The 244,364-nt window shown below is 45.2% G+C and overlaps 5 protein-coding genes and 1 long non-coding RNA gene across 18 annotated transcripts; 1 reads left to right on the top strand and 5 right to left on the bottom strand.

The window, feature by feature from the left end:
* The first annotated feature begins 17,115 nt into the window (after window positions 1-17,115).
* Window positions 17,116-66,796, top strand: FAM131B (family with sequence similarity 131 member B). 5 transcript variants are annotated; one of them, XM_080986914.1, is made up of 7 exons: window positions 17,116-17,240; window positions 50,354-50,463; window positions 53,370-53,405; window positions 56,604-56,698; window positions 57,822-58,027; window positions 59,312-59,455; window positions 60,916-66,796. In XM_080986914.1, the coding sequence occupies exons 1-7, from the start codon at window positions 17,213-17,215 to the stop codon at window positions 61,560-61,562; spliced, it is 1,266 nt and encodes a 421-aa protein (XP_080843040.1). In that variant the 5' UTR covers window positions 17,116-17,212; the 3' UTR covers window positions 61,563-66,796. The 5 variants fall into 5 exon arrangements, with proteins under 5 accessions (XP_080843040.1, XP_080843039.1, XP_080843041.1 ...); XM_080986913.1 differs by lacking the exon at window positions 17,116-17,240 and adding an exon at window positions 17,545-17,638; XM_080986915.1 differs by lacking the exon at window positions 17,116-17,240 and adding an exon at window positions 22,484-22,955.
* LOC308466330 lies at window positions 26,576-40,743 on the bottom strand. 3 transcript variants are annotated; one of them, XR_013980759.1, is made up of 3 exons: window positions 40,557-40,743; window positions 28,425-28,596; window positions 26,576-27,416 (listed from the first exon to the last, which is right to left on the bottom strand). It is a non-coding gene; the product is annotated as an uncharacterized lncRNA (long non-coding RNA). The 3 variants fall into 3 exon arrangements; XR_013980760.1 differs by lacking the exon at window positions 40,557-40,743 and adding an exon at window positions 30,752-34,179; XR_013980761.1 differs by lacking the exon at window positions 40,557-40,743 and adding an exon at window positions 28,839-29,297 and having other exon boundaries at window positions 28,425-28,683.
* Window positions 66,797-72,865: 6,069 nt separating the features above from the next.
* Window positions 72,866-182,737, bottom strand: CLCN1 (chloride voltage-gated channel 1). 3 transcript variants are annotated; one of them, XM_080986719.1, is made up of 23 exons: window positions 181,710-182,737; window positions 117,418-117,571; window positions 115,933-116,064; window positions 113,431-113,559; window positions 111,780-111,913; window positions 109,589-109,666; window positions 106,173-106,251; window positions 104,602-104,727; window positions 103,007-103,091; window positions 100,433-100,534; window positions 99,849-99,933; window positions 97,837-97,986; window positions 94,728-94,797; window positions 93,275-93,385; window positions 92,952-93,165; window positions 89,534-89,667; window positions 85,733-85,950; window positions 85,301-85,406; window positions 83,818-83,903; window positions 83,215-83,253; window positions 80,910-81,014; window positions 79,732-79,818; window positions 72,866-78,703 (listed from the first exon to the last, which is right to left on the bottom strand). In XM_080986719.1, the coding sequence occupies exons 1-23, from the start codon at window positions 181,758-181,760 to the stop codon at window positions 78,287-78,289; spliced, it is 2,892 nt and encodes a 963-aa protein (XP_080842845.1). In that variant the 5' UTR covers window positions 181,761-182,737; the 3' UTR covers window positions 72,866-78,286. The 3 variants fall into 3 exon arrangements, with proteins under 3 accessions (XP_080842845.1, XP_080842844.1, XP_080842843.1); XM_080986718.1 differs by lacking the exons at window positions 106,173-106,251; window positions 181,710-182,737 and adding exons at window positions 108,090-108,168; window positions 134,881-135,248; XM_080986717.1 differs by lacking the exon at window positions 181,710-182,737 and adding an exon at window positions 134,881-135,248.
* Window positions 182,738-184,024: 1,287 nt separating this feature from the next.
* CASP2 (caspase 2) lies at window positions 184,025-204,909 on the bottom strand. 3 transcript variants are annotated; one of them, XM_080986911.1, is made up of 11 exons: window positions 204,757-204,909; window positions 200,037-200,187; window positions 197,201-197,368; window positions 196,710-196,791; window positions 194,091-194,188; window positions 193,169-193,345; window positions 192,280-192,408; window positions 191,838-191,928; window positions 188,411-188,560; window positions 188,132-188,241; window positions 184,025-186,205 (listed from the first exon to the last, which is right to left on the bottom strand). In XM_080986911.1, exons 2-11 carry the CDS (start codon window positions 200,184-200,186, stop codon window positions 186,071-186,073), a joined length of 1,290 nt encoding a protein of 429 aa, XP_080843037.1. In that variant the 5' UTR covers window position 200,187; window positions 204,757-204,909; the 3' UTR covers window positions 184,025-186,070. The 3 variants fall into 3 exon arrangements, with proteins under 3 accessions (XP_080843037.1, XP_080843036.1, XP_080843035.1); XM_080986910.1 differs by having other exon boundaries at window positions 194,091-194,185; window positions 204,757-204,904; XM_080986909.1 differs by lacking the exon at window positions 204,757-204,909 and adding an exon at window positions 200,425-200,519.
* Window positions 204,910-205,873: 964 nt separating this feature from the next.
* On the bottom strand, window positions 205,874-228,327 carry C9orf72 (C9orf72-SMCR8 complex subunit). Of its 2 annotated transcripts, none has more exons than XM_080986896.1 (11): window positions 228,173-228,327; window positions 224,640-225,119; window positions 223,605-223,664; window positions 222,131-222,226; window positions 221,030-221,094; window positions 220,138-220,210; window positions 219,710-219,826; window positions 217,721-217,956; window positions 216,175-216,232; window positions 208,879-208,988; window positions 205,874-208,783 (listed from the first exon to the last, which is right to left on the bottom strand). In XM_080986896.1, exons 2-11 carry the CDS (start codon window positions 225,081-225,083, stop codon window positions 208,597-208,599), a joined length of 1,446 nt encoding a protein of 481 aa, XP_080843022.1. In that variant the 5' UTR covers window positions 225,084-225,119; window positions 228,173-228,327; the 3' UTR covers window positions 205,874-208,596. The 2 variants fall into 2 exon arrangements, with proteins under 2 accessions (XP_080843022.1, XP_080843023.1); XM_080986897.1 differs by lacking the exon at window positions 228,173-228,327 and adding an exon at window positions 227,938-228,049.
* Window positions 228,328-231,724: 3,397 nt separating this feature from the next.
* On the bottom strand, window positions 231,725-241,748 carry TMEM139 (transmembrane protein 139). Of its 2 annotated transcripts, none has more exons than XM_080987020.1 (3): window positions 241,081-241,748; window positions 234,799-235,110; window positions 231,725-233,380 (listed from the first exon to the last, which is right to left on the bottom strand). In XM_080987020.1, exons 2-3 carry the CDS (start codon window positions 235,044-235,046, stop codon window positions 232,969-232,971), a joined length of 660 nt encoding a protein of 219 aa, XP_080843146.1. In that variant the 5' UTR covers window positions 235,047-235,110; window positions 241,081-241,748; the 3' UTR covers window positions 231,725-232,968. The 2 variants fall into 2 exon arrangements, with proteins under 2 accessions (XP_080843146.1, XP_080843145.1); XM_080987019.1 differs by lacking the exon at window positions 241,081-241,748 and adding an exon at window positions 238,438-238,720.
* Between the last annotated feature and the right edge of the window lie 2,616 nt (window positions 241,749-244,364).

Here is a 244,364-nt window from a genome sequence, read left to right as displayed (position 1 = left end):
CCATTTTTGAGCGCAACATCTGAAGGGGCAGAAGGAGAGCCCGCACAACATGGCACCCATGTGGCTTCCAGGGCAAGAGGAAGCCAGTCCTCCTGGGTTCAAAAGCCACTTGGAGTGGGAAAGACAGTCATGGCAAGCTGCCCAAGGAAGTGGGGGGCAAGAGAGGCAAGGAGAGCAGCCTACACATGGACCACACTGACTTCCAGTGGCCTGCTGCCTGGGGCTGGGAAGCAGGACTTGGAAGCCTCCACCGGGGAAATGCCCCTTATTAAATGCCTTACAAAGAACAGTCCCGTCAAGGGCAAAAGAAGGTGATCTCCTCCTGGGGCTTGGATAGGCACCGCAAGCCCAAATCGGCCACAGCAGCACACAGAGATCAAAACGCACCCTGAGGATATTCTGCAGGGGTTGCGAAAGAATCTCTAGGTGGGTGGAACAGCTTACGTTTCACAGCAGCCATAGCCAATGTGGCCCCTTCTAGATGTTGTGGGCTGCAACTCTCATAATCTCTGACCACTGACCACGCTGACTGTGACTGATGGGAATTGGCATCCAACAACATCTGGATGATGCCACCATGTTGCTATTTCAAATCCACAACAGGAAAGAGGTGAGGCCCTTTGGTAATTTGACACACCAAAATTTGGCATGCAACCCCCCCCCCTAAATATTTCTTGTTTTCCCAATAATTCCCATAGATACAGTTGCTTTTTATAGATCTCAGTAGGTACCCGTATAAATATAGGCTTCTTCCTTTTCTTGTTTTGTACCCTCTTGGCTCAGGGCCCTGCACAGGGGAACTTCCTGCACTGTCTTAAATCAGGCACTGCCCCCCCCATCAGGGACACCTGATGCAGTCAGCAAAACTGCTGCATAGGCCAATAACTAGCCCTGCTGGCCCCCCATGACAGCTCATGTGACCAGTTCACCTCCCCTGCTCTGTGGTTTGATAGGTCAGCCCTGCTAGGCAGCATGATCCCGCAAGATACCATTCCCCTATGGTTTCCTTCCCTCTCCCCACACAAAATCACCCCCAGCATCACCCCAAGAGTGACCAGAGAAAGGACCCTGGACTGCATCCCTCCACTCTTAAAATCACATTCTTATAGGTTTGCAGGGATCCCCCAAAACCATACAAATTAATAAATGGTAGGATCTTGATTATGTGAAGGGAGAGATACAAGCTGCAGAGGAATTCCTGGGCTAGCCTATGTAAACCTTCGGGCCATTAAGAAGCAATACAGGGCCATTGAGGGCCATTGGTAGTGCAAGAGAACTGTCCTCGTCCCCCCTTGTCCTAGGATGTGAACAAAGACTGGGGAGTTGGAAGTTTGCCAGGGTAACTGAGTGTGAGGTGACAGGAAAAGAGGGTCTTGAGCAAGAGTTGCTGGGAAGAAGAAGAAGGAAGAAGGACTGGGATCCATCTTGGGCAGGTTGGCTGAAGGCTGGCTGGGAGAGATGCCTTGGACTCGAGCACTGCACTGCTGGGGAAAACAAGCCCCTCTTGAGATGACCATGCTGCAAGATCTGGACTCCCTCCATGCAGACTGAAAGTGGAAATCTGTGTAATTAAACCCTATTTCTTAAAGCTACAACAGCCTCCGTTGTGTCTCAATTCTCCAAAGGAGCACAGGTCCTGGTTGAGGGCCAAGACCTCTGGAATCCTGTGCAACAGCTTGGCAGGGATATCAGTATCAAACTAGAGCGGAATAAAGTGTGTCCCTCCCCTTCCCTTGTTTACTTCTCTGCGTACTCCTCCCAGGAACCCTCAGCAGTTGGGAACGGAATTTGGTTCTGGTTGTTTGTGTCTGGAGTCCAAAGCGAGGTGCCTGTTAGGGTTCTAGGCAGCAGAGGGTTAGCAATGTGCTCAGGTATGTTCTGAGGCCTTGATGTTTCATGCAAAGTCCTTTCTTCATAGTGTCCCTTCTCCGCAGCCTCCTCACCCCATGCGCTCTGAGTGTGTGCAACCTGAGAGATGCCAGAGAGATATGTAGCTTTATATCATGCAGCTTTATGTCAGTACTATACCAACTGCACTGGCTCCCGGTGGAGTACAGGATCAGGTTTAAGGTGCTGGTTTTAACCTTTAAAGCCCTATACAGCCTAGGACCCTCGTACCTATGGGACCGCCTTTCCTGGTATGTCCCACAGAGGACCTTACGGTCTTCAAACAAAAACATCTTGGAAGTCCCGGGCCACAGAGAGCTTAGGCTGGCCTCAACCAGAGCCAGGGCTTTTTCGGCTGTGGCTCCGATCTGGTGGAACGCTCTGTCACAAGAGACTAGGGCCCTGCGGGACTTGATATCTTTCTGCAGGGCCTGCAAGACGGAGCTGTTCCACCAGGCCTTTGGCCAGGGCACAGCCTGACTCCCTCCTTTGGCAATCCTCACAGAGCCCAATGGTTGCCATTAATCTGATTTGAACTGATTTTATAATGAAATGATTTTAGAATGTTGTATCATTTTACTGTTGTTAGCCACTCTGAGCCCAGCTTCGGCTGGGGAGGGCAGGATATAAATAAAATTTTATTATTATGCGCTCTGTCATCTAAGTTCTGCCCCCTTTGTGTGGGGTCTATAGTGGTGTGCTGCAAGTGGGTGTTGTGTCATATCTTATGTTCTGTGGTGATGATGTGAGTCGGTTGTGGGGCTTCCTCTTCTTTCTGTTGAAATCAATGGGAGAGAAATTTGTTGTGCTAGGACTGGGGTTAAATTAGCAGCGGAGGTGCTGACTGAAGGGGTATTGGATGTGGCATAAATGTGCTCCTCCCTTGGTCTTCCCACCTGCAACTTGGCCCTGTTTGTGCTGTTCCACCAGCGTATTTCTTATGGTGCCAGCACACCTTGTGTTCTGTCAGCAAAGCGCCATGTCTGCTGCCTCCTAAAGCGCCTTAGCCATTAGTGAAGGATCGCAAACCATGCTTTGCAGCATACCACCTCCCCAGTTAAGGTCAGCTGCCGTAGTGTGATGGCAAACAGTTCTGAACTAAAGCAGAATTCTTTACACCATGGGTAGCCAAGGTAGTGCTCTCCCTGTATTTTGGACTACAACTCCCATCATCCCTGCCGATTGGCCATGCTGACTGAGGCTGGTGGGAGTTGTAGTCCACCATTGTCTGACAGGCACCACATTGGCTATCACTACAATGCACACTACCCTGCACAGCAATAATTCCCAAATTATGTGTTACAGCATATGCCTGTATTCTCCCCTTTTTATTTTGACAAAGTAAGAAGAATAAATAAATAAGAATAAAAATGTGCGCCCCACCACCGAGATCATTCCATTGTAACTATCCAACCTCCCAGAATTTCAACACCTCTTGCGATGGTTTGACCCCTTTCTGTTTTAACAGTACAAATTCTGCAAACACCTTCTGTATCTCCTCAAAATAATTACTCCTGCGTATTCCCCATCTTGCCTTAATGGCACACACTAATTTATCATTAATAGCTATATCCCACACCTCTTTATACCATTCTTCCATTTTATATTCGCTTCCAATTCCTAGCTATCGTAATTCATGCAGCTGTCAATAAATTTGTGAGCAAGTCCTTCATAGCCTGTGAACCTTCCACCCCATCGTAAATTGATAATAATGCTACCTCTGGACTTTCGGTCAGCTTTAACCCAGTGGTTTCTGTTATCTCCTTAAACACCCTTTGCCAGAAAAATTGTACATTTTTACACCCCCACCACATGTGAACATAATTCCCAGTTTCCTGGCATCCCCTCCAACACCGTATAGTCCTTGTTTATTTGATTTAATCTGACTGGTGTTAAATACCACCTCCAAACTAATTTATAATAATTTGCTTTTAGTCTTATAGACAACATTTTCAACGTACGATTCTCCCATATTTTCCCATGCCTGTATTTCAAGAGAATGACTGGTGCATCACAAGAAACAAGCTCCCCAATGTACCCACTTTCAAAGGACTGTGCCCGTTGTAAAAGGTAAAGGTAAAGGACCCTTGACAGTTAAGTCCAGTCGCAGACGACTTTGGGTTGCGGCGCTCATCTCGCTTTACAGGCCGAGGGAGCTGGCGTTTGTCCGCAGTTTTTCCGGGTCATGTGGCCAGCATGATTAAGTCGCTTCTGGAGCAACAGAACATCGAAACCAGAGCAGCGTGAGGAAACGCTGTTTAACTTCCCGCCGGAGTGGTACCTATTTATCTACTTGCACTTTTGGGCGTGCTTTTGAATTGCTAGGTTGGCAGGAGCTGGGACTGTGCAACGGAAGCTCACCCCATCACAGCATAATTCTCAACGTAATTCACTGTTCTGGGGTCGCCTTTTCGCAGTCAGCCTCTCCTAGTGATGGCTCTGTAAATTGCCACGGCATGGTTCAATATTCTTGATGGAAAAACACAGCAGAATGACTCATTCTCAGAGGAAGTGGCAGATAGTATGTTTCTACATGAGTTACTATACTTCTTTGTGGGCTGGTAGTTCCTGCTGCTGCGAACTTTAAAAAAGTAAACATTTCTGACTGTTAAGATGGAAGTGTGCTTTCGTTTTTATGTCAGAAATCTGAAACTGAAATCTTCCACAGGGATCAAAAACCTGGGAAATACTGCCCCATAGATTGTGGTATTTCTAATTACAGTGCAACAAAATATGTAAGAGGTAAAAAAATAATAATTTAGGAACGCAAACAGCTTTAGATCTTAATGAGAAAATTATCCTAGAGAACGTTAGTTTATCACCAGTAGGCAAACATTTATCTCAACACGACCACTCCCTTTCTGATACCTTGTCTCCTGCCCTGATCTAGACAACACCGGAAAGGGTGTGTTCCTAGGAACTAAAAGACTTTTAACTCTTGTTGCTGGCATGAGACAATTGGTTTAAAAGATACCATTCCGCTTCTGAAGTCATTGTAATAGTTTGTAGCCCCCTGCTGGTCAATGTATTTTGTACAGTATCTAAAATGTTGCCTGATTGGCATCCACATTAGTCATGGCATTTGTTTGCTTACCTGATTTGCCTTCCTGTACAGTTGTTGCGAAGCTCAGGGAAAGGACGCAATGAGGTGTGTCCAACCATTTTCCTCCCATGTTCTGCATTTGCTAAAAATCAGTCTGCTAGTCTTTTAGCGTGCTCTGGAATCCCTCACCTTCGCTGTTCTGCTTTCGACACCTAATATTTTGTTTTGTTTAGGCAAGCCTACCCAGACATATAATTTACTTATGTCTACTTGTTTTTAAATTCTGATTTTATCTATATTTATGATAACCTTATTATGTCTACTTGTTTTTTAAAGTTCCTTGATCTCGTCAACATTTTTTAAAATAAATATTTTACACTATTTTTTAATATTAAGGGGTCTGGTCTATAAATTCTCTTAAATATATAAAAAAATGCTATTTTCATGATGTAATTCCTACCTCCCCTGACTGCTATTAGCTGGCACCTTCACCTTTTGAGGGGCATGCACATATAGGTATTTCTGTATCTATGTGTGCATCTTCAAAACGTATTTTTCACAGAAAATGTTGCACAGAGCAAATGTTATCAGCCCCTGGCTATCATGCTTCAGTATGGGCAAATAGAGCTTTTGCAGGCAGAAGGCAGCAACATCCATTTACATTTGGTGCTTTTAAAAATTATACAGAGCTCTTGTGCAAGACTGATATTTAGCTATACTTTGTTGCTGTTGTTGTTTAGTCGTTTAGTCGTGTCCGCCTCTTCGTGACCCCCTGGACCAGAGCACACCAGGAACTCCTGTCTTCCACTGCCTCCCGCAGTTTGGTCAAACTCATGCTGGTAGCTTCGAGAACACTGTCCAACCATCTCATCCTCTGCCGTCCCCTTCTCCTTGTGCCCTCAATCTTTCCCAGCATCAGGGTCTTTTCCAGGGAGTCTTCTCATGAGCTGGCCAAAGTATTGGAGCCTCAGCTTCAGGATCTGTCCTTCCAGTGAGCACTCAGGGCTGATTTCCTTAAGAATGGATAGGTTTGATCTTCTTGCAGTCCATGGGACTCTCAAGAGTCTCCTCCAGCACCATAACTCAAAAGCATCAATTCTTCGGTGATCAGCTTTCTTGATGGTCCAGCTCTCACTTCCATACATCACTACTGGGAAAACCTTGGCTTTAACTAGACGGACCTTTGTTGGCAAGGTGATGTCTCTGCTTTTTAAGATGCTGTCTGGTAAAGAGGTCTTGCAGAAGACTTCTATGCGGTTTTTTGTACTTTAGGTCTCAATCACACTTTTGCTTGCCCCAAATTTTGTTCAGATTGTATACCAATTAATTCCCCCCAGGTCTGAGAGCTTTTCTTGCTGTCCTGCAGTTGTGCCTTGGGAAAATCCAGTCTTACCTGCTGAATCAGAAGCTCAGTAAGCAAAGTCTCTCTTTGGATTTTCCGTGCATGGAAAGTTCCAATTCAGCAGGTAAAATCCAATTTTCGCAAGGCGCAGCCGCAGAGAAGCTCTTAGACCTGGAGGAATTAATCAGTACACAACACAAGCAAAATACAGGTGAAGCAAAAGTATAGATGAGCCCTCAGTTACAATCTCCAAGGTAACTCCCCATGCATGTTGAGATCTTCAGAGAATAGTCCTTCTGAACAAAATTCAAACATACTCTCAGCACTTGGAAAAAACAAGTACAGTATGCTCCTGGAAACAAAATGGCCAGATCGTGCTCAGGTGAGGAGCAAGAGGAAGCAGGGTGACGATAGGGACCACCCGCCAAAACATTGTTTGTGACTAACTGCCCACTCCGAAAAAGTGTGTTAACAGGCTTTTACATCAGCAATGACTGTGGATGTATAGTCCGTTGTTTTTACTTAATTGGTTTTTCACAGGAAGAAGTAACCTGGATTAACTAAAAAATAATAAGTATGGGCTAGCATTTTGATTTTCCATTCTGACTGATGAAGATTTATGTGTAACTCAAAAGACTTCTTTCTTCTGCATCAATAAAGCATTGTTCTGTCTTGTTACCTATTTTGTGTCTTTTCGGAACTTGTCTTCAAATGTTAGACAGACCTACAAAGTGGATAGCCATGAGCCATGAATTCGTTTTTGTCCCTCCCACAAAGCTACCTGTGAAATGGACAATTTCCCCTCTTCCTTTGCTTACACTGAGGTACACCTCCGAGGGCCTTCTGGCGGTTCCCTCACTGCGAGAAGTGAGGTTACAGAGAACCAGGCAGAGGGCCTTCTCGGTAGTGGTGCCCGCCCTGTGGAACACCCTCCCATCAGATGTCAAGGAAATAAAAAACTATCTGACTTTTAGAAGATGTCTGAAAACAGCCCTGTTTAGGGAAGTTTTTAATGCTTGATCTTATATCGTGTTTTTAATATCCTGTTGGGAGCCGCCCAGAGTGGCTAGGGAAACCCAGCCAGATGGATGGGGTATAAATACTGTATTTTTCCGTGTATAAGACTATATTCCCCCCCCCCCATTTTTTTAAGTTTAAAATTGCGGGTCGTCTTATACATAGAATGTTGCAATTAATTATTTAATTTGGGGCTCAAAAAAATAGGGGTCGTCTTATACATGGGGGCATATTATACACAGAAAAATGCGGTTATAAATTATTATTATGCCTTAGAGAGGACTTTTGCTCCAGCCACTGTGGAACTGGTTCTCCAGACTTGCATGAAAACATGGTTTCCTGTGTTATTTATTTCCTTAAACTAGATTCACTGAGCTTGCTCTGCAACTGATCTGCAAGCCTAAATTAACACAGAACAAGCTTGTTCAGCAGGGGTGGTGAATACATCCTTAGAGGACGGAAATTTGTATGTCTCATCTTATTCAGCCACACATTTGTGTGAGAACATTGCGCTGACCTCCAAGGACTTGGCGGAGTTCAGCGTAGCTACAGAATGGTTGATTCAAGAAACCAGTACTAACTTCAAATCAGTGTCTGTGAGATCAGGCTGGTGTACAATTTAGTTGTAATGTGAGCTATGCTCAACTATCCCGGAACGGACATTGTACAAATAATCAGGTACTGCTTCATCTCCACGGCATGAAACTTTTAGCCCTGGCTGGATGTGTTCCTGGAGGTTTCATAGCATGATGTCATGGCTATAGATTTCATGCATTCCTGGGGAATCTGTAGTCTCGTTGGTTTTGGAAAAACAAAGACACGAAGAGAACTAACAAAGAGCCAATAACACCAGTGATTCCTGGAACGAGTCTCTGTGATGTCCCTCCTTTCCCCAGCCCTGGTTATTTGCAGCGCAAATATGTCCTGGAAAGATGTCTACCATTCTTGGGAGACTTCAGAACAGTAGAAAAAGTAATTATCCACCTTTCAGAATCAAAGGGATTAGATTATAATGAAGTAGTTAATGGGATAGGGGAGAGATACACATGGCCTTGGTGACTTAAGTCACATTAGTCTGTACTGCACGACATGCAGCAGTCGTGGTCAGGATCATTTTCCTCGTAAGCAGCATACCAGGGGCTTCCAGACCGTTGCTGTTTTGGACAGGATTCTGTCACGTAACTAGCAAATTCAAGTTGCTCAACGGCAGTTCATTGGAAGGTCTTATGCAACAAGTCAGCTTCCCCCAAAGATCAGATTTTTTTGTGCTGAGTAAAATGACTTGAAAGAGTACTGGGAATCATAGGAGAACGCTTGCTTTGGTGCAACTGTCACCCGGCTTCCCCCTTTGTCCCGATTTTCTGCACTGCCTGCACTCTGCGTTGCAGAAACGGCAGGTCCTCTTCTTGTGACTTTCCCCGCAGCTTGCGCAGTTCCCTCCTTCTTGTCGAGGCAGCTGTGGTATGTGGGCTGCTTGAGTATGCTGCTGTACTCGGTGCACCTCCTCCCTGTCAGATCCTGAGTCGTCGGTGAGGTCTTCGTGGTGGACCCTTGGTTGGGATGGCAGGCTCGGCCGTGCCTCTTGCGTCGACCTCTTGGCAGCTTCTGTTGCCAGGGCCTCCTCCAGAGCGACCTGGAACGTTAGGTCCTTCTTAGCGTAGAGGCGTCGTTGCAGCTTCTCATCCTTCAGGCCACCGACGAGGCGGTCACGAAGCATGTTCTCCAGCTCTGAGAAGTTGCAGAACCGGGCGGCTTGGCGGAGAGAGGTCACAAACCCAGTTATGGTTTCCCCAGGGGCTTGCCGCTTCGCGTAGAAGGCATTTCGACGAGCCACCACTGAGGGCTGCGGCGAAAAGTGCCCCTTCAGCTGTTCCATTATTGTTTTGTATGGAACAGTAGCGACGTCTTCAGGTGCAAGGAGAGCCCGGGCGATTTCAAACGTCTCCTCTCCGCAGATGCTGAAGAATATTGCCCTCTTCTTGGCGTCTTCTTCATCGGTGACCCCTTTGGCTTCTAGGAGGAAGGTGAAACAGGAGGCATACGCTTCCCAGTCTCCAGATGCTGGGTTGAACGACGAGAAGCTGCTGTCAGTTGCCATTCTGAGTTCCTTGTGTCCCGGAGCTGAAGCCTGGATACACGGTGCGAGGCAGCGGTGCGGCAGGTGGCGGTGCTGCGGTGCTGTGTGTGGCAGTCAGCTCAGCGGGATCCCATCTTCGTCGCCAGTGAAATATACTCAGAGTTGCAAAGTGATTTCGTGCTCTTTATTCAGCTCATAGTGGTGAGGAGGAATGAATGAATGTCCCCTCAAAGTATCTGCTGTATATACATTATTTACACAATGGGCTGCACATGATTGGCTAATTCTGGAATTCTACTGTAAGCCAATCAGGTTGTGGATTCACTTCTATCTGGAGCATGATTGGGTGGCTCCTGTGGACCTATCCGACTGCTGCATTCTGGATCCTATTGTTCTAGGACCAATCAGACTGTTGCATTCTGAATCCTATTGTTCTAGGACCAATCAGACTGTTGCATTCTAAATCCTATTGTTCTAGGACCAATCAGACTGCTGCCTTTTGGATCCTATTCAACTCAGTACATAACACCCTCTGATTTGTTTAAGGGTGTTATGTACTGAGTTGAATAGGATCCAAACTGCAGCAGTCTGATTGGTCCTAGAACAATAGGATTCAGAATGCAGCAGTCTGATTGGCCCTAGAACAATGCAGCAGTATGATTGGTTGGCAGGAACCACCCAGCTCCAGGTGGAAGGGAATCCGCAACCTGATTGGCCTACAGGAGAACCCCAGAACTAGCCAATCACATGGGGCCCATTGTGTAAATAATGTATATAAGGCAGACATTCTGGGGGAACTTCCATTCCTCCTCACCACTATGCGCTGAATAAAGAGTATGAAATCCACTCTCGACTCCGAGTATATTTCAGAGTGGATGTTCATTAAATAGCAAATGTTGTATACCCTCTCTGCAAGCCAATCAGGATGAATGCTCATTATTTAGGTTCCCCGGAAGTGCCCTAACTTATGCAAAAACACATAAAGCTTAACAAATGTTAAATGCAAACATAACACACAAAGCAACCTCAAAACAACTATAAATGTGGACAGTTTAAAACAGCTGCAGAATCTAAAGGCTGAGAATGCAGCAGAGTTAAGGCTCCTCCCCAGTGGAAGTTTTATCGCTAATGGGTCATTTCAGACCTTCCACAAATCCCTGTTTCAGTCACCGATTTTCATTGTCACTGTGCTGCTTAGTGTCCACATCAGGGGACAGAGCTTGGTGGCATATGCATCTGGAGTCGCCAGGTATACAAGTATTTCTACACCTGTGTCCGCACATCTTTTTCTTTTTCACATTTTGCAATTGGCAAAATGGAGGCTTGTGCATTTTTTGAGGTGGCTGAGCAATATCCATGCCTGTTTGGGTTTTTAACAGAAGTTATACATGGATGTCTTGAACAAGAGTGATATCTATGTAAAACTCACACAAGAGTGATAAAGAGGCCTTGCACAAGACGCGGGTGGCGCTGTGGTCCAAGCCACAGAGCCTAGGGCTTGCCTATCAGAAGGTCGGTGGTTCGAATCCCCGCAATGGGGTGAGCTCCCGTTGCTCAGTCCCAGCTCCTGCCAACCTAGCAGTTCGAAAGAATGTCAAAGTGCAAGTAGATAAATAGGTACCGCTCCGGTGGGAAGGTAAATGGCGTTTCTGTGCGCTGCTCTAGTTTGCCAGAAGCGGTTTAGTCATGGTGGCCACATGACCCAGAAGCTGTCTGTGGACAAACGCCGGCTCCCTCGGTCTGTAGAGCGAGATGAGCTCACAACCCCAGAGTCATCCGAAAGTGGACCTAACGGTCAGGAGTACCTGTACTTTTACCTTAAACACGGATGTCTTCAACAAGAGTGATATTTGTGTAAAACTCACACAAGAGTGATAAAGAGGCCTTGCACAAGACCTCTGTATTATTTATTTATTTATTTTAAACCAACCCAATGTATGCACTATGATTACAAACTCTGAGGCAATTCCCCATTTGTGTTTTGTGGTGATTGTGAAAGAAGAGGTCCTCAAGCTTTGGCTGTTGAAATTCAAACATGCCTTCAGCCTGTCGTGATTGGTGGAAATAGGTATTTGGGCTGTCTGAAACAAAATGGCTGGTTGTGCTCTGGTGAGGAGCAGACAGGAGTTGGGGTTTGTGGCATGCCCACTGAAACATCACCACATATATGATGAACCACACTATTTTTATTTTTTTTTAAAGTCCCAGCCCACAACAAACAATATTCCACATCAGCAGTGACTGCATATGTACAACGGGAAGTGTTTGCTTTTTGAATTTTCCACAGAAAGGGGGAATTCAGATTAAATGCTTAAAAATCTGGCATTTCGGGTGGCAATGTCATTGTGGCACAGCTGCACTGAACTTGTGCGCGTGAGCGGCACTCCTTCCACAACCAACTCCCACCCAAGTTCAGTTACCCGCTGCCTCACTGGCTATCTCTGAGACTCAGATGGACAGATCTGCTCTGACCACTTCAGCCAGCCAGGATGGGCAAGGCCTAGAACCTCAAAGCAACCTGTGCACATCCTCAGGGAGAACAAACCGAAATATATCCATTGCAACATGGACAGATGGTGCCTTAGCAGCTCCAACCTCGACCGTGCTCCCAAAGTGGAACCCAGGCATTTTTAGAGCATTTATGTGCAACATCTGCTTCCGTCGGGACTCAAATACACACACACACACAGGCAGGAATATTTGGAACTGTGCGGGGCTGCCCCATGTGGCAGGCCGCTGAACTGCATGTTGCCGCAACTGCATAAGTACATAGTTTGATATGCTCATAACCCACTAACACAGCTTCCTGATCCTTAAGCATCAAGACTTCTCTGAGCTCTTGTGTTTCTGCATCTTTTGATTGCTCTTTGCTTCTGCCTTGTTCTTCTCTATTTCTGGTTGTCCCTTGTTCCTGATTGGCTTTGTCCCATGGTTCCTGGCTCACCTGGCTGCAGGCCCATGGCCCAGCCCCATCGGGTTCCTTACAAGTTGTGCATTGGCACAGGTAAGCATCCAGACACAACGCTAGCTTTAAAACCACATCAGTGTCCCTAAAAGCAATCAGCATCTCAGCACTGTTTGGCGGAACGACAGGATACAAACAGAAGAAGCAAATACACGAAATGACTTGGGCATTTGAACTGCCAAAGAGTCTCCGTCATCTGACCTGGTCCTGAACGTCCTGTGTGAAATAGCTAGTAGCCACCAGCCCTCAAATGACATTGAGCAAGCACCTCCTAGCCTTTAGTGCCTGTTGAAGAATCACAGTGGGCTCTTGCACTTGACACAACATAACACATTTATCTGGTGCTGTGCCTAGAGCCAGGGCTGAGGTTCGATGGTTCAATGCAACTGTGCCCTGCATGTAGTGATAGTTGTGAGGTAGGAGAGTTGGGGGGGAAATTTCACATCTGGCAACCTTGGGTTTCAGAAAGTATATAGGTAAAGGTAAAGGGACCCCTGACCATTAGGTCCAATCGTGGCCGACTCTGGGGTTGCGGTGTTCATCTCGCTTTATTGGCCGAGGGAGCCGGCGTACAGCTTCTGGTCATGTGGCCAGCATGACTAAGCCACTTCTGGCGAACCAGAGCAGCGCACGGAAACACCGTTTACCTTCCTCCTGGAGTGGTACCTATTTATCTACTTGCACTTTGACATGCTTTCGAACTGCTAGGTTGGCAGGAGCAGGGACCGAGCAACGGGAGCTCACCCCATCGCAGGGATTCAAACCGCCGACCTTCTGATCAGCAAGTCCTAGGCTCTGTGATTTAACCCACAGCGCCACCCACATCCCAGTAGATGAGTCTAGAAAGCCCGGGACACAAATTTTCACAGCCCTATAGTGGCAACCCAACCGTCTGGTAATTTCAAACTTGCTTGCTCAGGATTCCAGCGAATTGGGAGGCGATGACAAATTTGGAACCTTGCCTTGACCTCGAAACAGATGGGCAGTCTCCACAATATGTACATGGGACAAAATCTTGCAGCTACATCACAAATGGCAGCCATCAAGTGTGGCAACCTCTCACCATGATGCACAAGAAAGTATGAACTGAAAATTTAAATGTGCCATAAACAGAGAAGAAATCTGAACACTCTCCCGATGTGGGAGAGACATGTTTTGTTGTAGCTCCCTGAGCTCCTCCCAGCACAGTTCACTGAGAGTAGGGTTTTTAAAAACCGGGCACTATTTCGGCTATGGCTTCAGTGAACACCTGAACTGGCTCAAACATAGGAAGGAAATCATTGTTCAGCAATAGTGCCCCTGATTATTATTAAAGCTGACATCATATAAAAGGATGTCACATAGAGGAGGGAGAAAGGTTGTTTTCTGCTGCTCCAGAGAAGCGGACACGGAGCAATGGATCCAAACTACAAGAAAGAGGATTCCACCTAAACATTAGGAAGAACTTCCTGACAGTAAGAGCTGTTCGACAGTGGAATTTGCTGCCAAGGAGTGTGGTGGAGTCTCCTTCTTTGGAGGTCTTTAAGCAGAGGCTTGACAACCATATGTCAGGAGTGCTCTGATGGTGTTTCCTGCTTGGCAGGGGGTTGGACTCGATGGCCCTTGTGGTCTCTTCCAATACTATGATTCTATGAGCTGGAACTGTGGCCAAGGGTTAAGAATGTGTCTGTGCAGAAGATCATGCACTTTTCCGAATGGTTGTATACCAACTCAAGTGTCAGAGAGAGGAAGACTAAGAATTGCAGGAGCTGGGGGGAAAAATGAGTGGCAAGCTTGCTGTGGTGCTCAGGTCTTGCTTGCATGCGGGACTAGATGAGCCTTTGGTCTGATCTAGCAGAACTCGTCTTATGCTCGTGTTATAGGAACATTGGTGAACTCCCTTGTCCATCTAGCAAAGACTGTATATCCTGTCTGGCAGCGGCTCAACAAAATCTCAGATTTGTTGTTGGCTGGACTGATCCTGAGACCTGGCCAAATATGTGCTCTGCTACTGAGCTACCTATGCCACACATACCCCACAACTCTGTTCAGTGCTGCCCCCACCCCGGCTTTTTGCAGTTTGGCAATGGGAGAAGGATGAACTTAACAGGCTCCTTTCTCATTGCTGTGATTAAAACAGTATTTGGGCTGTACCACTCGTTCTTAAGTGTACACCTTCAGAACAAAAATAATAAAACAAAACGGGCATGTTAAGGAGTTAAGCTTAGGTGACTTCTTCCTAGAAAGGACCTTTCAATGGGGAAGGATCCCATTGGAAACAGAACAAAGTCCGCACTAATGTTGTGGGTCCAATTGCTCAACATGGTCTTGCCTGCTAGCAGAGCAATAACAGTTGTATTTGCAAGCTTTCGCAATGTTTGGTTTGTTGACCTTCATTCACCAGATGTCTCTCTCCAGCTATCGCACCATTGGAATAGCAATGCTCATTAACTTGGGGAGGAGGAGGCGGCCCCCTCAAATATTGTATGGGGGGGGGCAAAGGAATTGGCTCCTATGGTCTGGGGCAATCACCACCCTGCTGGGGGATCTGTGAAAGGGCGTTGTGTGGGGAAGTCATGCGCACCTGTGGGTTCTGGCCCAGGCAAGACTCTGCCCCAATATATCTGTCAGTGTTTCAGGGTGCCTCTTTCGCCTCCCCCCCCCCGCAAGAGACTAACAGGTCTGCTGTCTGTCTGGCATTGGGCCTGCAGGCCCCATCACCCCCACCCACCAACGACCCACGTGGAGGGATAAGGGCTGCCGGCGGGTCTCCCGGGCGTTCCCCGAAGATCAGGTCGCCGGAGGAGGGGCACCTTTGGACCGGATCGACAGCGTGGAGCTGCTCAGGTCGTCCCGGCTGTAGCTCGCTCCTCCCTCCCCGTCCCGGCCGGCTGCCGCCCTCCTCCAAGCTCTCCGTCAGATCTGCCTGCTGGTTCCCGGCTCCCGAGCGCGTGCCGGGGATCCCCTCCTCCGCGCCCCGCTACTCCCTCCGCGCCCTCCCCGCGGACGCTCCGTCTGGCACGGGCAGGAACCCCCCCTGGCACGCGCCGCAGACAATGCGATGAATGCCGCGCCGTCCACTGCGGGTGTGGTGCGCGCTCGGAGGCGCCGCTGCACTTCCCGACGGCGGACGCGAGGAGGCTCCGGCGCGCCTGCCTCCTTCTGGGTCAGAGGCGCAGAGCCCGAAAGCGCCACCAAAAGAAAAAAAGCGGCCGCATCTCGCTATCCCTCCCCGCGCACCTTCCGTCTGCCCGGGGCAGAGGGCTTGCAGGAGTGCCAACTTGAATAAAATAATGGGGGGGGGGGCAGGTAAAACCCCGCCTGGCATAATCGATCGTTTGGTGCCATGCACGCACAACTATTTGAATGGCAATGCCCGTCAGCTGGGGGGGGGAGGGATAAAATATTTGAGAGGGCTGTCCTCCCCCAAGTTGATAGGCATTGCAATTCAAATAGTGCGCGTGCACCCCGCCATGTGATCGATTATGGGGGCGGGGCTTACCCACTTCCCCAATATTTCATTCAAGTGGGCACTCCTACGCTCCAGTATTTTATTGGGGGTCCCTCGGCCCCTAGGAGTTGGCTGCTATAGGGCTTGCGATGCCCGGGAGCTGGCCTCGCCCATCCCTCTCGCGCCCTCTGTCCCGACGGGCCTCGCTGTTCCAACGACCTGCAGCGCCCTCCTGCGCCCGTCGACTCGCGTTAGGCGTGGGCTCCCTCCCCGGCGAAGGCCGAAGACGACTGCAGTCGTAGCCGCTCTCCGCCGGCTGCCCTTCTGTGCGCAGTGCCCTCTCCCGGGAGCCAGGTGGGCGCACGCACAGGCTTGGCAGCCGCAGCCAACCAGCGGCGGCTCTGCTTCTGGACAGGTGCGGATTACGACGCCCGCCGGACTCTCCTCCCCGACCCTTGACCCGAGGCGACGACCCTGGCGTCTTGTCTGAACCCCCGCCACGATGCCACCCATGGAATCCAAGAACCGTAGAGTTGGACGGGACCTCCAGGGTCGTCTAGTCCAACCCCTTGCAATACAGGAACCTCGAGTGAAGCATCCGTGGCCGATGGCCGCCACACCACCTCCTAGGGAGGAGAAGCCGCAACAACCCGTGTGAACCCTCACGGCTGGCTGCCTTTCTCCACCCACCCGCGCGCTCCGTTTGCTCCTCGGTGCCGCTTCGTACGGCGGCATGCCTCAAAATGGCCCCCTGGTAAAGAGCGGAGACCCGCTCTGCTTTCTCGTGTGAACGTGCCAACACGCCGCTTTGCTACTCTACTCTCCACCCACCTGCCCCCTCCCGGCATGGCAGGGCGTGTACCAGGCCGGCTGCTAGCTGGCAGGCAGCCCCCCCCCCTCCCCAGTATCAGCAGCAGCGCGCGTCTCCTTGCCGCCTTGCGCTCCTCGCCCGCTCCCTACTTCCTCCCGCCGCGGCTCCGGCTCAGCCAATGGCAGCGGCGCGCCGGGCTCGGGAGCTGTTTACCCAATCTGAGCCCTCCTCCCTCCTCGCCTCCCTCCCTCGTGAGCCCCGGGAGCATCTTCCTTCCACCGAGCCGGGCAGAGAGCGAGGGAGACGGCAGGCGGGCGGGCGGGCGGGCAGGAGGCGGGTCTGGCTGCTCGTCGGGGAAGCGTTTCGCGCGGCTCCCTCGGGGCGCCTCGGCCTGCCGGGCTCGCGCGCGCCTTCGCCCCTCGGCGCGGGGATGAGCAGCCCTGCGGGGCCCCCGGCGGGCCGCCCTGGGGACTCGCCGTGACGGAGCCCCCGCTCCGCAGCCCCGCTCCCGCCGCCGCCGCCGCCGCCGCCGCCTTCTGCTTCGGTGCGCACAGGCTGCGGCGGCCGCTTCCCCCGCCGCCTCCTGCACCTGCTCCTGCGCGCCCTCCCCGACGAGGGAGCCCCGCGGGCCGGAGGAAGGATGGGTTGCATCGGCTCCAGGACTGTCGGTAAGGAGGGGCGGAGAAGCGCCGTGGCGAGCCAGGCGGGGAAGAAGGGGCCTTGGGCTGGAAGGGCCGTCTGCCCCCGTCTGGAAGAATGGGGAGGGGGTCTCGCTGGCTGGCCCCACGTCTGGAGTGCGGGGTCTCCCCTTTGCAGCCTGGGCTGCTTCTCACCTGCTGCCAGGATGAAAGCCCCCCATCCCCAAGGGGTTGGCAGCGGCAGGCGCCCTCGGAGGCAAGAGGTGTGCTTCCCCTGTGACAAGGAGAGGATAGTCACCGCCTCCGTCTTCCCCCAGGAATGCCCGTAGCTTGCTGGCCTAGGTGCCTTTGGCGTGGAGATGGATGGAGAAAGCCTTAAGGTAAAGAATAAGGAATGACAGTGGCGAGACCATTCCACCACTCCTTGAGTGAGTTTCCCACCAGCGCCTGGGCTGCCAGCTGATCCCTTCCCCTCCCCTTCGTGGTTATTGTTATCAGATTCTCCATATCACTGCAGTGATGGCTGCTCATCCCTCTCTCCCTCCCTCCCTCCCCGTGGCTGCCCACGCCTCAGCAGAAGGAGCAGCCACTGGATCCCTCCCACAAGACCGGAGTGCCTTGCCAAGGGCACCCCGCTTGCTTCTGCTACACAGCTCCTCGCATCCCTCCAGAATCGAATGGCACCCGCCCACCACGGTCCCCAGCGGGGTTTACAGGCTGCAGCCTCAGGCATTTCCAAAGAATTGCAAAAAACGAAAAGGACATATTCTGGGATGAGTCTTTGCAAAGGCCCTTCCAGGCACAAGGCGTATCAGGGTGGGTTTGGGTACCAGTTAAGAGGCGTCCAGGCTGGGCTTTTGACCCATGTGCCACAACCTTCCAGGAAGGCTCAGTGCAAAAGGGAGGAAGGTGCAGAAAAATTGGTTGAATGAGTATTGCCCAGGAAAGCCGTCCCAGTGGATTGTGCCCCACCTACATTGTCCATTAGTGGTGGTGCTGCCATTTAGCTTTTCCGACTCTGGCACTGAAATGCTTTTCGCCCAAAAGCTCTGCCTCTTTCCCCCTGTGTTTGGCATATCAGTTAAATTACTCTTCCGCATTTGTTTAACGTTCCTTCCCTGCCAGATCTCAGGGGCTCGTGGTGCATTGCAATATAGATTCCGTTTCACCCTCACAACGCAAGAGTAAATTAGACAGAGGCAGCAATTGCAACTGCACTTGCCAGTCCCTTCACAGACTCTTGTTATTTCCAAGCAAACATGCTCAGGAATGACAGTGACTTGCCCGTTGCGTTGCCCACCTAGTGAACTTGGTGGCTTGGCAGAGATTTGAAGGTGTCCTGACTGACTGACTGCATCTCTTACTTCTTCCTAGCAACCAATACATCTCCTCCCCATATCTACACTTCAGAAAGCATAGCAGTCGTCAGCAGGGAATTGGTGCTTTCTTGAATAAGGTGTCAAGAGGGCATTATAGGTAGCAATTTGTTTGGAGGCTGTGGAAGCCTTGCTTCCCCCAGATTCATGGCACCTGCTTAATAGGTACAGTACCTGTGGCCCCAGTATGGGCAGTGACACAAGAGACCTGAGAACCCTCACCCCCTAAATGTGCTCTATAGGAACATAGGAAGCTGACTTACACTAAGTCAGATCATTTATCTAGCTCAGTGTTGCTGGCTGACTGGCAGTGCCTCTCCAGGGTTTAAGGTGGGTCTGTCCCAGCCGTACCTTGAGATGCCAGGGGTAGAACATGGAACCTTCTGTGTTCCACTGCCGAGCTTCCACAACATACAGTGTGTTGTGCCACGTCCTAAGGATGTGGTCCTGCGTTGCTGAAATGGAGTTGTACCCTGAAATGAGCTGTACCCTAATTTTTTCTCTAATGTCAGAGTTTTCTTCTAGCAATGCTAGTGTTGGTATTCTGCTATACCCTTCCTTGGAAGTGAGATCTCATGACTTTGCCAGTGTAGGGAATCTGGTGACTCTTACTAGTGGCCCTAACCTTTGGTGGCAGAGCGGGAGACAACCAAATCTGATCTATAAGCCCCAGGTAGGAGCCATTCATTAATGCAACAGCGGTCTTGCGTAGCTTCTGTTCCCTTCAGTGATACTTAAGTAGGAGAGCTTTCAGTGCTGCCTGCCCGTGAATGGCGTCTAGGTATTTCCTGCCTCCGTCACTCAAATGCTTAGACTGACCTTTATTCTAAAATTTCAATATTTTGTAAAATGACTGTTGTAGTGTTAAATGTATGCATTTGACAGCCACATAACAGAATGTTGAGCTGTAGGGATGGAAGTATTTTGGACATAGTTTTAAGGTGTTCCACCAGATCTCAAGGAAGCATCTTGCACATTGGGTGATCCCTAGCTTATTAGCATTAGTTGCCCATGCACCTGATGAAGCAGCCTCTTTTGCAAAAAAACACCCAAAAAACCCACTCTATTGCCATCATAAAGGCGTCAGACTACCAAGTTGACATAGGATTTTTTACTGGTTTTGCTGGCAAACATATATTAAAATCAACTGGTTGCTGCTTCTGATTGAAACTACTTGTGAAAATTGGGGGAGGGCGTGATTTGCAGCAGAAAAGTGACAGGGAGGAATGCTTGCAGTGATATCTTACCCATGGCTATTAAGAAGTATGTCTCATTTGAGCTCAGTGGGACTTTTCCCCAGGAGTGTATAGGTTTGCATCCCTAACCCTTTCCCCCATGTACTGCTTTTCCCATGCATTCAAGGGTTTAGAAGGGCTGATAGGCAGGTAGGCGAAAACATCTGGACTGCTCCAAGTTGGCAAGGACTGTCTTAAAGGCGGAAGACTGAGCTTTCACAATGCACTGGTAGCTATTGTCCATGCTGTGCACATCCATCCCACGATTGCCTTTAGATAAATAGATCTGATAGGTTTTTATAGTGCCTCAACATTCTGTCACACCATATCCTGAAACCAATGGGTATAGTTGGAGTATGCTGCTTTTGTTTATTTGTCTTTCAGATTCTAATGTGTTAAGCTGAAAATAACAACATATTTATGGGAGATGCTATACAACCGGTTTGAGCCAGGGGGTGGTCGAACGAAGGAATGAATGTTAACACCATGGGTAATGATGACTTTGTCATTCACATAGGTATAAACAAAATCTGGAATATAGGCTAACCCAGTGTTTCCCAGCCTTGTGTCCTCTGGATGTTTTGGACAACAGTTCCCATCAGCCCCAGCCAGCATTACCAGTGGTCAAGGATGATGGGTGCTGTAGTCCAAAAAGAACTATATAGAGCACTTCATTGGGTAAGCCTGGACTAACCTGTGGCCCTGCACGTGATGTTAGGCTGCAACCAGGCTGTGCTGACTGATTGAAGTTGGAGTCCAACTGGAGAGTCACCAGTTAGCCACTCCGGGACTCAAATGAGATGTAGTCTGAACTTCTGGTAAGAATGGAACGCCACCATTAGCTATGGTTTCCTATGGTAGCATTGCTCTGTTTCTTGGGAAATCTCTATGGTGCAAACCATCTGGATATGAGAGTGGGGGAACAAGTTAATTCTTCGCCAAAATTGCCAGTGAGGACTGTGACGGTAGTCATTGTGTGTGACTCTAGATCTTCTCCTAGATCTCTGGTAGTGATGGGAAGCCTGTGGCTCAAGGGACCATATGCACCCTTAGATCTAATGTGATTCATGTGGAAAGCGAATCATGTGGCTTTGGTACCACTGACCACCAGCTGCAGCACACAGCCCCAGAGGTATAACCCCTGAGGGAATGTGTCCTTGGGGGGGGGGGGGAGGAAGATTCTCCATCTTTGAACTACTCTCATAGAATCATAGAGTTGGAAGAAACCACAAGGGCCATCGAGTCCAACCCCCTGCCAAGCAGGAAACACCATCAGAGAGCTAACTTCAGCTCTCAAAAATCTTGCTTGTCTCTGGCCCAATAATACTTTCTGTCCTGTTGTCAGGTGAGCAATAAATTACACAGAGCAAGTGAAGTTAACTTTGTAATAGAAGAAACAAGGCTGCTCAGTTATGCCAGGCCTGAAGAGCACAGCACCTCTTCCCAGTAGGTCTTGCCCCATGTTGTGTCTTGCCCAGTAGGTCTTGCCCCACTCCCCAGTTGTGGGGAGTGAAGCTCCTCGCCTTCCCACAGCTGCCTAAGACTTGTGGTTATCCCGGGTGCTTCCCAAGCAATCTGAGACTCAGCCGGCACTCCTGTCTCTGCTCCTCCCTCTCTTCATACCTTTTCTGGACCCAGGAGACCAGTGGGGAAGGGAGCTTGTTGCAGCAGGAGTGGGAGACAACCTGGTTTCTTCACCAGGTAGACTCATCTCTGCCTCTTGGCCTCCCTCCTCTTCAGCTTCTGCCTCTGATTCTGGTCCCTAAGCCCTGATACCTCTTCAGCTTCCAACACCTCCTTCTCTCAGTCTTATCCCTCTGACCACTTAATCTTCCCTTGGTGGTTCCACAGCTGGTTCCTCCCACCATTCCTCTGAGTCTACCCAGTCCATGACACATGAACATATGCTTCTGTTTGCTAAGAGTAATTGATAATGTCACCTTTTAGTTCCCCCTTCCTGAGTTCTTAAAAGGTGCCAGCTTCCGACACCTTCTCTTCCCAGTCTTCTCCCTCTGACCACTCATCGTTGTCTCACCGCCGCTCCCCAGGCTCTAAGCCTTCTTCCTTTGGTGGTTCCCCAACTGGTGCCTCCTACCACTCCTCTGTGCCCAGCCTGTCCCTGGCACCTGTTGAAGCCTTTTCCTTATAGCATTTCAGCATGTAGTCAAAGGTGGCATAGTTCAAGTATGTTACCCATTAATCTAAACCAAAACCAGTCTCATCTGTGTCCCCAAACATACTGCACTCTTTTTCTTGCATACGAATCCACAGCATCTGATGATCTTCCTTTCCGTATCACCCACACATTCTCCTAAAATAACAAGCACCCTCCCTGGTGACACCCACTCTTGGTTGGCCAAGCATTTAACCGAACTGCTCGTAATTATCTGTTTAGGAGACTTTTAAGGCAAATTAGGACCAAGTGCCTGAAGCAAACAATATTGTGAAGGATCAAGTTTATGCATATTCCCACAAGGGTTCTGCTGCTGAAATTGTGTAGAAGAAAGTGGCAGTCATGGATGGTTGATGGCGGTGGAGAAATCCCACACTTAAAATCTCACCTCTGCCGTGAGCTCACCTCTTCTGCCTGCAATCTGAAGATCATAATTCTCCCAAGTGGATGGGGCTTTTTTAATTGAATAAATTTGTTTATGGCTGTGCTGTTGTTGACTTGACTGCAGTTTTCATGCGTACACACCTATGCTGTCTCTTTACTTCCCCCTTCCAGATTGACTGCAGAACGTTATTGAGTCTGGGTAGAGTAGGACGCATTGCAATGCTCTTGCCTTGCTCAATCTGCCACTGTTTAGTATTCTCAGCTCTGTGGGGGAAGCATAAATCTCTCCGCTGATGCGTCTTTGAAATGCCAAGCTAGTTGGGGGGTTTAACAGCCTCTGAGCAATGTGAATAAGGCTCCTGGTAACATGGGATATGATTCAGAGCTTGCTGTGGGGGTGTGGTTCTCTTCCATTGCGGTCTCCAACTAGTCTCATCATCTGGGAAGCACAGCGGCTGTGAAATGTGAGGACAGCAAAACTGATCATAACCAGGACTGCCAATTTCATGCTTTAGTGTGTGTCAGTGAGGGAGATCTTCTTAAAAACAAGGTACTACATGGTGCTGTTTTCTTCAAAGTAAGTATTGTTGTGTTCAGGTAGGTGTGCGTAGGATTGCAGCCTTAATCAGATTCCTTTTCCTGTTAGGTTTTTTTTAAAATAAAAGGAACATAAAATGAAATAAGCAAAAGCAACGTGAAACAAAATGACGATGGGAACCGTAGCATAGAAATAAAACCGAAAACAACATTGTTATAAAACTGATGGAAGGAGAAGAAAGCAAATCAAATAATTATTATAGCTTGTTCATAAAGACAAGGCTAGCATAAGAAACAGAGAGGGCACCTGCTAAATAATGAGCAACAGATCTGCCGGCTTCAAGTGCTAATACAGTAATATAGAACCTTTCTACCCTGTTCGTTTAACTGAGGCTGCAGTCCCAGGCACACTTGGGAATAAGTCCCACTGAACTGAGTAAACATACATAGCATGTCATGAGGTCCATTGCTTTTCTAATCCATTTCATTTTCTTCATATTTTCTTGCATTCCTGTCCTTTGCGAGTGTCAACCAGGCAACAAGATGTGTAAGAAAATATTGCTGATAATTTTTTTAATTGAGAAATGCCGCCATATAACTTACCGGTAACGCTGCGTTAAGAAGGGATGTTACAGATGATTCGCTGTATTGTGAAGATCTCATGAGGCACATGAATTCAATGTGTGTGTGTGTAAAAAAGCATTACCTTTGTGTGCTGAAATAACACCTGCAACATGGATCTTAGTTCTGTATTGTCAAATGGCAATGGATTGCATTGGTAATTGCCTTCTAATATTTGTTGCATGTAAGTGAATAAAAAGTGCTGAAGTTTTGAAATATTTTCTGGTCTCTATTCTGTCTAAACATCTACCACTTTATTTGCTCTTCCAATAAGGTAGGGTGCACTTCAGATATTTTGGAAAATTCCTCTGAGGATACCTTTTGTTAAAATTCAAACTCTGTCTTTTGTCCAAGTAATATAGGCTTGGATCCAGAGATCCTGTGGCCCACATAGGAGGTACTTGCATGCATACAGGGTGGGTTGCTGTTACTCCAACCCAACACTACAAATGTCCCTTAAGTAGCTAATCTAAAGGATTTCCGAATCCTCTGGAGCTAGTTTTCATTAGGAGAGAGAGCAGACAGGAGGACATCAGTGAATCTCCTAAAGGAGAGGAACTGACTCCAACTGCTTCTTTGGATCTAACCCACTAAACCTCTGCTAAAAAAAATTATCTTTGGAAGTATTGGTAGAAAGGAATGGGTCTTGAACTCACTTTATTCAACTATTGTAGGAATTAAGACCCTGGTCTCTGAAGGCTTTCGTAGACTCTTGTACTACTTGCAACAAGAAAGAATAAAACAAAACGTTAAAGCCAGCAGAGCAGCCATAAAAGCAGGGGAGAATGTTCATTTTTGATAATTCTTCTTCCAATGAAAGATTTATGGAAATCAGACCATAACTTCATATCATTCTGGACCCCTTTCCAGTGATTGGGTATAATTATTTTTAAGTGCTCTGATTGTCATTATAATAAAATATGCCTAAGTGGTATATATGGGCTTTAGTCGGGGTTGTTTAAAAGCAAGGGTCCTGTGTCTTTTTACCAGAAAGGCAGCGAGGTGGGGAAAGAGAATAGAAATCTACTAATGAAAATAGTTTGGAAGTTACCGTATTTTTTGCACCACAACACTCACTTTTTTCCTCCTAGAAAGTAAGGGGAAATGTCTGTGCGTGGTTATGGAGGGAATGCCTACGGGTGGCATGCCTACGGATTTTCCTCCTCTAAAAACTACGTGCGTGTTATGGTCGGGTGCGTGTTATAGAGCGAAAAATACAGTATTTACAAATAGCTTTTGAGGAAGCTATCGAGCCCTTGCTGTGCCACCCTGCAAAGGTAGTAGCTTGATGACAAATTGTGTGGGTCTCCACTATGTTAAAAGATGCAGCGCCGGTGATACATAACTTCTTCCCTTCCCCACACACAGACTGGAAATTTGAGCTAGAAATGAACAAGTAGATACAGTTAGTGTCTGCTATTTGATTTTTGACAGTCTGCACATCACTCGCTCCTTCTATCCTTGCTTGGAAGAAGTAGAGCTAGAGCGAAGGGTAATATTCCAGCACATTTTACTCAGAGTAGACCTGTTGAAATTAATGGGCCTAACTTAGCCACGTACATTAATTTCAGTGGGGTCTGTTCTCGGTGAAAGTTTGTTGAATACCACCTGGAGAGCTAAAATGTCCCATTCTGTCTGCAAGGCACTCCTGAGTCTAATGGGTCAGACTCTTTCTTGACTGTGTGCAGGAAAGATAATATTTTCTCTGGGGCTCAGTCACAGATGGCCTCAGCACTAGAAGCCTGTCTGCTTTCTTGAGATCAATTATAAGATGGAAATAAACATCAGATGCTGAACATTCATTATGAGGGAGCAATATGCCCAGCTCTGCCTTGAGAGTTCTTACAGCAAACATTTGGTTAGCATCTTACGTAGAAGGGCCTGTCATTCCTGTGTGTGGAAGCTATGTTCAGATGTCACACCATAGCAGGATTTCCCAAACTTGGGTCTACAAGTGTTTTTTTTTGGACTACTGTTCCCATCATCCCTGACCACTGGTCCTGCTAGCTAGGGATGATGGGAGTTGTAGTCCAAAAACAGCTAGAGACCCAGATTTAGGAAACGCTGTACTATAGTTTAGTGACACCTGAATAAGCCTAGCCTCTTCTTAGGGTGACACATTCCACCAAGAGGAGTTTGGATGCTTCTGCTTTTAGTTAAATATAGCTTGCCTTGTCACCCGGACCCAGAATTATTGATAACTTAAAACAAGCCATCTTCAGAAACCATGACTTGAAGCTGGTTTGTTTTAAAACTAACCATAGTTTGTATGACATGGCAAACCATGGTTTGCCAAAAGTGGAAGCAAACACTTCCAAACGCCGCCTTGAAATGATTCAGAAGGAAGAGGGGTGAGGTATTAGTGTAGGAGCACAAGGGGAGTGTACGCTTGTTCATGTCTTGTTAAGCCACATTTTTGTATGGCATCTGAACACATCCAATCTGTCTCTGTGCAGAACCCCAAGAGACCCATTGCCTCCTGGTTCCAGGATCCCCGCCATATAGAATTTCACTGTTCCTCCTGCTGTACTCCATATGCCCCTCAAATAGATGCTCTGAAATATATTCTAATTTTCAGGAGCTGATCGTAAGGGGTGGGGGTACTGAAATTGCTCGGTGAACCCTCTACATGAAGACGTGCCTGCAGGATCTTTGGATCCAGCTTACTGTCCAGCTCGTTAAACAAGATCTTATTTATTTTAAGTATTGGTAGGGGAACAGAGTATTGGTCTGGTACTTGGGTTTGGATTTATAGCCTGGTTTAGATAGAGCTGCACACCCCCCTGGAATTTTGGTGCATGGTTTGGGGTGTTGCTTTATCTGCTGCTAGGGACGTGGGTGGTGCTGTGGTCTAAACCACTGAGCCTCTTTGGGCTTGCTGATCAGAAGGTTGTGGTTCAAATCTCCGCGACGGAGTGAGCTCCCGTTGCTCTGTCCCAGCTCCTGCCAACCTAGCAGTTCGAAAGCACACCAGTGCAAATAGATAAATAGGTGGGAAGGTAAACAGTGTTTCCATGCACTCTGGTTTCCATTATGCTGTCCCATTGCGCCAGAAGCGGTTTAATCATGCTGGCCACATGACCTGGAAATCTGTCTGTGGACAAACGCCGGCTCCCTCGGCCTGAAAGCGAGATGAGCGCCACAACCCCATAGTCGCCTTTGACTGGACTTAACCGTCCAGGGGTCCTTTACCTTTTACCTTTTACCTGCTGCTCTTGTTGGATGTGTGGCCAGCATTGGTAGTGAAGGTTGCTTGGTGCCAGCTACAGCTCTTCCAGACAACCTTGGATTTTTCAACAATCATTCACATTCCAGTAGCTAGACTACTGGGACACACTTTACATGGGACTGGCCTTGAAAACTGCAGCGTGGAAACTGCAACAAGTTCAAAATTATGCCACCAGGATGCCGTTGGATGCTAAGAGAGTTTTATTCCATTATGCCAGTTTTGCATGATATATATCGGTCACAGTTATTTAACTGGGGCAAAGAACTCCTGACGTGACATATTTTAACATGGCACAATGTTTTGATTTGTTAGCTGCCTGGAGTCTCTTCTGAAAATTAGGCAGGATTTAAAAAATAAATAAAGTATGTGTAATTAGTTCTGGTTCTCAGTGTAGTTACATGACCCTTTTGATGATCATCCAAAACAAAATAGTTTTTCAAACTTTGTGACTTCAAGGAACTGTTTTCTAACCAGTGTGTCTACTAAGGTGCTCCGTGTCTTCGATGAACTTCTACGGATTGTTGAAGTTTGTGGTGTGATGCTATGGTGCATTGTCAGTTCGGATGGAGTGCTGGCCACGTCTTGGCCCTCACTATTGGCACTGCCTGAACTATGAGATCACTGCAGAGTCCATCCAACAATCTCCAACAGCTGCAGATTAACAGGAGAAGATCAACAGCGGTAGACAAACTATCTTTCAAGAAAGGATTGCTGAGATAAGGCAAGCAAAGTGCCCTAAGTACAGTATAAACACAAAGTAATTTGCTGCTGTTTATCATAATCAGTGTACCAAGTCATGTGGTATTCATTTGGGAGTGGTTTCCTGCTTCTAGGAAATAGTAAGGCATTGCTTAATCTTAAGATGTGTGTTTTGGAGGACTACATTTGGACAATCATATATTGGCTTATTAAGATGAAATACACATGAGCCGATACAGCTGCTTCTCTTCTCCATTTGTGCTGCATAACAATAAAACCAGGAAGCCTCTAATTAACTCTGGTTTGTCTGAACAGGGAAAACCATGGTTTATCAGTTTCTGAATGAGCCAAGATCTCAAACCACAGTTTGAAGTGGCTGTTTGTTTGTTTTTGTTTGCAATCCTAGCTTATACTGAAGGTTTTAAGTCTAGTTTTCCCGTTTAGAAAGAATGAGAAACTGTGGTTTAATTAGAGACTTTCCTAGTTTAATCATGTGAAGGGAAGAGTGTCAGGGTTGCGTGCACAGGGAACAGGCTAACCAAATGAGAGATGATTATGTAAACCAGGCCAGTGAAAAGGACAGCAGGGCAGGAAGGATGGAGGCCCTTGGAAGAGAAAGAGCTAATCAAATTTGGCATTATTAAGAGACCAGAGGTGGGTGGTGATAGCTCCATAATGCATTAAAGCTGATTGGGGAGGCAGTGCCAAACCACAGTGTGCCTTCAAGCAGTGAGAAGGAAGGGGAGGGCAAATGGAAGAAAAGAATACAGCGAACCAGGGGGATCTGTCATTAAAAAAGGAAGGTTAGCTGTGCTGGGCTACAATCCTAACTCACTTACCTGGAGGTAATCCCAGCTGAATTCAATATGGCCTACTTCTGAAGAGACATGGCTAGAATTGCATTGTTAGTCTGTCATGGTAAGAAAGCAAAAAGCAGAGGCCACAATCTAACTGAATTACCTCTGGCATGAGATTTCCATCTAAGGCAGCAGCCTTTTTCATCAAACCCAGGGCTTTTTTTCACCAGGACTCAGTTCCGGCACTTCTCAGGTAGCCACTATTACCATTATAAGGGAGGCGTTCATGGTGAGTTCCAGCACCTCATCGTCTATAAGAACACTACTGATCAAACCTGGAACTGAACAAGAAGTAGGGTTTTAACATGAGGTTTTTAAATGTGTGGACACAGCCCTGGGGCAGGAACTAACTTGTTTTATTGCTCTGTAAGCCATGGTTGGACAGTGTTCTCGAAGCTACCAGCATGAGTTTGACCAAACTGCGGGAGGCAGTGGAAGACAGGAGTGCCTGGCGTGCTCTGGTCCATGGGGTCACGAAGAGTCGGTCACAACTAAATGACTAAACAACAACAACAACAACAACAAGCCATTTCAGCAGGGTGAAAACATTCTTAAACAAAGGTCAGCTTTTCTGTCTGACTGAAAACCATGCTTCTACATGTGGCAACTGCGTATTTTCTGTTTTGCTTCATTTTCATTCACTAGGAAGCATGATCGTAGCTTCCTGGCGGTGCCTGTTACCTGTATGCACACAGCAAAACATGTGTGCCATCATCATGCTATCATTTACATATGTTTCCCCAACACACAATAACTCTGTGCTAGAGTTTCTTAATGTTAGAAGCTGCCTTTCCATAGAGAGAAGGCAAATGACTGTGGAGCTGAGTATAATATGTGAATTAGTAACTTGGGTAGCAGCAGCAGGTCACCAACAGCTTGCGCTGAGTTATTCACTGCCTTGAGATTCCTGGAGCCGTTTTGTCATCCTGGCTGGGGCTGATGGGAGTTGTAGTCCAACAACATCTGGAGGGCTCTTGGATGGACTACAGTTCCAATGATTGCTGACCATGGGTCCTGCTAGCTAGGGATTATGGTAGTCCAAAAACAGTGGGAGACCCATGTTTGGGAAACACTGGTCTCATGTATTGTACTACTGTTGCTTAAGTGTTGGTTCAGTCATTGGCACTTTATTTTCTCCCTCTCCTGCTTCTCCTCAGTTTGCCTTCATGCTGCCAAAGCACTGTCAGTCTGCAGATACATTTGTTCACCTGTTTTCCTTCCCCAAACAATGCTGCTACCCTCCATTGTTTAGTCTCTTGACTGTTTTCCAGATCCCACAAAACTGCCCCGTCTAATTTCTCTAGAACGGTTTCCGCTTAGCGGTCATACAATGCTGTTTAGCGTGTATAAATCCAGTTCCAGTTCTTGCGCAGTGACATCATTCCAGCACATTAAGAGATGCTATTACATGTAATGGTATTAATATAACATTGACCCCCCCTCCCTTTCCTTCAGCTAGCTTCATTCCCTGGGCTAGCTAAGCTCTTTCTGATTTAGTGTGGTGAGAGAGAGACAGAGAGAAACAAACTCTTGTTTTCACTACAGGAAGCAATGTTTATTATTATTATTTTATTTATTGCAAGAATTTAATATCTCATGGTTCAGTTCAAGTGACTTACAAAATGTAAAACAATAAAATAAAAATTATTGAAACCAGCAGAGCGCCTTGAATTCAGAATAATAAAAGAGTGAAAAATAAAAAGCAAAATTCTGCACCCGGTACAAAAAAATAACAAGGCTTATTATGCCAGGCAAGCCTCCCATGGGGGAAGCTTTCCAAAACTCAGGTGCTGAAGTGGAAAAGGCTTTAACCCTGCTCACCGCCTGCCTCACGCCTAAAGCTTTTGGGGGACCCAGAGAAGGCCCTCTGAGGTCAGTCTTAATACACTGGCAGGTTCATAAATGAGTCCCTAGAGTACTGGCTTTAAAGGTAAGACCAGCACTCTGAATTCTACTTCAAAAGACCAGCAGCCCAGAGCAGTTGTTTCAAGACTGATGCGATGTAATCCATATGACCAATCCCTGTCAACAACCTAGCTGCTACATCTTGTGCCAGCTGAAATTCCCAAGCAGTCTTCAAAGGCAGCCCTTGTGTAGAGTGGATTACAATAGTCTAAACAAGATGTTGCCCGAATGCTATTGATTTTGGCCAAGCTGTCTCTGCCCAGGAAGGCTTGCACCTGGTGAAAGTTACTTTCATGCCAGAGCCACGGGGATTTCCAATACTGAAGCTGTGGACCTGACTCTTTAGGGCAACAGTTGCCAACCTTTTGGGACCTGTGGGCATGTTTTGAATTCTGAGAATGTGCTGTGGACGCCAGTCATAAAATGGTTGGCAAGTTCTGCAAAATAGAAAATTGAATAACTCAAAAAGAAGTGCCTCTTGACACCCTCTCACACACGAAACTATAATAATCCATAGCAACCTACCTGAACTCAACAACCACCACTTGGTCTGTGCATCATTTTGTCCCATCTTTGCTCCCATCCAGAATGGAAAGGATGGGGCTGGCATCCAATCAGAGTTGCCCTCGGAAAGGGTGTGTGGTCAGTCTACATGTGGCCTAGCAAAGAACTTTGAAACCTGGTTTCTAGACAAGTTTTCAGATGTGGTTATGGTGGTTAGTGGATGTTGAAGCAAGTGCTTGCACAGATTCCGTGCTACCTATGGGTGTCACCTTGATAATCTCCGCTTTAGGCAATGGAATGCAACCCTATTTAGAACATCACCTCCCTAAATCTGGTCAACCATACCCAGTATTTTGTGGATTCAATTTATGCTGTCCCTCATTCAGTTCTTTACTCGCTCCATATTTCAGCAGAGCCTCGCCTGAATCAGAGGAGAAGTAGACATGGGTGTCATCAGCATGTTGAAGACACCTCCCTGAAATTCTGAATTACCTCATTCAATGGATTCATGTGGATGCTGAAACAGCCTGGAGTACAAAACACACACATTTCCATGGGGCAGAACAACAGCTACCTAGAGAGCCTGATTCCCATCCTGGACAGCCAGTCCAGAAGTAGACTGAGCGGGTTGTAGACAGAGTCAAATCAATCTAGATAGCTGAGGTAATCTAAGAATGCCAGGCCTCATGTGGCAATTGGAATGTCCATGGTGTCCAAGGGAAAAGTCAGCATGTGAGAGGACAGTGAGTGGGCACGGCTATTAAACATCTCAATCCCTGACAGTAGGGGAAAGTTCCACTGAAATTAGTAGGGCAATTTTATGTACCAGCTGCATAAAGGAACAAGTGAATGAGTACCATTGGCACATCAGGGGCTTTCCCCATGAAATATTTTAATCTTGTATTTATGGTTCTTCATCTTCCCAGCTGAAACTTGGGCCTGACAGTTCAGACTTCCAAGCCGTGTTTACATTGCGAATTGTCTCCTGTGCCTTTATAAAAATGTTGGCTAGATTGCTTATGTTGCGTTTCTGTCTTGCTCCTTCCCGTCCTCCCATAGCTATGGCATTTTTGGACTACCTCTTTTTTAAAAAGTGTCTTTCACAAGGTTTTTTATTGCAGCTTGCATGTCCTTGTGCCTTCCTTGTAGTAGTAAGGGGGGGGGGGACTTGGCACAATTTTTCTGCCCATGTATAACACTTAAGATCACCCAAACCCCAGGTTAACTCTTAAGACATTTGTCTTCTGGTGCAAATTGAGCCGCCTCCAGTTGTTTTGCAGGGCTACCTTAGTTGTCAGCTGATACTTGGATAGATACGGGAAGCCAGTCCTTTGTTAAGTCAGTTTTAACTCAAGACAGCTGTGTAATTGGAAGGCAGGGCAAGCTGACCTATAAGTGGAAGACATTAAAGTGGAATGCACTTGTGCAGGTCACTTTTCGGGGCTGACGTCACACCATGGATCTGCATATTTGCTTGCCATGGTGAGTATTCCACCCCCAAGATCAGGAAAATGCTTGAAGCTTGCAATGTTCACCAGAGAGGCAAGGAACTCCCAACATGAGACTTGGTGGGTAAACCGCAGGGCATGAATGCGCAGATTGGTCACAATTGCACTAGAGGGTTTTCAGTAGTAACTGAATTCTAATATTCCAAGTACATTTCCACCTTTCTGGAAACGCGGGTTGTTTTGTGGAAAGAAGAGACAGACATGGGACAGTTCTTCCTCAAAAATTCCAGGCGCTTAAAAGCCGGAAGGCAGGAAGTTTGCTAGTATGATCTACAAAGATTCTAGATAGAAGAAAAACTAAAAGGACTGGGGTGGATTTTCGTGGAAACAACCAAATATAGAACATGGAAGCATTTTTTTTGCTATATGAAAGGATGCTGTTATAAAAGTAAGAACCCAATTTCCTACAGGCAGTGAGGAGAGCACAAGAATGATGGGTTCATGTTGCAGCCAACCAGATTTAGGGTAGATACCTGGGATTGCTTTCTAATTGTGAGGACATTTGGACAATGGAACAAGAGGCATAGAAACTTCTGGCAGACTGAATAAGCTTGTGTTGGGAGTAGTTAAGATCCAGGGAACACTGCCCTTGAAGACCAGGCTGTGGAGTTGAGCTTTCTTGTTATAAGCTCCAATTTCAGTGACCTTCCAGTTGCAACAGAAGCCTGAATGGGGATCTCTGGTCCAGCTTTGTGTTTAAAGAGTTGTCCACTTACATGCTATATTCAGCAGTAAGGGCACAAAATAGGTTTATTCAAAACCTCATGAAATTCTAGCTTAAAAACCTTTGGAAAAAGAGACAGAGCCTTTGCTTTGTAGAACACTGTGAAACTGAGCAGGCTGTAAGTTTGAAGAGAACTGAAGACTCGCAGAGGAGAGAATTGCCTCTGAATTAAATACCAAGTGAATTTCTGCTTGCCCCTGTAAGCCGGATTATTTGCATTATGTGACTCTAACCTACTTATATTTGTAATTTGATATTGATGGGGGTGGGGAGACCAGCAGGTCAAACTGCATCCGGCAAGGGTGGCTGTTTTTAAAAGCATGTTTGTGATGAGAGTGTTATGCTGGCCATTTTATCTCTATTCACTTGTACGCAGACAAATGTGCATAATGTTATTCCTGGACAAGTAGAGCTGTCATTTCTCAATGCAAAGAAAATATACTTTTGCAACATAAACAGCTGCCATATAGCAAGCCAGATCATTTGTCCAGCCAACATAGTATTGCCTACCCCAGGGGTGGAAAATCTGTGGCCATCCAGATGTTATTGGAGCTCCAACTGCCGCCAACCTCGAGCATGGTCAGTGGTCAGGGATGAGGGGAGCTGGAGTTCAAAATAATCTGGAGAACCACCGGTTAGCTAATCCAGATCTACAAAAGAACTGGCAATGGCTCTCCAGGGTTTCAGGCAAGAATCTTCCCTAGCTGTACTGCAGATAAAATCTGGGACCCTTTTGCATGCAAGGCATGTGTTTTACCATCGATCTGTGTCATTTCCCAGCTTTTAGCAACTTGCAGCATTTTTAAAAAATATGTATATCCTGTTCTTCAGAAACGTACTCTCAAGGCAGCTGGCTATGAGAACAATTAAAACATAATAACCAAAATAGCAAACCAAAATAGCAAACAAAACCAAAATAGCAAAACAAACATATTAAAACAGCAGAGGTCTGGGGAAATGAAAAGGTTTCCAGCTGGCACCAAATGGTCAAGAAAGCCAAACACCTGACTTCAGAGACCTGCGGCACCTGCAGAAGAGCCTTTGATGGAGACATCTGTACACAAGACAGGTTTGGATGGAAGAAAGCAGTCGTTCAGGTTCCAAGCTTTAAGGCAGGAGTGGCTAACCTTTGGTCTTCATATGTTGTTGGACTCCCAACTCCCTTCAGCCACAGCCACCACGGCCCAGTATTCAGGGATGGTAAGAGTTGTAATCCAGCAATACAGTGGTACCTCAGGTTAAGTACTTAATTCGTTCCGGAGGCCCGTACTTAACCTGAAACTGTTCTTAACCTGAAGCACCACTTTAGCTAATGGGGCCTCCTGCTGCCGCCATGTCGCTGGAGCACGATTTCTGTTCTCATCCTGAAGCAAAGTTCTTAACCTGAAGCACTATTTCTGGGTTAGTGGAGTCTGTAACCTGAAGCGTATGTAACCTGAGGTACCACTGTATTGGAAGGGCAGCCACTCCAGCTTTAAAGGTAAGCACCAACTCTCTGAGGTGCCCCACTCAAAAACAGAATGGCAGCTGAAAGAAATAAAAAAATTAAAATTGTCCAGTAGCACCTTAGAGACCAACTGTGTAAGTTTGTTCTGGGTATAAGCTTTCGTGTGCATGCACACTTCTTCAGATACACTGAAACAGAAGTCACCAGACCCTTATATATAGTGGGAGGGTGGGGTGGGGTTTTTCTCAGAAGGGTTGTAGGATGATTGACTCAATATGGCAGCAATTGCAGTTGGTTCAAAATTGGCCAGTCTTGGAAGCGCAGCAGCTAAACTAACTAAACAAAGTTAAGAATTCTGTATTTTATGGACTGCTTTAAATAAATAACATGCTGTGATTTTGAATAAATAGGTCATATAATTTTGAACCCCAAGAGCTGAATGTAATGCAGATTTTTGTAAAAAAAGAGTTTATTGCTATAGGGCGCATACACTTTTTAGCTAATGCACAAGCCTCTATGCATACTGGCTGTGCATCCTGAGTTGGTAAAAGGTTGCATATGGAATAGACACCTTTCAAATGTGATGCAAGCCTGCAGTGGACCCTATACCATATCACGCCACCGCCCCATTTTAAGCAGGACACCCTGGGTTTAGAGAAGCCACCCAACTTCTGACCTCAATCTCGGATGTCCCCTTCTGGCAGACCAAAATAATTCCCCCCCCCTGCACTGTGGCGCAAGTCAGTTGCACCTGCATGCTTCCACTCTTCTTCCTCCTTCTGCGGCGGCTTTCCAGCCAACATACTTCCAAAAGCTTCTGGAAGTATGGTGGAGGCAGAGGCTGTGTGATGGCTGTGGTGGCTGCCACTGCGAAGGCGGTGGAGAAAGGAGTGAAGGGGGAAGGTAACAGAGGGTGAATGAGAGGGGTTGCAGCCTCTGTTGAGGTTGTGTCCCGATTTCCCTCACTCCAGTATTGGAAGGTATGCATTATGAGCCGGTGCTTGCGTGGCGAGTTCCCGCCCCCCCCCCCCAGTGGAAATAAAGACACATGACACAATTATTTAAGGTTAATGGGCTAAATAAGGCCACAACTTTATTGGTTACAGGTGATGAGCAGTCAACTAGGATCTCCCCCAGGGTCACCGCTTGGGGGCGTGCCTTGGGCCCACACCTCCATAGGCTTCGGACAGGGCCATGCCCCCCAGAATCCTTTATTGGACTACCCTTCAATATGCAGGGGAGGTGATGGTGCTTCCTCCCTCCTTCATCTACATAACAATACCAATAGCAATGCCTAACCGCCAATACCAAGGAAGTTGTGACGATTTGCTACGAGGTAGGCGAAGAATGGATGCTTTTGAATTATGGTGCTGGAGGAGACTCCTGACAGTCCCATGGACTGCAAGAAGATCAAACCTCTCCATTCTTAAGGAAATCAGCCCTGAGTGCTCACTGGAAGGACAGATCCTGAAGCTGAGGCTCCAATACTTTGGCCACCTCATGAGAAGAGAAGACTCCCTGGAAAAGACCCTGATGTTGGGAAAGATGGAGGGCACAAGGAGAAGGGGACGACAGAAGATGAGATGGTTGGACAGTGTTCTCGAAGCTACCAACATGAGTTTGACCAAACTGCGGGAGGCAGTGGAAGACAGGAGTGCCTGGCGTGCTCTGGTCCATGGGGTCACGAAGAGTCGGACACAACTAAACGACTAAACAACAACAACAAGGCGAAAAAGCAAGTGGCTGGTGCCAATTTGCCAAGTGGAAAAAATTCCTACCTGGCCCCTTAACGGCAAACCAATCGAGGTCTATAGCAAGGTCAAAGACGAAACCTTAAAGGGTGGGAGGGTGGGAAAACTGGAGCAGCTGGAGGCGGCAAAAGAGGGAGATCCCTGGCCGTGCCAGTGTTAAATAGCACAGGCCACACACCCTGAGCCAGCCGATTGGCTGTCCAGGGGATGATGCGGCCGGGGATTCCCTCAATCACGCAGAGGCTGAGAGCCAGCCACCGCTCATGTGGTGGGGGCATGCAGCCCGCAACCCCACCTCCTCTTAAGGCGGAAGTGGCTTTTTAGCACAACTCATTTAAATTGGACCTACTTACTGGGAGGCAGACTAGAGGTGAGGCAGTGCCCTGTGCTTTAAACATAAAAATGCTCCAGTTGTGCTGATGGCACTATATAACTGATGATAAATTAGGGAACAAGTTTCAGCATGGAGTGCTCCAATCAGTCAGCCTCGCCAGCCTCCACCATCTTCCATTTCATTCCTCCCACACCTAATTTCCCACAGATGTTGGATAGTCTTTGATATGACTTTCTGACGTTGATTTAACACCGAGCTTCCAAAACTTTGATTTATCTGAAGAAGCCAGGTATCTGGGTTTGCTCGTTACACTTTCCATCCTTCCTTCAAGGAGCTCAGAGTGGCATACGTGGCAGCTTCCCATTATAGCTTTACAACCTCTCTTGGAGTTGGGCCGAGAGAATGATTTGCCTAAGGCTGCCCAGGAAACTTGATGACAGGCTGACCAGATGCAGTGCAAAGTATCATATAGAAATTGAAAAAGACAAATGCCGCCTCTTGAACCAAAAGGAACCAAACAGAGATGATAAGTTTAAATACCGTATTTTTGGCTCTATAAGACTCACTTTTTCCCTCCTAAAAAGTAAGGGGAAATGTGTGTGTGTCTTATGGAGCGAATGCAGGCTGCGTAGCTATCCCAGAAGCCAGAAGAGCAAGAGGGATCGCTGCTTTCGCTGTGCAGTGATCCCTCTTGCTGTTCTGGCTTCTGGGATTCAGAATATTTTTTTCTTGTTTTCCTCCTCCAAAAACTAGGTGCGTCTTATGGTCTGGTGCGTCTTATAGAGCGAAAAATACGGTACATAGGTTTTGGTTCAGCCAAGTATGTGTGGAAAGGCAACTGACCATGCTTCAATAGCACTGTATTTTGTAGGGAGAAATTTCTTGGTGTGTACACACATTTATCAGAAAATTGGAGCTGGAAAGTTTTCTCTGTAATCTGGTACTTAAAAAAAAAAAAAAAAAAAAGCACCAATAGATCATGCCTGTGACCATTCCCATAAATTTCCTGCACTGATGCGCAAGTGAGCTGCGTCTTGCAGTATGTTAAGTGTAGAGCAATAGGACATTAAGGCACCCATGCAGATTAACCTTCAAAACGTACTAGCCACCAGAAATGTTTAATGGCCCACCTTTCCACATGTACCAACACTAGTCCTTTTAGGGGCTGTAAACTCATTTCCAGTTTACAACAGCTTCCTTTCAGGGTTGACAGGATGCAATTCTCACTTACCATAGATGACCAAATTGGTAGCTATACACAAGCCTGCGTTCTTTAGTGAGACAAATCTATAGGGCCGGAGAGAGCAACTCTCTCTTCTTAGACCACATATTAAAAACCACCAGGCTTGTAGAATGCAATTAATTTTCGTTCTGATTTTGTTGATGGAAAAACTTGTGTATTGTGCAAATCTTCCAAACCACACAAGATTTCTATCAACAAAATAAACTTTAAAGAACTACAGCAGGTCCACGAAACCCCTGTGTTAACAGTGGCCAAAGCTCAGCAAATAAATTAAACAAGCAGAATGTTTAAGAACAACTGATGTGTGTGTTAATTAAATACTCCATGGAAACCCTTTCTTTTCCAGAGTGACAGTGGCACAGTTAGGAAATTTTATACGACGGGTTTATTAGCCTTTAGGGCTCCTCCTCCTTAGATGGTAATATATATATATATATTACTTCACTTGTTTCCAACTCTGGTCCATTTCAGGGCCATACTATTGCTATCTCGCCAACTTAAGTTCACACCAAAAGGTGAGGCAAAATTGTACACTCCCCACCCTTGGAGCGCCTTGCTTTCACTAGGGGGCACCCAAAAAGCAACAACAAAAGTGGGGGGCAGCCTTGGTGCAGCCCAAATGCAGCAGCTCCTCCCCTTTGGCCCACCACAATGCAGTTGCACTGGTTATATATAGGTCCATGGCTGAAAGTGTCCCTAACAAGCCCCAGGTATCTTCCTGCATCTCCTCCAAGTTCCACCAGTCTTGTTGCTTCCTGGCTAGTCCAATGTGCAATGCCATTGGTGGCAAATTGCTTGGACTCTGGAGGGATGTTGCTTCTGCTGTTCCACAGCTCCCTTTGCCACTGTTTGGTAGTGGGGCAGGAGAGCTGGAAATAATGCCAATGTATTTCACACCTTTTGTTTTAGATAGTACGCAGGTTGTTGTTGTTTAGTCGTTTAGTCGTGTCCGACTCTTCGTGACCCCATGGACAAGAGCATGCCAGGCACTCCTGTCTTCCACTGCCTCCCACAGTTTGGTCAAACTCATGCTGGTAGCTTTGAGAACACTATCAACCATCTCGTCCTCTGTCGTCCTCTTCTCCTTGTGCCCTCCATCTTTCCCAACATCAGGGTCTTTTCCAGGGAGTCTTCTCTTCTCATGAGGTGGCCAAAGTATAGGAGCCTCAGCTTCAGGATCTGTCCTTCCAGTGAGCACTCAGAGCTGATTTCCTTAAGAATGGAGAGGTTTGATCTTCTTGCAGTCCATGGGACTCTCAGGAGTCTCCTCCAGCACCATAATTCAAAAGCATCTATTCTTCGGCGATCAGCCTTCTTGATGGTCCAGCTCTCACTTCCATACATCACTACTCGGAAAACCATAGCTTTAACTATACGGACCTTTGTTGGCAAGGTGATGTCTCTGCTTTTTAAGATGCTGTCTAGGTTTGTCATTGCTTTTCTCCCAAGAAGCAGGCGTCTTTTAATTTCGTGGCTGCTGTCACCATCTGCAGTGATCATGGAGCCCAAGAAAGTAAAATCTCTCACTGCCTCCATTTCTTCCCTGATAGACGAGTCTAAAAAGCATGGGACACAAGTTTTCACAGCCCTCTAGCAGCTATGTTGACTCATTTACCAGAAGCAATGTATTTAGTGTTACCTCTGGAAGTGTATACTCCTAGGAGGCTAAGTTTGGTCAGAATCAAGTGTACACTTCCAGAATTAACACTCAATACATTACTTCTGGTAAATGAGCCACCGTAGAGGGATGTGAAAATTTGTGTCCCGGGCTTTTTACACTCATCTACCCATGTACTATCTGAAACCAAAGGGGCACATTGGTTGCCAGATGTGAAATATATTGGCATTATTATCAGCTCTCCTACGCCATTATGTGGCAGATGGTGAGTTGCTGGGTTTGGGGAACATGTGCCACTGCTGTCTTATCCTTGGGAGGCAGGTATACCTGGTGCTGAGATTTTTTGGCTGTCGGGTACTTCTAAGCCTACATCAGGCTGGCACTGGAAGCAAAGGGTGAGAGGTTTGTCTGGAGAAACCTGTCTCTTCCTAGCTGCTATTTCAAGAGAGATCAGGAGTGATGGCCTTGTAGGCAAGTTACTAGTTCTAATGCCTTTTTCTACCCTGTCAGCCGGTTCCATAAATAACCCCTGTCAGCTTTCTTTTTATAAACTTACTTTTAAAAAAATTCAGAGGGAAATGGGAACTGTAAGGAAGCTTCTAATAATGAAGAAAAAGCATATGTATATATATGGTGATAGTTTTAAGAAAACACTAAACACTGGGGACAGAGCCAATAAAACAAATTATGGCTTAGTGGAACAGAATCTTTTGGCATTCACCTTTTAGAGTAGGTAGACATAATTGCGTATTGCATACTGTTTATTATATTTACTGTATATGGGGATAATTTAATTAGTTGGCTTTAAAAAAAACTACTTTTAGTTGTGTTTCTACAGTCCTTCTTAATTTCTGCTTATATCTGCTTCCTCTTGCTATGGTCGTGTTGTCTTAAGGAGTGTGTACAAGTTTGGTGCTGTGAAAATGGTAGAGGCAGTTTTGCTGCTTTTGTAAAACAAGTGTGCTACTTCTGTTTTGAGGCAAGTTTTTGTTTTTGTTTAGGTTCCATAACATGGTAGAACTTAAATATCAAAAGATCTGCCTAGAGGTGGTGTTTTGTGGCATGATGAATTTACCATTCTTCACAATCTCCACCGCAATTTTTCAACATTGTACGTTTTAGGGGAAAGGAGGAACATGGCTGAACACTTGATTGAAAAGTTTGCCACACTAGAATTAAAAAATAAAAATAAAAATCTGACCAGCAGCCACTTGCTCAGGGTGTTGAGCTGTATTTGTAATTTCATTGAAAATGTATTTCACAAAGAATAGATGGAGAAAGGAGGTGGTAGTTGACAATTGACAGTTGGAAATTGGCAGTTGGCAGTTGGTTGGTTTTTTCTGTTAGTTCTGTTTTGACTGAAGGTGAGAGGTGTGGAGACTTCGTGCAGACCCTGTCTGGAGGAGTTTGTAAATAATACTGTTGCCAACCTGACAAGTAAAAATTAAAAATATTTTCAACTATTTGTGTAAGATACACTTTTTTTTCATCACAAATAGCCTACATGAGCTACTGTCAAGCAATGTGGGACTGAAGCTGGGGACTGCAGGTAGCAAGTCCCTTAGATTTGAGCAGCCAGGATTGTGAGTTGAAGGAGGGAGCTATGTCGTTGTTATTATTATTGTTGTTGTTGTTGTTATTATTATTATACCGCTCTTCATCCTAAAATCACAGGGTGGTTCACAGGATAAAAGAACAAGGTAAAATAACAAACAAATACTCAAAAACCAGAACAAAACCCCATAACCTGCCCTCCCACAAACACATTTAATAGCATGTAGAATATTCATCAGCCAAAGGCCTGGTTGAAGAGGAACATTTTCGCCTGGCAGCGAAAGATATAGGAAGGCACTAGATGAACCTCCCTGAGGAGAGCATTCCGCAAACAGGGAGCCACTGCAAAAAAGGCCCGTTCTCATGTTGCCACCCTCTGGACCTCTCATGGAAGAGGCACCTGAATGGTCTCAGATTATGAATGCAGAGTCCGGGGCAGTTTATATGGGGAGAGACAGTCCTTGAGGTATTGCAGTCCTGAGCCGTTTCCCATCGAGTAACAGGCAGTATTGGCCAAAATCCTCCTGATTTCAGAAGTCAGGTGACCTAGGAGAGCCATTCCTATACGCCTTTGCCATCTATATAGCACCAACGTATGCTGCACTTCTCATTCAGGATGAGTTGCTGGCTCTCCATGCTACTAGAATCTTCCTGTGCCTGGTTGTTGTTGTTTTCATGACTTAGGTTTCTTGGCCTATCCATCTTCCCAGACGCCGCAAACACAGGAATCATGTCAGTGGCTTTGCCACCTCCATCTCAGCTATGGACTCTACTACTCTGGCAGGCCTCATCTGCTTTGAAAGCCTGACTAGCTCACCAAAGCAACCCTGCCTGAAACAACAACAACAACAACAACAACAACAACAATTTATTTATATCCTGCCCATCTTGAAAAGTCAAGGTGGGCTCTGGGCAGCATGTGTACAGCAGCCCTTCGAAAGAAGCAGATGTGAAGCTAAGTGGGAAAAGAGAGATCTACCTAGGTTCCTTCATAGCGAGGCACAATTAGGGCTGGATTTTTCCCCCTTTCCCCCCAGCCCCCTGCAGTGGTGCTTTTAGCAGCGGCTTTGACATGTAGGAATTAGCAAGTGAGATTGTAAAATCCCTCATGCTGCAAAAAGCTTCACCTGCTGATTCCTAAAAATCAAGCCATTCTAACAAAGAAACAAGAAGCAATTCACCACGCTTTGGACTGCGTGGATCAGAGATGGGTTAGGAGCAATTTGGGGACACGCACAGACTTTGTGTGATGGGTTTCCCTACTTCTTCAAACTGCTGGCTGCTGGGAGGATGACGAGTGAAAGTAGGGTGCTGTGGGTGGCCCTCAACCCAAGCAGTGCAATGCAAGGAGGCTGATCTAATCCCTCTCCCAACTCTGTATGGTCAGCCATGAATGTTGAGTTCTGTGATATTATGAAAGTGGTAGAAGGGAGGGGATCAAAACTCTCTCGCTAGTGCTACATTGGCAGGTTCAGAACCAGCAAGTTGTGTTGCATTGTTGTAGATTAGGGGCGGGAAAGAGAATTTGGAGGTAGTTGTGCAGCAAACTGTTCAACCAGCTCCCATCCTGAGAGCCATTTGGTGTGGAAGAGAGCTCTACCCACTCCCCTCCATACAGGGGCAGAGTGTGAGGAAAGGGAATCTTCTCTTTAAGGTCTAGTCTCTCTTCCCCTGCTTTCACCACTGCCAGAACTTTGAAACTGTTCTCTAATGTTCTTCTTGTATGGGAGCTGTTATTTACTGAAGTTCTCACCCTGGGCCAGCAGGGGGATACTGTAGATAGTTATGCAAATAAGGGATCGAAAGTGACGTTCAGTGATTGGATAGTTTTAGAAAATTGTTACAGTTACGTTGTACTGGAGCTCTATATAAGCAGGCTGACTGAACCCTTCAGTTCAGTTCTGTTCTGGCCTGGGAATAAGCAAGAGCTGTTTGAAGAATCGCTGTGTCGTCTGATATGTTCACCCACAACTTAACAGGAGCAATTTGAGCACGTACAGCCCTCAACAGGGGTGCATTCTCTCTCATCAGAATAATATTTCCCCGCATGCCTGACAAATCCCCCAGCACGCAGAACAAAACCAAAAGCCTAGTATGGATCACTGTCCCACTGTTTGGCTGGCATGCATTCACCAGTTTGAAATTGGTTCCTCCCACCCCTTTGGTTGCTTTTATACAGTTTATGTCAACCGACTCGTCCTGGAGTGAAGGTTGGTGTTGTGGTAGCATCATGGGGAGTTGCTCCCATTTGGATTTTGCAAATCACGTTTTTGCAGCCTAATGCTACCAGAACTTCCTACTGGAGCTTTGAAGGATGTAGGTACATTCGTGGGTAAGTGTATGTCATCCTACAAGGGGAGGAATCTATTTTTTTTCTATGTGCCACCACCTCTTTGAATCTCTGTGGATGTTTTTGCTTCGGCTGCAAAGCACAGCAGCAGAAGGCCAGCATATTATTTAAGTAGCTGGGCTCCTTCCCTTTGAGTAAATCTGTCTGGGTGGGCTGCTGCCTGCTACCTCTGGCGGAATCTGCTCCAGATCCGCTTCAGCTCTCCTCCCAGAGGGAACATTTACTAATGGATCATTTCTCTGGCAGGGGTGGAGCTCCATCTTGCCGTTTAAAACCCTCCTGGTTGACAGATCTACCTGATAAATGGTTGCAGCAGATCTGTCAGAGCTGGGCTCCGTTTCAAGCCGTAAATGGGAGTCCTTCCCAGTTGGCAGGTCTGATGGTCCCGTTATGTGTGTGTTCTGGGGCTTTTGCCCAATTTAAAGAAATGATGTAGCCTAGTGGCAAAGAGACTGGCCCTGCAAATCAGAAGGTTGCTGGTTTGAATCTCATGTGTCTGCCATGAACACACTAGGTGGCCTTGGGTGACTCACTCTCCCTGTCCCAGTTGGTAATATGGGAGATAATTATACTTGTCGTACCTCACAGGATGCTGTAAGAATTACATCTAGATAATGCATGTGAAGGGTTTTGAGCACTGCATATCACTATGCAAATGTTATTATTAATTGATTGATTAGCTTATTAAAGCTGCATATATTTGCATATGATTAAAACAAAGATCAAGAAGCAAAAGGAAAACCCAGTAGGGTACTGCATGTGTCAGACTTGGCACTGTGTATGTATGAGAGAGAAGAAGATAGGATGCTTCTTCTGAGATGGTACCACCGTGCCAAGTTTGTTGTAAAAATATAATTTAATGCATTTAAAATTTAAAAATCTGCCTCATTTATCACATAGGTTTTTTTTTTAATTTATCAACAGGTTTCTTGATGTTTAACTGGTTTGCTGTGGTGTTGTTGTTTTTAAAGTTGCAATGCTAGTTTTATGTGCCTCTATAAACAGCCTCCTTGCCATCAGAGTTTGCAGTGGGACACCAGTCAGCGACTCCATCCTGGATCTGATGCCAGCGACACCAGCTTTTTCTCTTACGTGTCCTGCGGGAGTCACTGGTGCAAATGCACCCTGCCCTTCCTTGTTGCACCCAACTTTGGGTTTTACATTTTCCGTTCTCACAAGCAGCCTAATTGCAGAAGCTGCTTTCCCCGTGCGACTTTTAAAATGTCAGTAATCCTCTTCAATTTTCCGATTCCGCCCAGCTTCACTAATGGCTGATGCACTCAATGAGTCAGACGCTCTCTCCTAATCAGTAGCATCTATGCACGGTGGCAACCCGTACCGCTTGCTTCTGTGCAACAATTCAGAGCCAACTTGAAAATTATCTAAATATTGTAATTGCCTTTCTCCTATATTAAAAAAATTAATTATTTGTCGTTTGGCAGGGTGCAGATGCATGTTGACTCTGAGAGTCCACAGCTAGCGTATCTGACCAATGATGGCTTCATCTTATATGAAGCAAATGAGCTGAGTTATTCCGTATGTTGGAAGCCAGCTGGGTAAGACTCGAGTCAGAAAGGCAGGATGCTCTTTGCCACTCGAGGCAAAACAGATAATACCTTCCCATCCCCCACAGCCGCCGCCGCCTCTTCTGCAACCCCCTGCCCCCAGTACTGAAGGCAGCAGGGGAGTAAAGTAAAGAAGTCTGGAGAGGAGCAATCAACAAGCATTGCACTCCTCAGAGGCTGGATCTGCTGCCTGAGGCAACTGCCTCACCTCGCCTCATGGTCGGGCCCAGTGCTTTTTTTCAGCCGGAGCGCAGTTTCAGCACCTCTCAGGCGGGCGCCATTGCAGGCCAACACTCCTCCCACCGCTTCTTGCCTTGACATACTTCCGAGAAGCCCAAAGCAAACATTTCAACTCAAAACCAGCCAGCATATGCGAATCTACACTTTAAAAAATAATAATCCATGACTTCACCTAGCTTCTAGCTGCTGCTAGCCGCAATTGGTCAAGCTACGAGGTGGGGCCAATTCACATTTCCTTTTCTCCCGTGTAGTAGCGGCAGGCTTTAAGATTTCCACCCAGGCCTCTAACATTTCACATGTGTGCGTTTGCACAAGGCCCCTTCTGAGATGCCCTAGCCATCCACCTGACTCTAAGAGAACATGGGAGGTGGGGTGCATTTATTTGACCTGCGCCAGAACCAGGAGCGACCCCCAAACCAATTAGTGAGAGAGTTTGCCGTAGTTTTTAGCAGCTCTGTGGGTGGTGAATGTGACTGTTGTCAGATTGGCATCCGTTCAGGGCTGCCCCATGGTGAGTTCCAGCACCTACTTTTCTTTTTAAAAAGCACTGGGCGGGTCAGCCCTGTAGGTAATGTGCAGAATACTAAAGGTGCAATATCCTGTGAAGTTCTCCAGTAGTAAGGTAAAGGTAAAGGAACCCCTGACCATTAGGTCCAGTCGTGACCGACTCTGGGGTTGCGGTGCTCATCTTGCTTTATTGGCTGAGGGAGCCGGTGTACAGCTTCCGGGTCATGTGGCAAGCATGACTAAGCCGCTTCTGGCGAACCAGAGCAGCACACAGAAACGCCGTTTACCTTCCCACTGGAGTGGTACGTATTTATCTACTTGCACTTTGACGTGCTTTCAAACTGCAAGGTGGGCAGGAGCAGGGACTGAGCAATGGGAGCTCACCCTGTCGCGCGGATTTGAACCGCCAACCTTCTGATCGGCAAGTCCTAGGCTCTGTGGTTTAACCCACGGTACCACCCGCGTCCCATTCTCCAGTAGTAGCCACATGGTAATCAATGAGCAGTAGTGTGCTTTTGCACAACTCCCACCAGCTTTCATAGGGATTGCTCCAGAGAAGATCCCTGGGCACTGATCCCACCTCTGGGAGTTTCATGAGCATTAAATGGGCACATAGATGCACTGCCCACCTGCAAAAGACAAGTCCAAGTACTTTGCTGGTCCAAATGACTCTGGACTATGAAGTGGCTGAATATGGATGTGACACCAGTAGCCCCTGAACTGCAGAGAGGTTTGGTTGCCTAGCTATGGGAAATAAGTTCCTGCTATAAAACGAGAGAAGAGCAGCTGCAGGAAAGCCACATTGCTGCCTTTTCCATAGTGATGGGCTCCAGGCCAGATTCAAGGGGAACCCTGTTTTAACCGTAGGTGCCGCACACTTCAAAGTCAAGATTATCCTGGTATCTATAGAGACCTCATGCTCCTGTCCTGACTATTCCCTGCTGAATTCTACATTTCCTAGTGTTTAATATCTGATGCCAATGGGCAACGCAGGAAGAACTCAGATGTAATCCTCTCCACAGGTTGCTGTACTTGTGTTTGCAGAAGCACATTTTTGGAATACTATATAAAATACAGGATTTGTAAGCATCTGGGAGGGGGGAAAATACTACAATATTTTTAGGTAAAGGTAAAGGAACCCCTGACCATTAGGTCCAGTCGTGACCGACTCTGGGGTTGTGGCGCTCATCTCGCTTTATTGGCCGAGGGAGCCGGCATACAGCTTCCGGGTCATGTGGCCAGCATGACAAAGCCGCTTCTGGCGAACCAGAGCAGCGCACGGAAATGCCGTTTACCTTCCCGCCGGAGCAGTACCTATTTATCTACTTGTACTTTGACGTGCTTTCGAACTGCTAGGTTGGCAGGAGCAGGGACCGAGCAATGGGAGCTCACCCCGTCGCGGGGATTCGAACCGCCGACCTTCTGATCGGCAAGTCCCAGGCTCTGTGGTTTAACCCACAGCGCCACCCGCATCCCAACAATTTTTTTAGCAGCCAACAAATAATACCAAGCCAGTCTAGTTACTCTCATGCACTTATACCCACCCTTTCTTCCATCATGGCTATGTTCTGCCTGCACTGTTGGAGGCAGTGGACCTCTGGATACTAGTTGCTGGAAATCCTGAGAGGGGAAAATGATGTTGCACTCAAGTCCTGCTTGTGGTCTTCCCATAGGCATCTTGGTTGTGAGTCCTGGAAGACCTGCTCCGTGTCTTGCAGGCCTCTTTCCACCTGACCAGGGCGGGCGGGACCTGGACTGACTCCATCTACAAAAGCGGAGGCTTCTGAACAGACACTTGGGCTGGGGTGTTGTTTAGGAGGTTTTGGTGTGGAGGTATTAATTTTTGTGTATCCTTATTTTAGATGCTGTTGGGATTTATGTGGAAATTGCTTCAACTTGGTTTCTTGTACTTCTTGATGTTTTATTTATTGGTTATGACTACTTTTGTTATATGGGACGCAGGTGGCACTGTGGGTTAAACCACTGTTCTGCTTGGGCTTGCCGATCGAAAGGTTGGCGGTTTGAATCCCCGCGACGGGGTGAGCTCCCGTTGTTCGGTCCCAGCTCCTGCCAATCTAGCAGTTCGAAAGCACGCAGTGCAAGTAGATAAATAGGTACTGCTCCGGTGGGAAGGTAAACGGCGTTTCCATGCACTGCTCTGGTTCGCCGGAAGCGGCTTAGTCATGCTGGCCACATGACCCGGAAAAACTGACTGCAGAAGCGGACAAACACTGGCTCCCTCGGCCTCTAAAGCGAGTTGAGCAACGCAACCCCAGAGTCGTTCGCGACTGGACTTAATTGTCAGGGGTCCCTTTACCTTTACCTTACTTTTGTTATGTTTGTAATCAGGTATTTTTCATGTTGTAAGCTGCCTTGAGCATGGTTTTAACAATGCAAAGGCTGGAAAGGCGGCATACAAATAGAATTATATGTGTATCTTACAGGATGCTGAACTAGATGGGCCTTTGACCTGATGCAACAGCGGCTTTCTTAGGTCCTTAAGGTGGAATACATGTGATTTCCAGGAGGTCTCCTGTGAAAGATGCTGACCAGGACAAGACCTGCTTAGCTTCAGCAAGATGATGGCCTTGTGCCTTCCGTTCAGACCATATCTTGAGAGTTTAAATGCTTTAGGTCGGACAACTGGTTTGCTATACAAAGGCAACACACTTTTACTTGCAATATGGGCAATGCACTTTTATTTGATTATAGAGAATGGCAAACGCTAAAGTCATGTGGGCAGAAAAGCTGTGATTAAAGCACAGGTAGAAAATTAGGCTTATAAAAATGCACTTGAAAATATGAGCTAATGGATCATTGCTGAGCAGGAAAGGGACTTACTTGGCTGGGGAGTAAAAATAAAATATAACATCTGTTGCCGCAAATATGATGCACTCAGAGCAATGAAATAAAATTAACATTTTAGAAGGTAAAGTTCTTAGGGATCTGGGTCACTTTTTCTTTCGAGCTAGTAATGGGAATCTCTGTGTCTATATTGTTGTCATCAAGTCTCACAGGTGCTTTGTGTGACTAAAGTTTCTTTTGGTTTATCATCGTCTCTCACCTCAGGATCAGATGTTCTGCTTTCTCAGTTTCAAACCTTGTTTCAAGGCTACCTATACATGCATCCTCAGTCTGAATCAAATGTGATCTTTGAATAGTTGGTCTCATGGCCCTCTTGCAGGCTTCTACATTCCTCCTCACAGATGATAACTGGCTTTATTGCACTCAAAGGAATGAACACAAGACAACACAATATGTGCCATTCAAGCTGTTTTTCTTTTAAAACCACCTCTCTTGTTTGAACTTCTTTCAGCCTTAAGAATGATGGTTAAGGAATTAGATATTTGCAAATTCCTAAATGAAATGACCTGATCCACATCTCTTGGACTAATGTGCAGGTCAAAATTTGTCTACCCTTCACATTTCACACTCCTCCAAAATCTTCTGGTGCAGTTCAGACAGACTCTTGAGTAAGCTTACCAGTCATGGAATATGAGCAGATCTCTTCATGTGGATAAGTAGCTGCTTAAGAAACAGGAAGCAGAGGTTAAGAATAAATGGACAGTTTTCTCAATGGAAGAATGTAGAAAGCTGAATGCCCCAAGGATCTGTATTGCATCCTATTTTTGTTCTGTTATTTTTCTGTTTAATTATTTTACAAATTTAAATTTATCTTTGTTGTAGATTCAGTAAGGATTGCACATAGTCTATTTCTGTTTGGCATTTGATATTTGATATTTAAGGGTGTGTGTACAGTCCTATATTATTTGAGCAGTTGAGTGGCTGTGGAACATGGCTCAGAATACTACATACATATAAGGCTCCCTGTTCAGGATGAAGCTAAGGTGGGAAACCGGTTAAGCCAGTTTGTAGCTGAAGCTGCTTGTGAACTGTACTAGTTGACCAGCATGTGGGGTACCACTAATCCTTCTCCCTAGAAATGTTTTGCAGCTCCCTTAAGATGGATTTTGCTTTAATAACAACAAAAACAAAAACACATTTGTGTTTAATGTATATACATTAGCGCTATACTTAAAAAAATAAATAGGGTAAACAGCCAGCCGGATGAAGGAGTGAGGAGCAGGAAATATGCTTGATAGTGGGGTCAGAATTGCTAGTAAGGAGGACATCTGTCAAACGCATTTTGAAAGCTAAAGGAGCTGGGTTACCTTATGAGAGGTAAAAAAATAAAAAGCCCTCCACTAAAGGTCTGCCTGAACACATCCTATTTGAAGCTTGCCTTCAAGCAATACTGAATAACCTATGTTTTATCATCAGTCACATTTAATAATCTGTATTTTAAAACAGAATTAAATTTATCGTATTCCTTATTTGATCAATGATATTGGTTGTTGATAACCAATATTTGAACTTAATATTTAGAGTTTGTGCTGATTTCATTGCACCTGGAGCAAAGTTGTTTTACCTCTCCGCTTGACTAGTATTCTGCATTGAAATACATCCATTGTCTTTAGTGGATGGTGAGCCCGGGGATTTTTTTAATTTTTCTTTTTGAAAAAGAGCCTTTCCTGGCCCCCACAGGTATTTCTCCCGTTGCTACCCTGTAAGATTGTAAAGTAAATTTGTGGACTTTGATTTGTTAACCATAAAACAACTCCCCGTCCTCTCCTTAATTTTAACAAGAGCGTGAGTTATTGACCCAACGAATGGCTTGTATCATTATGGCTTGGATAAATGCAGTGGATGTTCCAGTTTTGGAATGAAATCTGTATGATGGAAGCAGCAGCAAGCTCTGACGCAGTTTCTGTGCGATTGCAGGAAACGAGGTGATTGCTGTGGACTGGAAAGGACTAAAAGATGTTGACCAGATCAATATGGACAGCACCAGCTCACTCCATGGCAGCAGCATCCACCGGCCGTCCACCGAGGTAAGGATCCATTCCGTGTCCTCTTAAGAAGACAGAGTATCAGGATCAAGTTTGGAGAACATAAAGTGACAGAAGGCAATGTGCTTCTTTGTTTGCATTAGAGAATGAGTCCCAGATGTAGTTAGTTTTATTCATTTTCTGCACAATTGAATTTTGAGTTGCAGCAGACTACTTGATTAGAGCCAAATGAGTTTGATTCCAAGTACATGAAACTTTGGGACATCTCAGATGTTCTCCATGAAGTGGGTGTCTGGGACAGTCTAAACAATTTGCCCAATGGTCTGGATGCGTGTTGACAATACTGTGATATTCTCTATACTGTGGGCCAGATCATTATCTCCACTATGACAGGTGGGACCACCCACCTGTAATCATCTGATGTCGCAATGATGTTGGTTGCCCTGTTCTGCCTGCATGGATCTGAAAGAGCACTTTGCAGAGTGCTTCACAAGATAGCCACTTTCAAAGTGCCACTGGTGGCTGCCCAGTGGGCGGCGTGACAGGGCCTTTTCAGTGGTGCTTCCCCATTTGCAGAATGCCCTGCCTCATTATGGACTTTTGGAAGGAATTTAAAAACATTCCTGTTAACAGAGGCATCAGGTGGTTGAACGCCACTGTTCCTGGCAACTCTGAGATCTCTAGTTGATAATGTTTGCAATGGTGTTTTTTTAAAGAATGCTTGCAACTGTTTTTAGTTGTTGTTGTTGCTGTTGTTGTGTTTTTAATGTTTTATTATGTTTTATAAATACCTTGTATGGCACTTTATAAGACCTGGCAGAGATGTGTGCACAGCACTTCATATAGGGATTTGCAGGCATCACCTTTTGACTGAACCAGGTTATTTACCTGATGTCATAGACAACTGATGACAAGTTGCCATGACTTAGCCAGCATAATTAGGTCCGGAAGTTGCCCATCTTTGGTATAGAGTCAGGGATCTGATAACCAATTTTCAACAAAAAGAGGAGAAGCTTCCTTGGATGGCTGCAGCTATGCAAAAGGATGCTACAGAATGTATAGCATATTCTTGCCTTGCTGTTGCCAGACAGAGAAGAATCTCCTCTTTTTGCTCTAAATTTGCTGTCAGATATCTGCCGTTTGATTACCAGGCAGTGGTTTCTGTAGACGGTGTTATTTTTGTTGTTTGTCAGCCGCTTCACCATCTGTAATTTTATGCATGTGAGTTATCTATGTAATAAGCTTCAGTGAATGCAATCTGATGAGACCTTTGGTCTTTTCAAAAGATGAATACTATTTTTATTCAAACAAGCCACTTTAGCTTTATGAATCTCTCACCATTGCAAAAAGCAATGAGGTTGAGAGTTTCATTTCAGTACATCTATGCTAAGCTGTAGGGGATGACTCCAGAAATCCCTCTCTTTGTGCGATGATGGTTGGTGTCAGTGAGTTACCAGGATGCCACCTAACCCGCTGGCACTAGAGAGGCTCAAGAGGGGACTCATTCGGTGCCATCTTGCTGATCTTGTGAACTTTCCATCTCATTGTCCATTGTTGGAGAGCAACTGCTGGACCAGACAGACCCTAGATGTGATCCAGCATAGGTACTGTCTACTTTGACTGGCAGCACCTCCCAAAGTCTATGTTTAATATTCAAGGCTTATCTTTAGAATAACTAGCGAGACAAGCTCCCTCCCTCAGCTAAGGAGATCTGTGCATGTAAGCAGGCCTGTGAGCACACATCTACTGCCTGGATTTGGATAAATTGGATGTGCATTCAGAGTCGCACTGTGCATGAATTTGAATGGGGGGCACATTTCCGTGTGCTTTCAAATGTGCATCCTCATTCTCCTTTCCATGCAACTAGCTGTGCATTACCGTCATGTTTATTCATGACGAGCTGGATTGTGAATAGGGTGTGTGTCACAGTTTTTGCCTGCGAGTTTGTAATTTGAAGAAAACGGGACAGAGCATGAAAGAAACTGAAGAGGGGAATTGAAGGGCTGAGCTGAGATGGGGAGGGAAGAGAAACAGTTCAGTCAGGGCAGGGGTGGTTAGCTTGAGGCTCTCTAGGTGCCGCGGGACTACAACTCTCATCAGACAGAGCCAGCAAAACCAATCATTGGAGTTGATGGGAATTACATCCCAACAGCCCCTGCAAGGCCACCCCGAACTGGGGACAGAAGCATGTGAGAAAAGCTAAATTTTAATGTGTGTATAGCCAATGCAGAACATATATTTGCAGTGAAAGGGAATTCTGAAAGTAAGATGGCACAATAGAAAATGGAGGGCTAAAGGAAAGAACAAAAGGAAGACAGGGCTCATGAAGAGAAGTTGGAAGCAGCAGAACCAAAGGAGCTTGAATGAATGTAGAAAAACAGAAAAAAAATTGTGCAACATGCAGGGGAGCAGAAGAAAGCCTCTAGCCTCAAGGTACAGAGAGCTCCATATTGTTGTATAAATCTATATGCACTTAATCATCCGTTACTGTTGTGAATAAGCTTTTAATCTTGCACATTCATCCCCTTTGAATGTGCGTCTGCTGGTGTCAGAGATCTAGTGTTCAGCCATAAAAGACTGAAGGGGTTTGATCGCCATGGGATTCCTAATCCCAGAAGAGTTTTATATATATTTTCTGCATGTCTGTGGTTCTCTCTCCCTTTCTCCCAGCCCACTTCTGTTCTTCTCTTTGTCTCTTCATCTTTCTTATTCTTTATGTAGCACATGATGGCTGCACACGTACGGCTGTGGCCATCAGGAGCAAATTGGACAGGGATGCTCTTCCAAGCATGCACCCTTAAAGTGAAGGAGTAACACCCTTTTTCAATAAGCAATTAAGTAGTAGGTTGTTCATAGTAACCAGTAGGATCAGCTGGTAGAGGAAGTAATGTATGTTATATGCAGAGAGCTCACATGTGACGTTAACTTGGCCTCTTCTTTCTCCGTAGCAAACACGGACAGATTTCTCCTGGGATGGCATTAACGTGAGTACTGTCCCCATTCCCTAAGACAGAGGTTGGCCCTCTGGGAATTGCTCAACTACATCTCCCATCATCCTTGAGCATTGGCTGTGCTGACTAGGACTGATAGGAGCTTCAGTCGAACCACATCTGGAGGGCTCCAGCTTCCCCACTGTTGCCCTTAGAGATTTTCTTGCATAGACTCCATGTATCTGTGTGGGAGCCTATCTTGCTACTGGTGGGTTTTGGATTATATCTCAAGATGGGTGTATTGCTGCTTCCAGTCTGCCCCTAGTGATTACATGGGTGCCTGCTGAACATTTAGGAACCGCATCAAATAAAAATTGGCCCTCAGCGGGCATGTGAATGGCCCGCCACCTCTCCCTGCAGTCATTCCAGTGAGGACTGGCACCTCCTTGCCACCCACTCCTGCTTTGCATTAGTTACCCAGAGGCAGGGAAGCAGCAGCAGAGATCTGTACTTTTGAATTAGGTGGATGGATAAATGAATATTTATTTTGCTAAATGTTTTAATTATGCTTTCCTGCGTTTAAGGATTTCGGTTATGGGGGCATCTCTGCGGCACACAAGCACTATAATTTGAAACCACAATTTGCCTACTTTTCTCTGTTCAGTAATAGAAGTAGTGATTTGCCTCATACATTTTAGTTTAACTCTTCATATTTCACTCTTTCTAAACATAGGAGGCTCTCCCATTTATTTTGAAATTTTGTCACTCTCCTTTACTCAGTTTGGACGTCATGCCAGCTATGGTTTGCACTACTTATAGTTATATACTTATAGGAAAGCCATGGGCTTCTCCTTCAGAAAGGCAAACACAGAGTTAAAACTATAGTTGCGTAGTGGTTAGAGTACTGCCCTGGGACTAGGGAGACCAAGATCCACTCTGCCATGAAGCTCACTGGGTGACCTTGAGCCAGTCACTGTCTCTTGACCTAACCCCTGTAGGGTTCCTGTGAGGATAAAATGTGGTGTCACCTTGAGCTGATTTGAAGGAAAAGTGGGATACCAATGAAATAAATACATAAATAATCCTCACAAGAACCCTGCGCAGTAGATTTGACCAAGTGACTGGCCCAAACTCACACAGTGGCTAAATGTTGATCAGAATCCTTGTACACGGAACTTACATTCTTAGCTATCTTAGCTAATAGCTGCTGGTGAATCTACCCTCTGTGAATTTGTGCCTCTAACCCCTTTTAAAAACAACCCAAGCCAGATACAAATAGGATGTGGGCAGGAAATGCAAGTAAAGCTGAAATATACTCGGAGTCGAGAGTGGATTTCATGCTCTTTATTCAGCTTGTAGTGGCGAGGAGGAATGGAAGTTTCCCCAGAATGTCTGCCTTATATACATTATTTACACAATGGGCCTCACGTGATTGGCTAATTCCGGGATTCTCCTGTAGGCCAATCAGGTTGCGGATTCCCTTCCACCTGGAGCTGGATTGGGTGGCTCCTGTGGACCAATCTGACTGCTGCCTTTTGGATCCTATTCAACTCAGTACATAACAAAAGCTTTCCTTCATTTTTTTTAAATGAACAAATCCCTTCCATTTTTATACAAGAATAATAAATTCCTGCTGAAGTGAACTTTATTATGTTTGGCTTCTGTGAGGAGGAGGTAGCTTTATTCTGTTGGGCAGAGCCTGGAGTTGCAGATTGCCACATACACCTGTACACTTGCTCTCCTAAGTTCAATAGTTGCAAACAGCTTTGCTGGATAGCATGGCAAGCATCCTCAAGAATGGCCAATTCAGACACCTATCAGGCAAGGGCATGGGTACAATGGTGTGAGTGAAGCATGCTGGCATGGCCTGAGACTCACCTGCCCGGTATGGCTCACCCTTGTGATTCATGTTTTACTCCCTCTTTTTCACAAAGAGATTTGTGCTTCTCTGAAGAGGCGCTAACCTTTCAACAATTACTTTGTACATCCCCTCCCCCCAGATCCAGAGGGGTAGCTGGATTAGTCACTTCCACAAAAGCTTCTGCCATAGAATACATTTGTCAGATCTTTTAAATTGCCGCAAGACTCTGGGCTGTTTTTTAACACAATGTTCTTCACCCCAGCCATTATCCTAGTCTTCTTCATTAGCAAAGCCTCTTTATTTAGGGAGGGAGGTGGAAATAGAGAGAGATTTTCTTTTGTACAGATCGACTGATTCACCATCAACATAGTGCTTAAGGTTCTGGAATGGTTTTGTTCAAGGGCAGGAAAGGAAAAGGTTCAATTTTTTTTTTACCTTAGCGTCACATTCCCATGGAGACATCTCCAGGTGATAGAAATCCTTATATAGAAGGCTTTGACTACTCAGCAGAACTATACCATAAATGCAGCCCCACAACTTCAAGAATAAGAAGCATGAAAGCGACCATATAGATAAACACAAAGCATCCCCTTTCAGGTTATCTCCTTTCCCTTTGTAACATTCAGTTCCATTTGCCCCATGGCCCATGCCATTTGCACTGAGTGTTGCCCCTCCAGTGATAGCCAATGTTTTGGGGGCAGAGGCAAGGAAATGAAGAGCACAGTGACGTCAGAATCTTAAGTAAGTTATGCCACATGTTGCTGAACTTAACACAGGGCTACAGTTTTCAGCAGCAGTCCTCTGTTTATTGTAATTTTAAAGCCCTGCTCTAAACATGGGGCAAACTGAAATAAAAAATATGTGTGGCACCAGGGACACTGGCCTGGACACCTGCTTAGTTACATTTTTTAAAAGACCTTTCTGACCTCCTTACCTCAGTAATATCTTCATCCAGTCAGTATTAAACTTCTCCCATTCTTCTCCTTTCGCTCCAGTGCTGTGTATACAGAACAATCTTACTTTAGGGTTGTTGTTGTTGCTGCTGCTTGTTGTTATCTTCATCTTTTCATAAATACTTCACTTGAACAAATTTCTGGCCAAAAAAGCACACCCGACTAGTCATGAGATACATCTTAGCACACCAGGGCTGGCCCAAGACAGGAATATCCAAAATGGCATACACAATCCAATAATTCCCTCCCATGGGCAGTTCCTGACCAAGCCCCATGCAGGTTTTCAGTCTAGTTACTAATTTCCCCATCTTTATTTGTCCCTTCTCCTTTGGTTTCTTCTGCTTCCCAGTTCCTTGTGTTCTTAGAAGTCCAGACTGGAATGTCTCCTTCCCTCCCCCTCTTACCTTTTCATTCCTTTTACATGATCTCTCTTTGCAGCTCTCCATGGAAGACACAACCTCCATCCTCCCCAAGCTGAAGCGAAACTCCAATGCATATGGGATTGGAGCTCTGGCAAAGTCTTCCTTCTCTGGTGAGGATCTCAAACCTGTGGCTCTCAAGCCATCTATCTCACTTTTCACCACTCTTGGCTTTATCTTGTGCATTTATATGTATATGTATATCCCTTACTTTACACTGAACGACACATACCCTTTTTAAACCTGAAGTGACTTCATTACCCACTCAGATTCCAGGCTTGTGTGTCAATATACTCACCAGTTCCATTAAGACTTGCACTACTACTTCCCATGACAAATTTCCATTGTGGAACAAGTATGTCAGAATGTGTAAATAGTAGAACATCTGTCCCCACCTCAGAAAGACATTGTGACAACTCAAACGCCTTTAGTAGCATATGGCTTAATTGCATTTCATATGCATGCATTAGCAAAAGAAATTGGATACAGGCCACCAAGGACCCATGGAGATTTGTGAAATGATGTGTTTGCACAAAATTTATCTCCAAAAATATCCAATTGCTTATATGTTGTCAACTAATGGAGAGTGCTTAAAACAGGGGGAGGGGGCTGCTTTATATTTGCTTATGTCTGCTTAATGTTATATAAAATCAGTAAACTTTTTTTTAAAAAAGAAGGAAATTGACTAAAATTGTTTTGATGTGAATGATCTTTAGACTATGGGGAAGTTGAGGTTTTGTTTATTTGCTCATCAGTGGGTCTGAGTATTGCTTTGTTCACTATTTGAGTATTTTAATGGATTTTATATGAAATACTAATGTATTACGGTATATAACTCCCCCCTCTTTCCCCCCCCCCATGGTAATATGTGTGGTATACCTTTTTTCTCTTTTTTTGCTGTAAGTTGCTTGGAGATCCTTGGGTAACAAGCAACTAATAATGAAAATGAAATAAATATCAGTGATTACACTGTAGCCCCAATAACCAACCTTTGCTATGATAAAAGACTACAGTGTCCATACTTTGTCAGATTAAAACATGGCAACTAAGTTCATTACGGGGCCCCACATCTTATGACTTTTATGTGTTTCCTTACTTAGACCAGTATATAGATAGAGTTTTGGAAGCAGGTATGAAGGAGGAATGGGAGAACTGGGTGAAAATGAGCCCATTCTAGGTTGACGATCAATGTCTCTGGAGCGGTATAATAGCCCCTTTTTGTTTTCCTAATGTCTGGCGCCTTAGGGATATCCCGCAGCATGAAGGATCACGTCACCAAGCCCACGGCCATGGGGTCGGGTCGCGTCGCACACATGATTGAGTGGCAAGGTTGGGGCAACGGCAACACCCAGCAGCAGCAGCACACCCACGAAACGGTGCGCAAGGATGCCGACGCTTACTCTGACCTGAGCGATGGGGAGAAGGAGGCCCGATTCCTTGCAGGTAGGCTGCTACTGTTTGGCTGTCCATCAGTGGATGTGGTGGAACAGGAGGGTTTGGGAGTGGGAACAGTTCAACTGGACTGGATTGGTTGAGCCACCTGGATCCATTTTCTCTGAATGCATCTTCTCTCTGGATTGCATAAACCTTAACCCACTTGATGTCGTGGGTGCAGGGGAAACTTAGAAGGAATGACCTTTTGATCCCTTCCAGCTTTCTGGGAGCAAAGTGGAAATAGCCCAAGAGGCATTTCAAAGGAGAACACACATGCTGAGGAAATTGTTGTTGTTGTTAAAATTAATATACTGCCCTTCATCAACAGATCTCAGGGAGGTTTACAGAATAAAATGAAAACAAGTAAATAATTAAACCAAAACAGCAAAGTAGTAACTCTTCTCACAGACACTTTAAAAAGGCTATAGGATATTAATCAGCCACAGACCTGGCTGAAGAGGAACATTTTCACCTGGCATCTGAAAAATATAATGAAGGTGTCAGGAAAGACTCAGCGCACTTATTGGGCCGGATTCAACTCACCATCCTCACCAGCGAAAGCTTGCATGAGGACCGCCACTAACTCAAAAGGGCTCCCCCACCTCCTGTGCCCACGGTATTGACTTAGGGGGTTAGGAGAGCCCCCTAGGGGGGAAGGAGAGGGGAGATTGTTTCACCAAGCAAGCCAAAATGCTTGTGCTGGTGGAGCGATCGCCTTAGTGCTATGCTGAATTCCTCTAGTTATCTGGCTGTGAGATACACTGGGCATGTCCCAGTCCAATTCCATATTGCTGGCCTGCCACTGGTGGCGGGGGGGGGGGGCGGGGTAAGGGGAATTCTCCGTGTAATGACATCAAGACATGGGGTAAGTATACTATGCACTACAGAGCAGGGAGGAGGAAGCTCAGCACAGGGCTGCCGTTTGCCACTCTCTTCCCTGCATTCCCTATTAAGGTTCAGTTGCAACAGGATGCTTACAAGGGTTACATTTTGTCCACGGCCCTTTGCAGACATGCTTATGAGAATTAGTGGGACCAGGGTAATGGCAGCTATTCTGGATTGGGGTTCTGAACCCTTCAGAAAACCAAATCCTGATACTTGAGTTGGGAGCCTGGGCAATTGCACGGAAGATCAGGCTACTCCATATTGCTAAGTTAGGATCCCAGCCAGAGTTTCTCAGGAACTGGCATGGGCAATGGGACCCAAGAGGCAGGATCTGCAGCTATTGGCTGGGGGAGAAGAATGGGGCAATTCCATGTACCACTATCCTTCTCTCTTCTCTGCTCAACACAGGGGTGATGGAGCAGTTTGCTATCTCAGAAGCCACCCTCATGGCCTGGTCTTCCATGGATGGCGAGGATGTGAGCGTCAATTCTAACCAGGAGAACCAAGCTGGCAACTACAACGAGAACTACCAGGAGATGATGGAGAACCAGGGTGAGCATTGGCTTTTCCTCCTGGATTTGGTTGAAGTGAGCACAGGTCCACAGGGAATTATTCAGCAAAGCCAATTGGCGTAGGCAGCTTGACTTTCCTGTGTTGGCTAAGGCTATATTGCATTTTTTGGGGTGGAGAGGGAGAAGCCTTCATTACCCAAACCTGCCCACTGTTGACACTTTCCTTTCTCAGTTCCTCTTAGGACATCCATCTGCCCCATTCTAGCCATTGCTAGTATAGTATCATAGCTGAGAAGGGTGAACTGTGCTCTTAACATCAGCAGTGAACATAATAGGTGGTCTTAAGGAAGCTGCTCTCCTCCGTCAGGCGCACAACCCTCCCTGCCCCCATCTGCAATTCGGGGTGGGTGGGGGTTAATGATAAGGACCTACATTATATGGATATTGTGAGAATTGTTGAAATATGCATGCACACGAAAGCTCATACCAATAACTAACTTAGTTGGTCTCTAAGGTGCTACTGGAAGGAATTTTTAAATTTTGTTTTAGCAATAAGCATTCTGAGTTAATTCTGATAAAATAACAGAAGCCTTCTCCACAATAACTCAAGGCAAGCCTTTCATTGAAGCTGCCCCTGTTCTGTGGAACTACATCCCCTCTGGAGATACAATAGACCAGTCGTTCCTAATTGGTGGTCTACGAACCCCACGGGGTCTGCACTGCCTTTCATATCACTAAAACTATGGTAGAGATACCAAAATTTTCAAAAGTACAGGGCCCATGGCTAGGCTTTTGAAAAACTGGGAGTCTGCAGTACTTAGCAAATTGGGAGCCACTGTGGTGCCTCTCTATACTTCCCAGAAGGCACTTTTGTTTCCACAAGTTTTTCCACCAGAATGAACAGGCCTCTCTGCCTTATGTGTTTATTCTGTACTGTTTTAAAACTTGCATTTAATTTGCTTATTTTGCACCATTTCGAAAGCTGCTTTTAGTTGTTTTTTACGTAAAGCACCTTGAGATTCAAGTGGATGGTGATTTGTATATTAATAACGTATCTAAATACTAAAGCACTAAATAAATGCTAGATGTTTGTTTATTTCTATATTTCTATTTGTAAACCTCTTTCCCCCAACCCTTTCTGGGATCTGTGGGTCTCAATCCTCTCACTAAGGGGAATTTTGGCCTAAACTTGTGGAAGGGGACTGTCTGAAGCAATGACCCTTGGGCATTTGGGGAGGCTCCTCACCCATTTTAAAACCCTTTAAAGAGGCATGGTAGCCTCCCCGGAAAAAAAGAGCTCTCTATAAGAGTTAGAAGGTTAATTTAAAAAATGGTGGAAGGGTAGAGCTAACACATTTGTTCCCATTGCTCACACCCACACCCTGGGTGTTTTATTAACCCTATTTGTAACGTCCGGAGATGGCTGGACTCTAATTTCCTTTCTTCCATTTTTTAATTTTGTTTCTCTCTCCCCCTCCCCCACTCTTCCCTTCCCTGCAGAGCACCTGGCCCAGGCACAGTATGACAGCTGGCCTCACTCCTACGTCTCGCAAGGCATGTACTGCCTGGGTTCATCCGACGCCTGGGAGACCAGCGACCAGTCACTCATTGCGTCCCCAGCGACTGGCTCCTATCAGGGCCAGAACTTTGAAGAGTCCCAGCCCAGCTTGCAGGAAAGCGTTCTGATCCAGAACAACCTTATCCAGCAGCATCAGTTGTTGCAGCTACAGCAGCAGCAACAACAGCAACTACAACAACAGCAGCAGCAGCAGCAGCAGCAGCAACAACAACAACAACAGCCACAACAGCAGCAGCAGCAGCAGCAGCAACAACAACTGCTTTCTAATACCAGCCTTGTGGATGTATGGCCTGCTCAGACAGTTCCTAGTGGCGGCGGCAGCAGCACAGATTCCAGCACCTTTGTGGGAATCCACACAGAGGAGGAGGAAGGAAACCCCTTGCTGGAGAAGGCTCCCTTACTGAACAAGAAGCCCTCGCCCGAGGAGGACGATGCTGTCTGCCGGGACCTGGAGTCCCTGTCCCCCCGCGAGGAGCCGGAGCCTGCTGCCCTCAGCCGCAAGGTCTCCGACGTTACCTCGTCCGGGGTGCAGTCTTTTGACGAAGAGGAAGGTGAAGCCAACAACTGATGCTGCCATGGAGGAACCCTTTGCTCTTATGCATGGGAAACACACGGGTGGGGTGGGGGAAAGTGATAGGGAAACCCCCTCTCCAGCTCCTGAAGTCCCCAAGCGCACGAGCACACTTGTTTGTTTGTTTTTAGTTTCACGGCAAGGTAAGCCGAGGACCAAAAGTGCTGGGCAATGCTAAGTCTCCCCCAACGACCCACCCCTTCCTCCTGCACATGTTGGGCTGAGCCTTCAAGACCTACTGCCTTGGACACCCAAACACAGAGAGCTCAGGGAATGCAAGACGGTGGCCTCCACTGGCTGTGTGGTGGATACAGGTTGTGCTTTTAGCAGAGATGTGGGTTTTTTTGAGGGGAGGCACACATTCGTACTTAATTCAGCGACACAGAAGATGCTGCTACAATGTGCTTTGGCTCTTGGGACTGGAGGGTCATTGAGGATACAGGCAAGAGTTTCAAACGGTGGCATCATGGAGAAGGAACAGCGAGGGCGTGCGGCTTTGTAGACAAAAATGTACCGCAGCAAAATTTGCAGCCCCAGGGCCCGTCCTAAAGTGAGGTGCTGCTTGGAGAGGCACTCTGGACTTGGGTCCGAGAAGAGAGTGATGTGTGGAGAGAGTGACTCTGTGGATGTGCAGGCCATGCACCAGAATGAGGCTCTGTGGGTACCAACTATCCTTTGATGTGGACAGAGCTGCTCTATGAGTCCAGCCCAAACCTCATTCTCCAGCCCGTGTGCGTTGTTGGCCTCTGCAGAAACCTTCCTTATTAACCCCCGTTACCTCTGCCTACCTACCTGGGAGCTGGAGAGAGGGGTTTCTCCCCCTATTTAATATTGGATACTGCATGCAGGGTAGGGGAAGGGGGAGGGTGGGTCATCTGCCAGTTTTCTATTTTACGCAGCCATGGAGTCCTCTCCTTCCAGCAGTCTGCAGGTGCAGAAACCAAGGGAAGCAAGCATGCGCGGCTTCAGCACCACCCTTTCCCAGTTTCTGTTAGAACTTTTGTCGCTGTTCCCCTCTCCCTAATCTTTTTGTATTTCCAAGTAACAGTTTTTGAAGCAGAAGCTAACAGAGAGGGAATAGCCTGGGTGCCACTTGGCGTGAGGTCATATTCCTTTCCTAGCACCACCAGATCTTCTGTAGTGCCAAAATACTGATGAAGCAGAGACTGGGAAAAGGGCAATTTTCCTCTTTCCGTTGAAATCTCTCTGTCTCCTTTTTATGTTGACAATGTAAATATTTCTCAGGCTTCATCTTGATTAGGAACAAAGAAAGGGTGAGTTGAGGGTTTTGCAGGGCATTTTTTTTTTTTTGACCGGGAGTGATTTTGTGAATGAGAAGTCATGGCTTATGGGACATACTTTTTAGTCTAAAGTCAATCCTCAATTGCTGCTTTGCTGCAAAAGACAAGAGGGGTAGTGTTTTATCAGCATAAAAACCACATTTTTATCCTCCTGCAAGTCTCCAGAAAATTATTTTTAAAAAATGGAAGAAAAGGATGAACAGTTACATTTTGCTGGGCAAAACCACACGTTTGTTATTGAAGCGGTGGAAGCTTATTTCTGATGAGGAAAGTCTTGCCAAAGGTGACTGTAGGTTTATCTGATGAAGGGAATCCTTCAGGAAACAGCCCTGTCTCTGCTCCTCTAGAGCCTGACCTGGTCTGAGGCTTGCCGCTAATTACTTTCGGCAGACTACCGGTTGCAAGACCGAGGAGTGAACCAAGACGGAGGAGTGCTTCGCTTACCCATCTGGGGCGCTTTGTGCAGATAAAGAAGATGAGTGTTCAGCCCAGAACACTCTGGTTTGCATCCAGAAGTTGTGAACAGAAGGTGAACAGGACACTGTTGTTCATGCACTTTTGATGGAGAGACTAGTGGGAGGTTTTTCACTTCATGGATCTCAAAAGCTAAGAGGGCCCAGTCTTCCCTCTCCACTGCACTTTCCTTGAAAAAGCCTTCACGACCACGGACACGTGCTCAGGCAGAAGCAAGCGCAGCAGATGCCTGAATGAGAAGCCTCTTGGCAACCCTTCCCCACCTTCTCTCCTTTCCCTTCCTCTTCCTGGCTCCTCCAGTGGAGAGGCGACTCGGATTCTGAGCTCTGGGGAATCCACCTCTCTCTTTTAAAAATATGTTTACATGCTACAGTGCCAACCTCTGAGGGCTAAGAGGATTGGATACAGCACTGCTCTGAATATGAGGGTGAACCCTCGTGTTCCTGCATTTATCTTAATTGCTGCGTTCTGGCTGGCTGTCAGTTTTTTGGGGGGGGAGGGGGGATTCTGCTGGTGATGATGTAGAAGCAAGAAAGTGCAGAGCGCAACTTCTCTGCAAGTGAAGAATGGATGGAATTCCAGTTGCCCCAACATTTTAGAGCCTTCAGGTTCTCCAGAAAGCTTTGAGATGTCCTCAGTATTGGGGTTGGGGCAGGGGGCAGTGAGTCAGGCAGCCTGCTACTTCTTTCCTCCAAACCATTCTTGCTCCACGTGCCTATCCAGGACCAGGACTCAACCTGGATGTTTACGGTAATTCTGTTTCAATGTAAATGTATCCTGCTGTCATCTTGGCACTCACCGGACTCGAGACAAGTGGTTCATCTTGTCCAAACCCGTTCTTTTATTGTCTGTCTTTTTTAAAAACAAAAAATGCAAGCAACATGTGTGCATTTGGTAATATTATGTGACACTAATGTTTTGGGAGACGTATATTTCTTTTTTCCTCTGTCTGAGATGTGGTGCATAAAGAGAGCAGCTTTCCCCACCCTTGGGTCTCCCAGATGTTGTTGGGCTACAACATCTGTTGTCCTTTAACCAGCATGGCCAGTGGTTAGAGATAACGTGGGTTGTAGCCCGAGTGCGCTAACTCTAGGGGGCGGAGGTGTCGCTCAGCCCCTTGAATATTGAGGGAGGAGGCTGAATCACTGAGCTGAGCGTGGCACAGCATCAAAAGCAGGCTCCTCCAGAGTTTGAGAGCGGAGGAGCTGTGGCCATTGAAGCTGTGCGGCGCTAGGCAAGGCATGACCTCACAAGCATGCGACACGCGAGTGATGTCACAAATGCGACGCGTCACTGGGGCCCCCCAATCTTCAGCCACAAGCGGCGCCTCTGTTGTAGTCTAACAACATATGGGGACAAAAGGTTTGGGAAGGCTGCTATGGAGGGGCACATGGCTTGGCATCTAGCAAAGAAACAACAGGAGATAGAGAAGGAGGCTAATTTTGTGTTTTGGGGGAACCATACTGAACATTTCTGTAGAGTGGAATAGAGAATCACAACTCTGCTGTAGCATTCTACAGCCTGCCACTAGAAAGTCCTACTCAAAAACAGAGACTCCATTCTCTATTAAACTGTACAATTCCTGGAGAAGTTTTCTAAATAAACATTATTTCAGGACCATTCAACTCAATTTTAACTTATTTTTTAAATAAGGGGGTCTTGCCTTGCCATTCTGAAATTCTTCTGACATTTAAGGCAGTGTGCGTATGTTTCTAACTCTGTCCTCAACCACTACCGAAACCTTGCCTGGCTAGCAAGAATTCTCTCCCCCCCCCCCCCCATTTTATACTTGGCCTTAGATTAGAAGAATTCTTAAACTTCAGCCCTCTGTTGGTGTTGCCTTCCAAGCTCTCAAGAGGTAAGGGGCTTGGTTTGTTGAGCCAAATTCAGAGAGAATAGTCAGCAAAAGCACTTGTGGCCCCCTAAAGATTAAGCCACGTGTCTCGTGGCATCAGCTGAAATGGATGAGGGCAGCTCAAAAGCAATTCCTGACGGATCGGATCCTCATTAGCAGCAGATGTCCTGAAGGAGCTGTTAAGATAAACCGGGACTCCATGTGGCGAGGTTAGATCGGTGTCCTCAAACGTAAGTAAGCTGCAGTAAAGTGGTAGGTAGAAAAATTGCTCTCAGCACTATCAGAAAAGCGGCAGATAGGAGAGCGTAATGAACCCCCCTCCGCCACTCCACCACCTCCCCTCAGGATGTTTTCTCCATTACCTCAATTTATTTCTGAACATGAAGCATTGCTGAGAGAAAAGCAGCTGGGGCAGGGGCGGAGTTTTGCAAGGAGAAAGTGGCAGCACTTGTCTTCCTGTGTTTTCACAGCCTGAAGTTCAGTTCTTGTAGAAAGCTCAACAAGGGAGAAAAACTGAAGCTTTGCATGTTTGGAAAGCAACCATCTAGGTTGAAGGGTGCCGTGTTTCTTGACTCTCACTATAAATTAATATCTGCATGTGCAGTAATGGGTCCCCCCCCCCCTGTATTTTGCTATGGTACCTGAGTAATGTACATACAGCGCATCTGAACTGCGCATGCATTTATTTATTTTTAGTTGCTTGGTCTCTCCAAAGACACGTGAGCAGTGAAGAGGATCTGGTCTCCAAGGCCAGCTTGGAAACCACACAGTTCAAATATATGGCCCATGGCAAATGTATTTTGTACTCCCATATGGCTTATGTAAATTGATCAGCAATGAGCTTTAAGCAGTGGATGTTAAACACGATGAGTGAATGGTCTTTGGTTTGTAGAGTAACATCAGTAGAATTAACCATTGTGTGCTCATGCACAAGATGTTGTTACAAGGTGCCTGTAGGCTTATGCACAAAATTACTGATTTATATCCCTTTTCCACATAGAGGGACTATCTTTGAAATAATTAGAAATAGCCAGTTGTTAATGAGGTGAAATCTGGCTCTGCATTTTCATGGCACGGCTGTTTGGGTTCAGCCCAATAGAAGCCTTTTAAAAAAATTCTGCCACTTAGTCCCTTCGTAGGAATGCAAAAGTACCATTCAGCAGAGCCTGGAAGACAAAGACTAGCATATCTGTATGACTACATAATCCACTCTGCTGCAATATCATAATGCTCACTTGGCTACATCGGCTATATAGTTTTATTTCAATTTTTTACTTCAGTTTTAGAAAATTTGCTTGAATGGGTAGTGAAAGCACTGCCAGAGCATTGTGGAAGGGTAGCTTTGTAAAATGTCTGTTGTTGAGAGCCCTGGTGCCTTCAGAGTTTGGGGCCCCAGGTTAGAGACCTATGGTTCTTCCTCCCCGCACCCCCAGCCATGAACCTTATCTCACCATCCGCATTGCTGGAAGAGCAGTGAAGCAGACTAGGAGTGGAGCATGGGTTTCAGATCTCACTAAGCCTCTTGCGGGCTCTTAAAGCAGCCACAGATAATCAGGCACCTATCTAGCCTTGCTGGGTGCTGGCACTGGGCATAGTAAACTTAAGAAGTTTAGGAATAAATTCCTTTTTAAAAAAGAACCAATTTCTGTCCTTGAAGCCTGAGGGTCAAATTAAAGGTGATGTTTCTTTAGGTCCCTTGAATTTGATGAGGCTGCTGCTGGGAGAGGTGCTTAGCCTTTCAAATTGACCCAGCTCTGAGGGGGGAAATATGTCGAGTCTTATCCCTTGTGAGGGGAGAAGCAGATGGGTGGAGTGTTTTGTTTTTAGAAAACTAGCAGCCTGCAGAGAAAGGGTTAAGTCAACTCCCTCCACCCTATAGCTCAAATAAAAATTTGGAGCACTCTGCAGCTGCACTAAAGGAAATAAACAAGACGAAGGTATTTTATTATGCCTCCTTCATCAAACCTAGTTTAGGCCTGAGTGCAATGCATCCATCATTCATGATTCTCCATTTCTCATCTGATAGCGTGTTGTTCAGCAGCACCTGCTGTCTTTGTTTTCTTCCTTAGTAAGGCATGCAGTTAAACCAACATAGTCATACATCCTGCTACCAATGGGCGGGCGCAGCCAAGGTGGCTTGAAAACCTTAGGAATTCTACTTCACTTTGTAGAATATGTAAGACTTTCCCCAAGCGCTCAGAATAATTCATGTACAACCTCTGCTTTGTAAGACTTCAACAAATTATCTGGGTGGCTTGCGTAAGGTGACTTGCACGGTTAGAATACCAAGTAGCCAAAGTGCATAAGGAATGCATACCTTAGTGTAGGCAGCATACAGCAGAGCTGAAATCAAAGTAGAAGAAAAATACAACAAAAGACTGGAAAAACAAAAACAGAATTGGCTTGAAGCTAGAATGACATTAAGGCAGGCGCCAGGCAAGCCTCTCTAAGGAGAACATTTTCACCGCCATCGTGACAAACCTATAAGTTAGACAAGTATGTCTTGGCCTCATTTCATCACTGGAGCAGATGATGCTGGGGGGATAGCAGCTCACCCAAATGCGGTTGAACATAGAAAGCAGTATGGTGAGCCAGTGTGGTGTAGTGGTTAAGAGCGGTGGACTCATAATCTGGTGAACCGGGTTCGATTCCCCACTCCTCCACATGCAGCTGCTGGGTGACCTTGGGCCAGTCACACTTCTCTGAAGTCTCTCAGCCCCACTCACCTCACAGAGTGTTTGTTGTGGGGGAGGAAGGGAAAGGAGAATGTTAGCCGCTTTGCGACTCCTTTGGGTAGTGGTAAAGCGGGATATCAAATCCAAACTCAAACTCTTCTATAGAAAGCAGAGTCATACCGTTGGTCCATTTTACTCTGTATCATCTGCACTCACAGTGGCTCTCATCCTCACCCTACTTGGCGATGCTGAAAATGGAACATGGGGCCTTCTACCTCCTAAGCTATGGCCCACCCCTGGATTTCATGGCAGAGATACTTGAACCCAGAGCTTCCCAAATTGCAGCACATTCTCTTAACCAGTACATTGCGCTAGTTTCTTCGACAGCTTGCCCGCAGATAAAGCAGACTGATTGACGAGCTCGGAAATGGAATGGCTTAGACAGAGAGATTTCAGGCTGAGATGTGTGGCTTCAGTTTCAGGGTGTTTGGCAGGATAGGCTGGGTTTAATAGGCTTTGATAACCCTGTTCAGGCGTTCACCCCACATGTGGGTCAAATTGCAGGGGGAGCAGAAGGGCCCTTGTTGGCCCTGCTGCCCTCTGTCACGTTTGTGTTGCTCCGCTTCCCCTCGGTAAGCTAGAGAGGTGACTTCAATGACAGAGAGCCTGCCCTAGCCATGTAGGCGTTCTCTGTGTGGGGCATAAATGCCTCAACAGAGGGCTTTGTTAGCTGGTTGAGTGGCTTTGAGCACAAGCAGGTGTTGCAATTCTGTGTTTCCTCTCTTGATCCAGCTCACAGGGCTGCATGTATTTAGTCTCAAATACAGTGCCCAAAGGGCTAAAATGACTCCACCTCTTCTACAGACATATTCAAGTTTGGCCTGATCTGAAATGAAACCATCCCACTTCCACTGCCGGCATTGTTCATCCAGCAGTTGCTAATGATGCTCTTCAGCAGTTTTTCCCAAACTTGGGTCTCCAGCTGTTGTTGGACTACAACTCCCACAAGCCCCAGCCAGCAGGACCAGTGTTTGGGGATGATGGGAACTGTAGTCCAGAAACAGCTAGAGGCCCAAGTTTGGGAAACGCTGCTATTCAGGACGGAGAGGGTGGCATCTTGGTTTTTTTTTCCCCTTACCAAACAGCTGATCAGGGTGGTTTCTGGGAAGCTTTTCTACACAAGTTCCATCAAAATGAGCCAGTGCATAATGGATTCTCTTCATTTCAATGGAACTTGTTTTGTGCTGTTTTAATGAATTGCACTTTATGGGTTTCCAGGTATGGTCTGAAAGCACATGAAGCCACCTCCTTGTTGAAGCTAAACAGGTCTGGGTCTGAGCAATGCCAGGCTATCTGGGAATCACACATATAATGCCTTGTGTTCAGTGATGAACACAAGAAAGATGGGATATAGATGTAAGAAAAGAAATAAATAAGATACATTAGTGGGAGGGTGTCATTTGGTTTTTTTCCAACGCAGTCCTATCTTAGACTGGCCTAGAGTGAAAATAATTTTCTATAGTTGTTGGACAGCCTCTAAAGCAAAAAGTGTTGTACAACCAGCCATTGTGGCCCATAAACCAGTGTGTTGTGGAAGGGAAAGTTGAACGTTGGCTAGTGCCTCTGTTTACCATCCTTTCTCTGGTTACTTTGATAAGATTGAAGTCTGAGTCTCAAGTAGCCAAGCCGTGGCTGAGCTGGTGCCCTCATTTTAGGGTTTTGTGGTCATGTAACAAATAGGTAGTAAGACGGCCGGTGGAGGTAGGTGATTTGGTTGCAAAAGGAGTGAAATTCTGTAGCCGTTTCCCACCTGAATGTCACCTTTCCATGCATCAGATCAGCTCCGGCACCAGACATTTTGCTGCAGCCTTGCTCTGGGTCTTCCTTTAATTTCATATGCAGGAGAGAGGGATACTTATTCCTGAACATCCACTTACCTAAGACCTTATTTCTGTTTTCTAAAAAAAAAAGCATGAAATGCTTAGGAGAAGTTTTTATTGTATCTATACAAGGAAAGAGCTCTTTGTTTAATGGTGGCACAACCCTTGACTTGTAAGCAAGCTGAGACCAATTCATATAAAAGCCATGGGAGTGGGAAATGATTGAAGTGAGAAGGAAACAGGCAAGTATTTCTACCCTTTCCTCCCAAAACTGGTTTCCCTCCAGCTGTTTTCTCCTTGCAATGCTTGCATGGTCTCAAGACCCAGCAGGGAGTGACATGGCAGAGTTAAATGGGGGGGGGGGGAGAGACAGCGAGAGAGAGAGGAAGAAAGGAAGAAAAGAAAGAAAAAGAAAGAAAGAAAGAAAGAAAGAAAGAAAGAAAGAAAGAAAGAAAGAAAGAGTAAGAAAAGCACTGGAAGTGTTTAATCCACTCTGTTCTGAACGCTCCTCCAGACAAAATAGAGTACTAGATATGAGGGTGAAGGGTTCTAACTTAGACTTCTCCCCAACATAGGTTTTCCACGTGCAAGGAAGTTTTTGTATGTAAGAGCGTTCAGTCGCGTGGACCCCCAGTTGCAGCCTGAAGTGGTGCAGTCCATGTGCAGAGTTATCACTTCAGGGCTAAAAAGAGAGAAAAAGGGCTTCCGTGTTCTCTGAAATGGGTTCCGCTTTCTTTCCACACGTTCCAGGCCAGGCTTACCCGAACCCTCTTTCCGCAGGGATCTCTTCAGATCCAGAATGCCTTTTCCTTAAAGTCTACAACCTCCTACGTCTGGGTTTTGTCCAAAAGTCCATTTGAGCAACCTTTGCTCCGATTCCTTCTGTTGTTTCCAGAAACCATGCTATGTGTGAGACAGAAACAATTTTGTGAATATAAGCTACTATCCTTTAATATTTATCTGGTTCATTTGGTGCTGTGCATGAAGTGGTGGAATCCTTGGGGTCCTCCCAGCTACAAAATGAGCCTCAAAAATAATTTTGCAATGAGCAAATTCTTTTTTTTTTAACAGCTATTTTCAGGGGTGGGCAGGGGGGGTACTACAGATTATAGGGGTTGTGTGCAAGGGAGCAATGGGGACTGATCTATTAAAGCACGTTTAAAAGTTACCAAAGGTTGGGGGCTTAAGTTTGGGTGGTTTTTTAAATATATATATATATGAATTGCATCAGGAGATTACGAGGAGAGGAGCAGCTCTAAGTCCTTTTCCTGCTCTGAATTTCTGAAAAAGGGGTGAAGTGTAGAATCTTCCCATCCTTTACGGATGACATTTATTGAGGTCTGTGACTTTTCAGGGAGAAAGGAGGGTAATAGGGAAGAGCAGGACAAGACATGGGTCTACAGTTGTAGCCCTCTCACCACTACCGGCACCCCTTCTGTCTAGGGGAGGGGGAAGCCCCCTACCAGACAAGCAAACAAACAACAAACAGATTTGCCTTTGGTCTTCCAGCTCCAAAATGTCTTTGCTTGAAACTTTTTTGCTGGTTATTCTGCGCATGTTTTGATAATGTGACTTATGAGAATTATATCTTCTATAAATATATATATATATATACCATATATATAAATATATATATGTAACTATACAAATAGATATAAAAACTATATGGCGACCATGCCTGGTTGTGGTTCACACCCACTGAGGATGAGGGAACATGGCCTGGAAGGGCATGTATGAACCTCGTGAAGTTATTGTTATTAAACAGCACGTGGTTTTGCCATTGTGGTTGGTGGAAGTGTGTTTTATTTCCGTGCGGGAGGTCTTACCAGATGCACTGTGTGTATTCTGAAAGGGAGGTGGTGGGTGTGGCAATCACACAGGGTCCCTGGACGTTTCACCGTCTATTGGTCCCTGTGCCACCACTTTATTTCTAGCTGCCGCCACCCAGGCCCTACCTGGTACAATACTGAGTCCAGTCAGGGTTAAATTGGAACATAAACTTCTGTTTATTTATTGCAGTTTAACAAGTGTGTGGTTTCATAAACAGTATCGATCAATTACAATCATGGGGTGCCTATCCAGACCTATAACTTCCGCTACCTGCTCTCACTCACTAAACCACCTCTCAGATATTTACTTGTCTTCCTAGCTCCTAACTATTCCTGACTCAGCTTATTTATCTACACTAACTCAACCTACCCACAAACTCTATCCCAATTCACTCCCACTCCAACCAACCACCCAACTCCTCAACAAACTCCTCCTCCGTCCCTCCCAGAGCTGGTTTTATAGTCCCTCTGACTCCACCCCCATCACTCTCATATGTTAACGTCACAGCGGGGAGCAGGAGAAAAGGATGGGATAATGTGGCTGGGCTGAAAAAGCACCAACGATATAAAACCCACCCACCCACACTTCCACAAAAGCTCTCGTTTTGTGTAGACAAAGTATTGCTTTTCTCCACCGAGTTAGAAAAAGGGCACTGTGGTATTCCCAGTTCATGTCTGGCACATATTGCTACCTTTTTGACTTGCAGAACACTGGCCATCTCTAGGTCACCAAATGGCGGCAAACGCCACCCAAAAGGGCAGCCATGTTTCTCCGCTCCTCCATAAGGTCTGTAGAACTTGCCTTAGTTCATGTCACAATATCACACATTTCCCTGCCAGTAGAGCACGAGACTCTTAATCCTAGGGTTGTGGGTTCAAGCCCCACGTTCAGTGAAAGAGTCCTGCATTGCGAGGGGTTGGACTAGATGACCCTTGTGGCCCCATCCAACTCTACAATTCTATGAAAAGCCCATTATGGGGTTGGGGGTGGTGGGAAAGATAGCAAGGACATAATGATGGCATAACCAGAGGTAGCGCCCGCTATATGGAGGGGGAACGGGCTGGGAAATGGACTCACGGTTGCGATTCCTGACAGCGAGTGCATCTACAGCAGCTGTTCCCATCCTGGTGCCTTCCAGCTGCTTGAGACTACAAATCCTATCAGCACCAGGTTGGGAAAGGTTGGTTTATAGTGATGATGTTTTGGGGGCTTAGGTTGTGTCTTTGCATTGGCCGAGCTCCCAAGCAGCTAAAAGATGTAGTATATTTAGCCAGACGACGCAGTGTATATTTTAAAATAAGACAAAGTTTAATGTTCCTGTTCTTTAACTTTACATACATTGTTAGACGTTAGGATTTTCATTTTTGGGCTCCCCCTTCTATCGATGGAGATGATGCTCAGACACTGCCTGATACTAATGAAAGGTAATAGGACCTGTTGCCAGAATACAGCCTTTTTGACAGTGGCGAACCTGGCCTGGCCCAACGAGCCTTGTAACTTCCTTGCCCTGGCCCCTCCCCTGCCTCAGAATGACATTCCGTTACAGTCACATTATATATGAAACATTGGGGATGGGGGGATCATTCCATGAAAGAATGCGGCACGACCCAGAAGAGGAGTACAGTTCTAAGAGCCAAGATCAAGAGGCAAACAAAAACAGAGAGCAGCAACTTCCAAGAAGCACACTTCTCCTCCATGCTAACCAAGACCTGTGTTGTCAGTGAAGACACTTCTGTCCATACATGTGAGCAAGACCATTATCAGAAGAATTTTTTCCCCACCAACTCCGAGAAGCGCACCTAGACAGGTACTGGACATATGATGTATCCCCTGAACAATAATAATAATATACCACCTGTTGAGATTGTTGGCCTAGAAACCAATAACCCAACCTAAAAAGCTATGGGTACATCCCAGACCCTTCAAAACATAGGGAAGATGCTTGTTGACTCACACGAAATACAAGCAAAAAGTAACATACATAACATTCTTGCTGTCATGTTTTGGTTTCTTTTTAAATCCTGCTTTATACTTATTGACCTGTGTCTGGGCTGTACAATTTCACACTGCTGACCCTTCAGAAAGGGGTGCTCAATAGCTTTACCTATGAAATCCTATATGGAGGAGCATTCAGTTCTGTAAGTCCCCACCCACTCCTGCTGCCGAAAGCAGAGGGACACAGACATGGGCTGATGCTGTCCATGAGAACCAGGCCATATTCTGTTTGGGGGTTTTCTGTTTTTGTTTTTTTAAGTAAAACGTCCCAGTGCTGTCACTGTGTTCACAGACTATGTATCTTAACATTTGTATGTACTAATAAATATATTTTCTATGTGTCGTCGTAACTTGGATGCATATTTTGACAATATTTATTTATTGTATGGATCTGTGTGCTGCTGTAAATGTTCAAGGTGGCTCACATTAGTATAGTTGGTAGCCTAAGCCAAAATTGTTACTATTCCCCAAGGTGTGCACATATGCAGCTGCCTGTGAGTTTGTCTTAGCTTTCCACTAGGAGCTTGCAAAAGCTTTCAAAATTCCCATAGGACTCAGCGTTTGAGATGCTGGCCTAATTCTTACAGTGGCAGTAGCCCTTCATCTGGACTGTAACACCTGCCTGACACTGAGTTTTCTATGCGAGAAGAACTTTGGGATGGAGGAGAATTCTAATAATAATAATAATAATAATAATAATAATAATAATAATAATAATAATTTATTATTTATACCCCGCCCATCTGGCTGGGCAGCACCAGCCACTCTGGGCGGCTTCCAACCAAATATTAAAATACAGCAATACATCAAACATTAAAAGCTTCCCTAAGCAGGGCTGCCTTCAGATGTCTTTTTGGTAGTTGTTCTTCTCTTTGACATCTGGTGGGAGAGCGTTCCACAGGGAGGGTGCCACTACCGAGAAGGCCCTCTGCCTGGTTCCCTGTAACTTGGCTTCTCGCAGTGAGGGAACTGCCAGAAGGCCCTCAGCGCTGGACCTCAGTGTCCAGGTAGAATGATGGAGGTGGAGACACTCCTTCAGATACAGTGGTACCTCGGGTTACAGACGCTTCAGGTTACAGACTCTGCTAACCCAGAAATAGTACCTCAGGTTAAGAACTTTGCTTCAGGATGAGAACAGAAATCGTGCTCCGGCGGCGCGGCAGCAGCAGGAGGCCCCATTAGCTAAAGTGGTGCTTCAGGTTAAGAACAGTTTCAGGTTAAGAACGGACCTCTGGAACGAATTAAGTACTTAACCCGAGGTACCACTGTACTGGACCGAGGCCATTTAGGGCTTTCAAACACGTGAACTTCCACATGCAGTTTGAAAGGGTGCTGCCCAGAAGCAGGCTTACTGCTTCAAGAACTAGGCCTCTAAAGGCAGATTTGCAGGATGCTGAAGGTAGGGCTACAGGTGCAGCAGACATGAGAGGCAAGTACAAGAGGAATAAAAATAGTTTTTGCTGTTGACTCACTGTGCCATGTTTACTGCTTGGCAGGCACCATGCAGTTCTTGCCTTCCATATCCACAGTTGAAAACTCTGCAGAGCACTGAGGTGCATGCAAATGGCGAACAAAATAAGTACATTTGGCAGCAGACCTGCTTCCCTTTTCCCACAGATTTTGGAATCTGCCTAGAGCTCAGAACTGTCTAACCTTGAAATCTGCCCAGAATCACATGTTTAAATAACCAGGTTAATTTAAGGTTACCAGACATCCCCGTTTCCCGGGGACAGTCCCCAGATTTACACATCAGTCCCCATACAAAATCCTCTGAAGTTGAAAAGTGTCCCCGGATTCATTGAAAAAAAATCTGGTAACCTTAGGTTATTGTTATTGTTATTATTATTATTATTATTATTATTATTATTATTATTATTCGATCACTATCCCCTTTGTGATGAATGCATATGTCAGAATCCCCATTCCATGCACAGTCCTCTTTAACAGCAGTGAATGTGTCACCAACAGGTTGCTTAAATGTTAAGATGCAGCTGACCTGTCATTAATCCTGCGCCTACACCCTTGGGCCTGACCACATGGGGATTTTGTCTGTGACCGAGCATACTGATTCAATACATCCAGTTTTGCCACAAGCTCCCTGGGAACTGAGATGCCGCTCGTATAATAGAACAGGTGAATTGCTGGCAAAGGACAGTGAGCTGTACCAAAATGCTGTCCAAAATGGTTCTGATGGAGTTGGGGTAGGGAGACACCTGATGTCAAGCTTAGCTACAGGATTGCCACAATCTTTCCCCAGAAGGGCTCCTAACAACTGCATGGCAGACAAACTCAGTAGGTGATTTGTTTCATAGCAGTTACTGAATTTCCAAGTAGCAAACAGCTGTTGAAAACATGCCCACGCACACCCAAATGTGCCATTTCTGAGCCTAAGAAACTACCATCACATGAGTGTATTCATAAATGTCCTTTCCAGTGTTTTCTCCATGTGTATGAGACAGCTTTCAGGCTGGTGATTTCTGCTTGTAATAACTTTGTTTTTATTTCCCCATGGAACTGTCCAAGAAGGCCGGAGAATTCTAAAAAAGGTAAACATTGCATGTCATCAATTTCACATAGGCAGGACAGGCATTTTCCTCCTCCAGGTGGTATTCCCCTGCATGTGCAAGAAATGGCAATGCAGATCCTCCTCTCTGGTAAGCCAAGGCTTGCTCAGGAGTAGGAGCAGGAACAACTGAGACCACTTCACAGACAGTGGCTGAGGAGCTTTGGCGAAGCTGTGTGGAGGCGTTTGGGGGTTGAGCAAAGGCAGATCTAGGGGAGCACAACCAGTTCAGGTGCAGAGCTTTTGGGGTGCCGCAGCTGCGAAGTCCAACGGAAGGTGCCGGATTTTGACGTTGCACAGAGAGCATATACTGGTGTAGAAGAGAGCACAAAAATGCTAACCCTAACATACAAAACACATTGCATTAGGGAAAATTGCATACAAAAATGTGTGTATTAGAAATTGGCCCTAAAGTGTTGATGAATTTTAACGAGGGCTTTATTATTTTTTTAAAAGAAAGAAACTGATGTGGTGAACTGAAATTAGCGCAGGAAAAAGGAGGAACCAAGAGAAACCAAAATTGACTGATTCACCCACCCTAATTGAGCAGCGAGGGAACTGGAGTGCAGGATTGGAAGACACAGCTAAGACTTCAGGGAGGACAAAACTGTGTTTGTAATGGCTAGCTCAAAAGACAGGCATTTTTCTCTTTTAGATACTACCCACTTAAAGCAGGGTCAGCCGTCATTCTCTCCCAGGAAATGTCATTGCAGATTGTTCATAATAGAATGTTCAGCACCTTTGCCAAACTTTTAAGTTTTGGGGAGAAGCCATGGCTGTTAAACTGGTAGAAAGCCTATAGGCAACTGTAATAGAGATGGGCTCACAGAAGCAGCAACTGTTTCTTCCTCCACTTGCCACCTCTTGTCACATCCGTTTCTTCGCAGGAATTCTAGTGATTAAGACAACTGCTTTGCATAAGTGTCCATCATGTCATGGTAAAAACGTTTAAAAAAAAAAACCTTTTAAGACTATGTGCTACCTTGCTCAAACTTTTGCCTCGCTAATGATCAGAAAACTTCAGAATACTACCCTTTCTGGTTGTATCATTTTCTTACAGCCTTCAGATGAAGCTGCAGCCATTATGTGTGCCAGAGAAGGCTACTGCATAGGTCTCCCTAGCTGGGTGGGAAGCTATGTGGGAGCAACGCGCTGTGCCTATGCTCATTTCTCTAATCCAGCAGATGTGGTGGTGGTGGCTGAATTTGTTTTTATTAATAGATTTTCTGGGGTTGAGGTGGGGGCACTAATTTATTGGCTTTCAGGGAGCCAGATTAATTCTCCTTCTTCCCGCTCAGCAACCCAAAGCAGGATTTTAAAAGACTTCTGCAAACAGAGCCCTGGTTGTGTTACATTTCCTACAGTGAGTCAGGGCACTGAGTCTTTCCTTCATTTCATTTTCACATCTCCAAGAAATATACAGAACCAGTGATCAGGCTGAGCAGCTGCCTTCTTTTTCTCTAGCGGGTGGGGCAGAGATACTCTTCTCTACACATACTGAGCTTGGCCTTTAAATTCCATAACACATCCTGACCTGAGCCGCACACTTGAGTGGGATATATTGGGAAAATGTTGTTATTTCCGGAACACTGGACAAGGATGGGTCCGGAAAAGCAGCAAAAAACACATGTGGCTTAAAGCTGCAATTCTCAGGAAAGGGGTTTCTGAGATGTGCAAAGTGGTAAAGACGAGAGAGTTTCACTCCGGGAGCATGAAGGGAAGGGCACCACCGCATAAATTCCCCACTTATGGGCCTGTTGACAACCTGGGTTGCATTCTTTCCACAGCCAGTCTGGGTTAAATCCTTTGTCTACTTCCTCTCTAAGCTAAGTATTTCATCAAGCAAGGTGAGGAAAATGTTGGTGGCCATGTCATTTAGTCTAAAGAGAAGTTTCTGCACAGCCTGCCATGACCATCTCTCCACAGGGGATGGAGCCCTATGGAATGCCTAACACAGCATGGTAATCAAAGTACACCCCACCCCATTGATAGTGGCAGAAGGAAGAGTCAGCCCACGTAGCCAAGGCTCTCCAGTGCGAATTACCATCCGTTAGTGCCAGAGAAGCTGCCCACAGGCCTTTCCTTGAAGCGCAAGTATGGCAGGAGTAGCTTGGGTGAAGGGGCAAGACAGGTGCCTCCTCTGTACAATTATAGTGGCACGTCGTCGTCGTCATCCTCAGACACGTCTGTGGGGCGCAGGTTGAGGTCCTTCAGGATGCCTGAGATGTTCTCAGCAGCTGGGCCAGAAAGCTCCAGTTCCTCCAGTTCCATATCAGCCACTGAGGCAGAGCGCACCACCGCCTTCCCTCCACTGGGGGCAGGAGAGGGTGGCGGGAAGGGAGAGCCAGGGGCCACCGGGCTCTCTGTCCCTGAGTCTACTGCGGTACTGCTGGGAGCTGCTGCCGCCGCCGCTGCCGCTGCATCACTGTCGTGCTTGCTCCACATCTGTGCAGTCCACTTGGCCTGCTCCTTGCCACCCGCCGTCTGGGTAGTGTCACGGAAGCTGGCCAGGGGAGGGCGAAGGTGAACACCAGAGCTTGTGGTGCCCTCAATCGCTTTCTGGAGCTGAGAGTTACAGAGAGGGAATGAACAGATGCACCACCACCACCAAATAAACAAGTCTACAGTTCTGAAGGACCTGGAAATCTCCACCAACATTCTGAGTGCCTGGCGCCTCCTTGGCAGGTGGAGGTGGGTATGGCTATAAATGAGTCCATCTCGAATCAAAAGATCAGAAAATATCCATGCAAAGGATGCTAGGTCTCAATTTGTAGAATCTCAATAGAAATACTCGGCCATATCTACACCACAGATAACTGTGGTTTGAGCAGACTGCATCATCCCAGGAAACCCTGACAATGACAATTCTACTCAGGGACTAAAGGTAAAGGTTAAAGGACCCCTGACAGTTAAGTCCAGTCGCGGATGACTCTGGGGTTGTGGTGCTCATCTCGCTTTATAGGCCAAGGGAGCCGGCATTTGTCCGCAGACAGTTTTTATGGGTCATGTGACCAGCATGACTAAGTCACTTCTGGCGCAATGGAACACCGAAACCAGAGCAGCGCACGGAAATGCTGTTTACCTTTCCACTGGAGTGGTACCCATTTATCTACTTTTTGGCGTGCTTTCAAACTGCTAGGTTGGTAGGAGCTGGGACCGAGCAACAGGAGCTCACCCCGTTGTGGGGATTCGAACCACCGACCTTCTGATTGGCAAGCCCAAGAGGCTCAGGGGTTTAGACCACAGCACCACCTACATGCAGGGCCTAGAAGCCTTTAATAAACAATCACCAGCACCATCACTAAGCTAACATCCCATTAGTGGGGCAACTGTGAGACAAAACCAGCAGAAACTCGCTGGAACTGAGTTCCGGCACCTCTTTTTCTAGAAAAATAGCACTGGATAAAACCAGTGTTAATGTACAAACATGGCAAGATTGCCTTGATCATACCTCTCTTTAAAACTATTTGTCTGCCTTGAATCGTAGTGGCTGAATCTTTTACTCCTCTAGGCAAGAGCCAACTGGCATTGGACAATGCAATGACTATCTGAGACTGATCAAAGGAATACAAAGGTAGCAAAGTTAAATTTACCTCTTCCAGGGCAATCACACCTCTCAGCTTCCCCATACTGGTTACATAGGCATGGCTGAGTCCCAGCAATGAAAACAAGGTGTGTGTCTGTGAGAGGGGAGAGATAAGACAGTTTCTATCAGTGAGAAAAGAGAACAGGGCGGTCATTGTAGATTCATGGAGAATCTGAATCGGACGTGGTGGATTTTGTTGCACCCAAGTCCAGAAGAGAAAATTCAGCAAAGCCAAGAGATGAAATCTTCATGCTTGGAGCTGAACCATTAATGGTGTAGATCCCACCTACTGTAATGTTTTGTTGGTGTTGAGAAGAAATTGTGGCAAGTCAGCTGGTATTAAGCATAACATACTGAAATTAATGTAGCGTAAGAACCATAACTACAGAAACTGAATTACAGATTATGTTTTCATCTGAATGAATCTGATGAGCAGTTCTGTACTACATGTGACCCTCCAAGCTCAACCCAGGTCACTGCCAGGTGTTGGCTTGTCAGGGGCTTGAGAACCTTTTGTGTCTGCCCCACCTCCCCCATAAGTCCAGGCAAGTGGGCAAATGGCACCACACAAGTTGGGTGACCCACTAAAGTTTCAACAAACCCAGGGCTTTTTTTCAGGGGAAACTCATTGGAACTCTCAGGTGGGTTTCATTGCCATTCTATGAGAAAGAGAGAGGCGTTCATGGTGAGTTCCAGCACCTATTTTTCTAGAAAAATAGCACTGAACAAACCTCTTGTTTATGGAGCTCACCTGAAACTAAAAAAAACCTAAAGTTCTCAAATACCTGGCAGCTCACAGTAGACGGTTGATGATGGCTGTGCTCTACTTGGGAATCACAAGTTGTCCAGGTTATGGTCAGGAATGGCTGTGCATTCCAGGGGAGGTGGAGAGGGAGGAGAACTGATGAGGCATGGATTTGTGTCTGTAAAATCGTGGCACAGGCCCTACAACAGGAAGGTCTGAGAGTTCTGTCTTTGGCTGTTTGTCTCTTGCATATGTGAAAAAGTAGCAGCAAGTAACCCCAATCTCAGCAATTCTTGGCTTTGTGACTATGAAATACAGTTTTGACCAAGAGTCGGGGGGCAAAGTAGACAAGATTGGAAAGCAAGAGGAGGGCTGGGGACTGTGGGGGCTGGCCAAAGATGGCGGTGGGAGATGGAAAGGGACAGGGCAGCGACACTCACCTTGTGCAGGGATGTCCTCTCCACCAGCTGAAAGGGCGAGGGGTCTATGCGGCAGCTGTTGAAGCACACGTTTTGCTCTAGCTCCTCCTGCTCCCAAGCTTCTATCTGACACAGGAAAGATGCATTCACACACAGAGGTTGCACTCCTACCTTTTCCCAGGCTGCTGCTGCTGCCGCCACCCATATCCCATAGATCATATATGCTCTACCTTCCTTGGGCCATTTCAGGCAGGCTCTTCAAACAACGTTTCCTGCACTTAGTGCCCTGGAAGCCTGCCTGAAGCCATTTCTAATGGGGATTACGTTCTCCTTATTTCCTGTCTTCCTTGTAAGTCTCTCCTACCCCTTTCGCCCTTGTTGTCTGTTGTGCTTGGAACTCCTTGTCAGAACAACTTCCCCTCTTTCCAGCTGACCTTTTCCATAAAGTCTATGGGTTTAACTCATTACTCCTCATCCCCTACTGAAACTAATTCTTCTTTGGAGATCACTCATAGCCGAGTAAAACTGTCTTCCATAAACACGGTCTTAACCGTGAGTCCGTATGTGACTGTGGAGGCCAATTCTGGTTCCACACGTCCTTCCACAGTGGGGACACAGGTTTCCGGGTGGGAGTTGATCATGGTGAGGGTTTGCCAAGTGCGCCTTCCTCTTAGCACATTTCTCCCTTTTGTCCTGAGCTCGAGGGTCTTCAAAGCCCATGACACCTTTGGTAAAGGCTGTTCTCCAGTTGGAGTGCTCTCAGGCCAGTGTTTCCCAGTTGTCGGTGCTTATAATACATTTTTAAAGATTTGCCTTAAGAGAGTCTTCACTTAAACTAATAAGTTTCATATCTGAAGCACTCTTCCTGCCTTGAATTCTGAGCACTGCAATTTGTTATGGATTGCTGGGAATTGCAGCTCTATGAGGGATAAACTACAGTTCCCACCAGAATTCTTTTGAGGGGGGAAATGTTCTTTGAAAGTATAGTGTGTACACAGCTCAAGTTTGTCCTGGGTCAGACTAGAAATTAAAGTAGGAATTTAGACCTTGTGTCCTCACCAATATGCCACTTCGGCAAATAATGAGAGAAGTTATAGACCCTAAGCTGGTCTATGACCATAATAAAGATTTGATTTGATTTGTTATAGACCCTTCTCTTAGGACATTATTGGCACACGAATGAAGAGTTAATGTTCTAGGCTGCAATCCTGTTCATGGCTATGTGGGGCTGATGGGGTATAAGAAGCAACACAGATTAAAATAGTTTCATTTCCTTTTTTGCAAATTAATTTTGAAAGGATCTGTCTCCCTAAACCTTGCTGACAATCTCTCTTAGAATCCACTCACCCAAAAATATCTGAGACAGTTCCCTTAGTTGACATCTAGGGCTGCATACACAATTTACCTTTTTATTTTATTTTTAATATTTTTTATTAAATTTTACATAATTTTATCGTCAATGTATCACTCACATAACAGAAAAGAAAAAATACTATTCCCAAATCTCCCCCACCCCTCGTGACTTCCCTCAACTCCCTCTTCTGTTTGTTTGTTTCTTACATATTAATTTCTCCTGCTTGTTTGGTATTCTAACTTTAAAAGTCTTTAAAATAGTTATTATTGTCCTCTTGATATTTTAACATCATAGTTATTAGAGAAGCTTTTAATGTTTAATAAGTTATTGTATTTTAATATTCTGTTGGAAGCCGCCCACAGTGGCTGGAGAAACCCAGCCAGATGGGCGGGGTATAAATAATAAGTTGTTGTTGTTGTTGTTGTTGTTATATTTTCTGTATCTATTTTGGTAATTGTAAGTGTTTAATCAAAATCTACTAGTGAGTCCATTTCACCGCATTGTTTCCGTAGGTGTAGCATAAATGGTTCCCAATCTTTCTTATAGTCTCTATTGTCCTTATCTTGAAGTCTTTCAGTTAACTTTGCCATTTCAGTGTATTCCATCATTTACGCAGTTTGCCTTTAAAACACATTTCCCGCCTCAAAGAATTCTGCTTTAGAGGCAGAGCAGAAGATTCAATATGTGTAGCTGACCTGAATGCATATATGTGTCCTCCTACGTTTTCCTCCATCTTCCTCCCTCTAGGTTAAATTTTAGATTGTAAGCTACCTGGGACAAGAAGGTGCTTACTGTTCATTGCTATGTAAAGCACAAAAAGCCCCAACTTCTTGCCAACTGAGAAAGGGGCAAATCTTGCAATTTCTTTCCAAAGCAATCCCATGATTGGTCCATGGCAACTCCGGACATGGGGATGGCAGCCTGGTCAGTTCTCCCCACCCCTCTGCCCCTCTCTTATGCCTCAAAACATACCTCTTCTGGCTTCATTGGGTCTTCAAACTCTGGGGACTCCTGGTGGGAACAGAAAATAAATCCCAAGATTAGATCAAGTATTGAATACACATCAGATTCTCAGGATAGGAGAAATGCAGGATCTTCCTTAATAAGCCTCAGGGTTTCCTTATTTTTATTCATTTTCTTTACATAGTACAAATATGTAGAATGTTGATGTGAGTTTTAATCCGGTTTTAGGTCATCAAGGATTTATTTTAATTTTTTAAAAAAATGTTTTCAATGTTTTTACTGATCGTTTTATTGTTACGTTCTTTTTTATTTTATGAAATAACAAACGAATAAATAGAATAAATAAAGCCCAAAATGCAAACTATATACCTGTGAGGTGAAATTGTCTGCAATCCAATAGTACAAAAGCAAAACAGAAGAAACACAATAGGGACCAAAAGGCAGTTTTAGGTCAATCAAACGTTTTAAAAGGCTCCCCGCCCCCGTCCGCTGCCATTTTGGTCACACTCCTGAACCAACCAGTCCGTCATTTTGAGGTGTCATCCCAACAAATGCTCCTGTCTTAGAAGCCAGCAGCTCCTGCTTTCCAGTCAGGCACAAAGGCCTCCTCACCTGCTCAGCCATCTCTTGCTGATGTGGAGGGTGGTAAAGGCACAGGAGGTACCGTATCAGTCTCCTCAAGCGCCAGAATCTCCGTCCTGTGGGAAGTAAGACCAGAGGAAGGAATGTGTGGTGCCCCTACCTACTCCATAATCTAGACCAGGGGTCAGCAACCTTTTTCAAACCATGTGGTGGGTCGGACTATATTTTGGAAAAAATATGAATGAATTCCTATGCCCCAGAAATAACCCAGAGATGCATTTTAAATAAAAGGACACATTCTACTCATGTAAAAACACACTGATTCCCAGACCGTAAAAACACACTGATTCTCAGACCGTCCGTGGGCCGGATTCAGAAGGTGATGTTCTCTACATTAGGACAATAAAGGCTTGTTCACACAAGGGTGAACACCCCCTGATGACTCAACACCTGGTGGCTCACAACAACTGAATTTGTGAAAAGTGTTGTGCTTGGGGTTGATGTGCGGTCGCATAAATGCGCTTTGCGATGCTTCATCTATGGCGGCTCATCCACACATGCAAGCTACCACCTGGTGCTGCAGGCATCAAGTGATTAACCAGTATACGTGATCAAGTGGGATGGGAAAAGAAATTGCTGGAAGGGATGAGTTTTAAAGGGCAAATGATGAGGCACAGCCAGGGATATATTCAGGGTGATGACGGGACCAGATACCGGGATGGAATTTCCATAACACCTCAGCTAAGAAAGGGGGTAAGGCCAAGTAGGGCTTTCTTCCCTTTTCCCAGGGACTCAGCTACACTTGTCAATTATATCATTATAACTATGTTATAAACATATACACCAGATGGCTCTGTAGAGCAGTGATACATCACCAATGGAATTTTGCATTGAGAGCTTTTATAGCATTTTTTTTCTATAGCTTTTTTTTTTATCAGTGCAGATCCAGCCCAGCAAACATGTGGCCTGGCAGCTAGTTGTCTAAACCACAGGGATTATCAAAGAAAGAGGATAGGAAGCAACATGACTGAATTTGTGAAACAACAGAAATCATGTAGCAGCATGAAGGGAAGCCTTGGCAGGAGAGGTGACCAAAGTATGGGGCTTCCTGTATCTTCGCTCCTGTTTTCCTCCAAGTGAGCAAAGATGAGTAGATGACGGGACTCATGATCCATTCTGTAGCATCATACTTGCGGTCTCTATTCCCCTCCCATTTCCCACAGAACAGACGGGCAAGGGCAGTCAAGCTTCCAAGTGCTCACTGGGATGGCCACCACCTTTGATGGTTGTAAAAGAAGATTAGACAAAGTCATGGAGCAATACCAGTTGCTGAAAACCACGGAAGGGAAGAGTGCTCTTGCGCTTGGGTCTGGCTTGCTTGGTTTCCCATAGCTATCTGGTTGGTCCCTGTGAGAATAGGATGCTGGACCAGATGGGCCACTGGCCTCATCCAGCACACTCCTCTTACACTCTTCTGTCCCACCCCAAGACAACAGGGTATGTATTTCTGTACCTGGAGTTTCCTGAGGGGTTGGTGACTCTGGCAACGGCTTGTGAGGAGCCACTGGGCCATTGGGTGGTTCTGAGAAACTGCTAAGGAAAGCAGGCTGTTGTGGAAGCTGTAGGGGAAAAGTGAGCAAAACAAGGACCAGGATTTAACTTCAAATATTTTCCATCTATTTTGCAACTTTCCCAAATATTCTTTGCCTACATTATTGCAGCAATCTTTGCATTAATCTCTCCAAACATACATTACAAACAAAATAGGACTGATGTTGAATGAGAAGGTTCCCCATGAGTGAATTCTCAACAGGTGAGATTTTAACCAGAGACTTCCAGGTCCAAATCTCATCTTCTTATAACAATGCTACTCTTGTTTTCTCTCCCTTTCCTTCTTCCCACTCCTGTTCCTTCTTTCACTCTCCTCTTGGGCTCTGTTCCTCACCTTTTCCTTCACTACCTCGGGCTTCTCCTCTTCATCCTCATCCTCATCCACAAAAGCAAATGATTCGTGCTTCCACCTGTGCCCGTCATACGGTGTCTCGGCCAGTTTCTGCTGCTGTGTTTCCCTGGCCAGGCGCAGACGGCGCTCAGTGCTGAGGTGCCTGAGCAGAAGGGCCTGGAGCTCTGGCCGCTCCACAGAGCCCAGCAGGATCATGGACTCTACAGGAGGAGAGGGAAAGAACGAAAGTAAGTAAGGCCAAGTAGGGCTTTCTTCCCTTTTCCCAGGGACTCAGGTACACATGTCTTTTTTATTTTTTTATTTTTTTTATTTTTATTGATACAGCAAGAAAAAAGAAAAAACACAAATACCAAATTACACACAAGAATAACCATAGACACATAATTTTCTTAACAAACAATAAAACATACATTGGTCTTAACACTAAAGACCCAACCTCCCGTCTATTCCATATTTCGATTTCATATTACTTATTGCCAATACACACTTTTATCATAATTGAACTTTTTCTTAATATATCTAATTTCTTATATCTACCTTACAACTATTACTGAAGTTCCTCAAATGCTGCAACAGAATTTACACTACTATATTTGTTTTTCAAATATTATTTGAAAACCTCCCATTTTGAAACAAATTCCTGTTTTGATTTATTCTTTATTTTTTCTGATAGACCATCTAATTCGGCATATTCTGTCAGCTTTTGGATCCAATCTTTTTAGATTTCATTACTCTTCCATTTTGCCACAATCAGAACTCTTGCTGCCGCCGTCGCATATAAAAAGATACCCTTCCTCTTTTCCGGAATATCCAAATCTGTTATTCCCAGGAGGTAGGCCTCTGGTTTTTTATTGAAAGAGATCTTTAGCATTTTTTGCAGTTCTGCATGGATACTCTCCCAGAATTCCTGTATTTTCCTACATAGCCACCACATATGGTAGAAAGTTCCGACTCAGCTACACTTGTGAATTATATCATTATAACTATGTTATAAACATGTACACCAGATGGCTCTGTAGAGCAGTGATCCATCACCAATGGAATTTTGCATTGAGAGCTTTTATAGCGTTTTTTTCCTATAGCCTTTTCTTTATCAGTACAGATCCAGCCCAGCACACATGTGGCCTGGCAGCAAGTTGTCTAAACCACAGGGACTATCAAAAGAGGAAGGCCCCAAGTGGGCTGCTGAGTCAACTGGACCGTTAAACAGGGGCGGAAGAAGGTGGGTGCGGACCACCCTGGGTGTCACCACTGAGGCGGGTAACAAAATGCCGGGCGGCACTCACTGCGGGGCTGCAGCGTGCCCAAGCCACTCATTTCTCCTGGGAGAGATGTGGTGGTTTGGGGGCGTGCAGGCTCCATGCTGCCCAAATGGTCTGCCCGCTGGCTCCCCCCTCCCAGCTTTAGGGCAGCTGAGTGGGAGGAGCCAGGCAGACTCTGGAAGCCCCGTGGTGCGCCCCATTCCTATGGGTGGCTCACACCGCCCCAGGCACCCGAGTGGTTTCCTCCACCGCTGCCGTCAAACTCATATGAGGAAGACAAGGTCTCTCTAGAATGACCCATGGGTCCGGACATGCATTTTGTCTAGAAAGACCAAGAACCAGGCTCTAGTCGTGCAGCAAACAAGGTGCCACTGAAGCAGAGATTGCCAGCATGGTCAAACTGCCAGTCTCATCAGCCCCACCAAGTACAACTAGGGATAGTGAAAACTTTAGTCAAACATGGGGAGAGCTCAATGTTGGCTGCTACTGCTCTGAAGGCTGGATCATACCCTAGTCCCCACCCACCCACCCTACACAACAGGCCAGTTCTATGTAGGCTCAAAGGCAGAGAAGTGTCCACTTAGTATCTCTAGGAATGCCACTTCATAGGAATGCCACTTCAAGGAGGGTGACCATCTCCGCAAGTTCTAGAGCACTAGTCTTTTTGAAAAAAAGAAAACTGTGTTCAGAGGAGCTCTAGCATCTCTTGGAAGCTTATATTTGTCTCCTCGATGAAAAAACCAGGAATAATAAACATGTTTTCATAAAAGACAACTTCCCTATCTTTACTAGGTTTCATCCTTTGCAATATGTGGTGTCAGAGAAGTGTTAGTTGCATTCTAGGCCTCTCGGACCCATTCTCCGTTCATGTGGGGTAAAAGCTAAGACTCAACAGGGCTCTGGCCAGTTTCCTGCAAAAGAACGCAACTGTATTGCATAGAACATGCCCCAGAATCCTCTCTGCAAACTTCTGGAGTCCCTTGGATGCAGAAAGTGTTCTCTGAAGGTAGAACGTTTGGGAAACACTGTCCTAGAGACCTGACAGAATCAAAGCCATTTTGGATAGGAAAAGGTGGTGCCCAAGGTTATTTAAATCTTTGGTCTGGAGCCAGTATGTGGTGGTATAATTTTCCACTTGGGAAATTCTGCAAGGTCCTGGTTTTCTTAGCCAGAGCTCGTTGCAGCCAAACAACCTGCTTCTGGCTCTCATCCTAGCTCTCAAACACATGCCTAACAGCACTGCTGTCCCTCTAGAAATATACTCGTCTTTCTCCTGTGCCTCCTCCCTCTTCACAAACAGTATGAGGTTTTCACACAGAGCAGCAGCAGTTGAGCCCACTCTGTATCTGACACTAGCCTGTTGAAGCCTTCCCTCCCACAGAAAGCACCGGTCCATCGAGCCAAGTGGTTGGTGGCCAATTCCTGCTGTTCATGCCTTCTGTTGCAGTTTCCCTCTTCTCCTGCCAAGTTCTCTGAGCAGATTCCTCAACCCTCTCCACCAGTCATAACTCACAGAATTGTACAAGGCATCAGAAGTGACAAAGGCATTCACATGACTTATTATTAGGCAGGCGTTCAGGGTTGGTTGTGGGGTTTTTTTTAGTAGACCTGAGAACAGTTCTGGTGGGATCTGATGGCTGCACTGAAATTTTACTGTTTCAAGACCAGGAAATACATGTAGATTATTTTCAAGACAGTTTCACCCTGGAGGTGTAGAGCCTACAAACTAGACTTGGGAAAGTCTTGGCCCTCTAGGACTAGCTTGGGAAACCATTCATGAGCAAATACAGAAAAGACTTTGGAGAATTAGTAGAACATCAACAGGATGAGGTGGAAGAGGGCAAAAGAGAAGAAAGTGCAGAAGGAGAGGAGATAGGTAGAGAAAGGAGGAAGTAAGGAGAAAGGGAGAAGGAGGGAGGGAGGGATAAGAGAAGAAGAAGTTATAAAAGTAAAGAAGGTAAAAAGTTAAAGTTAGAATATAGGAGGAGGGTAGGGGAAGAGTAAAGAGAAGGAGAAAGGATGGATTTGAAAGTACTATTGTGGAATGTAAATGGTTTGAATATTAAAAGCAAAGAGAAACAAAATAGCACATACTTTAACAAAAACTAGATATTATTTGTCTACAGGAAACACATGTAAAGAGACAAGACAGACGTTTATTGGTAAACAAAGGGTTGAGCCAATAATTCATTTCATCAGACCACACGGCTTCTTCAGGCCATGTCCCCCAAAATAAATAAAATACTAACAGGGGATAAAAAAAATTAATCCAGTGAAAACCAGAGTTGTGTTTACACAAAAAGTGAGAATGAAACCATGCAAACCAAGTTTGACTTTAGTGCTTACTGAGTTGTCCTCTGCCCACCAACAATAAGTTATCATGCCAAGGAACTGACCAGGAATTCAGTTCTTAGGGTTTACTGAGCACCAAAGTGCTTGGAAACTTGGGGGGGTGGGGGGACGGGACGGATGTGCGCTACCTCTGAATTCATCAGTGGGTCTGGTCCCTCGCCCATCTCACCTGGTGAATCCACAAGAGGAAAGGTCTTGACAGTGGTGTGCTCAAGAGCATCCTGCAGGTCCCGGTATTTGCAGTTGGAGGAGATGAATTTCACGTCGCACACCATAATATCCTCCACAAAGATATTGTATTTGCTTAAGTGGGCAGAAGTTAAAATCGAAGGGAATAAAATGAGTAAGTTAAAGAAAAAAGAGGTGGTGGCTTAATTAACTAATTTGTCAGCTAGTTAGTTAATAGCCCTCCAGCCACCCACCAATAACTGTATTCTGCTTGAAGAATCCTCAGGGCAGCTGCTACATATAAGACTGTAGTAAAATCCAGACAATGAAAATATAGATAGATGACTATGAGAGATAAAATGGTAGTAAAATCCATAGGAGGAGAAATTCCACTTAAAATAACTTCAAATGTCTGCCAGAATTATATATTGGAGACTTCTTGAAACAGACTATCAAGCAGGCTAGCCAAATGCCTCTAGGGAGGGAGTTCCCCAAAGAGGGGTCCCCCTTCTGAGAAAACACTGCCTCACACCAGTTTAATGCTGCTGCCACTTGGAGCAGGACCCTTTCTGGTGACTGAAGAACCTGGAAAGCCCGTATGGGAGAAGGGCATTCCTTGAGGTAGCCTGGGTGCAGGCTATTTGCTTCAGGAAGAAGAGGAGTTAAGGTCATAGAGAAATGGAAGCAATGCAGAGAGGTTCACCTCGGATGGAGGCAGGAAATAGACTGTGGGCTTATCCATACTTCCTCTTGTCCTGCTGCTCTCCCCCAGGGAACACCACTCTTTAGCACTCAGTCAGAGCAAACAGCAAATTGAGTTTTCCCCAGAACACCATTTGGTGTGCTCTATTGCTAAATAGACGAAGCGGGTTATTGCTAAATAGACGACGCAGATTATTGCTAAATAGGGACGCGGGTGGCGCTGTGGGTTAAACCACAGAGCCTAGGACTTGCCAATCAGAAGGTCGGCGGTTCGAATCCCCGCGACGGGGTGAGCTCTCGTTGCTCGGTCCCTGCTCCTGCCAACCTAGCAGTTCGAAAGCACGTCAAAGTGCAAGTAGATAAATAGGTGGTACCGCTCTGGCGGGAAGGTAAATGGCGTTTCCGTGCACTGCTCTGGTTCACCAGAAGCGGCTTAGTCATGCTGGCCACATGACCTGGAAGCTGTACTCCGGCTCCCTCAGCCAATAAAGCGAGATGAGCGCCGATGGGCCGTATTGCTGCGGTAAAAATGAATGTATTGCCTAGAATGTTGTTTTTGTTTCAAACATTGCAAATTGTGGACAAAATGGACTGTTTCAAGAGGTGGCAGAGAGATATTTCTAGATTTGTCTGGCAGGGCAAGAAGCCTAGAATAAAATTTAAAATATTAACAGATGCAAAGGAAAGAGGTGGATTTGCCCTGCCAGACTTTAAACTTTACTATGAATCAGCAGCTTTTTGCTGGTTGAAAGAATGGTTGCTTCTTGAAAACACTAACATTTTGGATCTAGAAGGTTTTAACAATGTATTTGGACGGCATGCATATCTGTGGTATGACAAGGTCAAAGCACATGAAGCATTTAAAAACCATATTGTCAGGAAAGCATTGTTTAATGTCTGGATAAGATATAAGGACTTATTGGAAAATAAAACCCCAAGGTGGTTGTCACCGATGGAAGCAAAAGCTCTGAAAAAGCTCAATATGGAGGTCAAATGGCTGAAATATTGGGAAATTTTGGAACAAGACGGAGATAGACTGAAATTGCAGAGTTTTGAGAAATTAAAAAACAAAGTGCGAGACTGGCTTCATTATTATCAGATAATGGAGGCATATAATTTGGACAAGAAAATTGGTTTCCAGGTGGAAAAATCAAAATTAGAAACAGAACTGTTAGAACCCAAAACTAAGATTTTGTCAAAGATGTATAACTTCTTGTTGAAATGGAATACTCAGGATGAAACGGTGAAATCTGCTATGATTAAATGGGCACAAGATGTTGGACATAACATAATGATGGCTGACTGGGAACAGTTATGGACCACAGGTATGAAGTTTACGGCATGTAATGCCTTAAGAGAAAATATTATGAAAATGATATACAGGTGGTACATGACCCCAGTCAAGCTTGCAAAAATTTATCATTTGCCCGATAACAAATGCTGGAAATGTAAAGAAACTGAAGGTACATTCTTTCACCTTTGGTGGACGTGCCCAAGGATTAAGGTTTTCTGGGAGATGATATATAATGAATTGAAAAAGGTATTTAAATATACCTTCTTGAAGAAACCAGAGGCCTTTCTCCTAGGCATAGTCGGCCAATTGGTGCCAAAGAAGGACAGAACTTTTTTTATGTATGCCACAAAAGCAGCAAGAATACTCATTGCAAAGTATTGGAAGACACAAGATCTACCCACTCTGGAAGAATGGCAGATGAAGCTGATGGACTACATGGAACTGGCAGAAATGACTGGCAGAATCCGAGACCAGGGAGAAGAGTCGGTGGAAGAAGATTGGAAGAAATTCAAAGACTATCTACAGAAATATTGTAAAATTAATGAATGTTAGAATGATGTTGGATAGAAATTAAGTGGTTTCCAGCTGTAATGCTTTAAGGGAATATGAAAAATGGGTTGTTAATAGGTAAAAATCTAACGTTACTATTTTAAGACCAAAGATTAGGATAAATAAAGAGGGTAAGGATTTGCTGAACCAACAAATTGAACTGGAATACAAAAAAGGGAGGTATGAGGAGGTCCGGGAAATAAGCTAAGGAAAAATAAGTAATGGAAAAATTGAGTGGTTTTTAATCATTTTTATTTTGTATTTTCTTTTTCTTTTTCATTTTTATATTGTTACTTTGTATTTTCTTTTTCTTTTTCATTTTTATATTGTAATTTTGTGAAAATCTTAATAAATATCTTATAAAAAAAAAAAGAGAGAGATGAGCGCTGCAACCCCAGAGTCAGTCACAGCTGGACCTAATGGTCAGGGGTCCCTTTACCTTTATTGCTAAAGAACAGGATTTCCCTCGGAAAAGGGATGGGGCAAAAAGGGGAAACCGCTCGGACAGGGGTGGTTGCCCCGGGCACAAAATTTCAACACCCAGCACTGCCTCAATACAGTTGTGCGCTTCCATCACTGGGCTCCATTGAAAACGGAGGAAGTGACCTCTCCAGCAAACCAGGAAGTGTCCTCTCCAAACAACATAAACGAATCTTCTTATCACTGTGGCTGCAGTCTCCTGGGTGATGCAGACATCGTTAGGCAGCTGAATGCGCATGCATACTCCTGTCCATTTTCCTCCCCTGCTCTACGCTGCCCTGGGCAACATGCAACCCACGCTACACCACTGGGTGGACTCATCCGCACCCCCTTCTCATCATCTCATCATTTGATTCCATTCCCTCCCTCTCATCCCCTCTTATTATTATAATACCTTATTTGATTCCATCCCAAGTCTGGCAAATAGGGCAATTTCTTAACTTGGATGATGCTGTCGTAGAGACTAGGCTGCAAACTCTGGGCCACCATGTTGGCAAGGATGACGGCCACCATCATGGGCAGGATGTGGGAGATCTGACCTGTCAGCTCAAAGCAAATCACTGCTGTGGACACCGTGTGGCTCACTGCACCAGTCAAAGCGGCGGCTCCTTTTCCCAATTACAGGACATGGAGAAAGAGCGGGTAAGTTAGCAGCATATGGACCATCCATAGCTTAGATTGAGATTTCAACCTAAGGAAAAAGGGATGTGGACTTACCAATCACGGCATAACCTCCAGGTAAGATTTTGTAAACAATGTCATCGAAGACAATCCCATCAGGAAAAAACCAGGCCATGATTTCACCAACCAAGCGTCCAAAGGCAGCCCCTATAAGGCACCATGAGATCACTGGTTAATACAAGATCAATAAAAATTCGTTCTCCTCCCTGCCTTCATAGCTGTTCTGCATCTAAGTGTGTTCTGCTAACAATGTACAAGAAAATATCGAGCAGTTAACGAGTCCCACTAGTAGAAGGCAGCAGCAGGTCTTCCATCAGCACAATTGAGCTTTTCCCTCTTTCTCCTCCCTCTGTGCCTCCCCCCCCCACCACAAATTAGCCCTGGGGTGTTGGGAAAACCCCCAGAACAGCCAGAGGGTGGTTCTCTAATACCCCAGAAGAAGAAGAGAAGAGGTCATCTCATCTGGCAAGCTGAAAGACTTGAGCTGACAGAATGATCTTCTAAGTCCTGTGTTGAATTTCCCACTCTGCCTCAGGATTTGCTAGCAGGCGTCATAATTGATACTTGTGTAATATAATAGATGCACACAGGGCTTGAGCAAACTAACCCACACTTTAAATTTTAAAACTGTACGTCTGCAGAGGAAGAACAATAAGCTTACTGCTGCTCCTTTGGCTCAAGAGGTCTATACTTCAGCTCAAAGGAAGAGCTAGCTTTTCGTTTCTATTTTCCTATTCTGACCACTAGTAAGTTTTCTTATCGAAGGAAGGTATTGTGTTGGAGCCACATGAATAGGAGTGGTGCAGCCCGGCATTTGTGAGTTGTAGGAAGTGGCTAGAGAGTGAGAAGGAGCCGGGAGTGAGAAGCCGGCTACGAGCTGAAATGTCAAGGGATTCCCTAATGGGGACCAGAAGCAGAACCAGGGTCCCAATCATTTCAAAGAAGCACCATCCAACATCAATTTGCATCTCTGAGCAGATCAACACCATACATTTAAAGCACATTCAAGAGCACTTTTAAAGAATAGTTTTCCCCTCACAGAGCTACAGTTCCCAGCACCTTTAACCTACTATAGTTCCTGTTAAGTTGTGGGTGAACATATCAGACGACACAGCGATTCTTCAAACAGCTCTTGTTTATTCACAGGCCAGAACAGAACTGAACTGAAGGGTTCAGCCAGCCTGCTTATATAGAGCTCCACTAGAACTCAACAGTAACCATTTTCTGTAACTATCCAATCACTGAACGTCACTTTCAATCCCTTATTTGCATATGTTGACATGAGTGAAAACTATCTACAGTAACCCCCTGCTGGCCCAGGGTGAGAACTTCAGTACATAACAGTTCCAAGCATTCTTTTTTTTGGGGGGGGTGTCACGTGCGTCAGAGGTGCTTTAAACATGTGGTGTGGATCTACCTTCGTTCAGTTCTCCCCTCTCTCACAATCCCCTCTGAAAAATTCCCCTCTGAGGAAAATACAGAAACTCACCCAGCACAAACACAGGCATGAAGCCTCCGCAAGGTATCGGCATGGTAGTGGCAACAACAGACATCCAGAACTAGAACAGAGGGGACAGGCAGCAATAGTTAGTGTGTGGCACTGGTGGCGCCTCTCTCACAGCTCCACTGAACTTACTCAGAAATGGACCAAGAAGATGACAGATGTGGGGAAGGAGCAAAGGAGTTGGGGGAGCATAAAAGCCACAAGGGCAGTTCAAGCAAGCCAGCCGCGTCCCCTAGGGTGGCTGACTGCCCAGGACAGGGATGGTCAACCTGACTCATCAATACCACCTTCCCTGTCCCTTCTCAGTCTCAGTGTCTAGTCTGGTTAAAAAGGAAGGAAGCGTTCATATAGGTATTCTGGAATTTTGTGCTTCTGTGCAAACAGTGGCCACCCCAAAAGCAGACCTGTGTATATGAGCGCACAAAGAATAAGTTTGTTAATTTTTTAGCTGTTTTGAGTACATTGAGCTGGTCTCTCTTGCCAGAGGTATCACATGCTGACACCTGTTTTCTTTTCCCCACCCCACCTTTTGTGTATATCCACCCTGGGGCTGGTGCAGAGGTGCCGGGAAAGAACTAAAGGAGGCTCAATTTTGGAAAGAAGATGATGGGGCATGGGAGGGGAGAGTCAAGAGTTTATACCTACAGTTATTTGAACCTTGCTCTCTGGGAATCTGAGCATTGTTAATGCATTAGCTGTCTGCATTAGCAGTTCTTTTTGCCCCCTCTTATACTCTGTTTGTTGCGGAATTGTAAACAAATAAAATATTACAAAGGCACCCTAAGGGTTCTGTGCTCGCTCGCTCGCTCTCATCTAAACGAAACCCCATAAGCACTGCCCCCGGAATTTTCCACATGTAACTACATTTTTTCTCTATAGGACTTTCATTAAGCTATGGAGGAGGGAGGACTTCACGGAATTGCAGGCAGCCCAAGAGACATATTTAGGTTAATGCTAGCAAAGTGATTTCTAGTTGATGGTACAAAAGCAGTGCACCTAATGGAGAGTATTCACCATTAAAATTCATAGAGGGAATAATTTTGCATCTGCATGAAGCCAGTCTGATTCAGTAAGCCTCCCTAATATGCGTAGGTAGGAAAATTATATAGGTGCTCATTGTGTAGATTGCTTGATACTTTCAACTTCAATACTTGCTATAGCACAAGAGGCTATTTTTTGCCACCCAGAAGATGGAGCAGACTTTTCCTGCATGACTGGAACTCGCAGGGAGACAGGTTTTGGCTAAATATCAAGAGAAGCAGCATGGGAGCAAGAGCGAATCAGCAGTGGAATGATTGCCTTGGGAAGAGGTACAGTAGGCTCTCTCAGAGATATTTTAGCAGAGACTGGAAGGGATGGTATAATTTCATCCTGCCTATGATTCTGTGAGCCAGCTGATAAATCTCTAGTAAGGCAAATAAAACCTCAAACACTCTCCGTGAACACTATGCAGAATATCTGCCTTCATGGCTATTGCCAGCCATGTAAAAGCAGGGTCCCCTGGTGCTTATTGTCTATGGCTCCCAGTGCTACATAAAAGAGATGTCAGCTCCAAGGAAGACTTAACATTGCTGCCAGGTGAGCAGCTCTTAAGTAACCTAATCACTGGCATTCTGCTGCAAGCCATGAGCAGATTCAAGGTTGATTTTCCAGACTATTGGAGGTATAGCGTTTTGTGTGCTTGTGCATTCAACACAGTCCCATAGGTGAGGAAGTATAGTTCCCCTGAGCTTTTGAACCACTTATTTCATTGGCACTATAGCACCTTTTAATGCAATTCCAAAGGGAGGCTCACATCCCACCAACTACCACGTCCATCTTCTTCCCCTACTCTGGCTGCAGGACAGATTGAATAAAGGACACACTATATTCAGGTTGTTTCCACACCAGGGCCCCTTAGTGCCCCTGAGGCATTGCTTTTCAACAACCACATGGAAGCAGAATTAACCTAGTGATTATACACAGCACTTTATACTGGACTATATTCTCCATGGGGATGTGGGTGGCGCTGTGGTGTAAACCACTGAGCCTTGGCTTGCCGATCGGAAGGTCGGCGGTTCAAATCCCCGCAATGGGGTGAGCTCCCGTTGCTCGGTCCCAGCTCCTGCCAACCTAGTAGTTCGAAAGCACTCAGTGCAAGTAGATAAATAGGTACCACTCCAGCAGGAAGGTAAATGGCATTTCCATGTGCTGCTGTGGTTTCACCAGAAGTGGCTTAGTCATGCTGGCCACATGACCCAGAAAAACTGTCTGCGGACAAACGTCAGCTCCCTCAGCCAGTAAAGTGAGATGAGCGCCACAACCCCAGAGTCGTTTGCGACTGCACTTAACTGTCAGGGGTCCTTTACCTTTTTTTTATATATTCTCCATGACAATCTCGGAATGCCCCATCCCATATGGGCAGGTTCTCCTTATGTATAGTCAGAAATAAGTTATGTTCAGCTACGCTCCCGCGTCCTTTAATTAGTGGCTTCCCACTTTCTTTTGAATGGTTATGATAAAAGATTAACTGAGTAATTAAAGTTTCAGGAAGGGACCCGTTAAAGGGCAATGGCTGCAAATGAACAGGAAGCAACTAATTGGCCACTTTAAAATAAAGGGCTACCAAAATTAAGCTACTAATTAAAGGGGTAATAGCCTGAAAAGCTTCTATAGCACTTGACAAGTCTATACTCGATAAGGCTAGCACTGCAATTGTACTTTAAAAAGAAAAAAATGAGCCTGGAAAAAAGGCAGAAGGATATCACAGAACACACTGGGATGCAATTATTTGACAATGACACTATCTGGATTGTCCATACCAGCTAAGTGAAGAGACATTATCCCTATTCCAGACTAAGTGGCTGATGTGAAAGAAAACCCCATTATCCCTGAATGTTCTGGGGTGAATTAGGGTTTCTCATCCACTACATTAAACTCTCTCCAATAAAACCTCTTCAGTTGGCCTGGTCCAAAAGAACATACCAATTGCCTTGGAAAATAATGAGCTGTTTCTCTGAAGACTTTACAGCTCGCTACTCCCGCTAAGGGAAAATAGCTGCAAGGGGCTAGGAGGAAACAGTCCACATTCAGCGCAGTCGGGTGGGCTCCCTACCTTCATGACGAAGAAGAGAAGAATGATGACAAACACACTGACTTTGGGATGGATCCAGACTGCAGATCTCCCCAGAATCTGGGGGTCCCCTGTATGCTTTACCCAGGTGAAGTTATCAAAGAGGCTGCTAATGGCTTCTCTGGGCATCAGCTGCAAGGAGAGACAAGGCAATGAGGGACTAGGCTTTCGCCACAAAGGGAACAATATTCTGTTTGGAAATGTGTGTATTAGGTGCTGAGAAACCGGGGGTTGGGTGGGGTGGGGTGGAGGCTCTTTGTGACAAGGTAAAACAAAATTCAGCAAGGACTGATATTTGTTATCTGCATAAGTTATACAAATTGAACAAACAGGCTTGCCTGGCATTATTTTGCTTTGTCTTGCATCTGAGGTTTCGTGAGAAATTGCCTGCACACTTTGAAGCACATCTTCGCAGCCATTAAGAGCTAGGAAAATACTGCATTGGCTTGTGAGTTTTTGTCTTTCCTAATGAAACCTGAGAGACTGGGGAAGCTGGATTCTGTCGCCAGTACCACTCTCTGCAGGTCTCTGTACTCCAATGAAATCATGGCATACACAAAGCCCTGCTTATATCTGGATGTGAATTGCAGAGGCTCTTTCCGCACTTTCAGAAACAATTCTGTCTTCGACATCCTCCTGTTCAGTTTGTTCTTATAAATACCTCTTCATGCAGCCGAGAGGCTACAATTGTTCAGAAACCAAAAGGTTTGCAAGAAGGAAATACAAGCTGTGTACACTCACTAATTCTGTGTCCCCACCAATGGTTTGGGAAGTGGGGTACATGCAGCACCCCCTGTGTATTGCCTCTTGTATCTTATGAAATACTGTGCTTTGGTGACACTGCCCCCAAACCAGCTTCGAATTGACAAAAAGAATGACATAGCTATGTTTTAAACCAGTAGCGTGTTCAGAGTCCCATATTTTGCAATATAATTGTGAGCAGATCACAGTTCACAGAACCACTGAAATATGAAATATGCACTCTCTGCAAAACCAAATAAACAGAAATCTTATAAATCTATATGGCTTGTTTTCACCAGATAAGAATCTGACCCATTGCTTCTTTCAGAGACTTGCATAGTCTACAAAGACTTTCAGAGACTTATAAGACTTACGTTTATTTGGTTCTGTTTTCATGGGAATCCATCTAGAGTGCACATTTTGTGACTTTCATAGATTTATAAGATTTCTGTTTATTTGGTTTTGCAGAGAGTGCATATTTCATATATTTCATATTGTTCAATGTTCTGTATAGATTATATAAAGAGTTTATATTGACATCGCATTGTCACTTGGTCATCGTGTTGCCTTGGATATTAGTGATGATTGTTTGCAACACGGGGTTTAATTGTTTGGTTACTTATTGCCTTATAGGAAAGACAAGATCCTCCATCTTCCTTTTACTCCAGGGGTGAATCTTCTTCAGGGCCAGATTCCCTCACAAGCCAGCCTCCCAAGGGCCACACAGCAGCAGTGGCCAGTGTCAGAGCCCAAAGTGGGCCACGCAACAGACTGGATCTTTGTACAGTGGGCTAGGTACAGCCACAGGTTTCTAGGCACATCCCACATGGACTTCTTTTCATGCACAAGATGCGCCATCAAGGGCACATTTCAGCCACAGCAAAGTGCTCTGGGGACTGCGCCAGTGGGAGGTGGGGGAGGGGTGTGACTTGAGGGCCAGACATATAGGCCCTGAGGGCCACATTTGACGCCTGGGCCTAAGGTTCCCTAACCTGTCTTAGTCAATGCAAGGTAGGATGGGATTACTACTACTTTCCTTCTCAGCATGCACACAAAACAGAGAGGAATGATGCTAGTTCACTCCCCAACGGAGTGACAGCACAATCAGTAGAGAAGTGTTTTCCCCCCTGCAGCTGATGGAAGCTACTGCTGTTGGAAAACGAGGCACAGACAAATTCTAGGTTGAGAAAACTGTACCCCTCATTCTGCGAAATAGGCTTTAGGCATTGATGGACCTATAGCAATATTCTCACCTCTCCAGCCATAAACTGCCCGAAGCCTGGGGGGAATGTCAAGGACGCTATCACAAAGGTTATAACCCCTGGATATATAAGGCGGCTAGAATAGAAAAGAAACAGAAGTTAAGGGCCAACATACATCAAACCCAGAAAAACTGCTGCAAAATCGAACCAGAGAGCAATTCTGCCCTCGCCTCGCCTAAGCCCAATGAACTCTGTCAGGGTCTCTAGCCTGACTTCAACAATATCTGCTTTCTGCAAAGCAAGAAGGCATTGTGGTATTTAAGTTGGCAGCCTCCCTTAAACTTATTCCAAAAGAAAAGCGACACTCATGAAAGACTATTGTTTACTTTCTACATTTAAGAGCGTTTCCTGCGCCATGACCAATACAGTTTCTGTTAAAATGAAAATCCCGATCTTCCCTATAAAAAAATCAATGGAGCACAGGGTCTTTTCAGATGCTGCTGCTGAACATTTACTTCCCAGCGGCTCCTACTGGCTGGGCTTTAGAGCAGGGTCATTGGTACAGTGACTGGGTAGGTCCTGCTGCCATTATTCTTGAGCAAAGGAGGAGAATAACTCTATAAAAGCATACTCACTATTTGGTTAGGAATTGACTTAGAGCCGTATGTCGACGTACACACAAAACCACCTGCCGGTTGAAGTAAACAAAAAACGCTCCAAGGAACCCAGAGCAGATCCTACGGCAAAGGAATTTAAAAAAAAATAAAATAAATGTGGGCATTGCCAACTTCTGAAAATTGTCTGTGTATGGATTTACATAAGAAGAGGCCCATTGGATCATGTTCGGGGCCCATATGAACCCTAGGACCCTCTTCCCCAAAGCCTAACTTTATTCTTTAAGCAAGGATAAGCATAAAAGTTTGGGATGCAGGTGGCGCTGTGGGTTAAACCACAGAGCCTAGGACTTGCCGATCAGAAGGTCGGCGGTTTGAATCCCCGCGACGAGGTGAGCTCCCGTTGCTCAGTCCCTGCTCCTGCCAACCTAGCAGTTCGAAAGCACGTCAAAGTGCAAGTAGATAAATAGGTACCACTCTGGCAGGAAGGTAAACGGTGTTTCCGTGCGCTGCTCTGGTTCGCCAGAAGCGGCTTAGTCATGCTGGCCACATGATCTGGAAGCTGTACGCTGGCTCCCTTGGCCAATAAAGCGAGATGAGACCACAACCCCAGAGTCAGTCACGACTGGACCTAATGGTCGGGGTCCCTTTACCTTCAGGCAGCTGTCAGGGACTGGGCAGAGGAGGAATGGTAGAGACCCCCTCCCCAGCCTGACCCTTCCAGAGAAGAGGAAGACAGTTCAGAATTACAACAGGGGTTTGAGGGAAGTCTCAGCTCAGAAGCTGATGAGGGGGAAAGTTGGGAAATAATGGGAGAGGAGGAGGAGGAGGAAGCACCAGGAGGGCGACAGCTGGCAAACACAGTGTCTTTACAAAGCATTCCAGATCGCCCCTCTCCCAGAATCTGGCGAGCCTTGAAAGTAGGAGAGCAAAGAGCTCAAAAGAAGAGGGTGCTTGTCAGCACCTGTAGGGATGATGCATGAGGTAGTGGGAGAGAAGGAAGGGGTGGAGATTGTCTCGGGACAACGCCATTATCTAAGAGGCTGTGTTCCAAAGCCTCTCTCTGAATAAAAAGCGGGTGGTAAGAAACTTTTCCTTGTCTTTGTACATTCTTGGGCTACCGGACGTGGGAGTTGCTTCCAGCCGCCTGACAGCAGCATATCCAGAAAATATATATGAGTAACCAAAAAACAAACCAACCCTAGAGCAGCCTTTCTCAACCTGTGGGTCCCCAGATGTTGTTCAACTACAACTCCCATCACCCCTAGCTAGCAAGGCCAGAGCTCAGGGATGATGGGAGTGGTAGTCCAACAACATCTGGGGACCCACAGGTTGAGAACAGCTGCCCTAGACCCTGGTCTGTACAAATCCAGCAGAATGAGATGGGTCTTGTCCACTTCAAGCTGCAGCTGGTTAATCCTACAGTGGTACCTCGGTTTATGAACTTAACCAGTTCTGGAAGTCCATTCTTAAACATAAACCGTTCTTAAACCAAGGTGCGCTTTCCCTAATGAGGCCTCCCACTGCCGGTGTCCTTCCACCATTCGGATTCCGTTCTTAGACCGAGGTAAAGTTCTCAAACCAGGACACTACTTCTGGTTTTGTGGAGTTCATAAACTGAATCATTCGTAAACAGGACTGTTCTTAAACTGAGGTACCACTGTATTTTGAATGGTCCTCCATGTAAACACAAACTCTCTCTCTCTCTCTCTCTCTCACCAAAAAAACCCCAAGCCTCATCAGTGAACTGACTCACTTTGTGCACCCCTAATTTTCTATTTGCAGTAAGGGTTATAAAAAAGAAGAAAAAAATCAGGAGAACTCTTAAAAAATATGAGCCATTACCTGCATTATTACAGGCTATTCTACCACCTCAGGATGCCACAACCTCATTCCCACCCCACAGCCCTTGGGCAAGCCCTGTCATTTTGTCCATGGGGAAGATTGTAAGAGAGACAAATGAGGTTTGAAAGAGATACAAAAGGGGTAGATGGAAGGGAGAGGATTGTTTCTTTCAGCTCAACAAGCATCTAACACCATTTGCAAGTGGTGAACTTGTTTTTAAATGGCTTTTTAAAAAAAAATAAAAAGCCCCTTTTCCTCAACCCAGCCCTGATAAGTGAACAAAAGCAAGTTCCAAGGCTGATTTAGGAGAAAAAGAAACCCATTCTTTGCTGTGGTGGCCAGGAGCAAGCAGGATCCCAGAGTGCCTTTGAAAGTTGTGTGCAAGCGGGAATTTTCCCAGCTTTTCTCAACCCTTCGCGACAGCAAGCCGCATCCGCAAAAATGCCCGCCTAGATGCCATTCAGGGGCGCTGCTCTTTTCCTTTGCATCTGGCCACCTTGTAGGAACAACTTCTCATGAGAAAAACACGACGATGTTTCTATTCCGAACTGAGTCATTCAATGGCTGCTCGAAGCACTGGAATGAGGTTTTTTTTCCTTTTGCTGAATGCTGTTGTGTCTAACCTGGATCCTCCAGGGGACTCTAAGCAAGCAGCAACTCTGCTTTATACAGAGAGTTTTCGACGGGGGATGGGGGACGCTCGCCTTGCATCGTTTTGCATCACAATTACCCATGTCCCTTTGGGCTTACCCTATTACGGCAAAAGCTGGCAGCTCCTGCAGGTCAAAGGGGAAATCCATGCGGAAGTTGGTTCTGAAGAGGGCTGTGATGGTGACTGTGAAGCAGGGGTGAGAAAGACAGGAGGAATTACGACCGTGGAAAAATAGAATGTGAGAGAATTTTAAATGTGCACTACAGAAAGCAGGAGCCCCAGGGGTGGCGGAAAGCCTAGAAAAATATGGGATATCAATGCGCAAGCACAAGGGACAGCAAGGAAGCATCACAGAAGCCTTCCTTTCAGCACTGCCACAGTTCTTAGCACCTCACTTGAAAAGACTTGGTAATGCGGATGTTATTTTGATATGTTTTGGGATGGGCCTGGAATACTTCTAGCCTCAGGAGCGCTTCATTAAGAAAAGGTTTTGTTGTTGCTGTCATCAGGAAGTAGTTCTGGCTCACAAGCAGCACCAAATGGTATATAGTATTTTGATTTGGCATCCTCACACATTTTTCTCTTTCAGTTTAACAGGAAGAGGGAAGCAGCTGCCCTTTCAAAAATTCTTTATCCTGTTTGCTGTTGTTTTGGTATGAATTCCTGCATCGTCCCAGAAAAGTCCAATACTGAACCCACTTGAAAATCCCCTCTTGAAAATAGCCTGAATATCAAAGGCAAGCAAACTAGTAGAAAAATCTCTGTGGCCTCCAATAACACCACAGCACAGCAATGAGAAAATTGGAGGCAGGTTGAATAGGGCTGACATTGTTTAAACAGTGGGATAGTGATGGTTTCATACCACCGTTCCTGTTTGTAATGTGAACCAATGTTCTAGCCAGTGCAGGTTTCGCAATTGTTTAGCAAGGCAGTCAAAGCAATCAGCTCCATATATGCATGAAACTATCCTGAGGATGAGGGACGCGGGGGGCGCTGTGGGTTAAACCACAGAGCCTAGGACTTGCCGATCAGAAGGTCGGCAGTTTGAATCCCCGCGACGGGGTGAGCTCCCGTTGCTCGGTCCCTGCTCCTGCCAACCTAGCAGTTCGAAAGCATGTCAAAGTGCAAGTAGATAAATAGGTACCGCTTCAGCGAGAAGGTAAATGGCATTTCCATGTGCTGCTCTGGTTCGCCAGAAGCGGCTTAGTCATGCTGGCCACATGACCCGGCAGCTGTATGCTGGCTCCCTCGGCCAATAAAGCGAGATGAGCGCCACAACCCCAGAGTCGGTCACGACTGGACCTAATGGTCAGGGGTCCCTTTATCCTGAGGATGATGTTTCTGACCAGGGGTGCCAACTTGAATAAAATTTTGGGGAGGGGGCAAGTAAACCCCGCCCCATGTAATCGATCACACACCCCATTCAAATATTTTATTGGGGGTGACAAAGCTCCCTCAGTCCCTAGGAGTTGGCTCCTATGCTTCTGCCTGTCATGTAGATGAATGTAAGAACTGGAACAGGGAGCGAGTAGCAACTCACAGCACTAGACCAGCATGCTAAAAAAGTTCGCCTGACTCTCTCCCTCCATCCCTACAACCTTGAAGAAGTCGCTTGTCCAGTGACACCCTTGGGATGGAGGAGGACGTACAGTCAGAGCAGAGACTAGGAAGGAAGTCAATCCTCGAATCCTACCTGCATCTTTGTTCCAAACAGCAAAGACTCGGAAAACAAAGGCACTGAATGTAGCCGCAAAAAATCCGCGCCAGTAGTTACGAACTGCAAAGTAGGTGGAAGTTACTTCGATGCTGAAGAGCACACCTATGGGGAAGAAGGACGTTCTCAGCAATGCGTAACAGCTCCTCTCCCCAACCACAACCTGCTCCCAAAGTCACTTGAGAATACCTTGACTTCTACTCCCCCAGCGCATGAATTAACAGGAATTTGCAAAAGTAGCAGAGAGAAAATAACAGCAGGGTTGTTGTGTTTGAACTGTTTCACCTTAACTCGGTTTCCTTCAGCTAAGGCTAAGCATGAGCAAAAAGAAACAATTCCCAATTTCAACAGCACATGGGTTTCCAAACTTTCTGCTTTGAGGAAACCATCTCTATCTCTGCTGAGGGAACCCTGTGCATTGCAGAGGATTTGCGGGTCATATTCTGTGCATCACTTCACATGAAATTACGGACAGTGTTGGTCTTTGCTGTGTGAACTGAAAGTGCTGGAAAACTCTATAATAGTGAAACAAGCTGTTTTCCAGGGAAGCTCGTCCACCATCACAGATGGTCTCATTGAGGAACTATCGATAAACTTCCAAGAAAATGGCAGAATTCCCCAGAAAGAAGTTTGGAAACCGCTAGCTCAGTGGAGTGGGAACTGCTTCCCAATTGCTTTCTTTCCATACTGGTACACTAATGGGTGCTTCTCTGAACCACAGCATCAGCCCTGGACACATGATTCCAAGGTAAGTGTTTGGCTGGAATGGTATGAGCCAATATGGAAACAGCTTCTGTGCTGCCAGGGTAGAGGGTGTGCTGGCCAGTTATCCAAAACCAAATACTTAAAAATACATAACTAGAGAAGAAGGTAGATTGGGGTCTACTGGTAGATCCCTGGGTGATCTGCTGTAGCTCAGGAATGGTTTCTGACTCCCAACTGTTTAACAATGGCAGGAGCAACATGGCTTTCCCCACATAAATTAGGTTGCTGAAATGAAGAAGAGTTTGGATTTGATATCCCGCTTTATCACTACCCTAAGGAGTCTCAAAGCGGCTAACATTCTCCTTTCCCTTCCTCCCCCACAACAAACACTCTGTGAGGTGAATGGAGCTGAGAGACTTCAAAGAAGTGTGACTGGCCCAAGGTCACCCAGCAGCTGCATGTGGAGGAGCGGGGAAGCGAACCTGGTTCACCAGATTACGAGTCTACCGCTCTTAACCAATACACCACACTGGCTCTCAAAAAGAAAGCTAACCAGGAGCGGTCTTTTGTGTGAGATAAGGATGTCCAGTTCCAGTACTGAAAAGCAAATTCCTATGCCTAGAGGCACCCTGTTTTTTGATTCACCTGTGTGTGTCTCACACTTGGTAGACCGTGGGTTTCAAGTTTAATAAAAACAACAACCAAAGAGTGCTAACAAACCTGGAATCTGCCTGCCAGCATCAGAAAAAGGAATTTAGAGGATAGGTTATAATTTGGGCTGGGTGGGGAGGAGGAACGATGCAATGTTTCTAGCGAAAGTTAGACGACAGCCAGCATTCACTTGCCTCCCAATGGTGTCCCGAAACAGCAGCCAACCCCTACTGCACATCCCACAGTCAGGACATCTGTGTAATAATATGGCTGCTACTGGTGGAAGAGACATGAGAGAGAGAAAGACAAAGACACACAGAGACACACAAAGTGAGACACAGAAGCAGAGAAAGGGAAGAATGAGTGACAGAATTGGTAGCTAGTGTCAAAGAATGATCAATACCGTAGATATTATCTAACAACGCACACTGAACCCACTGGAAGATCCTGTACAGTGGTACCTCTGGTTACGTACTTAATTTGTTCCGGAGGTCCGTTCTTAACCTGAAACCGTTCTTAACCTGAGGTACCACTTTAGCTAATGGGGCCTCCTGCTGCCACCGTGCCGCTGGCGCACAATTTCTGTTCTTATCCTGAGGTGAAGTTCTTAACCCGAGGTACTACTTCCGGGTTAGCGGAGTCTGTAACCTGAAGTGTTTGTAACCTGAGGTGTTTGTAACCCGATGTACCACTATATATGCCAAGAGTTCCCGCCTCATTTCTCACCAACACACAAGCTTGGGTGCACTTAGCAAGAAGGTGATGTAATACCAAAAGGGATTCATGCAAGAGACAAGGCCTCAGCTCTTGTAAATGCAGAATTCCCCCATCTTTCCAGAGTCACATGTGAATAATGTATTCAGGTGTCAATTGTTCAAGGGGTTAAGAGATGTAGTGTATGTTACAAATTTCACAAATCACACAGCTCCAACCCAGAAGTGTAGGAAACTGCAATGATTTATCAAGTAGATGGTCATGCGTGAAAATTCGGGGCATGTGTCAATGGCTGCATGTAAACATGCTAGTAAGCTACAATAGGCAGCATCTTCCTAGCGCAGCGCTTGGCACATGTGTAGGATTTCCACAGTTTCCTGCAATAAAACAAGATATGAGCAGTTTGGAGACATTCAATAGAAAATGGCGGAATAGGTGTACAACGCTTTCCTTGCTTTGTTGAAGTTTGGACAAGGAAAGATGGGGAAGTTAGAGCCACACCCGATGTGCAAAAATATAATATGGTTATGGAACTGTGCTACTTCAGAAGGGAAGTGTGAATATGGAGATACTGAAAAACTCCCGCTCATCTCTATCTGGATAGGCAGTTATGGGAGAAGAATGACAGAGAAGGTAGTACCCCCAGCTGTATCCATGCTAACAATGTTATTTTAAAAGCACCCCAGTTTTTCCCCAAGAGAAACTGTGATTTACTGGAGACACAGAGAGAGCTGGAAAATAGGGACTGTCCCTGAAAAATAGAGGCAGCTAGATATTATTGGCATATGTGATTTATGTCATTCCCTGAAGGAGCATCTCCACCCCCATAGTCCAGCTCAGACACTGAGGTCCAGCTCCGAGGGCCTTCTGGCAGTTTCCTCTCTGCAAGGTTACAGGGAACCAGGCAGAGGGCCTTCTCGGTAGTGGCACCCGCCCTGTGGAACTCCCTCCCATCGGATGTCAAGGAAATAAACAACTATCTGACTTTTAGAAGACATCTGAAGGCAGCCTTGTTAAGGGAAGTTTTTAATGTTTGATGTTTTATTGTGTTTTTTAAATATTCTGTTGGGAGCTGTCCAAGTTGGTTGGGGAAACCCAGCCAGATGGGCGGGGTATAAGTAATAAATATTATTATTATTATTATTATTATTATTATTATTATTATTCCCTGCCCAACACATCCTTGCACCAAAGTCACTTTCTATTTCCCACAGGATGTCCCTTCGCTGCATTTTCTGTTTCTCTGTTGGGTTACGCGAGGTAAAAGAACCACACCGCAGCACCACGACGGTTGTCAGTTGAGCAGAAAACATGGCTTCCATTCCAGAAACTTCCTCAGTCGGGAGCGGGGGGTGGGGTGGGTAAACACCTGGCATAAATACGGGAATTGCACTTGCCTCCAAGAGGAGCCCCGAAGCAACATCCAACTCCAACTGCGCAAGCCGCCACCAGGAGGTCGAGCTGCCTGTGCACATTCTGGAATAGAGAGGCCAGCCAGAGAGAAGCATGCCAGTGTTAGGAGGGAGCACAGCCACAAGGTTAGTCCTCTCCTCCCTCTTCCTCCTCCTCCGGCACAAAGCAACAGCGAGCAGCAAAACCAGCCTTCTCTCACAGAGGAAGTGAGCAGTGAGCCAGTCACTGCCCACAGCCAGCACCTACGGTGACCCCGTTCCTTTCTATGCACCACCAAATACTATATAGCCTATGTGCCAGTTCTCCATACTAGCCTGGCAGTTGTTACCAGCTATTGGAACGGTATTGCGCAGCCAGTCACCAAGCCAGCCACTGCTACAGAGCTCGAGCCTCTTTAGTCGTCCAGCCAGCATTGTGTGCAATAAGCGTCCGGAGCCACGCCAGCCTCAAAACACAACTGCTTACAACAACCATGTTTCTTACTGTAATGTTTATGTGTTGTTATTTATTTATTTTTAAAAGCCCCCATCCCACTGGACGTCTTGATGCCTGCTACTAATGCACAAGCCTCGATGAAATTTTATAATGAATGATTTTAGAGTGTTGTTTGTGCTGTACTTTTGTACTGTTTTATTGTTGTTAGCCGCCCTGAGCCCGACTTTGGCTGGGGAGGGCGGGATATAAATAAAATTTATTATTATTATTATTATTATTATTATTATTCGTGCTTATTTACAGCTGCTCAACCACACAGTATATATATGGGTAGCAGTGACCATAGTTTGGACCTTGTGCGCCAAAATACAAAACACTATTTCTGGGCAAAAGAAAGTGAAATTGTGCCAGTGTACAGTGTTTTACATACGTCCCACCCGTTTTGCATAATTTCGCTTCCAAGATTCAGGCTTGCAAGAATGCGGATACATGTTTTTACAAGGTCAGGTGTTGAACAGGACAAGTAGAGCGATGCATGAGGAATAGGCGGATGTGCAGATTATCATAGGCTCATCGCCGGCTATCAGGAGCCCTGTTCAAACCCTCTTTGATTTCTGATCCTTTGACAGAAGTCCTTTTAACTTTTTCAGCAAATGCTCTAGAAACCGGCAATTCGGTTTACAAAGAAGCTGTGGTTTTCGGGGAGCCAAGCTTTGCTTCCGATATTTTAGGATTGGTTGTTTGTTTTTGTTTTTTTTAAAGAAGAAAATAGGGTGACCCTAACTCTGACTACAATCAGGCATGGAGTGGTTTTAGCTTCCAAAGCTTTTTGGGTTCATGATTCTTGGAGGGTTCCTCTGTATTTTATTTTATTCTAACGGACAGCTAAACCTGCCAATTGCTGTCATTTCTCTCTTGCCAGCTAGTTTAGAATTATTCTGTTTTTTATTCATTCTGGTCCTGCCTTCAATATTCTGGGTCTCTGAGGCTCCCCCTCCCCCTTTGACAGCCTCCATCACAGACCAGATGGAGCATGCAGAACACTTACCTCATACACACCGCAAAAGATGGACATGAACTTGCTGAGGATGGCAGCACAGATGCTGGCAATATGCACAAAGGGGCCCTGAAGAAGGAAGGAAGGAAGGAAGGAAGGAAGGAAGGAAGGAAGGAAGGAAGGAAGGAAGGAAAGTTGAGGATTCAATTCAGTTTTATGCCAAAAAGTAGCAAAGATTCTGCCTCTCCTATCTGTTTTTATCACTCCCAGACCCACCAACATCTTTGTAAGACTCTCTCATGCTACTGAAAAGGCACACTTTCGAAATCTACCTTTAGGCAGCCCATGCGTGGCTGGCAAGATCATCAGTGTAATCAGAATGACAAGGTGAGTTAAAAGGTCCTTAATGGGAGAGGAAGAAGGTTAGGTTTGTGTCTCCCTCTGGAGCCTGAGAGAGAGGCCTCCAGTCGAAGGATCAGCTGCTTATTATTTCAAAGCAATGTGTGAGCATCAGCCTTCCCCACCTCAGAAGCTCCTGGGTCACATGATAAAGCTCACATAATGTTGTATTTTAATGTTGTATTTTAATCTTGTTTTTAAGTTGTATTCATTTAACTTGTTTTTATTATTGCTTGTTAGCCACCCTGAGCCCGGCCTTGGCTGGGGAGGGTGGGGTATTTATTATTATTATTATTATTATTATTATTATTATTATTATTATTACCACCTGCCCTGTTCTTTCTCCCCAGCCCTCCTCCTCCTGGCCCTGTCCTTGTTAGGACTGCTCTATCTTCCAACTTTACCTTCGACCTGCCTCCTTCCCCAAGAGGTTGGACTAGATGACCCTTGTGGTTCCCTTCCAATCCTATGGGTCTGCCTACTGACTCTGCATCCCCATGCCCCTTCCTAGGAGCTCGACCAATGGCAACTCTTCTGCCTGGCCTGCCCCCCCCCCAAAGAAATTAGAGTGGCTGAATTAGCCACCATCAACCTCCTAAGGCAATATGAAACAGACGGCCACAAGTAGAAACTGCAACAAAATGTTGCAGTGTGGGGTGCCGCTGTTCTGTATCCCAGCTGTTTCATTCTGTTCTCTCTTCCCCAACAGCTGAACAGCACTCTGTGGCCACTAAGCACCCTCAGTCCTCAATGGGCTGTTTTGGGTTCCCCTAACAGAACGGGTGGCACTGTAGGTTAAACCATAGAGCCTAGGATTTGCCGATCAGAAGGTCGGCGGTTCGAATCCCCATGATGGGGTGAGCTCCCGTTGCTCGGTCCCTGCTCCTGCCAACCTAGCAGTTCAAAAGCACGTCAAAGTGCAAGTAGATAAATAGGTACCGCTCCAGAGGGATGGTAAATGGCATTTCCGTGCGCTGCGCTTGTTCGCCAGAAGCGGCTTAGTCATGCTGGCCACATGACCCGGAAGCTGTATGCCAGCTCCCTCAGCCAATAAAGCGAGATGAGCGCCGCAACCCCAGAGTCGGCCACAACTGGACCTAATGGTCAGGGGTCCCTTTACCTTTTAACAGAATATCTTTCATTTTAAATACAAAAACTTGGTTTTTGAACAGCTTAGTTCATTAACAACTTGGAACTTGAACACCGCAAACCCGGAAGTAGGTGTTCCAGTTTGTGAACTTTGCCTCAGAAGCCGAACGTCTGGCATGGCTTCCGCGGCTTCTGAATGGCTGTAGGACACTCCTGCAGCCAATTGGAAGCCGCGCCTTGGTTTCTGAATGTTTTGGAAGTCGAATGGACTTTTGGAACGCATTCTGTTCGAAAACCAAGGTACAACTGTATATGTTTCTATTTTTGCAAAGCTCAGGGTTTCCCCAAGCCTGAGAATACTTCCCTTATGTGTAGGTGGTGCTGTCATTAGCAACAGCACTCATAGTCTGAACATCAGAAATAGAGGTGATGGGGATGAAATCTGCCTCCCCAGCACTAATAATAATAATAATAATAATAATAATAATTGCATACCATCATATACCTGCAGGTCTCAGGGCAGTTACAACATAAAATCACAAAATACATAATAAAAACATAAACAACCCAGTAGCCTCTCCCCCTCCCCAACACATTTTAAAAAGGCATTGGACGTCAATCAGCAAAAGGTCTGGTTAAAGAGAAACACTTTTGCCTGGAGCCTAAAGGTATATGATGAAGTGTATAATGGAATTACACCCCCTGCCTTCTGCAACTTGCCCTTCTCCCCTCCCCAAGCCCTGGCAGTGCTCACCTCTTTCCCGACAGGTATCCCACTTCCTAGGCCAGCTGTCAGGCTTACAACTTTGGCCACAAAAGCTTTGGGTGTGAGGTATTCCTTGAGGACGACTCCCCGCATAATGGTTTTCAGCTCAGGGATCCCGGAGCCTGAACAAAGCAGAAAGGAAAGGTGAGGAATTGTGCCACAGAATGGACCCTGCGCAGAGAGACAGAGGCTCAAACTACAGGGGACAAACACCTGTTAGCTGAAAACAAGGTTGGCTCCTATTGCAAAGAAAGCAGGGGGTTCTGAACAAACGGGGTATGTGGGGAGCCACATTCTTCCCCCTCTCTGCAACTAATCTCCCCCCATGGTCCCTCTCCTGATGTCACCCCCCTCACCCCACCCCAATCTTCTGGGAGCAAAACACCTAAGGGAATTAAGAGGCAAGAGAAGGAAAGATCAGCTCCCTCTGGCTATGCTCCCTTCTTGCTCTAAAAATGGGAGGTGGGGGGAGACTGCATACATGACTGGGGCAAGCCTAGGCTTAAAAGAAATGGATTTGTTGCTGTGGATAATCTAAGAGCCCCTCCAAACTGTTGTTTTATTGCAGGTATATTTTCTGCAACATGTTCTTAACATAGTAACAGTGCATTGGCAGTGGGTTTATTCTGTTTTATAGTATAATAATAATAATAATAATAATAATAATAATAATAAAAAATACCCTGCCCACCTGGCTGGGTTTTGAAATGCTTCAATAATAATAATAATAATAATAATAATAATAATAATAATAATATATTATTTATACCCCGCCCATCTGGCTGAGTTTCCCCAGCCACTCTGAGCAGCTTCCAATCAAGTGTTAAAAACAATACAGCATTAAATATTAAAAACTTCCCTAAACAGGGCTGCCTTCAGATGTCTTTTAAAAAGAAGATAGCTGCTTATTTCCTTCACATCTGAAGGGAGGGCGTTCCACAGGGCAGATGCCACTACTGAGAAGGCCCTCTGCCTGGTTCCCTGTAACCTCACTTCTCGCAATGATGGAACCGCCAGAAGGCCCTCGGTGCTGGATCTCAGTGTCCGGGCTGAACGATGGGGGTGGAGACGCTCCTTCAGGTATACAGGTATACAGGTATAATATGCTACCATGTTACTGCTTTCTGGAGGAGTGATAGCACAACAAAGAAGGGACAAAAAATAAACTAGAACATTTGTGGTGTGGAAACTGACGGAATTCCATCAGGAAGTTAAAGTTATATCCTGACTAGAAATGAAGCAGTGCACACCGTCCAACTTTTTCACATTAAAAAACGGGACACGTGTCTTCAAGGATGAACTCCTGGGCAAGTCACGTAATTCACGCTGCAATCACGACCCCCAAAGTGCTTTAGGGGGCAAGATTGCGGCGTGAGAGCGCGTAGCACCCTAAATGCCCGCCATGATCTTACACAATAAAATAGGATTTCCCGTTTTTTCCAGGACACTTGACGGTTATGGCAGTGTGACTGCCTCCAAACTTTTGCAGGCACAAACTGCACTGAAAGAGGGGTTGTTTATGCCTCACCGACAGCATCACCAGCACAAATCATCACAAATGCATAACGAAAAAGATGTCAGGAGGCGTCCTTAGCCTTAGACAGACAGGCAAATCTTCCCATCCCTTGCTCTCTCTCACCCACAGCCTGCGGAGAGACAAGTTGGCAGAAGAGGGCAGCAAAGAGGATCAGGACGAGCGGATAGGTCACCCAGGCCAGGTACTGCATAGGGATACTCGGGTGCAGCGAGTTGTACATCCACTTGTAAGCTGTAGTGGGGACATAAAAACAAAGGCCAGCAACTTCAGAGCATGAAAAGAATCCAATGAGCAGCAAACTAAACCAAATTCCCCAACATGGCACCCTCCAGATGTCGAGGATTACAATTCCCATCAGCTACAGTGCTGAAGAGAAATGTTCATTGTGTTTTTCATAATTGATTGGAGTGTTATGGTTACCCAATATCTTAGTATATGTCCCCTACCTCCCTGAAATACAGCAGTGGCGGGGTCATAGCTGTCAACTTTTCCCTTTTCTTGCGAGGAATCCTATTCGGAATAAGGGAATTTCCCTTTAAAAAGGGAAACGTTGACAGCTATGGGCAGGGTGGGGTGGTTAAGTTGACTGTAGCAAGGTGACTGGTTGCTTTCCTACCCGGGGGGGGGGGGTTTGATGCTGCAGATAAAACACTTAAATGTTTTTGTTGTTGCAAGGGCACAAGATTTCAAAGCCTTTTTGCACAGAAATGAAAAAGGAAAAAAAAATGCTGTGCTTATTCTGAAATATTAATAAACCGTCACAACAAATGAATAATGTTGTTTAACTATTTATCCAAGCATGAGCATCTAAACAAAACTGCCCTAAATCTTAAAATCACTTTTGACCCCTTGCACCTGAAATGCCATGTCTGGTCTTACACTGAATGTAGTACAGTGGTACCTTGGGTTACAAACACTTCGGGTTACAGACTCCGCTAACCCGGAAGTAGTACCTCGGGTTAAGAACTTTACCTCAGGATGAGAACAGAAATCGCGCAGTGGCAGCAGCGGGAGACCCCATTAGCTAAAGTGGTACCTCAGGTTAAGAACGGACCTCTGGAACGAATTAAGTTCGTAGCCAGAGGTACCACTGTATTGCCAGCTGAAGATGAGCTGGTGAAAGACCTACGGCAGTAACATAGCTTATTTTGCAGCTCATGAAACTTGAGTTCTTGGCATAGTTTTAGGGTTGGCATTGGGGGAGAGCAGGACTCTTGTTCCTTTAACAGCTATGTGGCAGCATATATTAAATATAGAAAGCCTTTTGTAATATGGAACTCCAGTTAGGAGGAAAACGTCACCTTCTGATATTCTGAGTACTTACAGAGTTACAATTCCCAGAAACCAGTAACAAACTACAGAGCCCAGAATTCTATGAGGGGAAAGAAACTGCTTCCAATGTGCTTTAAAGGTATAGGGTGTACACAGCCACAGTGGGAGGTGGAGGACGAGCAAGCATCAGATATATGCAGAACAATGGGTTACAAAAGCTGGGTGCCTCCTCTTCTCTCCGCTGAGTGGTGGCAAGAGCCCATGGGGTTCCAGGCACTCACCCAGGGTCTGTGTTCCTTTGGAAAACTGAGACATGGTTAAGACTGTTGTAGCTTTAAGAAATATGGTTTATTCATCTATTTACACCTTCAGTCTGCATGGAGGGGGTCACTGAGGCTGGAGCTACATGCAGACTGAATGCTGCTCCCTGACTCTGCGTAAGGTAAAGGCAGCCCTGATAGCTATTACTAAGAGCCTGAGTTCAGGAACAGGGATCCGGATGTAATTTCTTCAAACTGGCAGGTGAGAGTTGGTGTAGAGTGGTGAGGAGACACCCTCCATCTGCTCATGGCTGTCTACACAAGTATACATATACGCCTTTGCAAACCTGGTCTGTTTTTTTTAAGAACTTTCAAATTTCACACAGATCCTCTCCCTTTTTATTGCTCTTCCCAGCAGCCTGTAGTATGGATTCATTAGATAGATAAACAGATGATAGATATAATTTCTTGGTTTACAAAATATGTGCATTGTCTCTTTTTCAAGTTGCATTTTCTACAGATCAGTTTCATTTGTTGTGAGACATTAGTGTTACATACACCAATTACATGCCCTCTTAAACAATCCAGTAGTAAAATCAGCAGCAACTAGGCCCTTAACAACCTTCGAAAACCTCCTCCTAACAACAAAGGGACATGGCAAAGGGATGGTATCCGCAATAGACAAAATATTGCTCCAAAATCCCACAAACCCCTTTGACGTAATCAAAAAACAACTGGAGGACAACATAGGCTATGAAATTAACCCCACTTAATGGACGAGAATGTGGTCTAAACCTCCCTTTAAATCCATATCAGCGAAAAGAACTCACTCTGAAACTCATTTACAGATGGTACCTAACACCACATAAACTAGCGCTGATACGCCCAGGAGTCTCACCAAAAGGCTGGAGAGGATGCACCTCCACAGGCACATACTTCCACATGTGGTGGGAATGTCCTAAAGTCCAACTCTTCTGGATTTGTGTTATTAATGAAGGGTTTTTGGAGCAAACAATGTACCCCGTGAACAACAAATGAGTTGGGGGGGGTCGCAAAGGGTCAGTCCACCTACCTTGCAGGCTCTTGGCACTGGAGTAATCCACCCCCCAGCTCACCAGTGCCATGACAAGGCCCAGGAGGACCAAGAAGATCCAGTCTTCTCCCATCTTCTTGGTAACATAGTTCTGGATTCTTTTAGCGCAGGCTGTGGAGGATAAAGAAATTTCAGACCATAACAGTGCGAGCTGACAAAAAGCTTCTGGACACGAACCAGCAGAAGTTCAGTATTTCATAGTCCTATTTATTTCATTGGGAGAGTTGGCATGTGCTTAGATCTTTCCCACAGAAAGCAATGCCACTGAAAAGAGCCAAACTGACACCAGACTGCTCTTTTCTTCTCATACAGATGATGGTGCACCTTAAACTTGCTGGTGGTCCACTTCATAACTCAGGTAAAGCTGCAGTACTTGGATATCAGTTCAATCAGCTTCAATGAATTCAACAGGAATCAAATCAGCTTCGATCCATGTACTTAATCAAATATTGACTGTGCATTTGGCTTAAAATCAGCAAACAGTAGGCATAAAACAAACAAGAAAAAATAAGAAATGTTTCCCATTTCACCTAATCTGTGAAAATTGTAAAACTGGCAGACCTGAATAGTCCATCTAACAGGACACTACATGTTGTGCATTCAAGAACAATATGATAAAAGCCACATTGTGGTGTCAGTCACTGGTCTCCTTCCATGAACTCCTACTTTCCAGAGCTCAAAAATATGAGAGGTGCTTTGAGAGTAAGTTATCATTTCTGAATTATCTCATTCTGTTTATTAATGGCCTCGAACACCCTTACAACCGCCTAATCCTTTTCTTGAGCCAATTTATTCCACTGTCTTCCTACTGCTATGGATAGTCATTCCTGGTGATAGCTTCCTTTTGACTGTAAGAGCATTTAAGCTCTTTGTTTCTACCACCTGCGTTCAACAGGCATATTTGTAAATAAACTCAAATGCTACAGAATCCACCATAAATGTCCAGCGACCTCAGAAACCAAACCCAGGAAGCTGTTCCTGGAATGTATCACCTTGCTGGGAAACGAGTAGCACATAATAGTGCCATTTAACCAGCTAGTCACTTGTGAAAAGTTCCTCAACTCTTATCTCAAGCCTGTTTCTGAAAACCTAACCCTCTGTAACCCATGCAGCCTTCCAAATGCTGTAGTGGTACAGTATGTCTCCCATCAGCCTAGACTATTGTCTATGCTGGCTGGGGTTGATGGGAGATGTAGTTCAGCAGCATCTGAAGGACCAGAGGTTCCCCACTCCTGCCACAGTTATTTGGTGATCAATGTGCAGCTCCTAAGTACACACCGGTGTAGTAGGAAGGTTCTCCTGAAGGTAGATAGCTTCCAGAAGATGGAATGAAAGTACCAAAGCTTTCTGTTTACCTCTGGGATTGTTTCATTGCATCCACACATGCCCTGACACAATTAACTCCATCCATTTTCACGCTGGATGGAAAGCCCATTGGAAAAGCAGGGCTTCCCTGAGGCCTACCATGGCACTTGGAGTAGCGTTCTGCTTTCACTTCAGCCTGGCTGACTCGCTTCAGGGGCCCCTGGCCATTGCGTTGGGGCCTCTTCTCCCCCAGGAGTTCATCTTCTTCCTTCCGGGAAAGACTGCAGAGGTTGTCTGTGTACTGGCCATAGAGCTGAGGATAGAGGAGTGGGCAGTTAGCACAACCAAGTCACTCATAAGACAAGAAAAAGAGACCAAGGGGGACTTGATAGCAGCAAGACCCCATAGGTGGTTTCCCTAGATCCGTGCCGTCTTTAATTTACATCTACTTTAATGATGTGTAACTAGCATGCAGACCGTAATCACCTGATGAATCTGAATGTGTGATCAAGCCATATTTCTGGAGAAATGTTGGGTCCAAACTAGATGCCTGTAACAGTCTCCAAACTTGTGCTTGTACTTTAAAAAATGGAAAAACTGCATTGGGATGTATAGCCCCTTTCTGTGGACCATTTTCCCCCAATTATGATGTTTTTCCATCTGTAAGGGGAAAGATATGACCACAGCCTGTGTGTGTTCTGTGTACACACAGATCCTGCTTTCTGAACAGAATGCATTCCCAGGAAAATCATTCATTAGGTGAGCGTTCACATAATGAGCTGGTGATTTCCATTATTTCAGATGGGAACATTTCTAATCTGTGATTTGTCTCCTTCTGTCCCTGGTTTCTGCCCAAAAAAGGCAAACAAAGGTGATTTGTCTGATCTCTCCTGCTCCCTGATCTTGCTAATCTCCCTCCCTACCTCCATGATTTCTGCCTGAAATGACTGCCAGTAACCCGCAAAACACAAACAACTAAAGAAGTGGGCAAACTCTGGACATTCAGATATCTGAATCAACCATTTGTGTAGCAAAGTTTGAGTATAATTCTTTGTGTTTAGATAACTGAAATTTTGCATGAGAAGTATTCTGATAGCCGGACCTGCGTGTACAATCCCTGTAACCCATGTGATCATATCCTTTACAAATCATTATCCTTTACCTCTGTGTAATTAGTTCTTTGGCATTAAAATCAACAGACCAGCCAGACACAGGAAATAAGCCAGTGCTTGCAGAGCAACAGGAAGAAAATAAGATCCATTATTTTCAAAATGACTATGGTCAACAATAAATGGAAGATGCTGAGGCTGCAGTTTAAAAAAATAATAATATCCCCCTGTGGCGATCACACAGGGTCCCCGGACGTTTGACGATCTATTGATCCCTGTGCCACCACTGTGATTGCTTCCCCACTGCCACCATCCCATTTCTCTTCAGGTAAACATGGAGTCCAGACAGTTGTTAACATCAAACCAAATAAACAAGTTTATTTTATAAGCCTTAACAAGTTTATGGTTTCAGATAATTTTTCTTGTCAGTTTCTTAATCTTAGTTTCTTTGCCGGCCTATACCTTCCTAATAACTTCTAAATGATTATCTCAACTGTCTATCTGACTCCTCTTAACAGATTCTCTCACATCAAAACTATCCCAACCCACAGACGTATCCTCACTCTCTCTTCTCTAACACCCGACTGACTCCTTAACAACACTAACTCTAACTCCTCCCCTTGGGTTCCCACTTGCCAATCACTTCACACTCATTTAACCCTTTCCTTATGACCCAGCATAATGTCACCTAGAAGGGCAACCATCACCCCCCCCCTTAAGACAGCTCACCAAATGGAGTCATCATACACAGAAAGCAATTGTTCCTCCTACTTCTGCAGAAGCTCAGAAATCATCCCAACTTTCTGTGTAAACACTTCTGTTCATATAGTCTTTCCACCACCCATGCCAGCGAAACAAAATGCAGCTGCCCTCACAGAGTGGCACGGGGTTGAGCCGCAGGGGTGGCATGAGGATACAACAGGTATCCCCCCCCCAAAAAAAATGCCCTTAAAAAATGCGCACAGGGCCACTGCCCTGGCTGCCCCACCCATGCTATGCCACTGGGATAGCAAGCCACCCACAGTCCACAAAGACTAACAGATCCAACAGATTTCCAAAATATCCAAAGGATGATGGAGAATACTATGACAACAGCTCTGTCGCTGCCCTGGTGGAGATGTGGAACGGAAGACAATCTGGAGCAATTTGACAAGGTTGCTTCTCAGCATTCTCTCCCCAAATCTCTTCACGACCTGGGCTGGGAAGAAGCTTATATCCATTTGCTGGTCTATGAGGGATGGCAATGAAGAAATCTTTATCCGCTGCTGCCATGTATCCAGTGAAGCTCATCCTTTCAGTCTTCCAGTGAAATTATCAGCCTTCTACTTACTAATATTCATTAACAAACAGAAAAAGCCAGGAGGGTATTCAACCATCTAATTTGTCCCTCAGCTGCAAAATTCACTGAGTTACTGTATTTCCCTGCATAATAGTCACAGCTTTAATGCCAATTCTTCTTTTCCAAAAAAAGGATGGTGTGGCGATTATGTGGTGAAAAACCGAGGCACAACCATTATGTGAGGAAACAATTTTTATTGCCGAACATGCTTATGTTTATGTTGCTTATTAATTGTTACTAACTGTTTTTGGTGCAATCAAGGTCTCTTGTGCCTCACTCATGGCAGATATGTCCGCCCGTCCGCTCCCCTTGCACCTTCAGCTGGTACTGAGAATGCGCTCTGAGAATGCCCAGCCACTATTGTGTGGTGAATGCTTTGGGACCGATTTCAGGGCCCGAATAAAGGGGTGCGACTATTATTAGGTGGTGACAATGATGCGGTGAAATACGGTATTTTGTTCCGGCCCCGGTCTTTCTGCCTAACCTGCCTCACAAGGTTGTTGTATGGATGCATCCAGGCAGCCCGGACCTCACCCCTCCCAACTCCTGTCAGAAGTCCATTTCAGAGGCTTCTCCCCACTGAGCAATCCACTCCTGGTGCTAATTTAAACATGGCTGTCGCTTGAAATTGCACTTCTCTGAATTTTGTGATGCAGTTCTCCAACCAAATAAATATAAAGGGACCCCTGACCACTAGGTCCAGTCATGGCCGATTCTGGGGTTGCGGCGCTCATCTCGCTTTATTGGCTGAGGAAACCAGCGTACAGCTTCCGGGTCATGTGGCCAGCATGACTAATCCGCTTCTGGTGAACCAGAGCAGCGCATGGAAACGCCGTTTACCTTCCTCCTGGAGTGGTACCTATTTATCTACTTGCACTTTGACGTGCTTTCGAACTGCTAGGTTGGCAGGAGCAGGGACTGAGCAACGGGAGCTCACCCTGTCGCGGGGATTCGAACCGCCAACCTTCTGATCAGCAAGTCCTAGGCTCTGTGGTTTAACCCACAGCGCCACCAAACATGCCCATTAAGGAAATGCAAACAGAAAAATGTATATATTGCTGAAAATGACTTCTGGGAATGCATTGTATTAGGGAAAGCTGCTTGCAAATGTGCGCATATTGGGCAAAAATGTATAGAAAAATGGGTATATTTTTGGAGAAATGTGCTCTAAAATGCCGACATCTCTTTATGAGGACTTTCTATTGAAAACACACACAAGCTGATGCAGATATGTGGTGAACCGAAGTTAAGTTTGGAAAAACAAGAAACTGAGAGAAACTGAAAACTGTCGAGATTCATCCATCCCTGATCAAAATAGCTTTCATAAAGCACACTGCTTCTGTAAGGCAGAAAGGTAAGTTGTTCAAACTAAATAAATCAATGTAAAATAAGATTTCCAACAGTAATAAATATGAAACTTATTCTTATGTTTTCAACAGACTTTTTTTTTTTTAAGGCTCATCATATCACAAAGCACAGGCAGAATACTTTAGCACTGAACCTCAGAAGGAAGTACTACTATTTTCAGCCACCAAAGAGACAAAGCCTCTCCCAGTGGGAAATAACACAGTCCTCTAGTCCAAGGCTGCAATATATTTTATAATGGGGCTCAGTGAGAAACTCTGGAGTGGCTGTGTCTTGTGCGTGATCTTCCACCTAGTGGTTCTAGGTGAGTTTTGAGTTGCAATAAAATAGAGGAGTAGTAAAAGAGGGTTTTCCACTGCAGCAAAAAAATAATAATCAAAGGGTTAGTTTCTTCCTGTTCTCCCTCTTGCTTCTTTTCTCCAATTTAATTTCTGCCCCGGGGGCTTGCAGGCAAGATTGTGGAGCCTAGGTTGGGCAGAGTTCAGGGTTCAAGGTGCTTTTCTGCTCTTGAAGTAGTGCTGTGGATCAACAGGGCTTTGAGCTAGCTGAATATGCTGTCTTACACGCCAAGTAGATTTCTGAATCCCGTTTCTCCCTTTCTTTTTGCATGGCCCCCATTTCTCGGTGAGTGGCCTGGGGAAGGATTTATTTGAGAACACACAGCTCTTTTGTCACATGCCCTTCAATAACCCAGCACTGGCTTGAACGCTCACTAGGAGGCTCGTGTTCCCCCACTAGCAAATGTCCTGAGCTCTTGGCAATTCACACCTCGCAGAACACGGCCCTCCTCCCCATCTTCTGCGCGCGCACACACACATGCTCCAAGTGCCAGGAGGAGGATGGGCGATGCTTGAATCAGCAGAACAAGACACTGCCCTTGCCACTATTGCTGGGGAGGGACAGAGAGCATTGAGCCAAATAAAACTCAGCTCCCCCGCTCTGAATCTCCTACGAAATGATGTGGGGGGTTGGTTGGTTAGGGGTAACCACACGCTGACAAATGTGACGTTGTGATTCTTACAGGGAGAGGGGAGAGCCACTGGATTTGCAAGGGTTAAGAATACATGAATCGTCTTCTGCTTATTTGCTCCAAATGTCCTCCTCCTTGCTTTTATTAAAAATAAACCATGGTGTTGGGGCTTTAAAACACAGATCCAAGCATAATGTGCAGTGGGACTCCCTGTTTGGGACATCTTCATTACTACTGATGGTTTTCACCACTCCTAAATGTACCCCAAGGGACGCGGGTGGCGCTGTGGGTTAAACCACAGAGCCTAGGACTTGCTGATCAGAAGGTTGGCGGTTCGAATCCCCGCAACAGTGTGAGCTCCCGTTGCTCAGTCCCTGCTCCTGCCAACCTAGCAGTTCAAAAGCACATCAAAGTGCAAGTAGATAAATAGGTACCACTCCAGCGGGAAGGTAAACGGCGTTTCTGTGTACTGCTTTGGTTCACCAGAAGCGGCATAGTCATGCTGGCCACATGACCCGGAAGCTGTATGCTGGCTCCCTCGGCCAATAAAGCGAGATGAGCGCCGCAACCCCAGAGTCGGCCATGACTGGACCTAGTGGTCAGGGGTCCCTTTACCTTTAAATGTACCCCCTATTTCCTTTTCTGCACAGGGATAGCAATGTGGTGCCCCTCTGATGCTGTTGGACTCCCGTCAGCCCCATCCAGCGAGGACAAGTGGTCTGGGATTGTGCACACTGTAATCCAAGATGCCTCCTTCCTGTCTGGATGGAGAACAGAGAGTCGTGTATTCGGGTGTGTGCAGAAACAAGCTTACTATACAAAGGTAAAAATTAATATCTGTTGTTCCACCCACTTTGGGCCTGCCCCACATACCGCTGATGAATGGCTCACAGATGGATGTCACATATATAAAAGGTTTTTATATAAAGTCACATACTTTATATTAAAGTCACACACACACACACACACACACACACATATATATATATATAAAAGGATGTCACATAGAGGAGGGAGAAAGGTTGTTTTCTGCTGCTGCAGAGAAGCGGACACGGAGCAATGGATCCAAACTACAAGAAAGAAGATTGCACCTAAACATTAGGAAGAACTTCCTGACAGTAAGAGCTGTTCGACAGTGGAATTTGCTGCCAAGGAGTGTGGTGGAGTCTCCTTCTTTGGAGGTCTTTAAGCAGAGGCTTATGTCAGGAGTGCTCTGATGGTGTTTCCTGCTTGGCAGGGGGTTGGACTCGATGGCCCTTGTGGTCTCTTCCAACTCTATGATTCTATGGTTGCCCTGCAGGTCCTTGGGCTGAAGGTTCCTCCCTCTTGAAATAAGCCATCATTTTTCAAAAGGGTGGGCAATCTTTTTCCCCACTTTTCTTCTTTTAAGGGTTCCATTTCCTCGTCAGCAGTATGCTAGGGCACATTCCCATGCCACCAATGTGTGGAGCCCTCCTCATATAACCATAGAGTTGAAAGGGACCACGAGGCTCATCTAAGTCCAACCCCTAGCAATGCAGAAATCTTTTGCCCAACGTGGGGTTCGAACCCACGAACCTGAGGTTAAGATTCTCATGCTCTACCGACTGAGCTCTATTAACAGTTGGTGGGGTGTTTGCATGCCAGGAAGGGGCAGAGCCAAAGCCAAGGACGGGCAGAACTAACCTGCAACAAACACCTCAGTACATTAATTTTCACCGTGGCTACCTCAGTGAATGATTCCGAATCCTCTGTAGATTTATTCAAAAGTAAGCCCTACTGTACTTGATAGAGTTACTCTCAAGGACTGCCCACACTCCCGCTTGTCCCATGCATAGAAGGCATGGGTCCAAGCAGTTTTTCGCCTATCCCGTGCTTTCTAGACACAGGTCTGAGCGGTTTTACACTTGTCTCACTGCTTTCGCAGGGAAAACAGGCTCTTTAGTGCTAAATTGGAGCCAACAACCATCTGCGGAAAACCTGGTTGCCATTTGCTCCAATTCAGCACTAAAGAGCAGGTTTTCCTGGGGGAAAGCAGCAGGACAAATGAAAGCCTGGATGAGCCTTCAAATAAGTATACACAGATTTTTATTTTTATTTTTATTTTTATTATTATTATTTTAGTAGAATGGACCAATACAACTACTGTTCTGGAAAGCAAGTGAAAATAATTCCTTTCTGACTTTACTATGTCACAAATACACACATGCACATGGTGGAAGCCTACCAACTCATTCCCAGAGAGCTTGAAAACAATGACTTCTTTTCCCCCAAGTCAATCGGGAATAAAGTAAAAAGTCATCAATATATCAAATAAAATATTGACCCTTCTGATTGTTTTTAAACTGCATAGAAAGAGGAGAAAAACACTCTTTAAAGCCAAGAAATATAGAGGAAACAAAGAGGGAGGGAGGAAATATGATGGGATAGAATAAGAAAGCAGCTTCAGGAAGCATTGCAAACAGCATAAAATGTGACTACCTATGATGTTGACCTAACTATGATGATGCAGCAATAAACAACTATAAAAACAAAACAAAAACAAAGTCCTTATACTGTACTTATACACTGTAATCCATTGTGCCTATGACAGGCATTGATGGTGTCTTAAAACATACGTACTAAAGCATGCTTAGCTGAGGACTAAATCGTACTCCTACAGCTGCATACATACTTTAAAGCACAACTGAAGCACCATTCTTTCCCCTCTAAGAATTCTGGGCACTGTAGTTTGTTAAGGATTGCTGGGAACTCTTATCTCTCTGAGGGGTAAACTACAGCACCCAGAATTCTTTGCAGGGGAGACCGTGTTTTGAATGTGCTTTAAAGGTACAGTGTGTGCGCACACATTCAGCTATCACAGAATATATAAAACACAGAATATAAAACACCTATATTTAGAATAGAAAATACAGAATATAAAAACATCTGTATAGGCCAGTGGTGGGGAACCTGCTGAAAGTGGGATATATGTGGTTCCCAGCCTCATTTCATGCAGAAGGGAAGGGAGGGAAAGAGTCAGAGACAGAGAGTCCACGTGCTGTTTTCCTTTCCTCTCTCCCCATCTCCCCTCTCTACTGTAGGTTTGGAATATTGGAAAACTTCTATTAACTTTTTTTTATAAAGGTGCTTGTGAATGAATAAACAAATTCTTGCATGTATGCCCAAATTGAACCTCAGGTTTCTGGATTTTATGATAGATGAGTAAGTACTAATTGAGGGGAGGGTGACAACAAGACAAAGTACCAATATCCTCAAGCATTAAAAGGGCAAAAATGTAAAGGACCCCTGGACAGTTAAGTCCAGTCAAAGGTGACTCTGGGGTTGCGGCGCTCATCTCACTTTCAGGCCGAGGGATCCGGCGTTTGTCCACAGACAGCTTTCCAGGTCACGTTGCCAGCATGACTAAACCGCTTCTGGCGCAATGGAACAACACAACAGAAACCAGAGCGCACGGAAACACCGTTTACTTTCCTGCCGCAGAGGTACCTATTTATCTACTTGCACTGGCGTGCTTTCGAACTGCTAGGTTGGCAGGAGCTGGGGCAGAGCAACGGGAGCTCATTCTGTCACGGGGATTTGAACTGCCGACCTTCTGATTGGCAAGCCTAAGAAACTCGGTGGTTTAGACCACAGTGTCACCCGCATCCCCCATCAAGCATTAACCCACTAGTGTGGAAGGGAAACATGGAGGTGGATTCTGGAGGAATAAAACTCAAAGCACTCATGTGGGGATGAAGGCACTTAAACCCACATGTGGAAACAGCAACCCGTGTATGTGTGGATATGCCCTAGTGTATGCCCTAGTTTGACCAAACTACGGGAGGCAGTGGAAGACAGGAGTGCCTGGCGTGCTCTGGTCCATGGGGTCACAAAGAGTTGGACACGACTAAATGACTAAACAACAACAACAATGCCCTAATCTGAAACTCTCTAACACTTACACTGGAATAAATCCAGTAGGACTTGCATACAAATAAATCTGAATAAACCACTGTGTGTCTCTATTTCTCTTACTTGCTGAGTTGAAAGGGAGAATATGTTGGACCTGGAATTGGACCTAGAAACAGGCTGGGGCATCCATCAAGGAGACCAAGCAAGCTTTTATGCCAAAAAAACAGGTCTGAAACATGATTGAAATAGATGTAGATAACTGGTCTCATTCAGGAGCAACTGGACTTGAACTGCAACCAACCACTCAAGCACCTTGCCCAGGAAGGCAACATTTGGAATTTGCCAATATTTATTACAATCTTCTGTGTCTCAGAAGGACTTTTTCATTAGCGGATGTACGACTCCCTCATCTAGGGCAGCCGGGTCTTTCCCCACTTATGAGGTATTCACTATCTCCCTGGTCCAGCTGATCAAAGTTACTCCAGACTTGATGTTATATGCCGGGAAGGGCAAAGGTAGGGCATGTAGAGGTACATCTGTCCATACTGGTTCTATACCACATTAAGCTCAATAACAAGCTTTCGTCCATGTTTGGCGAGACACACTGTGAGTCATCTACCACCTTGTGTTCAAGCCGCCTCCCAAACTGCTTCATAGCTTAGAGCTTTCCAGTGAATTAGGGAGCCAGCTGGACCTTTCTCAGTGGAAGAGGATATTTGGATCAAGTACATCTATATTGCCCTAACTTCACAGGGAGACCAAGGCATCAACAGTACTGTACAGTATTGGAAATCCTGCAGGAGCTCTCAGAAGCCTCTGAGATGCCACCATCTTCCAGGGTCCAGCAGCCCTTCAGAACAGAATAGTCATGCAAAAGAGAGAGCGCAAAATTTCAAAGATGCTAAGAAGAACAGGTTCTTTAGTCATGCAATATGCCCAGTGTGTTTTGCCCCAAACACTTTTGTCAAGGGCTTCTCTTAAAAGATAAAAAGTAACATTTATTGGACAATTGTTAAAACCACACTTAACAATTAAAAAATTAGATTCTATGTAAGGCCAATGAAAAAACTATTTTAAACTAAAAACAGCTGTAAAACACAGTCACATAACTTTTTTCTTTTCTTTCTTACTTCTTAACCAGTCAGTCTCAAAAGTTTCCAGAACTGGTCCTATTGAATATTTTTCAAGACAATAACGCACACTCACGCTACAAAGAACTCATAAGCCACCTACTCTTAGCAGCCAGGAACATCATAACTAGACTCTGGAAGGACCTATCAGGAGTGAACCTGGACCACTGGTACCAAACCGTATGGGAAACAGCCCTACTAGAAAAGCTAACCAACAAATTGAAACTAGAAACTCATCTGAACATAATAAAGGAATCAACAAAACACCCACTACCACCATGAGTGTAGCCAGGATTTATTTTAGGGGGAGTAGGCCTTTTGTTGGGGGGCAGAACCTCAGTTAGCTATTTTTAATTATTTTTATTGATTGGGGGCAGCTGCCCCTCCCTGCCCCCTTGGCTATGCCCATGACTACCACTAGACCACCCTTTTCTGAACCAGATAAGAAAACTGTCCCTTGGTTGTCTTGGCTGCCAGGAAATCTGGAGTCTTCCAAACAAGGCAGCGATGACATAAATTTTGAGGGTCCAGTGAAAAATACAGACTGGAGCTCCATAACACCCAACCACATATTACATCCATTAGCTCAGGTAGGTAGTTTGTTAGGAGTACAACTTTTCCTATTTGAGGATCACGCAGCAATAATCATGTGAGGGAGGAAAGCTGGACCCCGCACACTCACCCCACCCCCTCCACTGGTCCCTCCCCAATTTCCTCTGTGCATTCGGGGCATGCCCCCCCCCCCCCAATATATGGAAAGAGCTGGTGAGATGTGCAAGGCGCATGTATGCAGCATTACTTATCTCCTTTTTGTGTGATCTTAAACACCTGGATAGGGCTAAAGAGAACCTCCAATCTGTTTTGTGAGATCAGGGCACAGTACAAGCCTTCAAAACTGGAACTCATCTGGACCAGAAGGCAGGTGAGGAAAGGCCTCTGCCTGCACCAGCCTTCCCCAAACTGCTGCCCTCCTGATGTTTTAGACTATTACTTCCATTTGCGGGTGGCACTGTGGTCTAAACCACTGAGCCTCTTGGGCTTGCCAGTTAGAAGGTCAGCAGTTCGAAACCCTGCAACGGAGAGAGCTCCTGTTGCTCTGTCCCAGTTCCTCCCAACCTAGCAGTTTGAAAGCACACCAGTGCAAGCAGACAAATAGGTATGGCTGTGGCAGGAAGGTAAACAGCATTTCCGTGCGCTCTGGTTTCCGTCACAGTCTCCCGTTGCACCAGAAGGAGTTTAGTCATGCTGACCACATGACCCGGAAAGCTGTCTGCGGACAAATGCTAGCTCCCTCGGCCTGAAAACGAGATGAGAACCACAACCCCATAGTCACCTTTGACTGGACTTAAACGTCCAAGGGTCCTTTACTTTTTTACCTTAATTACTCCCATTATCCCTGGGCATGTCTTATAGCAAAAAACACACACACAACCCCACCATCCTTCAGTGGCTATGTTCTCCCTCCATTGACAGAGAATTTAGTTGTCCTTCCTCCCCCCTCCCAGATGCTGGGAACCACAAATGTGGAGAGTGCTGTTGCACTCAGGTGTCCTGCCTACAGATTTCAAATAGGCATTCTGGTTGGCCACAGGGAGAGCAAGATGGTGATCCAGATGGGGCCTGTGGCCTGATCCAGCATACTCCTCTTACATTCTCAAGCCTGGAAAGCCATAGAAATACTCTTTTTGGGGGGAGGAAGGACAACTTAATTCATTATTTTAAAGCTTTAGTAAATTATATAGCTTTGACACAGATTGACTTTACATCCATGTTTCCGAACCTTGGGTCTCTCAACTGTTTTTGGACTACAACTCCCATCATCCCTGACCACTGGTCCTGCTAGCTAGGGACAATGGGAGTTGTAGTCCAAAAACAGCAGGGGGGGGGGTATTGTTCCATACTGATTGATAAGCCCCACTCGGTCACAAATATATCATTAAGTTCACCACAAAAATCCTGGGTATAGCCTGGAAAGGATGTGACTCAAAAAAACAACTACCCTCTTCTGATCAATACTGAAAATCAGTCCAACTGCTTCTCCCGCATGCGAGCTCTATAATATTGTGCTTGCAAGTTCTAAAGAGAGCTTTTGCAGTATGTTGTTATGCCACGGCGTGGGCACAGGGCCAGAAAGGGCCTGCAAAAATTGCAGGAGATCCTTGGACAGCAGCTGGTGAGACTGACCTGAGGAGAAAGATTAAAAGAGCTGGCTAAACGATGACTAAGAAGCAATATGATAACGGCCCACAAATATCCGAAGGGTGTAAACACCAAGCAGGGAGAAGCTGAAATTGTGAGTAAAAATGCAAAAAGAAAATAAGGATAAATGCACACATTGCTACCCGGTATATTAAATAACCAGTTCTTAATACCAGAGACTGCTGAACTGCAGGATGTAGTTACACTGGAACGGGGAAAACCCTAGCACTTGAGTTGACTCCGATGCAGCCTGAAGATATAAGCGCTGTGGGTGGTGATGACCTCACAAGGTTTTTCATTTACTATTCTCGTCTTGGGCTCCACACACAGCAGCGGGTACACAAAGTTCAGACCCCTTTCCATTCTTCTCAGCCTGATCCGTGAGCTCCTTCTCTCTCCTGATCCTGAACTCCTCCTCACCCCTTGCAGTAGCTCTCCAAGAGCACATGAGGCCAATGTTTATTGCTACACAACCTTGCCGATTGCTATTTCTGTCCTGGGCTCCCCCCATACCTCTGCCATTGCTCTTCGCCTTTTATTGCTTAACCCTTCGTTAGCAATGCACACACACTTCCTCTTGGGACTTTGAACTGGGAGTCAAAGCAGCCAGGGCGGGGGTGAATAATTATTTTTTCCAGTATCCTTAAATACTAAGTCAAGTCTGCAAACTGAGTAACTAAATAATAGTGACATTGCTTTCTTCATTTTCCCCACTGTTGTTTCCTACACCTCCATTCGGCAGTTCTCTTCCCCTAGCTGAGAGAATTCTCCATTTTTCATTTCTAGAATCAGTTTTAGAGGTGCATCAAAAACTCTCAGGTTTAATTTTTTTAAAACCAGAAATACTAGTGGAATAGCATCCCCACGACCACTGCACTGATATTTAATTAAACTGTGTGAATATTCACACATTAACCCACTTTACAGGAGGTGGGCAGAGCGCTTCTTCCACTCGCATCTTGCATATGCTCCAAGTGTCCCTATTTTCCAGAGGCTGTCCCGGAATTACGAAAGCCATCCTAGCTTCTGATTTGATCCAAGGATATCCCTATTTGCCCAGCCAGTGCTACTGCCACCGATCTTGCAAATGAGCCAGCACTTGACCTGAGTGGTGATGGCAGCAGCAGAGGAGGCTGCAAGGGAGCATCCCATCGCCTCTCCTTGACCACCACTTCCAGTTTCCTCCTTTGGGCAGCTTGAAGCAGCTGCTGGAGGGTGGATGAGTAGGAGGGGAGGTTGTGGCCACTGAATCCCAGCCCTGTGTGATGTGCCGGCTCAGAGGGGCAGGCAGAGAGCAGGGCCACACTGGCCAGGAAGAAAGGGGGAGTAGAGTGGAGCGCAAGAAGTCTTGATTTTATATATTTATATATACAGTGGTACCTCTGACCCGGAAGCTTTATGCCGGCTCCCTCGGCCAATAAAGCGAGATGAGCTAATGGTCATGGGTCCCTTTACATTTACCTTTACCTTAGAGGTCCGTTCTTAACCTGAAACTGTTCTTAACCTGAAGCACCACTTTAGTTAATGGGGCCTCCCACTGCTGCGCGATTTCTGTTCTCATCCTGAAGCAAAGTTCTTAACCCGAGGTACTATTTATGGGTTAGCAGAGTATGTAACCTGAAGTGTCTGTAACCCGAGGTACCACTGTGTGTGTGTGTGTGTGTGTGTGTGTGTATAAAGGTAAAGGACCCCTGACACTTAAGTCCAGTCGCGAACGACTCTGGGGTTGTGGCGCTCATCTCACTTTACTGGCCGAGGGAGTTGACATTTGTCTGCAGACAGTTTTTCCAGGTCATGTGGCCAGCATGACTAAGCTGCTTCTGGCAAAACCAGAGCAGCGCACGGAAACGCCGTTTACCTTCCCACCAGAGCGATACCTATTTATCTACTTGCATTGCGTGCTTTTGAACTGCTAGGTTGGCAGGAGCTGGGACAGAGCAACGGGAGCTCATCCCATCGCGGGGATTCGAACTGCTGAGCTTCTGATTGGCAAGCCCAAGGCTCAGTGGTTTACACCACAGTGACACCCGCATATATATATATATATATATATATATATATATATATATATATATTGCATTGTGAATCCACATCTAATCTTGCCCCCTCCTAAAATTTATTTATTGGTGTGTTTTTCTTTTTATAAATCTATCAAAGAATAGAATAAATCAGGATTAAGGGATTTTCTCAGGATGGCGGAGGGTGTCTGTGCTGTGTCCCGTTGATGTTGTGGTGGTGGAAATGCTCAGGGCGGGGGGCAAATATGGGGGGTCGAGGAGGGTCAGTGGAGAGTGAGAAATGTCCCTATTTTCATCTGAGGAATGTTGGAGGGTATGCTCTTGCCCAATCAGGGATCACGGAGTGAATGGAATGATGTGATAACATTGCATAGCAAATCAGATCTGGTTTGGTTAATGAATGTGAACATTTTCACAAGGAGTGCTGGAAGATAACTTTTTAAAGGAGGGGTTTTTTGTGACTGCTGATTACCTGGAGTATGATTTCTGAGATAAAAATATTTTAGCATCAAAATGATGCTTCAACGAGGCATATGAAATTTTTGACTTGTGCACATACTTGCCTACCTGCAAATATGTAAATAGTGTAAAATGTATTTGATATGTATTACAAAGGTGATTAGCTGTACAAAGAGACCTGTTTCTGCACACAGAACTCGTGGCTGGTGCTGTTTCTTTAGATTCTGTTGGGTTTAATTCTGATGAAGTATCAGTTTCCTTATTCGCATGCCAATGGGTTCTCAATGAGTTGGCTGATGAATGTAAGTCAATGAAGGAAGAAGGCCCTTGATTATCAAAGGGATGTTGTCAAGACTCTTCTCAGCTGCACTCAGATCCCGATGCCTCATAGAACTGCCACATTCAGTTACCAAAAAAATGAATGAATGATTACCAATTCCCACTTCAAACAAAATATTCCCAGGAAACCAGCCTAAGTACCGTATTTTTCGCTCTATAAGACACACCAGACCACAAGACGCACCTAGTTTTTGGAGGAGGAAAACAAGAAAAAAAATATTCTGAATCTCAGAAGCCAGAACAGCAAGAGGGATCGCTGCGCAGTGAAAGCAGCAATCCCCCTTGCTGTTCTGGCTTCTGAGATAGCTGCACAGCCTGCATTCGCTCCATAAGACGCACACACATTTTCCCTTACTTTTTAGGAGGGAAAAAGTGAGTCTTATAGAGCAAAAAATACGGTAATTTATGAGAGCTTCATCTAATCAGCATTCATCCATGCTGCTTTTACACAGTGCACCAATTTGCAAAGCCCCAGAATATGTGAATTCTAGTTGCAAAACTTGCCCATGTCCAAAATGCACCTAAGGCTACATATGTGAAGCAGTCGTGACATTCTTAGCCAAGCTGTGCCTTCCATCCTCCTAGAGCCTCTTTCCCCCATTCAACATATAAACCTCACCCAAGTCATTAAAAAACAGAGCCATTCTCATGGACCAGCGTAGTCTGCTTTGGGCATTAAAAATTCAAAACACGCCACCATGCCCCCTTCACCCTGACTTTGCTGTGATGAGCAAGCTCTAAAGGGAGGCTTACAAACATGTTCACCTGAATGCACTTCCAACCTGATTAAGAACCCATTATGCAGGGATCACATGGAAGCATGTTTGTGCACACAGGCAAATACATTTATTAACCCCCTTTAGACTTTGCTGCTCAGCATGGCAAAGGCAGCGTTGGCAAACGTGCCTCTTATTCTGAATATTGCAATGCCTGAAGAGGACTTGTAGTCTGCTGGTTAGAATGATGGGTTTGAATATGGGGGACAAGTTCCAAATCCCTCCTACTTTCTGGGTAGCTTGGGGATAGGCCCTATTTCTCAGTCTAGCCAAGCCATGGGGCTCCCAATACAGTTTCTGTGGGCAGAATTGTGCCACTGAGCACTTTCCTTGGTGCCTGCAAAGCTTCCAAGTTCCTAAGGAGATGAAGGCGGATATCTTATTCTCCCTTGAAAAGTACATGAAGATGAAAGAGGAAGCGGTAAGGATGATACTTGTTCCCACTTCCTCTTTCAGCTCCATATGCTTTTCAAGGCCCAGATAACCATCGTGGAAGATGATCAGAGAGTGGAACGACCTAGTGGATTGGAGGAAATGAGGAAAATGAGAGAAATCTGGTAGACTAGGTGGAGGAAAAGCGAGTGACACAGGACTCAGGAAACAGAGAACAGACTGCAAGATACTCTTTATTGCCTCCCTTTCTCTCACACACAAGTTGGACCCAGTAAAATCGATCCTCTAGAAATTGTTTATTTTCTTTCATGGGTCTCTCCCCTCACCCCCCAACCACCACCACAGACCATAAAAATCATGGATCTAGTGTTTTCCAGCTTTGCCTTGGTATAAAACCATGGATCCAAGGAAGATCCTTATGAATCGACGTAACTTTGAAGGGAGTCTTTCAAAGTCACCATAAAATCATAACTCGCCTCTTTGTACACAGATGCATCCTGTTGGTAATTTTGCTGCTATCCATCCAAGAGAATCCATACCAAAATACCAAACACTGAATCTGTGTTGTTTACTGTGCTATCTACGGATGTAAGCTTTAATTTGACAGTAGGGGGGGTTGGGGGGGAGACTGAAAAATTAAAAAAACCTCAAGGGATTCTATTTAAATTATACAGGTTCCAAATTTTACCCATGCACCTCGGAAAAGCATAGTGTGTGCTTTGTGTGTCTACGTCTATTCTTCCAATCTTTTTCTCCAAGGCAGTGAGAGGCTGACCCTTGGATTGGGGGAGAGAACTGACCAGAAGCGATGGTACCCATGGCACTTGTTCAAAAATCCAAACGTGAAATAGGCCCAAATTGGTTGGCGACCCCTGGCCTAATCTATCGCACAGAATTGTTGTAAGGCAACAGCATCACTCTGCGCTTGTTGGACTGAGCTACAAATAACACACTAACAAGATCCTCAGAAGCAAAATACATCCACTTGATATAGAAAGGTGAAAGGACTGAACAGGCTGATCTTTGCTGTGCATAACACCTATATCATTGACTACTTTATACTACGTTTTATTTTAGCATCTCAAGGCCAGATTCTTACTTCCCACACCGAGAACTCCAATGTGGCCTGGTTCCCCTGACCAGCTCCTAAAACCACTACAGAGGACTGGCCATGTCAACCACACCCCGTGTTAAAGCAAAATCCCAAAGTCTTCTACATCACAACCTTCCAAGTTCATAAACAACCTTTCCAAAATTCTGACACTGAATATATGTAGAAAGAGTCTGGTGAAAGGCGGGTAATAATAATAATAATAATAATAATAATAATAATGGTCCCTGTACCAGATAAGATTGAACTGTGGCCCAGATGTTCAGGTCTGGACTTTTCCTTCCACGCCATCTCCAAGGAATCCATTTGATTGCTGTGGGCGCCGTGGTAGAAATTACTAACACTTCCATTCAATATATTACAGCGAGACAGCCATCTTTCCCATATCGTACATACATGCCTCCTGGTTCACCTGGTGCTCAGCAAATTTTAAGCAAAAAAACTTTAGCAAAGATTTTAGCCTGCCCTCAGGACCAGCATGCATGTGATGGGCTCCATTCTGACACATCCGCCTATGATTATTCCATAACATCTACCCTACCTGCACGTGGTTGAGGGTCTTCTCCTGGTACTGCACGCCGTCCCCAGTTCCCCCGGTCTCGTGCCCCGCCTCGGATGGGATCCCATAACTGGTGCAATTTTCATAGTGCATGTAGTCGTACTGGGGGGCACCGCCCCACAACGCTGGGCCCTTCTTGGCGTCATCCGCCTTGTGCTCCGAATGCTCCATTGCGCTATACTCGACTTCTTCTGAGCTGGGACACGGGTGCTGCAGGACGAACGCCGAGCCCCACAAGCTGTTTGGCCCAAGGCATGGCCTCTTGTCTGCCGACCTCTCCTTCCCTATCCCTTATGTCTTTCTCACTTTCTTCTCTTCCTAGCCCCCAAAGGCGTCTGGGGTAGTGATAGCTGGGTTTAACTATATTTAGAACAACCTTCTTCTGTCACATGACCCCCCCCCCACCAAAGCCACATCTGATCTGAGCAAGAGGCATTAACTCGGCCTGGATTGAATATCAGGTGTGTGACAGGAGGGAACCCTGAAGGAGCGGGGGTGGGGAGCAGAAGGCAGCAATGAGGGAGATAGGAAGAAGCAGCCGGGCAATGCAAGGCCGGCAGGATGGGAGGGAAGCACACAGAGTTCTCTTCTTGCTCACGGTAGTCAGTCTTCCCCTCTGCATATTTACGTAGTCATACGCTAGGATACGCATTGGTATTGGCAGTTCATTACGTCGGCTCCTAAAGTCCAAATAACAGCACAACTAACGCATACCCTACAGCATATCTCAATGAAAATAGGGAAACTCTATTCCATTATTATTATTATTATTATTATTATTATTATTATCATCATCATACCCCACCCATCTGACTGGTTTCCCCCAGCCACTCTGGGTAACTTCCAACATCTATAAAAACATAATAAAACATTAAAAACATTCCCTATACAAAGTTGCCTTCAAATATCTTCTTTAAAAGCATGGGTTGGCAAACTAAGGCCCAGGGGCCAGATCCAGCCCAATCGCCTCCTAAATCCGGCCCGCGAACAGTCCGGGAATCAGCATGTTTTTACATGAGTAGAATGTGTGCTTTTATTTAGAATGCACCTCTGGGTTGTTTGTGGGGCATAGGAATTCGTTCATTCCCCCCCCCCAAAAAGGAGGAGGAACAGGGCTTTCTCCGCACCCCACCCCACCCCACATCCCCATGCTTCCTCTAAGTCTGCTCTGGAGGGTCATGACAACAACTAGGGAACGGATAATATTTAAGAATTATGTAAAACTTTATTGTACAAATAGCTCCATATTAGCAGAAATTTGTAAAGAAAAAGATCAAAAGAATGTATATAAAGCAGAAAGAAATGATATTATATAATGTAAACCTGTGTAAAAAAGAATGTTATATCAAACAGTGTAATGAGAAGGATGGGAAGGATTGCGTCGATGAGTACTTTTACTATGTAAATAACTTTGTCTTTTCTTTCTTTGTTTCTTATTTTTGTTACTTCTTTATTTTTTCCTTGCTTTATACATTTTCTATTTTATATACTTTTCTTTTTTTCTACCTGTTAAGAAATAGTACATAATGTTTGTATAGACATGCAATTTTTTTAATCAATAAAGAATATTTTTTAAAAAAAACAAACCAACCCCAGGGCACTTGTGCAAGTCAGCTCAAATTTCCAGCTAGAGGAGGAACAGGGCTTTCTTCCCCATCCCCTGCCCCCTGCATCCCCATGCTTCCTCTAAGTCTGCTCTGGGGGGTCATGAGAACCCCCGCAAAACTGCCCCGGGGGGAGGAGAGGGAATATTGTTTTATCTAACAAGCAGAAATGTTTGCGCTGATGAAACAATCAAATCAGAGCAGGGTTGAATTCCACGCATGGTGTGTAACGCAGCTCTGGTTCCTGCAAAAAGAACAACTAAACTGAGGTGTCATGACAGGATCCTCAAAGATACATTTTTGAAAGCAAGGTTACCTGAATTTTGCTTGACATTATTAAAATCTGTCGGCATTTCGCATCCTGAGTTTGCTAATGAAGCAATACCTGTGCTACTGCCATTTGGTAGCACATACATTTTGCAAAACAGGCTGTTTAGCAATGACTGTTATGAAGAGAAAATGCAACGGCAGGCCGTAGATCAATAATGATCTGAGACCATGTCTGACACCCATCAAACCTCACATTGGCCTAATCATTGGCAAAATGCAAGCTGTTCCACCGATACTTGCCCAAATGGGCTTTATTGTGAATAAAACTATTAAAAATATACATATTTGTGTAGCTGTATGCTCTTAGAATAAATGTTTATCGCTTATGAAGAAATATCATGCAATAAGATCATTGGTGTTCTTACACTCCCCCCCACAAACAACTGTGATTAACTTTGCCTTCCATTGAGCCATGTAATCGGCTTTGTGTTTCCAGCTCCAGACCCATTGAAGAACATCTCATCCAGTTCAATCTTTGAAAAACAACTTTGAAAAACTTTTTCATATTCTCCAGTGTGCTACCCTTGCCGTTCTGTGATTGCACGGGGTTGCCGTTCTGTGATTGGACTTACGCTACTTGTTGAACGGTTCGTTTATCCAGTCTGTATAACATTTCCTGCACATGTAACTTGTTAAGATACAGCTGTACATTTATCCACTCCGTGTTTACAGTATCTCCAGGCTTTGTCTTGCATATGGCACCTTAGTATGTTTGTTGTTTGAATAGTTACAAGTCTATCTCTATTCTAGCTATTATTCTAGTAAATTTGGTTTTATACTTATAAGCCAGTTTGTGGTGTTGTTGTTTTGTACGATAAATACATCATCGAATTCCACATATAAAAGGGGAATTCTTTGCTTGCATACCTCAAGCAATGTTTTTACCTTTCTTTGCTTTTAAATTGTTCTTAACTTGTTTACACTATTTTGTACGGGTTTTTGTTTTTGTTTAATGTTGTAAACAACTTTAGATATATTTTTATGATTAGATAGTATATAAATATTTTTATAAATAAATAAGAGAAAAACAATATAAATGGTTATGAAATAGACATACCTGCAATTAAAACGTATGAAACTGATGGCTGCCAAGGATGTAAGGTCCAAAATTCACTTGTCAACAAACTGATGGGTCATCATACCATAAAGGCTAGGAAACACTGAGGTAGAGTGTCTATTGATTGTCAGAATGCCACTATCCACCCAGTCCCCAGACTCTATGGTTCTCTGCTTAAAGGAGCAGCACATGTTCTGTTAAGTTGTGGGTGAACATATCAGACGACACAGCGATTCTTCAAACAGCTCTTGTTTATTCACAGGCCAGAACAGAACTGAACTGAAGGGTTCAGCCAGCCTGCTTATATAGAGCTCCAGTACAACGTAACTGTAACAACTTTCTGTAACTATCCAATCACTGAACGTCACTTTCGATCCCTTATTTGCATATGTGGCCCTGAACTATCTACAGTATCCCCCTGCTGGCCCAGGGTGAGAACTTCAGTACATAACATGTTCTTTGCTGCTTCTTTAAACCCATAGGTGTACCCCTATGGGTACAACTGACCCCAGTGCTGTCGTCTAGTGCTGGCTTCCCCAACACAGACTTTCCCCCCTTCTCACTCTGTTTTCTATTATATACACTTCTATCTGCAGCAGCTGGGAAGGGACCCGCTCACTTATTTGCTTAGCTGTGAGAAGAATGAAGGGCACATTTTTTCCACCCTGATGGCCCACTGACAGCTCTTGAACCTGCTCATGACTTGGCCTGTCTGTAAACAAGACAGCTCTTACAAGGGCAATTAATAGGAAGAAAAGAGGAAGTGAGTGTGAGACCCCCAGATCATATTCCAAGCAGGAATTGTGTGCAGGGAAAGAAGACCCCTCTGCCAATGAGCAATTTTCAGCACCTCTTTTTTATCTCTTGATCCCAAAGAGAGTATGACACAAAGACAGTGGCAGCACCAGGGGGAGAAAAATTGTAGCAGGCACATAGGGGGAGAAAAATACATTTTTGTGCCAGTGAACTTGGTCCCCACATGTTGGGGGGGGGTGGAGGGATAAAGATTTTGGGGCATTTTTCCTGCAGGAATACTTGTCTCCTGCTCATCCTCCCCCCACTTGCCCCTCTGATGCTGTCTATGCATAAGCAGCAAAACTTCCAACAACTGGTTAGAAGCTGATTTACACTAAAGTGACAATAATTTCTGCTTCCCAGTTTGCTAACAGCAGCAACAACAAAATACCCCCCCCCAATACTCTGAAATGAAGAAAACATAGGGTGACCTGTGGATTTTTTTGCATGGAAGGAACATGGGCTCCATTCAGTACCAGTACAGTGGTACCTTGGTTCTCAAATGCCTTGGCACTCAAACAACTTGGAAGCCAGACACTGCAAACCTGGAAGTAAATGTTCCGGTTTGTGAACTTTTTTCGGAAGTCGAACATGCTCCATTTTGAGTGTTATGCTTCCGATTTGAGTGTTATGCTGAGTTTTTTGCTATTTATTTTGCATTTTTGTTTTTGCAGCTCTTTTTTGTGTGTGTGTGACTGTGTGGAACCCAGTTCAGCTACTGATTGATTGATTGTGTGACTGCAGTACATTGTTTATTGCTTTCATTTTATGGATTAATGGTATCGTTAGATAGTAAAATTCATGTTAAATTGCTGTTTTAAGGGTTGTTTTTAAAAGTCTGGAACGGATTAATCCATTTTGCATTACTTTCTATGGGAAAGTGCGCCTTGGTTTTGGAACGCTTTGGTTTTAGAACGGACTTCCGGAACGGGTTAAGTTTGAGAACCAAGGTACCATTGTATTCAAAACAAATTCCTGGGATCAGAAGACTTTTAATTTCAAGTGCACACCTTCTGTAACTGGCTCTGGTTGGTGGGTCTCACAAGGAGAGTGGAGCCTGCCATCCTGAAGTCTGCCCATCATAGCTGTCAAGTGTCCCTTATTTGAAGGGACAGTCCCTTATTCCAGCGCCATGTCCCACTGCTGTTCCTTATTGATGGATGTCCCTTAAATGTCCCTTAAATGATGTCCCTTAAATTTCAAAGGAAGCAGCTCCTCTCCCTCCCTCCCTGCCAGCCAGGGAGGAGGGAGGCTCCAACTGCGTTGCTTGGCTGTGTTGCTCACCCAATAAGAAGTCTAAGAACGACTGGGGGGTGGAGCTTGCATGCCTTGTGTGTGGCTAGTTAATGCAAGCTGAGGAGGTTTTTGAATGCTGGACGCCATTTTGTTGCACGTGCTGCTGCAAACTTTGCAGTGCAAAGCCAGGCCAGGGAGCCATCTTAAGTTGAGGCTGCATAGGCCTTGTGGTGCATGTGATTCAGATTCTATTCAGCTGAACCTCTGGTTACAAAGTTGGTTGGACAGTGTTCTTGAAGCTACCAGCATGAGTTTGACCAGACTGCAGGAGGACAGGAAGACTGGAGTGCCTGGAACAGGTGAGGCTGCAGGTCCCTTATTTTGGCTGCTGGTCCCTTATTTTCAAATCTGTAAGTTGACAGCTATGCTGCCCATCCCTGTTTTAAAATACAGTAAGGCAGCTTTTCAGCTGCACACTAATGAGGATTAAATATACAGAACCAACTAATTAAAATATGTTAAATACTCAAGGTGTTGGTAATCTGCTAAGGTTTGCTTTGCGTATACATCTGATTCAAACACTATCCATACATATACTCTCAGCAGAAAAACATTCGCACTGCAGTTCAAATATTAACACATACCGTGCCAAATACTAAATTTTTGACATGAATGTTGCTGTTTCTGAGATCTGCAAAAAACAAAAACAAAAAAAACCTGCCTTTCACTCCACATATTTTTCACACTTGTTTGTAGCTTCTTCAATGCTACTTTTTTTTTTTTTTATTACTTGAAAGGGTTTCTTCACTATATGATCCCAGCCAATCACATCTGGAATATAATGACAGTAGCGAACCATATACAGTGGTACCTCTGGCTGCAAACGGGACCCGTTCCGGAGGCCGTTCACAACATGAAAAGAACGCAACCCGCAGCGGCGCATCTGCGCACGTGCGGGTTGCGATTCGCCGCTTCTGCGCATATGCATGATGTCATTTTGCGCTTCTGCGCGAGCGCGAGCGGCGAAACCTGGAAGTAACCCTTTCTGGTACTTCTGGGTCGCCGTGAGACATAACCTGAAAGAACGTAACAAGAAGCGGATGTAACATGAGGTATGACTGTAGCCAGACAGATCTGACTATGTGTTGACTACACTGATGGCAAATAAAGTCTTCTCAACGCCATCGTTTACAGTGTGCATGTGTGAGGTGAGGGATCATATCCCTATAGCCCAGGCAACTGGGGTGATGCTCAGGGTCCAGCAGTTCCATTACCTGCTTTGCGGCATCACTTTCACCCTAAACCAGCTCTCGTTGCATGTAGTAAGTTATACATGACTTGCTAGGCTGAAATGTGGGTAGAGATCAGGATGAGTTGCTGATTGCTCATCCCATTGAAATTAATGCAGTGTGAATGGATTATAATAACCATATTTGAACGTGCATCTCTCTACATCACATTATGCACTTGTATGCGCACTCTGATGTGAATCTGAATGTGCCTCCTTCTCCACATTCAGTTCCAACTAGTCAGCTGCATATAATTGGACAAAGTGCTACATTTGCAAACAGTTTTGCCTCTTTTCACAAAGGACTGGGATGGGGGCTGGGAATCACCAAATAGGGAGGTCATCTTTCACAGCGGACAAAAATGTTCACCAGACTAACACACACACAAACACACACACACACACACAGAGAGAGAGAGAGAGAGAGAGAGAGAATTTGCATTTCAAAGAATCAAAGAATTGTAGAGTTGGAAGGGACCCTGCGGATCATCTAGTCCAACCCTCTGCAATGCAGAAATATGCCATATTTCTAGAAGCTTTTTTTGGATAATGAAACTCAAAGTTGTTGAGATTTTTGTAGGAAATGAAACTCAGTATCAATTATATTAAAGCAGTTAAGACACTTCCATACAACCTAGAAAGCTGAAATATTTTATGCATGTGGCCCAAAGTGCTCCGATTACTGGTAAAATCTGAAAATGGGAGTGATTGCAGACAGGGACCTAATACCACATTGTTGCGATATCACAAACTGGCCATTGAGATATCAGGATGTTTCAATTTATAACGTTTTCTTGATAAACAGAAACAGAATATGAATGGGGGACATGGATTGACTGGCATATTGGTGCCACTAATGTCATGTGGATGTTGGAAGAAAAAACAACAACTTCTATGCATGAGCAGCACTGATCTCACAACATTAGTCTAATTCATCCTTGCCTTTGACACCTGAAATGCATATCTTAGGACCCAACCTATTCTCTTGACTGCAGCTTGTTTTTAACTGTTTTTAATATTGTATTTTAAAAATTGCTGTAACCCACTCGGGGACTTCATGGCAAAGGACGGAAAAGAAATCTAAACAATACTAACAACCACTCACATGGAAATAACGTGGCATCCTTGGGCATGTCTCCCTCAAAATTAGGATGGCCCTGTGTCTTACTCTACAGAGGGCTCTCAGAGGACAGCCATCTATCTGAAAGTGTCCTCAGTCTGAGGGCTCTCCAACCCAAGTCTGGTTTGAAGATAAGGAACCATAAAACAGGAGACTTGATGTTGCTCATTGACAGTTAAATATACCAAGAGAAAAGCACACCACAAACTCAGGCCAAGGTAAGTTTCAATAGTGGGAGTCGTCCCTACTTGCAAATCAATAGTCAATTTTAACAAAAATGATCCATTCAAAGATATGTATTCTGACAAGGATTACAAACTCAAATAGAGATTACAGACTTTTCTCTTGGCATATTTAATAACAAGAACTCCAACTTATTTAACGTTAGCTCATTGACAGTTGGCAGATTCTAGTCATCAGAGCAAGCATACAAGTCGCCTGGTGTTTTCCCCACTGTGATCAGATGTATTATATTTCTATTCAAATGGTAGTAATTATTTCAAAAACATGCGTCTATACATATACATTTCCATATGCATATGTTATGCATATTTGTGTCCTCCCGCTCCCTTTTTTTTCTTTTTGGCATTGCAAATCCTCTTCATGACTGGCCACCTCACTCAACATGACTGTTAAAAGTCCTTCCATACGACCAAAAAACATGAAATTGGTCCTCAAGTAAGACGTGTGTGCATGTGATTAAAGAATGGAAGAGCCTTGAAAGGAAAGGAAAGGGGTGCAGGAGGTGGAGCTCACCTGAGGTGGATGTTTCTTCAGGGCAGCCATACCTGTACCTACCACTGCAGCCCAATTCTCCTTTCTTTCACCTGTTTCGCAGGCTGAAATTCAGGCTGCTCTAATATAGTGCCCGGTCTCTTACTCCTCCCCACCTTCAGGTCATCGGTTTCAGCATGATGGTGAAAACCCTGAGACTTCCCCTGGCAACCCCTGGCTCAGTGAGGAAGAGGAAAATATAGAGATTGACCTTGGGTGTCAATGCCTCTCTCATAGTTCTGCCAAAGGGGAGATTTATCACCTCATATGCTACCACTATCTATCACTGGGGGAAGGATTAGTTATATGTCCCGTCCCCCACTTACACCTATTTGTTTTCCTACTCATTTGGGTTAGTAAGTGCCTCTTGTTCCCATCTAGAAGCTGCAGAATTAAAAGGTCTGTGATTTCCCAGGTATTCCTCTCCCTGAAGGATACTAAGGTGTTTGCTTGGGGTGGGAAGATGGCAGTTTTATAGCATTGCAGCAGAGGCATGGTGAGGATGATGGCAGTGAAATCTGGCTGAGGCGCAGAAAACAGGCATTATTATTATCATCAGTGCTTTTTTTCTGGGGGGATGCAGGGGTACGCATACCCCTAAACATTTTGTGAATCTAAGTTTGGCTTCATTGAGGGGCAGTATTGCAATATGAGTAGGAAAATATTAAATATTAAAACATTTTTTAAAGAAAAAAGCACTGATTCTTCTTCTTATTATTATTACAGCAAGTAGTGCACAGAACAGGGCCTTCTCAGTGGAGGTCCAAACTTGACAACTTCCACAAAACTGAGGTATTTTCGTATAAGAAGGCCCCAGACTTGTTAAGGCCTGATTATTATGAATAGACCAATGCAGTTGTATATTTTGTTTTCACAGCTCACATTTTCCCCTCATCGACCATTTTATTTTAAAACCTTTTCACTTTATAGTGGTGCCTCGCAAGACGAAATTAATCCGTTCCACGAGTCTCTTCGTCTTGCGGTTTTTTCGTCTTGCGAAGCACAGCTATTAGCGGCTTAGCGGCTATTAACGGCTTTAAGAAAAAGGAAACAAACTCGCAAGAACTCGCAAGACGTTTCGTCTTGCGAAGCAAGCCCATAGGGAAATTCGTCTTGCGGAACGACTCAAAAAACGCGAAACCCTTTCGTCTAGCGAGTTTTTCGTCTTGCGAGGCATTCGTCTTGCGGGGCACCACTGTATTGGTTGCTTGTTTTGCTGCTGGTGTGGCTGCTTTTGCTAAGATTTGGGTGGTGGGACACAGCCTGAGGTCCTGACACCACTTTGAACAGGGAGGCCACTGTATTGTCTTCTGCTGTTTCTACATGAACTGACTGCTATATGAGTTAAAAGATAAATCCAGCTTCCTTCTTGAGGAGGCCTGGGAGCCTGCACAGAGTAGTAACTAAAAGCCTCCAGCCAGGCCACCTCTTGGAGGACTTGTCCACACTTCCGCTTCTCCTGCATTTTCTCTGAGGAGGTTTTTTGTTTGCCCGGTCACTTTGCTGCTAAATCGGAACAAACGTCAATCGTTTTTTTTCTGTGGGTTGACATTTGTTCTGAATCAGCAGCAAACAGCTTTCCCTGGGAAAGTGGTGTGGCAAACAAAAGATCACCCAAATCCATGTACAGTGGTACCTCAGGTTACATACGCTTCAGGTTACAGACTCCGCTAACCCAGATAGTGCTTCAGGTTAAGAACTTTGCTTCAGGATGAGAACAGAAATTGTGCTGCCACGGCACGGCGGCAGTGGGAGGCCCCATTAGCTAAAGTGGTGCTTCAGGTTAAGAACAGTTTCAGGTTAAGTACGGACCTCCGGAACGAAGTAAGTACTTAACCCGAGGTACCACTGTATAGAAAACAGGAGCAAGGGGGAAACTTACTGGACTCAACCTTTCTAGGCATGGGGACAAGTGTAGTTTCAGAAGAGCCCTGAGTCAACTCCGCAGGAGAGATGCCCTCCTGGGTCACAGCTGTTTGTCTCAAAAGAGCTATGTGCCAGATATTTAGTTGGTAATGCATACATTGCACAGCCACCACAGGTCTGGAGAGGCACAGCCCATCATGGGAGGTTGAATTGGACCTCCCTAAATCCACAGGTCTGAATCTCTGCCCACGTTGCCCAGACCCTAGTTCCAGCTATAAAGGTTTCAGTCCTGTCAGCTTTATTAAAACTGACGTCCAGGGCACTTTCTCATGTCTTTTCAAAATAGATTTATCTTTTTTCCAGGTGGGCGCCATTGCCATTCTAAGAGAACAAGGGAGAGGTTCATAGTGAGCTCCAGCACCTCTTTTTCTAGAAAAATAGCACAGATTAAGCCTGTATTGATGTCTACCTCACAGTCTCTTTGTCCGGCAGACAGAAAAACACTGAAGTGGAAGAACATGCCCTGAATATTGGCTGGGTTATGCTCTGGAATGGGAGCCAAGGTAGGAATGAACCCTATGGAAAAATAAACTGCTGTCTTCTGGACCCTTCCCATAATATGCATTTCCTTCCTTTGAGGCCGTTTACCTCTGTAATCCTATCTATTTACCTGGAACTAAGTGGGTCTTCCTTCTGCGTAGGCATGCATAGGATTTTGCCATAAGATTCTGAGATTTTGGCTCAAACTCCAACACCTGTCAACCCTAGCTACATCTAAATTTATATGCAATATGTTTCCAGTGCCCAGAATAGCAGATGTAATAACGTGTGTTCTGCTGATAATGTTAGAGGGAAGACAGAGCAAAAGGAGAGAGAGAGAGAGATCCTGGATGTGGAGGAGAGAGAAAAGATTGCAGGATTGTTAATTAAGGGAGAAAGGAGGAGGAGGAGGAGGAGGAGGAGGAGAGTTAATGTGGCTCGATATTTTGATGTGACAGCCTGCCTGGGATGCCAGAAAGATATGTGAGAGATTATTTGAGAAGCAATAATCTGGGGCTGGACTGTGTGGGAGGCTGCAGATTTGCAAAATGTTCTTTTTGTAAGGGAGGGTTGGAATGGTGGACTGGATGAGGTCAGTGTGAGAAGAAAAAAAGACTGAGGGAAAGTATGAGGAATAGCATATACTGGGATATCCACAGGGAAGCAGGGATGGGATTGGGAGGAGGTGAGAAAAGACGGGTTGGGGAGGTTTGCAGATAAAGGAATCAGTTGGAAATGAAAAAGCAAAAAAGGTGGAAACGCCAGAGGCATGTTAGAGAAAGTGGTCCATGCGACAAATACCAGAACACGGACTGAATTAATGCAAAAGCCTTGTCTGTTTATGAGTCACGACTACTACATTTTGTGAATGTGAATGGTTCTCATAATGGAGACAAAAATGGGATTATTTCCAGACACAAATTATATAAAGGGTAAAAAAAAAAACCCAACCCCAACTTAAAACAATCCATACAAAATAATTTATTAAACACCCATTTGATTTTTATGTTATGTGACTTTGATATCGGAAATATTCTATACAAGTTGCAAAATTCAGTATATTTAGAATATCATATATTTATTTTTCTAGTCCTTATGCCTGTCAAGGCATGTTTAAAGTGTGTGGGCATTGACAGGTAAAAGGGAAGTCTGGGTGGTGTTTTCCCAGTAGGGCAAAGCTCCAGTGCCTCTCAGCTTTTTGCCCAGACTCATTGACCTATAAACATGAATGGCACTCCAGTCCTCTATAGAGCTAGCCATGCCTTAACTGAACCTTACCCAACCTTACCCAACATTGGGAGGGCATCAGGTTAAATAAGGTTGCCTTAGCCCACTGAAATCTATGGGCTTAGAAGTACCTTACCCTTAAGAGAACTGGGCTGACCATATATGCATAGTTGCTCGGTTCTGAATAGCCTATGGAGACCACAGAGTCCAACTTTCTATGGCATAGAATTTTATTAATATTTTATGTTAACCTTGGGAACATGTAGCAGCTTCCAGAATTCATGTGCCATATTAAAATACATCGAAAAATCCAGTTTGATTCCCCCCCCCCTCGTTTCATTTTGGCAATTCCAACGTGATTTCTTCCTAAGGGATGTTAACTTAATACAGGCAGCAATGCATGGGTGTAGCCAAAGGGGGAGGGACAGGGAGGGGCAGCTGCCCCCCCCTTAAATCAATAAAAACACATAGCTAACTGAGGTTCAGGCCCCCCCCCCAACAAAAATCATAGCTATGCCCATGCAGCAATGCTACATGCGAAGTATCATTTAGGGCCCCTCAAGATGACTAATTGATTGAACAGTCATCCTGATTTGCATGCACAAAACTTACATGGAGGTTAAAAGGTAAAGGTAAAGGGACCCCTGACCATTAGGTCCAGTCATGGCCGACTCTGGGGTTCATCTCGCTTTATTGGCTGAGGGAGCCAGCATACAGCTTCTGGGTCATGTGGCCAGCATGACTAAGCTGCTTCTGGCGAACCAGAGCAGCGCACGGAAACGCCGTTTACCTTCCCACCAGAGTGGTACCTATTTATCTACTTGCACTTTGACGTGCTTTCGAACTGCTAGGTTGGCAGAAGCAGGGACCGAGCAACGGGAGCTCACCCTGTTGCGGGGATTCAAACCGCCGACCTTCTGATCGGCAAGTCCTAGGCTCTGTGGTTTAACCCACAGCGCCACCCGCGTCCCTACATGGAGGTTAGATCATGTCTAATCTGTTGTGACAATGAGCGTTCACCCTGATTTGTTTGTGGGGTGCTTACATGTCTTCCCATCAGCTGTTCGTTCATCCCATACTTTTCAATGCATTACTGTCACTTTCCAAACTGCAAACAGTCTCTGTGTTGTCATTTTTAAATAGATTTGCTGTGCTAGGATGAAAGAGCTCCGTTAATCCATTTTAAGTGTGCAAACCTAAAGTTCTGCTCTGTGCTTGAATCCTGCAAAATAGTAACCGTCTGGAGGTGCTCTGCCTCTTGTAAATAAAGCATATGGAATTAAACCATAAATGTTTCCCAGAGTAATTAATTAAGGTTTTGAGTCATCTGAAGGTAGCAGGTGTTCTGTCTGTTTTGTAAACGGAACAAGCCACTCCAGAAAAGCACATATCCTGAAGACAGATCCCCTCCTAGTGCTCAGTCTCAGGAATCTCCGTAAGGGTACCTTTTAAAAAACGGTGCCAGGACTCTGAGGTTGCTACAGCCTTAAAATAACAGCTGCCTCCTGGAAGAGGGATCAGTTTCAACAGCTCTCTAATGAAAAGAAGAGGCAATTCATGAACTGTATCTTGCTATCCGCACAGCAAATCACAAACACAATCCGTTTGAATTTGCCTGTCTCCTGCCACTGTGAAAGGAGTCTCTAAACTGCTCCAAGCTGTCCTTCCTCAATCGAGAGCATTTGGCTGTGTTGGCAGACACAGGTGACACAGAGAGTTTGTCTGTGGGCACCTTACAGCTTACTTTGCATTCAGTGCACTCCCCCTGCTAGTTTTTGAAGCTAAGTACACATAGCAGTAGCTACTATCCATATTGATCAAGTAGTTTCCTGAGAAATACTGTTGCTTGATGCACTTTTCCCCCTCTCAACCAGCTTCAGCCCAACAAGAAAAATTAAACCTTGTTGACTTTGTACAGTGGTACCTCGGGCTAAGAACTTAATTCATTCTGGAGGTCCGTTCTTAACCTGAAACTGTTCTTAACCTGAGGTACCACTTTAGCTAATGGGGCCTCCCGCTGCTGCTGCGCCGCTGCTGCACAATTTCTGTTCTCATCCTGAGGTAAAGTTCTTAACCTGAGGTACTATTTCTGGGTTAGCGGAGTCTGTAACCTGAAGAGTCTGTAACCTGAAGCGTCTGTAACCCGAGGTACCACTGTACTTAAGTCCAGTGTGTACATTTGATGCAGTATTTGCACATACGCATGTAAGAGCTTAATGGGGGTGGGGAAACCAAAGAGATCATGCATGTCAGGTGAAGATAATGACTACCCGGCTCTCTAATGTGTACAGCAATGTGCAAATGAGACTCTAAACAAAATGGGGGGAGGGAAGGACTGCGCTGCATTTTAAGCTGCTAACATGTACAATACAGTGGTACCTCGGGTTACAGATGCTTCAGGTTACAGACTCCGCTAACCCAGTAATAGTACCTCGGGTTAAGAACTTTGCTTCAGGGTGAGAACAGAAATCGTGCGGCAGCAGCAAGAGGCCCCATTAGATAAAGTGGTACCTCAGGTTAAAAACGGTTTCAGGTTAAGAACGGACCTCCAGAACGAATTAATTTCTTAACCTGAGGTACCACTGTACATAGCCTTAATCTCTGATGCGCTTATAACTAAGGAAGACGAGGGGGTTGTAAGATGAGAGGGAAAGCTCTGGTTCACACCAGTCTTCTTGAGACATTATGCCCTCATGTGCCTACTGTCAGGATGGCCAATGTGATTTGCAGAAAAGTCTAATTCTGGAAAGGAAAACTCATACTTTTTAATATAGAGATTGCGCCCCGCTTTTAATGCAATATCCCCCCACCCCTACCCTCCATATTCTGGCCCAGGACACCCATTCAGGCCCTGTCAAGTGTCTCTCTGTCCTTCCCACCTGCCCCTTGACTCTGCAGAGGAAAGAGCGTGCCAGCTTCGGTGCCCAGCAGGTGGCTTCCCTCGGCCCTTGCTGGCTGTCCCTCACCCTCAGGGCTCACTGCAGCAGCCACAGTTTCTCAGCTGCATAATCTTCGCCAGCTTTTGGTTTTACGAGCTTTGCAGGGAAAGTGCCTGATGCGCCAAGCAATAAATTCAGAGCCAGCCGGAGCTCCCTGCGCTACCAGTTTCAGCACAGCCTCGCAACACACGTCCTAACAGCCTCACTGCCGCTGCCCCCGAAACTGAAATCTCTTTCTCTCTCTCTCTCTCTCTCTCTCTCTCTCTCTCACACACACACACACTCCCAGGCTCCACAAGTGTCACAGTGTGTTTTGCTGTCATCCCCTTATCAGAGGCCGGTGACAGTTGTTTTACAAGACAAGTAGATTGCTTTGGCCTTGCCTGTGAGGGATTTATTACATTTGGCAGTCTTGGAAGTTGCTTCCCCCCTCCCTCATTTCTCACTTGCTGTGACATGATTGTTGGTAATTCCAACGTGGGAAGCAGCACAGACCTTTCTTTTTTTTAATTTTATCCCATTGGAGGCTAACCAGTTTCTGACCTTTCAAGTGTCCCTATTTTCCAGATTAACAGAAGCCGTCCCGGTTTCTGATTTGATTCCGGAATGTCCCACTTTCTCTTAGGATGTCCCTATTTTCATCGGAGAACTGTTGGAGGGCGTGCAATTTGGGCAAGTGAGCTGCAGGGCCAGTCTGGTAAGGCTTCGTGATGGAAAATCTGTTTAAATATGGAGCTGCCCCAAACACATCAAAATTGTGTGTGTGACCATTTTAACAGCAAAGAAGCATTTGTTGGCGAGGGGTGCATAAACTTCCTGAATCCACTGCTTACTTTCCCACAGCTTTTCCTTCCAAGTTCTTTCTCTCACCTGAATACCTTTGAGGGATAGGAGCTTAAGTGAGGAGAATGGCACTTTGGAGGGCAGACTGCAGAAGAGATATGCTGTTGTTTGAGGTTCTGCCTTCCTTACCTTCCTATTCGCTTTGCTATTAAAAACTGGCCCCACTCCCTCTTTTTATGTGGCTGGGGCAGACTTTTGAATTCTTTTGAGTTTGGGCCAGGTTTGGGGAGTGTGTACCTGCTGGTTTTGCTGGAACAATGGCAGTCACATGCCCTTCAAAGACATTTCTTCAAAGAAATTAGGGATGTCCTACTCTATTATTATTATTATTATTATTATTATTATTATTATTATTATACCCCACTCTTTCTGATTGGTTTGCCTCAGCCACTCTGGGCGGCTTCCAACATATATAACATATATAAAACATATATAAAAACATAATAAAACATCAAACATTTTAAAACTTCCCTATATTGCCTTCAAAGGTTGTATAGTTACTTATCTCCTTGGCTTAAGTCCAGTCACAGATGACTCTGGGGTTGCGGCACTCATCTCGCTTTACTGGCCGAGGGAGCCGGCGTTTGTCCACAGTTTCCAGGTCATGTGGCCAGCATGACAAAGCCGCTTCTGGTGAACCAGAGCAGTGCACAGAAAAGCCATTTACCTTCCCGCTGGAGCGGTACCTATTTATTTACTTGCACTTTGACATACTTTCGAACTGCTAGGTTGGCAGGAGCAGGGACCGAGCAAGGGGAGCTCACCCCGGCTTGGGGGGTCACATAAATCCATACTCTCCAACTTTTCTCCAGTGGAAATAGGGATGTTCTAAGGAAAAGCAGGTTGTTCTGGGATCAGATCAGAAGCTGGGGCAGCATTTGTAAATTTGGGACTATCCATGGAAAATAGGGATGCTTGGAAGTTCTGCATTCAATACCAATGACCATAATATCTTCCTGGGTCATTTGGTTGACATGGGCTGTGGAGCATTGTATTATGGTGGTTCTCATCATCCTTAAATGAATATTCTTAGGTGGTGCTAAGAGGCTTATTCTCGGCCTCCTGGACACTGGTCTGTGAGGTTCCTCAGGTCCTTATTTTGTCCCACATGCTTTAAAGCATGCAGTTGCTGCGGAACAGCATCTGCGGTTTTAAAGTTAGGTATCGCCAGTCTAGACAGGGTGGAGGTCCTGATGGTCAGTAGACAAAGTGATCCAAAACTGGGAGTACAATGTTCTCTAAATGTGGTGGCACACCCTTGAAGGGATTAGGTTTGCAATTTTGGGATGCTTTTGAATACGACATTGATTTTGGATGTGCAGTCCACTGCTGTGGCCAGAAGTGCCTTTGCTTAGCTTCAGCTGGTGTGCCAACTGAGCCCCTCCTGGAGAAGATGGATTTGGTCACAACGACATTTATGGAACACCCTCCGATCCGATGTCAAGGAAATAGACAGAATATATGAAGGCAGCCCTGTATAGGGAAGTTTTTAATGTTTGATGTTTTATTGTGTTTTAATATTTTGTTGGGAGCCATCCAGAGTGGCTGGGGCAACCAAGTCAGATGGGCAGCTTATTATTATTATTATTATTATTATTATTATTATTATTATTTACTAAAGTTCTCACTCTGGGCCAGCAGGGGATACTGTAGATAGTTTTCACTCAGGTCCACGTATGCAGATAAGGGATGGAAAGTGATGTTCAGTGATTGGATAGTTACAGAAAATAGTTACTTTTGCGTTCTAGTGGAGCTCTATATAAGCAGGCTGGCTGAACCCTTCAGTTCAGTTCTGTTCTGGCCTGTGAATAAACAAGAGCTGTTTGAAGAATCGCTGTGTCGTCTGATATGTTCGCCCACAACTTAACACTGGCGACGAGGATGGGATCGATGGACATCAGAGCACAGCCAGATGCGGCCACCCTCTGAGCTGAGCTGAATCACTGAGCTGAATCACTGAGCGAAATCACTGAGCGAAATCACAGGGCAGAACCAATTCAGAGCTGACTGTTCTGGCTAGAGCACTGTGTTCCATCCATCGCCCTCTACGCCGGCATCAGAACCATGACTTCATTTGTGCCTCTACTGCCGTTTGCCCCAGCCTCTGAATCATGGGACTCCTACCTTGCTCGGTTCGACTGCTACCCCCAAGCCAACGAGCTGACGGAAGTATCACAGGAGCGTAAGCGGGGCCTATTCCTTAGCCTCTGTGGGCCTGAGGTGTTCGAGATAGCCCGAGCATTGGTTGCACCTGTAGCAGTCCAGGCAGCACCGTGGGACATGATTCAAGAGAAGCTCTGCAACCACTACGCGCCAAAGCCATCCAAGATTGCTGCTCGCCATGCATTCTACCACCGGAACCAGGCAGAGGGGGAATCAATTAACAACTACACCACCGCCCTCCGATAGGCTGCAATGCACTGCAAGAATTATTATTATTATTTCTATTATAATAGATTATATTACAGCAACATGCTCTACCTTGCATCTACCCAGTTTGGAAACTGCAGGTTATGCAAAACATTGTGGCCAGGATGCTTCATGGTGTTCCGTTTTCAGACTATGTTATGCTAGACTTGCATCAGGAGCCTGCTCACTCCACAGCTTCCTATCAGTTGCACTTCCTGAAATGCCCTGGAAGCTTGTGCAGTGCAATGCAATGTGATGCGACATCACTCCTAAAGCATTATGGGAAGTATAGCCAGCAGACTATCGCAAAGACACAACTCATGCTGTTGCAGGCAGTGTGGGGCTTAAATTCACACACCCACACCCCTTCCCCCCGACTGACAGTTAACTTGTAAGGTTAAGCAAGCAGCAACATCACCCCCTTAAAATACCCCACTCCAAAGAAAGCAGTAGAAAATCAGCCCCCATTTTCAGGAGTGGGTGATGATGACGATGTTTTTGAGAAACATGGGCAGGGGGAATTTCAGCCCAGCCTTAATTCTCAACCACAACAAAACCTGAGACTTTTCTTTTCTCATTCATGAGGCATAAACACATATATACCTCACAAATAAAATGCCTGAGCACTATGCAAACAGAAGAAAAGGCAGAATAGACTAATTTGTCATGCAGATGAGCATTCTGGGCAATAGCCTGCCAAACCCTCTGGCTCTGGATAATGTCTGACCTTGCAGGGGGAAATGATACTCTAGTACAAACAGGAAGGTGATATAAAGAGGCATTTAAACACGTTTATGATAGATCAAGGCCACTGTGATGAAGAGGCCCCTCTGGTGGGAAGTTACAGTGCGAATTAGCTGTACTGTACTGTATATTTTAAGTTAGGTCAGTTAAATTGCTCAACTCCATGTTTCTGTGTGTGGCCTAAAAATCTCATCTGAGAACAACCTCCTCGCGCAGACACGTGTGTGTGTGTGTGTGCACGCAAGAGGGCACACAATTCCCCTTTGTGTGTGGGAGCAAACGCCTCCCAGATCTTTCCCCATCTTTCATCCTGTGAGATGTGTGCTGTTTGACTAATGTGCTTAATTACAGGAATGTCTGGCTTCATGGCTGGATTACCTGTTGTGAAGTTCAAGTGGGTGAGAGAAAAGGCTGTTGTCGTGTCACCCCTGTGGCGATTGCTCAACACTTTGCACAAAACTAATTCACTTTCCCCGTCCGCTATCAGGAGACGGCAGGGTGCAGGCAAAGACCACCTCAGAGCCTGCACTGTCTAGATTGCTTCTTGTACTTCACAGGGCCTGTCTGCCCCCAACTGCTCTGTGAGAAGCAGCTGGTTTTTAAAAAATGTTTATGTTAATAGTATAGTGGTGCTTTTAAATATTTATTATTATTATTATTATTATTATTATTATTATTATTATTAAATTAAGAACATAAGAAAAGCCCTGCAATATCAGGCCAAAGACCCCGTTTTCTTTTCTTTTTTTAAATATTTATTAAAGTTTCAAAAGATACAAAAAATACAAAATACAGAAAAAAGAGTAAAGTTTTTAAAATATAACAAACAAAAAAAGAATAAAAAAGAAACATACAAAATAAAACAGTTAAAAAGACATTGATTTTCCAAACCTATCTTCCCTACACTTATTTCCCCGGACCTCCTCATACCTCCCTTTTTTGTATTCCAGTTCAGTTTGTTAGTTCAGCAAATCCTTACCATTAAACTTTTACCCAATTGTAAACCTTTTTTCATATCTCTTAAAGCATTACAGCTAAAAACCTCTTAGTTTCTATCCAACATCCTTCTAAGATTCCTTAATTTTACAATATTTCTGTAAATAGTCTTTAAATTTCTTCCAGTCTTCTTTCACCGACTCTTCTCCCTGGTCTCGGATTCTGCCAGTCATTTCCGCCAATTCCATGTAGTCAATCACCTTCATCTGCCATTCTTCCAGAGTGGGTAGATCTTGTGTCTTCCAATACTTTGCGATGAGTATTCTTGCTGCTGTTGTAGCATACATAAAAAAAGGCTCTGTCCTTCTTTGGCACCAATTGGCCAACAATGCCCAGAAGAAAGGCCTCTAGTTTCTTCAGAAAGGTATATTTAAATACCTTTTTTATTTCATTATAAATCATCTCCCAGAAAGCCTTAATCCTTGGGCACGTCCACCAAAGGTGAAAGAATGTACCTTCAGTTTCTTTACATTTCCAACATTTATTATCAGGCAAATGATAGATTTTTGCAAGCTTGACTGGGGTCATGTACCACCTGTGTATCATTTTCATAATATTCTCTCTTAAGGCATTACATGCCGTAAACTTCATACCTGTGGTCCATAACTGTTCCCAGTCAGCAAACATAATATTATGTCCAACATCTTGTGCCCATTTAATCATAGCAGATTTCACCGTTTCATCCTGAGTATTCCATTTCAACAGCAAGTTATACATTCTTGACCAATTCTTAGTTTTGGGTTCTAACAGTTCTGTTTCTAATTTTGATTTTTCCACCTGGAAGCCAATTTTCTTATCCAAATTATATGCCTCCATTATCTGATAATAATGAAGCCAAACTCTCACTTTGTTTTTTAATTTCTCAAAACTCTGCAATTTCAATTTGTCTCCATCTTGTTCCAAAATTTCCCAGTATTTCGGCCATTTGGCCTCCATATTGAGCCTTTTCAGAGCTTTCGCTTCCATCGGTGACAACCACCTTGGGGTTTTATTTTCCAATAAATCCTTGTATCTTATCCAAACATTGAACAGTGCTTTCCTAACAATATGATTTTTAAATGCTTTATGTGCTTTGGCCTTATCATACCATAAATATGCATGCCATCCAAATACGTTGTTAAAACCTTCTAAATCCAAAATGTCTGTATTTTCAAGAAGTAGCCATCAAAGACCCCGTTTTCAGGCCAGCACCCTGTTTTCTCACAATAGCCAACCAGATGCCTATGGGAAGTAAGAAAGACCTCAGTGCAGCATCACATTTCCTGCCTGTAATTCCTAGCGCCAGGGAGAGGGTGGCGCTGTGGTCTAAACCACTGAGCCTCTTGGGATGGCCAGTTGGAAGGTCAGCAGTTCAAATCCACACGACGGGGTGAGCTCCCGTTGCTCTGTCCCAGCTCCTGCCAACTTAGCAGTTTGAAAGCACACCAGCACAAGTAGATAAACAGGTACCACTGTGGCGGGAAGATAAGCGGCGTTTCCGTGCGCTCTGGTTTCTGTCAGTGTTCCGTTGTGCCAGAAGTGGTTTAGTCATGTTGGCCACATGACCCAGAAAGCTGTCTGTGGACAAACGCCAGCTCCCCCGGCCTGAAAGTGAGATGAGCGCCAGAACCCCATAGTCGCCTTTGACTGGACTTAACCATCCAAGGGTCCTTTACCTTTACCTTAATTCCTAGCAAGTGGTATTCAGATATCATTTCATGTTACTGGTAAGCTGCCTTAGAAGGATTTGTATCCTGAAAGATGGGGGGAAATAATTGCAATGTGCATGAATAAATGCAGTGGTACCTCCGGTTTTCAAACGTAATCAGTTCCAGAAGACCCTTTGAGTTCTGAAACGTTTGAAAACCGAAAACTCAATACGGAAGCCTCAATACGGAAAACTCAATAGGAAAGCCGTGTGGCATGTTCAACTTCTGAGGCATGTTCAAAAACCGAAGCATTTCCTTCCGGGTTTATGGTGTTCGAAAACCAAAATGTTCATCAAAAGAGACGTTAGAAAACCAAGGTACCACTGCGTTTGATAGCTTAACACCATACAGAATTGAAATCAACAGGCTTAGGTGCAACTAACTTTGCATTGGTCTTTGTCCACAATGCCAAAGGAAGGAAAGCAGACACAAACATCCAGTACTTCTGGAAATCAGCTGAATTAAAAAAAAAAAAGAGTGCTGTCTCAAACACATTAACAGTCTCCCCAGAAGAATTGTCTTTTTTCTCCAAGTAACATTTCTGAGCACCGTGTTAAAAAAGAGAAAAAAGGCAGGGTAATGAATAACATTTGGATTTAGTTAGCAGTCATCTCTGGCCAAGTGCTCCTGTAACAATAAACCAGATTTTTTTGTTTATTGGGATTAAGCCATATGCTGGTGTTGCGCCTTTTTTCCACTGCTGGTGCGGTTGGAATAAACAAACCAGCAAGCCTTGTCTTCCTTTTATGCTCAAACTAAGGATCATGGTTTGTGGCTGCCCCAAAAGCCACAATTAGCAAGCCATGGCTTCAGATTAGGTAGCGAGTGGCACTGTGGTCTAAACCACAGAGCCTAGGGCTTGCCGATCAGAAGGTCGGCGGTTCAAATCCCCGCGACGGGGTGAGCTCCCGTTGCTCGGTCCCAGCTCCTGCCAACCTAGCAGCTCAAGAGCATGTCAAAGTGCAAGTAGATAAATAGGTACCGCTCCGGCAGGAAGGTAAACGGCGTTTCCGTGCGCTGCTCTGGTTCGCCCGAAGTGGCTTAGTCATGCTGGCCACATGACCCGGAAGCTGTCTGTGGACAAACGTTGGCTCCCTCGGCCTACAGAGCGAGATGAGCGCCACAACCCCAGAGTCATCCATGACTGGACCTAATGGTCAGGGGTCCCTTTACCTTTACCTATGGTTTGCTAGGGAAAAGCAAACCCTAATTTGGATATAAGGAGAAGCCAAGGCTTCCTAATTTGTTTTCCCCCGCACTTGCACCAGGGAAGGAGTTTCTGATAAATCACCCTAAACCGACAAAAGTTGGCTTATCATTATGCGTGAGTTTTCTTTGCCTAATGCTTTCCCGCTTGAGATTTAAACAATGTCTGTCTCTCACCAGTCACTGCAGTTATTATTCTTGCGGAGCTCCCTCTAGTGGGAAGTTCTGCTACTGTTACCTTTGGGAAAAACAAGCGCCTTGCAAAAGGCCTGCATCATTCTCAAAGAGGGGGTGGCAAGTGAAGCCCACCTTCGAGTCTGCTGCGTCTGGACTGTGCCGCCCCACCACCCCCCCCCCGGCAACACCAGCACTAACTGCTTCATGAGAAGAATCCCAATTACTTTTCATAGGCTGGTATTGTTTATTTTAATAAGTGTGGTTTGACATTTCTTGCATGCTGCCTCAGTATCCAGAGCCTGAAATACAGGGTGTAAACAACTGTAATATAACTAAATAAACAAGACACTGAGGCAAAATCATCCTAACCAAGGATTTGGTGAAACAGGGAATTCATAAAGGCAAGGAAGGAACAGAAGGGTCTTAACCCAAAGCAATATATTTTCTCTCACACACATATCCTTACGTTTTCAAGTTTCCCATGTTGCTGCATATCATTTCCACTTCAGACGTAATGTTGGCTATAGTAAAAAAGCAGTGGGGGTGTAATGCCTCTGTTTAATTGAGAACGGAGCTCTCACTTTTTTTTTATGTCAAGAAAAGGAACTAAAGGACTGGGGAATACCAGCCACAGCATTCTCCGTTGGGGCTACGCTTGAGGGCAGTCCAGAGACTGCAGCTGGTGCAGAAGGCGGCACATGTTTTAAGTGGTACGGCAAGAAGGGATCACATATCACTGTCCCAGCACAAACGGGGCACGAGCTGCCCATTTGCTACTGGACCGAAGTCAAGATGCTGACTTCAGTTGTACAAAGTCCTAAAAAACTTAGGAGACACTGAGTGGGATTCACCTAAGAAGTCCTGCAAGCAGTAGGACCCCCCAGCGCAAGGACTTCCACATGCACCATGGGGCTTTCTCCCAGCACCCTTCAAAAGTGGCTCAGGGGTGAGAATCGCTCCCCAGAGGGTAAGGAAAGAAGTGAGTGAATGTTCAGTAAGGCAAGCTGACACGCTTAGCACAGATGGAAAATTTGTGGTAGCGCAATGTCAAAACCCACCCAGGGATTTGATGGAGTGCCTCCCTCCATGTCGGCCATGTCAGTCCCTGCGATGTGCAGAGGAAGCATGTCTCTTGTTCCCATTGGTAAGCATGGCTCACTATGTGGTGATGTGGGAGAGGGTCTTCCCTCTGGTACCTTCACCGCCTCCCGGTTTGTGCAACTACCTCCTATATAGATTTTGTGTTGCTTTTAAAGCACATCTTTCCAGCCAGTCCTTTGGGAGACGTTTGCGAGCGGCTGTGGTTACCGTATTTTTCGCTCTATAAGACGCACCAGACCACAAGACGCACCTAGTTTTTGGAGGAGGAAAACAAGAAAAAAAATATTCTGAATCTCAGAAGCCAGAACAAGAAGAGGGATCGCTGAGCAGCGAAAGCAGCGATCCGTCTTGCTGTTCTGGCTTCTGGGATAGCTGTGCAGCCTACATTCGCTCCATAAGACGCACACACATTTCCCCTTACTTTTTAGGAGGGAAAAAGTGAGTCTTATAGCGCAAAAAATATGGTATTTCTGCTGCTGCTACTGAACTGTTTTCGTTGGACTAGTGTGATTTTTTTACAAAAACAAACGATGGTTGAATTAATTTGTTGTGGTGTGTGTTCACCAACTTGTGATCCTACAGGATATGGGAGTTTATAAATGTAATAAAAGATAGAGTTAAGAAATAGGGCCGGGAGTGGGGTCTGTAGGTGCTGTGCTTCTGTAACTAACCACATAAAAACTACATTTTATCATCCACATCTCGCAAGGAGTAGTTTGAGAAAAACATAGCAACGCAGGAAAGTGTTAAACACAATGACTGGTGTGGATCAGCCTTCTTGAACTTGTGGCAGCCATGAGTGATGGCAGCTGTGGTCCAAAACATCTGGATGGCAGCAGGCGAGGGAAGCCTCCCCCGTTTCAAAACCCAGTGTGAATATACTAGCAGATCTTACATTCTCTAAATCAGTTTTTCGTCACGGCGCTTGTTTATCTTCTTATCTGCGACACGTTCAAGGCTGTAACTTACGCAGAGAGCAGATTTGGAAGAGGATGTATAATTGATAATGGCTGAACTTTGTCCCCTTGTTGCATTGTTCATCTAGGATGGGCTTGTTGTCCAGGTGGCATCAGGAATGTCAGAAGTTCCCCAGAGAGAAAAAACAGGCAGCTTTTGTCCTGGGGCACTCCTGTGCTTCGTCTGGGAAGCCATGCATACAGAATGCACAAAGAATGCTGTCTCTTGCTGACCATGTGGGCTGTCAGGGAGCATCCCTGGGCAGCTGTACATTTAGAAAGGGGCCATCTTAGCAGAGCACAGAGTTGGAATGCAGAAGGCTCCAGGTTCAATCCTCAACGCCTTCGAGTAGAAAGAATCAAGGCTGAGAAAGGAGCCTTGATGGCACACTTGAGCCCTTAAGGTTGGGCCCTTGGTCATGCCAGAAATGGCAAGGATATTCTAAAAGTCCATATAGTTAAAGCTATGGTTTTCCCAGTAGTGATGTATGGAAGTGAGAGCTGGACCATAAAGAAGGCTGATCGCCAAAGAATTGATGCTTTTGAATTATGGTGCTGGAGGAGACTCTTGAGAGTCCCATGGACTGCAAGAAGATCAAACCTATCCATTCTTAAGGAAATCAGCCCTGAGTGCTCACTGGAAGGACAGATCCTGAAGCTGAGGCTCCAAGACTTTGGCCACCTCATGAGAAGAGAAGACTCCCTGGAAAAGACCCTGATGTTGGGAAAGATGGAGGGCACAAGAAGGGGACGACAGAGGACGAGATGGTTGGACAGTGTTCTCGAAGCTACCAGCATGAGTTTGACCAAACTGCGGGAGGCAGTGGAAGACAGGAGTGCCTGGCATGCTCTGGTCCATGGGGTCACAAAGAGTCGGACACGACTAAACGACTAAACAACAACAACATTCTAAAAGTGGTGCTAAGATCTGCAACCTGGCTGTCTCCTTCCGTAAGGAAACCTATGTCATGAATACTGGGTACAATTGTGAACACTTGCACCTCAGAAAGGATATAGCAGAGATGGGAACAGCAACCAAAATGATCAAGGGCTAAAGGAATTCTCCTTCACTGTTCGACAGTGGAATTTGCTGCTAAGGAGTGTGGTGGAGTCTCCTTCTTTGGAGGTCTTTAAGCAGAGGCTTGACAACCATATGTCAGGAGTGCTCTGATGGTGTTTCCTGCTTGGCAGGGGGTTGGACTTGATGGCCCTTGTGGTCTCTTCCAACTCTATGATTCTAGGTTTTTCTTCATGTCTGCACACCATTGTATTTGTTGTGGCACTGTCTTCCTCGAATCTATCATTTGACTGTAACTGGCTGCAATGCACGTTCCGTTTCAAGTTGACTCCTTCCTGCTTTTTCTGCCCTGCATTAGCAACATTCACAAGTGTCTTAGCACCACTTGTGAAAACGCTGTGGGTTGCTTGGCAGCCAGTGTCATAGCAACCTCAAACATATTGCTTCCCTGGTCCGAAGTTGCTCAGGGCTGTAATCTGATAGCCTTCCTACTGTAGCCCGATTTGGCTCCTGGAGATGCCAGACACTTCCTGACTTAACATAAACTTAATCAAAACAGAAGCTTATGGGGATAAGAAGAGAAATGAAAAGTTGGTCTCTCGCGTACAGACAGACTTATTGCCCTTTCCCTAGGTGCACCAAATGCATTCGACAATATACATTTGATACTATGGGATGATGAAGTGTCTTGAGTGCCTCCTTCAAAGAAGGTCATCCATCTCCTCGTTTCAGATAACATCTGACTTTTCCTAGAGACTACCTATATTTTTATCCATGTCAGAGGGTCAATACACTGGAGGTTCAAACGACACTCTCTTGAAGGTTTAATCTTCTTTTCCTGTGATGACTACATGTATTCTCTTGCAAAACAGTCCTGCAAAGTTCCAGCTTGATTGCCAGAGTGGAAGCCTAGTTAGTCTGTTGCAGCAAAAATAAGAGTCTTATGGCCCTTTAAAAACTAACACATTAATTGGGGGGGGGGTTGGATCTCCCCCCCCCTTTCCTGCTTGGTATGAGTGTAAGAATGAGACCTTGCCATATTTATTTCATTGCCGCTTTCCTGCGGTGAACTGTGGAGCCATTGACATGATTATTACAGTGGTACCTCAGGTTACATACGCTTCAGGTTACAGACTCCGCTAACCCAGAAATAGTACCTCGGGTTAAGAACTTTGCTTCAGGATGAGAACAGAAATCGAGCAATGCTGGCGCGGCGGCAGCAGGAGGCCCCATTAGCTAAAGTGGTGCTTCAGGTTAAGAAGTTTCAGGTTAGTAACGGACCTCCGGAATGAATTAAGTTCTTAACCTGAGGTACCACTGTATGTCTGAATTAACAGCAGTGCTTTTTTTTCTAAAAAAAAATGTTTAGGGGTACTCTCATTTTCCTACTCATATTAAAATACTGCCCCTCAATGAGGCCAAACTTAGATTCACAAAATGTTTAGGGGTATGCGTACCCCTGCGCCCCCCCCCCGAAAAAAGCACTGATTAACAGTAGCCACTTAAGTCATCTCAGGCATGGGTGTTCAGTTGTGTCCTCTCTGCTGTGCCTGATTCCTTCAATTCCATTTTCTCTCTCCCCCCCCTTTTTTTTAGCAGAAAGCTTCTAATATTTGTAGAACCTGACGTATGAAACAAAAATGAGCAGGCTTCATCAAACTCCTTTGTTTGATGGAAAACTAGCCTCCCATCTCAGCTTCAGTATTTTAATCGAGGAACGTAGCAAGGACTGACATTTAGGAATGCGGATCTATGCCATTAGACAAAGAAAAGGCTAAACACCCTTGGTTTGTTTTTGTCTTTACTGCTGATCTTCCCTGGTGGAAAAGTTGATTGCTTCCCCAAAGAAAACAATGAAGGTATCCCAGATTGTAGCACAGCAGTGACTGAGATGCAGTGCTTCTTTGGGGGGGGGGGACACAGACCCCTAAACATCTTGTGAATCTTTGTACTTTTGCCCATTTACTGTATTTATTTTTCCTGGTCTGAACTATAAAACGGCAATTTTCTTGAGTCAAAATGAGATTACCCCAAAACATTTTAGAAGAAGAAAAAAACACAGTTGAGATGTATGTAACATTTCAACTCAAAAGCAAAACGTATTAGCAAAGACAGGAGCTCATGATCATTCCAGCTCAGGTTTATTCCATACAAAACCAAGTGATTTCCAGTTTCCATTAAAAAAAACCAATTAATGCTGGTGTGTAGGAAGTCCAGCGTTATTCTGCTCATATTACAAGAGGGATGCAAAGTAACCCAGTCTTGTTATACCCATATTACTGAAGGAAGGGTGGAGGTCATGTATGATAACTCTGATGTATTGTTCATCTCAAGTAGTTAACCTGGCAGATTTTGGGGGGGAGGGGGTGGGCGGGGATGAAATGGAAAAGGCGCTGTGAAGTTTATAGTAGTGCAATTAACAGAACACTGTATTTCCGTCCTCTTTCCCATATGCCCTTCAATACATTTGGAAAAATCCAGTTATTTTTCAAAAATAAACCCTTTGTTCAATACTGATTTTCTTCAAGCCTCTAGAACACTGAGAAAAGCCTGCAGCCTTTTGGGGGTGGGAGAGAAATTGAGGGCATCCGTCTTCAAAGCAATCGCTTCTTAAATGCATCAGTTCAACTCACCCAGAAGCTAAACAGCCCCTGCTGGCTCCCTGCTCTTCCTTTTCATTATGATATCTTTTTCTTAGCCCTGCACACCCCAAAGGCAACTATGACAGTGTTGTCAACAAGTCCAGGTTAAAGTGGTTAGGGACCCTGATGCAGGCGTCATCATAGGGGGACCATTCCCCCCAAAAGGAATGCATGAAATAAGGTAACAGAAAATACGTTTTGAGACAAACTTCTTATTACATATGCTTCTGTGGGTTACCAAAAATAGCCTGAGCACGTGCAGTTTCACAATCCTCAACAGAATGCAAAAACATTTTAGCACCCTTAACAAACAGAAAGGAAATACTCTGAGCATGCGCAGTTTCTTATTCTAATCTTACTTCTTGTCGTTTTTTGCTCCCTTCCTAACTTGGGTCATTCACCAACGCTCAGCCTAACCTCCCTGACATGGCAATTGTGAAGATGCAGAAGGAGGCATAAAACAGCTGCAAAAGGGGGTAAATATGTAGACTGCTGTATTATAAGTTACCTTTACCGTGAATTCTCAGTGACTGGATTTTGGGAAATTATGCATTTGCTGAAATTAACTTGCAGGGAGTAAGTTCTCTCAGCCAAAATCACATTGGAGTAAAGAAAAGACAAAGGGTGATTCCATGACATCCCAAGGATTGGAAAGAAAAGTGCACTAAAAAGCAGCAGGAAAGAAAAGAGCAAAACAGTAGCTTTTTAGGGCACCAGGAATTCCTATAGCCTATTGCTCAAATAACTAATTCATCTATCACCTCATTCATTGGCTGAAAACACTGAAATATGGGAGCAATCAGGCTGGCTTATCTTGCAGAAATCACATAGAAGCTTGCCTGCACATTTTGCTTAATAACTTTCCTTCCATCAGTGCTAGAGGCTTACTTGGGTCCTGCTGCAATTGGACCACTTGCACCATTACAAATCTGGCCACGGTGAACAGAAAGGTGACAAGGGAGGCCAAGGAGCAAAGTGGACAAGTCCAGTTCCTCTTGCAGACAATCGAAAACATAAACCATTTCCCCTCTCCACCCCTGCCTGCCTCCACCAAATTGGCACCATCCCTTGTTGCCCCATCCCTGCAGTGCAAGAACTTGGCAATATTTCCTTGAGAGCAGTTCACAGCACTTTCTAATAACTCCCATGTAATGTCTGATCCCACCGAACCACAGCAAGAGAAGTCTCAATCCCTTCTCTACTTTGCTTGGAGCAAACACCTGGCATTTGTTTGTATCCTGGTTTGCATAGTTTGGCTCAATCTTCATCCGGCTGGTTGGCCTTTCTCTCTCCAAGGCTAGAATTAGCAATGGGATCCCCTGTCAGTTCTGCCCCTTGCCCTCCCTTCCTTTTCCACCCTCCAATATTCATTTCTGGAGCACACAGGGAGAGAACAATGTGCCAGAGGATCCCCACCCTACCCCTTCGAAGCAGAGCATGGTGGAATATTTTTAGAACTAAGGCTTGCAGCAGTGACGCAGCCAGGGAGGCATACAGCAGTGAAATGTAATTCTCTCTCTCTCTGTCTCTCTCTCACACACATATATACTAATGGAGAGTGACTGTGTGTGCAAATTTAGAATATTCCTCAGGGGAAAGTGGAAGAGGGAGAGAGAGATATAAACGAAGGAGGAATATAGAGCATCTTCTCAGAAAGAAAGAATTAAACATATTGGGAAGGGGAGGTGGTGAACCATCTGACCAGACCTGGCTGTTCATGCTGAGTAAATTAGAATAGAATCATAAAATGGGATGCCCTTCTTTTTGAGTATTTCTAACCAGGGTATCTCACCTGGTAGTTCCTTAAGCTTTTTGAAATCAACCTTCTTAAAGCCTCAAGTGCATGTCCAACGGCACTCAACTCTCCCTCTTGCCTCTGCATCATGAAACCCAAGAGGACATAACCATTTCCTCCCAAGGTATCTAGTACTTCCACTTTGTCGATCAGTTCCTCCTTGTTGGTGAGGACCAGTTCCAAAACAGATGACCCCCATGTTGCTTCTTCCACCTTCTGGGAAATGAAATTGTCAGTGAGGCAATTGAGGACTTTGTTGGATTGTACATTATTTGCACAGTTTGAGTTCCAACAGATATTGGGGTAGTTGAAGTCTCCCATGACTACTGTATCTCTACTTTTTGAATGTTTGGTAATCTGCTCTAGGAAGGCATAACCTAAATCTGCAGTCTGGCTTGGAGGTCAATAGCAGACACCCACAGTAAGGTCACTGTTCTTTTCCTCTCCAATTTTTACCCATATATTCTCTTTCTTCCATGCTCCAGGCATGTGTACACAAGTGTACACATGTGTATACATCATTTACACATAATGCTACTCCTCTTCCTTTCCTGTTTGGTCTATTCCTTTTGAACAAGTTATACCCCTCAGTTCCTACATTCCAGTGATGAGTCTCATCCCACCAGGCTTCAGTAATGCCTATTAGGTCTTATTTGCCACCCTGCATTAAGAGCTCGAATTCATCTTGTTTGTTACCCATACTCTGTGCATTAGCATAGAGACAATTAAAACCGTGAGTTATTCCCTCTAGCTGCTTCCTTCTTGTAGTTTTCTGTGCATCAATGGCGCAATTATGCCCAGTACTAGGTGCTTCCCTGTTGTCTGTAATATTGTCTCCCTCCCCTTCAGGATTTAGTTTAAAGATCTCCTGATCAGGTTTGTGAGAATCTTAACAAATTCTTGCCAACCATTGTGAAGTTCAACCCATCTCTTGCCAGAAAGAAGTCCTTCCTCGAGGAAGCAGAGACCATGATCCAAGAAGCCAAACCTTTCCTGATGATACCACCTATGCAGCCAGTGGTTTACTTCCAGTATTTTCTGCTCTCTTCCTAGGCTGTAACCTAGGTTGTAACCGTCAACAAGAGTGATGAAAAAGCCACCTGTGCCCCAAGGCCCTTCAGCTTCCTGGCCAGAGTCTCTTGGTGCAGCAAAAACCAACCCATCCACCCATCCATCCTATAAAATAACCTCTCTTTGCCCTCAAACCCTCCATGCCATAAACAGGGAGAAAACAAGTCATATCCAAAGCATCTCCCAACTTTCACAGATGTAACACAACCCCACTATCTGACAGCAAAAACCAAGAGGAGACATGCCCACCCCACAAGGTTGAAGCAGTTTTGCAAAGTATTCATTTGTACAATGAAGGTCAAATGCCCTGGGGTTTTTTAATGTACATTCACACTTAACTTGCATGAATGACTCTGAAAGATAGTGAGGAGGAGCTGGCACTTTAAAATATCTCATCCCAGTTTGTTCTCTCTGTTTTCTGTTATAGTATATTATGGTCCTCCTTTGTAACATTCCCTAATACTGGTCTTCACTTCCTTTTCATTATGGAGTTGTCCCCTTCTTAGTTGGCCCCTTTGAACTCAGTTGGATTTACTGTAGAATAAACACAGGTATTGTCAGGGAAGAGTTAGAAGTTTCCAGTTTATCAGAGGGAGAAAGCATTCCCCAAGAGGGGAGGGAGAGCAGTGAATCTAATAGAAGAGAGCAAGAGGAACAACAGGGAGGGACCGGCTGTTCACAGGAAAGGCAAGGGTTAAGTTCTAGCTCAGATTCGGAGGAGGGGAGATACAGGCCAGCTCTAGCCAGGAGGTTGGAAAAAAGAGTGGGAAAACGAAGGGAAAGGCGCCTTCGCCATTTTGAGGGTGGCTGGTCACGGAGAAGCAGAGCTCAGAAGGTATCTGAAAGAAGTGACTCTGAGGAAGGATAGTTAAGAACTGTTTATAAGATTATTTTGTTAATACACAATAAAAAGTTATAAAAGAACAAGAAGCGTTTGTGTGGTGATCTGAAGAGGACAACGACCAGTCCTGACAGGTATACTTGTGCCACACTGACGATCTTTCTGAAATTAGTAAGTAAATCCAGTTAACAAAACGTTCTGTAACACTACAGGAACGATTATTTATACATCCCTGGGGCTGAAATGTGGTTTGCAAAATGAGTTGGTCCAAAGCTACGAGCGTTGCCACATTTAAGGATGCGAGGGTTTAAATTTAAAATGTGACTTAAAACTCCACTGGGAGTCTAATGCTCTCCTGTGGAGCAGCTGTAAAGAAACTTCAAGGAGCCAGGCACGTCAAGCCACTAACAGCTTGCAGGAACAATTTCACCTGACTAACCTGGATGCAAGCCTCTGTGATGATCTGTGGCAGGAACTGTGAAAAAAGTGTCACACAAAATTAGTCTCCCGGGCAAAGAAGGTGAAGGAATATTGACAAGGAAATCACATGTCTGGGGTATCAAATTGTACCAACAGCAGTGAGGTGTATCTTGGTGCATTCAGGATGGTGATCAGGACAGGGTTCCCATTTGGAAATTATAGTTTTGACTCTCAATGCAGTACGGTACAGAAGGAAGTGTGCAGTTTTAATCAAGTATCCTGTGTTAACCAAAGAGCTCAAAGCACAAGCAAAAAAAAATCACACCATAAAAACAAGATGAGGACTGTTGTGGTAACTTCTTGGATGACTTCCTGCAATGCACTCAACATGAAGCTGCTTATGAAAAGTGTGTCAAAATCTTCAACTGGTCCTAGTCAGCCAGCCATGTACTATAAATATAACAACTAATGACTTCATGAATTGCCATTGATAGATGGGCTTTGTCATGTCAGTGTTCCACACTGAACAAGCTTCTCCAAAAATTTCCCACAATGCACTGGAGTTGCAGGGGGATCATGAAATATGGCCATTGACAGAATGAACATGACACTGAATCTCATATTTTTGAGGCCAAGGAAATTAGCAAACATGTTTTCATGACTGTCATACACATTGCAATGAATTAATTACACACTGCAATTAATTAAGATATGTAGCTGAATCAAATGTTAGCCCAATTCAGAGGGGATCCACTGGGCATGACCAACATATCTGGATACAACTTGTGGGCTTTGGGGCTTTATTTCCACTGTTTGTACATGACAGCACAGTGCAGACCTAGATACTTTTAAAAATTGCATGGACAAGTTTTGTTATCTATCATTTGAAATCAGATTGTGCAGAAACAGATCCTCGTGTTTCGCTCTTTTGGGGAAGCCTCCTCAATGAAGGCAGCCAGCCCACCAGCCATCACCCACACATACTTATTCAATTTGTTGTTTAGCTGGCTGGCTATCTAGAACGCAGCAGCCAGGTATTTAAAAGTGAGCACGTTTCACCTGTCCTCAAGAGAGTTTCAGTGAAACCCAGTTAGTTTCAATTCACCCTTTGGTGTCAACCTTTGAAGCCTGTGGGAATGTCCAATGTGGCTCCCTGGATGCTAAGAATTTCAGATGAGGCCCTGCCTCAGGTGGCTTCACTGTCAGAGACAAGACAAGCAGCAACAAGAAACAATTTCCTCCTCAGTTTGCTCCCTGATGAGTGAGGCCAATTTGGACAGTTCACTGAGGACTGACAGGCAGCTAGTAAATGTATTCCTGTTTAGGACCAAGCTAGGAGGAGAATGGCTATTAAAGCAGGGCTGCATAGATGTGCTTGTTGGGGAGGAATGATGGGGGAAGGAAGTGCAGGGGAACAGCAGCAGTAGGGTAAGGGTTAAGTAACCCACCCCCTGCCTTCTGCTTCTCCCCTCCAGATTAAGTGTTCACTCCCACTGCTTACTTCTATTTTCAGCACGAATCAGGGCTCCCATCATGAGAATCTGCCACACATTTAGTCTGGCTGTTTGGAAAGCTTTTTTCAGTGCTGGCTGGCTGTTTTTAATACTTTGTAAGGTTGCTTGAATAATTCATTTGTTTAATATTTTATTGTTTGAATCACTTTTTATTGCACATCTATTCCTGTTGTTGGTTAGATGCTGTCAGAGCTGCTTCCAGATCCTAGCTCACAGAGGATCACGTTAGCCAGCGATCATTAAATAAAAGTCTTTATTGAGTTACAGTTTCCATTCTCAAGCTGCTGCGTGCAACTCTACGTCTCATGGTTAGATCGGCGAAGCCCCATCTGAGTCTCCGCCCTTTGTACACCAACTTAATATCCTAGCCTTGCTCCACCTTTTCCGCCTGACTGTTCTTCTCTGGGTCCCTCTGCCCCCCGGGGTCTCTTCCTTCCGGGATTCCTCTGACGCTGACCCCCCTGACTCTTCTCCCTCCTTTCGGCGGGCTTTAGGACCTGGCTCCCTTTCCGGGCTGCCTACTGCGCCACCTTCCTGTGCATTTGAACTTGGCACGCGCGCCCAACCTTCCACCTTCCGTCTGACCGTTTCTTCGCTCCCCGATGGAGGTGTGGCCACTCCTGACTCGTGCCCTCCCCCCTGTTGTGAGCTGCCAGCGCTTGATCCCTGGCGCCCTTCCTCTTCCCTGCTCTCTGGCGGTGACGCTGGTCCTGATTTCCAACTGCTCCCCTCTGAGTCCCCTCTGGCTCTATCTTCCTGGGGTGTCCCCCTAGGCTCCCCCCTTGCCCTGGCCACTGGTGCTCCTTTCTGTGAATCTTCTGATTCACTGGAAAGACTCGGAGATCTCGGGTCGTCGTCATCACTCATCTTTTCTTCTGCCTCCTCTCCCTCGCTCTCTGTTTCCTCCCTTGCCCTTGCCTCTGCTCCTGAACCCCTGACATCCATCCCCCCCTCGAAGCCCCCTCTTCCCCCCTCCCCTCCTTCCGGTGCGGGATCTGGGTGCTGCCGTGTCAGGGGGACGAATGTCGGATACCGTTCGCTTCCCGTGGCGGGCCGCCATCCGAAGTCTTCCGGTTCTTCCTCCCTGCTCTCGTTGACGACGGTCACCTCCGCTTCCATCTCTGTGCCGCCGTGCTCGAAACCCGGGTCGTCCCCGAAAACGTCCATGTCCGTCTCTCCTTCGTTGCCTTCAGGAGACGTTGCTCGTCCTGGACCCTCCAGCCACCTTCTGCGGAACTGCTCCTCTGGTCGATCATCCCACCAATACGAGGGTTCTGAAGCAGATCCCGAGGGTGACCCCTCTGGGGAACGGGCGTCTCGTGTCGGTTCCTCGTCCGAGTCGAACCCCCGGAACGTGCTGGCTGAAAGCGTGGGCGTGAAAAGCCAGTCGTCGAAAAAGTCTGCTGGCATTGGCCTATGTGGGAAGAGGGCATGAAACTCTTCTTTGAGCAGAGGTTCGTCTAAAGCGTAGCCCGGCACCCAGATGTTGGCACTGGCCGGGGTGCCCTCCTTGGCGAGAAGGTATTCTACCCCCTCTTCCCCCCATCTGGAGTCCAAAATCTCCGTGACTTCGTTGATGCGCTCCTCCTGTGCCACTCCCCCTTGCCCGGTTCTCTCTCGGAGCGGACCCGGTGCCGTTCCTGGTTCCTGAAACCTGTGAGGTGCCTTGTAGGGAGTGAGCACCGATCTGTGGAACACCGGATGCATTCTGGAACCCTCCGGAAGAGCCAGCCTGAAAGCCACCGGGTTGACCTGTTCGTCGACTTGGTAGGGCCCCAGTTGTTTATGCCCTAGTTTCTTCTTCGCCAACGACCTGGCCGGCACTGCGTGGGCTGCTAACCAGACCCAGTCTCCCACATGGATCTCTTCGCCAACCCTTCTGTGTTTGTCCGCTTGTACCTTGTATGCGTGTTTAGCCAGCTCCAGGTGCCGCCGCAGCTGATCGTGGACCTCCTGCAACTCCGACGCGAACGCATCTGCTGTCTGCGGCTCCCCCTCCCCCATTCTTTCCAGTCCCGGGAAGGTTCTGGGGTGCCTCCCGTTGTTGGCGAAGAACGGCGTGACCCCCGTGGACACGTGCTTTGTGTTGTTGTAGGCGAACTCGGCGAGAGGCAGGTAATCCACCCACGTCGCAGGCTGTTGATTCGCATAACATCTCAGGTACTGCTGCATGATGGCATTGACCCGCTCCGCTTGCCCGTTGGTCTGCGGGTGTCTAGCCGACGCCAGGTTGATCTTGACGTTCAGGAAGCCCATCAGCCTCTGCCAGAAGTTTGAGATGAACTGTCGCCCTCGGTCGGACAGAATAGACCGCGGCAGACCGTGAACCTTGAACACGTGGTCTATGAACAGTTTGGCGGTTTGTTCCGCCGTGGCCACCTTCGCACACGGAATGAAATGTGCCATCTTGGAGAACAAATCCACCACCACCAGCACAGCCGTCTTGCCCCTCGAGCTGGGCAGATCCGTGACAAAGTCCAGGGCCACTCTCTCCCATGGCTCGAACGGAGTTTGCAGCGGTTCCAGCAGTCCGGCCGGCGGTCTGTGCACTGGTTTGGCCCTCTGGCAGGTGTCACACCTCGCCACGTAGTCCGCGACTTCCCCTCTCATTCCGGGCCACCAGAAGTCTCTGGCTACTAATTCCACCGTCTTCTCCTTGCCAAAGTGCCCGGCAGTGGGCGCGTCGTGCAGCTGCTGCAGTACCTTGGCGCGAAGTTCGTCTCCCGGCACGTAGATGGCCCCTTTACGGATGAGCAAACCATCTCGCAGCTGGAACTCGTCGGTCGCTGCCGTGCCCCTGTGCACCTCTGCCATCTTTGCTTGCGCGAAGGAGTCATCCTGCAACGCTCGTCGCACCGCATCCAGGTCAACTGTTGCCACCGCGCACGCCCACACTGTCGGTGCGAAGATGTGCATGGCGGCCGCTGGCGTTGCCTCCTCCAGATACTGTGGCTTACGGGAGAGAGCATCCGCCATGATGTTGGTGTCCCCCGGGACATACTCTATTCGGAAGTCGAAATTCGCAAAGAACTCAGCCCAACGTATCTGCCTCTGGTTCAGGAACTGTGCCGTGCGCCAGTGCTCTAGATTCTTGTGGTCCGTGCAGACCTGCACCGTGTGCTTGGCGCCGATCAGGAAGTGCCTCCACGCTTTGAACGCTGCATGAATGGCCAGCAACTCCCTGTCCCAGATGGTGTAGTTCTGTTCGGACTTGCTGAGCTTCCTTGAGTAAAACGCTCCCGGCCTCCAAACCCCCTGCGGGTCTTTCTGCAGCAGGACTGCTCCCACGGCTCTGTCCGAAGCGTCTGTCTCCACCCTCATCGGCCTGCTGGGGTTGACATGAAGCAGCTGCTCTTCCGACGCGAAGAGACGCTTGAGTGCCTGAAAGGACTGCTCCGCCTGCTCTGTCCAGATGAACTTCTTTTTCTTGGAGCTGAGCGTGTCCGTGATGGCCGCTGTCTGCATCGCAAAGCCTTTGATAAACTTGCGATAGAAGTTCGCGAAGCCGACAAACCGTTGGACCTCCTTCCGGTTGCGTGGGCTTTTCCAATCCAACACTGCTCGGACCTTGGCGCTGTCCATGGCGAGCCCTTTATCAGACAACTTGTAGCCCAGGAAATCCACCTCCGTCACGTCGAATTGGCACTTCTCCAGCTTGGCGTAAAGCCTATGTTGCTGTAGCCTGCTCAGCACTTCCTTGACGTGTCTGTCATGCTCCTGCTGCGATTCCGAAAAGATCAGGATGTCATCCAAGAAACAGACGCACGTCTTGTAGAGGAGCCCCGCCAACACGTGATGCATGAAAGCTTGAAAAACGTGGGAGCCATTTTGCAATCCAAAAGGCATAACTCTATATTCGTAGGTGCCCAGGGGCGTGAACATGGCTGTCTTCCACTCATCTCCCTCCCGCATGCGAATGAGGTTGTATGCCCCTCGCAGGTCCAACTTGGTGAACACTCTGCCCTTCCGTACCTTTGCGAGGAGGTCGTCGATTCGGGGCATGGGGAAGTCCGATGGCTTGGTCACACTGTTCAAGATGCGAAAGTCCACTACAAGTCTTTTTTGGGGCGTGTCCCGCTTCTTAACAAAGAATACCGGACTGCCCCCCGCTGCCTTGGACTCTCGGATGAAACCGCGCTCCAAATTATGATCTATGAACTCTTTGAGTTCCTGCAGTTCGTCCTCAGACATGGAATACAGCTTCCCTTTGGGTAGCGCCGCCCCCGGCAGCAGGTCAATTTTGCAGTCATATGGTCTGTGGGGGGGTAGCCTGTCTGCCTCTTTCTCGCAGAAAACCTCCAAAAATTCTGCGTACTTGTGGGGGACCGCTTGCAGCGTGCCTAGCTGCAGCTGTGACTCCTCTTCCCCTCCTTCCTGCCTGGGCACGATGCAGTGTTCAGCGCAAAAGGAAGAGCCGAAGGTCAGCCGCCTCTGGTACCAAGCCAGCGTCGGGCTGTGCTTGTCCAGCCAACTCATGCCCAATACAATGGGCGTGTCCGATAGTTGAGTGACATTGAAGCTGATGATTTCCCTGTGATTCCCAAGTCGCATCACCATTGGTGGCGTCTGCTTCACCACTTGCCCCCCTAGCAGCTCCCTGCCATCCACCGTGACAACCTGCAGGGGCAGCGTGGCAGGCAGCAACTGTATAGCGTGCCGGTCGACAAAGTCCTGCCCTATAAAGTCCGCATTGCTTCCGGAGTCAATGGTGATTGGCACGTCCATGGTGATTCCATTGGGCAGCTGGAGCGACGCGGTGAGCTTCACTACCGGTTTGGGCGGGAGGGGGTCCATGGGCTGTAAAATCTCTGGGGACTGCTTCACTGACACGTCTGGTTGGGCCCCAGTGCCTCTTCCTCCAACCAGACTCCTTCGTTTCCCTGCTGTGGTTGTCCTTGCTGCGTTGCTGCAGTTACCATTGCTGAGGCTGCAGTGTGCTTGTGGAGCCTCTGGGGACACTCTTTCGCCATATGCTGTGGATCATCGCAGATGTAACACTTCCTGTTCCCTCTAGGAGGCTTCGCTTTCACTGCTGCCGGTGCTAGGGCTCTGGCTGCTGACTGAGCCCTTGCACCTCCAACCTCCATAGGTTCCGCTCCTCCTCCTGGCGGAGGCGTGGATTGCGCACGCGCTGCTTCTCTGGGAAGGAAGGAGGAGCCCCTGGCTGGTTCGCGCCCTCCACGCCCTTCGTCCCTGCTCCACGGACGTCCTTCCAGCCGCACCCCCACCGCCAGCGCCCTCTGAACGATCTCCTGCGTGGTCCGGGGTCTCTCCCCCCTCGCAATTTCATCTTTAACCGAGCCGTGCAATCCCTCCCAAAACAGGTCTCTTACAGGAGCCGAATCTCTGTCCCATTCCAGGGCACTGACCAAAGCGAAAAAGCGGGCATGGTACTGCCTTACGCTGGCCCTCCCTTGCTTCAGTCCATGTATCTCCTGCCGAGCAAGATCCACGTCAATGCTTGATAAAAAGCACCCATCCATCGCTTTAATAAAGGCATCCGCATTTTGGAGCGCTGGATCATTATCTCTCCACAAATTGCGCAGCCATGCTTTAGCATCTCCATGCAAATGGGACATGATGAATCCCACCTTCTCTTGCTCATCTCTAAAGTCTTTGTTCAGCAGTTGCAGTGCACACAGTACATCTGCTCTAAAGTTGGGGTACTGTTGCAAATTCCCATCGAAGTGAGAGACCAGACCGCCTGTTCGTCTCCCCAACCCAATCCCCTCCGGTTTGGGTGTCAGTTGCCCTTGCTTCGTAAGCACTTCCAACCTGACCTGGAGATCCCTGTAGGCGGCAGCTGCGTCCTCCTCTCTCTTCCTGGATGCAAGAGCCTCGGCATTCAGTCGTGTCACTGCTTCTCTGAGTTCCACTATCTGCTGTTCGGCCGTCATGTTGTCTGCCGTTCGTGAGCTCGCTAGTAGGCACCCGCTTTCTCTCCTCTCCTCGAGGACGTAGATGCCCACAATCTTGAGATGGGGCTTACTGTCAGAGCTGCTTCCAGATCCTAGCTCACAGAGGATCACGCTAGCCAGCGATCATTAAATAAAAGTCTTTATTGAGTTACAGTTTCCATTCTCAAGCTGCTGCGTGCAACTCTACGTCTCATGGTTAGATCGGCGAAGCCCCATCTGAGTCTCCGCCCTTTGTACACCAACTTAATATCCTAGCCTTGCTCCACCTTTTCCGCCTGACTGTTCTTCTCTGGGTCCCTCTGCCCCCCGGGGTCTCTTCCTTCCGGGATTCCTCTGACGCTGACCCCCCTGACTCTTCTCCCTCCTTTCGGCGGGCTTTAGGACCTGGCTCCCTTTCCGGGCTGCCTACTGCGCCACCTTCCTGTGCATTTGAACTTGGCACGCGCGCCCAACCTTCCACCTTCCGTCTGACCGTTTCTTCGCTCCCCGATGGAGGTGTGGCCACTCCTGACTCGTGCCCTCCCCCCTGTTGTGAGCTGCCAGCGCTTGATCCCTGGCGCCCTTCCTCTTCCCTGCTCTCTGGCGGTGACGCTGGTCCTGATTTCCAACTGCTCCCCTCTGAGTCCCCTCTGGCTCTATCTTCCTGGGGTGTCCCCCTAGGCTCCCCCCTTGCCCTGGCCACTGGTGCTCCTTTCTGTGAATCTTCTGATTCACTGGAAAGACTCGGAGATCTCGGGTCGTCGTCATCACTCATCTTTTCTTCTGCCTCCTCTCCCTCGCTCTCTGTTTCCTCCCTTGCCCTTGCCTCTGCTCCTGAACCCCTGACAGATGCCATATCCGGGCCAGCTGGTAGGATACACCTTTTAGCATTAAATAATAAAGCCATACAAAGGGCAACTCAAAGAAGGAAGGAGGAATCAAAGTTGAATATTCAGAGTGATTTTGGATAAAGTGTGGGAGCCAAATAGCCACTTTAGGTTTATGCATTTGCAATAGTCTCTCTGCCTCTGTCCACCCCCAGACATAAGCCCAAGTGACGATTTCTTTGAGAAGCTGCTCAACCGCAGCTCCTTGTCCTGCATGCACAACTGCTCAACAGCAGCTTGATATTCTCTATGAAGGTGACCTAAATTTCAGTGTACCTAAATTTCAGGTAAATGGCATTTCTGTGCGCTCTGACACTCATCATGCTGTCCCATTGTGCCAGAAGCAGTTTAGTCATGCTGGCCACATGACCCGGAAAGCTGTCTGCAGACAAATGCCCACTCCCTCGGCCTGAAATGAGATGAGCGCCGCACCCCACTTGCCTTTGACTGGACTTAACCGTCCAGGGGTTCTTTATCTTTACCTAAATTTCAGTGGTACTTTTTCAAGCTGCCCAGTGTGGAACGAAGTAGCTGTAGGGAGGTAGGGACTCTAAAGTCACCCTACACCTTAAGAAGCTGGTATATAATGGCTGGAAATACTCAGGTGAAGAGCCTAATCAAGTGAGAAGTGTCACATGGGAGCGGCACATTCAGTAAGTTTGCCTTTTTTTAGTGCAAATTAGTCAAACCTGACTCAGAGGGCACTAACAAGACGGTCACTGTTTTGGAGTGGGATTCAATCACATTCCAGCAAATTCAGCTTGCACACAATTAAAAGTCGATTTGGTGCTCTTGTACAACAAATCAGAAAGACTGCTCATTAAATTGCCGACCTCATCTAACTTCCCTGCACATCTTGTGCAAGCAAATCAGGACGAATGCTCAACAAACAGGTTGACTGGAAGTAACCTGAGACACTGTTAACAACTTGAAATTATCCCGGCAACCAAATGGGGACTTTGCTGCTGCCCTTGTTCCTGCAGGAGTAACTTAGGATTCTTAAAATGTTCGGTAGTGCTGCTGCTACTTCATCCCTTTATAGCACACCTTAACTCTCTATTGCCTGTGCTCAGACCTGAAAGACAATGAGCATTCCATGTGGCCAAAATATCAGCTGGGTAATATTAGATCCAACAATAAATAGGAACATAACAAACAGGAAACACTGAGTTGTATTCAGCCCAGTTCTATTCAGAGAAAACTAACTGAAATTAATGAACCTAAGTTAGTCATATTCATTTATTTCAGCACATCTAATGACTAAACATTTGACTAATGTGGGGTGTCTATAGCAATAATCCATTTTGGAAGTTACCAGAGTGCTTTCATATTTGTCTGCCAGCATATTTTGCAACAGCCAAGCTCAGCCATCTTGGTTCCCTGAACATCTCTCTGTGCTGGAGATAGTTATTAGCTAAACAAATGCCCACTTCGGGCTTTAAATGCGAGAATGAAGGACCACATATATCCAGAATGCCATACAAATGGCTCAATAGAGCCCTGACATATATTTCTAGATTGGAGATGGGTTACACCAACTCTAAGGTGTTCGGAAATAAAAAGACCTCCATGATCTTACATGTGACTATTGCACTTTTTAACAAGGCTGAAATTGCAATATTAGCTTTAGGGTTGAATGAGGTAGATCCTCTCTCAACCTATATGGATGCACAAATGAAAACAGTTTATGTAAAAATGGCATCAGCTGTTTTCAGCAAGTGGAGTAGATTTGTTACACCACCCGTTGAGAGAACTCTCTGCTGCCATTCCTTTATGGCACAGAAACTGGGACACACCCAACACCCAAAAGAAATATAGCTTGACACATGGACAGCTGCATTTGGCGCCGGATAAAGCTTCCAAACAGCCCTAAGATGGCAAATAGTTCCTGCAACTTTGAAATAGCAAAGGGAGTGGCCACCACAGTGAGGTCTTAAGCATGAGGGGAAAGCGGTGGACTATCTAAATGGAGCTTTAATAAGATCTCATCTATCACTTTTTAAAAGGGTGTCCAGCAACAGCTGGGTGTCAGAAGAAGATGCACTGGGATTGCCTGTACAGCCCATCAAAAATCTCTTCTACCTCTTTGCTTCTCACACGGCATTTCCCTTTCTACCAGGTCATCTCCAACTTCCACACAGTGACCAGGGCTCAACAAGGGTACCGCCTTTGCATACTGGAAACTCTTCAGTGCCCTTCAGGAATCCATGAACCTCTGGAGGTGGCTGTTATAACCTGTCCACCACTCGTGCAGAAAGTCAAAAATATCACATGTCTAAACCTCACAAGGAAGTGATCTGTCCATAATGAACACTGGAAACTGAAATTCCACATTAGTCCTGATTAACTTGGAGTCTCTAGCTTAGTTTGGTCACTAGCACAATGCCAAAATTGAAGAACTGCATCTCCCAAAAAGAGACAAAAGAGGGCAACAGATTTGAATATGTACATACACTAGTTTACAAGTATAGATGCAGATTTATAAATTACAGAAATTTAAGCAGAAATGCAATGACGCTTCCAATAGCGAAGAAGTTCATGACGAGGTGACTTATGTGCCTCCTCAGCCTGCTACCCTGGTGTTAAATGGGGAAACTTCAAAACCCTCCCTACTCTCCAAACAGGGGGCATACCTCTATCAAGTAGGGTATGTGGCCTCAAGCGGAATGTGTCATAAAGTGGTGCCAGTGTTTCTCTTTTGCATTTGAGATGCTTGCATGAAAGTGGTTGAGTTCAGACTGGTGTCTGGTCTACTGAACGTTACGCTCACCAGAGACACAGAGAGAGTCGCCGTTCTCAAAATGCATTTCCAAAACACAAATGAGTCAGTGGTAAATTTCATATACAGCAGAGCCAGCTCAAGCTATTTTTGCTGCCCTGCATGACAATTATTATTATTATTATTATTATTATTAAAAACTATTTAAATTCCTCTCTTCTGCTTTTTTTAAAAAGCACTCAAGGCAACTAAGAACAAATTCATAAAATAAATGTAAAAACACATGACAACAGCAGTTACTCCCTCCATATTGTGGGTGAAAGGGGCATGTTTTCACCGTCTTGAGTTTTCCTGTTTGCAGACACAGGAAGGCTTTTATTTATTTAGAAAAAACAGTAAACATCATTAAGAATCTCTAAGCAGTATACAAAAATAATATAATTATCAGTAAATAGATAAAATCAGCAAGATTTTAAAAGCATGTACAGTTAGTTACATATGGTAATAGATAATAATAATAAAAATTATTAGTTAAATTATAACAGCGGTTTGACTTCACCCCTGGAGGAACACTTGCTCAAGACAAGACAGATGCCAACTCAAGTCTCTGGGTGGATAGTATTCAGCAGGCATCTAATAACGCAGCAAGGACTCTTGGCTAATATCAGTACAATTGTTCTTCCACCAAAGAAATTATGCCAATTAGCCTGGCAACCCTCATAGCCACAAGTACTGCTTGTTGGTTTGAACCAGCCCCTACTTACAGGCCAAATATCTCAGCTGAAGAAGAAACTTACACCCATTCATAGCCCAACCCACATCACAGCTATGCCAAAATGCTTCACTTTGTGTGAATAAATCAATGTGATTAAATTCTTTGGGTGATGATTATACTATTTTATTTTCGCTTTTTTAAAAAATGAGCCTAGTAGATGACAGCTGGCACAAAGTATCCCTGCCTTCAAGCTTAAGCTTTTCTGGGTATTTGGCATTAACTGTAATGCAATAAAGCTGCCTTGAGTTATTGCTATGTTATGAATTATGGCCTGTCAGTCTCTCTCAGGACCTGTTAAATATCGCTTGTTCAGGTAACCTGTAATAACGCAGTCTTGCAGACGTACAGCTAATTTATTTTAACTGTAGGTCCACTCTACGATCCTTTCCATAATGAACACTATCCCACTGAACTCTTAATGGGCATGGGACCTTTACTGTGTCCACAAAACGCCACTGCCCAAACACACCAACAGCATTTCCACAAATCTACCGCATCCACTGAAATGAATGTACACCATTGAGAATGCATGAAGGGTTCTTGTTTGGTGTGGCGTAGGGAGGCCTACAGTGGGCTATTTAGTCCAAAATCCTGCCCCAAGAAAGGATATCCCTTGCCAATAACTGGCTTATTTTTAATTGAAATTTGCAAACCAATACAATTCCAACGTTTTTATCAGTTTGTTCCATTACGACTAAAACATTTAAGTAATAAGTTATGTTTCTAGCCAGTGTTTGAAATTAACCAGGAGCCAGGTGCATTTTGCACCTGGCTATCGGCCACTTGCAACCAAGTGAAGATACCTGGGCACCAGGAGGGTGCCTGACATCTCCACCATCTGGAGGTGCATGCCTGGGGATCATTAGATCTTGACTGTTTTCACACACTAATACCACAACCTGTAGAATTTTATCAGTTATATTTTACCTGCACCATCAAATTAATTTCAAGACCCAAATGCTTTTTCTGTGCAGCCTGAGCAGAAGCAGTCACCATTAAGAAAAAGAAGCCAGTATAGGTCAATATATATATGGACTGTCCCTGGATCAAGTAACTTTTCTTCTCAGAGCTCTTAGCTTAGTTCAAGAATGTCATCTGAACTATCCAGATGTTTAACTGAGAATCAGTCAGTCCCTCATTTGAAAAATAAGAATTTACAGCCATCTTGCCCCAAAATGGCAACTAGACATTCCGTTTTGGTGACTGCAACCTTGGTTTAAGGAGTCATTTGGCACCTAGATTCTATATATGAGTTTCTAACACGGTTTCTAAGGTGTATACCAAAGATTTTCTCAGCATATAGTGTATCTGAAAGCATGTGAATACAACGAATGTGTCATGCAACCACTTTCCCCACATTATCTGTCCATTTCTTGTGATTCCATCATTAAATTTTTTCTGGAGTGTTGAGAATTTGTTAGATTGATAATACAGTAATGCCTTTCCACTGACATGCTTAAGGCAGAGAACAGAATCACCATTCAGGTATTGCCAGTTAAAAGACTCCCCAGTAACAAGCTGGGAAAGACCTCTGCCCAAAACCTTGGATAACCACTGCCCGTCTGAGCAAACTGCTTAATCATTTCTGCACAACAGCACAGAGCGCTCATTATTTTGCAATACAGTATACAGGTCACTGGCAATGATCATTCAAAGAAGTAGCTAAGACACCTTCTATAATATTCATCAGTAATTCCCCATGCATTCCCTGGAGAAAAGGAATCTTCCAAAACTATACAAATAAAAACAGAATCCAGAATCTAAGAGCTGAACACTTTCCTGCTTAGCAACACAGAACAGAATACTAATGTAACCTCAAACCACCCAAACATTATAGCTGCCAGCACAATAGATGGAAGACAGAAGAGTAATTTTACTGCAGCGGGCGTTACAAAGATTGAAGCACTCAAGCATTGGTTTTATTGCCTTTTCCTTATCCTGGGGCAACTCTTCACCTCAGCTGCAAGCTAAATGGCAGTATTTCTAACTTCGAACCTCAAACAACCTTACCTCCCAATCCAGCACAGGCAAAAACCAAACTGCAAATTATCTCTTAAGTGAACTTAACTGCTTGGACATCTGTTTGGGGAGGGAGAAACTCTGTTTTTCTTTTGTTTTGTTTTTCCCTCTCAAACTATCAAAGGATTTTCACTCCACCCAGGAAGTGTAGGAATGACTTTTCACGTTTTACACTGGTTTTCCGTGATGCTTAGACAACTAAAGGCATCCCAAACAGTGGTTCTCAAGTGGCAGATTACAGGGTACGAGACAACAATTGAAGGCTCCCTGGCCGGTGCCCAAGGTAAATGAGAAGTATGCAACACCAGTGTACTCACCAGTGTCTGCTGATACTGTAATGTCCTTTTTGGACGGTTGTCCCCAGTCATATCCAGTGTTTGCAAATGGGGAAACTGGGCATCCCGGGGGAGGTGCCTTCCCTTCTGCTTCCCGGTTGCAGGATCATGGAATGGGACAAAACTGAAGTTGTGAGGGCTCCAGCTAAAGGCTCACTGTGGGGGGAGGATGTGTAACCAGATGCCCTGGTTCTGCTCATGCTCTGACACAGCAGTCGTGTCTCTGCTCTAATGCCTCTAACTGCTGCTCTGGCACTGAGTCAGCCCAGTAAATTAAAAGGTGATAAGATTTCTTTCTCCTGGCTCCAGTGGGGTTGTTTCTGTCCAAGGCCAATGATTCCAAAACTGGAAGGGTGATCGGTAGGGTTTTGGTGGAGGTGGACCGGAGGTCGACATTTGTTCGACTCATGGAAAAAGCATTGGAAAAAAGAATGAAGAATGACCAAAATTATTAGACTGAGAAAGATATCCTAGTGGCAAAGGTGCCAATGCCCAGCTATTACCATTACAGCCCATAATCCAAAGCTTTGTATATTTCGAATGCCCTTGTTGACAGACTCTCAACAGCATCCCCTGGGAAGCTAAGTTCAAATCCCACAGGCTTCAGAGATTGTTCTCATAAGCAGGCAACAGCCACAGTCCTTACTGCAAATAAGCACCAATGAGGTCAGCAGGATGTAACTGTAAACATGCTTAGGGCTGAGATGTGGTGCTTCCATAATTTTGTCCACTAGTTCTTGTTCTATTCCACAATGCCCATTCTAAACAATTCCTTTTCTGTTTTACTTAAGGCTACCTTTTTCTAGGGGCTGTTTCAGATTTCTGTCATGCACATCTAATTATCTGAACCAGTCCAGCTGCCTACCCGGTGCATCTTCAGCTTATGACAAAATCTATGTAATGAAGCCCAGTGCACCTGTGGGGATGGAATTCTACAGCATAGGGAGAATCCCATGGAGAATGCCCTCTTCCAGGCCACTGCCACCCTGGAACTTCTGAAGGTGGTGGAACTATCAAGCCCACCCCCCAACCCACTTGCACTGATTTAGAAGGATTCTGAAATACCAATTTAGCAGAAGAGTACAGACTGCAAAACATGGATATTACCATACCACTTTTCCTTTGATGGCAACAGTTCTTCTCTTAAGAGGTAGCCCAGGACAATCATATTCCTAAAGCTTTATTTAATGGTGTAGTACCTTGAATAAAATATGCACACACAACACTACATACATACTAAAAATGGTTTCTGCATAACTCGTCTTCAGTTACTAAAGTGAATCCTTCAACTCAGTCAAGCCAACTATAATTATGAGCAAAAGCATGCAAAATAATAGCTCATTAGCCCGGCAATTTTAGTGACCTTTTTCATTTTTACTTATTAATGCAATTGACGTTTTCATAAGAATCCCAGTGTCTGCTTAATATATTTGTGAAAGTGTTTCCTTTCCACTTTCCCTGAGGCTACAGTTTTCCTTTTTCTTTGGCTGTTTTCTTCTGAAAAACCTAAATGGCTTTTCCTTTGGTTTTTAAATCCTTTAATTTGGGTATTTACAAATTAAGACATTAGATGTTCTTAATAAGCAATCTCCAAATTCAAAGTATGCTGTGGGCCAGATAACGATATGGAGGAAAGGACATCATATCCAATGCAACCATGTGAACAAGTACTATAATTATTGGGGGTAAATTCACGCAAGCATGGTGGTTTTAATAAAGATTAAGTGTGGTCACATGAGGTCAGAACCCTATCTATACAGCTATCATAAACCACACTCCTCTCCTGTAAAATCAACCAAGTGCAACGTAAGATTACACAGGTGTCACTAAGGAGGATCCCTGTTTTGAATGCTCAGGGGTCAGCAAACTTTTTCAGCAGGGGGCCGGTCCACTGTCCCTCAGACCTTGTGGGGGATGGACTATATTGGGGGGGGGGGAGAACGAATTCCTATGCCCCACAAATAACCCAGAGATGCATTTTAAATAAAAGGACACATTCTACTCATGTAAAAACACGCAGATTCCTGGACCATCCATGGGCTGGACTGAGAAGGCGATTGGGTCGGATCCAGCCCCCGGAACTTAGTTTGCCTACCCATGCTCCAGACAAAGGGCTCATACTCACAACTACACAGAACTGAAAACTTTACCCACATTCATGACTCCAGGGTTAGAATCAATCATGTTTTGTACCAGTGCTCTTTGGTAAAAGGCCTGTTCTGTAACCTAGTTGCACTGCAGATATAGAGAAAGAGACCATGCCTCCTTAGTGGATTTTAAAAAAAAAAGTATGCCAGTTAGAAAACAAGATCACTTTTTATTTTGGCACATGGAGATATAGTTTATATACAAAGTTTATAAAAAGTGGCAGTGACAAAGACCTGCCCTCTCCTTTCTCAAACTAGGAGGAGACATCTGTACTAACACAGTATAGTTATCAAGCACCAATTTCCAGAGAGGACTCCCATGTTTTTTTTTCTATTTTTACTCAGAGGAAAGAACCTTTGAGTTGTCACCCTGAGCTGTTCACTGGCCCTGAAATGGCTACTGCTCAACAGGTGTGGTATGCAGTTCAACTGCACTAGGGCAGGACAAGAGGACCTTCTAAGCCTCTGGCCTCTTGTTAGATTATTCTGCCTCATGTTATTTTCCTAACCATTATGTTTGTTTTTAAAAAATATATATCAAAATCCTATAAAAATATTTTTTCAAAATCTTAGGCAAAAGAGAATGATAAAGGCTGATCAAGGGCAGCTGGTTTAAGCATACAGTCCTTGGCTGCAGGGTTATTAGGATGCCGAAAGGCAACAATATACAAGACTGTAACTGCAAAACTTAGGTGTGGCATGCAACTTTTAAAAAAAAGTGGTGGGGGAGAGGGAATAGAGCACATTTCCTGTCCTCTGCAGCAAACATACGCACCAGTTAGAAGTCCAGGCTTTTGACCACCTGCGGCTACTGGGTGCCAGGACTGTTGCACCACTGGGAGTATACATTTGCACATATAAATAAGACTGGCTCTTGAGGATTGTCCTCATTTTGCAAGTGAGTTTCTTAAAATGGCAGGTCCCGCAAAAGGGGGCCGTTACAGTACTGGAGAAAAGAATGCATAATTAACTGAAGACTTCCTGAATTGTTTGCTCACACAACGGGAGGAGCAAAGCAGATGTGCAAATGGGCATGCAGAGATGATTTCCCTAACTCTGCCAATGTGTAGATTTGCCCTTAAAAAGCCATGTGTGGCATCTGAGCAGCTGGGGGGGGGGCCTTATAGCCATGCCTCTGCTCATGAGGATCAATTTCACCCACAATGAATAGGGAATCATGGGATGGGTGGGCAGAATACAGTGTAGGCAAACATCTCCTAATAAAATGACAAGTCTACAATAGTCATCACAGGGTATGCTACCATTGAGAATGGAAATAGCAACAATAGAAGTCAAAAAGACAAACTTGTTATATAATTAGAAACACCTTGTGGAATGGAAACCTGTTTCAATTGTTTCCAAGTCCTGGTGTGAGTTTGTGCTAATAATTATCAATTTCTTTGAGAAAATAAGCAGAACAGATTTGGGGAGGGTTGTCTTTTTAGCAAAATAGAAACTGCACGTGTATTCATTATTATTTTTTTGGGGGGGGAGGAGGTGATGAAAGATATAAAATGACTTTAGCAATAACCTAACTATTCCAAACTGCCTTTATTAGTCTGCATGTCCTTCATTTATTTAGAGGGTTCCTTTTCAGTTTAGCTAGTGGTTTTGCCAAATTTGCTTAGCTGCCCACAAATTTGTCTTAAAACAAAATTCAATTTATAAAGCATGCTTTTTGTTTTTGTTTTATAAAAGCTTTATGAATGCTATTTCTCACACTCCTGTTTGTGATAAATACTCGCTACCTAGGTGCTCCCCATCAACCTCAATGTTGGCACATAAACACACTATACTTACAAACCCTGAACTGGGTGGCAAGCATCAACAAGGTGCCAAAGTCTGTCTGAAAAAGTGATATTAGAGAAATTTGCACAATGAGTAAAAAGGCTGCACAATGAGTAAGAAAGCTGGCTTAGCCAGGCATAATCAACTTAAAGACATTTATATGCTAATTTCCATAGGTCACAGTATCTGATAACATATGAAATTCCCAATAAAATCAGAAAAACTGTTAGAAACAACAGAACAAGTATCATATGTTCATCAGTCAACCGCTTCCTAAACAGGACAGCTTAGCGCCCCCTACCTTCAATATGAAATGCTGTAAGGGAAGAGTAGCCCTAGACCTCTACAGGAGGTCATCCTATGGCACAGAGTATTACATGGACTTTGGCCTTAGAGGCAGTGGCCCCCTTAGATGACAGAGTTAATTCCTGGGAACAAGTAAAGGTCCTGGCAAAGAGTGCTACAATACTCTGACATCTCCTTGCAGCGGTGGAACTCGGTGCCTGGGGCATGACCTTCTCGGTGCTTGATCATTCCATTCACCTAAATGAAAAGGTAACAAAAGGCAAAAGAAAGGCTTAGAAATTTAAAACAGTATTCATTTTTGAATATTTATTTATTTATTTTTATCTTGGTTCAGATGCTCTACTGAAATTCAAATCAGACAGGATATTTGTTTACTCGAGACTTCCGGTCTACTCCCCTATCAAAATCCAGCTTGCACTTCTGGGAATTCTCGGTCCACATACTGCTTAAGCCTGCCTTGTAGAATTTTAAGCATAACCTTGCTAGCATGTGAAATGGGCGCAACTGTGCAGTAGTTGGAGCATTCTTTGGCACTGCCCTTCTTTGGGATTGGGCTGTAGACTGATCATCTCCAATCCTCTGGCCACTGCCGAGTTTTCCAAACTTGCTGGCATATTGAGTGTAGCACCTTAACAGCATCATCTTTTAAAATTTTAAATAGTTCAGCTGGAATATCATCACTTCCACTGGCCTTGTTATTAGCAGTGCTTTCGAAGGCCCATTTGACTTCACTCTCCAGGATGTCTGGCTCACGGTCAGCAACCACACTACCTGGGGTGTACGAGACCTCCATATCTTTCTGGTATAATTCTTCTGTGTATTCTTGCCACCTCTTCTTGATGTCTTCTGCTTCTGTTAGGTCCTTTCCACTTTTGTCCTTTATTATGGTAATCTTTGTACGGAATGTTCCTTTCATACCTCCAATTTTCTTGAACAGATCTCTGGTTTTTCCCATTCTGTTGTTTTCCTCTATTTCTTTGCACTGCTCGTTTAAGAAGGCCCTCTTGTCTCTCCTTGCTATTTGTTGGAAATCTGCGTTCAATTTCCTGTATCTTTCACTATCTCCCTTGCATTTTGCTTGCCTCCTCTCCCTTGCTATTTGGACAGCCAATTTGCGTTCTTGCATTTCCTTTTCATTGGGATGGTTTTCGTTGCTGCCTCCTGTATAATGTTACGAGCCTCCATCCTTAGTTCTTCAGGCACTCTGTCCACCAAATCTAAATCCTTAAACCTGTTCCTCACTTCCACTGTGTATTCATAAGGGATTTGTCTTACTGGCCCAGTGGTTTTTCCTACTTTCTTCAGTTTACCGTATTTTTCGCGCTATAGGACGCACTTTTTCCCCTCCAAAAATGAAGGGGAAATGTGTGTGCGTCCTATGGGGCGAATGCAGGCTTTCGCTGAAGCCTGGAGAGCGAGAGGGGTCAGTGCGCACCGACCGCTCTCGCTCTCCAGGCTTCAGGAAGCTATCCGCAAGCCTTGGGAGCCCGCAGGAGTTGCCGCCCGGCTTCCACGGCTTGCGCAGAGCTGCCTGCATCCCGAAGCCCGGGCACGCTGAGCAGTTGCGCCCAGGCTTCGGGTAGCTCTGCGCAAGCCACGGGAGGGCTCCCACGGCTTGCGGAGAGCAGCCTGTTCTGGGGGCTGGGGAACCTCGGGCTTCCCCCGCCCCAGCCCCGCACCTGGGGGGGAAATAATTTTTTTTTTCTTTATTTCCCCCCCCAAAAAACTAGGTGCGCCCTATGTTCCGGTGCGCCCTATCGGGCGAAAAATATGGTAAGCTTGAATTTTGCTATAAGAAGCTGATGATCTGAGCCACAGTCGGCTCCAGGTCTTGTTTTTGCTGACTGTATAGAGCTTCTCCATCTTTGACTGCAGAGAATATAATCAATCTGATTTCGATGCTGCCCATCTGGTGATGTCCATGTGTAGAGTCGTCTCTTGTGTTATTGGAAAAGTGTGATGACCAGCTTGTTCTCTTGACAGCACACCCCTAAATTATATCAAATGTCTGTTTGCAGAAGTTGCACTTTGCTTCCCAGAGGCCCCAAAAGGGAACAGTAATGCTACAGGAGGTCCAACAAAAGTTAAACAAGAATCTCAAGAGTGCAGCACCTTCTAGAAGTTAGCTGAGAAGCAAGAGTGAAGCACAGCATCCCAGCTCACCTTTACAAGCATGTCAGCCACATGCGTATTTCTGGAATCTTCAGCAAACACAGAAGTCAGAGCCTCTACATACCAGGACCCACGTTTGGTGTTTCTCATAGCAGCTGTGCCTGTAAGTAAGTAAGTAAGTAAGTAAGTAAAGTCAATGCAAAGCAGAAAAAGAGGGACAAGTGCATGATGATCCACCAACAGCAGCTCAGTTCAAAGGTGTAAAACCACCTTTGAGCAGTACATTAAAATAACGTAACGAAAAGACTTTTATGGTACTATTCCAGATACCTCTCAGACAGGCATAGCCACATATCATATCAGAGCAAGTGGGAAGACGCAGCTTGGGATTCTCTTTCTTGTTGGCATCGCTTTCTTCGCAACCTGGGGAGTCAGCACGCTCATTTCCATCTATTTGGTCCACTCCGCGGTCTGTCTCATCTAATAAAGAGAAAACAAGAAGGCAGGAATTTCACTCACCTCCGTCAAGCATCTTTTCTAAAGGTACATTTCTGATTGTATGTTCAATTAGTAGGGTTTACTATTGAACATCATCTACATTCCCTGACCTCCTTACTTTTGGCAACAATAACCAAATTTGCCTACAATAGTCTTATTAGCCACTTATCTACCTTGCAGTAATCAAATGATCAAAAAGCGCTGGTACCACTCCCCTGGTACACATGGGAACTCATGTCCAAAGTAGTCGTGTGTAAGCCAGGCACTGATTTAAGAATCCCAATTGTTTTCACCTTAGCTTTCCCCTTCCCCATCAGCCCCTGGAGAATCATCTGCCATAGAAGAGGAAAATCCCATTGATTATACCCCCATTGGCATAAACTAACCAACTGAGAATACTTCATGCACCTGATACAGTGGACTCCAGCCTAAGGAAGTTTATGTCACAATTAATTTATTAAGTCTTTAAAGTGCTACAGACTCTTTGTTCTTTCTACATCTTGCCAGAGCAAATAGGAAAAAGCAACATGTACAGGAAGAGCAAGAAAAAAGAAAAGAAACACTAAGGTTATTAAGTAATATTAAGCATATTTAAGTAAGGGTATAAACCCGAGGCGAAGCAAATCTGGGAATAAAATCTGAAGAGAAAGTATTTATACATCTTGGAAAAGTTGTTCCAGCTGCTTTCCCTCTGTAATCACCATACATCTTAAACTTAAACAAAAGATGTGTATACATAGGTTAGAGGGGATAAAAAGAATGAGAAAAATGTAGGACAGAGCCCTTGATCATTTTTTAGATAGACTTGAATGAAAACTGCCTGGTTTCAAACAGCACAATCTTCTTGGATTGCATTACAACTTTTGAAAACATCAAGCATCCACCAACTAATAAATCGGACACACAAAACCATTTTAAGAAAGACTGAGAACAGATATTTTTGCTCTCGAGCAGCATCACCAACATGTCTAGTAAGATCTATACATATACAGGCATTAGCCACTGTGACTTTTGATATTAAAAAATTTCAAATCATCATCATTATCAAAAGCATGGCGAGAAGGGAAGATCTGACTCAGGACAAACTATTTCAAGTGACACCCTCAAGCTAGTTTCTAACGGTGTCCAGTAAAATGAAGTTTGATCAAATAATGCTTGCAAAGTATTTTCACAATTTATTCCACCAGCAGTGAACGTGCAAAATTGGATTAAACTGCCAAACAGTAAACTGCTGCCCAAAACTTGTTTCAAGAACAGAAATTCTGCTTTATTTTCGAGACACTAATTTATTTCAATTTTGCTGCTTTAAAGCTCATCTGAATAGCCCTGAATCTCCTGTATCAAAGTGATCTCTACTCAGGTTTAAGCAAAATTTAGCAAAACTGCACCTTGAATCTTCTATAAGTGACCACAGTGTTTCTGCTTAGAAGAAATTTAATTTGGTAGGTATGAGGCTGTCAGACAGAACCTTCAAGGTAGCTTCATGAGCCCGGGATACTATAAATTTTCCATTTGTTTCTTAGAATAAAACCTGTGTGTTGTTTTTTCACTATCAAGGTAAGACTGAAAAGGAAAATATAAAAGCATGAAGGAGGACTATAACTTTCAACTGTTGATGAAAAGGAATGGCTTCTGTTTTTCATTACTTCTCTTTTCAGCTGAACTGTTCACTTCTTCAAACCATTTTCTATTCAGAAGTTGGAGTTGGACTATATAGTCTATATATGCACTCCAAGCATACTGTGCAAAGGATCTCCAGGTCATAATGGTTTTATAGTGTCTATAGATTTAAAAAAAAAAAAAAAACTAGGCCTGCATCAAGCACAAATATGTTGCAAATGCTTCATTTGGTTTAGCCCATCCAGACAGGCTTATTCAGTTTTGAAATGCTTGCTGAAGCCACCAAGCAGAGGCACAAGAACTGAATTTTGGAAGAACTTAGGCTTCTATGTTAAGAATTTCTTGAAGATGGATAATCCACAGTTGGAAATGTGATTGTTAACTTGGAAGGCCTAAATCCCACTTCTGGGTGTCTCAGTCCCATTGAATACACCATTTTGGGATCGCTTCTTGCATTAATTTGAGGTCAAAGTCGAGCAGAGTGGTGTTTTAAAAGGAGCATCAAGAGCAAACTGACCCCCCTTCCTTCTCTCTCAGACCAGAAAAACAACTGGGAGAACATTAGCCCCAGAGGCACTTGTAGTGACATTTGCTGGTGGGGCAGGCGGTGAGGGAAATAAAATGTGAGGGAGGCAATTAAGAAAGAAAAGCACAAGCTTGGAGCAAGGTAGAAAAGAGGTGGTGCGTGTACATGTTAGTTTTATTACATTTAAGAACTCGAAGCCACTCTGGGAGCCTTTCCTTTGCTGAAGGGGCGGATTCATTAAGGTTCTGTGCTTGAATTAGTAAGGTTACTGGGAAGTAATACTACATTTCTTGTAGGCTTATGTTCCAGCATGGCCTCAAATGGCTAAGGAAAGTGACCTGTTTTGTGAATCTCCCATCATCTCCTATACAAATTACGGTCGCTTAAAACACAGTATAATTGGAAGATGTGCTAGAAAGTTTATGCCAAGAAGCTTATGCCCCTCTTGTGTTTCTTGGTACTTTTCTTCCAAAATTCCTTTCAATGGACTTAAGAGTTTCTTCCATGAAGGATCATGTCACTGAAGACGGTGACATTAAGCTTTGAATGTCTAAATTTTCTTGTACATGCTCTAAATGCAGCTGAAGACCCTGTTCCCCATCTGGTTTTAAGGAACTTCATAAAAGAGTTTTTCAATAGAATCTCTCTTCAAAGAAATTCATAGTGCTTGTTTTATGTTATGGAAGGTGGGTGACTGGCCCTCGGACTGCTGCTTTTTTCATTTCCCCCAGATCCAGAAAAGATACGGAAATCTATAGACCAGACCAAAGAGCAACTGTGATCAAGTTCCAGGATGCAGGTAAAATCTCCATGCTGGGTTATGATTAGTGTGGCTAACCGCCCCACACCACACATGCAAGATATGGGAATTATTACAAAGCTCCCCTTTGTCACGGTGCTGCAGGGTCTGCAATCTGCTGACCACATGCCATGCAGAGTGAGAAGCACTTACAGAGAGAGGTAGTGGCAACAGCAAGGCAGGGAGGTGAATGTGGGTTCCGCTTATACCTGAGAGAAGCAAAGAGGAGAGTTGAGCGCAAGCTGTGTAGAATGGAGAATGTTTGTGAAGCACAGGTAACCCCACCCCCATACCCTTCTCCTTGGGTTACGTACCTCCCCGGCATGCTTGAATGAAGAACATTTTGGGCTTATTCTGAAGCCTAGGGCAGTTTGCGTTATCAAAGAGCCTGAAAATCTCCTGCAGCTGGGGAAAAAAACCACAGTAAACATTTGTTAGAAAAAACTGCTAAACCGGTTTTATCTGAATCATGCTTTTTAATTGTTATATATGTTATTCTGTAAATCATCATGAGAATATTTATATTGAAGGGTGGCAATGAAATAGGCAAGCAATCACAATATTCTAAATATCATTCAAATATACATTCTGCTCCTATATGTTTCCATTAATTGCTTTCCAACTTCTAGAAATACCTTCATTTCTGCTTCAGGCCAGAATCTATTATAACTTTATTTGTCAGTAGCTGGTTGCCAATTTCATCATCCTTAAATGACCACGCCCTACTCAAAGGAGGAATCCACAAAGGTAAATTACCTGAAGCAGTTTGCCATCCACTCCATAGACCCCACCCTCTATGCCATGTGAGAGAAGTGATACTATGCAGGAATCTACAATTCGGTGGTCTGGAAGCTTTGAAAAGTTTTCCAACTCCTTATGCATTTCCTGAGAAAAGAGATAACTAAAATCAGCAATCCCTGAAACTGCAAATACCAGAGAAGTGGGAAAGGCACAATTAACAGAGCAAAGCCATGTACCAGTAACAAGCTTAATGGGGAGCCAAAGAGGGCTAATTAATTATCAAAAACGGTTGAACATGGGCCCAATTTCCAGAGAATTTTAAGATTTTATATTCTGTTTAATCCAAGTATTCAGAGATAGTAATTTCTAAAATTCTGTAACCAGCCAGCCAGTCTTCCTGGGGCCTCTACTAACCACATGCACTGACTCCAGAGTAGGAAGCAGAAGACTCCTGATGGCAGAAACAGCCCAAGTGGCACTGGCTGTCTAGCAAAGGCTTAGAGAAACTTCTGGTTGCTGTGCCCAGCCTCTACAATTCTGGGGGACCAAAGTTATTTAATCACTATAACAAAGTTACTGCACTAAGCAATTTTCTGTAGATTTTTATTGAACGTGTGTGAGAGTAATGTAAGGGAAACGTGTTAAAATAAACGAATTTGCTAATAAAACAAACTAAATAAAGTACTTAATAAAAATACAGTAAATTATACTATCTAGATAGTAGTAGAGATAAAAATTCTGCATGGAAATACAGTCCTTAGTATACATAAAATGCTTGCTCCAGTATACCCAGATTCACATTAGAAATGATGTCAGTTACCCAATTTATTGTGAGGAGCCAATTATAAAAAATGACTTCCAGGATGGAGACATTCATCATGCTTGTTCCATTCTCAGGGCTCACCTGTGCAGTTTGATCATGCCGTACCATCACTTGGTACCCAAGATGTCTGAAGAGCATTTCTAGGGCAGCTTGGTCAACATTGCCACCAGAACGGAACTCTAGGTCCGTCTCACTGCTAAAATGCACGTTGCTAAGTATCAGCGCCAAGCCCCGTGGGTGTGATTTCATCCTGTATGCCTGTGAAAAACAGGTAACCTGATGGATCCAGATTCCTGGTATATTATGTAAAACAGCAAAATCACAAGATACTTATTCATGACAGTCAGAATCCTGTTGCATACCTACATAAATAAACACAAAGGGAGAGGACACCTTACATTTATAGCAGAAAAAACACTGTAGTTTAAAAGGATTTATAGGCTAATGGCCAGAAAAATCCCAGCAATGTAAGGTTTCATGCTAACGCTCAAACAAGTTCATATTTGTTTCTATCAGTGTACAGGATTTCCATTTAGAAATTTAATGATGATTTTAAAAGAACTTTATTCTTTTGCCTAAAGAATTAGAAAAAAATGTCCCAGTCTGGTAGAAGCACCAGTGAGAAGAGAATGCCTGGCAGAGACTGTAAGGGAAGGATACTTAAATCAAATGACTGCAATGGAACTCATGCTATCACACTTTAAGAACTGGACTCAGAAATGGCATAAGCTCCTACGAAAATATGTAAGTGCCTTTGGGAAGAAAATACGGGTATCTAAAAGAGAAGCACACATCAAAATAAAACTTATTAAACCACCTGCCTCTATTTTTCTGTTTGGGATGGCTCATGTTCTTAGAACTGCATGCGAAAGTAAAAAACATGTCATCCCCTGAACAGGCATTTATTTCACATTTTGAAGCTGGCTTTCTGCAGATTACCAATAAAAGCACCCAATGCTTGTTGGGGGGGGGACCCTAAACTTCCACCCTTCAGGATACTCACCATGTGCTCATGCTCATGATAGAATTCTGGGGTGCATAGCTTCACCTGAGGATAGTGAGGACCATCTCCATCATCCAAAGAATGCTCCACTGGTTCTGCTGAGACACAGGCCAACAACCAAAATGTTAAGTGGCTGAGCAACAAAATAACTTCTGTGCAGGTGTAAACTTGGCATTTACAACTATTTAGGGATACCAGATTAATAATATAACCCGCCAATTTTTTAAGCACCGGAGGAGTAAGTCCAGAATGGACTTCCCAGTTACAGTAAAGAGATCAAAAAGATTGCAAATCAAATGCATGTTTATGTAGCTTTTTAAAACACCACTTTTTGTGATATTTAGAACATATGTGTATATTAATTAATTAAGTGGGGAGAATCTCAGGGTTAAATCAGACTTGATATAAAGTGTATGAATGTAATTAGTGTGCATTTTTTGTTATGAAGGCAGCATTTGCTGCAGAAGCCTCATGGCTGTGGAGATGGAGTAGGCAAATTTACTTTCTAGCTCTGAGGGATAGTTCAGTTGGTAGAGCATGCGGCCCTTTAATCTCAGGGTTGTGGGTTCAAGCCCCATGTTGGGCAAAATATTCCAATACTGAAGGGGTTAGACTAGGTGGTCCTGGTGTTCCCTTCCATCTCTACAATTCTCTAATTCTCTCCCTACTATGGTGCTAACAAAAATAGCCTCTCTGATGCTGCTTTCTACATTTCAAGGGAAACCCCCATTGACACCAATGGAGCATTTCTTTGAAGAGGAAGTAGCAACTTCAAATAGGCATTTGTTGGGACTATATCAAGGAGAGAAAGGGTTGAGGCTACCAGTGAAACACAGACAGAGCCACATTTTAGAAAAACCCACCAAATGTTCTTGGATTACAGCACCCATCCTCTGTGACCATAACCCATGTTGGCTGGGGTTGATGGGAGTTGGACCCTAATAACATCTGGAGAGCCACTGGTTCGCCATAGCTGGTTAATACATAAGTTAAACTCCTATGACTTGCTCAAGTCTAGGCACCTTGCCCTGTGCAACCTGCCAAATATAATGACTAATGGCAACCAATTATAGTTTTGTGATTATTTCTGTGTTACAGCTATTGTTAATAGTCATGGATAAAAAACGCATATACTGAATAATTTATTTGGTTGCTAGTTAATAATAAAACAGTTTGCAATTTAGAAGATCAGCAGGATGCAACCGAAACCAAGAGACCTGGCCATAAAATTTGGATGTAAAAAATAGGTCAGCTTTTTGCATGGAAAATATAAGAACGTTATAGTCAATATATTGTATTCTTAAGAGCCACCGTTCTGAAAACAATAGTCTGGGGACTGAAATACAATTTGCCACACATCCCAGCCACGTTTTATTAAAAACACATGTCACCTAGTTTTAAGTATTTCTGTTATGGAGATGTGAATCTCAGGCACATTCTTCTCTTTAATTTTATTTATATCTAATTTATTTAAAATATATCTCTGTCCCTTCAAAATATATAGGGAGAAAACAATTTCCCTCAAAGAAGTCTGGCCATGAACGATATGCATGAGATACAAGTAAAACAAGAGGAAAATACAAGAGCCCTTTGCAGCATTTATTTTCCAAGCAACCTGCGTCCCCAAAATGGTGCGCTCATGGCACCCCAAAGCCCCCCATTGCACCCCAAAGCCTCTTGCCTCTCCCAGTTTTGGACAATTTTTAATTTAAAAAATTGTGCTTTTTTAGCTTGTTGTTGGGGTGGTAGGTGAAGAGCCAACTTTTTTGTCTGTTTATTTGTCTTTTTTATGTGTGTTTGGCTCATTTCTGAGCAACACCAATTGGGCATTTTGTGGTGCTCACAACAGTTTATTACATTTCTGAATGTGCCCCCAGGTCCCAAAAGCAACTACACCACAAAAGAAAGCAACTACAGTTTGGAGCATAACATCCAAAACAAAGAAACAAGTGTAATATTAAAGTGGGAATTTCTCCTTATAAATGGAATTGCAGGCAACCTTTCATTACAATTTTGAAGGCTGCATTTGGTCAGATAATATTGTTTCATAGGCTGAGTCTGAAAAAATAGGCCACAAGTTGCCTATCTTTATGTGATTTCATATATACTATCTTTTCTACACATTATTCTTGGCTCAAATAGATATTTCAAGCAAAAATAGCATTTCATCAGTGGACACATTCTGGCAATTTTCAAAGTATCCTATAGTATCCAACTACTAAAAATAGCCTTTATGAGGGAGGAATATATAAATATTCCAAACAAATAAAGCAGCACCACCACCATGTGGCTGCCATAACAAAAGCAAAGGTGGTGGAAATCTATTTTGGATTACAAAAGCCTTGCACACTGATCTCTGACTTTTGTTATTAATATATTTAAAAAATAGCTCCTTGGGGCTAAACGTTTTCAGGCTTGCTCTTACCTAACAAAAATGCTTGATCTTTTCTTAACCAAAGGCAATACTGGAAAATCCACATGCATTTTCCTACCCACACAACAGAAATCTTCTTTCTTTTGTTCTTTGTTTGTCAGATTAAATAGAATGCTAGTAAACAACAAAAGGAAGTTTTTAGCCATTACAATTGCAATAGTCACATTTCACAAAAATAAACTTACCAAGTTGCCACCGTGGCCTTTTTTGAGAGATTTCTGATTCAGATATAGGAAATGGCAGCTTTTCCTCATAGCCAGAATTCAGCTGAAAGAGTCCACACAGCATTATTAAACAGAAATACAGAGATGTAAAGGAAAAGAACCACCTTCTGTCTACTGGGTATCTATACACACACCAATCATCCTAGGTAGTCTTTACACAAAGCACAGAAAAGATAAGACACATGTAAGTGTATATCTATTGAAGTTAGGATTCCTGGTCCTCTTTTGGGGAATATTCATTTCAAGCCAGGTGTGTAAATGTATTTACTCCCCCTCCCAACACACATCCCCAAAAAATAATTATCATATAAAACACCACAGGAATCATGTGCCACTCCAGCATAACAACAAAAATAGAAGTGAGGGTATTCAGGAGCATGGAGAGGACAACAGGAGATCACTAAACTAATATGGGGTCCCCCCCACCCCATTTTTATTTGATCCTTCCTTACCCTTGCATTCCCGTTGCTATGGCTGGGAATGGTGCTCAGGAGCATTTCCACTAAGTGCTGCTGTTTGGTTTCTTGTAAAGCTTCACAGAAAGCTGAGAAGGCTTTGGGACCCCTCTTTGGGAGCAGGTTCAAGAATTCTATGTTTTGGCTAAAACTTCCAGACTTGCCCTGAATTCAGAAAAAAAACCAAACATGTTAAAAGATCACTGAATTGGATAGGTGAACCAACATCGTTCCTATGGAGCTTTGAAGTGCTCTCACCCTGGCAATCCCGTACGTATCTACTCAGAAGCAACTCTCACTGAGTTGAATGAATCTCACTCCTTCGTTTCTGACATCAGGAATCACAAGACAGAGAAGCCAGTAGGAGAACACTTCAATCTCCCAGGACATTCTATACAAGATCTCAAAGTAGCTGTAATATTACAAAAGAATTTCAGAAATAGACTGGAAAGAGAAGTTGCTGAATTACAACTTATTACCAGACTCAAAACCATGGAGAGACCTGATCTGAATAGAGACATTGGATTCTTATCTCACTATACATGATAAAGCTATTTTTGGCCATCTCACCCCTTCCTTTTTCCTGTAAGACCAATTGCAGTCGTTGTCAACTGGTTTACCACACCTTTCAGCCAATCACCCATTCCCATCACCCTTCTGAGTAATACCCCTTCCCACTCTCTTACTATTATATAAAGGTCTGGTGACTTCTCTTTCAGCGTATCTGAAGAAGTGTGCATGTGCATGAAAGGTCATACCAATAACAAACTTAGTTGTCTTTAAGGTGCTACTGGAAGGATTTTTTTTTTAAAAAATTTTGCTTTGACTACAGCAGACCAACACGGCTACCTACCTATATCTAGAACTCCTTAGTGTGTATACTAGGATTGCTGCCTAATTTGAAAGAATGGAATCATGCAAATGTTAACATACATTTAATAAATATATTCAATTTCACTATTCTTTCCTCCTTTTGTCTCCCATATAGCAACCCTGTACAGAAACCTCCAAGGAACTTGCACAGGGAGGATTAAATATTTTACATCAAGGAATAATCACATCTTGCACGCAATTAACTTGTGTGATTTCAAGCCTACATGGTTTTAAGATGGCCAGCTGAAATCCCGCAACTTGCACATAAGGCAAGGAGTTTAAAAGCTCCTTTTGCACCAGCACAGAAAGAGTTCTTAAGCTGTCTGCCTTGCTTACTGGGCTTTGGGAGGTTCTCACAAGAGGGCTGGTTTGGTTATATGGCTCTTTGAATATATCCGCCATACCCAAGACATAACGCCTGGCCAAGTCATGTTACGCAAAACACAGAGCAGCTGCTAAAAAAAAACCCCTATATAACGTTACTCAGGGTGAATCAGACAATCACACTTTACACATTTATTCACACCAGTGTTCGAAACTCCCATTGTTCTAGGCACATTTTGTGACAGAGAATTTCATTAGCACAAGCAATTTCTGAGCTCTGGGCGTAGTACAGTACTGTGCCTATGATTTCAGATTAAAACTGCACAGTGGACAGAAAGGAGGGCCTTCTTCTGCCTTCCCACTTCCAGCCACACTCTGAAGACTAGAGAAGCGATCCTCTTAAGAATATTATGGGGGTGGACAGGGGAAGCATGGCTTTATTTTTTGCAGTCTTTGGATGAGGACTAGACCATGTGAAAAATGAACATAAGATTTTAGCTGTGGTTCATTCAGTCAGCTTTGTATTCTTGTTATAAAAAAGTGTGTCTAAATAAATTGTGCCCATAACCTAGGTTTAAGGTGCCATTTAGCTCCTAGCTTTCATATCTCAGTTTCTAACACAGATTCACACACAAAGAAGTTGGCATCCCCTTGATAGTTTAACATACATTTATATTAAAATATTGGTTCTTTAGAAATACATAGAAATAAAAATGTTTGTGATTTACTGGAAAAGTCTGCCTCACAGCTTGCGAACTGGAAAAATTATTTCCCTTTCCAGCATTCTACATTATTTCAATTTATTGGTTAAGTCTGCATCATCCAACAACACAGCTGGACTCCTGCAAACAGAGATGATGATAGAATGGGAATACTTCAATAGCACCCAGTGTTTTAAGAGGCATGATGCTCTGTAATGCAAACACTTGTTTTTAAAAAGTTAACTTTTAGGAGCTACTGAGACATAAGTGACAAAAGGGGTGCTTGGATCAATAGTTGTTTGATTACTTATGCCAGCATGGGCTTTTAGAACTTAGCCAAGCGCCTCATTTCTGTTCATTCTCTTGCTCTTTAGCCCAGCCTCACAAATGTCCTTGAAAGTTATTAGCCTACCCTATATATTTTTCTTAGAAGGGCTACCTTAGTCTTCTGGAGCACACTGAGTCTGAAAACAGAGGGTACTAACCCTTTTCCATCTTAAAAAGGTCACTTTCAGGCAGTTCTTACCACATAAGAAGCTGAGTCCATATTGTTAAGCAAACTACCCTGATTTCACTTGGAATAATACGGGGGTTGGTTTTTGCACTTCTCCAATTTTGTGGTATGGTTTTCCGTTTCAAAAACATAGCACAAGGCATATAAAGTATGCATACCAAAAACTGAATTGAAAAGAAAATTGCAGACAGAATGGACTTCTAAATGTACACATGGGAAATGGACTGGAAATAGATAGATCTACCCATCCCTAATTACCAGTCTTAGTCTATGACATCTGTTTTATCTAGTTATTTGCTGCCAAATACTACTGATCTCATTTGACACGCAGGAATAATTGCGGCACTTAGAAGCATAAACAGCAACGATAATTTTGGATAATTAAACTTTTAATTCCAGTTGCTGACAAGAGTAATTGTACCTGTATCATCTCCATCATTGCTTCAGTGATCACATCCTTTTCTATGAGGTGTTCCATCAGTTCCTTCAAAACTAGCTGCTTTGCTAGGGAAACACGATTCTTTTTCAGAGCCTCTTGGTGACATTTCTGCATGCCACATGTGCCCAGCATCCTAGAAGAGATAAAAATCCTTTCTAATCTTCTAACAATCTACTGGAACAAGTTTTCACATGAACCATACACCAAATGAGAAGTGAAACTTGTGTGTTTCCATTATGAATTCTTAGGAACATAGAATTTTGTCTGGTAAATGGAAAAGGCGTATCATGAGGAATTCTGAATGAAAATAAATCTAGCTTGAAACACTTGTTTATTCTATTACACAGATCTTTTAGTAGAGAACACACACCTTTTTTTAAGTGATTCCTGAACATTCTTTCCTCTCTCCCTAATTACAGTTTTGCATCAGCAATATCCAACAAAGATTGGTGAAGGATCTGCTGGCTGGGAGAAGGAAAACAAGAACTTTTGTGATCACGCCAATAGCCTGATGGGAGTGTGTAGGAGTTAGAAATAACACCAGTTAGAAAAAAGAGCTGCCCTGTTTATTGACCAAAATTATAGGCCACCAGCTCTGACTTTCTCATCTTCCAAAAACATTGGATTACTTTCTAGAGCAGTGTTTCCTAAATAATAATAATAATAATAATTTATTATTTATACCCCGCCCATCTGGCTGGGCCTCCCCAGCCACTCTGGGCGGCTTCCATAGAAACCAAAAATACAGTAAAATATCACACGTTAAAAACTTCCCTGAACAGGGCTGCCTTAAGATGTCTTCTGAATATCAGGTAGTTGTTTATCGCTTTGACATCTGCTGGAAGGGCGTTCCACAGGGTGGGCGCCACTACCGAGAAGGCCCTCTGCCTGGTTCCCTGTAGCTTTGCTTCTCGCAATGAGGGAACCGCCAGAAGGCCCTCGGCGCTGGACCTCAGCGTCCGGGCAGAGCGATGGGGGTGGAAACGCTCCTTCAGGTATACTGGACCGAGGCCGTTTAGGGCTTTAAAGGTCAGCACCAACACTTTGAATTGTGCTTGGAAACGTACTGGGAGCCAATGTAGGTCTTTCAAGACCGGTGTTATATGGTCTCGGCGGCCACCCCCAGTCACCAGTCTAGCTGCTGCATTCTGGATTAGTTCTAGTTTCCGAGTCACCTTCAAAGGTAGCCCCACGTAGAGTGCATTGCAGTAGTCCAAGCGGGAGATAACCAGAGCATGCACCACTCTGGCGAGACAGTCCGCAGGCAGATAGGGTCTCAGCCTACGTACCAAATGGAGCTGGTAAACAGCTGCCCTGGACACAGAATTGACCTGTGCCTCCATGGACAGCTGTGAGTCTAAAATGACTCCCAGGCTGCGCACCTGATCCTTCAGGGGCACAGTTACCCCATTCAGGACCAGGGAAGCCTCCACACCTGCCCGCCTCCTGTCCCCCAAAAACAGTACTTCTGTCTTGTCAGGATTCAACCTCAATCTGTTAGCCGCCATCCATCCTCCTACTGCCTCCAGACACTCACACAGGACCTTCACCGCCTTCACTGGTTCTGATTTAAAAGAGAGGTAGAGCTGGATATCATCCGCATACTGATGAACACCCAGCCCAAACCTCCTGATGATCTCTCCCAGCGGCTGCATGTAAATGTTGAAAAGCATGGGGGAGAGGACAGAACCCTGAGGCACCCCACAAGTGAGAGCCCAGGGGTCTGAACACTCATCCCCCACCACCACTTTCTGAAGACGGCCCAGGAGGAAGGAGCGGAACCACTGTATGACAGTGCCCCCAGCTCCCAGCCCCTAAAGACGGTCCAGAAGGATGTTATGGTCGATGGTATCAAACGCCGCTGAGAGATCCAGCAGAACTAGGAAACAGCTCTCACCTTTGTCCCTAGCCCGCCGAGGATCATCAACCAGTGCGACCAAGGCAGTTTCAGTCCCATGATGAGGCCTGAATCCCGACTGGAAGGGATCCAAATGGTCCGCTTCTTCCAGGCGGACCTAAACATCAGCCTTACACTGAAAACAGTCACAGCTTAGTAGTGGCTCACAAATTAAGGAATTCAGAAAGAATTTGAAAATTTCTATGCTGAAAGGTAACAATTTCAAAGTTTGTGGAAAAGTAATTTATTTACTTATTAAATTTATAGCGTGCCCTTCCTCCCAAAGAAGCACAAGGAGGCAAACACACAACCAATAAAATGAAAACAACTAAAACCAAGTCTAATACAGATGCAAACTGGGAAAGATTGCTATATTATTTCCTCAGTTCAATTCTGCAATAAACAAAACCATCGGTTTTATAAACACTAGAATGGCCATAACAAAATACTATATTATATACACTGCATGCTGAACAGAGATACTTTGTTTATATATAGTTACTGCAACATAGTAGCTCTTTTGACTTTTATTCAATATAAATCTACTGTATTTACTCGAATCTAATGCTCACCTTTTTGGGCCAATTACGTTGCAAAAATTAAGGTGTTAGATTCAATGGCACATTTACATTCGCCAGCAAATACTTCTTTTGGTTTCACGGTTCTGAAAATTGAGGTGTGCATTAGATTTGATGGTGCATTAGACGGTATATCTTGATTTCTCATACTACTGAAATGCATTTTAACTGTTAAAATGTTTGCATTTTAACTTTGATGTTGTTTGGACACCTTGCCTTCAATTGGAGGATAACAATCTAATAAAAAATATTCAATTTCCCAATATATTTCCACAGGTGCACACTAGAAATCACCTTCTCACATGGTGGTGTAAACCAATTTGGACACTTGGGAAAAGCTGGGTGTTTTTAAGAACAGTTTAAACTTCCAGTGTACTGGTAAATTCTGAACTGCAGACACTCACAATAACCCTTATAGCTGTGTCCCTTCTAAAACGATTGGACTAGATGACTCGCGGGAACCCCTTCCAACTCTACAATTCTGTGATGGCAAAGGTAAAGGTAAAGGTACCCCTGACCATTAGGTCCAGTCGCAGACAACTCTGGGTTTGCGCGCTCATCTCGCTTTACAGGCCGAGGGAGCCGGCATTTGTCCGCAGACAGCTTCTGGGTCATGCGGTCAGCATGACTAAGCCGCTTCTGGCGAACCAGAGCAGTGCACAGAGACGCCGTTTACCTTCCCGCCGGACCTATTCATCTACTTGCACTTTGACATGCTTTCGAACTGCTAGGTGGGCAGGAGCAGGGACCGAGCAATGGGAGCTCACCCCGTCGCAGGGATTCAAACCGCCGACCTTCTGATCGGCAAGCCCAAGGTCTGTGGCTTAGACCACAGCGCCACCCGCATCCCTGTGATGGTAGGAGCCAACTACAGTGGTACCTCAGGTTACATATGCTTCAGGTTACATACGCTTCAGGTTACAGACTCTGCTAACCCAGAAATATTACCCCAGGTTAAGAACTTTGCTTCAGGATGAGAACAGAAATCGCGTGGCTGTGCCAGGCCCCATTAGCTAAAGTGGTGCTTCAAGTTAAGAACAGTTTCAGGTTAAGTACGGACCGCCGGAACGAATTAAGTACTTAACCCAAGGTACCACTGAACTGGGGGCTGAGGTCCCTTAAGCCCCCTCCAATAAAACATTTGAGGGGCCCAGGTGCCTCCAGCGTTGATGGGCATTGCCATTCATATGGTGTGCATGTGCCACATCTCGTCATGCTGGGCAAGGCTTACCTAGCCCCCCATCCCCAATATTTTATTTTAAGTTCACACCCCTGCCTTGTCTTTCTCCACCTGGATTTTACATTTGCAAGCCACACCAAAACTACCATCAGTTCACAGCTCACCCATTAAACTGCTGTGAGCAGTGGCGTAGCGTGGGGGGTGCAGGGGGGCCGGCCGCACCGGGCACAACATCTGGGGGGGGGGCGCTCGCACTCGCAGCTCTCTGCCCCTACCTGGCTCACTCACTCTCTCTCACTGCAGTGCTGGCTGTGCGAATCCGATCCGAGCCGCTGGGTCGCCGCCCACTGTGGAGGGGGTGGGTGCCAGGCGTGCGGTGCGGAGAGAGAGCGAGGGACTATCTGGGGGAGGGACAGTGCTGCGGCCGCCCAGCGCAGCGCTGAGCGCGGGAGAGAACCACACCAGACCAGCCCAGGCAGCAGCAAGAAGAAGCTGGCAGCGGCGGCAGGTTAGGGGTTAGGGGGTGCAAATTACTTGCCTTGCCCCGGGCTAGGGGGCGCAAATTACTTGCCTTGCCCCGGGTTAGGGGGCGCAAATTACTTGCCTTGTCCCGGGTGCTGACAACCCACGCTACGCCGCTGGCTGTGAGACGGATTAATTATGCCCGAAACGCTTTGAATAAAAAAATCACGTTATATAAACGCCGATCATTGTTGATTCGTGGCTCTGCGGAGTCACTGCATTATATAATATATGAAGAGAGATGAAAAGAGAGGCGGGGGTGTCGGTGGAGGGAGGAAAGGGCCAGGGAGGAAACGCTGAAGGGCCCCTGGCAGGATGCGCGGCTCTGTCAAACCTCTTTCCCCTCAGCAAAAGCGGCTTCCCGCCTGGGGCTCTGCCGCCAGAGGCCTCTCCCATCCCCCCGCCTCCACTCCTCCCTCGAGGGGCTTCACCCCCGCCCAGCTCCCTCTCGCCCCGCTTCCCCGCCCCGCCCCGCCCGGCCCCTGCTGCCTCAGCGAACCGCGAAGAAGAGCAAAAGCCACTCACTCGCCTCCGCCGTCGCCTGGCGCTTCCCGGCGCGCGGTAGGCCGCGGGGGCGCGAGGCAGGAGGCGCAGCTTTTCCCGCCTAAAATTTCTCCTTCCTCCAACGGCCTGCAAGTAAGAAGACGGGGGGTGGGGAGGAGGAGGGGGGGCGAGAGAGGAGGAGGAGGAACAACTATTCCCAATCACGTGGTTGCAACTAGGTTGGGGCGCCTGCGCAGAACGGGCGGGACTATGAGAGCGAATGCGCGCGCATTCCAACCCACTCGCTTGGCCAGTCTCTTCCCCCGCACGCCTCGATACCTCAACAAAACTACCCAGAACCCGCCTATTGTGGGGCGCATGCGTGCCTTTCTCTTTATTCCTTGGGGATTCCGCTGGGTCCGTCCGCTGGCCTCTACTGCGCAGGCGTGTTTTCACCCGCAGGGGTCTCCCTCTTTTTTTGCAGCATTCTGCCCGACCTTACATTCTGTCTTCGCTCCCATCAGGATGGCGGTGATGGTTTTTTATTTAAAAGAACAGAGCAGTTTCAAAAGTAGTTCTTAGTTTTAAAAAAGAGGACTTGCTCCAGCAATATCATCATCACCTGCTTATTTGTATGCCACTTTTCCACAAAATTGTGCCCAAAGTGACTCACATCACGTGCGATCGCTTAAAGTACAACAGTTTTTTAAAAATGCATATTAGAAACAATTAGAAATAATATTAATCCATTAAAAAAAATAAAAATCCACGCACATTTTATTTATTCCACACTGTCCCCGGCTGCCCTCAATGTTCAAGAAGCTGTATATGTGACAGGGTTGCTGTTTTCTGGTCAAATCCCAGTACCAATACAGTAGTTTGGAAATGGCACAAACTTGCAGCCTAGAGAAAGCAAGTTGCACTAATGTTATAAGAAACAAATACTTGGACCAGTAAATTAGCTAAAGGGAGGAACTGATGCTGTTTTGCATGGCAATTACGTCCCTATGGATGGTGATGTGACACAGGTGCGGGAGAAAGTATAGTGATGCTGGCGATGCGTACTGCAGCCAAGACCTTTTGGTACATGAATCTTCTTGCAATATTGCTTTCAATAGCCTAATCTTACCCTGAGCAATAAGATGTGCAACACAAAATATGGAGGTATTTATCCGTTTTATTATAATGTACAGTACATGCATGGGAAAAGTGCACCAAAAAATCAGAGCAAATTACTAGCATTTAGACATTTCATAGTGAAAATGTGACACTAGGATATATTTCAGGCAACAGAGATTTCATTTTGGTAGTGCCAGTTTTATTTGCCAAAAATGCATCGATCTACAATTAGGCATATGGTTCAATAATGGGTTCTCTGTGTGGCAATATCTCCTGTATTTATTCATCAGAACTCTAAAGCCACTTCAACAACAACATTAAAATATAGCTTGCTATCCCTAGTATGTATTTTTTAAAATGGCAAATGGAATTTGTCCCATTACTAGATTATATCAGCAATAATTCTCCTATTGAAATTTTTCAAGCACCTTGCAATCCACAGACGTAGCAGCATGAAAATACAGAAAATCCCAGGTAAATGGATGCTATATTAGTTTCAAATCTTTTAAGCTGCTTTTAAACCAACACCTAGGACTATTACTCTGTAAATTAAGTTATGGAAAAGAACACAATTATCTTCACGGTCTGACAGTATTCCCTCTAAATTTATCACTAACCCTAAGACAGGAAAATGTCAGTTGTCTGTCTTCTTGTTATGGCTGCACAGGACTTTTAATCTCAAGAGTAGAGCTATTGACAGGCTACCAGAGTTGTGCTCAGGCCTTTCACTGGGATGCTACCTACACTGAGCTAAGCTAAGAGGCATTTCTCATTCCTGCCTAGCTTCTACTGCCCTCATCCCAGTTGTCCCAAAGAGCAGAAGCTGCTTTGTCAGGCCCCATACCTCCACAATAATATTTAGTCTTTTGACATGGCAACTTCACATCTTTACAAATTAAATTACTGGCTGTGATAAGCCAATGATGGGTGAGAGTCTGTTGTATGCAGTTAGCTTCACATAAGATACTGCACCTTGCTCATTTTACTACAGGGGAAAGTTTGGCAATCACAACTTCCCAAGATGCAAAAGTTAAATTGGATACCCTTCATCTGAGCCATCACATGTGGGCAACAGCCATCAGATGAGAAGGGAGAACAGGTTTCCAAGAAAATAAGAATTCATAATAAGGAATGCTCAATAACAGCCTAGAGATGTCTTTCTGACAGTAAATTTTCCCTGAACACAAATCATGAACACAAAATATTGCACTTAAAGAAACGTATTAGCGTATTGGAACAACCCCAACCTAGCAAACAATTAAAAAATGAAATTAAAAAACAGCAGCATGCATTAAAAACCTTTTGAAGTACATGACATGCACTTTTATGGCAGCTCTTGGCATTTTGCAAAACATGTACATTAAAGCCATTATAAATATTCCATATTATACAGGTATGAAAGGCAGTGGAAAACAGGCAAATACATGTTTATCTTTGTTCGATTTAGAAGAAGCTGAGAGGTGAGAGGTAAATATGCTAGAGTTGAAGAGGAAAAGTAGAAGTTTGCCACTACTACCCTTATTTCAGTTGTGGTACCAACTAAATTTGTCTCTAACCAGTCCCCTCACCCCAAACTGCTCAGAAGCATTGGAGATCCAGGAGATTTTTATATGGCTTTCACTCAGTAGCTCATCAGAAAGAGCTTGGCAATTGCTCCTATCAGCATAAAACATACCTTTCCTAATTTGCACTCTGTTTGACTTGCAACCATGTCTGACAAAACACAGTGCAACATGCATGATGGGTGACATAATTAGCAACAGAATAGTCTTGCTTGGCACTTTTGATGACACCATCTAAAAGTACTGCCTCATTGCCTGTTCCATGCCTGTGTTGAAGTGCTTAAGATGTCACTGCAAGTTTCTGCTGGCTTTTGAAGGATATGTAAGGGGGGGGCAGGGAGAAAAAGCAGATGGCACGGTTCATATTACCAAACACACTGGAAGCGATAGTCCTAAAATTACGTTTGACCGTTTGTTTTGCAATCAACAGTCCCTGAACAGAAAGGAGGAAATGGAACATGTCTCCCAATACCACACACACAAAGAAAAATTATAAACCAATATCCTCTTAAAAACCCATTAAAAGTTGTCCTCAACTTTGTGGTTTCGAAAATGCCATTAAGTTAACCTTTAAACAAACCACACCAATGTTTACTCTCCCTGTAATCAAAATGGAACATCTGATGCATGCCTAAGTTGAACTGACTCGATTCCAGTGGCAACTGGTGGGGTGGCAAAGGGCTGTTCTCCTGCTTTCCAAACACAGAATGTTGTTGCCAGCTCCCGAGAGGGAGAGGCACGGGGACCAAAGTGGCATGGTGGCAGAGCCAACCCAGCACTCCTACTACCAAACCCGAACCACACTGAGCTTCCTGAGCCTTCTTCCTTCCCCTCTCAGGAATCAGCAGTGGCACATGGTGCTCAGAAGGCAAGTAAGAAACCACCCTACCTGGGCTGCGCAGGTCTAAACAGCACCCTCTCTGACTTTTCCTGCAGTGATACCCTCCAAACATTGGCAGACTACAACTCCCATCATCCCTGACCACAGGCCATGTTGGGTGGGACTGATGGCAGTCTGAGTCCAGCAACAACAGCTGGAGGGCACTGGGCTGGGGAAGAAGACTGTTGTAGTGTAAACCACACCTTCTGTTGCACCGGACCACAGCACGTGTTTGTGAAGAGAAATGCTATATTCCCTTTAAACAATACCTTTGAGAAGCATTGTGAAGAGATACCAACCCACATAAAAATAAATAAACCTTTAAAAAGTCATTAGAACGTCGTGCTCTTGCACGCTTGTGTAGAAAGAGCGGCCAAACAGAAATGAATGCAATCCGGGCTTGATCTTCTCAGCTAAGGCCATTATTATGTTAAGGTCACCCTCTGCCCTCAAGTCCAGGTCTATCTTCAAGCTACGGAGCGATTTAAAAGGCTTCTTGCCTTTTTGCCTGTGGGATGGTAAGGGGAAAGTGTGGTTAAACGGAATGATTTCAACGAAAACTGGGCCAAGAAAACACACTGCTCCCTTTAGCTTTATACTTACGTATCGTCTTCTATATATTTGATTAGGGTTAAGGCTTTTCGGTGAAGGATTAACAAGAACTGTGCGAGGAACACACGCCTCAGGGACAATCCCGGTTTCAAATGAAAGACCTGTTAAGAATTGCCACATAAAAGATCAGTACACATTACATTAAGAGGGGAAAGGGTTCTGTTTAGTGGCATTCTCCCGCATGGCTCACCCCATACACTGCCTTCTGTTATAGACTAGTAAAATATACATTATTGTCAGGGAACTGCCATCGGAAGGAAGGGAGGTGAAAGGGCTCACACAGGTTGGGAGAGACTCAGCAGCTGAAGAGGGAACCAGTAGGGGGAGAGAAAGTGAGCTGGAGGGATGGCTCAGAGACACTTCCAGCGAAAACAGTGGGGAGGTTTCAGGACCTCCTGTAGGGACACCCACTCCTCGCCGGAAACTGTCACGCAGGGAGTCCAGAAGACGTGTTTCCGTTAAGGAGCTTTTATGTTGGAAGCGATTCCGAAAGCAACCACTGTCGGAATCTGCTAGTGACTAGAGGAGCCATGTTTGAGGGGCTCCGTCACAGACAGAGGTTTGTGGACTTGAACAAACTCTGAGGGGATACGATTTTACGCACAAGCAGCTCATCATCCCATCACAGCATTCCGACAGTCTTTGAAAGCAGCTTGTGCAGGAGAAGGCATCATGAGCAACCCAGCCGGAACCGGAGAAGCAGGAGCTGGAGCGGGTCCAAGCCTGGAAGAAAGGTACCGGGCGTTGGAGGTCCAGCTAGCGCTGCAGACGGCGAGGCTTGAGGAGAGGAGGGCTCAGGATGCAGACAAAAAGGAGAAAGCCACCCAGCTCGCCAGAAAGGTACCAGGATTGGTGCAGAAGTTTGGGGGGGAGCCCAAAAACTATCATGCCGTTCGGACAGAGATGCAATATGCCCTCAATCTGCAGTTTGAGGAATTCCCTGACGAGGAATCACGAGTGGCTTTCGTGATTGGGCATCTTGAAAAGGGGGCGAGAGACTGGGTTAGACCCCTGATGGCAGCGAATAGTGACGTCCTAAGGGACACGATGAAGTTCTTTCGCGCCATGGATCTGATGTTTTCCAGCGATATTGAGCAGGGAGTGGTGCGCAGACAGTTAATGGCTTGCAAACAGGGGAGCCGATCTGTCCGTGAGTACTGGACTGAGTTCACCATGCTGGTTCATAGATTGGGGTGGGACTTATCGGCGGAACCCATTCAAATGCTATTTGAAGAAGGGCTTTCTTCGGCTGTGAAAGATGAACTTTCCCGGGGCCCCAGGGCGGATTCTATGGACCAGCTGACCAAATCTGCGCTGACCATAGGAGCGCGCCAGGAGGCGAGAGCATTGGAGAGGTGGGAAGGGAAGGGGGAACGTTGGAAGGAGTTCCGCATTCCAGACATTCCAGAGCCAACTTTCCCGCCGGCAGAGCCGATGGAAATCGGAACAGCGCGCGCGCGCGCAGTTTCAAAGCCCAGTGAGGGGGGAAAGAAGGAGGGAAAAGGCGCCAGGAAATGCTATCTCTGCCAACAGCCAGGTCACTTTGCCAGAGTCTGCCCCCAGAGGAAGGAATGGCAAGGGATGGTGGGAGTTGTGGAGGGAAGAGAGGAAGAAATACCGGAGCAAGTAAAAGCCAACGCCTGGCTGCCACCGTCAGGGCACAGCAGCCAGGCCAAAGAGCAGTGAAAGTGCCCACGCCAGAACCTCCTAAACCCGCCCTAGTGATAGAAGTGGCGCTAGAGCTGCCAAACGGACACCCTCTAAAGATAAAGGCGCTGTTGGACTCAGGCAGCTCCTGCAATTTCATGAGCAAAGAGTTTGCAGCTGAACACCAGATACAGACGATCCCTTTAAGCAACCCCCTGCAGGTGACCACGATCGATGGCAGGGAGCTGTTGGGAGGAGAAGTCAGCTTGCAGACCGTCCCAATGATAATGAAGGTGGCAAGGCACACCGAACTGATAGCGTTTAATGTGGCTACCTTGGGAGGAGCTCCCATTATATTGGGGATGAGCTGGCTAGCGTTACATGATCCGCTGGTGGGCTGGCATCAGAGAGTGGTTTCTTTTGGTTCAGCACATTGCTTAGAACACTGCAAAGAGGGAAAGGGTTTGGCAGGGGCCCAAGCCACCCTAGCAGGGACTGAAGTAACGGAGAAGGTGAAGGTACCACGACAATACGCAGATCTCCGCGACGTCTTCAGCGAAAGGGAAGCTGACCAACTACCCCCGCATAGACCCTTTGACTGTCAAATCAATTTACTCCCTGGGGCACAGCTCCCTGTAGGCAAGCTGTACGCCATGTCAGACAGAGAGATGCAGGAGCTAAGGGCGTTCATTGACAAGAACCTGAAGAGAGGGTTCATCAGAGAGTCCAGGGCGGTGGGGGGCAGCCCAGTGTTTTTTGTGGATAAAAAAAACACGGACAAGCCGAGGCTCGTGTGTGATTTCAGGGCCTTGAACGCAGTGTCAGAACCAGTGGCCTTCCCTATGCCCAGGATTGACGACATTTTGACAAGGGTGCGGAAGGGAAAGATTTTCACAAAGCTAGACCTAAGGGGGGCGTACAACCTGATACGAATAAGGAAGGGGGATGAATGGAAAACCACCATGTTCACCCCTTTGGGGGCATTTGAATATTTAGTTATGCCCTTCGGCTTACAAGCAGGCTCCGCGTGCTTTCAATCGTTTATGAACCACGTCCTGGGGCCTTTGCTTTACAAGAATTGTGTGGCCTTCTTAGACGACGTGTTGGTGTATTCTGAGAATGAGGAGCAGCATGTGAGAGACGTCAGAGAAGTGTTGAGCAGGCTGCAAGCCAACCAGCTGTGGGTGAAACTGGAGAAGTGTCAGTTTCATACCAAGGAGGTGGAATTCCTGGGGTATCGCCTGTCAGACAAGGGATTGGCCATGGATCCCGGCAAGGTCCAGGCGGTGCTGGAATGGAAAACACCCAAAACAAGGAAGGATGTGCAGAGGTTCCTAGGATTTGGGAACTTCTATCGTAAGTTCATCCGAAACTTTGCCCACCTGACGGCGCCCATTACGGACTGTCTCAGCAGTAAGAAGAAGTTCGTTTGGACTGAGGAGGCGGAGCGAGCATTTGAGGAACTAAAAAGGGCCTTCGCCTCGGAACAACAACTCCTGCATGTGGATTTACAAAAACCGATGAGAGTGGAAACTGACGCATCAGACAGAGCGATTGGGGCGGTGCTTCTGCAGCCAGGGAAGGAGGAGTCAGAGTGGAGACCGTGTGCCTTTTTTTCGCGAAAGCTGAACAAATCCGAGAGGAACTACACAGTGTATGACCGAGAACTACTCGCCATTCATGAGGCGTTCCGGAGATGGAGGCACCTGCTAATTGGCGCACAACATAAGGTGCAAGTGTGCACTGACCACAAGAACCTAGAGTATTGGAGGACGGCACGAGTGCTCAACCAACGGCAAGTGAGATGGGCCCAGGAGTTCTCCAAATTTAACTTTGAGATTTGTTACGTGCCAGGCCCAGAGAACATTAGGGCGGACGCTCTCTCACGCAAACCTGAATATTTGGAGGGGGAGGGAGCACCCGAAGAGAGACATGTCATTCCAGAGGACCGCTGGGTGTGTGGGGCGGCATTGGTGGGACAAAGAGAACTGGTAGAGGAAACAGAGAATGATGAATACGCCCAGAATAAGCTCAGAGGTCTTAGGGGTGAGGGAGAGGAACCAGGGGGTTTCGAGGAAAGAAATGGAGCTTTGTATTACAAAGGGGCACTGTATATCCCTGAAGGAGACTTAAGGGGGAGGGTACTCAAGCAGTTGCACGACAGCCCCACGGCGGGGCATTTTGGACAACACAAAACCATGTGGTTGGTCACCAGGGAATTTTGGTGGCCTAAGGTGAGGGAAGATGTACGGGAGTATGTAAGAGGGTGCGAGCAATGCCAGCGAGCCAAAGGGGAGAGGCGGGCGCCGGCGGGGCTATTAGAACCCTTACCAACCCCAGAACGACCTTGGGAGGCAGTGTCGATAGATTTTATGACTGATCTGCCGAAGTCCAAGGGGAAAACAGCCATCATGGTGGTGGTAGACCTACTAACAAAGATGTGCCACTTTGTAGCCTGTTCGCATGCAGTCACGGCGGAAGAGACAGCGAAGTTATTTGTAGAATACATTTTTAGGTTGCACGGGATGCCATTGAGGGTGGTCTCAGACCGAGGAAAACAATTTACTTCCCGGTTCTGGAGGAAGCTCATGAGCTTATTGCAGGTGGAGGTCAACTTTTCGACTGCCCGGCACCCTGAAACCAACGGGCAGGCGGAAAGAGCAAACGGTGTCCTCCAGCAATACCTGAGGTGTTATGTCAATGACAGAGAGAATGACTGGGTAGAAAAGTTGGCGCTGGCGGAATTTGCCTACAACAATGCCGAGAATGTGTCCACAGGGATGAGCCCCTTCTTGGCTAATTATGGGTGTCATCCCAGGGCTTTCCCAGGGGGAGAAGGGGAGAGATGGAGCGTCCCGGCAGCCGAGCATTTTGTAGAAGAAATGGAAGCAATCCATCGTCAGCTCCAACTCAACTTAGAAAGGGCGAAGGAAGAATACAAGAGGCAGGCAGACAAGAACCGAAGGGAAGGTGAAACCATAAGGGTGGGAGATAGGGTGTGGCTGTCAACCCAAGGGTTGCCGTTCAAAGGAGGTTGTAAGAAATTAAGACCCAGGAGATTGGGTCCCTTTGAGGTCATTCAACAGGTCAACCCAGTGGCTTTCAGGCTCCGGTTACCCAACCACATGAAAATGCACCCAGTATTTCACAGGTCGTTACTGTCACCGTATGAGGGGGGACGAGAAGGGATGGCCACTCGGGGACCGGTCATAGAAGAAAGAGAATGCAGCAGCCATGTGGCAGAAATCCTCGACGCAAGGTGGAAGGGGGATCAGGTGGAGTATTTGGTAGCGTGGGAAGGAGAACCGGAGTCAGAAAACACTTGGGTAATGGCAGAAGATATCAATGACGAGGTATTGATAGAAACGTTCCATCAAAGGTTCCCAAGGAAACCTCAGCCTGTGGAGAGGTTCCGGAGGGAATACTTTGGGACCACCGATGAGGAGGAGGAGTTGGAAGGATTCCCGGACTCGGAAGGGGAAGGGGAGATGGACTCTGAGGAGGAGGAGTACTTCGAGACCAGGAACCGCAACAGGTGGAGAGAAGTGTTCGAGACATCGGAAGATGAAGGAAGTTCATTCCGGGGTTTTGCCTCCTCACCGCCCGTAGAGGAGGGGGCGGGAGGGGGTGAAGGGGGCCCTGGACGGGAGGTGGATGTCAGGGAACTGCCATCGGAAGGAAGGGAGGTGAAAGGGCTCACACAGGTTGGGAGAGACTCAGCAGCTGAAGAGGGAACCAGTAGGGGGAGAGAAAGTGAGCTGGAGGGATGGCTCAGAGACACTTCCAGCGAAAACAGTGGGGAGGTTTCAGGACCTCCTGTAGGGACACCCACTCCTCGCCGGAAACTGTCACGCAGGGAGTCCAGAAGACGTGTTTCCGTTAAGGAGCTTTTATGTTGGAAGCGATTCCGAAAGCAACCACTGTCGGAATCTGCTAGTGACTAGAGGAGCCATGTTTGAGGGGCTCCGTCACAGACAGAGGTTTGTGGACTTGAACAAACTCTGAGGGGATACGATTTTACGCACAAGCAGCTCATCATCCCATCACAATTATGATAGGAGTTGGTTACACAGAGGACAAGCGTGGATCTTGCAGGAACTCGGTGGGCGGGGCAGGGTGCAGTGCATCTCAATGCTCTGCATGCACACATTATGCACTTCTGTAGGAACCATTGGTAAGGGCAGGCTACCCATAGTTTCTGAAGAAACAGCACTGTCTGCCAGTATGCTGCTGGGCCACATTTAAGGTTTTGCTAATGGTATACAAAGCTCTAAACAGTTTGGGACCAGCTTACTTGAGGGACTGCCTGTTCTCTTATGCACTTACCTGGCTACTACTGTCTTCAGGAGATGCACTTTTGGCTACTCCATATACTCCTTAGGTTCACTTCCTAGCCATCTGGAGCAGGGCTTTAAGCACTGCTGCAGCTAGTTTATGGAATTTACTTACTCCCTTTGGATATCAAGCAGGCACACACAGTACAGTGGTACCTCGGGTTACATACGCTTCAGGTTACAGGTTAACCCAGAAATATTACCTTGGGTTAAGAACTTTGCTTCAGGATGAGAACAGAAATCATGCTCTGGTGGCGCGGCAGCAGCAGGAGGCCCCATTAGCTAAAGTGGTACCTCAGGTTAAGAACAGTTTCAGGTTAAGAACGGACCTCCGGAATGAATTAAGTACTTAACCCGAGGTACCACTGTACTGTTTTCGGCCCTTGCTCAAGAAGTGTTTTATTTACTTAAGCAGGCTTTCCCTGCACTGTGACCCAGCCATGTGCCTTCCTGAAATTTTCTATTTTAGTGTTTCATTTTGTGAACGGCCAAGTTTTAGAAAATCATACTGGTTTTCTTATATTCCTGATATTTATATGCTAAGTGCGATAGGATTTCTGTACATAAAAATAAAAGAGTGGAGAGGTGGTTTGTTCTTGCTGCAACAGCCACTCTCAAGTGCAGTGTTTTACTTTTAGCTGTAGGAGGTAAATGGCAGCAACAACTTATAGCAAATGTAAAAGGATGCACACAGAAACACATTTGGGCGAGGATTAAACCTGATTAAACCCTGGTAATTTCAGCCATTGAGAATCAAGTCTGCTCATGTCTGTAGTTCTGCTGTGTTTGTGTTTGGCAATGCTGGGAACCAGCTTTTGCAAAGAAAGAGATTATGCAGATGCACATATTTATGTATCAACAATAAACATAAAAAAAATTGAGTGAATTTTTGGCCCAAGTCCCATAATTAACTTCAGAAATTTAACTGAAGTCAGTGGTTTGTTAACTGCTGATGCTTCTGCAATTACAACTACAATTAATCTGCTAAACGCTAAATGCATACTGAACAAATACATTTTATTCCTACATCCCTCAACTATATTTGAAGCTTTCCTGCACTTTCCCAGTATTGCCACATGACTTGACTTTAGAGTGCAAATACAGAGAAAAGACAGGCAGTAGGTAATTAATCTCATTAGTATTAGATTAGAGCATCTTCTTTGAAATCACGCTTTAAAATACTACAGAATGGAACCACTGGAGTGGTGTTTTTTAAGGCTACAACTACACAAAAGGAACTCATTAAAAAAATTAAAATAGGTGATATATCGCTTATCAGTTTTAACTCATTAGCATGAACAGTTACCTGATCCAGAAAGGCTTTTACTAAAGTGTCTTGGTGAAGGACATCTTGGAAAACGTTCCTGTAAAAATACAGAGGAAGCATGCAGTAATATGCTGAGTTTCATACACAATGCAAAGTTGAAGTACCATTCGGTATCTGTAATCGATAATTCCTTACAGCATTCGAAAACCCAGAAGTCCCACTGTTCTTATATGTGATCTAAAATATAAAGTAGGGCTAGTAAAAAAAAAAAAAATCATGCAAAAATAGCAGGCAAACTCTTCTATATAAATACTTTTATAGAAGCACACAATACTTCGTATACAAAATGAGACTAAACTGTGTCAATTGTAATTAAAGGATAACCCATGACGAAGGCCGGCTCATGACTTGATTACTGCAGCCTCAAGTGCTAATTTGTGTTTATGAATGAGCTATCACAGACCAAATACCAGAGAACTTCTTCTCCCAACATCTCAAACACCATGGTTGGAACTCAGTGTCACGCTAAGGCAATCGTTCCATCAGTGCAAGCATTTCTGCTTGCTATATGGAACCCTCTCCTCTGCCACTGGGGGTTCTCCAGATCCTCCTGAGCAGATCTGGGAGAGGCACAGGGGGGCAGAGATGGGGGAAAGCCCCAGTGTGCTAGCAGGAGACCTTGCACAGGCTTTCGCTAGTGTACCTGGTTAGTTGAATCTAGCCCTGCGTTTTTCAGTGGAGCCATCCCATATACATGCATGTATAAACCGGACCCGAGTGTTGAATGATTTGTGCAACAAGTCTACCTGATCACTTCTTGCTGCTAGTTTATGAAAAAAAGCTAAGAAGCTTCCAAATCTTGTAGAGGATAACCACTTTGGTGATCCTACTTCTCATGCCGTTAGCCTCCCAAAGTATGGCATCTCAGAAGAGTGTTGGGTGGAGACAGAAATCAAATTCTCATAGCTGCGGAAGCATCCTAAGAAACTCATAGGGAACAAGTTTACAATTCTTGGGGGAGAACAAAAGACTCCCCATTCAAAAGGTAGAATCTCACCCATGCAAAATGGGAAAAAATGACTGCTGGCTTTCAATATTGCTTGGGTAAAGGGTAAAGGTAAAGGGACCCCTGACCATTAGGTCTAGTTGTGGCCGACTCTGGGGTTGCGGCGCTCATCTTGCTTTACTGGCCGAGGGAGCTGGCGTACAGCTTCTGGGTCATGTGGCTAGCATGACTAAGCCGCTTCTGGCCAACCAGAGCAGTGCACGGAAACGCCGTTTACCTTCCCGCAGGAGCGGTACCTATTTATCTACTTGCACTTTGACGTGCTTTTGAACTGCTAGGTTGGCAGGAGCAGGGACCGAGCAATGGGAGCGCATCCCGCCACGGGGATTCGAACCGCCGACCTTCTGATCGGCAAGCCCTAGGCTTTGTGGTTTAACTTGCTTGGGTAATTTGGTCCTAATTTCAGAGCAGAAATTTTGCCTGGATGGCAAAACGGAACCGAAATGTTATCTAGACACTGCATTTAAACCATGATAGGTGTCAACATCTTAAATTCTGCAGCTCTACAAGAACACATACAGATCAGGGGTGAAGCTCTCGTCTGTATGGATAATGGTATCCTGAGCCATCTCTTCATCTGAAGTTGCTCTCCAGAAAGCTGTTAGCTCTGATCTCATGTACCGCCGCTGATTATAGATATGTTCGTGGCAAGGAGGCATCTGTTTCACGGTGTTGATATCTACATCAATGTGTGTGGTAGGATACGGAGCATACATCACTTGACGGAAAGGCAACGTAAAACTTCCAGTGCCATCCTGTCAGAGTGAAAAAAATTAGTCCAGTTACTAAAAAAAAAAGGTCAGAGGAATTAAAAACTATAAGGGACTATCAGATTACAATTTGAAACATTTTGATTTATTGTCACAATATGGCAATAAGTTAGACAATTCTCTCTCTCACACACACACACACATACACACATACATATATATAGATCAGGGGTCCCCAAACTAAAGCCCAAGGGGCTCGTTTATCTGGCCCATGGCAACACCCGCTGCCTGCTCTTACCGGCGCTGTACTGCGCAGCTGCCCACTTCCAGGTCAGAGGAGCACCAGAAATAGCTTGTGCGCATGCACAAGCATTATCTGCGCATGCGCAAGCATGCATATCCAGGTCAGAGGCCCGTGCACATGCGCACAAGCTATTTCCAGTGCTCCTCTGACTCAGAAGTGCGCCAGAAATAGGGTGTGCACTCCCCCGCCCTCCGGCCCACCACGCGATCGGCGCTGGAGACACCGGCCCGAGTTGCGGTAAGTTTGCTGACCCCTGATATAGATATATACATATGTCACACTGAGGATGTGTTCTGTATGGACAGCACTCGGCATCTTACAATTCAATTCTTAATACTTATACAGTCCCAACAAATTCAGTAGGAATCTTGGAATTGTAGAATTGGAAGGGACCCTGAGGATCATCAAGTCCAACCCCCTGCAATGCAGGAATACACAGCTGTCCCATACAGGGATCAAACCTGCAACCTTGGCCTTATCGGCGCCATGCTCTAACCAACTGAGCTACTTAATCCCTTGGGTGCAGGTTTAGGATTTCTGCCTTGATGTCTGTGGACATAAGCTTAATTGAACTTAGTGGGGCTAACACACGAGTCAACTTCTACGGATTGAATTATAAGAGTTTGAATGTTCTCCATACAGAAAGTAGACTCTGTTACAGCCTTACATTTGGGCTTACTTATGAGTAAACATGCATAGTAACTCCACGAATGGACAGGGGACTCCAGATTGTGGATAGCAAGTGCCCTTATAGAAAGCTCAGAAGGAAGTATTCCACTGAAATCACTGAATTTTTTGTGTTTGCAATTACTTTAGCTGGTTTTTATATATGTTATACTGTAATTCACTTCATGATGTCTAATGAGAAGTGATTCATAAATGAAATTTATGACTGTGTTAGAGAGGGAAACACAACTGCAGTTCGTAGTTTTGTTCACTATTGTTACCAGTTTTCTTCCCTCCACCCTGGGGATGGTTTTTGGGGGCAATTATTGCTCTTAAAGGTTTTTAAAGTTTTAAAGGTCCAGTTTGGACTGCCATTTTTTTAAAATAAAAAACCCCAACCTATTTTTTTACATTAAACATTTCTAGTCAATTACCAGTATCACTTTCAGAAAAAGATTTCTCCAGTTTCCACTATATGACACATTTAAGTGCGAGAATAAAAGTAAAGATGTTGATTTATCTTTATACTTCATAGCAAGAACAGACAGGAAAGTACATTTCCCTTAAAAAACAGTAGTTGTGTTAATGCAAATTAGCAGTTTAATCTATGCTTCCTTTGTCCTGGCTAGATAAATGCTTCCAACTTCTTCACTTCAAGGAAAAACCTACCAGAAACCTGTATTTTAATTTTAAAGGACATTAATAAAGATGCTAACAAAATAAATAGTTGATTAATCTAAGCACAACAATACTTCATTTGATTAGAAAACTAATGACTAAAGTTACTGACTCCTGACAAAATGTAGCTGAGCAAATCAAAGACCTCACCTTCAGTAATCCTTGCACAAAAAGCCCCGATTCATACTTAAAGGAAGTTTCATTTCTACACAGCCTAGAACACTTTCGCTCTGCTGAAGTAAGAAAGAGGCACAGCGTCCGTACTATCTGTAATACAAAAATACTGTAAAAATACTTATAGGCAGGGAAATTTAGCAAAGAGAAAACTTGCAAATGAAAATTGTTATATGATATAGTAACTGGGTAGTTGTTACTTGCCAATTACAGGAACCCAAATGACTTTTTGCCAATTATATTGTCATTTTCTAAGTACACAAGCTTCATATTTTGTTGCTAGAATAATCCCTCCCCCCGCCCTTTACAGGTAAGATAAGAAATCAAAGGACTAACGCCTATGATTTCTGGCAGCATATTGTTCTGCCTGGTAATCTAACCTTTATAAGATACGAGATGCTTACTTTATTAACTTTTTCTGCACTGCTTCCTATAACTACCGAGCAGCCACAGGTCTGCAAGTGTGAACTGATGGCTCTGCAAATTGAAAAGAGAGGCATACAAAATAATATGAAATACTTCACAAGAAGTTTACATGCAGCAGCTAAAAAGACTTTGCAAAGCGTTTTCTTGTCAACAATACTAACGTTTCCAAATGTGGTATGCAGTCTGTACTAAAATCAAACACCAAGGGCCAGAACTATATGGTTAGTTCAGCCACCTGAAATTAAATTACTACAAATCTAGACTTCAGACAAAATTTGCAAAACAAAACAAAATTAAAGGATACCATCTAATAGCTACTCACATTGTATGAATTGCCTTAAACTCCTATGTGAACATCTTGTTTTACTCTGCAGTAATCATTACAGGACAGGAGTCGTGACCGGCTCTGTGGTTGCGCGCTCATCTCGCTCTATAGGCCGAGGGAGCCGGCGTTTGTCCGCAGACAGCTTCCAGGTCATGTGGCCAGCATGACTAAGCCGCTTCTGGCAAACCAGAGCAGCGCACAGAAATGCCATTTACCTTCCCGCCAGAGCGGGTACCTACTTATCTACTTGCACTTTTGATGTGCTTTCGAACTGCTAGGTGGGCTGGAGCTGGAACCAAACAACGGGAGCTCACCCTGTTGCGGGGATTCGAACCGCCGACCTCCTGATCGGCAAGCCCTAGGCTCTGTGGTTTAGACCACAGCGCCACCTGCGTCCCTGAAAAGAGGCTTGCTTATAGGCAAAAACCCTACCAAAAAATAAAAACGATTTTTTCTTCCCCACTCATCAAGTTACCAATCACCTCCCTCTTTCCCCAAATCTCTGCTTTAGAAGTAAGTACTTTCCCAAAAGCAAATGATCATACTTAAGAAGGAAACCTTCGTGACAGCTGTCTCCAATGTCATCATCGCTAAGCACCGTGTCACTTATCTGGAATGTGATAAAAGCACAGGGAGGAAGATTACTCATGGTGTATACGCTACAAATGACAAGCAGCCCAGGAACCGATCCTATTTTAATGCAAAAAAATTGCTGAGATTTATACAAAATAAGGAAGCAGACGAAGTCAGAATTTTAATACATTTCATTTACTCATTTATTTTCTATCCTACATCTTATTCCAAAGGACCTTTATCATCCAGGGTCCTGCGTGGACTCCAATCCTCTCTCACAATTCAAGCAAGGAAGAGAGTGACTGTGGAACTAAATGTTCATTGCTTTGCCTGTACAATCCCCCACCGCCAGCTTTACAAGCTCCACACCCACCGCTGTATCAGTATATTTGTTTTGCTGATGCATTAATGATCCAGTAAAAGAATGCCTAGGATCTAAAAAGATCCTACCTTTGAACTCTCCCTAGATTTTTTTAAAAACACCTGTGGAATGAATCACAATTTTGATAATTTTTTGCACTTTAAAGTGCTACGTACAGACCAGACCACATGCAATTTAGTCCAGTAGAGTTTAAAAAGTGCTGTGATGTCTGTGAGATGTGCCCTTGGCTGCAGGTCCTGGAAGATCTGCTGTTTGCCTTGCAGGGCCTGGACTGACTCCAGCTACAAAAGCTGAGAATGCTGAACAGATTCTTGGGCTGGGGAGTTGTTTAGAGGTTTGGGGGGGGGTTGCTGTTATGATTTTAATTTTTGGTATCTTTATTATAGATCTTACTATGATTTATATTGCTCAATTTGGTTGTGCGCTTCTCAATGTTTTTGTTTAAGACTACTTTTGTTAATTATGTATTTTTTCATGTTGTAAGTAGACTTAAGCAAGGTTTTAACTCTTGAAAGGTTGGCATACAAATAAATGTACCCTGGTATAAATTCTGTACTGTACTGGCCAAACCCCCCCCCCCCCAAAGCTAGAAATCCATTGACTAATGAGCTGAAATTCTTTTTATTAAAGGCACTTCAAAGAAAGGGGAAGAGCTGCTTCTTTTCATGAAGCAGCTAACAGTAAGACTTACATCTATTTCTTCTGGCACGCTGTGTGATTTCATAGATGAAAGGAGCTCCATTACAGGAATAACTTCCCCTGTCAGCATTGGAATGATGCTCTGGCCCTGTGCAACAAATAATGTTTTGTGAAATAAAAAGCAGAGTGTGTACTTAAAGAACAGAACCTGAATAGGGTGAACATTTTTTGGAGAGGAAAGAATAACAATAAACTAGTAAAACAATCCAATGTTATGTAAGTAGACATCTGCTTGTGTGACAGGACCTCACCTTCCACCCAACCCAATATCTTCCCACGTCCCCAAAATCTGCTCCAGTGGGTCAAGTCAGTTAGTTGAACCCATTGATTTTAATGAGTCTGCTTAGAATATAACTTAAGTTTGACTCAATGCTTTATTTTCCAGATTTGTTCCAACCTAACAGAAAAATTACCTAGTAAACCATGGATATAATTTTTGAACTGAATGCAATTTTAAAACTGAGTTTCTAAGCTCTTGTGCTAGACTACTTGGTTAAATAAAATTCAAGAGCCTGGGCAGATATAGGACAGAGAAAACTGAATAAGTTAATGTATTGCTAGAGTTGATAAAGAGAAAATACTTGTGGTTTCATTCCTTGTTAAGAACCGTTTCCCTAAAGTCATCTACAACAGGGATGGGGAACCTTTTTTGACCCGAGGGCCACATTCCCTAGTGGACAACTTTTTGGGGGCCATATCCCCGTGGTGGGTGCAGCCAGAGGCAAATGTGGGTGGAACAGTGACAGTAAATGTTACCTTTGTTCAAGCTCATTTCTGTACACATTCACACATACCCTTCTATCCTCCATGAAGGCAACAGAAAGGTGCCATCAGAATTCAAGGAAATATTCCAGCCAGGCAAAAGCATTTTAGGAGGGTGTGAAGCACAGCCAGTGAGAAGTGTGAGTTGGGGAGGGGTGGTGGTTGGAGAAAGTCCCAAGGGCTAGACAAAGATGCCTGGAGGACCACATTTGGTCTCTGGGCTTGATGTTCCCCAACCCTGCTGTATCATAAACCCTCTCCCAGCCAGCTGCAACCCAAAACACATGCACTGCCAGTTCTTTTGCCTGATAAACCAATGATCTAGTAAGATCTTTTGACAAGAGGTTGATGGTACAAATAAACTGAAGAAGTCACCACTTTTAAAAAAAACACTCTTCATTTAGATGGCCTGTGTACAAAGAGAATAAAATACCACTCAGAATTCTACTTCGCTCCACAATGGCATGGAGTTGGCATATGTTTTTCAGTTTGCTCAGTGTTTCTATTCCATCTTCATGGAAATCATTCTTTTATAGAAAACGTTCACAATACCCAGAGGAACCCGCAGTAGCAGCTTCTACAGATGGATGTGGTTGAATGGGAAAGGAGCAAGAACACTTGTAATCCTTCCACTTGAAATTGATGGGACATGAAGTGTCAATATTGAAATGTGCGCAGAGTCTCTCCGCTTTCATCATTCTTACCTGGTCTTCCATTCTCTCTGTGCCCTCCAGGACAGCCTTCTGAATGTGTTCTTGCCTTTCCTAGGCATGGGGGGAAATTGTTATTTTTAAAAGAAAGGTTCTAGTACATATGTGTACATGTTTTAACCCATACACCGTACAGCCAGCGATCTATAACAAGAGATCAGATTCACAACAACACAACTAAGCTGCAGTATCTTAGTCAAAACAAAGCACATTCAATTCTAAACAGGCTAAAAGAAGATCTGTGTTCTGCCATGATCTCAGTGAGCAGCCTCAGTCTCCCCAGATGATTTCAGCCTAGCCTAGTCCATTGAGTTCTTGTGAGGTAAAATGGGATAATACCACCACATATGTATGCTGCCTTGAGCAGCTCTGTAGTTGAGTAGGGTCCAACAAACAAAAAAGAGAAAAACGTCTGATTTGAGTGACTTACTTCCACACAGCTGCACTTCAGATCATAAGATTCTTCCAATAAAAAGCCCAAGTGTCCCATTCTAAAATGAACTGGAAAGATTATACTTCTTGGAAAGACCAATGCCCTGGATATTTTTCAAAGTAAAGCCTTGTGCACTGTGTATTTCTTTTGCAGGCAATGATCAAGAAGGGTGCATGAGAATAGACCACCTTGTTATTTTTCCATGAAAGTGTGGTTGATAACTATTTAAATAACTGAAATAAATAAATACACATGGGCATCAAAGTCTTGAGCAGCGTATGGAAAAGTCGTACAGGTATTTTACTAAGTAAAAATAACACACTATAAAAAAATGAAGATTGTTCTTGTGTTGTTGTAGGTCTTGTTAAAGTTCCGTGGGAATTGCACCTCGCAGATAGGACAAAGTAGCTTTGTGTGTGCAAGGAAAAGACTTACTCTTGTGTAGGCATGGATGAGAGTGTCAGGGCTCCCAAAGTCAAGAGCAGGAGAAGGAAGATTTTGAATTTATTTGGCTAGATCACCATCTGGCAAGTATTATGCTTAGCTAATCACAAGGCTCCAGACTTAAAAGTGGTTACCATGAAGAAGTATCCTACCTTATGCATCCATATCCGTCCTTTTCTTATAATATGTGTCAGCCTGTCGACACATACTCTGTGAAGGGGAAGGTAGAAGCCAAGCTCACTTTGCGGAAGGATTATCGATAGTCCATACGTACTTCTGTCCCCGTTCCAATTCCCATCAAAAATTAAGGACACGATAATGACTCCTTTCTCAGCCAAAACAAAAAACTTCACATCTATTGCACCACTTTCTGCATTACGAAGTATTTCCCCATTCAGAGTATGGTTTGCAAGAAATGTTATTTCTCCATCACTGAGAAGCTGCTGGTCTGTTTTGGGGGCCCAGATGTGCCTGACCCTGGGACCAAGAATATTGTCCCAGTAGGCAAAAGTAGCAGCCAGCAATGGGGACTCTCCACTCAAGGCAATCTCAGTCTTGGCAACAGCAGGAGAAGGAGGAGGACACAGAGCAGACATGGCGACCCCAACTGTCACATGACCGATACCTAAAACCTAGAGTTTGAACAAAGCAGAGAGTGAGCATAGCAGGATTCATATAAAACATCTGTCAGTAATATATACAACAGAGGTACCATATTTAAAGGTAAAGGGACCCCTGACCATTAGGTCCAGTCGTGGCCGACTCTGGGGTTGCGGTGCTCATCTCGGTTTATTGGCCGAGGGAGCCGGTCTTACAGCTTCCGGGTCATGTGGCCAGCATGACGAACCAGAGCAGTGCACGGAAACGCCGTTTACCTTCCTGCCGGAGCGGTACCTATTTATCTACTTGCACTTTGACGTGCTTTCGAACTGCTAGGTGGGCAGGAGCAGGGACTGAGCAACAGGAGCTCACTCCGTCGCGGGGGTTCGAACCGCCAACCTTCTGATCAGCAAGTCCTAGGCTCTGTGGTTTAACCCACAGCGCCACCAGCATCCCATATTTAGCACTAGTGAAATTGATGCTATATCATCACATACCAGTATCAGAATAGGAGATTAAATACGTTGTGATTATACTTCTAGTAATTAAGGAACTTCGGAAACAGTAGGAAGTGCATCCAAGTAAACATGCTTAGGATTGTGGTAATACAAAAGAAGAGTTGATCTCCACTATAACTCCTTATGCAGAAAGTAACATTTCAACATTTTTATAAGGGCCAAGAATCCACACTTACTTGGAGTAAGCCTTACCGAGAGATGATTGCACAGCTAGCAGAATAACTCTGAGACAAACCATGCAATGCTTCTGCTCATACAGTGGAACCTCGGGTTGCGGACGTAATCCGTGATGGAGGCACGTCCGCAACCCGCAGTGTTCGCATCCTGAAGCGCCGCGTCTGCGCCGGTGCCAGTGCAATTTGGCGCTTCTGCGTAAGCGCGAAGCACGATTCAGCACTTCTGCGCATGCAGCGAAACCCAGAAGTAACCTGTTCTGGTACTTCCGGGTTTCCTGTGGTCGGCAACCCGAAACCTGAAGCTGCCGTAACATGAGGTATGACTGTACATGAAATTGGTGGTAGGATGAGAGTCATCAATTTATAATAGCAACATCAGCCAATAAATAAAAAGCATAACAGAAAACGAAAATGCTACTTTAAATAATGTTTCCATGCTATAACACCAACAAATGCATGAAGCATTGAGGAAAGCAGAAGGAAATCAATGTCAATGTTTTTCAAAGGCATATTCTCACGCAAGCAAAGCAGTTCCAGTGGACTTTGTGTTGAAAGCCAAGAAGGAAGTCATGCAATAGTGAGGAAGTTCCGTAATGAAATGCAAGTTCCATGTTTTCAACATATTTCGCATTGATTTTGACCTACATTGCAAGCAATCACATGACTATAAACAACAGCATATGACTGTCTCAACGCATTTAGTCAACCTGAGAGCAACTTCAACTAATTTCAGCTGAATTTACTTCTAAGAAACAAGACTGATATGACTACAGCCATAATATAAACATACTGAAAAACTTGAAACAGGAGTCTCTGTATCTGTATACACAACTGATCTGAACACAAAAAAGGGAAAAAATAATTTCAACTAAGAGGTTAATAAAAATAAATGACATATGTAGGATAATATAGAATATGCATTACACACAGCAGTGTTACAAACTCAGATATATAAGCTAGGCACCAAATGGCTCCTTAAACCAGGGTTACAGTCGCCAAAATGGAATGCCCAGTTGCTATTTTGGGGCCAGAGGACTTGAAACTCGTATTTTCCAATATGACTTTTTGGTTCCTGAACTTAATTCTGATTGTGCTGATAAAATATAGTGGATAGAATTCTACAGGATGTGTTGCTAGTGTGTAAAAGCAGTACAGATCCAAGGATCCCTAGGCATGCTCCTCCAGATGGCAGAGACATCAGATGCCATCCTGGCACCCGATCATCTTCACTTGGTCGCAAATGGCCGATAAGAAAGGTGCAAAATGCGCCTGATGGATTTCAAATGCTGCACACAATGGGATTTTTGTCAAGGCTGCCAAGAAATAATTATTTCAATTCTGCTTAACAAGTTTTAATTATCAATTGTGACGATCAAAATTATTTCAACCTTGCACTTTCAGATGCGTGATCAGTTTTCAATAATGTTACGATGGGAAAATCAAAATCTAAATTACCATGTACATTCGGGCAGAATTATAGATTTGAACCCTCGACCCACACAGAACTGGTTATTATGCGATCAGGAGCAAAACATCCGAGTCGGGAGAGGCTGTGTTCGATTTGGGCGCAGCGTTGGACAAGCAGTATCTGAAAGCTGCAGACACTGAGGCACGGTGTCTGTGAAGCTCTTGTTTCTGGGAGATTGCTCTCCTTTGGCTTGTGTTCCATCATGTTCTTAACTTGATGGGTGCTCATAGATGGATCGTGCCCTGCGGCAGCAGCACCCCACCGTAGAATCAAAAGCATAGGAATTAAGCTGCAAAGCCTTGTTTTGAGGAAGACCAGCTATGATGGAAGCACAGGAAGGGGCTAAGCCAGGCATCCCCAAACTTGGCCCTCCAGCTGTTTGGGGACTACAAATCCCATCACCCCTAGCTAACCGCACCAGTGGTCAGGGATGATGGGAACTGTAGTCCAAAAACAGCTGGAGGGCCGAGTTTGGGGGTGCCTGGTAAGCCCCCAAAATTTCCAACCTCCAATCCAGTAGCCTTCGGTGCCATGGGTGTAGCCAGGATTTTTGTTGGGGAGGGGGGCAGGCTTTATGTTGGGGGGGCAGAACCTCGTTTAGTTAAGTATTTTTATTGATTTTTAATTGATTTTTAGGGGGGCAGCTCCCCTCCCTGCCCCCCCCCGCCTACGCCCATGGTCGGTGCACCTGGAAATCTTCCCTGCTCTTGAAAACGAGCGCAAGGACGCTGACCTAGCGCACCATCCTGCCCTCTCAGCATCCAGCCAGGTAGCCATGGGAACCCCCGCGAGCAGGATCCAACCCTGCGCACCGGAGGCACAATTTCGGCACACCAGCCTGAAGAACCCGCCGCCGCGGGGCCGGGAGGAGACCCACCCACCCCCAACCTCACCGCACCCACAGGTGAAACCGACCCACTCACCCTCAGACGTCAAGGGAAAGGCACGCGGCCACCTGAGGGCCGGAAGTATCGCCCCCTCGCCCGCCCGGGCAGCCCTCGAATGTAAACACAGAGCATGGGAGGGCGGCCGGCCAATGCGCGTGCGCGCCGGCCAGCCCTTCGGAGGCAGAGATTCTCTCTCACGCGCTCCTATGAGGAAACGGAAAGCCGACGTAGAGGTACAGGCAGAAACCAGTCATGTGCGCTACAGAATTCCGGCTCCCCAGTTCCAGTCGTTGTTGTTTCCAAGTGTTTTACAGTACTGTATATTGAAGTTCAACATCAAAAAAACGAAGATCATGGCCACTGGTCCCATCACCTCCTGGCAAATAGAAGGGGAAGAAATGGAGGCAGTGAGAGATTTTACTTTCTTGGGCTCCATGATCACTGCAGATGGTGACAGCAGTCGTGAAATTCAAAGACGCCTGCTTCTTGGGAGAAAAGCAATGACAAACCTAGACAGCATCTTAAAAAGCAGAGACATCACCTTGCCAACAAAGGTCCGTATAGTTAAAGCTATGGTTTTCCCCGTAGTGATGTATGGAAGTGAGAGCTGGACCATCAAGAAGGCTGACTGCCAAAGAATTGATGCTTTTGAATTGTGGTGCTGGAGGAGACTCTTGAGAGTCCCATGGACTGCAAGAAGATCAAACGTATCCATGCTGAAGAAAATCAGCCCTGAGTGCTCACTGGAAGGACAGATCCTGAAGCTGAGGCTCCAATACTTTGGCCACCTCATGAGAAGAGAAGACTCCCTGGAAAAGACCCTGATGTTGGGAAAGATGGAGGGCACAAGGAGAAGGGGACGACAGAGGACAAGGTGGTTGGACAGTGTTGTCGAAGCTACCAACATGAGTTTGACCAAACTGCGGGAGGCAGTGGAAGGCAGGAGTGCCTGGCATGCTCTGGTCCATGGGGTCACGAAGAGTCGGACATGACTAAACGACTCAACAACAACAACATATTGAATAGAATAGCGACAAGCATTTTCCACACCCGGGAATGAGGGTGACAGGAATTCGCACTCTCGTATTCTCAGGAGCCCTGCCTTCTTTTTGCTCCTGGACACCGCTGCATGAGGAAAGGAGAAGAAGCTCCTGTGGAACAAAGTTCCCTTTTGGGCTTTGAAATTATGCTGATAATAGATTCATAGTATTGTGGAGCTGGAAGGGACCATGAGGGTCATAACAAATTTCCACTCACACATGCAAACAAAGGGCAGGGAAAGCTAGCCTTGTGCATTTAAAAGCCTCGCGACACAATGGGCAGCTAAAGGACCCCATTGTTTATTCACTAGGTTAAAGGTGCTTCCAGCCCTCCTGCCCCGCATATGGAGGACGTTAAGTTCTGTTAATTGGGAACCGAACGTCTGGGGTAAAAACCCTCATTGAGAGACTCTCTTAAGCCTGACGCTATAAGACCCGCCTCCTCGGTGTTTGGACAGGTGCATCCCCCCCCCCCCTTGCTGGTTCTTTCGTCCCTTTACAGCTGGGGCAGCTCAGTCCAGAGAACATGAAACTGTTAATCTCAGAGTTGTGGGTTCGAGCCCCGCTTTGGGCAAAAGCTTCCTGCATTGCAGGGGCTTGGATTAGGTGACTCGTGGTCCCTTCCAACTCTTCAGAGCTATGATTCTATGATTCCTACGGCTATATAGGGGATGTTTGCATTAGCCTTTTTTGCTGCTGCAACACACTGTTGATGCATATTAAGCTTGTGGTCAACTAAGACCCCTAAGTACAGAACCTGTCCCTTTACTTTTACCTTTAAGCAACAAGTGAGAGCTGCCTTGAGATGCGAGATGACTGCCTTGGAAAACTGGCCCAAAACTAAGAAAATTAATTTCAATAGGGACAAATGCAAGGTTCTACACTTAGTCAGGAAGAACCAGCTGCACAAATATAAGATGGGGCACACCTGGACTGCCAGTAGTACATGTGAAAAGGAGCTAGGGGTCTTAGTCGACTGCAAGCTTAATATGCGTCAACAGTGTGTTGCAGCAGCAAAAAAGGCTAATGCTATTCTAGGCTGCATCAACAAATGTTGTCGAGACAGTTGATGGCAAGCTTCCTTGAGTATGCATTTTTTCTTTTTTAAAAAGGCAAAGCATATTTTTAAAGAAATAAATAAACAATAAACTGGCACAGTAGCTGAAGCTGCTAAACATGCTTTCAAATGGGCATCTAAGCATAGCCTTAGGTATAGGAGCACTATAGCCAAACCTATAGCCTTAGCAGAATCAGTGGGACCCCAGACCAATTAGGAGGGATGAGCAAGCCTTGGGGGGAACAGGAGAATCTTTCAAGGATTTGCTTCCTCCCCTCCCTACACTTATTTGACTTCCTCTGATAAGATCCTGCTAGCATAAGACTTCTGCTTAACATGAGTCAACAGTGTGATGATGTGCGATGCAGCGGCAAAAGAAAGTGAATGCTAATCTAGGCTGCATCAACAGAAGTATAGTGTCCAGATCAAGCGAAGCCATAGTACTACAGTCATACCTCATGTTACGGACGCTTCAGGTTACGTCTTTTCAGGTTGCGACCCAGAAGTACCAGAAAGGTTACTTCCAGGTTTCGCCGCTAAATCGCGCTTCACGCTTGCGCAGAAGCGCCAAATCGTGCTGCACACCTGCGCAGATACAGCGCTTCAGGTTGCGAACGGGCCTCCAGTACGGATCCCGTTCGCAACCAGAGGTACCACTATACTCTATTCTGCCTTGGTCATACCACACCTAGAAAACTGTGTGCAGTTCTGTGCACCTCAGTTTAAGAAGGATATTGACAAGCTGGAACGTGTACAGAGGAGGGCAACCAAGATGATCAGGGATCTGGAAACCAAGCCTTACGAGGAAAAGGTGCGGGAGCTGGATGTGTTTAGTCTGGAATAGAGGAGACCGAGAAGAGAGAGGACTCCACTGTGGAAGCTCCAATACAACCAGAATTTCCCTTGCTTTGTTGCAGTAAAAGACTCCTAGAGCAGCGTGAGACCCTTTAACTGAAGGGGCACATTTCAACAAAGCTGGATATTGCAATTGGGATGGAACTCCTATATGGTGCTCATTCTATGGTTGCCTGATGCAATGGTGGAGTGGGATGGAGATCAGATTGGGCAAATAGGGTGGTAGAACCCTTCAAAGAATAACCAAAGCCCAATGCACCCAGTGTCTCCTCATGTTTCACATGTGCATATTCATTAGATTTCACTCATTTGGAGATTTCTCTTTAGTTTAAAGAGACTTGCCTGTCTGTTTCTCAGTTACCAGCAATTTTCCTCTTTCTTCTTATAGCCATAAATAAATTTGCAGTGCAAACCCATACTTGCCTGTTCAGCAGTAAATCTGATTTGAGTTCAGCAAGGCTTGCTCTCAGATTAAGTAGACAGAGGGCTGCAGTCAACTGATTTTAATGTGTGAAACTGTGCAGAGGATTGCTGCCTTATTCTAAAGATAGGTGCTACCATGTTTTGTTACTGGGCAAAACATCATCTGTTTAATTTCTGCATGTCAATCAGCTGTTAAAGGTGCCAGAGTGAAGCTGGTAGAACAAAATATCCTTTATTTAATAAAATTTACATACCACTTATCGTAAGAAAATCTCTAAGCAGTGTACAAAAATATAATATAAAATATTGAAATTATTGATAAAAACAGATAGTTAAAAACATTTAAAAGATTATTAAAATCAACAGTAAATCCCTTGGATATCAATGGAATTTGCTTCCACATCTGGAAGTGGATTCACCCACACCCTGTAACCTGGGAGAATAGTCTCAGTTTGCCTTTGGATTGGGTCAGCCCTATGTCTGTCCATTCTGGACCCAGTTTCAGATGACTAAATACAGCAACACACTCATCTTTACCCATTTTTCCATTCCATCTCCAGGCTTCCATACTCTCCTGTCCCTTGGCCTGTCATCTGTTTTTGACACCCAGTAGCGTACATGATATGTTGGACAATAAACACAGTTGTTAAACAGATTGTCCTGTTTTCAAGTTTCTTAAAGTTATACTGTTTGCAATGTTGAGGAAAAGACTTGGTCAACAGATCACTTCCATCAGTTGGTAGCCTGGCTGCAATAGATTTACAGACAGATTTTCTGTGATCACATTATTTCATAAATTCTTTCATTACAGCATTCCTTGGTAATCAGCTAGTATGTTTCTTAAAAGGGCAGGAAGCAATTGCATGTCTCAGCAACGTTATTCAATTGAACACAATCAATGTTCATGATTTTACATATTTACAAATTCACTGTTCTGCACATAATATGCAGTTTGTTCCACAATAAAGAAATATGGTTTGAGTAAGTGCTATTTTCAGAAGCTGAATTCCTTATTAATCTCAGTTTGCAAACTCTCAGACTCAAAGCTTTTAAACAGGTTTTGGAAATCATTAAGATGTGGTTCGTAGTTTTGATCCCAGATTTGCCCTCTCAGTTTATTTGGTTTCAGATGTGGTTATTTAAAAAAAAAAAGGAGCAGCAATCATTACACCAATCAGTTCAGCCTTCTTTAAAGCCAGCTTCCAAGCAGCCTACGCTGTAAGCCCAAGAACATTCTGGAAACGTCAGAAAACACAAGTTCGTTTTTTTATATACTGTATATTTGTATTTCCCATGAGAAATTCAGACCTGTATGTGCGCATTTCTCAGGAGAGTTCTTAAAAAGCGGGTACAGCAGCTAACATCTTGCACACAGGCCATGTTTCTCATATCGCATGGATTGCAACAGGACGACCACCAAAGAAAGTCTGACGAAAAATGTCCACGGTGCACCGTTCTCATAGCCTGGAGGGCTGAAATTCTTCTTCAAGGACCTCCTCCACTGTCGCGTTCTCATAAGCAGGAGGGGGTGTGAGGGGCTCCGGACGTTCTGCCCGCTCTTCAACACCTTTGAGTTCATGGGTATCCGAGACAAATCGCTGCAGTTTTGGTGGCATGAGCAACCTGAGGCGGAACCGGGACTGTAGATCTGCCTCCGAGGCACGCCGTGGGCCTGGTGCCACCGAAACACTGAACGCCTCGACCACAGTCTCTCCGTGGGCAGGAGGCTCAATGACCACGCTGTACGGAGGGGGCTCCACTGGGGTTGCCCCTGGGCTGGAGGTGATGGTCCAGATGGTTGGTCCCGATAAGTAGCCAGTAGTCACCACCTCCTCATATGCCGGTGCTTCATAGGCCTCATTGTCTATGCTGGTAAAAGAGAGGGGAAGTAGTTAAAAACACAAATCATTATAATAGCTCCATACTTTCCACAAAGGAGGATTCTCTGTGCTCTCAGCAAACAAGAATATCTACCATATTCAAGCAATGGGATCATCAAGGGCATTCTGGCCCCCACAATCACAGGCCTCATCTGCACTGTGCATTTAAAACAGTACGATGCCAGATGTGTGTGGTATAAATAATAAAAGTAGTAGTATTATTAAACAGTGAGGGCTTCCCCCAAAAGAATTCCAGGAACTGTATCTTGCCAAGAGTGCTGAGAGCTGTTAGGGAACTCCTACTCCTTTCACTGGAGCTATAGTTCCCAAACTTTGCTGCAGAGAAGGAGTGACTATTAAACCTACTGTAGATTTTGATAGACTTTTAGGGTGCTTCCAGGTAGAATCCCACCCCCAAATAACAAATCCTTTCACTCTTGCCCCTGGCTTTCTTGAGGCTGGTTCAGATGCAATGGCAACTCATGGTTCTCATTGCTTTTAACAACCAGCCACAAGCAGTTTTGTTAATATGATCCTGCAGTCCTCCACTGGGAATATTTCATACAATGCATTATTTGTTTCACTGACCCAAGATGAGGTGGTAACTGGTAGCTCAGGGGAGTTTTTAAGACTTTAGGCCTAAGTCAATGGAGAATATATCAATTACAAGCTATTTGCCACTACAGTTAAGTAGAATCTCGAGCCATTGTAGCTAAACAGCTGAGAGCTAATATACCTCAGAATGGGCTGTTGCCTTCATGATCAGCTTGTAGGCTTCCCAGAATTGTGGTTGGCCACTTGGAGTGTTGGTTCTGACCTTTAAAGCCCTAAACCCCCATCGTTCAGCCCAGACACGGAGGTCCAGCGCCAAGGGTCTTCTTCCGTTTACCTCACGGCGAGTAGTGAGGTTACAGGAAACCAGGCAGAGGGCCTTCTTGGAATGTCCTCCCATCAGATGTCAAGGATATAAAGAACTACACAACTTTTAGAAGACACCTGAAGGCAGCCCTGTATCAGGAAGTTTTTAATGTTTGACGTTTTATTGTGTTTTTATATTTTGCTGGAAGCCACCCAGAGTGGCTGGGGAAACCCAGCCAGATGGGTGGGGTATAAACGATATTATCATCAGCATGCAGAACAAACAGATCCATGGTCTGATTTGGTCATGCTCTTTTCATGATCTACCACAGGCTTTCTCAACCTCGGCCCTCCAGATGTTTTTGGCCTACAACTCCCATGATCCCTAGCTAGCAGGACCAGTGGTCAGGGATGATGGGAACTGTAGTCTCAAAACATCTGGAGGGCCGAGGTTAAGGAAGCCTCATCTACCACAATCTGCTCTTTGTATAGACTACCTCTAAAGGGTCAGCATATGGAAAGGAGAGGAAAGTAGACGCAGCTGCTTACCCAGCCTGACTTTGTCTCCGCGAGCCTGGATTATTTTCTTCCGCTGGATTGCGTTGCTTCAGGTAGAACTCCACTGCCAAACTAATGAGGTAGCCAAGCAAACACAGACCCCCCACTGCAATGAAGAAAAATCCAACGGGGTTGATGTCAGTGGAGAGGGCCAGCATGGTTATTCCAATGAGAAGCGTGGCGGTGAACAGCACCATTAACGTTTGACGGAGGCTCTTCCAGTGTGACGCGGATAACATGGCAGAGGGAATGGTAAGCGTGGCAGTCAATGCGAGAAAGCTGGGCAGCGGCAAGAATGGGCATCTGTCAAAGAGATGAAAGGCAGTGATGCTGATGAAGAGACACGGGCACATGCGACTCAAGCACACGGCAAGCAAGGGTCTCAAATGACACGCCATGTGCAAGCCAAGTACCTGATGACATGAGTGCAAATATATACAGGCAATCATCCCAATGAAGTAACCACTTAGAGCTACTGAAGCGCTAGCCCTCATCCAGGATAAATATACAACATAATGAAGGATTAGGGCAGGGGTAGGGACATCACCTTGCCCACAAAGGTCCATATAGTTAAAGCTATGGTTTTCCCAGTAGTGATGTATGGAAGTGAGAGCTGGACCATAAAGAAGGCTGATCACCGAAGAATTGATGCTTTTGAATTATGATGCTGGAGGAGACTCTTGAGAGTCCCATGGACTCCAAGAAGATCAAACCTATCCATTCTTAAGGAAATCAGCCCTGAGTGCTCACTGGAAGGACAGATCCTGAAGCTGAGGCTCCAGTACTTTGGCCACCACATAAGAAGAGAAGACTCCCTGGAAAAGACCCTGATGTTAGGAAAGATTGAGGGCACAAGGAGAAGGGGATGACAGAGGACGAGATGGTTGGACAGTGTTCTCGAAGCTACCAGCATGAGTTTGACCAAACTGCGGGAGGCAGTGGAAGACAGGAGTGCCTGGCATTCTCTGGTCCATGGGGTCACGAAGAGTCGGACACGACTAAATGACTAAACAACAACAAAGGGAACCTTTGGCCTGGGGCTCAAATGTGGCCCTCTGTATCTGGCCCCTGGGACTCCCCAAGCTATACCCTCTCACCCCAAGCCATACCAACCCTCCTCAACTACTTTTGCCTACTGGGACTGAGATAATTCCTCTTGCTGGATGGATGGAGAAACGTGTGTGAGCCTCTGGTTGTGAAAACAGCTGACTTTTTCATGGCTGGAATGTGGTCTCTGTTGCTCCACCTGCCACTAGTATGTGGCTTCCGCCCTTGAGCTGAAAGACATCCCTCATTCCTGGAATAAGGAGGATGAGTGGAGAGCTTGCTCTTCCTTAGACTTCACTCTTGTGCAACTGTGGAGAAGCTTTGGCTTGCCAGATGATGCCAAACTCCAACTACCATAATCCTTGGCCATTGGCCATACTTGCTAGGGCTGATGGGAGCTGTAGTTTAGCAACATCTGAAGGGCCAAAGGTTCCCCCCCCCATGCCCTAGTGGGTTCTCAAAGGAAGAGATGATAGATAGATAGATGATAGATAGATAGATAGATGATAGATAGATAGATAGATAGATAGATAGATAGATAGATCAGATGAAAAATGTTAGGTCACAGCTGAGTGAAAATAGATACCTTTGAATAAAATTGTGCTGTTACTTTAAAGGGCTACATGAGTGCTCCTGTGGATATCTAGATAAGCAAATATATTCTAATATATAATTTTAAAGCTAAAAACTGGTCCAAAATTGCTGCGAACGCTAGGAATTGGAAGTGCCATCTGGTCTTCAACTGGTGGGTTGGCAACCCAAGTGGCCCACAGGGGTCATTTAACCGGCCCACAAGCCGCCCCTGAACCGAGCCACGAGTCCCCCTGTGCTGTGCTAAACCGGTGCAGCGCGGCACGGGGACTCGCTTCCATGGTGGTGGAAATCACATCTGCACAGACACAGACACCGGAAATCGTGGGCGGGCGCGCTCATGCGCATGCTCATGCGCGCACACAATCTGGCCCACAGAGGGATCTCCACTGGACTGAACCGGCCCAGGTGAGGTAAACCTTGCCAACCCTGGCCTAATCTAAGGTGGGTTGCAAAAACAGCACTACCACCACACAAATAGATTGTTGGGGTTTTTTTAAGCAATTTTTTAAAATTAAGAAATTAGCCCCTGCATGCATGATTGGGTTAAAAGTGGTCTGATAAGGCTGAAAACTACTGATCCTAGTAGAGATCCGTGATAGTCATGCTAAGATGCAGACAAAAGACCAAATGCAGCACTGGTTGCACTTCAGAGAACTAATTCCAGCTTTCCTTGTGGAACCTGAAGTGCAACAAAGGCACGCTAAACTGACCCTAGGAAGATACAAGAAATAAGCAATGGCCAACAACAGCATTTCAACATAGCTTTTTGCGTCTCTCAAAAGGTATAATATCACACATAGCCATGAGGACATACCCAATATGCAATATGCATCGGACAAAAGGAATGTGCTGCCAGGACAAATTCCAAGCGACTCAAGCAACTACACAGAAAAACATAGGGTGGTGTTCAACTAAGCTTTACTTGGAGTAGACTTGTTGAAATTAATGCACCTATCTCAGTATGTTTGTTAATTTCAATGGCTCTAAGTTGAATGCCACCCACATATTTCAGAACAAATCCCACACAACGATCACATTGTGTGAGACTTCCCAACATCATTTGTCCCTCTTTTCTATCTATCCATCCATCCAAAATAGCTAATTGGACTTGCCAATGGGGAAGATAGGTTTATGTTTTCTCAACGGCTGGGGAAGCTCATTCTTCACAGCCTGGAATCTCTCTGCTCCTTTGAAAGGCAGCACCTTTGGGCTAGTGGGATGGGCAAGTTTGAAAGCCAATGCAGGCAGAGCCCGGTAGAAAGCTGACACAGCTGTGGGTTGACTAAAGATAAAATCACAGTGGGGTGCAGTTTTCGCTCTGGGAATCTGGCGCAAGATCAGTGGTTCTGCTGCGCGCTGCAGGAATCCCCTTGCTTCCCATATGTTCTGTCTATACATTTAAATTGTAAATAAAAAACATGAAGACGACGTTGTAAGTCTCCTATGCTGCTTTACCCAAGAGAAATGAAACCAGGAGACCCTAGGGGGTCTGTGAATGGGCTTCAGGGGGTCTGTGAACCAGGCAAAAAAAAAGGTAAACAGGTGAAAAAAATTCCAGTGCAATAAATAATAATCATAGAGGGACGCGGGTGGCACTGTGGGTTAAACCACAGAGCCTAGGGCTTGTCAATCAGAAGGTCGGCGGTTCGAATCCCAGTGACGGGGTGAGCTCCCGTTGCTCGGTCCCAGCTCCTGCCAACCTAGCAGTTCGAAAGCACAAAGTGCAAGTAGATAAATAGGTACTGCTCCAGCAGGAAGGTAAACGGCGTTTCCGTGCGCTGCTCTGGTTCGCCAGAAGCGGCTTAGTCATGCTGGCCACATGACCCAGAAGCTGTACACCAGCTCCCTCGGCCAATAAAGCGAGATGAGCACCGCAACCCCAGAGTCAGTTACGACTGGACCTAATGGTCAGGGGTCCCTTTACCTTTTAAATAATAATCATAATAGTTTACTTATACCCACTGCAGATAAAAAAGCAGAGAGGCTCACCCAGTCTGATTTAACTGCATCCTTTGCTCCCCAGGTGAAATAAATGGCTCTCTAACTTTGGCTTCACTTGCATGTTCACAGCACAGTCATGTTGTTCCCTTTGGTGTCTGACAGCAACACAAGCCCTTTTAAACAGCTCCTTTCGGGCAAGCTTGCATGGTCATCATGAGGCAGGCTGTGCCACTCATGGACATTGCTCCTTTCAGGCTACAGGGAAATCCCATATGGAAGAAGTTCTGCTATTGGCCTCTGTTTTGCACTAATAATAGCTTTCTTACTGGACTCTCGTTTCCCATGCCTTTAAAAAAAAACACCACCGAAGCTCTGTGTGTTCCTGAGCCTAGCAGCAGTGCAGGAAAATTCCACTCTGCAGAGTCAGAGACGGAAGGTGCTTGCAAAAACCCAAACAAAGGACAGAGGAAGAAAAGGAAGTGAATAAGAAAAAGGAAGAAAGGGTGGGGAGGGGTGGCAGGAGTTGTCTGAAAAAATTATCTGTCTCTCAGCTGCAGTACCCTTTCCTGGTATCTCACCTTCATGAACCAGCGTAATAACAACAACAACAACAACAATAATAATAATAATAATAATAATAAATAAATAAATAAAAATAATAATTTTGTTGGAAGCCACTCTGGGGGGCTTCCAACAAAATATTAAAATACAGTAACCTATTAAACATTAAAAGCTTCCCTAAAGAGGGCTGGCTTCAGATGTCTTCTAAAAGTCTGGTAGTTGTTTTTCTCTTTGACATCTGGTGGGAAGGCATTCCACAGGACGGGTGCCATTTACTAGATACATTTATCTAGCATATATATATATATATATCACATATGATATATATATATATCATATATCCAACAACACACTTCCATAGACAATAAACATGGATACAACCCTAGATTCTGAAGGATGGAGGGGAGATAGAATCATAGAATTGCAGAGTTGGAAGGTATCCCAGGGGGGGTATCACCTTGTCCAACCTCCTGTAATGCCGTCCCAGGGTAGGCTTGAACCACCAACAGCCAGAAACTTTGACCCCCTATGTACATGCAGCTGGAAATTCCGGAGATTTTTACTATAGTCAATCATCTGATTGAACAGACAAGCAGCTTTTTGACTTTAAACTAGCTCACATGCTCAGTAGGATTAACAGCTGTAGTTTTGTTTTTTAAAACACACACACACACAAAACCCACTTTCAGAGTGTCTCTAACTGTGTATCTTCCAATTGCGTTTAGGCTATCCAAGATGGCTGAGAAATGGTCATGTAAGCATCATACATGGTATGAAACAAACACTTGAGCAAAAGAAAGCCCAAGCGAATCCAAACATACCTATAATTAACATAATTATGATAATTAATGTGGTGTAGTGGTTAGATTCGAACGAAGACCAGGGAGGGAGCTGTGAGTTCTGAACTCTTCTCAGCCATGAAAGTCACCAGGTTACCTTAGACCAGTCACCATCGCTCAGCCTAAACTATTGTGGAGGGGAGGTTGCTAAACACCACGTTCCTTAAAGAAGGTAAAGGTAAAAGGACCCCTGACCATTAGGTCCAGTCACAGACGACTCTAGGGTTGCGGCGCTCATCTCGCTTTACTGTCCAAGGGAGCTGGTGTTTGTCCGCCGACAGCTTCTGGGTCATGTGGCCAGCATGACTAAGCCACTTCTGGCGAACCAGAGCAGCATACAGAAACGCTGTTTACCTTCCCGCTGGAGCAGTACCTATTTATCTACTTGCACTTTGAGGTGCTTTTAAACTGCTAGGTTGGCAGGAGCTGGGACCGAGCAACGGGAGCTTACCCCGTGGCGGGGATTCGAACCGCCAACCTTCTGATCGGCAAGCCCTAAGCTCTGTGGTTTAGACCACAGTGCCACCCATGTGCCTTAAAGAAAGGCACATTAAATTGTAAATATGTATATATTATAAATGGATCTATTTACACACAGAGAGCCAAATCTTCACTAATTAAAAATATAGCTCATCTTAAATCATGGAAAACTGTTTTAAATCTTAGCAATAGTATTCAAAACGTACCGTAACACCAATTTCTTGGTTAACCTTTAAGATACATTGCATTTATGATTCATGGTTATTGCTGCAATGTAACAATGAAGCATGCATATATTATCAATGACAGCTCACAGCCTCGTGCTTTGAGATGCTGTTAAATCTGTATATTAAAAAAAAAAAGCTTAAGAAGTACTGTAATAATGATGACGGAAGACAAAAGTGGCAACAGTAGTTTGGAAATGCTGACTCAACTTTACAGGAGTAGTTAGTTTCGTGGGTTTGTGCTTTTTTCCTCCCTATCTACCAATCAAGCTTGTTCATAATTCAGGCTGTAAACCTAAACAGGCTTAGTAGAGAGTAAACCACACTAAGCACAGCTTACTCCCGAGTAAATATAAATGTGATTGCAATGTCTGAGCACCAGCTGACTTCTTGCACAGGACAGAATGAACTATACTCAGGTCATTTAAAGCTTTGTAAAAGGATTCTAATGCTAAACAGACACACACATGTGACCGATGCTCTCAGTATTTTTCATTTTACTTTGTCGCATGCATGTACACACCTCACAAGCAACACTCACACAAGTCTCTGACAGCAGCAGTCCCTGACCAGCCCTGGTCACTCACCAAACTTGGATGCTTTGCACCAGCCTCAGCCATGAGGTCTTCCCTCCTGTGGTCATCCCCAGGTAACTGACTGCAAGCTCCTTTGCCAGGGCTCCCAGCAAGAAAAGAAACTCCAGCAGCTTCCCGTCTTCACCCTTTAAGGGCACATCCAAACATCCAAGGAGGAAGTTGCGAGTGTAGAAACAGAGAGCTACCCCTTCTTAGATTTCACGATCTTTCCCCCCAAATAGTATTGTCTCCTTTCTTCACGTGAGAACGTTTTTCTTTCCTCTTTTGCCCTCCCAGCTGGGCCTCTTTAAAAGAGCAGGAAGGCAACTGAGGAAATAGGTGGCGTATTGCAAAGAGTGAGTAAGGGGTATGTGTCAATCTGCGTCTCCAGCTTCTTTTTCTTACTGGGGCGAAGATCTCTCTCTCTCTCTCTCTCTCTTTTATCTTGTAGAAAGCCTTCAGTGACACCTCCTTCAACAGGGTGGGGCATTAGGCCCATCCCTAAATCACATGGCATGTACATAACTATTTATGAGCTCTGTAAAGATATAAACTATGTGTTCTTCCCACTACTCAGGTTGCCTGGCAGGTACCGGTTTTAGTTTACACCCTTGACTTCTGTGCTATATGGACAAAGAGGGAATGGAGCTGCCGTCAGGTCAGTAACCTTCCCAGACGACAGCCGAGGCAGAGTGTCTCTGGTGATTTAAGGAAAACACCTGGGGATTAGGAGCACAGAATAAAAGCGGCGAAAGTTCTTGTGAAATTACAGCTGTGTTGTTGAAATCTTGACAACTGGGTGAAGGATCACTGAAATATCACCCCAACCCAGGATCTAAACTTGCAAAAAGAACAGAGCATTAGGGAAGTGATTCAACACTGTAGATCAGTGGCTTTGAAACTTTTTGGCTTCTTACTGGCCAGCAAACAAGCCTTTTCTCTTCACAGAACTGAACTACACGGCACATACTCAATTCCTGAGCTTGGAGTTCCCCAGAACAGTTTGAAAACTATTATCTGAGATGGTTAGCCTTTCCTGGCCTGGATAGGGCTCGTGGGAATTGTATTTCAAAACATCTGAAGGCACCAGGTTGGGGAAGGCCGGTGTAGATTATTATGTTTTGACCCAGCTAATGGGAAAGCCCCACATTCCCTACCTGGTACTATATCTGCACATCAGGAACACTATGAGATGAGTACCAGGAAAAAGCCAGACACTCTTCCTTATGGAGCAATCATGCACACATTTCCATGACGCTGTGCTCACTTCACAGCCTGCTATCCTGCTCCTTGCTAGCAGAAGAGCACTACAATCTGGAGCAGGGGTTTCTCAAACCGCAGGACCCACTTGAGAAAGTTGAAAATTATGGAGGCCCATCAGTCACAAGTTGATGATGCAATGGAAGAACCAGTCACCAAACGGCAGCTGACTCAAGAGTGGAGTTTGGCATAATCAGCTGGCAACTGGTTTACATAATTTTCAGTAATCCCTCTTTCGAAATTGTTTCTGTTTTTCTTAATCCCTCAGTCCTTCCTATTCTCTCTCGGCCCACTGATGAGGTGACTGCCTCAGGTGGCAGAATCCACAGGGCAGCAGATCCCAATGTAGATCTTTTATTTCTTCCTTGTTCCTGATTTAGATATTCACTTCATTCCTGGTGGGGGAGGCACCATTTGGTGGTTTGCTTCAGGTGCCAAAATGTCACATGCCCACATACAATGCATGCAAAGGTATTGCTGTTGCTGTGGAAAGTCCAAACAATAGCAAGCCCTGAGGGATAGCTCCTTTGGTAGAGAATGAGACTTAATCTCAGGTTTATGAGCCCCACATTGGTGTGAAGATTCCTGCATTGAGGGGTTGGATTAGATTACTTTTGCGGTCCCTTCCAATTCTACAATTCTGATTCAAGGTGGCTTATCTAATATTTGAAGAGAGGCTGTGCCATTGAGGTTCACCTCAAAGTTTTCCTTTGGGATAACTTCAGTGGCAATTCTGCCTGGATGTATCCTGTCTCAAAGGCACCAAATGGATTTGTGTGCAACCTGATGTTACATTAACAGGACAAATGAGCCTGTCGTTCTCCAGAAACACCTTTTGGATGGAAAGCATGGGCACGAAAGGAAAACTTCCCCAACAGAATGTGGGAATGATAGCCATTATGTGTTCTTAGCTTAAACCAGATGTACACCAGCAGGGAACACCTCCAAAAAGCGACAAATTTTGTTAAAAACTCTTCAAATGATACACACAACAGGGGAAATGAGATCATACTGTATTCCCTCCTAGGACAAAAAGTTCAGCTGAGGAGTTCTTTTTAGCTATCATGGCTGTGCACCATTTCCTGACAAGTGTAGATCACAAGGGCAACTGAATGAAAACCGAATGCCACCCAGGTAAAAGAAGAGGCAAGGCCATTCATATGCCTGTTGAGGCTCTGTATGTGGGTGACCAAAGCTAATATTTTTATGGTTTTTCATCATGGGAATGTGTTGAAAACACTCCCATGAATGACTGCCCACTTTACAATTCATATTCACTATATGACACATGAAGGGAGGGACACGGGTGGCGCTGTGGTCTAAACCACTGAGCCTCTTGGGCTTTCCAATCGGAAGGTCGGTGGTTCGAATCCCCGTGACGGGGTGAGCTCCCGTTGCTGTGTCCCAGCTCCTGCCAACCGAGCAGTTCAAAAGTACACCAGTGCAAGTAGTGGGAAGGTAAACGGCGTTTCTGTGCACTCTGGTTTCCATCATGGTGTCCTGTTGCACCAGAAGCGGTTTAGTCATGCTGGCCGCATGACCCGGAAAGCTGTCTGTGGACAAACGCCGGCTCCCTTGGCCTGAAAGTGAGATGAGCGCCGCAACCCCACCGTTGCCTTTGACTGGACTTAACCATCCGGGGTCCTTTACCTTTACCTTTATGATACATGGAATAGAGTTGGCTTAGTGTCATAAGTAAGGATGTTAGCTGGGGAGCCCATGGTTCAATTCTGACTTTAGCCAAGAACTCACTAGAACTGTGAGGCTTGGGAAACACTGTTTTTCGTCTCAGCCCCCCTTTCCTTCCTTGTGGGGATAATAATTCTGGCTTATCTTGAAGGGTTGTTGACCATGTATATAAAGCAGACATAAACCACACTGTATCAATGATAAATATTATTATACCAGGCCTACTGTCTTGTAATACAAGTTGGCTGCGTCAGCTTTTAAAAACATAAAAAATATACCAGTGTGCCGTATCTGTGAAGTAGGTCAGCTGCACACTGCTCTGCCCCTAACTTTCCCTCTCTTTCCAG

Source organism: Podarcis pityusensis (assembly GCF_964106645.2).
Source record: "Podarcis pityusensis genome assembly, chromosome: 17".
Classification (NCBI taxonomy): domain Eukaryota; kingdom Metazoa; phylum Chordata; class Lepidosauria; order Squamata; family Lacertidae; genus Podarcis; species Podarcis pityusensis.
The sequence above is the reverse complement of the archived record's forward strand: the minus strand, read 5'-3'. Positions and strand labels throughout refer to the sequence as shown.

What these genes read in the sequence shown, in the direction of transcription:
- CLCN1 (XM_080986718.1), bottom strand. Translation starts at nt 135,069, where the DNA reads ATGGAGCATTCGGAGCACAAGGCGGATGACGCCAAGAAGGGCCCAGCG. An exon ending in TGGAGGTTATGCCGTGATTG is followed by an intron (nt 93,166 to 93,274) that starts GTAAGTCCACAT and finishes AATTGGGAAAAG; the next exon opens with GAGCCGCCGCTTTGACTGGT. An exon ending in ACCCAATGAAGCCAGAAGAG is followed by an intron (nt 81,015 to 83,214) that starts GTATGTTTTGAG and finishes TTCCTGTGTCAG; the next exon opens with ATAGAAGCTTGGGAGCAGGA.
- C9orf72 (XM_080986896.1), bottom strand. Translation starts at nt 225,083, where the DNA reads ATGTCTGCTCTGTGTCCTCCTCCTTCTCCTGCTGTTGCCAAGACTGAG. An exon ending in GAGAGCTTCACCCCTGATCT is followed by an intron (nt 216,233 to 217,720) that starts GTATGTGTTCTT and finishes GTATTTTTACAG; the next exon opens with GAACGTTTTCCAAGATGTCC. An exon ending in AAATATATAGAAGACGATAC is followed by an intron (nt 208,784 to 208,878) that starts GTAAGTATAAAG and finishes ACCATCCCACAG; the next exon opens with GCAAAAAGGCAAGAAGCCTT.
- TMEM139 (XM_080987019.1), bottom strand. Translation starts at nt 238,457, where the DNA reads ATGCAGTTAAATCAGACTGG. An exon ending in ATGCAGTTAAATCAGACTGG is followed by an intron (nt 235,111 to 238,437) that starts GTGAGCCTCTCT and finishes TCTCTTTGACAG; the next exon opens with ATGCCCATTCTTGCCGCTGC. An exon ending in CGGAGACAAAGTCAGGCTGG is followed by an intron (nt 233,381 to 234,798) that starts GTAAGCAGCTGC and finishes CTCTTTTACCAG; the next exon opens with CATAGACAATGAGGCCTATG.
- CASP2 (XM_080986911.1), bottom strand. Translation starts at nt 200,186, where the DNA reads ATGCTGGGCACATGTGGCATGCAGAAATGTCACCAAGAGGCTCTGAAA. An exon ending in ATAGCAACGGGAATGCAAGG is followed by an intron (nt 196,792 to 197,200) that starts GTAAGGAAGGAT and finishes GGACTCTTTCAG; the next exon opens with CTGAATTCTGGCTATGAGGA. An exon ending in TGGCTGACATGCTTGTAAAG is followed by an intron (nt 186,206 to 188,131) that starts GTGAGCTGGGAT and finishes CTTTTCATTTAG; the next exon opens with GTGAATGGAATGATCAAGCA.
- FAM131B (XM_080986913.1), top strand. Translation starts at nt 17,605, where the DNA reads ATGACAGTGGCGAGACCATTCCACCACTCCTTGA. An exon ending in TCCACCGGCCGTCCACCGAG is followed by an intron (nt 50,464 to 53,369) that starts GTAAGGATCCAT and finishes CTTTCTCCGTAG; the next exon opens with CAAACACGGACAGATTTCTC. An exon ending in TCTCCTGGGATGGCATTAAC is followed by an intron (nt 53,406 to 56,603) that starts GTGAGTACTGTC and finishes CTCTCTTTGCAG; the next exon opens with CTCTCCATGGAAGACACAAC.